Genomic DNA, 288358 nt, shown 5'->3' with positions numbered 1-288358 from the left:
CACGGCGGTCCAGTGGTTAGCACTGTGAACCACACAGCAAGAATACTGCCGGTCCTAGTTCGATAGGACCGGTGAGTGTTTCTGTGGGGAGTTTGTATGTCCTTCCCGTGTCCGCGTGGGTTTTCCCCGGGCTCTCCGGTTTCCTCCCACCATCCAAAGACATTCAACATACTTAACAATCAAGCTGGTCTAATTCCTTACGTTCCCTTAGCTACAGCGGCAGGGGAGTTCTGAGATCCACCGAGCTCAGGCTCCCTTCTTGCTCTGCCAACGGGAGGAAGCCCCGGGCTCGAGGAGCCCTTGAGCTCGGGGCTCTCTCCCGGGACAGCATGCCAAATAAGCTTTGTAAATCATCAGCTAAGTGTGAACTCTTGAAATATATATATATAAAGTATATAATTACAGTAATAACCTGCATAGTTACAGTATTCAATTAAATTCACCTTTATTTGTACAGTGCTTTTACAATGTAGATTGTGTCAAAGCAGCTTCACATAGAAGATCATATTAAATTGAAACAGTGTCAGTCCAGTTTTCAGTGTTTAAGTTCAATTCAGTTAAGCTCAGTTCACTACTGAGAGTCCAAACACTAAAGAGCAAATTCATCGATGCAAAGTTCTACATGTCCCGAACCATGCAAGTCAGTGGCGATAGCGGCAATGAAAAAAATTCACCAATTGGCAAAAGTGAAGAATCAAAAAACCTTGAGAGAAACCACACTCAGTTGGGCACGATCATTTCTCCTGTGGCCAAATGTCTTGTGCAGAGCTGCAGTCTAGGCCCTGAAGTTGCTGGAGCGTCATAGGAATCAATCTCATGCTGTCCACTCCTCCATGACCACCGCAGCAGCTGCTCAGGATACGGACTGGTCCAGGATTATGGAAACTTTAGAATCATCTCATCGCTGGTCTTGGATCACATCAGTGGCGCTGCATAGTCTCTGAGGGCCTTGGGATGAGTATACCAAGGTGGAAATAGAGAATAAAGATAATAATTTGCGTAGCTGCTGTTCATAGTATATATAAACGAGATGTAAAAACCTGCATGGAGCACATTCATGTATCATACAGCGAGGTGATGCACTAAGTGCATGCTTTGCTAAAAAGATAGGTCTTTAATCTAATTTTGAACTGCGAGAGTGTGTCTGAGCCTCGGACATTATCAGGAAGGCTATTCCAGAGTTTAGGAGCCATAAATGAGAGGGCTTGACCCCCTTTACTCGACTTTGCTGTTCTAGGTACTACCAGAAGCCATGAGTTTTGAGTTCTTAAAGAGCGGATTGGATTGTAGCGAGACAGAAGGTTGGTTAGATAAACCGGAGCTAAATTATTTCAAGCTTTATAGGTAAAAATCAATACAACAGGCAGCCAGATGGGGTGATAAAATTGGGGTGATATGATCCTATTTTCTAGAACTGGTAAGAACTCTGGCAGCTGCATTTTGTACAAGCTGAAGTTTGTTAATAGAGGATGCTGGAAACTAGCAAACAGAGCATTACAGTAATCCAGCCTAGAAGTCATAAAAGCATGGACTAGCTTTTCTGCATTTGAGATGGATAGCATACTTCGTGCCTTAGCAATATTTCTCAGATAAAAGAAGGTAGTTTTTTGTGACATGGGATATATGATTTATATGATTGAAGTTAAATTGCTGTCTAATATGACACCCAGATCTTTTACAGTAGAGCTAATGCTAACTTTGTATCCCTCTAATTGCGGGTTGAGTTGTGAGATCTGCTGTGTACAAGATTTAGGCCCAATAAGTAATAATTCTGTTTTGTCTGAGTTTAAGAAAAGAAAATGTTTGGTTATCCAGTCTTTAATATCCTTAATACACTTACCTTAGACAGTTCAGACATCTCATACAGTAATAATCATTATGATCACATTAGTTTGTATAACTGCATTAATAACCTGTATAATTACAATAATAATCTTTAAAATCACATTATTAAATCTGTATAATTTCAACAATAAATGATATATTTACAGTAATAATTTGTAAAATGACAGCAATACTCTATATAATTGCAGTAACAATTAGTAAAATGGCAGTAATTACCATTTTTTTCCTAATTTTTCTCAGAATAAATGCAAAATATTAACAGTATTAAACTGTAATTTAATGAATTTCGACTGTAAGATATGTTCTGTATTTTTATATATTTTTGCATGTAATTTTGTGAAATGGTCATTTTCTGTTATTTAACGGATAATCTCTGGAAGACCTTCTGCCAGTCTTTTGACTGTTTTTTTACCAATTTTTTTTTTTTTACAGTGTGAGCTATTGAAAATATGGTAATTGTAATAGTTTAATAAAATTAATTTCACATTTGAAAATCACCAAGGGACCCCCTGTCATTGTCCCGTGACCTCCGAGTGGGTTCTGAACCCCACTTTGGGAACCACTACTCTAGATGAAAATGAAATATATGTATACAGTATACGAAAATAAAATTAACTGAATCATAATATCAAAAGTCTCCAGCCTTTAATGTGCAGCAAAAACTGTACCAGAACTCAATTAAAAGCCTAATGGTCTCATTAATACTCCAAATATGATCATACCATATTTCCAGTAGAATACAATGAAATGAAACACTAAATATATCAAGTTTAGTGCACAAAGCCAGAAAGCTTCATTTAGAAGAAAGATGTAGTGAGCTGCTACTGGCAACAGTCCAACAATGCTGTTTCTGTTTAACTGGCTGAATTACACTGTATTGCTCTGTCATATTGCCGCTCAACTAAATCCACTGATGTTATTAGCTAAATGATGCTGTCTAATGCTGGTTGTCTTATGAGGAACAGATTGGAGGCAGCGCAGCACTCTAATATAAACCAATGATACTTCTTTTGATGTCTGTCCTCTCTCTGTAGCCATTTGATTGTGTACGGGATTGCTCTGTTCATGAAAGTGTTCGTTGACAAACAAAGCCAATCCATCCCAGCATATCAGAAACACCTGTTTCATTTGATGCTAGCGAATGAAAGCGCTGTGGAAGATTTGTACTCTCATGAGGTCAGGTGCAGATCCACTCCATTGTTCCTTGAATGCTATGAGGGTCAGTCCAACACAAGTAGCACAGCTGTTTTTGAGAGAGGAAACAAGATATCAAAGTCATGTTACATGCATTAGAGTAGACCAGGCAGTGTTGGAACACTTTTTTCTTTAAGTGTTTTTGTTATGTCCTATAAGGTGTGATGTACTGTACTTATATAACACAATATAAGTTCAATTCAAAATACCATTTGGACTGTACTTTCTGTAAACAAAACAAGACATAATGCATTCTCTACGCACCAGGCACTTTGTTAGAAATATGTGTATGTCTTATATGTTTGTTTATATAGCACCGTTTTTTATTCTTCCATTAAAGTAAAAAAAGAGGGAAAAATGTGACAAAAATAACATTTGAACCAAAAATTCTGAAATTGAAAATGCTGTGAAATGCATCTCTTCAAAAGCATTTTCATTTCATTGATATTCATATCTCTTGTTCAAATCTATTCTAATGATTTTCTTTGCTCTCTATATTTCCACCTAGAGATTCTCTATATTTCCACCTAGAGAGTCCATCCTGAGACAGCACCACTTGATCACATCCAAGACCTTTGGAGAGACGATGCCAAAAATCTAAAGAATTTGAAGAGAACACACACACTTAATACAGAAATACATTTCATTGAAGATGTATATATTAATAGTATATGAATAAACTGCAGGTTAACTATGTTTATACAGTATCTGCCCAAACCACAACTTCTTAACTCCTTAACTCCTTAAATGTACATGCATTTTAAAGCTGCTTTGAAAAAAATAATTATTGCGAAAGCAATTCACAAATAAACTTGAATTGAAAACAGAATAAAACAAACTAAAGTTTCTATGCTTAAAAAACGCTATAAAATATTATATTATAAATGTTAAGTTAACAACTCTTGAAATGAAAAACAAGACTACTGAAAAGTTAAAAGCTATTATCTGTTTACCAAATTTGCCATTAATATGAAATACATTTTTGGTTATTTTGTGCTTAATGACATTTTATTCAATAAATTACTTACACTCAAAACATGATTTTCTGCTAGTTCTACTTTTTATTTAAAATCTTATGAAAAGTAGAAGAGTAGACTCGTAGCAGTGTGATATGGCTGTATATCAGCACTGGTGGGAGGTGTGCGTTGGCACGAGGCCGTAGGCTGAGTGAATTAGCAACCCTCCAGTGCTGATATACAGCCATATCACACTGCTACGAGTGTGATATTGCTCATATATATCACATATATCACAATCATGTGTATAAAAAGAAAATCAAACACAGAGAGTCTAACCCTTTTTTATTAGGAACTACTTTCTTCTGCCATTATTTCACATCTGCTGCTGACGTCAGAACAGCAGAAGCCGTTACTAATTCACTAACGTCACTTAGAGCTAGTGTTTGAATGACTCCATGTCTAAAGTGATGAGAAAACTGCTGATTTTGCTCACACCTTAGGATTATAAGGCTGAACAGGACATGAAATGCCATCCATCTACAGAGATATCTTCTTACAGTGTTTCAGTGTCTACAGTATTTCTCTGTTGCAATCGAGATTTCAAAATAATTAACCCTGAAAATAACAACAAACAGACTGCTGTTGTGTTTGTGATAAGGAAAAAAACGCTAAAAACATACACACATTCCTGATATGCAAGCTAATCTGTAAAAATACAGCACTACAACATACAAGAGAGAGAGAGAGATCGACTTATAATATCACTTACAAACATACCTGCCAACATGTTTATGAAAATCCGGAAGACAGGGGTGTTCGGGGGTGAGGTTGAGAACAGGGTGCAGCTGGTTTTGTGTGCTTAACAACTACATTTTTGACTAAAAAAGCTTCAAAAGTATACTTTGTTGTCTAACTGCAGTAATATTTGTCAAACACAAGTTGCTGGCTGTATGTGGGGGGAGTGATACACAAAGGGTAAAGAGGCTGTTCGGGTGCTGATATTACTTAAATATATAACTGCTATCAGCCAATCAGATTCGAGAACCAGACAGAACTGTTGTGTATGTATATATATATATATATATATATATATATATATATATATATATATATATATATGTATGTATATATATATATATATATATATATATATATATATATATATATATATATATATATATATATATATATATAGTGTAGTATATCAGTATTGTATATCAGTGTATGAGTGTGGATGAGTGTGTATGGATGTTTTCCAGAGATGGGTTGCAGCTGGAAGGGCATCCACTCCGTAAAACACATGCTGGATATGTTGGCGGATCATTCCACTGTGGCGACCCCAGAATAATAAAAGATCTGAGCCGAAAGAAAAAATGAATAAATGAATGAACATATAGTCAAAATGATTTTTTTTCTTTTTCAAATATTTCCCAAATTATGTTTAACAGAGCTAGATATTTTACATTTATGTAATATGTCTTATACATTTATTTTGGCTAGAATAAAACAGTTTTTTTTTTTTATAAAAATTTTTTAAAAAACATTTTAAGGTCAAAATTATTAGCCCCTTTAAGTATTTCCTACTTACCCACTAATTAACCTTAAGCCTTTAAATTACACCTTAAGCTGAATACTACTATCTCAAAATTATTTAATAAAATAATATGTACTGTCATCATGGCAAAAATCAGATATTAGAAGTTCGTTTTTAAAACTATTATGTTTAGAAATGTGTTGAAAAAAAAAATATACAGGGAGGCTAATCATTTGGGAGGGCTAAAAATTATGACTAACTGTTTTGCAGAAAATGACAATAGCTCAGACTCCGTATGAACTATTCCATGTTTTCAGACCATAAAAATTGGGGAAAATTATGAGTTCTACAATATTTAAGATTTTAACACCCAAAATATTTAATTTTGGTCCAAAAGTGTTCAGGGGTAGCTTAAATAATATGTTAGTGCTTTTTGGGTAAGGGATTCATCAGAATAAACAGTAAAAATCAGTCCATGGCTTTTCCCACTTTTTTCGAGTGCCTTGGACTGACTTTTGCTATTTAAATTTGGTCTTTTGTCAGATTCAGCAAATTTTCTAATTAATAGCAGTTTAAAATAATTCTTAATTTATATTCTTGACATTTTGAAGACTGTACTGTGTATATTCACTGTAATATATCATAATATTTTGGTTAAAAAATAGTATGGAACACATTTAATGTTAGGTAATGTATTTACTAGCATGAACAAACAATGAAAAATGCTTTTTATTACCTTTAGTTCAACATGTACTTAAGCATAACTAAAATCCATTGCTGTGCTTTTTAACAATAATTAATGCACTGTGAGTTAACATGTACTTTCAACGAACCACTGTAATTTCATCAACATTAACAAACATAAAAAATAAAAATAAATATATTGCTTACTGTTTGTTCAAGTTATTAAATACTTACCAACATTACCTATGTGTCCTGTTTTGTAAAGTGCTACCATATGTTCAATGTTGATTACAAATAATAGCTATTTGTTAACTCCTGTGCACTGTTCAAATTTGCTACCTTTTTATGTTCAGGATAAAAACATTCACTGAAATAAACTGCTGTAAAAATGCATCAGAAAAATATATTTTTTACATATTTGTTTACATGAATTTGAACATGAATCGACCTCAGTCCTGCTCATTTTATTATATGTTTTATATAGACGAGTGCATGCCTTTTCAAATCAATGTACTGAATTTACCACAGGTGAACTCCAATTAAGCTGCAGAAACATCTCTAGAATGATCAGTGGAAACAAAATGTACCTGAGCTCAATTTAGAGCTTCACGGCAAAGGCTGTGAATACTTATGTACATGTGATTTTTTTTTAAAATAAAATATTTGCAACAATTAAAAAAAAAAAAAAAAAAAAAATATATATATATATATATATATATATATATATATATATATATATATATATATATATATATATATATATATATATAGTATAGCTTTTACCTTTGAGAAGGCCTGTTGGCACTGCTTCGACCATTGGACGGTATCCGGTCCCTCCTTTTTAGTGAGATCGGTCAATGAGCTGACAAGGGCCGAATAATTAGGGACAAAACGCCTATAATATCCTGCCAGCCCCAAAAACTGTCTCACCTCCTTTTTGGTCTTAGGTCTCGGACAGGTTGCAATAGCTGCAGTCTTATCAATTTGGGGCTGCACCTGCCCGTGACCTAAGTGGGAGCCCAGATACCTTACCTCCACTCGCCCAATTGCGCACTTCTGTGGGTTGGCCGTGAGCCCGGCCTGTCTCAGCGCCGACAATACCTCCCTCAAATGTTGCATATGCCGCTGCCAGTCATTACTGTAAATGATGATATCATCTAGATAAGCAGCGGCATATGCTGTGTGAGGGCCGAGTATTTTGTCCATCAGGCGCTGAAACGTCGCCGGTGCCCTGAACAGCCCGAACGGAAGCGTCACAAATTGGTGCAATCCAAACGGCGTAGTGAAGGCTGTTTTTTTGCGGGATATTGGAGATAAGGGGATCTGCCAGTAGCCCTTCGTTAAATCCAATGTCGAGTAATATCGAGCAGCACCCAACCGGTCGAGCAACTCGTCAATACGCGGCATTGGATAAGCGTCGAATTTCGACACAGCATTCACCTTGCGATAATCCACACAGAACCGGACCGAGCCGTCCGTCTTAGGTACCAAGACAATCGGGCTGGCCCAGTCGCTGTGGGATTCTTCTACTACTCCCATTTTCAACATATTACTCAATTCTTCCTGAATCACTTTTTTATTGTGTTCAGGAAGGCGATATGGCCGGGTCCTAACGACCACGCCCGGTTCGGTCTCGATATGGTGCTGGATCAGGTTAGTACGACCGGGAAGGGGCGAAAACACGTCAGAGTACTCCCGTTGGAGGTGCCGGACGTCAAGGAGCTGGCTCGCTGAGAGATGATCGCACCCAGTGACCTAAATGTCTGGCCATAGGATTAGAATGAGCCGCCTGAAAAAGCATTTCCCGGCGGCTCTTTGTTACTAATAGCTGGGTTGTATCTTCTTTTGTCTGAGCGTCTTGGGTCACTCGATACACCCTATCATTAATAACCGCAAAATACGGATAGGAGAGGGGTCTATCAGGCTGGAGGATTTTCCCATCAATAACCTGCACTCTTTCGAGTGCATGTTTTAGCGTGTCATCACGCGACTGCTCCAGGGGAAAGTCCTTACACCGGGAAATTCCCAGCCCTTCCCCTGAGTCAGCGCGTGACGTCACCACCTGGGATTCCCCCAGCTGAGCGACCCACCCCCTATCCGGCGATTTCTTCTTCCAAGAACCACCCGCACATAAGACTCCCAATAATCTATTAAATCCAGGCCAATTAGTTCCCAGAATTAGCGGGTGTTTGAGGTGCGGGTTAACTGCTACCTCTACTCTATGTTTTTTTCCCCGAAATTAAATGTCTATTGCCGTTAGCGGGTAGTGAATTACATCCCAGTGCACACACCTTACCTTTACCGTGTGGCTCATATCCAATGCTGGGTCTTGAAGCAGGCTTTGGTGGATGGAAGTCTGGTTACACCCCGAATCCACCAAAGCTTGATATGTACCCCCTTTTATACTCACTGGTACCCGGTATAGCCCGTTGCGACCGGGGGCGACGATTGGCGTGGCGGGAACGCGAATCAGCCCACTCGCCTCCTTCACGGAGCAGATTTTTGGTGCGCTATCCTCGTGCTCGCGACGCAAATGCATCGGCCCGGACCTTCCCACTATACCCCCGGGGCCCGCAGGAGCAACCGATTGAACCGGAGAGAATCCTGGCATTGTCTGGGTAACCGCCAGGGGTCGTTGCTCCACCCCTTTGCCCGAATGGGGCCCCGCCCCTCTTGGGACGTTTGGACAGATCCACCATTGTGCACCGCCGTCTGGGTGCAGGTGTGGGCGGTCCCCGCAGTCTGGGCCTGGGAACAGGAAGAGAGAGAGAGAGGGAGCAGAGAGAAAGGTTATTTCGCTGACCCTGGACCTCGCCACCAGGTGATCCTCCGCCAGTCGGATGGCCGTCTCCAGATCGTCAGGCCGGTGGCACTGGACCCACTCCGATGTTCGGGAGGGGAGGTGGGTGATGAATTGCTCCAGCACCACGGCATCCACCAGTTGGGCGGTGGTTCGGCCATCCTGTACCAGCCATCTGCAGCAGGCAAAGGGCCGCCTTCAGCCAAAACCAGCGTTTGGAAGAGCTGACGTTGCTCCTCCGGGTTGCGGCGGGTCCGCTGGAGAATAGCTCCTTCAGATGAGCGTATTCCAGGAGATTCTGGGCCGGTAGCTGTTGTGCTGCGATCTGGGCTTCGCCCGAAAGCAGCGGGATGACTCTTACCGGCCACTCGGCCCGCGGCCAGCCACACGCCTCCGCCATCTTCTCGAAAAGGTCGAGAAACACTTCCGGGTCATCCTCCGGCACCATTTTCTGTAAGGCGATGGGAGGATGGGCGGCAGATGTCGGAGCGGGCCGGATCCCCTGGGACAGCAGACTCCGGATTTGCTCGCGGTCCTCCCGCTGGCCCTCCATGAGGACTTGGAAATGTTGTTCCTGGATGTTCTTCAGTTCCACCAGCGTCTCATGTTGTTGTTGGTGGAGGACAGAGAGGGCCTGGATAGCTTCCGCAAATGGCATTCTTGACGGAGTGGTCATTCTGGCAGTGAGGCTCTTCTCCTTCCCGGGTTTCGGCACCACTGTAGTATAGTTCATTGTTGTGTGGGAAGAAGAAGACAGGGTCGGCGATATCAGGTAAGCAATATATTTTATTTTGCTTTTGCACACCATTTGCAAACTATGTCTGTGTGTGTGTGTGTGCTCTCTCCTCTCCCGACTGCTCCTCCCGTTCTCCTTAAGAAGGGAGTCTCTCCGACCCAATCACTAGAAAGACAGGTGTTATTTATCATTTCTGATCCAGTCCGCAATTACCCTTTTTATTGAAAATGCATTATTTTCTGTGTGTTTTTTACCAAAGCATTGAGATCGTTAATGAATTTGGCTATTCAATAGTCAAAGTCCTTTAATTTCCAAAGAAATTTGGTAGTTTTGATTAGGACTGAGGTTGATTGATAAACAGATTTATGAAAAAAAAGTTAATAAATAATAACAATACACACACACACACACACACACGCACACACACACACACACACACAGTATATATATTTATTTATCTGATGCATTTATTTAGTGGATGTTTTAATCCCGAACATAAGGGTAGTACATTTGCCTAGAGTATATTGTTGAGTATTTTTTTCTGAAACACAGAAAAATAATGGCTAAATCAAGACTTAAAATCACCCCAGATTGGATGAAAACATACATGAAGGTTAACCCTAAATTAAGATTACTTTTTGGATTGACTTAACCAAATAGAAGTGTAGTGCTGAATGTACTTGCAAGCATTTTCTTTAATCTAAAATCAACTTGAATGCCATTACCATTGAAACGATATATATACGCACATATACAGATGTGAAAAATACATGTATATATTAGATTTCAACACATGCTCTTGTCTAAAAAAAGTGTAAGTAACAAATACAAAAAAGGATGCTTTGGACATCCAACGAATGATGAAAACCACAATTCTTAGTACTAAATTCCGACTGCCAAACATTTAAATCTACAACACATTTGTTGTGAGGACTATAACCTTGAAGGCTCAGAATGTTTCTTTTCGCTTTCAGCAAGGCAATCATAACGCACACATATGCTGCCCTTTGCTCATGGCATTACGGTCACAGTCCGCTGCATTCCCTCAAGATTCAGATCTGTACTTTATTCCACTAATTTATCTCTGATCATGAGCCATACCCACCCACATGATAGATTTTGTTTATACAAGCCTTTCTCCTCCATTTCTGCAATCCTTCCATAGTCCTTTAGAATTGGACTAATTATTGTCATTCTGGCTTACATGTGATTTTAATTCCAGAGCACATTTGCTCAAAGAAACAGGCACAGATTCATCATTTGTTCAAATACATTCTGATGTCACTGATGATGTTTAACCTCCCTAGAGTCGATTTAGCTGTTGAACGTAAGGCTGATAAATTCCTATTTCAGATAATAATGCTGTACATTTAAATATAAGTAGTTGGTTTTTAGACAATCTCAAGGGACATCTGATTTCAAACTTGGGAGGAAAACATAATTTAAGGAGAAAGTTGGAACAGTTTTGTTACCTTATAGGTGTGACCAAAGAAAACAGACCTCATCCTAAATTTCAGAAAATGTTTTCCTTGGTTACAAATAAGCCTCATCCATTATTTTAATGTCTTTGATTAATAATATGCAAGCACTTGTCCAGAAGCATTCTATGAGCCATTTAGAAACATGTGCACAAATGAAAGCCTTCATTGACTTGACCAGAGTTAACTGACCAGAGCTTTGTTTTTTTTTCTCAAGCAAAACGACTTACCACGTTGCAATCAGTCTTTTAGCTGAACGTAAACTTCCAAAGGTAAAAACTGTGCCTACATCAAAGTCAGCTCAGTCTAAATTGAAAAGGCATCTGCAGGCTGAAGGCTTTAAAAATGATAAGAAAACATCTGCATGGGAAACAGCACCAGACTTTCTTAAATTAACTGGCCATTCAACAGTTTTGATTTCAGCCTACAAGTGATTAGGGAATATAATGATGATGGTGATTGTAATCATTTGAAAGAAGGCTGTGGGCTACATTTTAGGTAACACTTTAGAATAACGCTCCATTAGTTAATGTGAATGTGGTTAACAACATCAATAAAAAAAGAACACTATTTTTACCACGTTTTAATATTGTTCAACATTTTCTAATGCCTTTTTAAGAATTTAAAGTCGTGCTTGTTGGCTTTAGTTATTGCACTGTGAGTTAACAATAAACATATTGATTTTTGCAACTAATGTTAACATGTAAAGGATAACAAATGAAACAAAAACCACCACATAGATGTACTATTTGCCACAAAACGCAAACATTTAGGGCCATATCACACACCCAGCGCAATAAGTGCTTTGATCCGTTTATTCATGACAATTTGCATTTGGATAATGTTATGTTAATGGTATGTTTGGATAATGTTGAGCTGCGGAGGGCCCGGAGAGTGGAGCTGCAGTGGCCCTGGATCATGAAGCTGCGGAAGGCCTGAAACATGAAGCTGCTGTGGCCCGGGATCATGAGACTACAGTGGGTCTGGAACATGGAGCTGCAGTGGCCCGGGATCATGAGGCTGCAGAGGGCCTGGAGTACTGAGGGGAGCGGCAGGGCTGGAGGGTTGTGGGGAGCCGGTAGGGCGAGACGTCTGGGTGGTGCTGGCAGGGCGAGACGTCTGGGTGGCGCCGGCAGGGTGAGACGTCTGGGTGGGGCCGGCAGGGCGAGATGTCTGGGTGGTGCCGGCAGGGCAAGGAGCTGGGCTGGGACCAGCACTGAGCTGCACTCTGGGGCAGGAGCCGACACTGGAGGGCACTCTGAGGCTGGGACCGGCACTGTAGGGCGTTTTGGGGCTGGGGAAACCCTCGTTGAAGAGGCCTTTGGGTGTGGGTTAACTTTTTTGGGTTGATCATGGGCTGGGACTCTTCGTGAGACTCAGGCGGCGGCTCGGACCCTTCGTGAGACTCAGGCAGCAGTGGCTCTGGCGGTGTCGTTGGCTCTGGAAGCTCTGGCGGTGTCGACTCTGGCAGCTCTGGCAGCGTCGACTCTGGCAGCTCTGGCGATGGCCTTTAGGAACTGGAACAGACTTGGGACAGGCAGCCATCTTGTGAGCTGGGGGAGTGGAGGCAGCCATCTTGTGTGCTGGAGGCCTGGAGGCGGACATCTTGAGAGCTGGAGGACTGGAGGTGGCCATTTTGTGAGCTGGAGGCCTGGAGGCGGCCATCTTGTGAGCTGGAGGACTGGAGGCAGCCATTTTGTGAGCTGGAGGACTGGAAATGGCCATCTTTTCATATAACTGATGCTCAGGAGACAGAAGTGATGGTGATGCAATCATTAATGTTTCAGTGGGGTGTACAGCAATCCCTGCTGTCATCTGGTCTTGCTGTACACTGCCCCTCCCAAAAAAAACATTTAGGAGTTTCCTCCACTTTGTCAAAAGTGAAGGGGGACCCACTCATTTGCAGTGCCAGTTCAATATAGTTCATGATAGAGCAGTGAGGATCATTTAATGGCATGTTTGAATATAATTGCTCAGATAGTCCACCATGAAAAAATATCATCCAGCATACCTCATCTAATGATGTTAAATGTGCCAGGTTAATGAAGTCCTCCACATACTCTTCAATTGATCGTGCTCCCTGAAGCAGGCACATGATTTTAATCCCCGCTGGATGCATGGTGTGTGGCCGAGTCTTCTGTAACCACGGGGGATGACACAAACAACTGAGGTAAGATCTAAATGCAGGTTTATTTGACGTCAGGCTAGCAATGGTCAACACAGGTGCAAAAAGATATATATAGGCAGTCCAGAATCATAATCAGTAACAGGCGAGAGGTCAAAAGGCAGGCAGCAGGCAGGGAGAACAAGAATACAAGGCTAGGTCAAAACTCGGGGAAACAAGACAAGGAATAACGCGTTGTAATGTCATCTAAAGATAAACAAAATTCGGCAATGGGGGTGAGTGAGTGTGCTGCTTAAATAGTGTGTGCAATCAGTCTCTGACAATCCTCAGGCGGTGCAAGCAATCAGTCTAGATGAGGAAGCATGTGTAAGTGTGACCGGTGTGCATGTAGGACAATTTAGTGCAGAAATGGCGGAATTGTAGTCCATGAGTTATTGTGAGAGAGATCCACCGATCTATGGAGTTATGATTGCTGGTGATTGTGACATCTGTGGAGTGCGTACAACACTGTTTTCCTATCCACAAAAGTAAAGTAGTAAAGTAAAGAGTAAAAGTAAAGAGGAGTTCTTTGTCCTCACGCTGCAGATGGTTTTTAACTGTTTTCTTGCTAGTGAAGTGTTTAGTTTTTCCACGCACAAACTTTGCCATGTAAATAGCAAATGCACCATGTCATGATGCAAATGACTCTTAAAGGGAATGAGAGATAAGACTCTGATTGGTATGACACATTTTATGCTTAAAACAGCCCCATAACTTATTAAGAGAATAAGCACAACCCTGTTAGACCTTGCACCAGTCTTTAAAAGTGGATTCAGACAGGCCCTTAATGCTTTGCGTGATGTGCTTTAGACTTTGCACCTACATCGTTAAAATAGAGCCATTATATTTTATTTCATTAAAAGGAAAGCTTTCCCGGTATTGGAGCTGGAAGGGCATCCGCTGGTAAAACACATGCTGGATGAGTTTACGGTTCATTCCACTGTGGTGACTTCAGATTAATAAAGGGACTAAGCCGAAAAGAAAATGAATGAATAAATGAATGGTTGGTCATAATAAGTAACATTATTAAAATACGTCAAGTCACAATTTAAGAGTATTAATACAAGTCAGGATTCAACCATATGCCATTTGCAGCACAGTTGCTCTGTGCCCATGTACAGTCCATTAGGCTACATGAGTTTTTTTAAACCCTGTCAAACGCAAATTCGCCAGGTCTCAAAGCGCTTCTGAAATAGCCGATGCTTTGAATCACTTTAGTCATGTGCCCTGGTGTTTCAAAACACTTTAGTCACATGACCTGGGTGTTTTGAATCACCTTAGTCATGTGACTTGGGTGGTTCGATCATGCTTCAGTGCAGTGTTTCGAAACACTTGCGCATCAGGATCTTGGGTTTCACATCTGCCATCCCTACCACCAACAACGACTTTGCATTTAATAAATAAATAAATTAATTAACTGTTATGGCTCAGAACAATGTTTTGTGTCTAACTTTTATGTTTTGTGGCTTGTAGCCATGTAATAAGAAGGATAAATTATACCTAGGAGGTTGTTATCACAGATTCTACCCCAACAGGCTTTATAGAGAGTTGTTCTATAGACAAATTATCGGTTTGTAAACATTCACAATGCGCGTGCAGTGAAGTTGCAGAAAAAACCCAGGAGCGCTAGCATTTACAGTAGGGGAAACTATGTTATTGACTTTATTATTTGTGCTCTGTTCTATAAATGTAGATAATAGTTGTTATTCAAATTTTGCCTTATTGTAATTGTGTTATGATGCAATAAAAAAAAAAAAATTACAGTGGGGGAATGACATCTGATGTGGTACAGAGATTGTTGTTGTATTAGAGATAAGTTATATTGATTACATGTTATATATATTATTTACATAATGCTTTCAGCGTATTATAACAGCGTGTCACAGTGATAAGCACAGTTATTCAGCAAAATTAACATTAAAGTGAGTGGCGTTCGTCTGACAGGTCCATTTGCGATAACACCCTCCCAATGGATATTGGGTAAAACTAAATGGCCAAGCATCCAGCCCGAAATATACAACTATCTCATTGAAACTCCAAGTGATTTACAAGAGAGACGTTGAAGGGCTACAAGTCTTTGGATGCAGACAATTTAGTTCTGTGTGGTCATGTGCAAGAAATAATAATAATGTAATGCAATTACCAGATTCAAAACTTTGTAGTGCTAAAAACTGAGGTTCTGCCTAGCCAAAGACAAGAAAAGAAGATGGAACTGTACAAGACTTGGGTAATCATCAAAAAGCAAAACAACTGCATTCTATAAGTGAGCACCTGTACAGCAGGGTCTACATTTCATTCTATGCATTCAGTGTCTGCAGTTCAATTAACCATATATAACTGTTTTTGCTGAAATCATTGCTGCAATCAAAAACAAGTGATGTGTATGATTTAGCACAGCGTGAACTTACCTGATATAAAATGAGAACTACAGAGTAGAGCATTTTTAATTAGGTCTTCACTCCATTCAGTCCCTTTTTAGCCAAAGACTTCTGCGTTAGCATTAAAAGCAGTGTGGTATACGAATGTGGGATCCTAACACACAACACAACATGTTTGCAATTGCAACAGATCTTTTTTTGCAACCGAGAACCTGTGTGACGTCATGTGTGACAGAGGTTGGTCATTCCTCTATCAGACTGAAGGCCTTTGTTCTGAAAAAATAACTACCATGGATGTACTTTATCCTGCTTATTACATGGCATTATGTAAAAATAGACATAAACATTGTTCTGAGCCAAAATAGTATACTTCATCACTAATGGGACATTATTGTAACATGTTTTGCTTTTTTATTTTAAATTGCAGCTTTGTGGATTTAGTCAGAAGCAAGCAGAGCCAAAAATCTATTCTCGTTTCTCATCCTTCACTCTGCAATAAATTAGCACTTAAGGCACGCAGGTGCATGAGATCGGCATTTACAGTGTGAGTGTGCTGACGTCCTGGGCTTCTGTCACAGGTGTGATCCACACCACCTCTTACTCTAATCTACATGTGAGGGAGCAAACATGGGAGCAGCAGATGCTGTAACTGCACCTCAGCTAAGATCCAAACCCTTGTGCTGATACTAAATCGCAGTTGCTTTCTGTTTGACTGCTAGGTGTCCATTTAAATTTTGACTCAGGGTGAGATTAAAATGCTGAACACGTAGCACTGAATTCCTGTTGGTATTACTGAATGCAGAATTTTTAACTGAATTTCAGTTATTTTGTACTACATACTCATTGACAAAATAAGCAGGAGTAACACTTTATTTCAAGGTGTCCTTGTTATGTATGTACTAGTAATTACAATTAATTGCCTAACTCTAAACATAACCCTCAATCTGACGCTAATTTTATAGTAAGTATATGTAACTAATTAATAATACTCTGTAGTAAATTAATAGTTAACATGTAATAAGAACACATTTAAAAACGTGCATATTATTACTGAATATTCAGTTTAAGTTATTTAAAAAAAGTATTACATTCATTGTCAAAAGGAGAAGGTTTGTAAGCATATTAAATATAACGATAGAGGTTAGGTATATAAAAAACGTTCGAGGTTACAGAAGTAACCCTTCGTTCCCCGAGGAGGGGAACGGAAGTGCTATTAAGTGGATTTGATTTGAAAATCCATGAAATGGGAGGATTCGGTTCAGAAGCCGCTTGTCTGAAAGAGTATTGAACGGGCCAATGAAAGCAATGAATTGGCAGCGTAAGCTTGCACAGGTGTGCTTCATTGCCAATTATCCCAGCATATAAGCACACCTGGAGCGAGCAAACGGCATCCTTTAAGCTGAAGAGACTTTCAAACAGCTAAGGGACAGTCATTATGGCGACAGAGTATAGCACTTCCGTTCCCCTCCTCGGGGAACGAAGGGTTACTTCTGTAACCTCGAACGTTCCCCTTCGGTTGAGGAACTTCAGTGCTATTAAGTGGATTTGATTTGAAAATCCACGAAATGGGAGAACTATGGAAAGCGCAATAATGACTGCAACTTACCAACGCCCCCGATGAGGGGATAGTCAAGCAAGTGTGACGCACCCACATCATGGGAGGCGCGGTCCTCCAACGTGTCCCTGGCCCTAATTTATCCTACTTCAACAGAAGTCTTACAGATTTAGATATATTTTTTTGGAAAGTCGTGAGCTGGAAAGTCGTGAGCATCTAGATAATTCTAGGAATACGACAGTATGTTGGGAAGCGTGCAATCCCGATAGGGAGGGCGCTGCGGAGGCCATCCGTTACCCAAGGGGGGATAGATGGCAGAATTTACATATGGACTAGCCCTAAAAAGGGGGAGTACGCATAGCAAAAGAGTGGTTAGCGGAGAGGGAAGACACGGGTCCGCCGGGGGGGGGGGGGGATGGGGGGGGAGGGGGGACTTAACCGTGGTGGAATAAGCATATGGGATCGCCTAGTGAGGATCACGCATAGCAGGCACCTATACCCAAAACGTGGGCTGACCAGCGGGCAGATCTACAACCTAGTGGGCCAGCAAGTGACTCCTCCGCTGAGTCAGTGCTGGGGGCCACGGAGGAATCTGCAGGGCTCACCTGACGGGGAACTTTACTGACAGATAAAAAGGTGCACGTACCTCCGTGTTAGGGAGAATGGCACAGCAAGCGTGTTTCAACACCCTACCGAATTGTTTCCTCAATCACCAAGGGTTACCTAATACCCTTGAGGAAACCGGCTCCACTCGCAGATTGTAAAACCTTGCAAATGTGTTGGGTGTCACCCAGCCCGCAGCTCTACAGATGCCTGTTAGAGAGGCGCCGCGTGCGCGCGCTCGAGAGGATGCGAAGCTCCGAGTGGAGTGCGCACGCACTCTCGGGGAACGCGGCACACCTTAGCTCTGATAAGCGAGAGAATGGCTTCCACAATCCAGTGGGAAAACTTATTTCGGTACGGCACTTCCCTGCTGCCGACTGCCATAACAGACGAAGAGCTGCTCAGATGATCTAAACTGAATAATCTAAACCGAATAATACGCAAGACGCGAACTGGACAATAAAGAAAGGGCTGGGTCTGCCTCCTCCGAGGGCAGCGATTGCAGGCTCACTACCTAGTATTAAAACGGAGTGGTAGGAACCTTGGGCACATATCGCGGGCGGGGTCTCAGGACGTGAGAGAAGCCAGCCCAATTACAGGCACGAGTCACTGACCGAAAAATGCCTCCGGGTCCCCGACCCTCTAATCGATATTAACGCGACCAGCAGAGCTGTCTTAAGGGACAGGAAGATACTGAGTCGAGGATCGAAGGGATCTGACGCGGCTTGTGTAGCGAGGGCGAGATCCTAAGAGGGCATGAGAGGGGGCGGGGTGGATTTATTCGCTTAGCGCCCCTGAGGAACCGGATGATGAGGTTATGCGTTCCCACGGTGCTGCCAGCCACCACGTCATGAGAGCAGAGATGGCAGCCACGTAACCTTGAGTGTGGAGGGCGACAGCCTGCTCTCCAGCTTCTCTCGGCGTAAAGAAAGCACAACACTGATCTGGCAAATTACGGGGGTCTTCTCTGCGAGAGACACACCATTCAGTGAATAGACTCCACTTCAGGGCATAGGCGCGCTCTGGGAGGGGGCTCTAGCCCGAGTGACGGTAATAGCCACCGCAATCAGAGGTTACCTAAGTCTTCCTCGCATCTAAGGACCTCCAAAGATCGGCGAGGGTGCCAGATGGTGCCCTGTCCCTGAGAGAGTAGGTGCTCTCTCGAAGGGATCTGCCAGGGGAGGGCTATCGCAAGGGAGAGCTCTGACATCCAGGTCTGGTTGAGCCAGAGGGGCGCAACCAGCAACCTGGTCCTCGTCCTCCCTGACCTTGCTCAGTAACTGCGCGAGCAGGCTCACTGGGGGAAGCGCGTATTTTTGCATGCCCCAAGGCCAGCTGTAAGCCAGTGCATCCGTGCCGAGAGCACTCGTCAGGGAAAGAACAACTGGCATTGAGCGATCTCGGGGGAAGCAACATATTGATCTGGGCTTCCCCGAATCGCGCCCATATCAGCTGAACAGACTCGGGGTGGAGTCTCCATTCTCCAGGACGTAAGGCTGCCGTGAGAGCGCATCGGCTGCACGGTTGAGCTTGCCTGAATATGAATGGCGTGCAGCGATTTCAGCCGCGGATGACTCCAGAGGAGCAGACGGCGGGCGAGCTGAGACATGCGACGAGAGCGCATACCCCCATACGGCTGATATACGCCGCTGTACTGTCCGTCCTGACCAGCACGTGTTGCCGCTCCAGCACCGGAAAAAAACGGTGGAGAGCGAGGAACACTGCCAACAGCTCCAAGCGATATGCCAGTGCAACTGGGTACCTTTCCACAGGTCCGCAGCCGCATGCCCGCAACACACAGCCCCCCAGCCCGTGTTGGAAGCGTCTGTTGAAATGACAACAAGACTGGACACCTGTCCTAGAGACACCCAAGCCTGTAGGAACGAGGGGTCGCTCCAAGGGCTGAGGGCGTGGTGACACAGCGCAGTAACAGACTCGGTGTGCGCGCATGCCATGCGCGTCTGGGGACTCGATCGTGAAGCCAGTGCTGAAGTGGTCTCATATAGAGTAATCCGAGCGGCATGAAGCGGCTGCGGATGCCATATGCCCCAGGAGCCTCTGAAATAGTTTCAGTGGGACCACTATTTTACTGTCGAGCTCTCTCAGACAGTACAGCATCAGCTGAGCGAGCTCTCCGGAGAGGCGCGCTGCCATGGTGACCGAGTCCAGCTCCAGCCCGAGAGAAGAAATCCTCTGCATGGGGGCGAGTTTGCTCTTTTCTCGGTTGACCTGAAACCCCAACAGGTGGAAGTGCACTTTGTCTCTGTGCATAATCAATTTCTCCAAGAGAGGGCAAAAATCAGCCAGTCGTTAAGAAAATTGAGTATGCAGATGCCCGCGAGCTGAAGGGGCGCTAAGGCACCCTCCACGGGCTTGGTGAGGACCCGCGGAGACAGAGAGAGCCCGAAGGGGAGGGCTTTGTATTGCCAAGCTCGAACTTCAAACGCAAACCGCAGAAACTGACGGTGGCGAGGAAGAGTGGAGACATGGAAATATGCGTCCATCACGTCTAATGCTGCAGACCAACCCAGAGGACGAACGCACAGGAGGATACGCTTCTGCGTGAGCATTCTGAACGGCAGCTTGTGCAGACAGCAGTTCAAAACGTGCAGATCTAGGATTGGCCGTGACCCACCGCTCTTTTTGGGCACGATGAAGTGTGGGCTGTAAAACCCGCTCTTTTTAGATCAACAGCAATCTCCTCTCGCAAGACAGGGGCGGAAAGGGGGCTGACCCTGAAAAAGTGCCGTTGGAAATGGGGCCCCGCCCTCCAGCGGGGAAAGAGCAAGTTCCCTCTTCTCCAGATGACCTGTCCCAGGGACGCTTCGCTGTCCGTTGCCGGACTTAGCGGCATTCTGGGCAGGGGGGCTGCCTGCTTCCGAGGTGCCCGACGCGCTCTCTTCGCCAGAGGCGTGTGCGGGGGCGGAGCAGCTCTCGTAGGCAGGCACCTTCGGCGAGGAGCAGGTGTGAATGGCATGGCGGGCGGAGTGGGCTACGGACCGCCGATAAGACATCACCCATCAACTGCTCTCTCACCGCCTTGAATTCCTGGGTGAATTCACAGACGGTGTCGCCGAACCTGGCTTGGGATATGGGGAAGTCAAGAAAGCGGACTTTGTCGACTTTGCGCATATCAGCCAGGAGTGGCGCTCCTGGATCACTAATGTGGACATCGTCCTCCCCAACGCACACACAGCGGACTCAGTAGTCCGAAGAGCTAAGTCGGCGGTGGTGCGAAGCTCATAAGCCTGGGCTGGACCCACCCTCGTGCAGCTCGGCCAGCGCCTGCGCTTGGTAGCGCTGGTAGGTGGCTATCGCATGCAAGGCGGAAGCAGCCTGGCCGCAGCTATGTAAGCTCTAGCTCCGAGGGAGGCAGATAACTTACAGGCTTTGGATGGGAGATGAGGCGGACCCTGCCAAGAAGAGGCGCCACGCGGATTGACCGCCATCGCACACTCAACCAGAGGAATCGCTACATACCCCCTGGCTGTTCCACCGTCAAGAGTGGTGAGGGTGGAGGGACACGCAGCACGAGCAGAAAAAAGTGCTTTTCAAAACCGCGTGAGCCTACTGTGCACCTCTGGGAAGAAGGGAACGCCCCTCTAGTCGGTCCGGCTGCGAGCTGGGGGATAAACCATCTCCAACCCACGGCCCGGGGAAAGCACGGCTAACATGTCCGTTTCAGGATCCATAGTGACAGTGCTCACCTGCCCGGAGGGGGCGAGCGGGTCTGGATCATCATCGGACAATGAAAGCCCACCCTCCGATGCCGCAGTGGACATCTGGTCTCCGGTGTCATCGGGCGTAAGGGCTACCATCTGTTAGACGGATCGCTTCCCCCGCCCGAAGCTTGGATGGAGCGCTTAGAGGAGCGGGAGGTCCGCGGGCCCGTGGGTGACGGATTATCTCTTGCTGAAACCCTCAGATCTGCCCGAGTGCCCGCTGCAGAGCAGGGGACAACTGGGGTGGTTCGCCCTTTTGCAAAGGCTAGCCGCTATCTTTAGTGCGCAACAGTCATGGCATCGCAATGACGACATGAACTGCCCGCGAGCAGCGCATTAACATGCTGGACCCCCCAGGCATGTAACGCAGTGCCCGTGCCCATCATCCGAGGACAGGAAACCACCGCATCCAGAAACACACAGTCGGAGCGCCGTCCTGAAAAGGACGTGCTGCACGACTGTGTTGCTCTTTCTGTGAAGTTTGCAACTTTATACGCACCGCTCTGGAGGACCGGATCCAAAGAACGCCAGGCAAGGGAGAAACCCAGCTCGACTGTCTGCCGCTGCGTGTACACACTCTGGACCGGGAGAATGCTCTCGTTCGCTCAGAATCGCTGGTCACAGCAGGAGGAACCCTCATCGACTCGATCAGAAAGTCTCTGAAGCAAAAAGGATGGCGTTTGCTCGCTCCAGGTGTGCTTATATGCTGGGATAATTGGCAATGAAGCACACCTGTGCAAGCTTACGCTGCCAATTCATTGCTTTCATTTGCCCGTTTTTTTTTCAAATCAAATCCACTTAATAGCACTGAAGTTCCCCAACCGAAGGGGAACATATACTGCATAGATTTGCTTAAAACGAGTACATCTTTTTTTGTGATGACAAACACTTACTAAAATTGTATATTTTCAATGTTCTAAATTGCAACTTCATCACTGCAAATATATCATTCCAAAAAATAAATAGCTTTTTATGGGAATATTTTAAACATGCTTTGGAGTGTTTGTAGAAATTGTGGATAAGATGTTGTAACAATGTTTCAACAATCTACAGCTTCATGCACAGTTTTACCTCATGAAACCTTAAGCCATAGTTTCAGAAAAGGGTTCAGTCACCCAGAAATAAAAGTTGTGTCATTATTTACTCCTCATCTTCTTATTTTACAGTTTATTTCTTCTGTTAAGCACAAAAGAAAATGTTTGAGGAAGCTGGGAAACTATGATATTTGTCTTCTGTACTTGTCTTTATTATTATACAAGTAAGTGGTTGCAGGTTTTCAGCTTCCTTAAAACTTTCTTTGTTTTTTTTTTGTGCTCAACAGAAGAAAAAAAAACATAAATATATTATTTTATTTTAGCAGATGTTCTACCAGCTGCAACCCATCACTGGGAAACACCCAAACACTCTCATTTCATTACCCAATAAACCTGGACCACATGTCTTTTACTTGTGGGGGAAACCGGAACACCCGGAGGAAACCCACAGCACCACTGCACAGCCCCTTTATTTAATTTTTCCAGTGAATGGTCCAACTCTAACCAGAATGTAGCAGAATGTGAAGAGATGGTGCCAACGTTGGGGAGATTTTGAGGAGATTTCTTACTTTTGATCTTACCTTCAATTTCTTTATTTTTGTAATAAAGAAATCACTTTATTAAAAATGTTTCATATATAAATATTACCTTACAATAACATACATTACATTGTATAACGTTCGAGGTTACTAAAGTAACCCTTCGTTCCCAGAGGAGGGGAACGGAAGCACTATAAGTGGATTTGATGTTCTAAATCCACGTATGGGAGGATTCGGTTCAGAAGCCGCTCGTCTGAAAGAGTATTGAACGGGCCAATTAAGAATGAATTGGCAGCGCAAGCCTGCGCAGGTGTGCTGCATAGCCAATTAACTGAGCATATAAGCACACCTGGCGCCAGCAGACGCTATCCTTTTTAAGCTGAAGAGACTTTTAACAGCTAAGGGACAGTCATTATGGCGACGGAGTATAGTGCTTCCGTACCCCTCCTCGGGGAACAAAGGGTTACTTTAGTAACCTCGAACGTTCCTCTTCGGGGGGAACTCCAGCACTATAAGTGGATTTGATGTTCTAAATCCACGTATGGGAGCCCATTGAAAGCGCCATAATGACTGCACCTTACCAACACCCATCATGAGAGGGCAGTCAGGCAAGCGTGACGCACCCAGATCATGAGAGGCGCGGTCCTCCAACGTGCCCTTGGCCCTAACTTATCCCACTTCAAAAGAAGCTTTACGGAATAGGTATATATTTTTGGGAGTTGCTAGTGTCTAGATAATTCTAGGAATATACGACAGTACGTTGGGAAGCGTGCCATCCCAGTAGGGAGGACGCTGCGGAGACCATCCGCACCCAATGGGGAAACAATGGAATTACATATGGACTAACCCTGAGAAGGGGGAGTGCGCATAAGAAGGTGGTTAGCGGATAGGGAAAGCACGGGTCCACCCAGGGGGGGGAACTTAACCGTGGCGGAAAGCATATGGGGATCACCAGCGGGGATCGGCCATAGCAGGCACCTATACCCAAAACGCGGGCTGACCAACGGGCAGACCTACAACGTAGTGGACGAGCAAGTGTCTCCTCCGCTGAGTCATTGCTGGGGGCCTCGGAGGAATCTGCAGGGCTCACCGAATGGGGAACTTTACTGACAGACAGGAGGGTGCACATCTCTCCGTGTTAGGAAAAAAAGGCACCGCAAGCGTGTTACAACACCTACCGAGTTGTTTCCTCAATCACCAAGGTCCCTAACACCCTTGAGGAAACCGGTTCCACTAGCAGATTATAAAACCTTGCAAATGTGTTGGGTGTCGCCCAGCCCGCAGCTCTACAATGTCTATTAAAGAAGCGCCGCGCGCACACGCCCAAGAGGATGCAACGCTCCGAGTGGAGTGCGCACGCACTCCCGGGGGGCGCGGCTGACCTCTGCTCAAATAAGCACATGAAATGGCCTCCACAATCCAGTGGGATAAACGTTGTTTAGACACGGCACTTCCCTGCTGCCGTCCGCATAACAGACAAAGAGCTGCTCAGAAGATCTAAAGTTCTGAGTACGGTCCACATAAATGCGCAGGGCGCGAACTGGACAAAGTAAGGACAGGGCTGGGTCTGTCTCCTCTGGGGGCAGCGCTTGCAGGGTTACTACCTGATCTCTAAAGGGAGTGGTAGGAACTTTGGGCACATAACCCGGGCGGGGTCTCAGGATAACGTGAGAAAATTCCGGCCCGAATTCCAGGCACGAGTCACTGACCGAAAATGACCGAAAATGCCTCCAACGTTTACGGCAACGTAAACCTTGAGAGTGGAGGGCGACAGCCTACTGTCCAGCTTCTCTTGAAGGAAAGAGAGCACAACACTGATCTGGCAAGATCGGGGGTCTTCTCTGCGAGAGACACACCACTCAGTGAATAGACTCCACTTCAGGGCATAGGCCCGCCTCGTGGAGGGGGCTCTAGCCTGAGTGATGGTATCAACCACTGCGGGCGGCAGGTTACCTAAGTCTTCCTCGCGTCTATGGACCACACGTGGAGGTTCCAGAGATCGGGGGGAGGGTGCCAGACGGTGCCTTGTCCCTGAGAAAGTAGGTCCTCTCTCAAAGGGATCTTTGAGAGAGCCCTTGGTCAGGGAATAAAACAACTGGCAATGAGCGTACTCGGGGGAAGCAACAGATCGATCTGGGTCTCCCCGAACTGCGCCCATATCAGCTGGACAGACTCGGGGTGGAGTCTCCATTCTCCAGAATGAATCTGCTGCCGTGGGAGCACATCGGCTGCACGGTTGAGCATACCTGGGATGTGAATAGCGTGCAGCGACTACAGCCGCGGGTGACTCCAGAGGAGCAGACGGCGGGCGAGCTGAGACATGCGGCGAGAGCGCATACCCCCCAAGCTGTTGATATATGCTGCTGCCGCCGTACTGTCCGTAAGGAACACTGCCAACAGCTCTAGGCGATTGATATGCCAATGCAGCTGGGCACCTACCCACAGGCCCGCAGCTGCATGCCCGCGACACACGGCTCCCCAGCCTGTGCTGGAAGCATCTGTTGAGACAACAATATGACTGGACGCCTGTCCCAGAGGCACACCGGCCTGCAGGAATGAGGGGTTGTTCCAGGGGCTGAGGGTGTGGCGACACAGCGCAGTAACAGAGACTCGGTGTGTGCCCGCATGCCATGCGCGTCTTGGAACTCGATCTTGAAGCCAGTGCTGAAGTGGTCTCATATGGAGCAATCCGAGCGGCGTGACAGCTGAGCGGAAACCATATGCCCCAGGAGCCTCTGAAAATATTTCAGTGGGACCACTAATTTGCTGTCGAGCTCCCTCAGACAGTTCAGCAGCAGGCGAGCGCGCTCTCCGGAGAGGCGCGCTACCATGGTGACCGAGTCCAGCTCCATTCCGAGAAAAGAGATCCTCTGCACAGGGGCGAGTTTGCTCTTTTCCCAGTTGACCTGCAACCCCAATAGGCGGAGATGCCGGAGCACCTCGTCTCTGTGCGCAGTCAATTGCTCCCGAGAGTGGGCTAAAATCAGCCAGTCGTCGAGATAATTGAGTACGCGGAAGCCAGCGAGCCGCAGGGGCGCTAGGGCACCCTCCGCGAGTTTGGTGAAGACTCGCGAAGACAGAGAGAGCCCGAAGGGGAGGACCTTGTACTGCCATAATCGACCTTCGAACACAAACCGCAGAAACTGACGGTGGCGTGGAAGAATGGAGACATGAAAATACGCGTCCTTCAGGTCTATGGCTGCAAACCAATCCTGAGGACGAATGCATCGGAGGATGCGCCTCTACGTAAGCATTCTGAATGACAGCTTGTGAAGGCAGTGATTCAAAACGCGCAGATCTAGGATTGGCCGTGACCCACCGCTCTTTTTGGGTACGATGAAGTACGGGCTGTAAAACCCGCTCTTCATCTCGGCTGGAGGTACCGGCTCGATTGCACCCTTCGCCAAGAGGGCAGCAATCTCCTCTCGCAAGACAGGGGCGGACAGGGGCTATTGACCCTGGTGAAATACCCGCCCGTGAACTTGGGAGGCCGTTTCGAGAACTGAAGTTCGTAGCCGAGTCTGATCGTGCGTATGAGCCACCGCGAGGGGCTGGCCCGCGCTAACCAGGCAGGCAGAGCCCTCGCTAATGACGTCATCGCAGCAATCACTGACGTACCCGCGGAGGGGCTGCGCGGAGCGGGTGTGCTGATCCGGGGAGCGCGAGGGTCCCACAGCTGGAGGAGAGCGATTCGCTCTGGCTCCGCACCCTGACTCCGGAGAAGGGGCTTGGGGGCTGGGAGAAGGGATATCGTCCCCCCTGCACCCGTGAGCCTCTGGCGGAGCATGTAGACCCTGCGAGCTGAGAGGCGGCGCGTCCCAGACTGGCAGGGCTTGCAGTGCTCGTGAGCCACTGGCGGAGCGCACCGAACCTGCGAGCTAGAGAGCACAGTGTCTCAGACTGGCAGATTTCGGGCTGTCACATCCGGGAAAGTGAAAAAGTGCCCTTTCATTTCATGGCAGTAAAAGGTGCCGTTGGAAATGGCGCCCCGCCCTCCAGCGGGGAAGAGCAAGTTCCCTCTTCTCCAGATGACCTGTCCCAGGGACGCTTCGCGGTCCGTAGCCGGACTTAGCGGCGTTCTGGGCAGGGGGAGCTGCCTGCTTCTGAGGTGCTCGACGCGCTCGCTTCGCCAGAGGCGTGTGCGGGGGCGGTGCAGCTCTCGTAGGCGGGCGCCTTCGGCGAGGAGCAGGTATGGATGGCACGGCGGGCGGAACGGGCTACGGATCCGCCGATAAGACATCACCCATCAGACTGCTCTCTCACTGCCTCGAATTCCTGGGTGAATTCGCAGACAGTGTCGCCGACCAGCTCGGGATATGGGCGAGTCAAGAAAGCAGACTTTGTCGACTTCGCGCATACCAGCCAAGTTCTAGTCAGGGGTGGCGCTCCTGGATCACTAGTGTGGACATCGTCCTCCCCAAAGCACATGCAGCGGACTCAGTAGTCCGAAGAGCTTAGTCGGCTGCTCATAAGCCTGGGTTGGACCCACCCTCGTGCAGCTCGGCCAGCGCCTGCGCTTGGTAGCGCTGGTAGGTGGCTATCGCTTGCAAGGTGGAAGCAGCCTGGTCCGTAGCTTTGCAAGCTCTGACTCCGGGGAGCAGAAACTTACAGGCTTTGGATGGGAGACGAGGCGGACCCCACCAAGAAGAGGCGCCGCGCGGACTAACCGCCATAGCGCACTCAACCTGAGGAATTGCCACATACCCCCTGGCCGCTCCACCACCAAGAGTGGTGAGGGTGGAGGGACACGCAGCACGAGCAGAAAAAAGTGCTCTTTAAGACCGCGTGAGCCTACTGTGCGTCACCGGGAAGAAAGGAACGCCCCTCTAGTCAGTCCGGCCCCGGAGCTGGGGGATAAACCATCTCCAACCCATGGCCGAAGCAGCCCGGGAAAGCACGGCTAACACGTCCGTTTCAGTATCCGTTTTGACAGCGCTCACCTGCCCGAGGGGGGCGAGCGGGTCCGGATCATCGTCAGACAATGAAAGCCCACCCTCCGATGCCACGGGGGACATCTGATCTCCGGTGTCAGCGAGCGTGAGAGCTACCATCTGATTAGACGGATCACTCCCAGTACCCGAAGTTAGGATGGAGCGCTTGGAGGAGCGAGAGGTCCGCGAGCCCTTAGGCGGCGGGTTGTCTCTCGCTGGAGCCCTCAGATCTGCCCGAGCGCCCGCTGCAGAGCAGGAGACGACAGGGGTGGCTCGCTCTCTTACGAAAGCTAACCGCGATCTCAACTGTGCGACGGTCATGGCATCGCAGTGAGGACATGAACCGCCCCCGAGCACCACATTAACATGCTGGACCCCCAAACATGTAATGCAGTGATCGTGCCCATCATCCGGAGCCAGGAAACCCCCGCAACCAGAAACGCACGGTCGGAGCGCCATCCTGAAAAAGACATGCTGCAGGACTGTGTTGCTCTTTTAGGATGCTTTGCAGCAATACGCACCGCTCTTGGAGGACCGGACCCAAAGGGACGCCAGGCAAGGGAGAAACCCAGCTCGACCGTCTGCTGCTGCGTGGACTCGCTCTGGACCGGGAGACACTCGTTCGCTTGAAGTGGCTGTAGATCAGCAGGAGGAACCCTCATGAACTCGATCAGAAATGTCTCTGAATCGAAAAGGATAGCGTCTGCTGTCGCCAGGTGTGCTTATATGCTCAGTTAATTGGCTATGCAGCACACCTGCGCAGGCTTGCGCTGCCAATTCATTCTTAATTGGCCCGTTCAATACTCTTTCAGACGAGCGGCTTCTGAACCGAATCCTCCCATATGTGGATTTAGAACATCAAATCCACTTATAGTGCTGGAGTTCCCCCCGAAGGGGAACTGTAAAGATTTATCCTTTCATGAAAATAGTCATTTATAAATGCTGGTTTTGAGCCATACTAAAGTAAAGTGTGTTAGACTATATACTTAAATAAATACAACTCTTTGTTAATGAATTAGTTTTTACTTCAATAAACGGTAGTGTATAGTAATATAATATATACTTAGTTGTGGAAAACCTAGTACAGTATTGGGTAAAATTTTTATATTACTGCACTTGTTATATCACCACAGCAACGGTGGAGTTACCACAACAGATTAATTGAAACCAGGTTCATTCTGAAAACTTTGCTCTTATTACATTTCTGGAGATTGCCAAATATGTCCCAGGAGTTATGTTTTTTTTTTTTTTTTTTTTTTTTTGCTAATCCACCAGAGGTCCCTGAATGCTTTTTTAGATTTCAACTTGCTTTTGGGAATACCATTTATGCTCACGCTTCTCGTGTAAATCCAACAGAGTCTGCTGTCAACTGACTGACTGACTGACTGATCGGATCGTCTGACCCACCATCCTCCTTCCCTAAACCCAACCGATAGTGTTTTCAACAGCACTGATTAACCCACCCACCTCCTTTCCAAAACCCAACCGACAGTGTTTTCAAAAGCAATCCACAAAAAGAAAAGTCTGATTTTTACCATGTTTTCATATTTAATCACATTCTCACCCTGTTATTTACTTGTTCCTTTAATTTTTTGGCTTTTGTTTTTGTCTTACTTGCTTTCTGGAATCGTACTTTGCATTCAAACCCTGTCAAAATGGTCAACTTCTCTCTTTGTCTTAAATCCGTTGACATATGCGGCAAGACACTGGAAAAACTAGTAACAGCAGAAAAACCGTCCATATGGAGGAACAGTAAGTGGTTAGCTGGTAAGCGCTAAAAGGAACGGCATCATACCGCCCCGTAGCATTTGTTTTTAAAATCGAAATGCAGCCAAACCTACCTCTGGCTAAATAATTCACGATCCCTAGATTTGTATTTAGGGCTAAGTTTTCAGAATAAGCCTATGCTGCAACAATTCAAGTACAGTATTGTTTAGTATTGAGCATATGTGGGTGTACACATTTGGAATCCATCATACAGTCCATCCTATTCACAAAACCTTGACCTTTTTTGATTGTACCTTTTGTAAAGCTACTTTGGAACAATAAGTATCGAGAGAAGTACTGTACAAATAATCATGGACTGGAAATTGAATATTGTCCAGTGCTGTGGTTCATACTTTTTTCAAACATCCTGGAAGAATTTAATCGTATTCTGCTAAAACCCTCTGGACATTCTCAGCATGCTTTCAAACAACTGTAAACAAAAGGATTTCAAATGCGGAATGTGTTCAGCTCTTGCAGCAGGTTTTCTAACTGGTTTCATTTTAAATGAAACTGACAAACCAAGGGTGTGATTACAGTGTCAATACCTGTTGTGCAAAGCATTTGACTTGTTTACATCTTGCATGAGCGAGGCCTCATAATCGCTGATTGCACTCCAGGAGCGGATTTCAATAAGGATTCAGTATTATTAGCAGGCTAAGATGCATTTGAACCTAATTCAAAGGGCCACACACTAGACACATGATGTTTTACAAAATGAAAGCCACTTCCAGATGAGATTAGATAATAACAAACTAGATTGCTTTGTGTCCAAATATAGTATTTGTGATAAAGGACTGTATCCTCTGACTCTAGGAAAATTAAACTTCAAATAGAAGTAAAATTAGACTTCATATCTTGAGAAAAAATATTCAGATATCTATTCCAGCTACAGAGATGTGATGTTCATAGTAAGGCTGCGGAAATGTGTTAGGGTGTTTTTGCCCCTGTGGACTTTTAAAATTAAAATAACTTTTTACACTCTCGCTTGTTTGCTTTAATTTAGTTTATTACTCAATAATGTCAACAGATCAGTTTTTCTCCCTCAACCTTTTTGAATAACTGGTAAATATAAGTCATTTCCAGCCAATTTTAAATACATTTTTTTTTGCACTTGAAAGATGATAAAAATCACATTTCAAATAACCTATACGTGAAATCACATTATTACAGTCCACATTGAAAGCTGATGTAACTCCTCCTATTATAGATTTTATAATAGGAATGAAAAATAGCTTAAATAGCTGGCTTGACTGATTGATTGATTTTATTTGACAATTTTAACACAAAAATACAAACAAATCCAGTTAGACCTTTTCATGGATATTTTAAAAAACTGTAGAGGATAAAATACACACACAAAAAAGCCAGAGGCTTTATTGTCGCAAACATTATATCAAGTTTTTTATTGGGTCATGCTGAGAACATTGATACCAAATATGCCATATTTGGACAAACGTCCTGTCCGCCATATTGATTTTGTTTAAAAACCTTCCTTTGCGAACTCCTCCTCGACCATTTTCGCCAAATTTGACTCCAATCATCTTCAGACCATGTTGATAAAAATTTATGGAAATCATATTGATCAGCAAAATGATTTTCGCTTACGGCTTCGACAAATGTGCTAGCAGGATGTGAAAGTGCATCTGAGGCTATAGCTACGTCCCAAATGGCACACTATACACTATACACTATTGCACTATGTACTTATGCACTTACACACTCAACATTATAGTATATGTATGTAGTGTCGTCCCAAATGGAGTACTAATGTTTTTTTACTAAGTGGAAATTCAACTTTTGACAGTTGAAAATTACAGTTGCCAAATCAGAGAAATAAATGACCAAACTATCAAATAATACCTGCCGTGAGTATAACCGCATTCACCATCTGGAGGCGCTATAATCACTCTCATAGGAGAATTTTGCTTTCACCATCCAACATAAAGTTATCCAACATGTGCGCCCTATAGCTCCGCCCCTTCAGCTACGTGAGCAAACCTGTGGTCGTTGAGTGCATGAAGTGTCCATGATTACATACTTCATTTTACCAGCTGAATGAGTGCATCATCCGGGTAATTAAAGTGCACTTATTATTATTAGAGTTTTCAGTGTGAACGCACTACTTACACTATTTATGCTATAAAATGGCGTAGAATATTGTATAAGTATGCGAGTTGGGACGCTGCTTATAACTCTGCAATGCTTGAACATATTGACACTGATCTTTTGGTCTGTCATTGGCAACTCACAATGACCCCAACACATACATTTAATAACAGAGCCACCTAATGGTCAGGAGTTATTAACCGTTTACTAACCACCAATAATGATTCATACATTTGCTAATAACTTTAGATTGCATAAGGTTATTTTGGTAAACTTAGTTTAAACTTCTTCCTTGGGTCATGCCAAAAACAATAATGCCAAATAAGCTCTATTTGGCTAAACTTCCTGTCAGCCATTTTGATTTTGTTTAAAAAATTCTTTTGCAAACTCCTCCTAGACTGTTTGCTAAAATATCACCAAATTTGACTCTGATCATTGTCAGACCATGTTGACAAAGTGTTGTGAAATTTGTGTCACTAGGCAAAAACACGACACAGCATTTTCCATTTTTAGTTTTTTTTCTGAAATATTATCATGTAAATGGCATGGCAAGGTTGCATTTTACTGTCATTTACACTGCAAAACTAAGTTTATCATGTTATAGCTTAATTTTATAAGATATGCAAGCTGTTTTAAGTCAGTTTAACATAATATGTCCAATGGACTCATTTAATTCAGCTTAAAAATGTAAGGAAACCAGTTTTTATTTATTTATTTATTTTTTTACAGTGCAGGTACCTTCTGTAACACACGTCCAACCAAATGTTGTCAAGTAGATATAACCCTTTTTTAAAACACAGGAAACTTTTCTGTTTTGGCTACATCATTGTTCTTTAATCAGAGCCTGTAATCCATACTTTTGCTAATCACCCTCATTAAAACTGCAAATAACCCTCACACTGTAAAAAAAATCATACTGCCTTAATTACATCAATCGAATAGACTAACAATATTAAGTTAAACATTGTATACAATTTTTTTTATTAAACTATTAAAATAAGTAAAGCAAAATGAAAGTACTCGTTGTCTTGACCTTTAGTCATAAAATCTTTTACACTACACAAAAACTGTGTAAATGCAGCCTCTGCATTTCAGCAGCAACTACAAACAAATGCAAGGAAAAGACAATTGGAACCAAGAATTTGTTTTGGGCCTGTTTCAGTAAGAAGGTTCAACCAACTCGGAGTTTAAACTTGAACTCTGAGTTGATATACCGAGAGATTAAAAACTCAGAGTTTTTAGTTTCAGAACAGCTGATCTGAGTTGGGTCAATCAACTTTTAGACCAACTCAAGAATTAAGCACGCACACCGGGACTATAAAAAGGCATTGTCAATGGAGCGCAGATATTACAAGTGACTATGGGAACATCTGAAAAAAGGAGATCACCATTTCTTTCTTCAGCTGAACTTGATGTGCTCATGCAAAGTTATAGCAAATATGACAATATATATTTTAAAAAGCAACACCACTGCATCAGTGAAACAGAGACTGCTAGCGTGGAAAAACAGCTGCTGAAGTTAAGGCATAATTTTACATTTAAAGTATTTAAATAGTTTCGATCCAAAAATATTAATTAAATTTATGTGCAAAACTGGAATAAAAGATGTGTGAATAAAGCAGCGTTTCCATCCAACGTATCAAGGAGAACAAAATCTTTACTTCCTGATTAAACTGGTGCCAAATATCAACTAAAAATCTTTTCTTTATTTAATAAATGTACTTGCACCTCAGAAGACAATGCTGACACACAATAGCCGCATTTCCACTATCGGGCCATTGCGAGGCAGGGCTTTTATCAGGCCAGGCCGGGCCAATCGCCCGGGAGGTTGAGCAGTGAGGCCAAAATCATGTCGCAGTTCCACTGTCGGGCTAGTAGCTCGCAGCGCGTCACGCAAACCCCGCCCCCAGAACATCCCCCGAATCAAACGTCACTCAATCTGCCCACTTCAGCAGGAATCAGGCAGATAAAGCACACCACATCATCACGAAACTATTAAAATTAGGACAACCAAAACAAACAAATGGCACGTTACTGTACAGCAGTACAATGTATGTTTAAACGCACATACCTGTGTGTCCTCATTCATCATATTCATTTACTCGCCGACCGACTGTTGACATTGAAATCCAGTGATCTTGCCAATAAAGGAGGGACCCAGCGCAGGGAGCGCACACATTCATAATATAAAAAACCACATATATAAAATTATTCGTTAATAACTCAATATAAAATGTATTTTATAACATCCTCAGTTAGACAGACACTGTCTAACATTTATCCCAAAGGCTTTTTGCTTTTTTTTTCCCTATGGACTTTATGACACTTAATTGGTGATTCCCTTTATTTAAAGATGTTGCTTTTTATATCTTAAGTAAAGGAAAGTGTTAAGTGTTTCAGCACATTAGAGCAGCACGTAATAAAGCCTATGTTTCGTTTCGCTCAGCAGCTATGCACTAATAAAGCTCTTCATGTATTTAAAACTTCTTTTTTTTTTAATTTTTACCATGTCTGTAATGCTCAAATAAACAATAGTTTATGCGACTCCCACACAAACACAGAGAGAAAGGCACACACACTTAGAAACACATACCAAAATATTGAACTGTCACACAACGCAGACACTTCAATAAAAGAGCAGATACTGTAGATCCACAACCGTGACAACATCATATAAAAACACACAAACTTGTTTGAGGACACAGAACACATTTTGAACTTGCAGTTTTCCCTGATGCGTCAAAAAAGTGCTGCGCAGCTGCAGACAGAAAAAATGGTTGCCTAGTTTCTGCTTTCACTCACCCCGAAAATGCTCTGTTTGCATGATTTGATTATTATCATCGTAACTAAATACTTTATAAATAATATTTAAAACATTCTTGGTGTTTATTGTTTTTAGAAAATATCTAAAATCTTTTTTTTCAGAGAGGCTTTTAAAAACATGAAAGTTTAATATGGCTTTAAAACAGTTTGATATAGTACCTAATTGTTATAGCTAGCTTTTGTCAGTTTTATATTGGTTTATTTTTATTTTATTATATCTGATATTTGTAATTCTTTAAATTATTTCAATATAGCTTAGGCTATTTTATCTAGATATGACACTATTGTTTTTAGCCTACAAAAGTGGACACGAAATTCGTAAAGTTTAAAGTCTTTCTATTTTATTCATATAGTGCATTGTCTCCAAAATAAATGAAAAAAATAAACAATAAAAGAAAAAAGCAGCTCGCTGCATCAACAGAGCTATGAAGGAAGAACTCTTTTCCTCGGTCTCACACACACATACAGGTATCTAAACGCGCACAAACACACCTTTTAAACTTAAACAAAAACTCTCGAAAACCTTTACTGTCTATTGTGTCTTTAATATGGTGTAAAGATTATTATGCGTTATTGAAACATCAAGGAGGATGCAGCAAAGAAAAGTCACTTATAAATTAAAACTACTTTATTATTTTATGCAACAGCCTTACATTTAAAAGAGAAACATAAGGGCGATCATACGCAAAAAGACCCCAGCCTATAATTTGTTCCAGATGTTTTCTTTCCCTTATTTATTTGTTTATGTGTTTGGCGCATGTACTCCTTTGAGATCGGAACACTGTCCCCGCCTCTCCTTTCATTCCGCCCCGAAGCCCCAGCTGGCCCTCTTTGGCTCAAGGTATTCGGTGGGCCGAAAAAGGCTGGCCACTGGCCCCAAGAAAGCCCCGATTTGGCCCGATTAAGCCCCAGAAGTGACAGTGGAAACTTTGCTTTGCTTTAGACGCGATAGTGGAAACGTGGAACAGGTGGGGGCATTTGAAGCCATGTGACACAGAGAACAGACGCTCTTGACACTCGGAAGGTAATTAATAATATACAGAACATTAATACTGAAACGGTTAAGGCGTTTAAGAATGACCAAATCAACATTTAAGATTAGTTTTACAAGACGCTCAGCCTGCTGGTTTGTCCATTCACACACATTTTCATCGTCATATGATTTATTATAACAAACCTTTTTTTAATGCATATACTGGAATTTGTTCAGTAAAAGTGTTTCAGTCGCACTTTATGCACATCTTTTCTTATCAAATAAAAGTTTATCCTACTCAGTTATGCGTATGTTTTATTTATATAAAATATATTCATTTATATATATATATTCATATATGTGTATTTTCAAAAGTTATGTGCATCATGACGTTTCCATCAATCGTTTTTATGCGCATATTCAAAATGAGCATTAAAATAGGTGGATGGAAACGTAAGGCTAAGGCGAGAAATACTGCTTGGTCTTTAAAAAAGGGGAGAAGACCAACAGAAATTCAGAGTTTAGAGAATAAAACCTGCACATGACCATTTTAGGTCCAGAGTAAGTTACCACGGTAACTGACTCTGAGTTGAAGTTACCATTCTCTTTAAGAAACAAGCTTGACTTACCCTGCTTTATCGAGTTTGATAAACCTGCCATTTTGAAACAGAAAACCCAGAGTTTCTCTCATTTCAGGGTTAAAATACTCTGTTTTCACTTAACCTCCTTTCTAAAATGGGCCCTACAACAATTAGGTTAACCTGTTTTTTCAAAAAAATGTAGGATTTCTAATGTCAGGCCCTTTCAAACAAATATGCCATGCTCCACTTTGAAAGTAGATATGACTGCTAAAATTTTAATTATTTGATGGTCTGCTAACACTTTTGGAAGTCTTTTTAAATGATAACTGTGGAGAAATCCTGTAGAGTCAGCTAAATTATGTTATTTTTGTCTGCCTTTTGGGAAAAATACCTTTTATGCAGCTTTAGTATATACAATATCTGCTCCACATACTGTGAGATTAGCGTGCATTTATTTCATCACTCAGATGGAACAGTGAGACCCAAGATCTCTATGTAGACTGAAATATGACTCCAGGCCTTCAGATAGACGTTTTGCAGTCATAACAATGATAAATAGGATGCAGATTAAAGAATATCTTTTAAAATATGACATCATTTATGAGTTTCAGGTGAGTTTTAGGAAAAATTATTCTACTGATTCAACAATTTTATAGTTAATATAAAGAGAGATATGGATAAAGGGAAATTAAGTGGGATGGTTTTGATAGACCTGCAAAAAGCTTTTGATAAAGTCAATCACAGGATATTGCTATTAAAATTAAGTTAAAGCAACCGGTTTTGGTAATATGGCCTGTAAATGGATAAAGTCTTACCTTGAAAACAGATGTCAAATAGCAGATTTAAATGGGGTGTTCAAATGGGGTGTTTCAGATTATTCAACCGTTTCTTATGGGGTACCACAAGGCAGTGTTGTGGATCCTTTGCTTTTTTAATATACATCAATAATTTTCAAATGACCTGTAACAGTACTCGATTTCTTCAATTATTATTTTTTTAAGGTAAATTAAGGAGTAGGTTATACAGTGTGTCATTAAATGCAGAGCTCCTCTATTTAAAAAAAGAAAAGAAAAATACCCTACAAGTTCTAAAAATATGAAAAAGTAACAGAAAAGTAACTGAAAAGTAATGGAATGCATTACTTTCCATTAAAAGTTGCTAAGTAACTTAACTAGTTAATTTTTTGGTTAGTAACTCAATGTTGTAATGCATTACTTTCTAAAGTAACACACTCAAAGAGAAAATGAGCTCCCGGCAGGAATAGACAAAAACAAGATAACAGAGCCCTACATTTCTGTGATGGAAGTCTTCTTCTTCTTTGGCCTTAGTCTCATATGGTTGCAGGGTCAGCTCTTTGGAACAAGTCCTCCATGTAGACTTGTCCATATGATACAACTTTTTTTACACATTCCGGCTGGCCTGTCACCCTCATACACTACGGCAATTTAGCCTACCCAGTTCACCTGCAGCATGTCTTTGGACTGTGGTGGAAATCGGAGCACCTGGAGGAAACCCACGCAGGGAGAACTCCTCACAGAAATGCCAACTGTGCCGAGGTTCGAACCAGCGACCCAGCGACTTGCTTGCTGTGAGGCGACAGCACTACCTACTGCGCCACTGCTTCACCCTCATTTCTGTGATGGAAGTATCCTTATTATTTTGAACACATGGAAGAAAGGGGATAGTCTTAGCCAACAGTGATTTTACTAAACTAATAAGCAAAAAATTCAAAAGTAGCAAACACGTTGCTTTAACTGTCATTTAATCTGAATATACGGCATGTATAGCATCAGGAAGTTCTCAGAAGATAACATTATTTAAACTTTTAAAAAAAAAATTTATGGTAAATGAAGGTGTAGATTATACATTGTGTCATTAAATACAGAACTCATCTATTTAAAAAAAATAAAAAATAAAAATACCCTGCAAGTTCTGAAAAAGATTAAGCCTCAGGCAGATATGAAAAAATAACAGAAAAGTAACTTAAAAGTATTGTATTGCATTAATTTCAATAAAAAGTAACTAAGTAATGTAACTAGTTACTTTTCTGGGTAGTAACTCAAAACTGTAATGCATTACTTTCAAAAGGAACTTTCCCCAACACTGGTCTTGTAAACCTGAAACTTTTTTAAAGCGCAAAACTTTTCTATTTTTTTCTATATTGTTGGCATCTAAAAGTTCCCTAAAAATGGGTCTTCAGCATTTTTAAAATGCTTCCTTTTCATAGATCAAAGGTGTTGTTAGTGTGATGCCAGAAATAATCACAACAATACTTTTAAAAAGAAAATGTTTTATTTTAAAAAGAAAACAGTTGTGTAAACAGCGCCTGGGAGCCAGGTAAAGTTATCTATATTAACAATGGGTTCAGCATCAATATTTTGGGAAGCCAATTAAATGATCTGTTTAAGACATTAACAGAAATCTAAGAAGCCTTGGCAACAAGTCACAACATGCTTGTAATGGCCTTTGCAAACTGTCCCCATAAAGCCCTTTGTGATTTAACTGTGTGTGGTCATATTCCTCACTTTATTTAGAATCTCAGGGAAAATCATCAATGCACCAATATAAAATAAATAATTCAAAAATATAAAATTCTCAAAAGCTGATGATAAAAAAAAAAAAAAAAAAAAAAATATATATATATATATATATATATATATATATATATATATATATATATATATATATATATATATATATATATATATAGCTAAATAAAATTCCTAATGCAAACATTGTGCTTTCAAGATTGCAACTCTCACAAGACTCCTATTTAAGTCTGTTTGCGTCCCAGTAATGATATGTGACAGTTGAGTTTTACCATTGAATCGCTTCATCTGATCTCCGGGTGTCGTGGAAGCACTTTTAGCTTAGCTTAGCATAGATCATTTAGTCAGATTAGACCATTAGCATTCCACTGAAAAATGACAAGAGTTGTAATAATTTTCCTATTTAAAACTTGACTTCATGTCAAAATATAGTACCATTTCTGAAAATATAAATTAATAAATTAGTTTACATATATTGACCACATGTAAAAAACTATTTCTTCTTTACATTTTAAAGTATATACCATTCATATGTGATTAAATTTCTAGGTAATTTTCTGGGTAGTTACTCAATATTGTAATGCATTACTGTCAACAGTTACTTTCCCCAACACTGGTCTTGTAGACCTGAACATTTTTTCAAAAAGCAAAACTTTTTAATTTTTGTCTACATTGTTAGCACACTGTAAAAAATGCAGGGTTCCACATAATTCATTCATGTTGTCCCAACACAAATTAATTAAGTAAACTTAACACTTTTAAAAAATGTATGTGGATTGAACATATAAAATTAAGTTGGCTCAATGAAATCTCAAGAATTGTGTTGACTCAGCTGATTTCAAATAAGTAGTTTGAACGATTTCTTTTGAGTGCATAGAAATGTACCCTAAAATGGGTCTTCATTTTCAAAATGCTTCCTTTTCATGGATCGAAGGTGTTAGAGTATTGTGATTGCCAGAAATAACCACAACAACACTTAAAATGAAAACGCCTTTTTAAAAAGAAAACAATTGTGTAAACAGAGCCAGGTAAAGTTATCTGTATTAACAATGGGTTCATCACTGCAACAACAATATTTTGGTAAACCAATTAAATAATCCAAGCACTGATCTGTTTAAGACATTAACAGAAATCTAAGAAGCCTTGGCAGCAAGTCACAACATGCTTGTAATGGCCTGTGCAAACTGTCCTCATAAAGCCCTCTGTGATCTAAGCTCTCCTAAATGTGTTTGACAATCCAAAGCACTAGCGAAAGAGTCACAGCCAGAATCCAAATGGTCAGTAATTGTAAATGTCAGGCATAATTAAGAGGGGAAAAAATAACTTTACCTTTGTGCTCGGGATCAACAATGCAGAATCCATGGAAAACACGCTCCCTCTTCCCAACGGGAGGCTTTTGTCTGAAAATGCACTCCGAGCGAACAAACCCTGTTGTGACAGCTCCTAATTGGAGAAACATGTTACACTTAATGAACAATAGCATAATAAGTGGTTTGTGATTCATGAAAGAGTTTGTTATCGCCACAACATCTGTTTTATCTAAGATCCAGACACGGGATGATTTCTCATGAGATAAATAAAGCAATCACGTTTTAACACTTTTTAAAATATTAAATAATTATGACAGAAGAAGCAAGATATGTGTTAAAGAATGTTTATCACCGTACATACTTGGTATGTATATCAAAATGTAAAGCACAGGGGACAAAAATATTTTTTTTATTTATAATTATAACCGCACTATAAAAAATAAAAAGTTGAGTTAACCTAAAATTTTAAAGCAAACGCATGCAAAGAAATTTTAAGTCTATTAAGCTTAAGTGGTTGAAGTTGTACTAAATTATTTTTAGTTGACTGGAAAGGCTGGTTTAAGTCAAGGATACTTTATGAAATAGTTTGGCACAACTTCAACCACTGAAGCTAAATAAACTCAAAATTTCTTTGCAGCATGTTGCTTTAAAATTTTAAGTTAACTCAACTTTTTATTTTTTACTAAATTCTTAAACAAACAAATCAAAATTGAAAGGCTCCTCAGCTGAATTTTTTACTTTCATTGAACAAACAGTTAATGCAATGCAGTTGTCAAATTTGTGACAGTGCTGCTGTCAAATGCAGTTAAATCATTTTATGAGTAAATTCAACTCTTATCTAAAAAATATGTCCACCTAACTTATGATTTAACAACTTGAGTTAACAATTTATAAGTTCATTTTTTTACAGTGCAATAAATGCATTGTAATTAACATAATAGTTTTTTGACGGGGGTTATTTTGAAATGCTTGATGATGTTTTGATAACCAAGCATGGAAAGCAAATAAAAATAAATTGATAAAATAAAATAGAAATAAATAAAATTAAATTAAAAATATAAAAAGAATTAAATTAAATAAAATGAAATAATAAATCTTTTAATACATCTATAAATAAAAATAAATAAATAAACAAATAAATAAATAAATTGTAAATAAATTAATAAATACAACAATTTTAACTTATATTTTAGTTAATTATAAAGTATAAATGTCAATAGCAGCAATAAAACATAAAACATAATAATAATAACAATAATAATAGTAATAATAATATTAATAATAATAATTATTATTATTATTTTATTATTATTATATAATTTGTGTTGTTGTTGTTGTTGTTGTTGTTGTTGTCATATTTAATCAATTAAACATTAATAATAAAAAAATGTTAATGATAATATCTATCAAAAGAAATTGCAGGGTTTAGCACAACCTTTCATTGAAGAACCCTTGCAATGGTTCACAATAGACCCAAAGCTGATTCAACACATGAGTTTTATACTTTTTTTTATATTGCATTTGATGTCACTAAAGGCACACAAATAACACACTTCACTTTGAAGACTAATCCACCTAGACAGTTCAGACATGATCTTGATCTTGCTCTTTTGCTTAAGGTTATTTGAATCGGAACAGATGTTTGTTTTACTTGTACGTTCGCTTGGATTTTCATGAGGTAAATTTGTGCTGAGCAGGTCAAGCGGCTGCACTGAGGGCCAGTTGACCGGACAACATCTGGACACCAGGGGGACGCAGTGGACGAGGCTCCCCGTGGACAAGCAGAGGCCAGCAGACAAAGAATCCAGTGAGCTGCCTGGAAGCCGCATGCTGAGCAAAGAATCCACAAGCGCAGAGCTATTAACCAGGCTGAGGAGAGTCAGCTCAAGACCACAGTGACTGAGGGGCCAGACAGGGGCTACTTGTGCTATTAGGGGTCACACTTGAATATTTTTACTTTTCTTGCATTCTAAATTATTGATATATGTGCTATTAGGGGTCACGCTTCAACGTTTACCTTATCTTGCATTGAAAATTATTTATACATTCAAAAATCCAACAGCTTTATCAAATGAAATGATTGTAGTTACTCAAAATTGGCTGAAAGTTAATTCTACTCATTTGAAAAGAGTTTTGAACTCAGTGTTGAAGGTAATGAGTTAATTAAATACCAACTTAAAAGGAGCAGGTTCACAGTACTCATCTAGGTTTGTTTTTTTTTTTAACTCAAATTGTTTGTAGCAATCGGTTTACTCAAACGGTTTGAGTTGCCTAAATTTATTGGTTTTTACAGTACTCAATTGGTTTGAGTTTTCCATTTATCGGGTTTTACTGCACTCAAAATGTTTTTTTCTTGTTTAAACTGCTTAATTAGAATGAGCTGAAACAACACAACTCTTCAGATTTCATTGGGACAACTTAACATTTAATGTTCAATCCCCATAAATTTGTTAAAAGTGTTGTTAACTTAATCGATTTGTGTTGGGAAAACATGAATGAATTGTGTGGAACCTTGCATATTTTTTACAGTGTGTACTCAAGTTGCTTTCTTTACTGAAATGGAGTAAGTTCACAGTACTCATTGGGATTTGTTTTTGAACTTAAATGGTTTGACTTACCTCAAGTTTTTGGGTTTTACAGTATATTTGTAAGCTTCTATACCATTGTCACTCTTATGTGTAATTTTTAGCATTAAAACCCAACAAAGTAACACGATTGAAGACAAAATCTTCTGCACTGTGAAATTTTCATAATTTTTAATATTTTCCAAGTGCTGTTAATTGGAGAGGATACATTTTTCAACATAATAGTTTTAATAACTAGTTTTAAATAACTAATTCCTTTTGTTTTTTGTCAAGGTGACAGAACATGATATTTCACATGTTATACAAGATACTATAGTATTCAACTTTAAATTCAACAAGGGTGGCTAATAAGACTTTCTATAGAAAAAATTAAATACTCTAAAAAAAAAGTCTTTGGTCTGTTGATCAACACTTGGGAAATGGTTAAAAAAAGCATTTAAATTTTCCACAAGGGATAATAATCTTCAACTGAATAATTAAAATTATTATTATTATTTTACTCAGCTGGTTCTAAATCTATGTAAATTTTGTTTCCCTGTTGAACACAAAAAAAGCAACATACTATAGAATTTAACTTCAAATTCAACTTGGGTGGCTAATAAGACTTTGCATAAAAATAAAATACTGTAAAAAAAAAGTCTTTGATCTATTAAACAACACTTGGAAAATTTAAAAAAAAATACACATTTTCCACAAGGGATAATAATCTTCAACTTAAGAATTAAAACATTAATATAAATATTTTTTTATTAAGCAAATAAAACATGTTGATAAATAAACGTAACTAGTTTTTTTTTTACAGTTATTTAATTCTCCTCTAATAGCTCATTGCAAAGTTTGCATATCAAAATTTCTTTATATGTAGTCTTAAAATATCCCTTACTCGTCATTTACTCAGCTTTAGTTTCCTTGCTAAATGCAGAAAAAGATAGTTTGAAAACATATAAGCTTGTACCATCGTCGCTATAACTTTCCTATCTTTAGCATTAAATGTCAACAAAGTAACACAGTTGAAGACATGATTATTTTCACATGTGAATATGTAATTATCTTTAGAATATTATTCAAGTGCTTTTTAAAGGAGAGGACACATTTTTTAACATAAGAATTGTATTTCTGTCATGATTAGAGAACATGATATTTTACCAGTTTTGCAAGATACTACAACTACAATGTTCAACTTAAAGTGTTAATTAAAGCTTAACTAGGTTAACTAGGTTCTGTAGCCAATCAAAAAAATAAAATAAATAAAAAATAAAAAAATAAATAAAAATAATAATTATAATAATTATAAATAAATAAATAAATAAATAAATAAATAAATGAATGAATGAATGAATGAATGAATGAATGAATGAATGAATGAATGAATAAATAAATAAATAAAAAACACATTATTGAGGGTGGCTAATAAAACTTTCCATAGAAAATAGTATAAGATAATAATCTTCAACTGAATACCTAAAATATTATTATAAATTTTTATTGGCCAATGAATCATGTTCATATATAACTTATTTTGTTTTGCATATCAGTATTGCTTTATGTGTAGTCTTAAAGTATTTCTTACGTTTACTCAGCTAGTTCCAAATCTTTGTAAATTTAGTTGTTCTGGTGAAAAAGATAGAAAAAGATAATTCGAATACATACACATTGATTTCCAAAGATAGGAAATAAAATAATCATGCCAGTGGCTACACTGTAAAAAAAATGGTTGACTTTTATTTTTTTTTTATTTTTAATTTAATTATATTAAACTTAAAAGTCCACTGAAATTACAGTTGAAGTCAGAATGTTTAACTCCACCCCCATTCACCATTCATCACATTTTTTAAAACATCTTTTTTGTGTATTTATTAAATGACTGAATTTTCATTTTTGGGTGAACTATAGCTTTAAAGGAGACTATGTAAAATACATCTCTGATTTCCATATAGAGTGTGTGATGTAAAGTTTCAGTACCAAAAGAACCAAACAAAAAAGAAAAATGTTTTATACCTCATTGAAACTGTCTTTGATCCCAATTGTGCCATTTTGGTGACTGTTGCTTTAAATTCAAATGAGATTGTACTCTTTTCAAAAGTCCCCTTTAAATAGCTTAGGTAATTAAGTACAAAGCCATGTCCACTTTTTACACTGTAAGTGTCCCTGGTCTTGTTGTTTAGACTTGACTGATACAAATGATCAAGTTTTAGAGTGGTCCGAGTTGTTTAAATTAATTTTAGAGTGATCAGATGCTGGTAGTATTTAAAACAAATACATTTCTTTAAAGTTTTTGGATAACATTTGATTTATTATGAACTGACCCTGAGAAGAGCAGAGGGAATCGGCTATTTGCGTGTCATAACTCACTAGTAAAACAACACGGAGCGGTGACTGTTTTAACCTAAGGGGTCCTGACAGTGAGTCCAAGGCATTCACTGAAGAGCTGCAGTAAAGTCTGAGGCTTCCAAATCCACAGATCTTGAGGAATGCAGTTTTCTGTTTTATTTTTTAATTTTTTATTTAAGTCATTTCATTAGCTTGTCTTGCCTCCTATTGCAAGTGCAGTGTGTTTTCATTCAGTTCAGTGTTTTCATTCATTTTTCATGCTATTCAGACATGACCAATCCTTTCCACCTTTTACCATGAAATCCAGTCCAGCCTTAAACACAGTATTTCCTTGGGAATTTAATCTCACGGCTGGACTGATTTCAAATCCGAATTGTATTTATCTGGACATGAAAGTGGTCTTCCGAGAAAAGATATACAGTTTATGTGATATATGTATTCATAGTACTTTAGCACACACACACACACACACACACACACACACACACACACACACACACACACACACACACACACACACACACACACACACACACACACACACACACACACACACACACACACACACACACAAACACACACACACACACACACATATGCTATTTAACAGAGCAGGGAAATTTTCACAGTATGTCTGATAATATTTTTCCTCTGAAAATAGTATTATTTGTTTTATTTCAGCTAAAATAAAACAGTTTATATATATATATATATATATATATAGTTGAAGTCAGAATTATTAGCCCCCTTTTGAATTTTTTTTTCTTTTTAAAATATTTCCCTAATGATGTTTAACACGGCAGGGACATTTTTACAGTATGTTTGATAATATTTTTTCTTCTGGAGAAAGGTTTATTGTTTTATTTTGGCTATAAAAAAGCCATTTTTGGGACAAAATGATTAGCCCCTTTAGCCTATTTTTTTGTTTGATTGTCTACTGATAATAACTTGCCTAATTACCCTAACCTGCCTAGCCTTTTTACCCTAATAACCCTAGTTAAGCCTTTAAATGTCACTTTAAGCTGTATAGAAGTGTCTTAAAAAATATCTAGTCAAATAATATTTTAAGGTCAATATTATTATATTTAAAGCTTTATTATATTTAATTTATTATTATACTATAAATGATAGTCTACAGAACAAACCATAGTTATACAATAATAAGCCTAATCACCCTAACCTGCCTAGTTAATCTAATTAATCTAGTTAAACCTTTAAATGTCACTAAGCTGGATAGAAGTGTCTTGAAATATATCTAGACAAACATTATGTACTGTCATGATGACAAAGATAAAATAAATTAGTTATTAGAGATGAGGTATTAAAACTATTATGGTTAAAATGGGCTGAAATAATCTCTCTGGTAAACAGAAATTGGGGAAAAAATAAATGGGGTCTAATAATTCAGGGTTGTGTGCGTGTGTGTGGGGGGGGGTGGGGGGGGTGTGCGTGGTTGATTTCAACTGTACAAATCAATATAATAGTCACTTCCCCAATATTTCTGAAAACATAGCATATTTTATATTGATCTATTGCTATTTTAGGGGGACAATTCTCTGAATGCTCATTAAAAAATATATTTAATGTTTTCCCTCAACATATCGATTCCAATGTCCTCTTTGTAGACTGTGATCTTATGGGACTGAGTAATCCATCGCAATCTCGCAATTCGAAATTTTTTGATTTAGTGGCTAATTCGTATGAATTTGTACGATCTACTTGTACAATTTGGTACAATTTGCTCACCACACAATGACGGTTTGGTTAGGGGTGGTGTTGGGTGCCACGCCTCCTTTTTAAAATCGTAAATTTTCATACGAATTAGCCACTAAACAGACATATCGATTAAAATACTTATCTGTATGTAAAATACGTCGAGTAACAGTATTTTTTATTTTAAAAAAATCTGATTCAGTTACTAATGTGTAATTTTTTGTAGCTCAGCAATAAAACAAACAAAAAAGGAAATGTTAAATTAGAAATTGCGATCTCTGTTAAAAGCGTTCACTTCAACTCTTCCTATAATTTTCACTCTCTTTTCAAATGGGATGGTGAGCCAAATCAAAGGTCACCATGGGCCAACTTTGGCCCCTTGGCCCTACTTTGGGCATCTCTGCTCTAGACAATATCAAGAAAAAGTAGGCATGCATTTACATTTTTATTGTTTCGTTCTCCACAAGCCAAACCATATAAATCTTATACATTTGCACACCTGTGTAATAACAGTTGTGAAGACTTAAAACCAATTAGCTTTGTTTTTATGCAGTTTTAATATAACAATTAAGCTTTACTGTATTCAAAGCATAGATTTCCAGTCAAAATGCCTAAAACACTATTAATCCAGCTAGTTAATATAACATCTATTAAACGGATAGGTGGCGAAATGCACCAACAGTCAAACGCTATGGATCACTGCAGTCGCACCTCCAAGTGTCACTTTCAGGGTCAGCAGGGAAGTTTGGAGAGATCAGTCAACAAAAGGCCGCTCGATCATCAGCTTCTAGTCCATACCATAAAAGTCAAAGGGGGAAAGATGATGATTGTTAGAGGCCTGTAAATCTTCTATAGGGTTCAGTTAACTGCTTTTGATCTGTGGCAGTAGTGTATGAAATATATCTACGATATGAGATCAGAGAGTGGAAGCTTTGGACAGGGCGGCTGGTTGTAAAGGCTGTACAGCTTTGGTGGCGCCAAACAAATGTCATAATCAAGAATATCTCACCCGCAGATGAGTCGGAGCTGTGCAAGTCGGGCACAGCCTCTTCAAATCACTCATCCTTTATCTGAAATCAATTATCATTGTGAAGATAGAGGCCGTGTTCATGACAGACATCACAGACCCAGCTGTGCGCTCTGTACTTATTAGCCTCACTCTGAAGACAACCGTAATATTAATTTTTAAACTCAGGACAAATGTAATTACGTATTCATTCAATAGCTGTCACGCTTAAAATCTTAGCGATGATGTATTATTGTGGGATGTACAGATTAGGGCTTCGTAATTAGCTCACGTCGACATGGATATTGCAGAATACCAGTGATGTAATGGACCCAAGCTAATTCTCCAAACCGAGGAAGGATGCCTGCTCTGGACCATGGAAATGAAGACGTCTGTTCTTCATCTCCATGGCAAATGTTTGGAAATGAGCAAGTGTGCTTGAGTGGTTTTCAGTTGTCCCACTTCAGACGATTCTACGCAATCAATCAAAGAGTCATCTGGGAAATCTTTAGGACATGAAAAGATGAGGGAAAAAAATAAACAGGAATAATAACATCTGCTTAAACCTAGGAGGTTGGAATGAAACTGTCATGAAGCATTTTCATTTCTCTCCAGCCAGAGGTACACAACCTGTTTGCTTCCAGCTTTGTTCAGTGGAACTTTGAAATAGCAGGAAATGACAGCTACATATTGAGTTCTGATATAAAAGGCAGGAGAAAAGGAAAATAAGTGCTTTTATGCTTTGAACTTGAAAAATACATTTAACATATACATAATGATGTATTATTATTATATTTTGTATGTTTATTTAAAAAGGTTCTTGTTATTATTGTATTCTTTTGAACTGAGTATCATTAAGTACTACACGATTAGGGTCAGGATGAGAGTTAAGTTTAGGGTTCCATGTAATTATGCTTATTAACCCTTATATATGAATTACACAAATGTAAACCAAAATAAAGAGGAAAAGGATATATAATTATTAAATAAAAATTATAATCAATGTTGGGCAAGCTACTTAATATGTAGCTTAACTACAATTGTATCTACCTTCTGGGAAATGCAAGCTAAGCTAAAATCTATTTGGCAAAAATATATACATATAAAACTTTTCATTAATGAATTACACTACATAATGTATCATTAGTAACAATCATGAACTAATAGTATTTATATATAATAAAAAATTACCACAACAAATTAATTTGAGTACTTTACTATTGTGTAGATTAAAAACATTGTTTTTAACCATGCATTTTTGAGCAAAGCATCAGAATTTTTTTTTTTACTGCATCTTAACATGTACTTTTCGAGGTATGGTCTCGAGGAATCCTGCTTTAAAAATAACTCCGCTCCTGCATTTATCTTTCCATCAAGCAAATTTCTTATGTTAGCGACGTCATTAACCAAAGTGAGAGGACCAAAAAGTTTGTTGTTGACCACCAAGAAACAGGAAGACAAAGAAATCGTCATTCTCGCCATCATATGGATTTACATTCATCGACACCGGCTATAGACACAGCTTTGTTAATGTCGGTGCCGTCACTTATTGATCCGTGATCGATAAAAGTAGCTTGTGTGGACGCTACTGTGCTACTTGACTGAAAAAACAGCTTCGCTACTGAAAAGCAATTTGATTTGGAAAGTAGTGACGCTACCCCCATGCTAGCAGCATCACAATTAGGGCTACTGCCTAACACTGAGAATAATAATAATAATTTATTACATTTTACATTTATATAGCGCTTTTCTGGAAACTCAAAATGCTTTAAACATTTTTGGAAGAATCTTCTCACTTGTGCAGTATCAACCTGGATGACGCGACGGCAGCCTTTTTACATCAGACCGCATACCACACTAGCTGATTGGTGGAGAGGGGACGCCAATTATGATGGGGATGGTTAGGAGGCCATGATTGGCAGATGCCAGTGGGCAATATGGCCAGGATGCTGATGTTAAAATCCTACTCTTTTATGAAGGACATCCTGGGATTTTTAATGACTACAGAGAGTCAGGACCTTGGTTTAACGTTTGATCCAAACGACGCTGCTCACTGAGCTGTATAGAGGCCCCATCAATATACTGGGGCGTTAGAACCCAAGCAGCCCTGCTGTTCACATAGAGAAAAACACCTTAGATTGTAAATTTTTATATTGCATTACCGGGTGAACTAATTTCATATAACACATCATCAATAGCTTCTCATTTTTGACTAAATGAGCAAAAAAAAAAAAAAAAGTATCAGTTTTAAGGTAATTTTTATCATATTATTATTAATATACTATTACACAGCTTTTATTAATAAAATAAATAAATACTAACTGAATATATTTATATTTTTAAATCATTATTCAAACCATATATATTCTACAGATTTTTTAGCAAAATATTTTTAATCCATTACATTAGAACAACATTTGTTATGCAAACGGCTTTAAATATTTAAATAATGATTTGTAAAAATGATTTTTTTGTATACTTTTTAAAAACATGCAGTTTTTGTTCTGCAAACCTGCAAAGGGATGCATGAATGTTCATCACTAAATAAATAAATAAATAAACAAAGGTGTTTTTTGTTGTTGTTTACATCCAGAATGATGTAGTTATTACATAAACCAGAAGAGGGATGCTAAACAGCCAAACTACATTATTTTTCTTTTTCTTTTTTTTTTTTTTTTTGAGTTTGACAAGTGATTCTTTGATCTAATCTAGGATTTTCATTTTTGTGGTGCAAAAAAAAAAGAAAGCCTTCAGAGTGACTAATATGCTTCCCAATAATGCAATATTAATTGTTTGGAATGTCACCGGGTAATTTTTAATACCTAGAGATTTGAATGAAATAGAGATGGAGAGAAAAGATTCTTTTCTCAGCTGTAAGTATAAAAACCTCATTGTCGAGCATTCGTGATGATAATTTCCCTTGCGCATCTGACAGATCATTTGTTAAGCAGGCAAGAACAGAGAAGTGCGTTTAATCCCCCGACCTGTTTCCTACTCGAAGTGACATTGACTTTTCCCTCGGTTCCAGTGAGATTGACGAGTTGGTCCAGCCACAGTCCTACAGAGACCCCCCTCCTCAATGTACGTCTCAGCCATCATCTATTCTGGCACACACACACAGAGCACGTCTCTTCCAGCCCATGCAGTGAGTGTGATAAAACACTGTTAGGCCAGCGCTTTGGCCCCAAAGGCCCTGCTTTCAGTCAATCACACCACCAGCTGACAGATTTAATTGTTTGGGTTTTTTTTTCAGTTGCCTTTGCCTTCATTTGCATATTGCTGGATTAATCTTTGAGCGCAAAACAAAAACTAATTCTGATAATGCTTTAGAATACAGCCAGCAATTTACTCAGGAAGGAAATTAATTTATAGCATACTTTTTTTTTATAATATTGTACCTATACAGTATATACAGTTAAAGTCAGAATTATTTACCCCCCTGTTTATTTTTTCCCAATTTCTGTTTAACTGAGAGATTTTTTTAAACACATTTTTAAACATATTAGTTTTAATAACTAATTTTTAATAACTGATTTATTTTATCTTTGCCATGATGAAAGTAAATAATATTTTACTAGATATTTTTCAAGACACTTCTATACAGCCTATAGTTACATTTAAAGGCTTAACTAGATTAATTAGATTAACTAGGCAGGTTAGGGTAATTAGGCAAGTAATTGTATAACAATGGTTCGTTCTGTTGACTATCAAAAAATATGTAGCTTAATTTGACTTTAAAATGTTTATTTTTTTATTTATTTATTTTTTTTATGAAAAACTGCTTTTATCCTTGCCGAAATAAAACAAATAAGACTGAATATAAGAAAGAATACCAGAAGAAAGAATATAATCAGACATACTGTGAAAATTTCCTTGCTCTGGTAAACATCATTTGGGAAATATTTAAAAAGGGAAAAAATTAAAAGGGGGCTAATAATTCTGACTTTAAATATGAAAGATAATGGAAAAAATGGAGAAAACACTTTATTTACAGCTCACAAACAAGCACCACCTGCATTTACAGCACAGCCTATGATTTAAATTAAAACTTACCATACATTACTTTATAAAATTGTATTATCCCAACATTAACTTCACTTTTTATTAATATTTGTTCACCCAAAGTTTGCACTTCATTTGGTCAAACGCTTTCAGTGTAAAGCTGCGGTCACACTACAGTTTGTGTGTGCCAAATTCTGTTGTACGGCACTGTGAAAAGGGGCTGGATTTAACAAGATTATTAGACATTAAAAAAAGCAAACAATTGCTCCAGGTTTTAAATTTCTGTCCAGAGAGGTCATGTTTTGATCTTCGTTTGGTCTCACGCAGTCAAGTGATGCGACTTCGCAGGTCAGAGTTCACCAAGCTTGAACCGCAGCGAACCCCAAAAGTTAACGCATGACCCTGCGTTTCCGGTCTGACGTATTCACGTGCGTATGAATGCAAGTCTATGGGGAGAAAAGTCAAAAGTGACCGCAGCTTTATGCTGCTGATGCTTGGAATCATCTGCAGCAGACCTTAAAGCTCAACACTTTTATTCCACTATTATTTATTAAAAAATCAGTCAAGTTAAAAGGGGAATTACCAACCTACTTCACACATGATGTCACACGGGTTCAACTGTGCATACCGGTGCAAAAAAACTACCGGTGTGTTTGCTGTAGGATGACAAAATCGAAAGTCCAAAAATAAAAAACTTTCATGTTACCGTACACCACACTGTTTTTAATGCCTTTGGCTAGCAGCCATCATAAGAGCTGAATGGAGTTAGGAAATAATTAAAAATGCTTGACTTTGCAGTTCTCATTTTACATCATTTAAGTTTACGCTATGCTGAATCATACCTATATATATATATATATATTTTTTTTTTAACAATCTTTTTATTGAGATGTAATAAAAATATGACAATATAACATCACAATCATATTTTACATCTTTTTTTTTTCAATTTAGAGGAAAAAAATAAAACAATAAAATAAATAATAAATAATAAAAAGCATACAACAATAAAAAAAGCATAAAAAAGGAATAAAAAGGAAATGAGAAAAAAAAGGGGCGGGGGGGTGGGGGTTGGGGTGGGCACAGGGTGTTTGAGTTAGTAACAGATTATTCTAGATACAACACTTGGAAGAAATTGTTGAAAATACAAATAATCTATAGAAGGCATGAACCAGATCATCACATGGTTTGTTTAAATAATTCTTTGGAAATAGGGGGAATATTTAGATATGCTTAGTCAATGTCAGTTTATTTCGTCTTTTCTTGTTTCATTTAATAAATTTCTGAAATTTGAATTTGAAATAAGATATATAAAGGGTCCCCACATTTTCTCAAAAACAGTAAGTTTGCCTTTTAACATGTATGAAATCTTTTCCATAGCTAAACAGAAGGACATATTATTGATCCACTGTACAATAGATGGCCTTTCCATTTTCCTCCAGTACAAAGCTATTAGACGTTTTGCTTGGAATATACTTATATCGATAAGTTTACGGGTGCTGCTGTGGCAATCAATATTTTCATAAATAATTCCCAAAATAAACATTTCCGCAAAAAAGAGTTAAATATGGTTAATTAAACAGCGGACACTGAATGCTTAGAATGAAATGTAAAAATATAAGTTCAAATACCCTGCCATACAGGTGCAGTTTGCTGTCAGAATGCAGTTGTTTTGCTTGTTGATGATTACCCAGGACTTGTACAGTTCCATCTTCTTTCCTTGTCTTTGACTAGGCAGAAGCTCGGTTTTTAGCACTACAGTACATAGTTTTGAACCTGGTAATCATGGAACATTGTTTCTTGCAAATGACCACGCAGAACAAAATTGTAGGCATCCAAAGACTTATACCTTTAACATCTGTCTTGTAAAATCACTTGGAGTTTCAATGAGATAGTTATATATTTCAGGCTGGATGCTTAACCATTAAGCATTATCCAATATCTATTGGAAGGGTGCGATCGCAAATGGACCTGCCAGACAAAAGCCGCTCACTTTAACGTTAATTTTACTCAGGCTCATGATTAATGTACATTCATTATTTTATTTATGTATATGATTATATATCATTATTTACAATAACATCTCTCATCTGTTACCATTTTAAAGTAACTCCATATGGCGCAATTTTAAAGTAATTGTAATAAACTTGTGGAAAGTATCAAAGCAAAAGCAGGATCTACATAATTTTTCATAATTTAATTCATACATGAAGCAACTAATTTCGCCCCATATAGAGCTGCTTTAAAATGTTAACTGTTGATGGAATATTATTGTAAATAATGATATATAATTATATACATGAATCTAATAATGAATGTATATTAATCATGATGACGCCAAATGTTTGTGCTTATATTATTATTAATGTTATGAACAGCATGAATGCACGTCTGCAGTTAAGCTATTCTCTCCAGCCGGTGCAGACTCACTGGTCAGACATTGGCAAGAAAATAATAATAATAATAATAATTCATATATATTATATCATATATATTTTCATTCATTTTCTTTTCGGCTTAGTCTCTTTATTAATCTGGGGTCGCCACAGCGGAATGAAACACCAACTTATCCAGCATATGTTTTACGCAGCGGATGCCCTTCCACCTGCAACCCATCTCTGGGAAACATCCAAACACACAATTTAGCTTACCCAATTCACCTGTACTGCATTTCTTTAGACTGTGGGGAAAACCCATGCAAATGCAGGGAGTACATGCAAACTCCACACAAAAACACCAACTGACCCAGTCGAGGCTCAAACCAGCGACCTTCTTGCTGTGAGCAGACAGCACTACCTACTGCGCCTTATCTATAATAATAATAATAATAATAATATTTACGAGATAATTAAGATGTGAACACAAAAAAGAAGAGAGAAAACTATTTTAATGCATGGCCAAATGTATTACTCTTAGCTAATCTTGTAGTTTAATAACATTTCAAGATAAAATTTTAAATGTTAACATTATAAATGCATTGTTAATTTATATGAACTATGTTAAATAACAGAAACAAAAACAACAATACTATTATTTATACATTTTTGCTGTTGTATCTTATCGTCATCCTCATTATAAATAATAATAATAATTATTATTATCTGATATTTAGTACTATGCTTAGGGACAGGGTTAGTCATATGAGATTATGCATAATTAATTGTAATTACTATATTAAGCACATGGAACATGTGTAACAAGGACAAGTTATAGTTTTTGGTGTTAAAGAGCTGCATTAATGGGTTAATATTTATATAAATAATATGTATTTGCGTCTCAAATAAATGTAAGTCCAACAAATTAAAATAAATCATCTGAAACATCTGAAAAGTAAGAGAGCTTGTGGCATTGATCCACCATACGTTTTTCGTTTCATTTGAATTGTAGTGTCTTTGAGTACAGGAAACAACAATCTATGATAAACACATGACATACCAGCTTCACCACTGACCCAAAACCCTTTCCAGGAAGTCACCTTAGCAACCAGTACTCATTCAGCCCTAAGATTGCCAAAAGAAAGCCTGCTTATTGCTTTGCAAGGTGCTGTTCTGCTTTGTGCTACAGCTGCAAACAGCTGGAGGCTTTTGAAATAGCTGAAGTTTTTCCAAGGAAACTCAGCTGTCTTGTTTGTCATTCTCGTCATCTGATCCGTTGCACATGAGTGGAAGTTTAGAGGTTGTTTGACTTCAAAGTCTTGCCACCTACTTTGTATCGGTGGAGCAGCCTTAATCCCTCTACTTGTAACTATGCCGTTGAGGACAGTGGACTCTTTTGCAATTTGTTTTGAAATTCATGACAAAGACTACACAGAACCTTCTAAAATTTCACCACTTTGAACTGTAATTAACCATAGCATGAGATTATTATGATCTGGAATGAAGCCAGCTATGAAATCAGACTGTAACAATTAGAGTTGGACTTCATAACGTGCAGTGAGTCCAAAGTCGTCTGAGACTATACTAAATATTTTGTTTTTTCCCCTTTTCTCAGTTTAGCTTCTTTAAATGAACTTTATGAAAGCTGAAAACAAAATAGTTTAGAAAATTAAAGCTATAGTCCACCCCAAAATAATAAAATAAAATTATTCACTATTGACTCTCCCTCAAGAGCTTCTCCATGATGGATGCACAGCGTTCTTCTGCCTTCGGCGCCTAGACTGCAGCTCTTCACAAGAGGTTTGGCCAGAGGAGAAATGGTCGTGCCAAACTAAGCCTGGTTTCTCTTAAAGTTTTTTTTTTCCTTCACTTTCATCAATTGGTGAAGCTTGTTCTTTGCCACTGTCACCAATGGCTTACTTGATTTGGAACTTGTGTAGCTCCACATCAATGGCTTTGCTCTTCAGTGTTTGGACTTTCAGCAGTAAAAATCAAACCACACTGAACTGAACTAAACTGAACTTCAACTCTGGACTGACACGGTTTAATTTTACTAAAACTTCTATGTAAAGCTGCATTGACACAATCTAAAAGCATTTTAGAAATAAATATAAATTGAATAAAATTGAAAAGAGGTTCCTAATCTTTAAAAGTTATCTTTTTCCGTTGAACACAAACAAAGATATTTTGATAAAAGCTGAACATGCAATCTGTTTTGGCAAAATGTAAGAAAATGTTACACTGAATTAAAATGAATGATGACAAATCCTCTAGATTAGAGGTGTCCAAACTCAGTCCTGAAGGGCTGTGTCCTGCAAAGTTTAGTTCTAACCCCAATTAGACACACCTGAACCAGCTAATCAAGCTCTTTATTGGTATGTTAGAAACTTCCAGGCAGGTGTGCTGAAGGAAGTTGAAACTAAACTATGCAGGGCACTCTCCAGCTCACACCTCTACTCTAGATGGCGCTGTGTACAATTTTGCAAATCTGTAATACATTACCTAAAGTATGTTTTGTTGGGTAGTTGAACAGATAACCTAGCAAACCATTGACCTAAACTCTTGCCAAAAAAGGGGCTTTTAAAAGCAAATTTAATGGGTGGAATAGCGAGGTGGTTCTCCTCACTCCCAACCACCTGAAACGTAGCAAGTCACAGTCATCTCAATCAGCAAGATCCCCCTCACCTAAATTGTGATTTTTTTCTCACCTGAACGTCTTCCCCTCTCACCACTCCAGCTCCATATAAGCCCACACCATCCCTCACTCTGTGTTCGGCCTCGTTGCTACAGAGAAGGTCAAACACTCATGGGCAGTGAATCCTATTATGACTAGTTATACTTACCTGCCTGCTTCCACTTCATCTCCAGTGTCTACATCTCTCCTCCTTCCTGTGATTCCTCCTGGTTCCCTCCCGGTTGTGTGTTCCCCGATTTCTACTAGTTCCATATCCATCATCAGTCTCTGGTTATCACCAATTATTCCCCATCTACATGAGGTAAAGACATTACCTGTTCATCAAACTCTAATAAACTGTCATTCATACTCACAGCTCTGTTCTCCATCCTTCTTCTGTGACAATGGGAAGGTGCACTGGGATCACATAGTTTTACCTTGATTTTACATTGCTTTTATTTATTTCTGCACTCAAAACTCAGCGATCTGCATGACTACAACAACGTTCAAACTGAGCTACTTTTACAGTAGTTACTTTTTACACCTGACCACACAAGGGAAGTCTTTAGAGAAAGATAGGTGAGGCATGTATTTGATTTCAAATCACATATATTTATAAAGATTTTGTAGTTTTTTGACTCTTCTAAGCACAATATCATTATATGTTATTTAAGAATAAAATTTAGTAAAATCTGAACATCAATGCTAAAGTTTCTGTGTCAAAATGCCTGTCTTTGTTTTGTTTTTTGTAATCCATCCACTGCCAGTTTACCCAATTATATTTGGCACCTCAGGTTCCCTTGTTGTGTGAAACAGCACATTTCATTTGTTTCTTCAGTAGATTAGCCTTGAACAGTGACATTTGTATTACACTGAAATTAATTAAACTGAATTTCAAACTATGACATTTATACTAAACTGAATCAGTTTTATTTAACTAGAACTACAGCAGCATTTTACAATTTGATTCTATACTGCCATATGCTGGAATGTTTACACAGTCTTAAATATTGTAAAGACTTTTTTCTCTGGTCTTCATCTATGTTAATCTGCTTTGACAATCTACATTGTAAAATGTCCTATAAAAATAAAGATTAATTTAATTAAAATGAAGGCTCCATCAATATATTCGGCACAGCCAAACATGTGACCTTAGGAGGACCATGGCAGTCTTTCCAATGAGGTGCAGAGCTGTATTAAAAAAAAAAAAAAGCAGCGGAAGAGCTGTGTTGAAGATGTTAGCTATCTCATAAACAGTTCACAAAGTAAACATCTGAGAGTGAGCGATCTCACACAGTTCGATCTAGTGAACATCAGAAGGTGAGTGATCTCACACACACAGTTTATCAGGTTAACAACAGATCTTCAGGTAAACACCAGAATAGCATAGTCACTTCCCTTGTTCAGCTGATGGCGCATCCGAAGGCGAAATGGAGACATCCATGGAAGAAGATGAGTTCAGGAACAAGAGAAGGTGAAGTGAACCATCTGACTTCGATACCAGCCAATACGTGGGAGAATAAGGTGGGTTTATATAGTGTCCGGTGATTGTTTGCAGGTATTGGTGAGAGGTGATTGGTGAGGGAGAGCTGTGATTGGAACAGCAGGAACGAGCCGTGGGTGTGAGACAGGCATGCTCTCTCTTCTGGCAAAAATCAATTTGGCAACAAGTTGAAGAAGGAGGGCCAAAAAAAAAAAAAAAAAAAAAAAAAACTAATATTTTAAACTTGGACTGCAACTGTATACTTTTTTGGTATTAATGTGGTGTTGTACAAAAAACTGCACTAAAATAATCTTTATTCTGGAATAATATTCAATATTCGTGTGTCATTAGTGTGAAAAGAAATTAAATATGTTGGCTTCATACTGCCCATAACATTTATTTTGCAGAAACAAGTCTTTTGTGGGTTCTGTTAATTGGTTTGTGAATCATTGGTTGACTTCAGATTTATTCAGAACTTAAACTCTCCTGCTGTTTAAAACACTTTTTGTAACAAAAAATGACAAACACAGACAATAGTATATCTTAAAATAACATTGGTGGTAGAATTTAATGAAATTGATTTACAGAATTAATACATTTGCATGCTTTATTCATTACTGACTTTATGTTGAATTAATGTATGAATTTAATCAAGCAAACATGTTTGTTATGGCAGAGGTTTATTCAGATCATTACATGTTGACTTAATGTTTAAATGTTTTAACAGTGCAATGCAGTATGATCCAAGTATCCCACCATTTATCCACATAAAAAAATACAAATGAAAGCTTTATTATTGGGCTGCTAAACTCAGAATTTTAACAAGCTGGGTTATAAATAGGCAGGAAGCTCTGTTGATTGACTTTGAATCTTTATTTTACCATCCAAGAAGATTAGATTCCCTGTGGTTTATTTACAATATAAATCATATAATCTCTTGCTTACAATGTGATTGTTTTTAATACATTACTAAGTTGGGATAATGTTCCAAATGTCAAATTTTACCCTTCCAGTCCCCTTTGGCTTTGAACCCAGACTCCCCCACTCAGATTAGGAGCATTGGATTGCGGTAGTCGATTTTTAAAGTTTTTTCTGATTTTTCAGGAATGTTTACCTCTGAAACTGTGAAATCACTTGAACAAATTAGAACAGAGTTTGATATTCACTCTGGAAACTTTTTTTTTAAATACCCTCCTTTCCCTATTAAAGCAAAATTGTTTTGTTTTAAATTATTAGAAGTGGAAGATGCCATGCTGTCAGTCAGTTCTTTTAAAGGGCTTATTTCTAAATTCGATGTCTTATTAGTTTACTCTGATTCCTCAGTTTATGATTCTCTAAAAAAACACTATGGAAAGGGGAAAAAGTTCTGTTTAATTCTGAAAATTGGTCCAAGATCTGTGATAGTATATTTTCAAAATAATCCTCAATTTCCATACATGAACAAAATTGTAAAATTTTTCACAGAATTTATTTCACACCTGGTCTTCTGCATAAAATGTTCCCAGCTTGTCCCAACCTCTGTTTTAAGTGCAAAACTTGTAAGGGCACTTTTTTTTTTTTTAAGTATTCTGGTCCTGTGTTCACATCCAACCATTTTGGAGAGGAGATCATTCTGCAATCCAGGAGATAATAGGAAAACGTTTTATTTTCTCCCCCTCATTTTTTCTCTTATATAATTTCAACTATATCCATGTGGATTTCTCAGTTGTCAGTCTTTCTTCCTTTGGAAAAATTAACCTATGATTTCAACCACAAACAGGACAAATTCAGGAGACTTTGGAAACCTCGAGTTGTGACTTGTTTAATTTTGTTTTGTTTTGTAAACAGATACATTTGTATTATTTATTGGCAGCATTTTAGGCTTGTTTGTTTGTTTGTTTGTCTGTCTGTTTGTTTGTTTGTTTGTCTGTGTGTTTATTTGTTTGATTGTCTTTGTCTTTGTTATTTGTACTATTTGAAAATCCTTAATAAAAAAAAGAAGAAAATTCATAAAAGCTACGCTGTGATAAAACCATTTGCATTCCAATAAATATTAGCATTTTCACTCTGTATTCTAGACTCTACAATAGTTCAAATCCCTGTAGCAGACATTTCACTAACTGCCCTCATAAGGACTTACAGCTCTGCATCTGAAGAGCACATAAAAGAGCCCATCTCACATGACTAATATACTTTGCCTACCCTGTCTGACCATATTATCACACACAACACTCTTGTGGCCTTGTTATACTTATGTGGGAAAGAAACAGTGAGTCAAAGGCACCGACTCTGCTCGTACCTGCCTGTCTACTTTACATTTCATTTCATTATCCTCAGCCCACATGGGTCCTGCTGGAGCAGAGCGGCCGTAGATCACCTGCTGAACAAATTGAGCAGCATCCCACATACTGAATTCATTGCCTCTGCACCAGAGAGCAATGGCCCGATCTCCCCCACTCTTCCTGTTCCTGTGAACATCAGGCACATCTGCACCAGCACATCTGGTCCATCTCAAGCTCTCAAGCTAAAACTGAGCCTACATCATTCATCCTGGGAACAGCCATGTTTGACTGCCTTGGAATTCTAAAGATAGGTTGCATTAAAATCGCACAATAAATTATATGTCTAACTATATCTGTGAAGGTATGATATGTTTTATCGATAGTGGGCTGTAACATGGCTATCCATAATGTTCTGAGAACAGAAGCTTGCAGACTTGTGGAGCTGCTAGCCATATGTTCAGTTCTAAAACTACATCACCTTAGGAAGCCTTCGCTTTGCCAAAAAGAGTTGTCAGTTTTCCCAAACACTCATCTTCATTGTCAGATTTACTGTGGGGATATTTTATTCGCAATATGTTCCAAAAATGTCACTTTCAGATACCACAGCCTATCCCAAACAATGGCTGCTTTGTTAAAATAGGCCTCTGTTCCAACAAATAAGCCAAAGAGTGGATGATGGTGATGTTAATGGAAAGAGAAGGGGAAAAAAGCAAAGCTTTTCTTACTTTCTTTCTTTTTCTTTTTTAATTGTGCACTGAAAACTACAGGAGCCTTAGACTTACCCCTGACTGATGGCAAAAATTACATCCTCTAATTATATCCTTTTGTGGTTCTGTTTCTGTAGGTACAGTGTGTGCCAAACTTCTTGGCAATTTTTTTGTTTGGAAAGTATCTGGGGTAAGAGAGAAAGCTTAAGCAGATAAATCACATGAATTGGTTACGATTGTATATTGATAATTATTAATAATAATCAGATGTGTAGAAATAAGTGAATAGAAGTAACACAACCAACCAAACAACCCTGCAAAGAATACAGCCAACAATATTTCACAAATATGTATCAAAGCCAAAATAGTTCTTGTATATTTTTGGTGTATTTAGGTGTTTTGTTTATTTAAACACATTAAAAGTATTCCAGTTAAACATTGTTATTTTGTTTTGATTTTCTTTTGTAAATATTACCAAAATTATGTGGAACAGAGCAAAGAAAATTTACAGTATGTCTGATAATGTTTTTTTTTTTTCTTTTGGAGAAAGTTATATTTCGGCTAGAATAAAAGCATATTTAAATTTTTTAAAAAACATTTTAGGGACAAAACTTTAGCCTTTTTGAGCTATTTTTTTTCTTGATAGTCTACAGAAAAACCCACCGTTATACAATAACTTGCCTAATTAGCCTAACCTGCCTAGTTAACCTAATTAACCTAGTTAATTCTTTTAATGTCACTTTAAGCTGTATAGAAGTGTCTTGAAAATATTTAGTATAATATTATTTACTGTCATCATGGCAAAGATAAAATAAATCTGTTATTAGAGATGAGTTATTAAAACTAATATGTTTATAAATGTGTTGAAAAAAATCTCTCTGTTAAACAGAAATTGAGGAAAAAAATAAACGGGGGCTAACAATTCGGGGGGTCTAATAATTTCAACTGTATGTTCAACAGTGTTTTTGTGTGTGTGTTCTATTCTTATGACATTTTTTGTGTGTTCTATTTTTATGATAACAATATATAGAGTATGTATATAAAATTTTCTTCAAAACTGTAGCAGCCTAGGTGTGAGAAACATAAAACCTTTTGCTTTCCTGAGTATTGGCAGAACCCAAATTATTGCAAATACTAAGGGCAAGGGCCCAACAACTTTTGTCTCCATGACATATCTGGGTGATAATTTTGGGTCGTTCAGGCAAGGTGAAACCCCAGGATCTATATAAGACCTTGACCAGAACTTTGTCATGCCAGTTTTTTTTTTTTTTTCCCAGTTTTTGTCTCCACCTTTACACTGCCCCCTTAAAACATACACTGACCGGCTGCTTTACTAGGTATACATTACCAGAACCAAGTTGGACTCCCTTTTGCCTTTAGAACTGTCTTAATCCTTTGTGGCATAGATATAACAAGATACTTGAATATTCCTCAGAGATTTTGGTCCATATTGACATGATAGCACCACGCAGTTGCTGCAGATTTGTCGGCTGCACATCCATGATGAGGATCCTGTTCCACCACATCCCAAAGATGCTCTATAGGATAAGTTTGGTGACTGTGGAGGCCATTTGAGTCTAGTGAACTCCCTATTATGTTCAAGAAGCCTAAGATGGTTTGTGCTTCATGACATAGCACGTTATCATCCTGGAAGTAGTCATCAGAGGATGGGTACACTGTAGTCATAAATGGATGGACATGGTCAGTAACAATACTCAGGTAGGCTGTAGTGTTAACATGATGCTCAATTGGTACTAATGGGCCTAAAGTGTGACAAGAAAATGTCCCTCAAACCAATACACCATCACCACCAGCCTGAATCGTTGTTTGAAGACAGGATGGTTCAATGCTTTCATGTTTTTGATGCCAAATTCTAAACCTACCATCCAATGTCTCAGCAGAAATTAAGACTGATCAGACCAGGAAACATTTTTTCCAATCTTCTATTTTCTAATTTTGGTGAGCCAATGGGAGTTGTAGTCTCAGTTTTCTGTTCTTAGCTGACAGGAGTGGCACCTATGATGTGGTCTTCAGCTGTTGTAGCCCATCTGCCTCAAGGTTTGGCGTGTTGTGCATTCAGAGATGCTCTTCTGCATAACTCGGTTGTAACGAGTACTTATTTGAGAAACTGTTGCCTTTCTATTAGCTCGAACCAGCCTGGCCATTCTCCTCTGACCACTGGCATTAACAAGAAATTTGCACCAAAAGAATTGCCACTCCCTGGATATTTTCTCTTTTTTGGACCATTGTCTGTAAACCCTAGAGATGGTTGTGCTTGAAAATGCCACTAGATCATCATTTTTTGAAATACTCCAACCCTTCTAGCACCAACAACTTTGCCATGTTCAAAGTCACTTAAATCATCTTTCTTCCCCATTCTGAGGCTCTGTTTGAACTGCAGCAGATTGTCCTAACCATGTCTACATGCCTAAATGCATTGAGTTGCTGCCATGTGATTGGCTGATTAGAAAATTTCGAGCAGTTGGACAGGTGTACCTAATAAAGTGGCCGGTGAGTGTATAATAGACGAGACAACACTGCTTAAACCAGTCTCTTGTAGAGATGCCTTTTTAACTGTAGAACAACCAACACATTCTCAATATAGAATTCAACTTGAAATTAATCTTACAGTTTGGGTTTTAAAATTTACTACAATTTGGAGCCGTGACCTGGACAGAGACTGAATTTGCTAATTTCAACATTTATCAGTGAGCACCGTCTTTTGGAAGAAATATTAAACTGAGGTCCTGACTCTCCATGTTCATCTCATGGCACTTCTCGTAAAGAGTAGGGGTGTAACCCTGGTGTTCTGGCCAAATTCTCTCCGTTGACCCATAATGGCTTCCCAATCATCCCCTTGCACTGAATTGTCTGTATCTCTTTCTCACTTCTCCACTTGTTGCTGATGTGTGGTAAAAAAACTTGCCCCATTGTCCAGTTGCTGCCATTGCATCACCCAGGTGGATTCTGCACAGTAAATATGCTAACTCTGTCTGGACACAAATAATTTAATAATATGCATTTTTATTACATTTTTAGAGATACTAAAACAATCAGGCAATAATTTTAATGTGGCAAATCAAGCAAAGTTAGCAACTTCAAGTCAATTATTATTCAAATTAATTCATAATTTTTTGCCAGTGTTTCATGGAGCACCTTAAACGTGAATATCAGCACCATCCGGGTCCTGCTGTGTTTTGAAGCAATGAATGTGATGCCTCACACCAGGTGTTAAGGAGGAGGCTTGAAGGCAGTCTGATCTGGGTCACAGATTCTGCTCTTCTCGGATAAGACTGAAACACTATTATGTCTAGGCCTCAGGGATCCCCACATGGCTGCTCTTTAGATGCTGCTCTGCACTCAGAGAACTGGACGCATGCAACTGGCAGCGGGGGGCTAATAGATTTATTAAGGTCATCTCTGTGGTGCATGGAGCGTAAATGAACACCTGCTGGTGCACCACCCACCTTGGACAAACAACTATTATAGGGACAGTGATAAATAAGGTTGCATGAGATGATGAATATGTGAAATCTCCTATAGCAATAAGTGACTTTTCTTGAAAAAGAAGCATAACACAGATATGCTGTATCTTAGTGCACCGGAAGGGATACCGTTTTGTTTGTGTCTGGTGCATTAAGGCGCAAGACGTGTTTGCCCCGATGTGTTGCTATGTTCAGACCAGTGCAATTCTAATTTTCCCGTTTTCCTCCACATTGTTTAAATATCAAATCCATTTGCACTGCTTTGTGGACTCATGGAGGTTCTGGTCTAGAAAAGAAGTGTGTTAGACGCATACATACTCGCGGTGCAATGCGGCGCAAGGCGTGACTCAATTGTTGTTTGCTAGTTTCAGCTTGGCGCAAGAGTTGTTTTGACGTTTTGCACTACGCTGTTTAAATAGCAAATGCATTTAAGCTCATATGTACGCTCATAGGAGTTCTGGTCTAAAAAAAGGAGGTGTTTTAAGGTGTAGTGCTGGCGCGTTGCTGTTTTGAGGTACTAAAATAGACTTTTCGATGGACCAGATCAAGTCCAGCGCAGAGGACATTATTTTTGCACCTCGGTTACACATTTGCATAAAACACACAGGATGTGCAGCAAAACACAAATATATTTAACAATGAAAATGAATTAAAGGATTAAAATATTACAAAATTAACATTTTCTAGCCTACATAAATATAAAAACTATACTTTCATGCCTTCATCTTGGAGGGCTTTTATTTAGTTTATTCAGAACAATTTGCGTTTGTATAATGTTATTAGTAGTAGTAGTAGTATTTATTTTATGCAAATTTATATTGGTTTAATTAAAAACAAGCTTAGATTTGCCAACCTGTCAGGTTTTAGACCATATGGAGCATAGCATGTGTATTTGGATATAACTCCCTATCCACAAGAGTGAACGTAAAGAATGAGGAGGCTCATTCTCTCATTCTCGCGCTGTAGATGCTCTGTTTAACCGTTTTCTCGCTAGTGAAGGGTTCAGTTTTTCTACTTACAAAGTCCACTCTTTAAATAGCAAATGCGCTATAGTGCAACGCAACTGACTTTTAAAGGGAATGGGAGATGAGACTCTGATTGGTTTATTCTCAAAACACACATATAACTCATAAAGAGGATAAGCTCAACCCTGTTAGACCGTGTACCACGGCGCAAATTGGGTTTTTCTGTCCTTAAAATAGTAAAAGTGGATTCTGACACGCCCTTAATGCTTTTGCGCCCTGCACTTTCGACTTTGCGTATGGATCAAAATAGAACCCAGACTGTGCAATAGAACAGCTGAAAGCAGGTCTAAAGTCCAGCGTAAAGCGCGTTAGTTGTGCGCCTTGCTTACACATTGCTTAAAAACATGCAGAATGTACAGCAATACGCAAATATCTTTACTAATAAAAAAATTAAAGGAACAAAATATAAAAAAATATTAGTTTCTACATAAACATAAAAACCACTGCCTCCATGCCTTTTTCATCTCAGGGGGACTTTTTTTCAGTTTATTCACAACTTGCTTTGTATAATGTTATTACTATTAGTATTATTTATTATATGCATATTTATATTTGTTTTTTAATAAAAAACAAGCTTAGATTTGTCCACCTGTCAGGTTTTGGACCATATGGGGCATTAGACTTGTGTTTCGATATAACTTTGGTTTTGACCACACTTCGTTATTATTGTTCATTTATTAGTTTGCTGGAAATTATAACTGAATTTGAAATAGTTTTGAGACAAATCTTTTTGCTTAACAAATAAAATCAATTATGTAGGCTAATGGATGTCTTCAGTGGAGAGTACAAAAACGTTTCATTATCCACAAAAGAGAGAAAGGGAAAGAGAAAGTAAAGGCCTGTTGAAGGAAGCTCATTCTTTATACTTTATGCCGATGATCTGTTTAACTGTTTTCTCACTAGTGAAGCATTCCGTTTTTCCACTTACAAAGTCTGCTATGTAAATAGCAAATGCCTCTTTAAGTAAATGGGAGATGAGATTCTGATTGGTTTATTGCCAAAACACACCTAGAACTCATTAAGAGAATAAGCACAAACCTGTTAGACCATAGGCCACGGCGCAGAGCGTACTTTTCCATCCTTAACCCCAGGGGGTCGAAGACCGCGTATATGCATTTTAAGGCGTCTTATCCTGATAATGCCGAAAATAACTTAAATTACACTTTTAGTACAGATTGTACAGATAAGAGCAATACATCAATCAAATCTATTAGGTGTCTATTTTTTGTGTGTACACTCACAATAACAACAAAAGTGAGTGCATGTGCAAAATAAGGAAGGCAAATAGTGAAGGCACTCTTTCTTTTCCCTATCCGCTGTTTTTAGAAACACGTCTGTAAAATGCAATGAAACACTGCAATAGCAAAACAAACAGAAATGAGACAAATATCAATAGAAAGCTTGAAGTGACAATTTTTTAATGCAGCAATGCATGTTGAAAACAATTATTATTTGATAAAATAATCAGTATGAAATCATATGTCTAGTTTCTCAGTCTGACGACCACAGAGAAAGACATACCTTGGATGGAGTTGGTGAACTTTCCAACTCATTTTGAAAATAAAAAGCTGCCCACTCGCCCAAAAATGAAGACAGCATGCTGGCTAGAAAGTACACACACACACACACACACACAAGCAAATGCAGCACTCTAGAAAGGCCGTTTCATTTTTATTCCTATGAATAGATTGGAATTAAGACCCATTTAAACTCACAGGATCATCATCGAGGATTACTTTGATTTAAACTAATAAATTTTTCATGTTTATAATAGGGGCAAGGCAGTGGCGCAGTAGGTAGTGCTGTCACCTCACAGCAAGAAGGTCGCTGGTTCGAATCTCGGCTCAGTTGGCGTTTCTGTGTGGAGTCTACCTGCCTTCGCGTGGGTTTCCTCCGGGTGCTCCGGTTTCCCCCACAGTCCAAAACCATGTGGTACAGGTGAATTGGGTAGGCTTAATTGTCCGTGGTGTATGAGTGTGTGTGTGAATGTTTGTGTGGATGTTTCCCAGAGATGGGTTGCGGCTAGAAGGACATCCGCTACGTAAAAAACTTGCTAGATAAGTTGGTGGTTTATTCTGCTGTGTTGACCCCAGATTAATAAAGGGACTAAGCCGACAAGAAAATGAATGAATGAATGTTTAAAATATTATTCATTCTTATGTTTAAAACTTTTGTCATTACGCTACTTCAGTGTCTCAGAGTCATCCAGAAATTATTATTAAATGCTGGATTAATGCACAAGAGAGTTTTTATTGCACCAGTTCTCTAAACACGTTTTATCCCATTTCAAATATATATTTTTGTGCAAGCTGTATGTGCACATACAGTGCTCAGCATAATTAAGATAATAATTACAGCCCATTTTGAAAATTTATATTTTTTATCAATTTCTCAGTGAATATAGGCAGTGTATTTTGGTGCATTTAAACAAAACTGATTTCCTAAACAGATATATTTATGAAAATAATATTTTAGTCATCAAATATATTGAGAAATTGAAAGATAATACAATTAGTTTCAAGCAAAATATTGCAAAAAAAAAAAAAAATCACAACCTACAAATTTTCAACAAATTTTTTCCACGTTTTGCTTCTCTAGATTTTTCCCCTTTTTGAAATTTGTATTTAATATTTTTTTATAACATAAATTTGGATGTACTAGTTTTTGGACCATTATTTAAGTTATTTTGTATGATAACCTCCAGATTTGCTTCAGTACTGACTCTATCCTTTAAGGCCGGTTGCTCAAAAGTCTTGTTCAGGCACATTCAGTGTGCTTTTTAAAAAAAATTTTATAATTTTTTTTATTTCTTATTTTAACTACATTTTTTCTCCAAAATTTACTAACCACACATATGTTTTTCTAAAAAAAAAAATAAAAAAAAAACATGTTGGCCAGTACTATGAAATAAGCAGCTGGAATGAGCACAAATGTCAGGGCATTTTAAAACATCTCAGGGGCCCCAAAATCAGATCCCTGAGGGTTAAAATAGCAAAAGAGGATTTGGAAATCCTCTTAATGTTTTTGCACCCCGCGCTTTAAATTTTGCACATAGATTATTAAAATAGAGTCCAATTGTTTTTTGTCATACAGTATATGAACTGGCAAAAACTTGGCATAAACTGTAAACATGTCCCTCAAAGCTGTTTGGTTGATTTGAATGTTGTTTCAGGATCAACAAACATGTTGATTCAGGAACATGATGCACTGAGTTGTTATTCTGTGGATCTTTTGAACCCTGAAACATGATGTGGCACAAAACAAAACGTCATTAGTTGGTTAACCTGTCAGTCAATGGCAGTGTGGGCGGTCCTTGACCATTCAAAGTCTGAGGTCTGTTCACCCTGATCTCATAAGTAACTGTAACTATATTACGTTTTGTCAGTTTAGTTCAGTCATATGAAAATGTTTGATTTTAAAAGGAGGCTTGGCATATCCAATCCAATCATCATCGGTGATAAGCAAGGCCTTTCTGACTAGAGTTTCCATGTTTTTTCCTGTGTCTGCGAGTGTCTCTTTAAGTTGCTCTGGTTTCACCCAGAGTCCAAAGACATGCGATATAGATTAATTGGATAGACTAAATTGCCCATAGTGTGTGAATGGGAGAGGGTGTGGGTGTTTTCCAGCACTGAGAGTTGTTGTCAAAGTGCAGGGTCATGGCAGGAAGGACATCTGCTGGAAAACATATGCCAGAGTAATTGCCAGTTATTTCTGCTGTCGCCCCTGATAAAAAGCAGGGAATAAGCCAAAGGAAAGTGAATGAGTGTTTTGGGATAATGATTAATGAGTTTGACTACATCTGTTTCAGCTAGTTATCAAGCTATTAAGGCTGACCCAGCCAGTTCACCTCTCTGAGTTTGTGTGTGTTCACTAGCCACTTTGATACTTGACTAGGCATTTTGGAAATATTTTTAGAAATGTCTTATTTATTTTAGTTTTGCTGGAATAAAAACAGTTTTTAAATTTTTAAAAAACATTTTTTCAAGTCAGTTGTGTTAGCCCCAATTAGAAATATATAAATTTTGAACTACTTTTATTCAATAGCAAAAACAAAATAAAATAATAACAATAAATAAAAAATGAATAATTACAACTATTATGTGTAATTATATACTCTCCTGCCACCGGTACACCTGTCCAACTGCTCGTTAATGCAAAATTTCTAATCAGCCAACAACATGGCAGCAACTAAAAGCATTTAGGCATGTAAACAAGGTCAAGACGATCTGTTGCAGTTCAAACCAAGCATCAGAATGGGGAAGAAAGAAGATTTGAGTGACTTTAAATGTGGCATGGTATTGGTGCCAGACGGGCTGGTCTGAGTATTTCAGAAACTGCTGATCTATTCGGATTTTTTTCACACATCCATCTCTAAGATTCACAGAAAATGCTACGAAAAGAGAAAATATCCAGTGAGCAGCAATTTGAGGCTACAGTCTGCACAGGCTGACCAAAATTGGACAATAGAAGATTGAAAAAACGTTGCCTGGTCTGATGAGTCTCGATTTCTGGTGCAACTTTCGGATGGAAGGGTCAGAATTTGGTATCAACAACTTGAAAGCATAGATCTATCCTACCTTGTATCAATGGTTCAGGCTGGTGGTGGTTGAAATAGTGTGGAGCACAATTTGGGCCCATTAGTACCAATTGTGCATCGTGTCAATGACACAGCCTACCTGAGTATTGTTACTGACCATGTTCGTCTCTTTATGATCACAGTGTACCCATCTTCTCATGACTTCCAGCAGGATAACACATCATGTCATAAACCACGAATCATCTCAGACTGATTTCTTGAACATGACAATGAGTTCACTTTACTCAAATGGCCTCCACAGTCTCCAGATCCCAATTCAATAGAGCACCTTTGGGATGTGGTGGAACGGGAAATTTACCCTATGGATGTGCTGCCAACAAATCTGCATAACCAAAATCTTTTAAGGAATATTTCCAGTACCTTGTTGAATATATGGCACAAATGATTAAGGCAATTCTGAATGCAAAAGCAGGTACAACCTGGTACTTGTAAGGTGTATCTAATAAAGTGGCCGGTGAGTGTATATATTAAAACTATATCTTCCATTCTTTAAACAGCACTTGGGAAATATTTGAAAACGAATACAAATTTCACAGTAGGGCTAATAATTTTCACTACAACTGGATGTGTGTACATTTGTATATATGTTTGCATGTGTGTTCGTGTAAAAAAAAACCCCACCAAGGCGAGACTTTCTTCTTAGCATTCATTCTTTAGAAAATATTTTGAGAATGTTTATTATAAAAATATAAATGTTTCCACTACAAATCATTTTACATTAGTAGACAAGGCCATCTACACACTCACACACATACACACACATTAATCTAAAGAAGGGAAACGGGACGCAAAACAGTATTGCTCTTCAAAACATCATTTTCAACCAAGTAAAATATAAAGACACTGATAAGGTTGAAACATAACCATGTCATAACTTACTGAATGCTATGAAAAAAGGGCACTGTGTGTGGTGGTTTGTGTTAAGCAATAAATAAATCATTATAATTGTTTTATGCAAAAACAAATACAAAATAACATAAACATATAATACAATGGAACTCTGTAAAGGTTGCACAGATATTTTTGTTCATTCTTTTATACATACATACAGACATTTGTACAAAGGGATGGCCAGGTAATTGATATACCTCTAGAGTCACCGTTGCTATTATAACAGGTCCGGTTCACTTATGTACATGCTAACAGCAGGAATAAAGCAACATTTACAGGCAGGATGAAAGGGACACAGAGGAAAAATGGACAGTTTCTTCATAAGGTAGTGCAGAACACGGTATGACTGGTGCACAACTAGTGCTCTATCTTAAGTTTATTATCAGGATGTCTTAAAAAAAAAAAAAAAAATATATATATATATATATATATATATATATATATATATATATATATATATATATATATATATATATATATATATATATATATATATATATATATATATATGAACGTGTTTTAAAGTAACACTCCAATTTTTGTTGCAAATAAATTTGTACAATACATTTTTATTTTATTATTTGGTCAATCTGGGGGCCGTGCACTTTTAGCTTAGCATAAATCATTGAATTGGATTATTCATTCATTTTCTTTTCGGCTTAGTCCCTTTATTAATCTGGGGTCGCCACAGCGGAATGAACTGCCAACTTATCCAGCATATGTTTTTTACGCAGTGGATGCCATTCTTGCTGCAAAATCACACCATACACACTCATTCACACACATACACTACGGAAATTTAGCTTACCCAATTTAACTGTACCGCATGTCTTTGGAATTGTGGGAGAAACCGGAGCACCCAGAGGAAACCCATGCGAACACGAGGAGAACATGCAAACTCCACACAGAAATGCCAACTGACCCAGCCGAGGCTCGAACTAGCAACCTTCTTGCTGTGAGGTGATAGCACAACCTACAGCACCACTGCATTGCCCTGAATTGGATTAAACCATTAGAATCTCTCTTGAAATTTTCAAAGAATTATAATTTTCCAATGTAAAGCTTGACTCTTCTGTAGTGACATTGTGTTTTCAGCCCAGCGGAAAATGAAAAGTTGCTATTTTCTAGGTCAATATGGCTATGAACTATACTCTTGTTTTGATATAACAATCAAAAAATGTTGCTTACTTTTTTAACAAGCAAAATAATTTTTTGAGAGAGAAGCTAATGGTCTAATCCAATTTAGCGATTTATGATAAGCTAAGCTAAAAGGCTCCAGAGATCGGCAGGATGAATTAAAAAAATTATAAACCTCAACTGTTTAACTCTACGGGAGTTGTAAAATGAAAAAAATAAATAAAATAAAATTCCAGAAAGGTTAGAGTGTTATTTTAAGACAAAACTTCAAGAACCTTTTTGAAGCCATTCTGAAGGCTGGATGTTCTAAAAAGTGAGCCTTTTTTAGCCTTCTTTTAGAACACCTTCAGAAACTTAGGAAGATTTTATATCACTGATCTCATCTTGCGAAATCAAAATAACAGAGCATGGCTATGTTCAGAATAGCACACTACCATACTATTTTATTAAGTATACAGTTTATACTATCAATACTGTATGTTGAAATGTTTTACTGTGTGAAATATCCAGATGGCTTTCTGCTGGATACAGCAGAGCACATCGCACAAGATGATACCTTATCCATTAATGCAACAAGCATGATTTGAGTTTTCATTTCTAGCATGAGAAATTACTGCATGTAGAAGTGTGTTTTTCAGAAAAACACTATAGTGCAAACTCTGTTTGTCTTCAACAAAACTGACTTCCCAAAAGTTGTGAGTGTTTCATGACAAGTGTCTGTGAATGCATTCAACCAATAAAATGTGCTGTCATCATGTACTGACTTTCTTAGTTCTATGCGACACAAAAGATGACATTTTGAAGAATGTTTTTGAGTTCATAGACTTCAGTATATCACCTTTTAAATAATGCAAGTTTGTGACAATGCAAGCAGTGATGATAAATTATAAAACATAGATTTCATGGGAACACTTTACTTAAAGAGGTGTTCATAAGACTGTCATGAATAATCATAATAAGACACATCATGAATATGGATGAGATTTTATGCATGCTAATGGCAACTGTCATTAAGGGCTCTATTTTAACGATCTAGATGCAAAATCTAAAGCTCATAGCGCAAAAGCATTAAGGGCATGTCCAAACTCACTTTTGCGATTTTAAGGATGGGAAAATACAGTTTGTAGTGTAACAGGGTTGTGGTTATTCTCTAAATGAGTTATGGGTGTGTTTTGAGCAGAACATGCATTAAACCAATCAAAGTCTCATCTCTCATTCCCTTTAAAATTCAGTTGCATTGCGCCATAGGGCATTTGCTATTTACATGGTGGACATTGTAAGTGGAAAAACTGAATGCTTAACTTGCGAGAAAACAGTTTAACAGACAATCTGCGCGAGGATAAACAATGAGCCTCCTTTATTTAGCCTCTTTACATTCTATTTATTTTACTTTTACTTTATTTTTTTCGTAGATAAGGGAACAGTGAAAACTCACTTTACTGAGGACATCCATTAGACTACATGTTCAATTTAGTTTGTTATGCACAAAGATTTGTTTCAGAACTGCTTTTAAATTCAGTTTTACTTTCCATCAAATGAGTTCTAGCCAAACACACGTCTTATTCTTATGCCCCATATTGTGATGCATACGTCACAAAAACTCGACAGGTGGACAAATCTAAACTTTTTTTTAAAATTAAAACAAATATAAATATGCATTTAATAAATAATACTGCTAATAGCATTATAATAAATAAGCAAATTGTTATGAATAAACTGAAAAAAGCCCCCAGGAATGAAAAAGGCATTTAGTTTCATATGTAAAAATTTTTGTGTATTGCCAAACATCCTGAGTGTATTGAGCATTTGACCCTGCATAGACCCATAACTAATGCACTCTGCACTGGACTTTAGACCAGATTTTACTTGGTAAAGGCATTGTCTATTTCAGTTCCTTAAAAATAACAATGCACCGACAATGCACTTTAACACACCTTCTTTTTAGACCAGCTCACTAATGAGTCCACAAAGTAGCGCCAATGGATTGGCTTTTCAAACGAAGTAGTGCAAAACATTAAAATTAGGGTTGCACTGGTCTGAAAATAGCAACAAATCGCGCAATACACATTTTGTTTATTGTGCCAGATAGGACCCTAAGTCTTAGTCACAACAACATAAATTGTCATCTTTGTATTTAAAATGAGATAACTGCACTAATGTCACAATGATGGTGTCACACATAAAATCTTCTTCGTAATCATCACCTGTCATGATCATAAAGGTTTTATGACAGTCTTATAAACACCACTTAAGTAAAGTGTAAAGCAAATGAATGAGCCTTTGTTTCAATGAATGACAAATAGACTGGATTTTGAAAACGTTGCATTATACCAGAATGAAGTCAGGTGACTGGAATAAACGGGCTGCATAATTAAAATATTTTTTATCAACAACAACAAAAAAGAAGGTTGTGGAGCAAGTCATACTGCTATGATCAACGTGGCTTCAATATGAGTTTTTCATTTCATCAAATGCAAAAATAGTCTGAATCTCATTTTCAAGGTTAGTGGGAGCAGAGGAAAGTGAAACATGCATCACAATGAGGTCATGTAAAAATGTAAAAAAAAAAATTGTTTCACATACCAGTTAGTGTTAGGTACACTGTAAAAAACGATCAGTTGACTTTACTTTAAAAAAGTGATTAAACCTATTCCTTAAACGTATTAAATTAATGAACTTTGTACATAATTACAAAAGTTAAGTTAATACAACTTAAAATTTTAACAGGTTTACAAACTTTTTTTAAGTAAACGTGTTGCTTTTAAGGCAATGGGTTCACTCATTTTTAAAAGTAATGTAAAGAATTGTTTTTAACAGTGTAGTAAGATAGTATTTTATTTCAAACATAGCCTGGGTCTCTCATCTATATTGTATCTGAGACTTCGGAGATCAACACTCTGCTGGTATTCTGTCTGGATTTCTTGCTTGATGCTGCCATATCCTCATGTCCTCAGTTCATTATGATTTACAGACTCTTATTGATTGCTTTTTCTTTTATATATTTGATAATGAATGCATTTATCATCCGAACACAGTGGTACAAACAAAAATGCCATGGGCTACAATAACAAATAAACTTTTTAAATGGCAAGTTTACCCAAACGGCTCCTATGCTTCATCCCTGATTCTCGAGAATGGCTCTTTGCACTTGCAGATTAATGGTTTATTATCAAATATATAGCCAAATGAGTCAGATCCTAACAAGCGTTACCAGACTGCTCTAACAGTAACCAGGTGTACTGCATTTCTCCTGCTGTTCTTCAGAAGAATTAAAGGGGGCTTTTCTACAAGTGGCCTAAAACCACTAAAACTATTGCCTCTCTGAAGTGCTACCTTCCAAAAGGAAGACGGATGCTTTTGCAAAGTTTTTTTTTTTGTTTGTTTCCTGAAGGCTTTTGTGTGCTCTCCTGCAACATATGAAGAGCTCTTCCTTAAATCCATATGGATCGAACCAGCTTCTATTCCATCGGAGTCTTCTGTCTATAAGATCCATTCAGCAGTACTGTGTCTCCTAAACACGAGGTCCGTGTTCACCCGCCTCTCTCTAAGGCAACATGTCAATGGCTGGGAAATGCTTTCTTTGTCTTTTCAACTCGTGCCCAGGAAGACGTGATCATTCTCCAGAAAGGTTGTTCTGCTTTGCGCATCTATTCAGGAATTGTAGTTCCACTTCCTCCTTTCATTTAATATCCATTTCCTGTCTGTTAAAGCCAAAGCAGCATCATATAGAAGTATCTTTTCCGTTACTTGTTTTTAATTTTACACAGGAACTGGACCGTTCTTTGAGTGTGTTTCAAGTGTTGTTAGGCTGCTCACGATCTTCTTCTGAGGTCCAACTATCGTCACGCCGACTTTCTTGAAGTCCCTGTGTGTCAGAGAGGAGAAAGTGACAGTGAGTGTGGGTAATAAAGCTCTCACAGTTTGACATATGGTTACATTAACGACAAGCCCGCAGCGCCGCTCGGCCCCAGACTGCATGTGTCAGTCATGTAAGACGAAAGTTTTCCAGGCGGACGCCAGTGCTGTCATCCGCACACTGTGGACTTATGACAGACTTTGTGTTATAACTTAAAAATTGGGTTGATTTATTGCTTCCTGTGATGAGAAATTGGAGTAGCTGCTTCGTTTTGCGAGTTGGTTATTTCTACTGTAATTTCAAAGGAACTACACTGTCAGGGTTACCCCGGAGGGAAAGGAACGACATTTTTCATTTAATGAGATCCATGCAAAAGCTGACAGACGCTTGCATTATTTACAATCATGAATAGACTCTCCAGACTTACCATATGGATGAGTTCATCATGCGCACACATATCCTACCTGGTCTCATAGGACAAACGTGACTCTATGTGCATTTTTGCACAGAGTAAAACAGCGCTACTGCAGGTAATGCTGCTGTAGTTTACAGATAAAATAAGCAGCATGGTAAAGACAAAATGTAACTTTCTAGTAGTCAATTTGATTGTGTGTGTTCTTCCAATGTAGTTCTATTAAGGATTCAGAAAATTTGACATATACACTATTAATCACTGAAAAAGTCAATGCGAACCAGTTAGGTATATAGGGGTGCATTTCCGAAACCATCAATAGCCAACTAAGGTCGCAAGTTCTGTTATTACAAACATAATTTGTTGATTTGGCATTTCCCAAATGCATTGTTCCAACGATTAAAACTATATCTCTAGAGCTCTAGAGCTAAAGCATAGTTCCTGTTTGTGTTCTTTTCTGCCCCCTATGCCCTATTCATTTCGAATAGTCCAACATTTAAACTCAAAATGATTAAAAAAAAAATCATAAAAGTCATCTCTCTTAGGTGTAATTTGCTTTCAAAGTATTTTTACAGTTAGGTTTTAGCGATCTTCAAATTGACCACTTCGCAGTGCCCTTTGAAAACATTTATGCAATTTTGAACGCAGCCTGGCTCAAGACAAAAGCTATAGGTGACCTATTATTTAAAAGCGGAATTTACGTTATATGCTTGTGAAAACCAACATATATAGCATACATTAATGGCTTTAATTTATAGTATGTTACTTTTTAAGAAATGTATCTGTAATGTATAAGACATGAGCCTGCTGGTAAGAACAGTTCTGCAGTGGTTTGAATGTGTCAAATTGTAAAAGTAGACTTAATTTTTTTTATAATAAATACAAATAAATAAATAAACAATATGTTATTATTATTATTATTATTACTAATTTTATTATTATTGTTATTAATAATAATAACAACAACAACAATAATAATAATAATAATAGTAATAATAATAATAATAATAATAATAATAATAATAATAATAATAATAATTATTATTATTATTATTATTAGGCTAATATTATGAAGAAGGATGTTTTTCCTTTCTTAATAAATAGCCTACAGTTAATTACAGCCTAATAAATAACCAAATGGTAAATTACAATTATTTATATGATGTATAAATGAGATTAAAATGTATGTTAACTTTTGTAAGTTATTTTATGCCTTAGAATAGAATATGGAATATTCTTAATAATATTTGTAAAAGAAACATAGGCCCTATAAGTGCCATTTACATAATTAATAGGGCAAACGAGAGCATGTTTTTACCAAAACTTATAATGGATTTTTTTTTTTAATGTGTGTGCATGTAAAACAATACAATTTGCACAAAACAATTATTGGGTTATTTTCTAATTTTACAACACCATTCATTTCCCAAATGATGCATTATAATATGATTTAGCCACAAGTTATGTCGATGTTTGGGAAATACACCCCAGCACAGCAATATTTGTGATTAAAAAATGTGTAAAACTAACATTTAAAACAATATTATTTGTACAAAAAGATGTCTATTCTTTCTAATTAATATTATAGTATAATATATATAATTATTTTTTTGTGTTATTTATTCCAGTGTCCAAGTTTTTAGCAGCCTCAGGTTTCAGAATCTAGTGATGTCAATATGTTAAACTGATGATAAATATCATCATTTCTTCCTATTATCAGTGTAAACTGCAAATAGTATTTATTACGAATATTATTATTAATAATCAACAATACTTTATTTTGGTGATCCATTATATATTAGTATTAGTAGACTGTCTGCTTAAAATGTTGATAAACCTCCTTCAACAGACATTTAACTGACAATAAGAAACTTTGCAAGTACATGCCAACTTACACTAACCCTAACTCTTACCCTAACCCCTTAAAATTTTAAAACTTAAAATCTAATGAGAAATAGTTGCAATGTACCTTAAATTCAACAAACTATCAAAATAAAGTGTGACCTAATAATCTTAATACCTTGTTAAAATTTAATACAAATAAATTGAAAAAAAACAACAACAACAACATTTATTTAAAATAGAGTAATTTATAATAATACAATCAAATTTATTTACTATTATACATTGTAAAATTAGTTAACTTTACTTAAAAAGATAGTTAACTCATTGTCATATAATTGAGTTAACAAACTATGTGCATAAATATAAGTTATGTCAATAAATTATGTCACATTTACACACTTTAAAAGTAAAGTAAGTTTTACAGTGTATTAGTAACATGCTAACATTAAAAAGTATTCATTAACATGATACATTTTAGTAACACTTTAATGTTCTAGTCCATTTGAGTATTAGTAGACTGTATGCTTGATATCTGTTGATACTGCTCTTTGAACAGACATTTAACTGACTATAAGAAACTTTGCAAGTATATGTCAACTTACATTAACTCTAATCCCAACCCTAATCCCAACCTAACAGTGTACTTATAGTCTAATGAGAATTAGTTGGCATCTACATGCAATGTAACTTAAATTCAACAAACAAACCATCAAAATAAAGTGACCTACATTTCTAACATACAATTATATTTTAGCTTTTTAAAAATGTGAGCAATAAAATCAAACATTGTCTTCAGACAAATTGTGTCCACTGTAAATTGTACAGTGTGTTATAGGGTGTACAAAAACCAATGTGAAGTCATGTTTTGCCTTTTTGATCAAACCACAAAAAGAAAAAAGGAAACATTACAAAAATGTCAAACCAATAACTTTCAAGCCCTGGAGGACAACAGCTTTTGTAAAACAACAAGTCTTTTTTATATATTATCAGACCAGGGGATGCAAAAGCTGTGCAGTAAATATAAGTATAGCATATTAGTGCAAGCAAGTTATAATCTAGGTTAGGCAACGCACACCTCAGACAGGAGCTCTGTTAGAAACACTTCTAGAAGGTGCAGCAGCAATTTAGTCCTGAAGCAGACGAGCGCAAGCAAGAGCTCGAGGGAACAGAGAGCAATAGAAAAGCTATGATCAAAACCCACCATCCAGTCTATAAGCTTTAAAGTGTTGTAATTCCCATGGACGGCTCCCACTCAGGGCACGTGGCTGCTGGTCTGACTTCAGTCAGACAGATTCTATGGGCAAAATACAGCTTTAGATAGAAATACAGAAAGGCTGTTTATCGTCAACGCACTTAATGCACTGACATCAGCCAAACAAACGCTCACAAAGACAGGCCTGCAACATTTCTGTATGACAACCGTCATTTGATCTAGTATTCAGAGTCAAATTCAAAATTCAATAAAGCAGATTTAGCTATTTCAGTGATTCACTGGAGAGGCATTTCTTCTGTAGTGCTAATTAAAATGTTAGGATACATTTTGATCAGGCTACAAACAGTTGAAATCCAGATCTAACTGCATTTAATAGAGCTGTAAAACATCTTACTGCTGGAGGAATTAGACATGCAATCATGTAGTAGTTTGGACAAATCTTTTTTTTCAAAGGATTGCATACAAAGTTTGACTGTTGAGTACTTTATGCAATAAAATAGTATACTTTACAAGTGTCCTTACATGTAATTCACTGTAATAAATGGTAAAAAAAAAAAAAATTCTACCCATCAAAGCAACAAATACTAACTTTTACTGACTTTTAGTTGATCATTTGGTTTCAGAAGTGGCTTATATGAAAGACAAAGTCCTCAGATATGATTATTTTACCAAAATAAAATATTATCATGTTTTGATTTTTAATTATTTAATTACGATCGTAATGTCTGATTTAGTTTACACAAATGGTCTCACTTAACAGAAATAATGTATAGTATAGAATATAAAGATCTAGTATCTATTCTATGGTGAATATAAATGGTCCAGTGGAAAAATTATTCATATTGTGTATGACTCCCATGAGCTTGGAGGACTGCATCTATACATCTCTGACTCACATATTAAATAACTTTACAAAGAAAACATTCTTGCAGGAATCTTACAGTTTATCAAGACTCTTTAGATTCATCTTCAATGTCTCCTCCTTTATCATAGCCCCTATGATAAAGGAGCACCTTGACCTTCTTTGCCTTCAGGAACTTTGATGTGGAGGCTGAAGTATAAGGAGAACTATCCTGCTAAACAATTTGCCCTTTCCTGTGGTAGCTCAGGCTGTTGATGTTGCCATCCACTCTGCAGTTTTCTGCAGATCCCCCCTACTGAATGTAACCCTAAATCATGATTTTTCCTTTAACAAACCTGACTGATTTCTGTGAGAATCCTGGGTCCACGTGGGTTCTTCTGCAGTATTTGTGATGATTGGGATGCAGTTCAACAGATAATTCATCAGAAAAATACATCTTCTGCCACTATTCCAAATGATTAACTAGAAGTCAAGTTATTACTTGTTGCTCTTACAACTAAGATCGACGGCAAGACTTTAACCAGGTAGTGTACAGCAGCATTTGTGTATGCACGTTCACATTTAAGTTTTTCTTTTTAGTCGCAACTATTCTGTGTTGCAAGTCAACTAACCATGCAATACAACAGGATATTTATATATAAAACACAACTAAATTAAATAACATATTAAAATTAAACACAAATAAAAAGTGCCACAGTACAGTAAAAATACTAGAAAAATAAACTAAAAGCTACATATGATACTGGAAAAAAGACCAAATACACTAAATACACAGAAACAGTAAAACAATGATAAAACCAGTGGACAAGCAATACTGAATGGCAGGGAAGAAACTTTAAAGCAGGCATGAAAACGGAAATAGAGCAAGCTAGACTGATAAGGGAAGAAAGATTGTTACGCTGTTGCGTATCTGTAATCTGAAAGGATCAAATAAAGTAAGTCAAGATCACAAGATCTTTAATTTCAAGCTATAGCACGCAACAAAAATACTCTGTATACAGATGGACCAAATGGCTGGAGGCTTTATACAGTACAAATATACTGTGGGTATACATTTGTTTAAAATGAATAGTTTAGCAATAGTTAAAAAATTTGCATTTACTGTGCTTCATGTTCGAAACATTCACATAACGCAATCAAATACCTTATACATAAATAACACCAACCTTTATTTGTACCAAAACAATGTTAAACAACATTTTATTCCACATATTGTTTGTATATGATACAAAGGTTTGTTTATACATTTCTTATTTATAGCTTTTGTTGCCTTCATATAACATTATAATAGTGTTGGGATTGTAACAGTTTTAAAAGCCTTGTTTGGAAAGGTGCCACTTTCTCCAAAATGCTTTATCATATAACTCAATATTTTTGCCTGACACCTTTATTACTCAGTATTTTACTTTATTAGCCAACATTATTTGCTTAAACCAAAAAAAAAAAAAAAAACTATATTATACCCTAAAATGCGTTCATCCAAACTAGTATAAAGTCACACCAAAATGTCTTGGTAAGCAGAAAATTCTCCTCAACAAAACATCTGGTTTGCCTTCAGATAATCAATCATGGTCCTCAGATATTTCAAAAAGACCTTCATCATTTCCCCAGGTTGATCAGGTAACATCATCTCAAATTTCTTGATGATTTAAAAGTATGATTAAAATTATTTTGTCTTCTTAATATTTATCTTTGTAGAACCCACTTTGAAACATTCCTCTAATTTCATAAATGGATTACATATGTATATTCATGCAGACCATTTTGTAAAACATAAGTACTATGTAAAAAAGGTATATACTGTACACAATAGGTATAAGCTATAGCTAATTTATTTTATTTATAAAATGATTTGCAAATTATATTGAGCTTAATTTATATGGCTGGAAGTTTTGTTTGAAAATGCTATATGTAAGCGGGCTTAAGTTACTCTTGTTCATCTATTAAATAGCAAATATGTTTTAAACTGCAATTTAAAGCTCTATCCAGGGACTCTCGTTGACTCTTGTTTACATAAACGTAATAAAATGAACATAGTAATTAAGGCCACTTAAAATAAAGTGTGACCACATAATGTGTAACTGAAATAGCTGATATGGCTTGTTTTTAGCAATTTATGAGGTGTAAACAGTGATCTTTATGACCACAGTTTTGACTGATATTTATACATCCTGCTAAAAATACCAAAATCAAATTTCATGCAAATTTAAGGTCAGTCTTTATTGACTTTTTGGTCATACTGTGGTTTTTGGGCTTGGTAATGCTGACTGTTTAGTTCTGCACTGGTAATGGTTAATGCTGATGTGGTATTACTTTTTGGTGAATGCAAACACCTGTTCAACTGCTTGTTAACACAAGTTTGTAATTAACCAATCACATGACAGAAACTCAATGCATTTAGACATGTAGACATGGTGAAAATGATATGCTGCAGTTCAAGCCGAGCATCAGATTGGGGAAGAAAGGGGATTTAAGTGACTTTGAACATGGCATGGTCGTTGGTGCCAGATGGGCTGTTCTAAGTATTTCTAAAACTGCTGATCTACTAGGATTTTCACGCACAACCATCTCTAGGGTTAACAGAGAATGGTCCAAAGAAAACATCCAGTGAGCAGCAGTGCTGTAGGTCGCAAATGCCTTGTTGATGCCAGAGGTCAGAGGAGAATGGCCAGACTGGTTTAAGCTGAAAGGCAGGCAACAGTAACTCAAATAACATGTCAAACTTGAGCCGAAAGAGCTACAGCAGCAGAGGACCACACTGGGTGCCACTCATGTCAGCTTAGACTACAGTTCGCACAGGCTCACCAAAAATGGACAATAGAAGATTTGACAAATGTTGCCTGGACTGATGAGTCTTGATTTCTGCTGCAACATTCGGATGGTAGAGTCAGAATTTGGTGTCAACAACATGAAAGCATGGATTCATCCTGCCTTGTATCAACAGTTTAGGCTGCTGGTGGTGGTTTAATGATGTGAGGGATATTTTCGTGGCACACTTTGGGCCCATTAGTACTAATGGAGCATTGGGTCAATGCCACAACCTACCTGAGTATTGTTGCTGACCATGTCCATCCTATTATGACCACAGTGTACCTATCTTCTATTGGCTAATTCCAGCAGGATAATGTGCCATGAATCATCTCAGACTGGTTTCTTGAACATGACAATGAGTTCTCTATTCTCAAATGGCCTCCACAGTCACCAGAACTCAATCCAATAGAGCACCTTTGGTATGTGGTGGAAAATTCACATCATGGATGTGCAGCTGACAAATCTGCAGCAACTGTGTGATGCTATCATGTGAATATGGACAAAAATCTTTGAGGAATGTTTCCAGTATCTTGTTGAATCAATGCCACGAAGGATTAAGGCATTTCTGAAGGCAAAAGGGAGTCCAACCTGGTACTAGTAAGGTGTACCTAATAAAGTAGCTTGTGAGTGTAATTTATACTGTATCTACTTATTCTGTATCTACTCATTATGTGATGCTTTAAACACAGCTAATAGTGTCCATTGTTGTGCGATTTATTGTTAATGTTAGTGTGTCAGTTATTGATGGCTACTGATTTGTAAAGCTGACTAAACTTGAAGGATCTCAATAAAAAAAAAAACAATTTGGTGGTTTTGCTGGTGAATTTAACTATTGTCTATGTGCAAACAACGAGTGCTGTGGTTAAACATTAACCAAATTCCAACATGCAATGACGATCAGGGTCTTTTAAGCAGAGATATAGATGAACATAGTCACTCTTGCAATTCATAGATATATGGTCAGTTTTAAAGTGGCGGCGTCTACTCAGTACGGAAGACCAAACACTGGGGAGACAAACTGCATGTTAAATAACCCAATCTGGGTCATGGATGAGTTCCGCTATTTGCATATGATTATTTACGCTGACATCTGAACAAAATACAACCACAAGCAACCTTAATTACAGACTGCTCGGTGTTTAGATGTTTAGTCCTGAGGGTAGCACACAGCACAGTACTGCCACTGTTCCGAGACCAGGCCTTTGATCATTCTGAAGTTATGAATGTCAAGTTATTTACATTGTCAAATACCTCATCATTTGGATCGAAAAGTGCTCTCAGGAGATGTTAACCAGGCTAGCAAGACTTCTAATCAACATCTACAAAGCATTTCCCATAGATGCAGATATGCATAGTGCTGAACGCTGTTTTTATTATTAGAAGTTTGTTTGATTCAGATGAGAGCTTCCGAGCCAGAGGACTGTGGGAGTTTTTATTTTTTTATTTTTGTTTTATTGCAATAGAACAAAATGTCATTTGAAATTAATAACAAACAAAATGGACATCTTTAGATAATTAAACAAATCTGGACTTCATTTGTTGGAAAATTATTTGTTAAATAAATTTGTCATCATATTCTGCATTGGTTTTATTCCGTTAATCTTATATATAATATTATATATTTTTTTGTGTTTTGACTTGAACTCAAAAATACAGTCAACCCAACATAAAAAGAAACCCCTGCAGCACAGTGATTCATTCATTCATTCATTCATTCATTCATTCATTCATTCATTCATTCGTTCATTCTTTTCCCTTTGGTTTGGTCCCTGTTTTCCACAGTGGAATGAACCACCAACTATTCCAGCATATGTTTTATGGAGCGGTTGGTCTTCCAGCCGCAACCCAGTACTGAAAAACACCCATTTACTCTCGCATTCACACACATACAATACAGGTAATTTAGTTAATCCATTGACTTATACCGCCTGTCTTTGAGCTGTTGGGGAAACCAGAGCACCCGGAAGAAAAAACCGCACCTTTGACTGAAATAAATGCATGCTTGGTGGACTTCTTAAAAAAAAATAAATAAATAAAAACTAATTAAAAGTATGTTTTTCTAAAACCTTTGAGCAATAGTATTTGAATATACACCAGTCTCCAATTAAGAAGAATTAAGATTTTTCAAAGGTTTATAAAAGAAGTCTCTTTTGTCTACCAAGGCTACATTTAATTAATGCAATGTACAGTGAAAACTGTAGACATCTGAACAGTTTTACTTTTTAAAATAACTACTTTCAATCAAAAGAACCTTCTTTTAACGACATCCTAATTATGTCAATCATTTTTGCAAGTATGATAAAAAACCTGAAAGCATGTATTGTGAAAGTTCCTTACTCTGCTGAGGTTTTGGCCAGTGTATCACAGGAGCTGTAGCTAACACCGCTGAATGCATCTTTACAGGGCAACGTCCTCGCACTCTCCAGCCAATCTCCCATTGTGTGAAAAGAAGTGATATCAGTGCTGTTCCTGTCCAGAAGTAAATTTACCGGTCTAGAAACAAATTAAAAACACATGCAGGAAGTACTGTTAGTTATACAGTATACATATTAAAAATCAAAACTGCAAATAAGCATTTCTGCACCAGTAGTCTCAATAAAATGTATTCATTCATTTTTAGCTTGGTCCTTTTATTAATCTGGGATCACCACAGCTGAATAAACTGTCAACCTATCCAGTATATTTTATACAGTTTTATGCAGCGAATGCCTTTCCAGCTGCAACCCATCACTGGGAAACATCCATACACACTCACATACAAGACAGACAATTTAGCTTACCCAATTCACCTATACTCAATTCACCTGTCTTTGGACTTGTGGTAGAAACTGGACCACCCAGAGGAAACCCACGCGAACACTGGGAGAACTTGTAAGCCAAGGCTTGAACCAGCGACCTTCTTGCTGTAAGGCGAACTTGCTACCCACTGTGCCACCGTGCAGCCCCTCAATAAAATTGTATTTGAGAATTCTATAAAAAATAAATAAGCTAACCCTATAGAAGTAACTTTTTTTTTTGCAGTATTTCATTGCTGGATTGATGTGTTTTAGAACACACCTCACGACTCTTCCACTAACATGCTGACTCTAAAAAAATGCACCCCTGAAGTTGTGGTCGTCTGCAATTCCCATCACGTTTGACAAATGTCATTTATGGAGAAAACAAGCTTATAAAAGTGCAAGCAAAGGGTATACACAAAGCTCTTTAAATCCCATATGCAAGCTTGTCTCCAAAGTCTCCATGCGGAAATACCTGCAGAGAACTGGGACTGATTCTCTCCATCTGTGTTATGGCAAGCATTCGCCAAAAGGAAACCAATACATTTAGGAATGCTTGTTTGAATACACAGACATGTCTGTTTCTGATGACTTTTTATTGTTTACATTCCAGTGCTTGTTTCCATTGTTTACTAGGTAAAAGGCTACATGTTTTAAGTAGAATGTATTCACAAATATACGGTTGAATGCAGAAGCCCTAAAATTATTAGTTAAATTTTAATGGTAATTTTTTTTTATATTTCCCAAATAAATATAATAATATGTTCAACACTTTTGTAGGGATGGGTTTTACTCAGAATTAAAATGTGTTGTGTAAAATAATAATTAAAACTCTGAAAACTAAAGAAAAAGAGCTCTCAAGCTCATTACTATGTATAACTTGGATTATCATCTCTACACTTGAATTGAGTATGTTGTGCATTTACTTCTAAATTGGCTTTTATTGTTTCATTCTGTAATTGGCATGATGCACTTGTATCTGGGAAATAAATAGTAACCTTTTTGGTTAATTCAGCAGTTTTCTGAACTCATTGTATACAGTATGTAAATTATGTAAAGTCTGAGCTACCATTACCTTCTAACATGATTTTATAGATTTTTAAGGCTCTTTTGACTATACGGAGATATAAACATATAATTAGGAATATTAGACCCAAGAAAATATCAAAATCTAAATGAAATCCTAACTTGTAATGTGATCAGCTAAAACATAAAAGGTAAAAGTGGAGTCAGATTAAATTATTTGTAAAGTAAGATTGAAAACAAATATTATGTAAACAAATTCAAATAAATAACACAATTCTTTTCAGAAGCGCTAAAAAGACGTACAGTTCCATCGTTGGACTCCAACGTTGGGTTGATAGAATGGAATCTTACACTTTTTAAAAATATAAAATAGTTTTATTAAACTAAATTCTAGTAACCATATTAATTTATTTTTGCTATGAAGACAGTACATAAAACTTTGATAGTTAATTTGCAAGGTTATTTAGCTTTCAAGTAAATTTAAAGCCTTGGCCTTAGCTGATTTCTTCAGTGGTCAACCAAAAACTCTTGAGGGAGATAACTAAATCTAAATATTTTATTCCAGCCAAAGCAAAAAAATTAAGACTTTCTTCAAAAAAACTAAATGCAATAGGAAATACTGTAAAAAAATAATTTGTCCTGTAAACCTCACTAATATTTGACATATTTGAAATAATTACAATTTCACAGAGGACTTTATAAGAAATATTACTATTAATGTATTAATTTTTCTGCCATGCACAGTATTTTATGCTATCCTGAACATTGTATAATGCAATCATATTTGGATATGGTTCCAATTATACTTTAATTTTTTATTTATTTATTTATTTTAAGGGGACCTACCATGTCCATTTTCACAAGATGTAGAAAAAAATTCTGATCAATGTCGTTAGAGTGTGTTTGTAAGTTTCAGCTAAAAATACAACACAAATAATTTTTAGAACTCTTTGAAACTGCTCCTTTTAGGCTTTGATCAAAAATGTGCGGTTTTGGTGATTGTCACTTTAAATTCAAATGAGAATGTGCTCCCAGCCTCTTTTCAAAAGAGAGAGGAGCGTAAAATGCCTGTTTGTCAGCATAACAGCAAGTTCGAAACTCTAATGGTAGACAGCTGCTTCCTACTTAGGACTGTATGCTAATGAGGGAGAGACTGTCACTAATGGCTTTCCTGCTCCAGTGACATCTACAAAGGAAGAATGTCAATCAAAGTGTTTCTGCAGATATACTCAATTAATTAATACCATCAGAAGCTGGCTATATTCACAAAACTGTGTAAACCCCTTATAAAAGGGATTTTTGCATAGCAGGTCCCTTTTAAATAGTAAAATTCTGCGTAGTAATTCAGCGTAATAATTAAAAACATTCTGGAATTTTTTAAATATTCATTTCAGTTCTCCTCAGAAGTTTTCATTCCGGTTCTCTGCAGTTCATGACACACAATTATAGGTGTACAAGATAAAACATTTATGCTGTAAATATTGGTGATCACATAAGACTGAAATCCTCAACTGAGGGCCAAAAGCACCTGATCAGAACCATTGGAACGGACGGAAATGAGATCATAATCTCTGTAGGGACTGCTATTTATAGTAAAAAAACAAAAAACAAATTGATATACCAGGAAGTCTACTCAGATCCACATGTTCCCAGTCTTCCATTACTGTGTGATGAAAATAAAAGAATAATGTACGCTGAGCTGACTGGAAAAGAATGCTGAACGGATCCAAGTAACTTGGCAAATAGGATCAGTAAGTGCTGACACAGCTTACTGAATAGAGCTGTCTGCAAGCACTGCACTGAAGCGAAGAGGATCTTTACAAATGCTTTGTTGTCGATGTTTAATTTTAACAATGTCTCTGATCATTTTAAAGGGGTCATCACAGTCTGATGTGCCTGGGTATTTATGTGCCTGTTTTGTGAACTTGTCTTGTGAGGGATGCAGCTTTGTAAAGACTTGTTTAAAGATGGGACAACAATAGTTACGTTGGACTGAACTCATGCAGTGCTATATCTAATTTTACATGCAAGCAAAAGCAACAAAAGTCATAAAACAAATAAATAAAGCAAAAAAAAAAAAAAATGCCCATACAAAAATGAAACAAAATAAAACAACAAAGCAACAAAACAAAAAAGCAACAAAATGACAAAAGAATTAAACAAAATAACACAACAAAGCGAAAAAAGCAATAAAATGTCAAAACACAATAAAACAAAATCAAACCAACAAAGCAACAAAACAAAAAAGCAACAAAATAACAAAACAAAATGAAACAAAGCAACAAAACAAAAAACAAAGCAACAAAACAAAAAACAACAACAACAACAACAACAAAATGAGCAAACAAAATGAAACAAAATAAAACAACAATGGAACAAATTAAAACTAAATCAAACCAAGAAAGCAGCACAACAAAAAAAGCAACAAAATCAATCAAAAAAAAAAAAAAAAAAAAACAGCAAAAAAAAAACAAAAAAAAAAAAACAAAAACAATGCAACAAACCTCACACTCACACACACACACAGAATGTCAATCAAAGTGTTTCTGCAGATATACTCAATTAATTAATACCATCAGAAGCTGCGTATATTCACAAAACTGTGTAAACCCCTTATAAAAGTGATTTTTGCATAGCAGGTCCTTTTGAAATAATAAAATTCTGTGTAGTAATTCAGCGTAATAATTAAAAACATTCTGGGATTTCTTGAATGTTCATTTCAGTTCTCCTCAGAAGTCTTCATTCCTGTTCTCTGCAGTTCATGACACACAATTATAGGTGTACAAGATAAAGCATTTATGCTGTAAATATTGGTGATCACATAAGACTAAAACCCTCAACTGAGAGCCAAAAGCACCTGATCAGAACCATTGGAACGGACGGAAATGAGATCATAATCTCTGTAGGGACTGCTATTTATAGTAAAAAAAAATAAATAAACAAATTGATATACCAGGAAGTCTACTCAGATCCAAAGCAACATACTATTTGTAAAGAGACTTATTTTTTGACAATGTGATGTAAGACCTGAAAACAGGATCTAGTAAGAACATTAAAGTGTTGGTTTACCCAAAACCAAAATGGATTCACTCACCCTTTTTCTTGACCTTCTGTTAATGACAAACTTAGATATTTTGAAAAAAGCTGGAAACCTGTAAGCATTTACATACATAGTCTTTAGATGGTCACTTGTTTTCAGTTTTCTTTAAATAACTTCAAGAGAATACAAAAGCAATGGTTCAGAATTACTAAATAGTGAATACAATTTCATTTCGGGTGAACTACCCCTTTAACTTAAATTTTTGATTTACCACACTAATGTTCTAAGGTATTGCCTTATTCTTGCAAGGTGGAAAAGAAACATTCAGTTGACGTGTAGAATACTCTTTGTTGCCGGGTTATAGAAGTGATAACTTAAACTCTTTGACTGCATCAGCTGCTGGCGTCAGAGATCTGAGCCGTCACTCGACAGGAGCACAACAGACCAGAGGGAGAGGAAGAAGAGGTAAACACACAGGTCTCTGCTGGTTCCCTCTCTTTTCTTTTGCTTTCCTCTCTCCCCTCTTGTGTAGTGACCTCTAAATAACCGAGGCTGCTTAGTATCATGTTTTTAAAGTTCTCTTGGGATGGAAAAGGAGGGAGGACGTTCCTCACGTAGCAACATCTGCGTAGGTTTGTCACGGACAAAAATGCAGCTCTTGCTGTGAGGAGGCTCTTGGGTTGTGCACCTTCTCTTGTCCTGAGAGTGCCGACATTTTACTTCCGAGCATCTGCACCACATTGCTCTGGTATAAAAGGGGTCTCGCCTTTAGGCAGAGGGTGCCTCCATGAGAATGGCTGAAGTGCCGCTCCATTAACATGCAGGGCATGTAGATAAATGAGGTGCAAGGTTTTGGACGCAGCTGTGGCTGCAGACCGGCGGCAGCGGGACCTCGAAGTGTGTCTCGCCCAGAGAGCAATAAATCACTTGCCGGTCCCCTGATCAGCCATGTTAAAAGCCAATCAGGAAAATTACATGCAAACTCCCTGGGACCCATTTTCACTTTCTTAAGAAACCATTAGTCTTTGTTCCATACTTCATATTAATAGAGCTCCTGGTTATACTACTTATGTCCACACCACATGAGGCAACCATGACTATGGAATAAATCTTGCAACAAAATAGGGAATGATCAAATTTAAAGCCTCAAGACCTTATATAAATTTCAGATGGTACAGTATTGTAATATTGATTTTTAATAAACAGTATAGCCAGTGCTTAATTTGCAAATGAATAATTCCCGGAACAAAACCAGGAAATAAAAGTTACACTGAAATAAAAAATAAAAATAAAATTTACTTTAAAAAGCCTAGAAACAATTTGCAAGTAAATTTTGCTATTTTATATCACGCACAATTAACTTGCCAATATCATGTAAAATTTATTTCATTCATTTAGGAGTGTTAGGTTAAACATCAAGAAAATGTTAATTGATTGTCTTTACTTTTGAATGTATATTTTTTTAAATGAACCAAATTCTTGTTTTAGCAGAGGAAACCTTGCTTTTATTGATTTAAATTAACCTTATTAGTTACAAATTAGTACATTTGGTGTTAATTGGTTTAATTAAGACACACATTTCCATTTGAAATGTGTTATTTCACTTTATTTTATGCAAATTGAACAACAACAACAACAATACCAAAAATATATTCAAAAAACTTCTCAATCTTCAAACTAATGAAAATTAAACTCTAAAAACCCTTTCTATGAATTTAAATACCTAAGATTGCTTTTATTTTCAAAATATTCGCCACTTATTTCAATCCCTTGCAAAGCTTGCTGGATGCTACATATCCACTGTGAAACATCTATTATTAAAATGTACTTATTTAATACTACAAGGTTTGCAATTATTAGAAAATATTTTAATAGTACAAATCTTTGACCAAATTTATTAATTTCCACTCATATCATCTATGAAGTAAATGTGTAAATATTAAATATTAAATATTTAATTAAAAAACCTAGTTATCCTTGACAGTCAATATTATATTTTAAAAATCCTCATAATGGTGCAGTGGGTAGCATGATCGCCTCACAGCAAGAAGTTCGAAAGCCCCGGCTGGGTCAGTTGGCATTTGTGTGTGGAGTTTTGCATGTTGTGCATGTTCTCCTCGTGTTCGCGTAGGTTTCTTCAAGGTGCTCTGGTTTCCCCCATAGTCCAAAAACATGCGCTATATGGGAATTGAATAAGCTAAATTGGCTATAGTGTATATGTGTGAATGCAATAGTATATGGGTGTTACCCAGTGTTTGGTTGCGGCTGGAAGGGCATCCAACTTTTGCTGGATAAGTAAGCAGTTGTATGCGTTGTGGCAACCCCTGATTAATAAAGTGATTCAGCCAAAAAGAAAATAAATGAATGAATGTTTGCATCTGTTCTTTTTTCTCAAAATTATTTTAATGCCATAAAATAATTACCAGACCCCCTGCAGTACCATGACTGCCAAATCCTTATACAAGACTACAGATAAAGTCTGGATTATGGAAATAAATTCACTGTCTGGCAATATCAGAATGAGGAAAACTTTATTTTACAAAATGATAATATAATATAATATAATATAATATAATATAATATAATATAATATAATATAATATAATATAATATAATATAATATAATATAATATAATATAATATAATATAATATAATTTAATATAATATAATATAATATAATATAATATAATATAATATAATATAATATAATAATATAATATAATATAATATAAACTATGAGCGAAGAACGAGGGCAAACATACTTAGGGATAAGATCTAGCTTCGTTTTTACAGCTGTTGTTTAAACCATAGAGGATTTATAGGGTTCAAATCTGGACTTTGTAAAGAACCTTCAAATTATTCCACAACAGAACGTGTTAAAACATTTCAAAATAGACCTTGCAAAGGAGTTGTGTCATGCTGGAACACAAAAAAGACCTTCCCCAGACTGTTACCACAAAGTACACAGATCTAGAATATCATGTACAGGATTCCACTGGAATCAAGGTCTTGCTCAAGCTAATAACCAGAAGTGCTGTCCACTGCACATACTTTTGACCTTCTTGTTTACAGTACTTCCAGCAACATTAGTATTGCATCCTGGATACTGGAGAAACAGGATGCCAGCAAATAATAATCACAAACATTGTCAGTCAAAGTCTCTGCAAACTGGTTCCAAAAATAAACAGATTTTGTCTAGCAAAAATAATCTGCAGAAAATACTGAGCTCTTAGTCATAACTGTACGTGACCAGACATATGAGTGTGTTATGAATCGAGACCTAAGGGGAAGACGCAAATTAGAGTAAACAAGAGAAACTTTTCCTTTTTACTGTAAATGAGGACCAAGCATGTAGGCGACTGTCTTACTGGGTGTAAAATATGTGATGTGCTGTACCTGGAAGCAGTGCTGGCTGTGATCTTCAGACTGCTAGGGTTGCGGATAAGCTTGTCCAGAATGCTGACAATCTGTTCAAATTTCGGCCGGTTGTTTCTGTCTTTCTGCCAGCAGTCTAGCATTAGCTGGTAAAGTGTGGCAGGGCATTCCATGGGTGGGGGAAGACGATATCCTTCATCCACTGCTTTTATTACCTGAGGAAAAAAATAATTATCAAGTTAAAAATCAGAGATTTATATGAAGCAAATTCTGAATCTTACTTCTAAAGCAAGCATTTTTCTTAGGTTTCTCTGTGTAGGTTCAATTTCACTTTTACCGCAGTGAGTAAGTTCATATAAAGTGAACTAATAGGACATAAACAAAAGAGGCTGAGAAAAATGTTCATTTTAGAAGAACATTTTAGGGAAAAAAACAGCAAAAATTAGTCCAAGGCACTGGATAAAATTTGTTTTTCCACACTTTTCTTGTACCTTGAAGTGATTTCTGCTGTTTATTCTGATGAATTCCTTACCCAAGGAGCACCGACACATAATTTAAGCTACCTCTGAGCACTTTAAGTTTGATTTTGAACATTTTAGAGACTTTTGTATCTAAATTCTTCATATGAGGTTGGTTATATATTTTTTATTGTCAACAAAGCAAACCTAGCAACATTCTGCTTAAAATGGTAGTGATTCGCAGATTCAGAATAATCCTGCTGTAAGTCCTTCACCCTCACACATTTTCCATGTTGATACCTATTGAAATGAATGGATTATGTTGGTACACATTGACTATGCTTACATGCAAACAACTAATGTGATCATGTCACATAATAAGTAAAAACATAAGCATGTTATGATGTTTACACTTCAGCTCTTCAATCTTGTTTAAGCTACATTATTCATATTATTCCCCAAGAAATGTGGTTATTTTTTACTGCTGTAATTCACATACCTGGGGCGGCACAATGGCTCAGTGATAAGCACTGTCGTCTCACAGCAAGAAGGTTCAGCAAGCTAGTTCGAGCCCAGGCTGGGTCATTTGACATTACTGTGTGAAGTTTGCATGCTCTCCCCATGTTTGCATGGGTTTCTTCTGCTTTAGCTTTCCCCACAGTCCAAAGACATATGGTATATGTCATAAGCTTTGAAAAAGCTTAATTGACTGAAGTGTACTGTGTATCTGTGAATGCGAGAGTGTATGTGTGTTTCCCAGTGTTGGGTTGCGGCTGGAAGGACATCCGCAGAGTAAAACATATGCTGGAATAGTTGGTGGTTCATTCCACTTTGGCGACCCCTGATAAATGAAGGCACTAAGCTAAAGAAAAATTATTTAATTAATTCACAGACCCTACTGCAAAGCACAAATGATGGACTCAAAAAGAATAAGTGTAATACTGGCTGCTGTTTTAATTTGTTGACATCTAGTTCAAAATACTTTTGTATTGTTTTATTTATAGTTACGAATACTTTTCAGTGCCATAGAAATGTGATGGGTTTGCCTGTGCTTGCGTCACGTTCTGTGTGCCGTTTGTAAATGCCGGAGCATGTGAGTTCAGCGATTTTGAAAATGACAGAATGTCACATCATTATCATTTATGGAGCTGTGTGAAGTTGTTTGCCTCCAAATAAGTCCGTAATTATGTTGAAGTGCCAACTGAGGACTAAGAGACAGCAAACTGCTTTAAAAGGGCTTGGTACATCATACACTCATACACTGATGAAGAGATGATCCCAACCACCGAGGACTTCCAGGACAACACATACACCTTATACACAAATACACTTTTTTTCGTTTGTAAATTTAACAGAGCAAGGAAATTTTAACAGTATGTCTGATAATGTTTATTTATTTATTATTTTTTATTTTTTTCTGGAGACAGGCTTATTTGTTTTACTTCGGCTAGAATAAAAGCATTTTTTTATTTTTTAAACATTATTTTAAGGAGAAAAATTTTTCGCCCCTCTAAGCAAATTTTGTTCAATAGTCTACAGAACAAACCATCATTATACAATAACTTGCTTGATTACCCTAACCTGCCTAGTTAATCTAATTAACCTACTTAACCCTTTAAATGTCACTTTAAGCTGTATAGAAGTGTCTTGAAAAATATCTAGAATAATATTATTTACTGTCATCATAGCAAAGATAAAATAAATCAATTATTAAGATGAGTTATTAAAACTATTATGTTTAGAAATGTGTTGAAAAAAATATCTTCGTTAAACAGAAATTGGAGAAAAAAATAAGGTGGGGGGAGGGGGGCTAATAATTCTGACTTCAATTGTATGTCATTTAAAATTGGAGGTTAACCTGTATATAATAATTTATATTTGATTGTAATGCAACAGTGTGCAACAGTGTGTACCTTATAAAGCTTCTTTAAAACAATAATTATTGTAAAAAGCACGACACACATAAATTGGAATGAATTGAAGTTAATGTTTACTTTACTGCATACTTTGATTAAAATCAGTGTCTATCACCTACAGTCTGTTCATATGATTATTTTATAAAAAATGCTGAATTACTGTGTTTAGATGTCAATATTGCTAAAATGCCATTATAATCACATTTAGATTCATGTAAATGCACTTAATGTGACTGCATATTAATATCTCTTTTTGTGTTTCAAAGAAGAACTTTTACAACTTATGGGTGAGTAATTGATGTCAAAATTTCCATATTTTGGACGAGGCACTATAATTTGCTGAACTATTTTCTTCAATTTCCCCAGGACGTTTTTCTTCCTTGCCCGCTAACTTTCACCATCAAGTACGTTAAAACAAAAATAAAGCACTTCCGTCCATGCAATGTTAAAAAATCAATTGCCTCATAAGTGCCCTAAAATTGCTGCTCCCTTTTGCTTTTCATCACTTGATCATCAGTACTGCCACAAGCCAGTTCAAATAAACTCTTAGGATCGTATTTGCTCAGGGTGAAGTTACTGAACTGCAGCAACGAGGCCACTGCTCAGGGTCAGCCATAAAGAACTTATAACAATGTCGACACAACAAGACTTCATAACGAACCACTACACATTTACCACAATTCCACACATTGCTCATTCTTATCTTCCTGATACATATAATATAATAGTTTCTTTTGGCTCTGTGAATCAAAAAGTATGTTTTCACTCTCCTTGTGCTGGTTGTGTATAGCTAGCAATTAATAGCTAACAATTAGATCAGTATAAATGGTCTAACCAGAACGAACTTAGTGTGGCTGACCAAGAATAGTCTTGCTGGTTAAATAATATTGTTGATCCAGAACTGAAAATTCTTGAATTATTTACTTATCCCACATCACTACATTTTACTCCACTAGATTAAATTTTTCTTTCTTTGCCCTTAGATCAGTGGTCTCAATCTCGTGGCCTGCAGGTCAAATGCGATCCGGGTAGCTTGTGGTCCCCGCCTTAATTTGAAAGTTTATTGAGTGCGGCCTGCGAGTTTGATATGTATGGCACTTTATACAGTGTTTGTGTGCGGAGCTAAAGAAACCTACCAATCACGGTGGGGTATATGGCTCTAGGGGGCTGGACTTCAGCTAGGCTTGATATTTGCATGGCGCTATTTTTAATGTATTTACATTGCCTGACACAATTAACTTTACATATATTTCTATTTTTTGTGAAAGTAGTCAAAAAAAGACACATTGTTGCTTCTTTTTCTTGTAACAACAGGACAGCGAATAACAGTAAATATTTCTTCTTCTTCTTTTTCTTCTTCTTCTTCTTCTTCTTATTATTATTATTATTATTTTTTTAACTATAATAATAATAAGAATTATTATTATTATTATTATTATTATTATTATCATTGTTGTTATTATTTTACTATAACAACAACAACAACAGCAATAATAATAATAATAATAATAATAATAATAATAATAATAATAATTATTATTATTATTACTATTAATATTGTTATTATTGATATTATTACTACTATTTATTACTGATTGATTTATTTTCTTTTTTTCTTAATTTGCTTATTTTACAGCTTATTTTGTGTTAAAAAAAATAAAAATTAAAAGATTTGAAAATATTGGCTTTTCTTTTCTTTTTTTTTTTTTTTTTACAAAGTTTTTCTTATGGAAAACCTTATGCTGCCCAGCCTCAGCTAGACTGCGGCCCCCAGGTAAACTGAGTTTAAGACCCCTGCCTTAGATGTAAATCATTTACTTAATGTCCCATCTTTGTTTTGAGGTCAATATCTTAATGCATTTGCTTGTTTACAATTAACCCGTTTAAATGTACAATTTTATTTGACAAAATGCTATGTATAACATTTTCTTTGTACAATTGTTGGAAATTGTGTGAAATTGTAGCTAAAATGCATGCTGTATTCACATTTAGATGCATGTTAACCTAACAGGACATACAGAGATGAGAAGCAGAAAGTTGCTATTTATTCTAAACTATATGCTTGTAAATAAACACAGTGTAAATCATGTAAATATAAATCACATCATTTGATACGTGGGTAACACTTTACAACATGGGGCATGTAGATAATATTCGTTCATGTATTTACTAGCATGAACAAGTAATTAACTATGAGTTGTTCACTCTTCATGTTAACTCACAGTGCATTAACTAATGTTATTGAGCACAGGGGTGGTAATTTATTAGTAAAAGTTAAACTATAATGAGAAAATGCAGTACAAGCATTGCTCATGTTAATAAATACATTAACTAACATTACATGTCCATTATTTAAAAGTTTATTTAAGGGCTCATTTTCATGCCATTTTCTTTCTTTCTGTGGAATATAAAATGTGCATTTTTGAAAGCTTTTCAAATCAAATCGACCTCTGAACATATGCCACACTGCTCTATTTTGGCAAGGAAGATGTTGGATTTCTTTGCTGACAGTCGTTTTACTCACGTCCTGATTGGACATCTCCCAATAAGGCCTTTCTCCGTAAGACATGACCTCCCATAGCACAATCCCATAGCTCCATACGTCACTGGCTGAGGTGAACTTGCGATAGGCGATGGCTTCTGGCGCAGTCCATCGGATTGGAATCTTGCCACCCTGTAAACAGACAAAAACCATCTGTCAGGGAAAATTTTGCCATCTGTGGCAATATTCAAACAAATATTTTTACAATTAGTGGAATAACAAGCACATACTCTAACTTTCAGATGCCAGATAGTGTAATTTGTGTGCAGCGGAGTTTAAATCAAGCCATATGTATGGTGTCGGATTTCTGGCATCTTAAGAATGAAATTCTAAACAAACAAGCTCTATTAAGGTAGCATTAGAACTTGAGTTTTAAGTGAAACAATTTATTAAAATGTACACATACAACGTACACGTTCAGATGATTTAAAAAATAAAAACATTAAAAAACAAATCTTTTTTCTTTAAGGATACGTTTTGGGTTATGTAAGGGTTCAACATGTTTAAAAATAAATTCTTAGGGAATTAAGTCAATAACAAAATAATTATTTTCAAGAAAGTATCAGTGCAAATGTTATTTAGATACATCATTCAGTAATTCACTGCCAGTGCAAGGGTACCTGGGTCAATATGTGTTGGACAGTTACATTTTTTTAACTTCACTATATTTAAACCTACTTAAAGTGATAGTTCAATCAAAAATTTTATTTAGTCACCAATTTGTTGTTTTAAACTTGTTTCAAATCTTCATGAATTTTATTCTTTTGTTAAAAACAAAGTAAGATATTTTAAAGAAAACTAGAACCCTTTAAACATTGACTTCATAAGATATCATCTATGGTTATAAGATAATATCATCTTTTTTAGAATATTGTCTTGTGTGTTAAACATAATGAAAAAAACTCACTAAGGTATAGAACCACTTGAGGTATATAGTGAGTTTTTTTTTTGAGTGAACTATCCCTTTAAGTATACAGGTTTTTAGTATCTTCACTTTACAGCGCTCAGCATATATAAGTACACCCCTCACAAATCTATCTTTTAAATTCATGTTTTTAATAGAAAGCTATACAATATTATATTTGTGCATATACATTACATTAGTCATCACTGAAGCCAAATCTGGGGCTTATCTAACAAAAAAACGTACGATAATTGTCCAAAAACTAGTTCAGCCAAATTTATATGGTATAGAAAAATATTAAATAAAAATTTAAAAAAGAGGAAAAATCAAGAAGCAAAACAATTGATAGAATTTTTGTAGATTGTAATATTTTCGTAATATTTAGCTTGAATTGAAGTGTATTGTCTTTTAATTTCTAAATATGTTTAGCAAATAAATATTATTTTAATAAATATATCTGTTTAATAAATTAATAAATAGCGATTTTAAGGACTGAAAAAATTAAACCAATCATAATGTAAATTGAACAAATAGCACAGGCTATTTCCCCAAAATAGCAACGTGCCAACAATGTGCCTTAACACATCTCCTTAATTGTGGATCCATTGGCGCCGCTTCAGAGGCGTTGCTTGTTGCAGAAGTTGGGACTAGCTCAACTTTTCAAGCGCCGACGCAAGCTTCAGCCAATCAGATCCCTGTATGCAAATACACCAGCTAGACAGTGGCCTATTGCTGACTGAATATCACTGGCTGACGCTGCTATGATGATCGCTTCAGCCCCAAGTTCAGACACGCCTTCAGTCAAGCGTTGACGCTGAAGTCTTGTGTGAATGGGGCGTTATGGCACATCCATGAGTCCACAAAGTGGCATAAATAGATTTGCTATTTAAACAACGTAATATTTAGGGTTTCGAAATTTAGGGTTGCGCTGGTCTGAAAATAGCAACAATTGCCTCAAATACTTGCGCCTTATTGAGCCGGGTGTATGATAGGGCTCAAATTAGGATTTTTATTTTTGATTTTTTGCTGCATATTTCCCATTCATCAATAAATACTTTAAAGTACATTAAGTGCATTATAAGTACTTTTGAACTGTCACTCAAGTAAAAATTAAGACTTTATACTTTTAATGCAGATTTTTTTTTATTTGTACTATTGTAGTATTTGTACTATTTGTACTACTATGCAAGTAAGTTGAGTACTTTGTCCACTACAACCACATACATAATAATGAGCAAATTACAGTTAGAAACATAGCCTAACACACTGTAAACAAACTAAACAAAACAAGTGTGTTTGCTAAACAAACAGTGTGTTATAAGGTACTAAAGCACAAGAAGTACGATCAATAAAATACATTCTGAGGACTTAGTTCCTGTGATCCTGTGAAGTGCTTTGAAATGTGCTTTTTTTGTGCATATTTTCTATGTTTGACGTAATCTCAACTGAAAAATGTAGAGAGGGTGGGAAATGGAGTAGCCCTTCCTCATTAAAAACCATTCAATAGCGTTTCATTTTATCATAGAGCTGCGAGTGAGAGCAGTGGAGCTCAAGCGCATCATTTGAAAAGTGTCTTAAAGGGGGCGGGACATGTCAGATGATAGAGCGTATTTGATTGGTCAAGATTGAATGCAAAATTGTAATATGAGGTGATGTGAAAAAAATCGGGTCACACATTTTTTCATGGTGCATTTGTCGAATTTGAGTTACATTGCATCTACATGCCAACTGATTAGACGGTGAGGTTGGAGTTATGGTTAGTGTAAGTTGACAGGTACTAGCTATGTTTCTTATAGTCAGTTAAATGTCTGTTTAACAGCAGTATCAACAGATATTATGCAGACAGTCTACTAATACTCAAATGGACCATCTAAATAAAGAGTTTTTAAAAAAAATGTTGATCGATTTAGATGGAAGTGAAAGACTGCAAATTTTACATGTTTATATGTGTTTTATTTCTTCTAAACACAAATTTTATAACTGTTTTGAAGCACATTATTTAATAGATATACTTAAAACTAACATACTGAAACTAAAAACTAAAAAATAAATAATAAAAAATATATTTACATTTTCAATTTTTCTACATATATTTACACATTGTCCTTATGAACTAGTATCAGAAAGGGACTAGTTCCAAATTTCTTTGTGTTCAATATATAAACGCCCAATAGGTTTATACCTTCAAGTAATAGATTACCTCATTTAAAATTTTTGACTGCTTAAAAAAAAAAAACTTGTTCTTTCATACAAAAGGTCACATTTCATATATTAAGCTATACTATTATTAATTTTAATTTAATTTTCTTTAATTTAATTATTTAAATATATATATTTATTTTATTTGTATATATGAGTGCTCTTATTCCTCCTGTTAAATTTTTCCTCATGGTTCGCAGTATGCCACCTTTTTCATTGATCTTGCTCTTGTCTCTTCTCAGGTCATCTCTCTCTGAGGACCTGCATTGTATTTTTCCAGCTCGGCTGCTGGAGTAACTCTACACTCAACCTTCATGAAGGAGCTAGACTGAGAGAGAACAGGGTAGAGCCAAAGCCAACTAGCAACCTGGCCAAGTCACACAATTCCTACCCCACATTCTCCAAACACAAGGTCTTTAAAAAATAAACCCACTTGTGCACGGGCCTCCCTATTGGGCGCGTACAAATAGTCCCTGCAAGATCACGGCTAATGAATGTAAAATGTGACACAATGTATCCTTTAGCTTTAATAGAAGGCGGTGGCGAAAGTTCTCGTAGCCGCATTATGATATGGTGGGGGGTCTCGCTGTAACTGTGAAAACACACATTTATACTGGCTTTTGGACACATGTAAAACCCTACAAATTTGGGTTTATCCAACTAATAACATGTTGGACTTCCTTCTCATTTATCCATTTATCAGTGTAACACTTATGCTGGGTGACACTTGTATTAGTAATTTAAGCAGCAATATTTCTTTAAACCCCTCATGCTGTTAATTTATGCCTGCCTCTAAGTGTATTTAGGCATTAGTTATCTCTTCTGATAATGAATGCTGCTCTTAAGGGAAGAGAGTGACAAATATGGTTATTAATGCCAGGGAACGAAGATTTGACTGACTGGCTGAGAGGGACAGTGAGCTACATTGGTCAAGCATAGGCAGCTTACACAGGAAATGTGCTTTGCAGATTTGCACAGAATTGGGCAGACCTGCTTAAGTCCTATGTAACCCATAAAACGTTTATACCTTGTGCTTTATTATAAATAATGGTGCAGTAAAGACATTTTATTTTAAATTAAAGCAATTTTTTTTTTACTTTTGAAGTTCTGTTCATGAAAAAATGTATAATTGCTTCTGATATTATGTTAAAGTCTATTAAAAAGTACTAATATCCAAAAATTAAAAATAGTAAAACATTCATTTATTCGTTTTTCTTTGGTTTAGTGCCTTTCTTATCAGGGGTCGCCACAGCAGAATGAACAGCCATATATAAAACATTTAATACTTAAAAAATGCAAATTGTGACAATAAAACCTCAGAATACTTTCTTTCCCTTTATTTTGAATGAATAAACCCGTTAAACAGATACATCCAGTTAACTAGTCAAGCATCTTGTCCAGTGTAAATTCGTGTAGGTCTTATTTAAAAATAAAATGTTTTTTTATCATGATTAATCAGATAAAAATAAATGTTTATATTTACATTGTACTTGTATGGGACATTCTACCAGCAACGTACATTTTCTCAAATGTGACAGGGCCTGACTTGTCATAATAAAAATAGCATAAAATCATACAATTCAACAATAGAACACATCTTGGGTCTATGTCAGCTTCTTCTCCGTCAAATGATGTCACTTCTGAGTCTTAAAGATGTATTGCACATATTTTATGTAAAATTTAATGCAAATGTGTCAGGACTGACAGAAACATGGGGACAATTGTAAATGTATTTGTATTACAGTTGCAATCAGAATTATTAACCTCTCTGAATTATTAACCCCCCTGTTTATTTTTTCCCCAGTTTCTGTTTAAAGCAGAAGATTTTTTTCAACACATTTCTAAACATAATAGTTTTAAGAGCTAATTTTCAAATGCTGATTTATTTTATCATTGCTGTGACAGTAAATCATATTTTATAGAAGACACTTCAATACAGCTTAAAGTCACATTTAAAGGCTTAACTAGGTTAATTAGGTTAAGGTTAGGGTAATTTGGCAAGTGATTGTAAAATTGTAAAATTGTGAAGGTTAAAGGGGCTAATAATGAGAAAGGGGCTAAAAAATATAGCTTAAATGGCTAATAATGTTGACCTTAAAAAAAAATAAAAATAAATAAATAAAACTGCTTTTATCCTAGCCAAAATAAAACAAATAAGACTTTCTCCAGAGGAAATTTTTTTTTTAACCAGACATACTGTAAATATGTCCTTGCTCAGTTAAACATCATTTTAATAATAATAATAAAATAATAATAATAAAAAATTGTAAATGTATTTGTATTACAGTTGCAATCAGAATTATTAACCTCCCTGAATTATTAGCCCTAAGCTAAACAAGCTGACAAGAAAATGAATGATTGTTTACTTTTGAATTTAGGAAAACAACATGAAATACAGCATTTATTTGGTGCTTCGCAATTCACAGACCATCCTTATCTATCTATCTATCTATCTATCTATCTATCTATCTATCTATCTATCTATCTATCTATCTATCTATCTATCTATCTATCTATCTATCTATCTATCTATCTATCTATCTATCTATCTATCTATCTATCTATCTATCTATCTATCTATCTATCTATCTATCTATCTATCTATCTATCTATCTATCTATCTATCTATCTATCTATCTATCTATCTGTCTCTCTGTCTGTCTGTCTGTCTGTCTGTCTGTCTGTCTGTCTGTCTGTCTCTCTCTCTCTCTCTCTCTCTCTCTCTCTCTCTCTCTATATATATATATATATATATATATATATATTATTTTTTTTTTAGTTAACATAATAAGCCTTTAAATTGCACTTTAGGCTGACTATTAGTATCTACAAAGTAACATAAGTATAAATATATTTACTGTGATTATTGCAGATAAAATAAATTAGTTTTTAGAAATTAGTTCTTAAAAAACTATGTTTAAAATGTGTATACTGTATAAATGTGTGATTTTTGTTTTTACACATTGTGTATTTTATGTACAGTATGTATGTGAAGTAAGTTACAAATACACAGTAAGGACATTTATGACAGAAAATCATTTGATTGAACTAATAAAAAAAAAATTCTAAAATTATACCAGTAGTTTTACTGGTATAAGCTTTAACTTTATGTTGAAAGAGAATATTGGCTTGTTATTAAAAAACAAAACAAAACAAAACAAAAAAAAAAAAAACTCTCCTTGTTCCTACAGATGTTAACTTACTCTTGTTGTGTAGGCCGCTTCTGGGTCATCCTCTAACACTCTGGACAAGCCGAAGTCTGACACTTTACACACTAGATTGCTGTTGACCAGGATGTTCCGAGCGGCTAGGTCTCTGTGCACGTAACCCATATCCGACAGATACTTCATCCCAGACGCAATGCCACGTAGCATGCCCACCAGCTGAATCACTGTGAACTGGGCGTCGTGTTTCTGACATAGATGGGAAGAAGGGAAAAGTCAAATAAGGTGTTTAATGTCTACTGTATAAACATAATTCATGCTATGCTTTACAAAACACAAGGGGACTTTTGATGACTCATATCTACAAAACACTGCCTGAATATTTCCCAGTCATCTCACAACTCATGGAATCATTTTGCTAAGAGTAGCAGATCCTTGAATGTTTAGGAACGTTTGACTGTCTTTTCTGGTTTTTCTGGTGTGTGGCAACTTGTTGAAGAATATAAATGGGATGTACACAAGAACCCATCGCCGACTGCATATCTGAACTGAAGCCCACTGGCAGGCTCACGGTGTTTACACTGGTGCGTGTGAATAGGCCTTTTATACGAAGAATGATATACTCAGGACTTGGAGATAAACACCAGGGAAGGAAGCGCTTCAGTAAGAGAGGGAGAGACTGGCCGGATGAGTGAGATAGCATTGATTTGTCAGGGAGCTTTGGAGAAATGCTTTTTTATACCACAAGCAGACAAACTGCGGTCTTAAAGGTATAGCACTCCCATAATGATTTGCATTCATTTTCATGACTTTATTTCTTCATATAGTAAAATTCTGAAGAACATATTAGAACTTCATTTAGTTTTTATTTTATTAAATGAAAAAAATAAGATTGTAAATAAATGTTTGTTGCATTCTCCCATTCACATCGCTATACGTTTTTCCAACTATGACGACTTCCGCTACTAAAAAACCCAGAAATGTGAAAAGGGTCTGTTAGATATCTTATTATGCCTTATAAGATTTGCTTTGAATATTTTGATTATTTATTGTAGAGAAGATTTTCCAAGACATTTTTTAAACATACTAGTTTCAATAACTAATTTCTAATAACTAACTTCTTTTGTCTTTGATTTCATGACATTACTTTGCAAGTTACTAGTATTCTGCCTAAAGTGCAATTTAAATGTTTAACAAGATCATTAAGTTAACTAGTTGCCAATATAAACAATTAACACTTTCTGCATTTTGTGTTTTTCATTTATTTACGTTTGTGAATTGTATTTTGGGATAATGTTCTCTGCTCTGTCGACTTTTGATGTTGAAAAATCTACTCTTCTTATTCTACAAAAAAAAAAAAAAAAAACATGAATCACAAATCACTGAAAACTGTCAGTTTACAGATATTTTTTACAGTGTAGGTTAATAAAGTGTATAGATTACAGTGGTTTGTTCTGTAGATGATGACAACCAATGGTTTGTAAAATAATCAAATCAATTGATTTTAATTTAGCGAAACCTAATTCAGGGAGGCTAATAATATTGACTTTAAATATATATATATATATATATATATATATATATATATATATATATATATATATATATATATATATATATATATATATATATATATATATGGCAAAAAAATTGCTTTCAACTCTATATGTAATAAAAGCCTGATGTAAACTAGAAATTTTAGCTTTAATGAGATTTAAAAATTAAGAGATTTAAATTTAAAATATGAAATGAGATGTCCTTAAGAGGCATGTCTAGAATAAATGTAAAATTTCAGATTTAATTCAGAACAGTTTATTTTGTGAGTGATGAAATACTGTCCCATGTTTAACCCATAAAAAAAAGTCTTGCAGTTTAAAAGTTTTTTTTTTTTTTTTTTGGAGTATTGACTAATGTATATTAAATTTTGTTCTCTCACATGTTTAATTAAAGTTATCAATGAAGTCAACACCCAGATTTTTATTTCTCTTTGAACATTTTGTCTAGTTGTTCTGTGAGAGTTTTTTCTCTTTCGCTCTCTCATTCCGTGTCTCTGTCCACCCTATTTTCACTTTCTTTCTATGTGCATGTTTACGAATACTGCATACAAACTAAGTTTAGATGAAAATAAACCTTGGACCACCTGGAAGAGAAAGGAGCTCGGAGAGGTTCAAAGGCATGCTAATAATAGTGACATGAGCAGTGGCAAGGAAACGCATTCGAGGGAGGATGACAGATCTCTTTGATAGAGTGCAGGCCAGGCTGCAGTGTGCAGGAAATTGCTGCAGAACACTGCAACTTTTTTTTTTCTTATTTCTGGGAGTGGGATCCTGTGCAGACACAAGTGGAACACAGTTCATGTAGGTCCTGCTAATTCCATGCCTTGTTTGCTCAGGTTGTTTTAATAATATGCCCTTGCATACTCTTTTTTTTAATTCAATGCAACTGTTACTCTTCTTTTAAATGTCTAGCAAAAGCCTCTTTCAGGTTTTTTTTTTTTTTTGATAGTTTACATAACAAACCATCACTATACAATAACTTCCCTAATTACCCTAACCTGCATTGTTTACTTAGTTAAGCTTTTAAACGTCACTTTAAGCTGATTGGGGAAAATAAGAAATTGGGGAAAATATAAACAGGGGTCTAATAATTCAGGGGGCCCGATAATTCTGACTTAAACTGTATATATATATATATATATATATATATATATATATATATATATATATATATATATATATATATATATATATATATATATATATATATATATATATATATATATATATATATATATATATGTATATATATATATATATATATATATGTATATATATATATATATATATATATATATATATATATATTTATATATATATATATATTTTTTTTTTTGAGCACACATAGAATAAAATAATATTTCATTAAATATTTTTTTTTAAATTTTCTAATTAGTCCTTTTTAATTTTAATAATATTTTTTAGAATTTACCTTTAAAATTATTTTCCCATACAAATAGTGTATATTAGAGTCATGGGTGCTATTCTGCAATTGGTCTGTCTCTTAGGATTATGTGAAAAAAGGAGTTCCACACAAATTTTTACTTATATGTAAAAATCATGTAAATATACCAGATGTGCCGCTCATTTTAAAATTCTAAACATAGATTTTTATTAGGATATGCACACCGGTGCTGCCGTCCTCGGTGCCCAGCTACAACTTAAGCAGGTCGCACACTGGATGCGCCGCTCAGCACAGCGACACGGCGCTAACATGACAGTTGAAGGTAAAACACACCAAACGAGCAAATTCGCATGTTATTTAAAATAAAACTATTCAGATGGCACTATGGCGTGGCAGAAATATGAACAGTTTCCTGAGTTGTTGCTGGGTGGCACAGACAGCCGCCGACTTGTGGCTCCAGTGTGCGTACACTGATAAAAATTTATGTTTAGAATTCTAAAACGCATGGCGATACGTGGCGCGACACGTCATGTCGCCGAGTGGTGCATCCAGTGTGCAACCCCCTTCAGGACATTGTTCTGCCTTGCCACAGAGCGTCATCTGAATCCTTTCATTTTAAATAACATGCGAATGTACCCGCCTGGTGTGTGATACTTTCAAATTTGCCCACCTGGTGTGTGATACTTTCAATTGTCATGTGCATGCCATGTCACGTCGATGAGCGGGGCATGCAGTGTGCGACCCCCTTAACATTATAATATGTAACTGTTCATGATGTTTACATTTTAAATGATGATAAAATATATTTTTCTCATATGTGTAAGCACTTCTAAACCATGTCGAGAAATTCTAAATATAAGGTTGCACTCCTGCAACCATTTCCCCTCATTTCAGTTTTCATTTCTGTATTTATTTCTTTTTTATGTGTTTCAAGCTATACATCAATTTGTAGGGTGATCATTTTGTTCTACAAATAGCAGATTGTCTGGCACGCCTTGCTGGTGGTAAACTGTTGAAAAATGACACAAGGCTGATAAATTCATATGTCAGGTGTATTAGAGCCAAGGCAGGATGGCTGCAGCCAAAGGTTAAACTGACCCATTTAATGAGCTCATTAGCGCATTTATCAGCACTTTTCAGATGGGCCATCCCACAGCCTGTTGTTTGCTTGTTTATTTTCACAGCACGAGCGATGGGCTAAGGGGAAGTCATCTGAAGGACAGAACATGCCCAGTCTGTTTAACTGGCACTGCTGGGCTGGCAGGCTGAATGCCAGTCTCCCCAGTGCCATTTCAGTCTGCGAAAATGCAAGCGAATCCGCTCTCTATAAGCGTTTCTTCTGAACACAAGCCTGGTCTGTTCTGTGTGAGAGAATGAGGCCATTGTGGTACAAGCTTGAGTGAAATCCTGACACTACAAAGTGCTTGAAACACAGGTAGTGTCATTGTCTATTTAAGGAGGCCTGCGCCTCGGCTATGAATGTGAATGGGATGAATATAGGCAAGGTTATGAACACAAAAGGCACCGTCAAAAAATCCAATCTCGCCGCAGCAAACAGAGACACATGGGTGAGCCAGCAGAGAGCAATTTGTGTCTATTTGTATAAATGAGAATAAAATGTTCGACGAGCATGGGAGAATTTAAAGCATGCTGTGATAAGCAGGTACTGTGAAAGAAGCTAAGACGCAGATGGGTTTTTAAATGATTTTAAGATGAGCCCTCTGTGCCTTTCCTCTGATCATACATAATGGAGTCTCATTAAATGCGCTCGGTGTGTCACACTCACTCGCAGGAAGCCATCCAAGGAGCCGTTCTCCATGTACTCGGTCACTATCATCACAGGTTTACCTGGGGAGAGAGAGAGAAAATTCACACATGTCTTAGTCTAATGGAGAAAAGATGTGCCAGAATGGAGCTCTGCTTTGCTGCGGTGGTGTCATTTGTGTTGGAAGGTTAAATTACCCAATTTGCAAACTAATGAGCTTATGTTGGACAAAAGAAAACATCTTGAAAGTAGAATCTTCAAGCAAAAAGAAAATAATGCATTCAAAGGCATGAATAAGTTTGACCTAGCTATATAGGCTCAGCATAACGACTTTCAGAGTTATTTCAATGACGACACTGGATCTTTCAAGAAAAGACTTATGCCTGCAAGGGTCATGAAACATGTCAAGAAGATTTCTGCAGTATTTTCATGATAATTAAGCTTCATCGTGGCCGAACACCAAACCATAGTTTAAATAACAGCCTTTCTCTGCTGAAATCGGATCTGGATGACTTCCTGACAGGTTTCATGAGGTTCACTCATACAGTGCTCATCGCTGCCACATGTGGGTGTTATAAAAGACTATGGGTTAAGCAGCAGTTTTTATATAGAGTTTGAGAGGGTGAACAGATAAAGTTGATGGCTACAGACCAGGTTTTCAACACTTCACAGACATTGTCTGAAGCCCATATCAAGAGCTGGGCTGTCGGAGCTCTTCACATGACACCTCTGACACCGCCGGTCAGCAATCATAACAATAACTTACTGTGACTTCAGGTAAATGAGAGTTTCTTGCAGGATGAAAAGAGTCTTGAGCTGAACTTGGACGGACCACAAGGTCAACTGTCACTGTCTGACAGCTTTATATTCTCTGTCCTGCTGCTTGTAAATCACTGCTTTTATCATCTGCACTTCATCTGTGCCTTATTTCAAAGTATGTACATAAAATGACTTTATATCAATAATAGCCTGATGACCTGCTTGTGTTGTCACGACATGTATTTGCACTGGTCATAATTCACTGGACATTCGTTCCAGCATCCATACAGAAGACAGCACAGCGTTGTCATAAATGATATTTGTAAAATGTGCATAATTAAAATTAGTTAAATAATCCACAAATTAGATTATCTGTCTATCTAAAAACATTAAACCATTTCTGAAAGAAAAAAAAAAACTCAGACTAAAACCACACATCACTCTGTAAACTTTTGATCCTGAAATTCCGCACGTAATCAGTATGATGGCCCCTTCATCTCTGTGAAGCAGCAATTGGCGCTCTACAAATATTTTGCCTAATGTAGGGCCAAAAGCAGCAGGTTAAATGGGGTGTGAAAGTCTCTGGATTATTAAGAATTAACAGGGCAGAGTTAATAAATCATGTCACGTCAGAGGCTACAAGAGACACATGCCAACCTCCGCCGGCCCCACAGCCCAAACTCTGCACCCCAGACTTACTTTCAATCACACGCAAAGTACACCACCTCTCTAAATACACACACGCACTGTTCCTTCCAAGCAACGGCCACACTTGACATTCAAAATGAACTTTTTTATTATTTACAGTCAAGAATGCTACAGCGTGAGCATGATAAGATTTATCCAAGCAAAATAATCCTCATTTTATGACGAATTACGGACTTGAAAGGAAAAAAGTTACATTCCATTCCAAAACTGCTTAAAGTAAAATGAAGCACAACGTTGTCGGGAAGAGTAAGTTTTTCACTACATTTTAAAGCATTTTGCTTAAAAATGACCAAAGCACTGAAACATATTTATTTTAGAAATGACTGAATAAATGAATGAATGAAAAATATCATATTTAAAATTTGTAAATAAACAAAACAATCAAACAAAAAATTATGATTTAAATGGTGCTGTAATAAATTTAAAGTTAAAATATTTATATTACAATACAATATGCTGTAAAAATAAGTAAAAATAAACAAACAATATATTAAAACTCCTAACCTTAACCTTAACCTAATTAACCTAGTTAAGCCTTTAAATGTCACTTTAAGCTATATAGAAGTGTCTTGAAAAATATCAAGTAAAATAATACTTACAGTCATCATGGCAAAGACAAATAAATTCGTTATTAGAAATAAGTTATTAAAACTATTATGTTTAAAACTGAGTTCAAAAAATCTCAGTTAAACAGAGATTGAAGGAAAAAATATACAGGGGGGTGAAAAAACCAGGGGGGCTACTTATTCTTCAAATGTATATATAGGTTAAACCTAGGATTCAGAAGGAATAAAGCGCTTTCATTCAGGCCTTTGAACACTGGACCAGCTCTATACCATGCTTGAGAGTTCATGGGGTATGCCCAACCAGTCCTGAAGGATGGAATGTGAGATTGACTAAGCAAATTGGTGCAGTGGCAGCAGTAATGCTGTCAATGTACCGGTCAGTTGTGGTAAAGAAGGAGCTGAGCCGAAAGGCAAAGCTCTCGATTTACTGGTCAATCTACGTTCCTACCCTCACCTATGGGCAAAAGCTTTGGGTCATGACTAAAAGGACAAGATCTCAGATACAAGCGGCTGAAATAAATTTCCAGGCAAAGGAGGAGGTCTCGGGGAAGACCCAGGACACGCTGGAGGGACTATGTTTCTCGGCTGGCCTGGGAACGCCGTTGGAGCTGGAGGAAGTGTCTAAGGAGAGGGAAGTCTGGGGTTCTGTTCTGAGACTGCGGCCCCCATGACCCACGCTCTGGAAATGCAGGTGAAAATTAATGAATTTATGAATGAATATATACATATATTTGATCTTGCCAAGAAAACATCGCTGTGGGGTTGTTGGAGGACTGACTGGTCTAATTAATAGCAGACTTTTTTTGAATTCTGTTATACTTCATTAAACACTTTGAAGAGTAGTACAATACATTGACTACAATGATACTAAAATCACTTAATTTTTCAGACAGTGTAAGTGATGTAATATAAGCAGCCAATTTTACACCCACAAAGTCCAATTGACTGCAAATAAACACAACAGGCTGCACCAATGTTCTCAAGTGACTAAACTCTCAAATATGAAATATTTTGGGTGCACTTGGTAATTCGTACACATTTTGAAGTATAATTTGAAGCAAAACTACCTGTTATGAAAAAAAAACCCTTTATAAAGTCTGATTAAGTCAAAAAAAAATTTTTCTATGTTCACATATTTTAGTATTAGAGAAAAAGAGAAAAACTGAAAATGGCACTACATAGCCATCGAGAAGGCTTGTGGAATGGATTAGAGAGTTTTGCTTTGATCATGATACATAATAGAGACTGATCTAGGGAGATTTACAACCTTAGGTGATTTACTGCCCTCTGTGAATCGTCTCTTGAGCTGGACATTAGCCCAACGTTACAAGAAAGAGGTCAATAAAACAGTGGCTTTCTGTGCTAGAGATTTGCCAACATCATGACATTCGCTAATATTCCATAACTGGAAACAGCTAATGTTTTATATGGGATACTCCCAGAAGGACGCGCTCTGAACTAACAACTTTAAAAAGTCTAAACATGATAAATGAATCTTCTGAACGAATTCAACTCACTATACAGAACTGAAAATAATCACAGGTTGTTCATATCAGATGTAGTAAAAAGACAAAAAGACATTTATCTTTCTCCTATAACATGGGATAACTCATTCATTCATTTTATTTCAGCTTAGTCCTTTTATTAATCAGGAGTCACCATAGCGGAATAGCCCGCCAACTTATCTAGCATATGTTTTACCCAACAAATGCCCTTCCAGATGCACCCATTCACTGGAAAACACCCATACACTCTCGTTCAATAATACACTACCATTTAGCATACCCAACATACCTATAGCCCATATGTTTGAACTTCTGGGGGAAATTGGAGTACTTAAAGTAAACCCAAGCAAACATGGGGAGAATATACAAACTCCACGCAGAAATGCAGACTCAAAGGAGTGACCTACTTGCTGTGAGGTGACAGTGCTACCCACTGCACCACCGTGCCTCCCATGGAATAATACATAGCATTTTTTAAAAAAAGAATCAGAACTTCTTTTTAAACAGATATGCAAACTGATTGCCTTTAGTGAGTGCATGGAATAAATGTTACTGTACTTACTGCGTGTTACCACACCCTCCAATCTGATGATGTTAGGGTGATCAAACTGTCCCATGATGCTCGCTTCACTGAGAAAGTCCCGTCTTTGTTTCTCTGTGTATCCAGCTTTGAGTGTCTTGATGGCCACGCAGATCTCCTTCTTAGATGGCAGCTTCAGTCTGCCACTACACACCTCTCCAAACTCCCCTGTTGAGACACATTATTTTCGAGAAAATTAAGACAAATGTGTGAAGCACTGATTTCTGTTCTAATTCAACTGTATTGATGCTAATTATCTCCCCTCACTGTAGCTGCCAGATTTAAGAATTACATGTAAACTGTGTCAACAATTAGATATAAAAAGTATATGCAGAATGATAAGACAAATTGTGAAGTTGGAATTAGCAGTAGATTTCCCTTAACATTTGTGGTAAAATATGCCTAAGACTAAGCCTTAGTAGAAGTAATTCGTTATGTACACTCTCTCACAAAAGTCTTGTCATCAATTTCAGTTGAAAGAGCAACAAATAATAACTTGACTTCTAGCTGGTCATTTGGAAAAGTGGCAGAAGGTAGATTTTTTTCGATAAATCATCTGTTGAACTGCATCCCAATCACTAAAAATACTGCAGAAGGCCGATTTGAACCCGCATAGACCCAAGATTCTCACAGATATTAGTCAAAGTTGGTAAAGGAAAAATCATAGTTCGGAGATACATTCAGTATGGGGGCATGCGAGAGATCTACAGAGTAAATGGCAACATCGACAGCCTGAGGTGTCAAGACATTTGTGCTGCCCATTACATTACAGAACTACAAGAGAGGGCAAATTCTTCAAGAGGACAGCACTAGAAGAAATACTTCCCATATTTCAGCTTTTACATCAAAGTTCCTGAAAGAAAAAAAGGTCAAGGTGTTCCAGGATTGGCCAGCCCAGTTACCAGACATGAAGATTATTGAGCATGTCTGGGGTAAAATGAAGGAGGAGGCATTGAAGATGAAACCAAATAATCTTGATGGACTCTATGAGTCAAGCAAAAATGCTTTCTTTGCCATTCTAGATGACTTCTTTTAATAAGTTATTTGAGTCATTGCAGAGATGTATGCATGCAGTCCTCCAAGCTCATGGGAGTCATGCACAATATTAATACTTTTTTCCGTAATGTTGTAATGTGCGACATTGGACCACAAAACCAGTCTTAAGCTGTGCCGGGATATTTGTAGGAATAGCCAAAATCAGAAAAAGCCAAATTAACTTTTTTTTTCCATGCCAAAATGAATAGGATATTAAGTGCTAAACATCATTAAGATATAACTCGTTCCTTAAGATCTCAAAATTCAGGGCTTCTGGTAGTACCTAGAATAGCAAAATCAAGTAAAGGAGGTCGCCTTCTCTTTCATGGCTCCTACACTCTGGAATAGCCTTCCTGGTAATGTCCGAGGCTCAGACACACTCTCCCAGTTCAAAACTAGATTAAAGACCTATCTGTTTAGTAAAGCATACACTCAATGCATCACCTAGCGGGTTCCACACAGGCTTCTGCATCTTGCTTATATACACTATGAACAGCAGCTACGCTAATTATTCTCTTTATTCTCTATTTTCACCTGGGGATACTCATCCCGAGGTCCTCAGATTAGGCGGAGTCACTGATTGGATCCAAGACCAGCGACGTGATGATCCCAAGGATTCCATATCCGGGACCAGGCCATATCCTGAGCTGCTGCTGCGCTGATGGTCGTGGGGAGTGGAGAACATGTGTCTGATTCCAGCGACGCTCCAGGGACAGACGAGTCTTCATTGAGGCCATCTTCCAGCATAAACCACGGCGAATGAAGTTCTGCACAAGACTTTTGGCCAGCGGAGAAATTAAAATGGTCGTGCCCAACTGAGTCTGGTTCTCTCAAGGTTTTTTTTTCTTCACTCCCATCAGGTGAAGTTTTTTTTTCCCTCTCCGCTGTCGCCACTGCCTCGCATGGTTCAGGATTGGTAGAGCTGCGCATCGATGAATTTGCTCTTCAGTGTTTGAACTCTCAGTAATGATTAAATCACACTGAACTGAGCTAAACTCAACTGAACTGAACTTAAACACTAAAACCTGAACCACACTGTTCCAGTTACTATGACCATTTATGTGAAGCTGCTTTGACACAATCTACATTGAAATGTAGATATTTGGAATAGAAACAGCACAAAAATTATCTATTACATTTTTTTTGCATAAATTATTAACAATATGTACAAATACACTGGTTAAATACAATTCTGTAACTCCTGACTCAACATTGCATATCTTTGAGATGTGACTATTACAGTTGTGCACATTGTGATGTCGATGCTAAAACGATATATTGTGCGACCCTAATATACATCAATGAAAACCTTAAGATGTATAAGTTCTTATATAAGTTCCAGGGATAAACGGGAGTGTTGGCAGGTATGACTTACTATGAAGACTACTGAAACAATGCCAACAGAGTTAACAACACTTCAAACCCCAGTGTAAAAAATGAAAATATATTTGCATGATATAAAAATATTAGACATCAGATTTTTTATTTCAATTACTGTCAAGCAAGTCAGCATATTGGAATGACTTCTCAGATCATATAAGACTGAGGACAAGCGAAATGTCTTTTCTCTCTCTCTCACAGAAATAAATAACATTTTTAAACAATCAATAGAAAACATTTATTCAACATTAAATAAAAAATTAATTTTATTGTAATAATCAGTTTTTATAAGCTAAATTGTTTCATAAACATCAAAACTAAGCATAAACTTTAAGCATGCTGTCTGATTTAAGGATAACCTTTGGCTAGGAAAAGCAGGACTGGTCAGTTTTAAGGCTGATGAACAGATTCCTGGCTTATATTAATTTCCAGAGCACAGACACAGGTGTAAGGCAAACTTCAAAGGCCTCACCAGGAGTACAGAGCTCCAAAAAGGATGATGTTGATAGAGACTTGGATGGACATTTGGGTAAAAATGATGTCACTTTCAAGACATTCAGGCCAGGGCTGTGTCCTGTTTGCGTAATGCGATGTGCAATTACTTTATTTCCCATGCAAGTTTGGAGAGATGGGTGAAATCCAGGCTTGGTGTCTGGAAAAAGTTAGTCAGAATAATTGCAAGCTGTCTAAACAGTGGCCACACTGGACTTGGCCAGCACTGAGATGATGCTGACCATCTTAAATATCAGCCTGGCTTAATCCGCAGCAGTGATTGCTCTGATAAGCCATGTAGACAAATGACTGTCTGTGTACCAAAATGATGCTAATGGATCATTTTCCAAGTCCCATACAAAAACATTTCCCTTTTTTCTTTGCTTGCCAAACACTATGAAAGCCTTAAAACAGTGATTTACAATAGAAGTTACATATCAAATATTGAGCGAGCTTATTTGTAGTGTGTAAGCCCTGTTGTTTGTATTCCGACTTTACGGTGGTACATCAAAAGTGAGTGGATTCTTTATTTGCAGGGTTCTGCAGCATTGTCTACAGAGCCATGAATCACAAGGCATTATCTTGATATGTGCTTCGCTGTTTAAGACATCAGGGATGCTGGGAGAGAGAGAACTGTGGGGGGTGAAATATAATATCCCAACCGGAGGTGTGCTCTGCTTACCCATGCTCCTCTGCTCTGGCAGCAGGCAGTCTATTAAAGGCATTGAGGCAGTGAGGATGAGCACTGGGAGGAACTCTTTTCCCATCTCAAAGCCACACACCTCCAGCTGTGGTGTTAAATGATTCTCATTTACACCACCTGCCATGTTTGTTACAAGTGCATTTTTGCAGGTAACTTTGTTTTACTGCGCCAAAAAAGTGAGGGATACCACTTCATACCTGCCCCAACAACTTTGTCAATGGCAATACTAGACGCATCCAGTTCCTTGGCGAATTCATGCACGGCTTGACTCGGGTCTTCGTAAGTATGCGGGTCCACATAGGTCTTAATGCCAGGCAGTCTCACTGGAAAAGAAATCATATAAATAACTCTAAAAGAAATAACAGTGCTTACAATGCAGAGAATACATGGTTAACAGCAGTTTTAATTTTTTCAACAAAAATGGCTTCACACAAACAGAAGTCACAAACAGTAAGATGGCTGAATATGCTTGCTCTGACCTGTTCATCCAATGTATTCACAACACATTATTTCACCTATAAATCATATTTTTTATATAAATATTTATTTATATTATGATCTTATTTTCATTGATGGTTCAATTCTGCATAGCTTTCAGTCTTTCTAATTTTGGGTAAACCAAACCAAACCAAACCAAACCACTGGTTTAAGTTATCTAGTTATTTAGTTATCTAATTGATTCACTAATGGTCCATTTTTACTTTAGATTTGGGTTAAAACAACACATTATTTTTGGAGTCTAAAGACAACTATGTTTAAACAAGTGCAGTACAAAATAGATTAATTATAGTTTGGTATACAACTAGATATATAAAATGATCACACTTTATTTTGATGGTCCGTTTTTTTTTAAATTAAGTTACATAGCATCTATACGCTAACTAATTCTCATTAGATAAGTAGACTATTAGGTTGGGGTTAGGGTCAGTAAATGTCTGTTAAAGGAGCAATATCAACAGATAACAAACAGACAGTCTACTAATACTCAAATGGACCATCAAACTAAAGTGTTACCAAAAAGACAAAAATGTTTTGGAAATGAAAATACTATCAAATCAATAAGGATTTTTTAATGTTTATTTTAATAAATAAGTGGAAAGTAAAAAAAAAAGACAGCATACATAAAAGCATACCTAAAAGGTGTGGCCATATTTATTGTTGCTTGGCAACATTTAGCAGATGTAAGAAAGTGGAACCAAAAGCGTAATCTAAAGGTACTGATGTTTACCTGTACAGTACAAAAGTGTACCTTTTAAAAAGGTACCACCCCAGTGACAGATTTTGTACCTTTATTTCTAAATGTGTAGCCACATTTTCTAATAGTGATATTTACTGGCTTATTATACATTGTTAGACAATGAAAAGACAATTTGTCATCTACAGAGGAAGAAAGGAAACCGTGCTTATGTTAAAACATTGGTGTGAAGCATAAACTGTGATGGTCTTTTCTTTTAAATATTGTTTTTTTTTTTGTGTATTGTGGAAAAGAGAGAAAATTAAAGGCCGAACTTTATCTTGTTTATCAGGAAATAACAGAATCGTTGTCCTTTGTTAATTGCGGCAATCTCACAAGAGTGACATGTCGGTGGGGGGGGGGGAGGGATTACTATCACCTACACACTTTAAAACTATCAGAAAAAATACACTTTACTTTATAGACTATGAGGAAACATACATTGTATTAAAATAATTACTTGGAGAGATATATTATTTATAATTAACTTAACTCAGAAAACATTTTGACATTAAGCCTGAAATTATACATATAAAAAGGTTAATTGCATTTATCTATTCATACTTTTCAATACACTTTTTAATACAAAAGGAAAAAATATAGGAATATCTGTCTAGAGCAAAAATTGCTTTCCGCTGTAAAAATACTGATGCTTGTGCCTGGGAGGTCCAGTGGAAAAAAAAAAAAAATGTTCTGTCGCAGTGGTTGTTGATTTGAATCTTAACGATAGGAAGCTAAGGTTGTCAAGAAACGCAATTTGCTGGGTTTGAAGATGGATAGGTCTATTACAAATGACCTAATCAGCTACCTAAGCTATATTCCTACAGGGCACCTCATGCAGGTTAATCTAAGAGAAATTGTGTGGGCCTTCATTAAATTTCCTTCCCGATACTTCTGCCAGTGCGAAAAATGGTAGCATATGGACAACTGGCTAGCTGTAACTCAGGAGCAAAGGGATATTATAAAAACCTCCACTGCTACTGGGTTCTTGTGGGCAGTCTGACATTTAAAAATAAATACCACAGCAAAACTATGTTTTGATTTTTACTATTTGCAAGGAATGAGTATTAAACACCTGGAAAGAACCTGAAATCTGGCAATACTGAAGGATCATTGAGATATATACTCACAGTGGCCGTTGCCAAAAGGCAGCCTCTTTTCGTCCGGATGTTTGGACTTACTGTACCTGCAAAACCTGTCAATTGAAGTAATGAAAAGGATTATTTATTCTAAATTATTATTAATTATTCTTAACAGCTTTAAGTAGAACATTTTTCTTCTCTAAATGATGTTCAAAGAGACCTGCACAGGCAAAAAACTAGAGCCAGGAACCACAGAAATGTTTGGCTATTTTGCTTTGCTATGAGGCATGACAGTGTTCTGGGGTCTTATAATAAGCCATAGATTCATGCGCTCTTTCAATGGAACAGTCTGCCAAAATCAGCCCCTCTGCATGACATGACACTTGAGTCTCATGGTGCCCGTTACATTCGGCAAAGCAGGGGCAGAAAAAATAACACAGCTTCTGCCAAGTGAATCGTCTACAACTATATATAGGCAGCAGACATGAAGGGGCAAACATTTTCATACTTCATATCTGAAGGATTGGAGATCAAGGGTCCTGGGGAGAGACTTGAGACAGCAAAGTGACAGCTTTAAGATGGGCACACTTAAACCCCTGCGTGACTGTGGCTTGAGTGACAGACAGACCTGCTAATCACAATGTAGAGCACTACAGTGAGGAGGATGATGGCCACGGCGGAGGAGATAGCGATCAGCACTACTTGGCTGTTCTCACTGGAGATAGAAAAGGCTGGGGGAAAAAGAGAGAAAGAGAGATTTTAGGAACACTTTATAGTACAGATTTCATAGCTTTCAAAGTGCCTTACTTGCTGTTGCAGGTTTATTAACAGAAATCTGCTAACGACAATTCTGTTTGCGACCCTAATATCCCATTCTCGTATCATAATAAATTTTTTTTTAACACTTTACAATAACAGTACATAAATACTGATGTATTACTATGTAAAATAAATATTATATTAATGATGAGTTAAGGTGCACACTAATCATGAACTAACTTTTACTACAACATGAGTAACAAGAGTTTTTGTGTAAATAAAGGCTACCTTAATTACTTTTTAGTACATGTTGGTTATTATTGTATTAATTAACATTTAAGTTTAAGCTAAATATCACCAACATGAGCACATAAGCTGTTAATGTATAATTATAGGTAACACTTGATTATTAATTTAAGTATTAGTAGACTGCTTAATAGCTTTTGATACTGTTCTTTCAACAAACATTTAAAGGGCACCTATGGTGAAAAATCTACTTTTCATGCTGTTTGGACATTCATGTGTGTAAGTATAGTGCATATACTGTCATATTGAGGTGAAATAAACAAACCCAGTCCTTTTTTTTTTCAAATATAACAACATAAAAACGTTGGACCAATTGGAGCAGTTTGCAGAACGACCGCAACTTTACGTAGGAGTGCAGTCCCCCCGCCCACCAATATTGATTGACAGCTGCGCGCATTAACATGTCTCCGTAGTAATGCAGAAAATCATATCGACAAGACAGGACGAGCGCAAAGCAACCGGGAATAAAAGGTCTGTTCAGTTTGCTAGGATCATCAATCATCATCAGACGTGAAGTTTTACAAGTTTAACATGGTTTAAAACGTGTGCACGTGTGTAATGAAGAATATCGATTTACTTCAGATTTCCTTCATCAGCACAGCCTCGTGTCTCTCTCACTGTCTCTTTGTGTGGGTGTGTTTGCGCTATGTATGTGTGTGTGTGTGTGTCTGCATGTCTACGCTATGTATGTGTGTGTGTGTGTCTGCGCTACTTGTCTGTGCTATGTGTGTGTGTGTGTGTGTGTCTGCCTGCGTGTCTACGCTATGTATGTACGTGTGTGTCTTGCTAGGTGTCTGTGCTATGTGTGTGTGTGTGTGTGTCTGCGCTGTGTGTGCGTAAACTCATTGCTGCAACTCCACAAAAAAATGCATCAAATACTGATTGGTAAAGTTCTTAAAGTAGTATTCCTCACAAACGTTACGTGAGATCTGCTTCATAAGGCAGCCGAGGGCGTGTTGATGCATGTTGCTGACAGGCTCGTGGGGACGGTGGGCGGGAATGAACAATAACCTTTTCCCAGCTATAATACAGACACTTCAAACAGCTATAATAAACACTGTGATGGGTGTTTTGAGCTAAAACTTTACAGACACATTCTGGGGACACAAAAGACTTATAATAAGCATGAAAAAAGGGGTAACCTATGTGCCCTTTAACTGACTATAAAAAACTTTGCAAGTACATATCATCTTACACTAACCTAAGCCCAAACCCTATCCCTAACCCCAACCCAACCTACTGTAACAGTCTAGTTATAATCTAATGATAATTAGTTGCAATGTAACTTAAGTTCAACAAATGGACCATCAAAATAAAGTGTGACATAATTATGTCTTGACTTTACTTGGAGGGGCACATTATCATTAACTCATGCTTAACTACTCATGAACTCCTGTGTTTAAACTGTTCATATAAATGCTGACAGAACACTTTTCTATTGTTATTCAGTGTAAACACTCTAGGCCGTATGCACAAGGAGTTCATGAGTAGTTAAAAATTGGGTATTCATGTGATCCTTCAAGTAAAGTCACAATACAGTTATCCTTTGACATATCATGAGTTCATGATGGTTAAATTACTTATAAACTAATGTGGTCATTATTACATTAATTAACAAACATATACTAACAAGTAATTAGGGTAGCCGTTATACACAAATGAACTCATGTGACCTATGCTGTAGTTAGTTCGTTCATCATTAGCGCATGCATTAACTCATCCTTAAGTCATAGTAATGTTTAGTTTACATATTAACAAATCAATATTCATGTAATGTTATTGTAAAATGTTACCAAAAACAAATACTTCATACAGACTTAGACGCACACAAATAAAAATAAAAAGGCAGTGTGTAAACAAGTAATTGTGGATTCAAACACACACACACACACACTTTATGGGGACTTATGGGGTCCCAAAGAAGTAGGGATTTTTGTGCTATACAATCTCTGTTCTGTCCTCCTAAATCAACACTAGCCGTAAACATAACCTTTCAAACAATTTGCATTTTTATATTATTATTATTATTATCTTTTCGGCTTAGTCCCTTTATTTATCAGGGGTCGCCACAGCGGAATAAACCACAAACTTATCCAGCATCTTTTTTTATGCAGTGGATGCCCTTCCAGCTGCAACCCATCACTGGGAAACATCCATACACACTCAATCACACACATACATTACGGCCAATTTAGCCTACCCAATTCACCTATACCACGTCTTTGGACTTGTGGGGAAACTGGAGCACCCTGAGGAAACCCACGCCAACATGGGGAGAAAATGCAAACTCCACACAGAAATGCCAAATGACCTAATTTAATTTCATTTCATTTCATTTCATTTCATTTCATTTCATTTCATTTCATTTAAAGATTCAATTTAGTGCAATTTAGTTAACTATGCTAACTGTTTTTTCTTCAGGAGGTGGAGGTGAAAACAATACTCTCTATTCAAACCATTCTTAATTGATGTTGAATCCTAGAGTTTAAATATTTATCATAAATATGCGACATGACAGCACACAGTCTTTTGCACTGCATGGTAATGACACATATTGAGAGACGACAAAGAAAAGCACATTTTGTGAGAAAATAATAGCAGCAGGAGGGCGTCACGCTAGCAAACATGGAAATAGCGAACAAATTATTCCAAAATAGTTCATACTTTTATATTTTAGGATCTGCAGTCTTTTTCACAGTATGCAATTATCAGATCAATTAATCAATTCATACTGAGAAATAAACCTCTACCATATAATTTAGATAATAAATTATTTATGATTCTAATCATATCAGACACTATAAATATAAATCCATCTTTTATCATGAATATAATTAGAAATAAAATTCCATATGGATATCATTTTCTGCATAAAGTAAGATCTCATGGGCGGCTTGGTGGACATTTCACACTAGCTATATGCGCTGAGACGCCTATAGATTCCAGATTGTGCTCAGAAACCTGTGGAGAGCCACTCATGGTATCATTTCATTACATGAGTGTGCATTGATTTCCAATAAAGGTTTTCATTAGATAAAAGGCCTTCAGCAATGCTGCTCCACAATACAACGTTTACAGAATGTTCAGTCTAAGTGCTTAATAGTGCTGCAGACAACAGCTGCCATCACGGGACAAAAGCTGCAGCTTGTATCGTTTTACCAAGTGGTTTATACTGTGTGAATGACTTGCAACATGGTGTATGGGCTGAGAAGCCAAGGGAATCGTGAGTCGTTGTCTGTATTGTTCTTTGTTCTGCACAGCTGGGAATGGACTGGTGAATGGGACTGTAAATAGGAAGCAGTATGACAGTAAATATGTAAATGCTTACAGTCTGGGCTGGTCTCGAACTCAAACTTGCGGCTGCTGCTGCCGTAACCGGCAGCAGTACGAGCTCTGATCTGCAGCAGGTAGGTGGTGTCAGGTTTCAGTCCGTTCAGTGTAACATTTGTACCCTTCGACCTCAGGATGGTGTAGCTCGTCTCTTGTTCCTGCTTTAGAAAACAAAGTAAGAACAGAAACAAGAGAAATGTGTTAGTTTGAGTATGTTTTGCTTGCAATATAAATGGCATATTAATGAATTGGATTAACTGCAAATGCATTTTTTTATTTGTATTTAATAAAATTTTTAGTCAATATTAAAAGGAAATGTTTAAAAAAACCTGTTTGGATCATAATCATAAAGATAAAGGCAAACTCATTAGCCTTCCTGTGACTTGTTAGACATTTTTTAACATAACACTTTTTTAGTAATTACACATTTCTTTTGTCATTGCCATGATGGTAGTTTTGTATAATTTACATTATTTTGCAAGATACTGTCATAATATTTGATTAAAAAGCATAGGTTAATTTAACGTAACTAGACAAGTTCAGTTAATTAGGCAAGTCTTTGGACAGCATTAGTTTGTTCTCAACTAATCAAAAATAACTCTAAATTCTTAGGGGGCTAATAATATTGACTTTACTTTTAAAAATTAAATATATATTTATAAAAGAAAAAGAAATATATATTATAATATATATATTATATAAGAAAATATTGTGAAAATACCCTTGCTCTGTTAAACATCACATTGGAAACATTTGAAAAAGATTACAAGTTTCACAGGAGGCATAATAATTTGTCCTGCAACAGTTTAAATTACATCAAATATTTAAATGGTACAGTACATACAGTTGAGGTTCAGTCTAAAAAAAAATCCTTATTTAATATTTCATTTGGATAACACTTCACAATAATGTTCATTATCTAATGCACTTATTTTTACTGAAGGAACAACATCACATAATTTATATCTCCTTTTTAAATAGTAGATCACAAAAATTCACCCGTTTGTTATTAGTTCTTATCAGCTTATTTCCATCACATATTTACTAAATATACTATAAAATCAAAGCATTTGTTAAAACTATGTCAAAATTAATGTTAACTAAGATTAATAAATAATACTTTTTATGATATTATTTACTTTTATTTGACTAACAAATTTTTTTACACATTGCCATTACACTGTTAAATTTCAATGTCAACGTGTCACAATCACCAGTTATCTAGCCTGTGCAGATCCCTGGAGAACTACACATATACCACTGATTAGAATTACAAATCCCATTATGCACTGCACACACACACCAGTTCCAGTTCTCTCCCTGATTACACTCGCACAGCTGAAAGCTTATGATAGACTAGTCAAATGGACCATATATCCTGTGACCACGACTACTCTCTGGATTACCCTCATGCTACTGTTTGTTCCTGTTTGACCATTGCCTGCAATACTCTTGAGTAAATAAACTGCATTTAAACTCTCGACTGTTGTCTAGTGTCATCGGTTGCACAATGACGTATATATGAATGAACAATTTCCTACTATTCAGTGTTATAAATAGTTAATCAACATTTTGTGGAAACTATGTTATAGATGTTCAGGATTCCTTAATGAAAGGACATTTGAAAAGCACAGCATTTAATTGAAAACCAAATATTTTAAAGATCCAAGTGCAGGATTATTTAAGTTTTGTTTAATTGAATGTGTCCCTGCTGAATGAAAGTACTCAATAAATAAATAAAAAATAAATAAATAAAATAATATAAAAAGGCAAAACCAATTATTATGACCCTAAAAAAAAGAAAAAAGTGCAACCTATGGCTAATTATTCTGTTCTTAAACAAGACTGACAAACAAATTTTGAATTAAATCATATCTCACTGAAGACGATTTAGACTGAATACAGAGAAATCAGTTCCACTGACTCAACATGAAAAAAAAAGACCAGATGGTTAACGCAAGCCTATCAAAAGCATCTAAAGCTGCTTGGGACAGTGCCAGCTCATCTTAATATTCCACCACCTTCTTTTAAGATTTTTATGGCTTTTCTAAAGATTTTTGTGGTACGTTGATCCTCTCTACAAGCAAAAACACCCTAACTGATTTATGGGTCGTCTTTGCTTTCAAGCCATTGTTTCCAGATGTTTCTCTTACTGGAAAATGAGGCAGGAGTGGAATGAGAGCGGGTGAGATTTTTAGTTGCTTATTGTATGAGTCCACAAAAAAGGGAAAACATACCACAAATAGAAGGATCAGTTATTTGTTGGTATTATCTAGCACATTCATCCATGTAACTTATCAGCCTTCATTCATGGTAAGCGTTCAAATATTCATTTGCATTTAGCCCCATCATTGACCTCTAAGAACAGCTCACTTGTTCACACTGTAGATATTAAATTACTCTACACTGAAGTAATTAATGAGATTTGAGTGCATCTTTTCGAGTGTCGGCAAACACGTAACAGATTAGGCTCTGGGTTTCGTGTCTAGACTACACATGCTAATAGAATTCTTGATGTGTGCTGGAACAGATTTTATGTGTCAGATACCACTAAGCTAGAGGTAAAGTTATATGTTATTAGCAGCAACAAATTAAAGAGCAACAAATAAAACTGAACTGATGTGATGGCAAATCCACAACAAAATAAAGCTTTCAAATTGTAAAAAATAATTATTAAATTAAAATACACAGAAATTACATAAGATTACATAAATTACATAAATTACACAGAATTATTAAGGTCAGTAAGAAATGTGAGGTTGAATACAAAATAATTAATATGTTTTAAGTTATGTTTAAGAGAGCAAAATTATTTTATAGGATTATAGTAATTGTCTCATTTTTTTTAGTTTGACTGAAATACAACAATTACTTACTAGAAAGTTATTAACTATTCTCTCCAATAAATAGCATTTGGGAAATATCTTAAAATGAATAAAACATCCCAAGAAAGCATAATAAATTGATTTTAAGTTTATATAAAAGTAAGAAAGTAAAGGTTTTAAAAAGTAATAGAATAACTTTAGTTAAGTTAATTATATTTACAAGTTTTAAAAATATACAGTTGAAATTAAAATTGTTAGCCACCTTTTGAGATTTTTTTTTCTTTTTTTAAATATTTTCCTAATGATGTTTAACACAGCAAGGACATTTTCACAGTATGTCTGATAATATTATTTTTTCTTCTGGAGAAAGTCTTATTTGTTTTATTTTAACTAGATTAAAAGCAGTTTTTATTTTTTTAAAGTCAAAATGATTAGCCCCTTTAGGCTATATATATATTATATATATATATATATATATATATATATATATATATATATATATATATATATATATATATATATATATATATATATATATATATATATATATATATATTTATATATATATATATATATATATATATATATATATATATATATATATATATATATATATATATATTTTTTTTTTTTTTTTTTTTTTCAATAGTCTACAGAAAGAAAAAAAAAAATCATTACACAACAACTTGCCTAATCTTAACCAGCCTATTTAACCTAAATAACTTAGATGAGCCTTTAAAAGTCACTTTAAGCTGTATAGAACTGTCATCTGTCATCATGGCAAAAATAAAATAAATCTGTTTTTAGAAATGAGTTATTAAAAGTATTATGTTTAGAAATGTGAAAAAATCTTCTCTCCGGTAAACAGAAATTGGGGAAAAAATAAACATGGAGGCTAATAATTCAGGGGGGCTAATAATTATTTTAAAAATAATTTGAAATAATTAAACCACAGTGGACTTATTATAAAGTGATAACTATGATTAATAATGAAGAAGCTTTTTTAAACAACAGTCCAAACGAATTAGAAGTGTAGATAAATGTTAGTTACATAAACTCAAATGTGTACAACATTTCTAAAGAAATGTAAAATATACAAGCAAAAAACGCATATGCAGTTTGCATATTTACTGCTTACATACACATTTCACCACATAAGCAATAATATGTGACGTTGACCAGACTCTTACAATGAAAATCAGGCCGCTGGTTTAGATTGAACATGTTACTTACAACATTCAAAACAAATGAAAAGCTATAATTCATCAGCATTGCATGTTTTTAATCCACATGTCTTTTTAACAAGATGCCTGTACTGTGCTGCGATGATGGTAAACATAGGCTTCACTGAATCTGTTAATTAGGCTAAGCACGAGAAGTCTTTCTATGTGCTAAAGTGCATTTAACAGTATTGTCATGTCTTAAAAGTTTATGCTCTCTGTTTAACTGCACTCTCAGAAATAAAGATACAAGAGGTAATAATATATACCTTTGAGGTACCAATATATACACTTTTAGTACAAATGTGTACCTTTTGAAAAGGTTCCACCCCAGTAATAGGTCTTGTACCTTTATTTTTGAGAGTGTAACACAATATTTTACTGAAGAAATATATAGACTTTTTTTTCAAATCTCCAAGTCAGGATTTAACATGAAAACTCAATGAAGACAATATCTCCAACAAATTTTTCAAAACAGTGTTTCGGTTTTCCTTAAAAAACTTTTGAAAATTAAAACTAATGAAAAACAACTTTTTTCCAGGGTGCCCAAATAGCTCGTAATTGTCATCAATATATATTAATGTATATATATATATATATATATATATATATATATATATATATATATATATATATATATATATATATATACATACAGTTGAAGTCAAAATTATAATGTCTTCTTTGAATAATTCCCAAATTATGTTTAACAGAGCAAGAAAATTTTCATAGTATGTCTGATAATATTTTTTCTTCTGGAGAAAATTATATTTGTTTTATTTCGGCTAGAATATAGCAGTTTTAATTTTTTTTAAATATTATTTTAAGGTCAAAACTATTAGGCCTTTTAAGCTTTTTTTTCGATAGTCACCAGAACAAACCATTGTCATAAAATAACTTCCCTAATTACCCTAACCTGCCTTGTTAACCAGGTTAATCTAGTTAAGCCTTTAAATGTCACTTTAAGCTGTTTAGAAGTGTCTTGAAAAATATCTAGTCAAATATTATGCACTGTCATCATGGCAAAGATAAAATAAATCAATTATTAGAGATGAGTTATTAAAACTATTATGTTTAGAAATGTGTTGTGAAAAATCTTCTATCCATTAAACTGAAATGAAAATTTTAATTCAGGGGGGCTAATAATAGGGATTCACCACTAGATCTTTATGCAGTTTTATAAATGCAGGAGGACATTAACTGACACAACCCATCATGAAAAGAAACATACATTTGATGTAGCGGGACTAGTGGAAGCCTAGCGACTAATGCAAACATCACATTTGATCTGGATCTGACGACAATCACTTCTACTCCTTCCTCAAATGCAGCACAAAAACCATTTCAAATCTTCAGACTTTGAATGCAAAGCCACAAATGGAGTGCGCATCAGGTTTTATGGTTTGAGGAGGCCTCGAATATAAATTCACTCTGCCACGGAAGACGAAAGCAATACCTCGCGTCGTATTGTATGCATCTCGCTTTGAGTAATAAATCTTTTCACAGGTTGTCACCGTTCACTGCTCACGACATCATGTGATCAGCTGGAAATCATATACAGGTGTGTCTAAATTTTCGCTGCAAAAAATATATTCTTACCATATGTCCTAGGTCCGTATCAACCACCTCCAAGCTCTGGGGTTTGACAAGGCGTGCAATTGTTACTTTTCGACAAGTGCGCTATTGGTGGAATTTAATATGCTTGTCATGTTCTACTTTGACAGTCTAAATATTGCAATCTGGGCTTACAGCCTTCCTCTACGCTAAAAAAGAAATTCTGTAAATATGAAATAGCTTTTCCAAAGCATTCCTTCCATCCTGGCTTGAGAAGAAATAAACATTTGAAAACACACTCCTAGATCAATACGATAAACGAGCGCAATAGCATTTGCATGGGCACGAAGAACAGTAAGGAGCTTTATCTGTCAATAGAGCCGATTTTAGAGTGTCGCCTGAAAGACAAGAGCGGTTGGGATGCTATAACACTAGGGAAACCTGAACCAGAGCACTAACGCATTTAGAGATGTACAGTGTAAACTGTAAGGCTCTTTCCTCTTTCGTGGCATTGTTAATATGATATATATATACAGAAAGAGTAGAGTATACCCCCCCTGACATTTAATCAAAAAGAGATTCACTTTAAGTGAAGCAACATGGCCCTCTCAAACGTCCAGATTGGATGATGCTTTCTCACAGGAGCTGCATCACTCTGGTTACCGTGCCTCCTGATGCCTTTTTGTGAATCCATTAAGCGCAGTTTGTTTGATTTTGTGCTATACAGCATTATGCAGTGTAAACAAGATGCCGTTTTTGAACTCAGCCACATTTTCTTTGAAAAGTCACTTAGCGGATCTGGCTCTCTTTTATGAGGTTTATATGTTCAAATCTGCGGCCTGTGTGTCAGTGAATCCAGTAAGAAGATTTGGGGGCCCCCTCTTTCCTTCTCAGTGTGTGTTTTGTGAGGGTGAAGGTGGCTTGTTATCCTCTGCCAGCCTAGATCAAGGGGCACCAAGGGTCTTACCGAGGGTGTCCCTGGCTTTTCCACATGGCAGCACCAGTTGTGTAGGATTTGGGTGACTCCAGCTATGCCTGATGAAGCAATGCCTCACAAGGTTGTGTAATTAACAGGCATCAATGGAGAGAAGGACTAGATTTTATTGTAAACGAGAAACACTGTGCCACCCAGGGTCAAATGAGACATGGAGGATTTCAGCAGCCCCCAAGTGTACCTGTGCCAGACAGTGAAAATAGCCCACGATGAGCTGCCTTTTGCTTGCAAATAAGGGGATTACGGGCCAAGCAAAAGCATTTCCACAGGCGGAGATTTGGGCCTCACTGATCTCATAGAAAGAAGCATCACAAAGGTCCTCTTTAAAAAGCACAGGGTCCAACAAATCTAACCAACACTTTTTTTTGCAAGCAGATGGAAAATCAGCATATTTGGATTTAATATAAATGTTTTACACATTCTGTGTATCCTCAAAATGCCAACTCATACAGTTTCAATTAATCTACATTAAACTTGTAAGCCTGCCCCTTTTGAAGTAAAGCAAACCATTTAATTTTTTGTCATATATGTTTTTGAAGCTTTACATACAGTAAATATATGGTACAATTGATGTAAGTATAGTTACACTACCGGTCAAAAGTTTGTGGTCAGTTTGTTTTTTTCTTTGATTTTTAAAAACAATTTATTTAATAATTTAAATAAAATTATTTTGTTCATCAAGGTGGCATTTATTAAATGTAATTAAATTTAATTAATATTTAATTATTACTTACTGTTTCAAATGAAATCATTACTCCAATCATTATTGCTTTCATTACTATTACCATTAATATTATTGCTAATAATAACAAAAATAATTAATCCCCTCAGACCTTAATTATGTTCCAAATTTAAGAAAAATGGAATGTCATGTGGTATCCATTGTAATGGGCGCAATATTGATGCAATTTCTGAAGGATCACGTGACTCTGATGACTTGAGATGTTTTTTTTAAACATTTAAAAACCATACTGACCCCAAACTACTGACCGGTAGTGTAAGTGTGATAATAAACCATGTTTGGAAATTAACCCCCAGATAAAATGTCCTGACAAAATTATTCAACAGATGGTTGTTGGGTTGAATAAAGTTTACTAAGAGACCTTTAGTGTCGATGGACTTGCAGGGGGAAACCGGAGCACCCAGAGGAAACTCATGCGAACACAGGGAGAACATGAAAATGCCACACAGTAATGCCAACTGATCCAGCTGAGGCTCAAACCAACAACCTTCTTGCTGTGAGCCGACAGCGCTACCCACTGTGCCACAACCCTTTTACTGCATATTAAAACCATTTTTTTGTTCAAAGGTAAGTAAAAGCTTAGAAATATTTTTTTTTCTCTATGAAGCCTTTTGTACATTAATCTTATCATATTTTGGGAAAAGTCTGCGTCATTTCTGGTAAAAAAAAAAAAAAAAGTATCTTTATTTGCTAATTTTCAAGGGGTATAAATAAAACATAAAACATAATAATAATATTAATATTAATATTAATATTAAAATTAATAATAATAATAATAATAATAATAATAATAATAATAATAATAATAATAATAATAATAATAATAATATTAAATAATAAACTAGAACCTAAAGTTTATAGATAAACTTTGATTTTGGCTTGAGAAACCAACGTGACTGCGCTAGGACTAGGAATGGCAGTTAGCAAGAAGCACGGTGGCAGTTGTTAAGTGGTTGCTAGGCAGTTGCTAAAACAATTATGGCATTGTTAGGTGGTTGCTAAGCAGTTGCTAAATGGCAATGCTTGTGTACATGTTTGATCAAATGCTAATACTTAGTAGGCATTTCTAGCATATTTTATTGTATTTAGATAATTATTCATAGCATGTAGCTAATCGTTATTAGCACTTGGCTTCCATTATCATTGTTACCATGCATAGTACACAGGAAGTCCCATTTGCTAGCATGAGTCAAACAAGCCAATGCCCAGGTCCCTACGATGTTCTGATGTAGAGATATTGCTATTTTTAAATGGTTGCTAGGTTATACTGTTTTATTGCTATGAGGACATTTGACAGGTTAGATGATACATCAAAGCTTCTTGGCAATATGAGTGATCTTAATCAATCCCGATGTTTCTATGACAGTCTTTATGAGTGTCAAAAACTGGACTTGAACATTATGTATTCCTGGTGTTGGGTTGCGGCTGGAAGGGCATTTGCTGTGTAAAACAAATGCTGGATAAGTTGGCGGTTCATTCCGTTGTGGCGACCCCTGATTAATAAAGAGACTAAGGAAATGAACTTTATGTAAATATGGCTTGCCGTATTTTTTTTGAAAATACAATGCTTAATAAGTGTGAAAGTGATACATGCAAAAATGGCTTGCCATATCAGTAAAAAATATGGAGTTTAAGTAAAAAATGGCTTGCCATATTATAAGAAAAATAATGCCTAAAAATAATTTATTGGAAAACTATAAGTCTAATAAACCTTAAAGATAGAGCAACAAAATCTAACGCATCTAAATACAGCTTTTGGCCAAATTTGGGGCTTGAGTAATTTTTTATATGCCCGGATCATAAAAATGTAATATTTAACTTTTTTAATTAAAAAAACAATAAGTCGTATAGGCATGAGGAGATATAGCAACAATCTTGAATGTAGAAAGCACATTTTGACCACATTTGGGCCTTGTGGCATGAACGGCCTAGGAGGAGATACGTTTGTTTTCAAGGACAGAGTAGCATAACAGTATGTTGGCTTTCTCAAGCCAACATAAATAATAATAGATTTGGAATTATCCACCAAAGAAAATACATGAAACTCAACAGACATAGATATTTCAACAGCCATAAAATATTGACAGAGGGCTACTGGTAAATATCTCACTATAATTTTTTTGCTATATCACTCAGCCTTAAGATTTGGAAAGTGGAAAGCTGAAAGCTGAAATTAACTACTCGTCTATAACATTGGCATGAGCTTTCAGTTTGAACTTGTAAGACCTTTTTGTCATGATGAAGATGAACCATGTCTTGCAGACAACCAGATTCTGTCTACAATTTCAATATGTGCGTCTCTGTGTGGTCATATAGTCAAGCCATTTACCCACTAAGCTACGGAATGTTTTTGCTGCGGGAAGAATCCTGGATGGTTGCCATTGGAGACTGTTCTAGGGCTTACTTTCACACCCTCAGATCCCCTGCCAGTTTAGGAGAGGAGACTCCCACAATATCAGGGAACGGTTAAGTTCCAAAGCCAGAGTCGAGTGCGGGAGACGTTACCCACTTCACCTAAGAGCAGAAGACATCACAAGATCTGACAGCATGAAAGAGCTCGTTGAAAACTGACCCTAAAAGAGCAGCGCTGATGTTGCACAACAATACTGACCCTCAATCAAGACCGAATCCCTATACGGCTCATTAATCATATGGCATCTGCAGGAAACCAGCAGAGAGGCCGACCGGACGGGAAAGGAAAGATTGTGCTAAGTTTTTTTTTTTTTTTTTTTTTTTTTATTTAAGATGGACAAGTATGGGCTTGCGGCCCACAAAGGCTTTATTGGGCAGGTGGTGTTTAGATCACTGCCTTCAGCATTACAAGACCAAAGCCAGGATCATCTGGCACTTTCACAGATTGTTAAGAAGGCTTAAAATGAACTGACCTGGTCAGTGAGTACTAAGCAATGTTTCCTCTAAAGTGACTGTGAACCACACATGCTGTGACAAAGAAATCTGTGCAGAATGAAGACTCAGAAATGATAGTGATTTCCAAAACAAAAGTAAATTAATGGATGACATTTTCCATCTCATTTTAAAAAACCTTACACAGTTTAAATAGCAATGAAATTTGTGGGCTGCACAATTATATTATTTGAAAACAGGGCTTTACATTAACTTTTTTAAATCACCAGCCACTGTGGCTAGTAGTATTTCAACAATACTAGCCACTTGCCTTTTTCACTAGCCATGATTTTGTTGCTAGGAAAATATATTTTATATGCATAAATTAAATTTTTTTTTTTGCATGCTAAAGTTACTTGATTAAAATTTAGTCCACATGTCTCCTTGTTAATTTCACTTTTTTTCTGGGTTGTGGTTTCATAGTGTCGCATTGCAGTTTCACATTATTTCACGTGATTTTTCAGGGCTCAACACCAATTTTCTCTCTGACCATACCAAACTGATTATTTTCTTGTGATAATTTTTTACATAATGTGTCAAAACAAGCAAAATATATAAGTACAGCAACAAAAAGTAAAACAAAAGAAAAAAAAAATTGGTGGCGTAGTAATGTCAAGAACGAATGTGTAGATGAATAAGAATAGGAGCATTGTCACTATTGTTGAGGATCTTCCTAAATCTTTCTATTTTATAATGTATAAAATATTGACAATTTACTGTAGAATTTGCAGTAGCTTACTGACAGCATTTTACTGCAAATCAAACTTACAGTACTGTATTAATTTTCACATCACAATTTATCTTGATGTACATGCATTTACAGTGTTGTAGATAATTCATTCATTTTCTTTTCGGCCTAGTCCCTTTATTATTATATAGACTCCACATCAGAATGAACCACCAACTTAGCATATGTTTTATGCAGGAGATGCCCTTCCAGCCCCAATTCAACACTGGGAAACACCCATACACTCTTGCATCACCACATATACACTACAGCCAATTTAGCTTATTTAATTTAGCTATACCGCATGTCTTTGGATTGTGGCGGAAACAGGAACACCCAGGGAAAACGCACGTAAACATGAGGAGAACATGCAAACTACACACAAAATTGGCAACTGACCCAGCTGGGGCTCAAACCAGTAACCTTCTTGCTGTGAGGTAATTGTGCTACACACTGAGCCGCCATGAAGCCCTAGTGTTGTTTATCTTTACTGTAAAATACTATATACAATTTAAAACTTGTTCATTTATTCAAATGGTAAATTACTGTTTTTTTTTATTATTGGCCAGGTTTTATGCTTTTTTTTTTATTGAAAACCAACTGAAAATACCTTTTTTTTTAATGGAGCCAAGAGCACAAGTTGCATTCCCAAAATGCAACTTTAAAATACGGTAACATACTGCATAAAGGTATTACAGTAAAATATATTTCATACTACAGTTAAAAACTGTAATTTCAAAAAGTGTTAACAGTGCAAACTATATTAGGGTTTATATAGTTCTAATAAATTATCAATGAGCACTGACATGATTTTATTCATGTAGCTGAAGGTATGTCTAGCAGAAATAGGTTTTACTCTGCAATAGCATGGAACATTGATAGTAGGTTAAACATTTAATTTCAGGCAAACATCTTTCAGACAGACACCATTTCGCTTTGAACAATCAAATGCAGCCATATCATCTAATGACTTGAAATGCTCGCAGGTATATGGATGTGCACTCTGGACCAAGATTCCTAACGAGGACATAAAGTGATGACTTCAAATTAAAATGTTAATGCAGCGAGTGCCCTAAGCGAGACTAAATTAAACTGCTCCCACCTTCTCATAGTATTTGACCTCATAGTCCAGAATTATTCCATTGGGTCTCTCTGGCTCCATCCAAGACAGTGAGATGCTGTTTCTTGATGTTCGATCCTTCCTGATGACAGTCACTGCAGATGGCGCTGCGAAGGAAGGAGGAAAACACACACACACACACACACACACACACACACACACACACACACACACACACACACACACACACACACACACACACACACACACACACACACACACAAATACAGAAAAAAAGGGCAGATTAGTTTTTCCATTCTGGCTGTGATGGTATTTCGAACACATAAAGCCTAAAGTCACAGGAAGTTCAACTGACATTTTCATTCAACAATTTGCATCCTGTGAACTGGTTCCTGTTGACTTAATCGAGTTTGCTCTCCACTGGGGGCCAGTTTGAAAGTTGGGAAAGTTGGAGGACTGAAAGACAAATTGATGCAATCAGGCAATGGCTGGTCCCGTGAAACAGTGGCCACTGTTATGTCAAGTCAATACCGCAAAGTCTTTTTGAGCTTCAGAACTATTTCTGAGTGATTCTAAGGACAGTCAGATAAGAGTGGAATCTTAGATTCCAAACATAATAAAAGCAGGAAAATAACTCTTTAGAAGTTTGGGTCAAAGTTTACATTAAGAATTGTCTTATCAAGTCTCTTCATCGAGACTGGATTTATTAGAACAAAATACAACAATACTTATTTAAAATATAATTAATATTATCAACTCTTAAAAATTACAGCTATAAACTTTTTTTTTGCATTTTAAATGCTATTTATTTTGTGGTTAATATGTGATAATGCTTTCATGTAGAGTTTAAGGCAAAACTATTAGACCATTTGTGAAATTGTGATTATTTTTGATCATTTTTCACATGGCCGACAGCTAGCTCTCTGCAACTCTCACATGGTTCCCCACTGAAGCTAAGCAGAGCTGTGCCAGTACTTAGATAGTCAGTAGATGGAAGAGCACATGGGAAAGATAGGTTGCTGTTGGAAGTGGTGTTAGTGAGACCAGCGGAGGGTGCCCAACCTGTTGTCTGTGTTGGTCCTAATGCCCCAGTATAGTGACGGGGATTCTGCTCAGTGAGCAATGTATTTTGGATGAAACGTTAAACGGAAGTCCCAATTCTCTGTGATCGTTAAAATTCCCAGTATGTTCTTTGAAAAAAAGTAGGGGTTTAACCCCGGCATCCTAGCCAAATCTGCCCACTGGCCTCTGTCTATTATGACCTCCTAATCATCCCTATACCATAATTGGCTTCATCTCCTCTCCACCAATCAGTTGGTGTGCGGCTGACTGTTTTAAATAATGGTTTACACACAGCATTGTTGGTTTACAAAAAAAAAAAATAATAATAAAAAAAATTATATATATATATATATATATATATATATATATATATATATATATATATATATATATATATATATATATATATATATATATATATATATCAAACAAACATAATCATGTTGCATGGCTACACTTGATTTTCGCTTTATTGTAAAAAACAAACAAACAAACAAGAGAACATGTTAAATGAGAATTTGAAATATTTATGCCATACTCACTGTTGTCCAATGAAAAACCTTATTGACCTAATTACTTCATTAATTCTTTAAATTGGAATTTTAAGCTGAATACTAGCATCTTGCAAAATTACTATTATAATCAAAGCAAAGACAAAAAAAAAGTACTTATTTGAAATTTGGTATAAAAATATTATGTTAAAATTGTTTTGAAATTGTTTTCTCTGTTAAACAGCACTAGGAAAATATTTACAATTTTTTTTTTAACTAATTCTACTTAAACTGGAGGTTTTTTTAATACTCTTTTCAATTAACCCCTAGGACACCTTCCATTTATTGTACAATATTGTATATAATTATTGTATACAATCCAGCTGCAGCCCAATACTGGAAAACATCTATACACACTCGCACATACACATATACTATGGGCAATTTAGATTATTCGATTAATCTATACTGCATGTCTTTGGACTGTGGGGGAAACTGGAGCACCCGGAGTAAACCCAATAAACATGGTGAGAACATGCAAACTCCACACAGAAATGCCAACTGGCCCAGGCAGGGCTAAAACCAGTGACCTTCTTGCTGTGAGGCAACAGTGCCAACCACTGAGCCACCATGCCACCCTAGATTAAATTCATCCCTCTTAATTTAATTAATGCCAATCTGTTAAGTCTTGCAGTCAAGTTTTTTGAGATACACATTTTTTAAACACATTTTGAAGGAGTTCACCCAAAAATGCAATTTCACTCACTCATCACTTGTTTTAAACCTGTTTTAAACCACAAAAGAAGATATTTTGATTAAAGCTCGAAACTTACTATCATTTACTTCCACAGTATTTTTTTTTTCTACAATGGAAATAAATAGTTTCAGATCTTTAGCTTTCTTTAAAATATATTCATTAGTGGTAAAGGTTTGCAAACACTTGAGCATGTGTAAACACTAAATACATAAATTTTTTTGCGTGACCTATCCCTAAAAGTGTCTCTTTCATTGTGCTTTTATTTAAACAACGAGTAAGGAACTCATCTGATCAGGATCTTGTGTACCAGAATAATAATTCAAAGCATCATCAAGACAGATTAGCCATCATATACTTTATTTAACCTTTCAATTAGTCCATTATAAAATAGTTTTGCACATCTGTAATTGTGCTAAATTCACTCGGCTCTAAAGCCTCCCTCCACTCTGGAACTTCACATGGTCACAATCTGTGATCGTAATTCAAGTCAGAGTTGGTGCCACTTTCCTTCTGCCTCGTGCTTATGTTCTTTTTCAAGTCTACAGCTCTGTAATTGTGAGGCAGCAATGAGGCCATGGAGGCATCTGACTTGCCTGTGTTTTAATTTTATTAGACCACAGGAAAAAACATGTTGTTCTTTCAAATGTTCAAGCTTTTCTTGATTGTGATAATGCAGCCTTGAAATGCTTCTTGCTTTTAGAAACCCCCCCCCCCCCCCCACACACACACCCACACACCCCACACAACACCCCGTTAATGAATCCAGATGGGCATAGTCTGTTTTAGTTTGCAGCCCCATGTACACAACCTCCTTCCCTACGGTGTTCTGATAGGGGAGGTATTATTGAAGTTTTATAGTAGCCACAGTTTATGGAAGCTATGATTTATAATGTCTGGACAGCAGGCTCATTTGACACTGTGTATCTTTCACAGCGTTCACAATGTTAACAGATCAACTCTTTCTTAAAATCAAAAGAAAAGCATTGGCTGCTATAAAACTTCTAAATGAAAGTGACAACAAATATCTATATGATTATGGTCACAATCCCTTAAACTAAAAGAGCTGCTCAAGTTGGGTTAAAGCACTTTATGTGCGCACTAATGGGCAGCGTCGAAAACTAAGTTATTGAAGTTATTGAATTGACCCAATCCCAATTAATTTTTTTTACCCCTACCCATTCATACTTTGTTTCAAGGGAAAAGGGGAAGAGCTTCAAATTTTACCCCTAAGAAATGTGACAGCACCTGCACACGTCATCATATGCCATCACATATTCTTACTTTATATGAAATCGACAATGCAGACTGCAGCAGTTGTTCCTATCATCCTTTTTTATTTATTTATTTTTTTTGCCATTTATCTTTAGGAAATGTTATCATAACAATATAATGTGGCAGTGAGCTCATAACTGTACTGTGCATTTACATCATGGCCTTATAAGCACACGAAAACAACATTTACATTATACCAACCAGACACTGCAAAAACCTAATTCCCAACCATTACTTTTCTGACAGGGTATTCTAGTGTCATCAAGTGAGAGTTGTGAAAGTATGTTGTGGGACTATTATACAGGAGTTATTAATATGGATTATTGATACACGGTAAAAAATCTGTTATTTTACGTTTTTTACGTAAAATAATGGGCGTTAGATTGAAGAAATTTACAATAAAATAACGAAGGGTAAATTACAGAAATTTCCTTAAATTAAAATTTCTAATAAATTTCTGTAATTTTTTGCTGTTATTTTACGTGTTTTTTTTCTGCACTGATTTACAGATGGATGGCTAATATGTATGTCATTGACACTTTTGGCACTTTTTTGGAGTATTTTCATTAGTTTTGTTTTTCCTGTAAATGATTCAATAAATACCGTACCGTGCCATTCATACCGAGGTATTATCGTACCGTGAAATTCTGATATCGTTACATCCCTATTTCCTTTTCTTCAAGGCAAATTAACATGCAACTTGACTGTTGCATAAAAATAATAGGTTAAATAACAAAATGGGATTTAATCAAAAAGCAAGTTACATATATTTTAAATAAAATGAAAATGAAAGAGCTAAGGACTAACCAGTTCAAATGTTTTTAAATAAAATTAAATGTAATGTTCAAAAAAGCTTTTTTGTAGAGGTTACAGTTCAGAGCCAGCGTACAAGCAAAAAGCTAAATGCAGATTGTATTACTTTAGAAAATGCGGCATAGATTTATCCTATTTGGCATTTTACATTCTTTTGAACACATTTAGCTGCTGCTTTTCAATCAGACAATGCTTCTGTGTTCGTTCTTGCTGTCAATGACGGGGAAAATTATCAATGATAAGTTCATGATAAACCACAGTGAGTTTCACTCAACTGCGGGTGCAGATTTGCCATTTGGAGACAGATGACTTCATGACAAACACAGTGCATAATGTCAAGTTGAGAGCCCTATGCTGGATTCAGTGACCGGTGCACCTCTCCCCGTGCTGCTGTGAAGGCTGTCAGTGAGTGTGTGTGTGTGTGTGTGTGTGTGTGTGTGTGTGTGTGTGTGTGTGTGTGCGGTGACAGTCCTTACACCCGCTCGTTTTAATCAATATGAGTAATCTGATTAAACTGAATACAATCTTACATCAACAACACATGGCAAGCAATGCGTTGATAATAACAAATAATCATATTAGTTTACAAACAACCCACTGCTGTTATAATTACACATGTAATATTTTTTTTCCTGAGGCGATTAAAAGCTAAATTCACAATGACACTCTATCAAACACATCTACAATAAACATGATTTCTTACAGAGTTATTAACGCACAGCAATAAAACACAAAGAAAGGGCTGACTTTGAAAAAATAAACAGGGTGAGGCAGTAGGCCTCCGTCGGTCAGTGTTGACCATGGATGACGTATCCTAGCTCTTATATTGAGGCATGACTGATTGTCTAAGACAGCGTCGTTGGTGGCTGAAGAGACCAATACGGGAGAGGCATTTTTTACCACAGCAGTCGCATTGATAGGTGGCTCCCTGGCTGACGCTCTGCACCTTTCGGTGAACTCGCTTGTCCTGTTCTTCGGGACTCACCAAACCAAAATATTAACTTTTTTAAAATCCAGAGGGGCTTATAAAATAACAAACCCATTGTTATTTAAATAATTTACACAATTATAGTAATTTTATGTCAGTTAAAACTGAACAAAAATGGGAAAAACATAAAAAATGAAACATTTTTCAATTTGAATTAAATGAAATAATATAATTTTAGTTTAACACTGTTCAAGTATACTTTAATGATTTTAGTTTTACTTCAATTAGGGCTGGGTGGTAAACTTAGGAACGATATTTATTGACCAAACACCAATGTCAATATCAATAAAATAAGATTTGGTATGAAGTTTTTGTATGAAGGCTATAGTTTTACTAAATGTGGCTGCTGAGTGCACGTCTTGGTGAGTTGGTAAGTTCCTTTACTTGAAAGCTCAGATTTGATTTTCATAATTTGTTTTGTTTATAGAGATTGAGGTTTACTGTATCATTATTATTCACTCCTTACAGATATTAATCTACCTTTACCATTGCACACACTTTGTAACATTTTATTTATTTGTCAATTTTAAGAGTCTCTTTAACACTTGTTTTTTTTTTTTTTTAAAGAGATGTGATAATTTGTTTTAAATGTTTTTTGTTTTTGTTTTTGACTATTAACTGCAGTATTTGCTTTTTTTATTTAACCACTTTAATATTTAAATAAAGTGGTTAAAATAAAGAAATCCCTGTATAGCTTAATGGATTGTTAAAAAAAAAAGTCTATAATTTTTGATATTGAATGATATGAAACATGATATGGTTTTTATTTTTTTTATTTATTTATTTTTTGTTGCAATATTCACTTTTATCATAATGTACTGCAGTGCACTATTTGGGTAATGGAGTCTGAAGCTGACATCATTCAATCCCAAAATGCACCTCAATAACAAGTTTTGGAAAATAATTATGTGAAATGTTTGACTGCATATAGTGTGGATTCTTCGCAAAGATGAAAATTAGAAACTTAGCAAGACGGGTGCATTTTTTTATCAGGACTTTAGAAAAGAGGTGTTTTAATATCTGCATATGTGCAAGTCTTTATCATAAATATATCTTCAGTCAAGAAAATCTAGCAAATGTCAAATGTCCAGCAAAAGTTCACTTAAAAATAGTGCTCCTAACTAGCAACAATTTGTGAAAAGTCTAAAATGAACTATTGTTTATTATAATTCATTCACTGTACAACTGATTACAGTTCAAATAACTTCACTCGTGTACTGTGTATGTTTTGAGTTGTTAGCTTAGCTGCATGCTATTGTCAAACTACTGAAAACAAATGTGACTTGAATCTGTTCTGTGTTTTCTGTGTGGAGGGCTAATTGTCTGGCAGTAGATCTTTCAACAGGATGTTGGTTTGTGTATACTTCTTGGCTTTCTCCTTGTGAACAAATCACCTCCATCCTAAAGCAACAGGAAATCATCAGTTCCCACAAACCTTCCAGAAGAAAGACACAGAAAAAAAGGCCATCTTGCAGTTCTCTTATATTCTGCTTGAAACCAACACCTCAACCAAACTTAACTGCATTTACAGGTGTGGCGTCTGATTATTCTGCAGCATTTGCAAGTATACAGCAGTACAGACATAAGCAATTGAGTGCAATCGTAGTGAAGTGCTGTCAAGATTGTGACATTGTGCAGAACGTGGTCTCAAAATGTACTCCACATGGCACTGCGGATGTGGGACGGAGCATGGCATTAATGTTGGTGCCCATGCCTGATTCAAATCCTCCTTTTGATTCTCTTTGCCCTTTTCCCCCCAAACTGCACATGCCGGACAGAAAAAATGCAACCGCAACAATGTATTTCAAGAATGCATGAATGAGTCATGGAAAACTTTCTGTAATGCCATGATCCAGCTAAGCACTTCCATGCAGATCAGGGTCCAAAATTACCACTTGCCAAGTGCCAAACACAAGTAAAAATTGGCTTTGGCTCTTGACGGTAACATTATGTGGAACTGCAACGTTTCACAGCTTTAAATTGAAGTGTAGGAATGATAATCTGATTCCTTGCTGATGTGATGTGAATGATTAAAATGAAAGCCGTCAGTTTAAGAAAATATCCATGACTTACATGTCTTTTAACACTTCATTCAATCATCCTTTTTCTTTTTCGACTTATTCCCTTTATTAATTAGGGGTCGCCAAGCTGCAACCCATCACTGGGAAACATCCATACACACTCATTCACACACATGCACTATGTACAATTTTAGCTTACCCAATTCACCCTGTACCGCATGTCTTTGGACTTGTTGGGAAAACCGGAGCACCCAGGGGAAACCTACGTGAAAACAGGGAGAACATACAAACTCCACACAGAAATGCCAACTTATTCAGTTGAGGCTCCAACCAGCAACCTTCTTGCTGTGAGGTGACAGTGCTACCCACTGCGCCACCGCATCGCTCCTTTCAACACTTTATATAGATAAACAAATAAATAAACAAATAAATGAATACAAAGGCATGCATTAGTTTTTGACCTGCCAGGCTGCATGTGTTTGCTAGAAAAAATAAATAAATAAAAAATAAAGGCGTCCCAATGGTGCAATGGGTAGCACGATCGCCTCACAGCAAGTAGGTTACTGGTTTCAGCCCCAGCTGGGTCAGTTGGCATGTCTGTTGGAATCTGTTCTCCCCGTGTTTGCTTGGGTTTCCTCCGGGTGTTCTGGTTTCCCCCACAGTCCAAAGACATTCGCTATAGGTGAATTGGGTGAGCTAAATTGTCCATAGTGTATGTGTTTGAATAAGAGTGTATGGGTGTTTCCCAATGATGGGTTGCTGCTGGAAGCCGCCAAAGCATATGCTGGATAAGTTGGCGTTTCATTCCGCTGTGGCAACTGCTGTTTAATGAAGGGACTAAACTGAAAATAAAATTAATAAATGAATGAGTGAATGAATGAGAAATAAATAAATAAATAAATAAATAAATAAATAAATAAATAAATAAATAAGACATGCATTACTTTTTGACTTCCAAGCTACATGTGTTTGCTAGAAAATAAATAAATAAATAAATAAATAAATAAATAAATAAATAAATAAATAAATAAATAAATCTCTAATTTTTATCTATTTATTTATATTTTTTAATATTATTTATATTTTTATATTTTACCATTTATTCCTATATGCAAAGACATTACTTCTGTCTTCATTGACACATGTAATTTGGGATTTGAAACATTTCTTTATATGATAACTGTTTTGTCACTTTTTTTCTGGTATTGTGTATCTATATGCAATTTGCAAGAAAAAAAGTATATATTTAATCCCAGGTTTTTATTTGGAGTATTTTTGCTATGGACAATACTTTCTTAATTAATAATGTCTTATTTAAATGTATCAGTCACAATGTACAATGAGGTTATATTTACTAAAAATGACTAAGAAAAAAGAATACTTTTACTGCATATATTATTCATAGATCAGCATTTACTAATGCATTTTTTGAATCCAAACTTGTGCTTATTAACATAGTTAATGTGCATTAACAATGCACTGTAAGTTAACAAAAACTAACAATGAACAACTTAATTTTCATTAACTAACTTTAACAAACATACTCTAATAGTGTTAATGTAATTATACATTATTTATGTTAGTAAATACAAAAAACTTACAGAGCCCCATAAGTTATAATACTTATGATTAATTTAATTTAATTTAATTTAATTTAATTTAATTTAATTTAATTTAATTTAATTTAATTTAATTTAATTTAATTTAATTTAATTTAATTTAATAGTTGTTTAAAAGAAATTTGACGAAAATCTAGGCTCTGGCCTATAGCAAGATTGTGAGATCAGCTGAAGCAGCCTGTTAACATGGCAGAACTGTCAGGTCTCAATGCAAACATTTTATAGCTCTGATGAGGTTGAGAGCCAAGCAAAGAGCACTGTCTTTACACGAAGGGCAGCTTGCGTGTTCTGTCTCCCTTGGGCTGTGAAGCACATGCTGGCTCTGTTTAGATGAATTGGGCTGTGCTGACAACCCTCTGAGCCCCTCGTAAATGTGTTCTCTACAGGCCAGACTCACTGGATTGGCCGTTCACACATCCATCTCCGTGTTCTGCCTGTGTTTTATAGGACAGTAAAGGAAGCTGGATTATTTGTCTAAGAGCAAAAGTGGAGAAGAACAGAGAAAGGGGTCACAATCTTCCTGGTTTGTTTTCTGAAACAGGGCCGAACTAAAAAACTGAATTAAAAAGACAGAAAGAGAGTGTGTAGTGCTGTCTCTGCTTTGAAATGAATGCCGCTACAGTGCAATAAACTGTAGTGCTTAAGTCAAACTATGCTTGTTTTTACTGTGTGCTTTGAAAACATTTAAGCGAGAACAGTGAGTGGGAGTGTGTGTGTCTAAAGGGATTAATAAATTGTTAGAGGGTCATAGAAACCATCAGATAATAACTAAAAACAAATGTGCAAAAATAAAAACATGAAAAGGCCTTCATTTAGGCTTTTTAAATCTCAATAAGTTTTCAGAGACATCAGTGAAGGGCTTGAGGAGAGAAGCGTTAAATCTCTCTATATTGGCCATTATTCTAAGGGGCCACAGACCTGTCACTTCAAGGTATTCTTACCTGACAAAACACTTTTAATAGAGGAGAGCTGTGGCCTAGCAAAAGAACAAAAAGAAAAAAGAAAAAAAGCCTAAAACAAAATCTGGTGGTTATGGCCAGGGTCAATCCATTTTTATGGCCCCATCTGTATGTTTTAATATAGGCAATAAACTTGAGCAAATGTTGACATTTTAAACAGGTGTTACACACTAAATGAAAAAATAAAGAGTATTTAATATAATAATAATAATAATAATAATAATAATAATAATAATAATAATAATAATAATAATAAACTATTATGTATCCATTTATTTATTTAATACATTAACATTTATTAAAATTCAAATGTTAAGTCTAGAATTCACATCATAAATATAATTCCAAACTTAATAACCCACAAATACTGAAAATATTAATAAAAACATGAATTTTCAGTAAAGACTTCATTATTTATTTATTTGTTTATTAATTAATTAATTAATTTATTTATTTATTTTTAGTAGAATTTAGACTGTAAACATATCACATTTATTAAAATTTTATTAATCAAAATATTAATGAAAACATGTATGTTCAATGTAGACTTTATTATTATTATTCTTTTATTATATTTTAATTTATTTTATTTTTGGTAGAATGTAGACTGTAAAAATATTATATTTTTTAAATAAAAATGAAATTTGTATGTTCTCCCCGCATTCACATAAGTTTCATCTGGGTGCTCCGCTTTCCCTCACAAGTCCAAAGAAATGCGTTGTCAGTAGTGTATGTGTGTGAATGAGTGTGTTTGGATGTTTCCCAGTGATGGGTTGCAGCTGGAAGGGCATCCACTGCATAAAACATATGCTGAATAAGTTGGTGGTTCATTCCGCTGTGGCGACCCCAGATTAACAAAGGGACTAAGCCGAAAAGAAAACAAATGAATGAATGAATGAATGTTCATTGTAGACTTCATAATTTATTTATTTTTTATTTATAGTATTTGGTTATTTGTTTGTTTATTTAATAAATAAAAAAACAATATAATTTAGACTGTATATAAAGTACGTTGTCAAATTTATGGAAATTAAAATTCAAAGTCTGGAATATGCTTTATACACATAATTCCAAACTTGCAACATGAACTGAATGTCCCACAAAATACTGAAAACATTAATAATAACATGAAAGTTCAGCATAGACTTTGTCTTATTGTTATTTTATTTACTTACAATATTTGTTTACTCATTTGTTTATTTAATAAATTAAATAATAAAATATAATTTAGACTCTAAAGTACATTACCACTATCATATATTTTCATTATGACATCTAAAATGCAAAGCCTGGAATATGCTTTAAGCACATAATTCCAAATTTGCAACATGAATTGAATGTCCCACAAAATACTGAAAACATTAATGGAAACATGAACGTTCGGTTTAGACTTATTGGTCAGAACATTTAGGCCTGTAGCTCTGTCAACTTTGAAAGAAGATAGCTTTCTTCACAGAGGAATCAGCATCTGCTCTGTGACAGAAGATAAAAAGATCTGCTGAGTGAAATCGCAGTCCTCTCACAATGACAGTAAGGATTTTATGAGGTCTAAGGCAAAGTCAACTGCTCCCTGTAGTAAAAGGGTGCAAAACTATCAATCCCTAGCCTTTGAACCTCAAGAAGTCCAAGTAGTCTTCAGCCTACTATTTCATGACACCAGACCCCAAATCCTGTAAGCTGTGGACCAAAGCCTACTCTAAATCATCCAGCAAGACCTGTACCTATCACTCTACAGACAGAGCTGAACTGACAACCCCACAGGGCTGGAGAGCAGAAAAACTAGTCTTCACAAAGGAAGTCTGCGTGGAATGAGAGGCAGATGGCCAGCCGTTCAGCATCCCTCTGCTTTAGTAACCTGAGGAGTCGTGACCTTCAGTCAGCCATATTAGAGGCCAGCACCTGCAGAATGATATGTTCACAGACAGCTGTGATAGTGCGGGATGAGCAAAACATAGGCTTTAAATGCTTCCAAATGGAATATTGAGCTTTGTTGCACATCACTAAGAAGAAATGTATTTGTTTTTGTGAATATATCTCGACTGATCTTAGGGGGCCCTTAAAACAGTTCGCACAATCAATGAAAATCTTTGAAGGCTTTTATCTTTTATGACATGGCTTTGAATTAAAATTAATATGACAATAGAATGAGAATATAGTTTAAAAGTCTCCCTGCAACATGGGAGAATTAAAGCATTCCCACAACAATTAGGGTATCCCTTCATGATGTTCTTTTTTTTTTTTTTTAACATGGAACATGTTATTGAATATCTGAAGAAGATCATGGACATAATGAACTGGGGCTGAAAACAAAACAAAACAAAACAAAACAAAACAAAACAAAACAAAACAAAACAAAACAAAACAAAACAAAACAAAACAAAACAAAACAAAACAAAACAACTGGCACTGGGACTGTCACAAAAATCTATATATTTTACTAATTGTATGTATTGCAGCTCATAAGTTTTGGTCACTTTATTTTAAAGTGCAATTCTTGTTATTAATAAATGATTAACCCTTACTTTTAGCTCATTAAACTACTAATTTGCTGTAATTAGTGAGGTAGTAGTTCGATTAAGGTATTACAGTTTTTTTCAATTGTTTTGCCACAAATTTCTGAACCCTGATGTCAATTTTCAAAACTCTAGACACAAAACTCCAAACACTCACTGCTTTTAACACAGGCTCTCCAGTGTTCAAAACTCTGCATGCTGCATTCATTTCCTTAAAGAAGTCTTACATTTGCAGGATCATTGGTTCACATAATCCTTTTATCATACAAATACTACAGGAACACAACTTTAGATGACCAGCACACAAGATGCACATCATTTCAATAAACAATCTTTAACATTCATTAAATATTGTTGTTGGAAATATATGATACAGGTTCATTATGGTTTATACATAAGTGTAGAGGGAACAGTACAGACAGTGGATTCACTGAACTAGTTTTATTTATTGCATCATAACGTAGGTTTACTGTAATTTTTTCTAACTTCACGTCCCCATAAAGAAAGCTGATATACTGATATATGGCATGATATCTGTCTAAATATGAAAATTACAATTGGATTCCACATACTGTATATAAAATGTCATAATAGTATATACAGTATGTGTGTATGTATGTATGTATGTGTGTGTGTGTGTGTGTGTGTAGGGGGGTGAGGGGGTGGGGTGTGTGTGTGTGTGTTCATATACAGCCATATGGACACAAATAGAAATTATAGGTAATATATAACATAACAGATAATATATTTAACATATATGTACATATTTGTAATTATGTCATGTAGTTGAAAAAAATGGCAATATTTTGACCATGTGCTGTATGATATTTTATATATGTAAAATTCATATGAACTATTATGTCACATTTGTAATTTGCATATATTTTTATATATCAGATTTCTATTTTGGGATCAGTGTTTCCATCGGTCTTGTGGATTTGGTCACAGGTTCTCCTCTACATCATAGTAGTGTTTTCATTACTCAAGACTCTTGGAAAGAACCTTCTGTCAATGTGAATCTGGGTCTGACATTGGTCTGCTGTGGTTGGGCTTTCTTACATACAGTAAAGTAATGTCAAATATGAAAACATTGTCTGTAAAAGTGGTACACGGAACAAAGAAAATATAAATGGATGTAGAGTAAATATACTTTATAAGCTCTAATAAACAGCCAACATCTTAATAATTAGTAATAAGTAAATTCCAGTAAAAGATAAATATTCTTTCACATTTAAGTAACATACCACCTAGACTAAACCCTATTCTAATCCTGTGTGTCTTCCTCCTCTCAGTAGCATACCTATCTGTGTGGCCCATTATACAGCTGATTATGCGGACCAGGTGTGAATCACTGCATTGGTAGTGATAGTCCAAGCCTTCTCTCATAAAGCTTTTTCAATTTCTTAGAAAATTTTAATTAGTATACACCAGATATATTGTTTTCTGTAAGCACATTAACATGTAGGTTAACAAGTAAAAACTCTAGGCTGCATTATCCAGTTCTTAAAAGTCTTGTGAACATATTATGTGTGTGTTTCACGGAGTTATTTCAGTAGCTTTAACATTTATTTTCAAACTTTGTTAGTCACTAACGAACTATAAACTTATCTTTCTCAAAAACACAATCATATACATCAATTTTGTTAACATAATGTCCGAACTTCTCCAGGCACCAAAACACCTTCAGATCCCAGAAGGTTAAATGTCACCCGACATTTTGAGTTCACTCTTTAGAAATATAGGTTATGTATTATAAACAGTCTGTCAAGATAACCTAAAGTTTAGACAAAAATGTACAGTGAAATGTCATACATGTGGGACAGTGACAGTTATCAATGAAACATGTTTTTTAATATGAATTAAAGGGCACCTATTTTACCCTATTTTCAAGGTTAAAGTCTTTTGTGTCTACAGAATGTGTCTGTAAAGTTTTAGCTCAAAATACCCATCCGATTAGTTATTATACCTTTTTAAATCTGGGAGATTTGAGTTGCCTGTGTCTTTAATGCAAATGAGCTAGTTCTCCCGTGTCAGAGCCATAGAGATCAATCTGTATTGCTCTGATGCATATAGCCTTCACCTAGAAACAGCACAGTGACAGACAAGAATGAAGAAGATCTCACTTACTAAAGTAAGAACTGTCCCAACTGTTTGATATATTTATTGTGAAGTTAATTCAAACATTTCTGCAATGATGAGTCACACACAATGATGTTATAAAGTTCACGTGTGTGCATACACACATACACACACACGCGCACACACGTTTAGCTTTGCACTGTTTTTGCATGGCAAATGTGACAGAACACATGTTAATATCCAATGCTGTATGGACATCCACTGTTCTACAAAATAAACTTGCTTACTGTACAATTTAGAAAATGCTTTAATGGTTTTTACTTTGTTAGCGACTTAGTTCTGGCAACCACAGCTTTTTTTTAACATAAAATGTAAAGATTTTTTAATTTTAATTTTTTTTAAGTGTAACCAAACTTGAAGTACAACATAAAACAGTAAATTATGTCGACCTCTTTTTTTCACATTAGCATGCCAAATCCAGTTCATTTGATTAAAATTAAGGTTCGTACGATTTTTAAAAATTCACATTTGGTCTTTGCAGTGCTTCAGAAAGACATGAGTTTTAAAACATAATCATAACAATATATTGAGGGAAGAGAGAGACTCACCTGCTTGATTTGTAGTGATGGTGACCGCAGCGTACTGGCGGATTGTGGGGGCCTGAAAAGACACTCCATTTTGGGCCTCAATCTCAAAGGTGTAGTTGGTGTGTGCCAGGAGGTCTGCCACAGTTACGGTTGTGTTAGTGAGGCCAAAAGCACGGGGCAGGAAGCGCACAGCCCCTCGACAGGGTTCACACTGTCTGGGACCCGGCCAACATCGCTTGCAGACCACGTTAAATATTACATCCTTTCTGCCTCCGGTGTCTGCTGGCCAGTTCCAGTCTAGAATCACTGAGGTCTCGTTAATGGCAGAGATCACATTGCGAGGGGCAGAGGGAGGACCTGAGGAAAGAAGATATAGTATACATTTAATTATATTGTTTATAACATCCAAATACAAAGTGCAACACAATAAAAATGTATTGATCTGAATTGAACTGCACTGTTAGCACTGTTCCACAAAACCACTTTTAAAAATAAAGTTTTATTACTGTCATCAATAATTGATCATATTTAAACTTCAAAAGAAACCTATTTATTGCTAAATGAATGAATAAAAACAAATGATAATAATGCAGCTGGAAGACCATCCACTGCGTAAAACGTGCTGGATGAGTTGGTGGTTCATTCCGCTGTGGTGACCCCTAATTAATAAAGGGACTAAGCTGAAAAGAAAATGAATGAATGAAGAGTAATAATAATAATAATAATAATAATAATAATAATAATAATAATAATAATAATAATAATAATAATAATAATAATAATAATAATTATGTCATCTATGGTAATTAATATTTCAGCTTTAATGAAAGCTTTATGTTGCAAAACCTATGAAAAATAAATAAATTTAAATAAAATAAACTATTACTACTACTACTACTACTACTACTACTACTACTACTACTACTACTACTACTAATAATAATAATAATAATGATAATAATAATAATAATAATAATAATAATAATAATAATAATAATAATTTCATATACGTTAATAATCTTTCAACTTCGTTGAAATCTTTACATCTTTGCAAATAAAATAAAATAAAATAAAATAAAACAAAACAAAATAAAATAAAATAAAATAAAATAAAATAAAATAAAATAAAATAAAATAAAATAAAATAAAATAAAATAAAATAAAATAAAATAAAATAAAATAAAATAATCACAAATCCAAACACATCTCCTCAAATCCATTCCAGGCCAAACTATTGACATTTATTGATTCTTATTTTTACATTTATCTATTGTCCAAAGCATTTGTGTCTTTTTTGATTTTTCCTAAGGGATGACAGGAAAAACATCTGGGGCACAGTTTATACTTAAATGAAACACAACTGAGAACTCCATTAAATCTCATGAGCTATGAAAGAGCAATAAAATGTCCCTCTGGGGAAGTACATTTACTTTACAAAGTGTGGGTTTAATCGTTAAAGTCATCAGTTATGGACGGATACGGAATTTATGCAGGCATGTCCTTCCTCTTGTTAATATGTTGGCAAAGCCAATAGAATTACTCTGGAGTTCAAAAGTGTCCTCACTGAATTGTTATATTAACTTTAAAAGATTGTCCCAATATAAAAAACGGGGTATGAAGTGCGTCCAGCAGGCCATATACTGATTGAAATAACAGGCCTGCAAAGCAAGCTGTTATTTGAATAACTGACACATTTCTTTGTGTGTGTGTGTGTGTGTGTATATATATATATATATATATATATATATATATATATATATATATATATATATATATATATATATATATATATATATATATATATATATATATATATATATATATATATATATATATATATATATATATATGAAATTTCAATTTAAAGCAAGCAGATGAACGCTAGATCAAAGGCAGATTGTAAATTATTTTGGAATAATTAGAAATTTTTATATCTGAAATCTGTGCATGATTACATCATTTAGATCTAGCTTAAAGATGGTGGCAAGTGAAGCAATCAAGAGTGCAATGTCGGGTTGGTTTGATTTGACGTGAATTTACACACTGAAAACCCAGAGGTTTCCTGGCTCTTGAACCCGAGAATCACTTTGACAGACGTTTTGGTCTGAGAAAGAAAGAGGGGGAGAGATAGGATTTTGATACTACATTAAGAAATAGAACATTACACAAAGGAATCTCCTACACAAAATTCACTCCGGAACATTCCAGAACACTCCCTGTTGCTTTCCCTTGATTCTGACATGACGATAAATCAGACATTTAGCTTCAAGGTCAAATACAGGATTCACCACACAGGCCTTTTTAAAAGCACTTTAAATAAGAAGAGCAATAATCCTTCAGGAATAATTTACTCAAAAAAAAGTAGTTTTGTAATTATATTTGCCAGCTCTTGCGGAGGGAAAGATTTTAAGTCAGTGTCGTAAATATTAGTCTTGTCTTCACATGGTATAACATAAGAAGTTTTATACACTCGTGGTTATGAACGATTGTGATTTGAAAGCCACGTACTGTCCAACACAATATTTGGTTCTCAAATTAAACTGTCTGCTAATTCGTTCAGTATTTGTGCGGTTTTATGGCAAACAGTAGAGATTCTAGCTTAAATGGCACCCTGGGCAAACCACCCCATATACCCCTTCAACCCCCCTATGAATAGCTGCAAGGTTACATCTAGTTATAAAAAAGGACCTTCTAAAAATGTTTGTTGTATTAACCTAATTTTGGGTAAAATAAGGACAAAATCTAACTTGTGATTATTAAAAAAATATTTTAATTTAATATAAATAAAATTATTCTAAATAAATAACAGAAAAAAACCCTAAATGTAATTGGAAAACAATGTAAAGAAAAAACTGGAGTAATATGCTTAGATCACGAAATACTTTGCATGAATATAAATTATTACAATTTTATAAAAATAGAAAAAAATTATATATTTTTTATGGAATTATGGACCCGACTCAAGGCTGAGAATTAATGTTATTAAGTCTTATCTTCTTGACCCATTATCCCTCCTTTTTGCTTGATAACCATGCTTATTTCAAATTAGATAATTTTCAATTATAAAAACAAAGTGCTGGTTTGTAAACATCCAGTATGAGCGCGCAACAAAGTTGCAGAAAAAAACGGCAGCGCTAGCATTTACAGCGAGGGCATGGCATCTGATGCCATGATGTATATATATATATATATATATATATATATATATATATATATATATATATATATATACATACAGTTGAAGTCAGAATTATTAGCCCTCCTGATTTTTTCTGATTATTAGCCCTCCTGAAACAAATAAGACTTTCTCCAGTAGAAAAAAATATTATCAGACATACTGTGAAAATTTCCTTGCTCTGTTAAACATCATTTGGAAGATATTTAAAAAAGAAGAAAAAAATTTGAAGGGGGCTAATAATTCTGACTTCAACTGTATATAATATGTATAAAATTTACATAATGCTTTCAGTGAATTATAACAGCTTGTCACCCAGTTATAAGTACAGTTATTCTGCAAAATTAAAGTTATAGTGAGCGGTGTTCGTCTGACAGGTCCATTTTTGATAGCACCCTACCAATGGATATTGGATAAGACGAAATGGCCAAGCATCCAGCCCGAAATATACAACTATCTTATTGAATCATGTTACACCTTGACGTTGTGTAGACGTTACCACTATGACATCTATCAGGCATTGGATTTTGATCACTTTCAACACAACCTCTTCATTCATTCATTTACTTTTAGGCTTAGTCCTGTTAGTAATCTGGGGTCGCCACGGCAGAATGATCCGCCAACATGTTTTACGCAGTGGATACCCTTGCAGCTGCAACCCATCACTGAGAAACACTCATACACTCTCATTCACAGACATACACTACGGACAATTTAAGTTTACCCTTTTCACATGTACTGCGTGTCTTTGGACTTGTGGGGTAAACGGAGCACCTGGAGGAAACCCACGCAAACGCAGTGAGAATGCAAACTCCACAAAGAAATGCCAACTGACCCAGCCGAGATCAATGTAATTTGACGTCAATATTGGACGTCAAAATAACGTCCTAAGACGCTGGCTAGACCTGGAATTTTGGTGACCTGACGTCATGACCTAAATCTAACCTAATATTAACATTTTATGATGTTGTGTGCCCGCTGGGAATAAGAGCCAACAGAAATAAAGCCAAAATAAATTTAATTAACCATTGTGCACTGTTCAAACTGATAACCTTTTTGTCATGTTAATTATGAAAACATCCACAATTACTTTTTATGTCAGTTTGTGTTTTTTTTTATTATTATTTTTTTCACCAGACAATGACATCATGTATGACTTTGGCAATTAAAGAGTTCTTGTAATCTCTTTATAATCTTGTAATCTTCTAAGCAATTTAGTAGTTTTGATTAGGACTGAGGTTGCTTAACAGATGTATGCAAAACAATTTGAAAAAATATACATTTATCTGATGCATTTTTACAGCACTATAATTGGTGGATGTTTTTATCCATAACAAAACAAAGGGGTAGGAAATTTGCCCAGAGTGTATTGTTGAGTTTTTTTTTTAAATAATAATTGTCACCAAAAATCATTCCATTTGCTGAAACACAGTAAAAGTTATGGCCAAATTGAGAGTCAAAATCACCCCAGAGTAGATGAAAACATCCCCAACAGTACACAATGGCTAAAATAACATTTATATACATAATTATATTATTATTATTTGTTGTTATTGTTGTTGTTGTTAATTTTAATAGCAGTAGTATTAGCATCATCCTCATCTTCACTGTTGTTTTTTACACAAACATTAATAAAATGCAAATAGAAAAATTAACTAGGAACAATATACATGCAATACAAATATGAAAACTAATATGAAATACAATAGAATATAAGTTCAATAAATATAAATTAATTAACAAAACTAAATAGCTACACCAATAAACAACTCAGTAAATGACAACAGCCAAGCCCGTTCGCTATTTTAAAAAAGAATAGAGAATTTTCTCTTATACAACATGCTATTTTTCCTTTATATAAAAATGATACCCTGGTTTTATGTGTCAGTACAGATAAAATGCATTAATGTGCCTCAGTTTGCAGTGGTAGCGGCATAAACCAAAGTCTCTTTTTATAGGACAGAGGAAAAAGTAGTTATATGTCACTTGGTAACATCTTTGCCAGAGCAAGGCGTCCTTTGATCCTGACATTTAATAGAAATCGCAGCAAGCAGGTAATGTTAACAGACTGATTCTCCTGTTAGCAGAAGGATGTGAGGTGTGCCAGGGTAAGCCATCCGTTACATGGACAGTTCAGTCTGACAGGCAGCCCATGGAAGTGTGACTGCAGCATTTGTTGTTAATGCGAAGCCGAACAATCACCAGCACAACATAAAAATCCTCTCTGTGACATATGGTAGATATTTGCATCCGGGATTGATAAGTGGTACGATTATATTACATGTCCAGCGTTGGCATTTTCCTCACGTCAAGGATTTACGCCGCAGAATATCACCTTTATGAGGTCATAAAAAAAGAGACAGGCAGAAATAAACAAGTCCATTTATACGTACTAAAAACAGGCATAAATATGTATGCCTTTGAAACGCTCAGCTGTGATTAAATGCCGACCTTCGCTGACACGACATAGCATGCAACATAAACTGTAAATTTTACAAAGCAATAATTCAGGGAAAACCCATGCGCATAAATGCAGACATGAATTGTAGGAGTACATTCAAAATGGTGGGGGGAAAAAACACCTCGGAAGAACTGGGAATGACCTTCCACAATTATTGCAGATAATATCGTGCATCGTCTTCTTTTAATTGCAGTTCCGCTCTCAGAGCTGCCCTTAAAGTGTATCTGTTCCACTGCCTGCATCTGAGCAGATTCTATCAAGATAAATGTATAAACTCGAGGGCTATGACAGGATGAAGTGGAGAAATTAAAATCTTTTCAAGCATTTTCCCCCCCTTTCACTGTACCCATCAAAGTCTTAAACTAACATTGGAAATGAGTGCTTAAGTGAAAATGAAGACACACTATTGCTTCTGACAGCCAAAGTAAAATGCAACTTGTGAGCGTGGCATGATCCGACGTGCTGACTACTTCGGATGTCACGTAAGATACACCCTATTAAACTTGGCCACAGAACTCAATAAGGCTCTTGGTGGTTTTATGTGATATGAATCAGCACTGATAGCAACGCGGTGATTTATGGATAATGTGTTTTGGAATGCTTGGCAGTCGCTGCATGCATCTGTCTACCATCTGCATGCTTCTCCATAAAAGAGAATGGTTTAGCTTGCTCCGCTGCGCAAACCCGAGGAGGCTGATCGGTTGAAACGGTTAAAAATAAGCAAACACAGGCTATTCTCGGCGGGATGGCTTGAAGGCCGCTGAGGGAGTATCGGAAGCTTTGTCAGAATGAGCCAACACAAATTCATCAATCCTTGAACAAACATCATCCTTCAAAAAACCTCCAGCGCTTCTGAGGACTGCAGGAACGCTGTGATATGAGCAGCATAAATAATTCTCTGTACCACAAAGGAACTTCTTAATGCTCGTAAAGATTTTGTTCATTTACTATTCTTTGCCTTCCACAAAAAAAAAAAAGATGTTGAAGATTACTGTTAAACAAGCCAGTTTGGCTCCCTATGAATTCCATTGTATTTTTTGTACGTTCAGTTAAAATCAAATTAATTCAAAGTTGTTCGTTTAACTCGTCTTTAGAGCAAAAGAAAGATATGAAAAATAGAAGATATTTGAATAATGCTGATAACCAAAACACTCCAGTTGCCAATTATTTTTACCAAAGGCTTTCAAAACTGTTAGTTACAGGAACAAGTAACTGTAACATTTTATTTTGATGATCCATTTGTGTATTAGTAGACTGTCTGCTAAATATGTTGATACTACTCCTTAAACCGACATTTAACTGACTATAGAGAAATTTAAGTACATGTCAACTTACACTAACCTTAACCCTACCCCTAACCCCAACCTAACAATCTACTTATAATCTAAAGATAATTAGTTGGCATGTAGATGCAATGTAACTTATAGTAAATTCAACAAACTGATCATTAAAATAAAGTGTGACGCTACCAACAACTGGAGGATGGAGGACACCGATCAAATGTAAGTTTTTGTTTTATTTTGTGTTAACAGAGGCAAATTATAGATCTTATTAAAAAGCAAAAATTAGGTCAGAATATCTCATGACAATTTGAAACACTATCGCTAAAACTGAGAACAAATAACAATCAATAAAGGCACTTTCTTACGTTTTAAAATACTTTATGGTGTTCTACAAGGCACCAATCAACATACTTCATGCTTACTCTTACTCGCTACTGGTAGTACTTATTACTGGAATAGATCCAGCCCTATTGTGTTTTCTTCTAGTTCCTGTACACTGTAAAAAACTGTTAATTAACAATTTCTATATTTTGTGTTATCTGTTTTTTTACGAATGTAAATTGCATAATGGGAACTTGACCTCTGCTCTGTGGAAATTTGATATTGAAAATTCAAATCTACAGTTTAACAAAACTTTTTATTTTTACATTTTAGTAGTTTGAGACAAGATATGTGTCACGGTCACGACCTAGCCTGTGCAGATTGCTGGTGTACACAAAGATCGCTAACGAACAACAAATCCGCCATTTCAAGAACTACAAGTTCCACACACACCAGTTCCTGATCTCGTTTGATTGCACTCACACAGCTGAAGCTGCTCAAAGATTGATTATTTGGACTAATATTACAGCACACAAACACAAAGACTTGGCTGAGTCTTGTTATAGTAAGCATTATGACACGTTTTCCTTGCCTTACCTCCAGTGTTTAAACCTTGCTTTGTTTTGTTTGTTTTGCATTATCCGCTGCCAGCCTGTTTTGACCATTCACCTGTGCATTTGACTATGGCTCTGGATTGCCCGTATACATCTGTTTGCCCCTGTGAGGACCGTTGCTCGCCTGATCATTCTCTGCTTAAACCCTGCATTTGTCTCCGCCTTTCCATTGTCAGTGTACCCATTTACATTACAATATTGTTTAGGAACTGAAATATAGAGAACTAAGTTTAAAAAACAACAGAAAATACAATACCAACCCAGACAACATATTACTTCAAACTTATACAAATGTTAATAAAAGTCACTGTTTCAAACATTTTAAGGTTAAAAGTTGTTGAAATAAAGATCAGGGTTCCATAGTGCAATTCGAAAGCCTAAATAAGTGAGACAAACTTGAATTGAAAAATACAAAAAACACTGTCAATTTACAGATATTTTACTACTGAGAATGACAGCTGGGTACATAGACAGCTGGCCAATAGTTCCAGGATGTATGTAAAAGTTCTTTCGTGAAAGCAGTTATTGTATAGATAAAAAAAGAGAAGCTTAGGCTATAAACATTCTTTAAAATATGATATTTTATATTTGTTTTATACTTGTTATTTTTGATTTTTTTCCAGAACAAGAGATTTTGAAGTGTTTTCCAACCTATTGACTCTTATCTTGAACATATTGTTTAAAGTTATCTATTCTAAAAAACATTTATTCACTTGGTCATTAATTTATTGTCCAAGAAAACCAACAATTTTTCAAAAATTCCTCGAAATTTAGGTTGAGAGCCACAGATAAAAAATTTTATACAGGTTTAGACCAACATGATGCTGTAAATCATCATGATTTTGCGATGAATTTAGGTAAAGTTTAAACAAAACAAACATGTGGGTATGTAAGATAAGAGCACGTACGAGAGCAGGCCATGGAGGCAGGGTCCTCGTCTGCTCGAAAGTAGTTTTTCTCACAGCCGCAGTGTACAGATCCCTCCTGGTGTGTGTAGCTGTGTGGAGGACACTTGGAGCACTTGACGTTCCCAGATGAAGCCTTATAGAAACCGGGCCGGCAGGCTGTGGGTGCAACAACAGAAGGGAAGACAAATTAGGGTGCTGGGAGACTATGGCAAACAGGGCCATTCGTTACCCTATTACAATACTGCCACTTTTAATGAAGCGAATCATTTCACATGAGCATATGCATTGGCGGACACAATGGAAAGATATTTAATCATCTGCACAGACTTAAACAAACTAATAACAGTACCAACAGTGCTAAGATGTGCGTACAGTGGGCCACATGCACATGTAAGGGAATGTTAATGACCTCATAAAAGTGAATTAATATTTCCCGACACTGGTTCTCAGTAATATGTGTCTGTGAAAGTTTTAGAAAACATCTTAACATCTTACAAAATGATCTAGTTTGTTAAGATATCAAAATCTTGATGTTTGGGATCAAATCTTAGGACCAAGTTACTCAACATGCGTAATACACATTTATTCACATTATAGACAAATTCCACTTGTTCATTCACGAATATGTAAGATGTTGATTATTATTATTTTAAAAATGGAACACACTTTCTTATGAAGTGTTACTTTAGTTAATTATTTAAATGTCAGGGTGATATAACTGTCTCAAAGAAGAGAAAAACAATTCCAGTATTAATGCTTTGTGGAGAGCAAGATACTTATAATATAAAGAGAACCCCTAAAGACCCCTCATAAATTTTCTAATATTTTTGAAAGATGTCTGTTATGATAAATTATTTAAACAGATATACAGTACAATTAAATTATTCTAGAAGTGCAATTTACTTTCCTGACTTTTAAATAGTATATCAAGATTTAAAGTGTATGCTTAAACAAAAAATAAATAAAACCTTTTCTTGAAACTGCAATTTTTAAAAATAAAACCCCCAAAATAACAGCAAATCGTTTTTATACATACTAATAGTCTGTTCCAAAGGAAAATTTAGGAGAAACGTCTGAAACATAATTACATTTCACTATCCATACAAGCACAACCTGCAGTATAAGTCATAAATATTCCCCCGAGAAGAGAAAATTTAGAAGGCGAAAGTAATAGCTACGTGATAAAGTGTTTTTAAAAATACTTTTAAAGTCTCCTTTAATGTCATATTCAGTGGCAGTTGCATGAATTATGCAAATGTACCTTTTAAAATGGAAAAAAATACAGCTGCTATTAAAGTGTACTCATCAGCTCATCCTATTCATGAGAATCCTATTCCATTACTCATTATAAAGAGGGAAAAATCAGGATGAGCTGGCTAATTACTGCTGCTCAAACACATCTGTATTCCACTCCCCTCTTGTTGTAGGTTCAATACCTGATACAGTCGCTGAACCACGGCTTCAAGTCAGCACCATCTTCCGAGAATCAATTGAATTCTGCTTCACAGCAAGAAAACCAATAGGACTTTATAACTATAAGAAGCAAGGTCATTTTATTTTCCACTGGAAACAAGGAAGATCATCTTTGCGTTTAATAAAGATTTTTTTTTGGGGGGGGGGGGGGGGGGGGGGTAAAACATGTTTACTACCAATCATACAGTCTACATGATATTCCAACCACTACAGTATGGCTGCTTTATTCAAACTCTGAGCAGATGCCTTGGAGACTTCAAACTGTGAATTAGGAGAGTGCATGGGATGCTTGAGAATCGGAAAAATATTGTATTATTGTTTGTTACAAGAATTGTAATCATACATGCTGTATGTGAATCAGAAAAGTCCCAAATGTTATAAACATACCTGTGAACATGAGGATCTCAGAGGATCATTTTAGAGTTCAGATGTGGCTTTTTCAAACATTTAAAAAATTACTTCTTTAACCTTACGTAATTAATTTCAGACAACTTTAACCAATATATAATCAAATTAAGTATTTTATTGTGTTCACATAATTATGTCTGATTAGTTATAGCTACTGTAAAATTAGAATGCTATGAGGTCATACTACAGAATTTATTTATAATAAGTCCAAACTAATTTATTGAACTTTATAATAATTACTGAATTTCAAAAATAATTATACCTTAGTCATTTAAAAGGCCTCTATGATGAAAAAAAATATTTTGTAAGCTGATTGGACAGAACAGTATATGTATAGTGTGTCCAGCCATATTGGAGTGACATAAAGACAATGGGCCCTATCATACACCCGGCACAATGTGGCGCAAGGCGCAATGCAATAGTTGTTTGCTATTTTTAGCTTAGCGCAAGAGTCATTTTGACTTTTTGCTCCACGCTGTTTAAATAGCAAATGCATTTGTGCTCATATGAGCGCCCATTGGTGTTCTGGCCAAAAAAGCAGGCGTGTTTTGGCGGGTTGCTATTTTGAGAAACTATTATAGTCTGTTCTTAAGACCAGAACAAAACCGGCCTAAAGTCCAACGCAGAGTGAGTTTGTTGTGTGCCACTTACACACTGCTTAATACACACAAGATGAGCAAGTAGAGCAATACGCAAATATCTTTACATGTGAAAAAATAATTAAAATATTAAGGATATATATATATATATATATATATATATATATATATATATATATATATATATATATATATATATATATATATATATAGGATATAAATATAAAGGATTAAAATATTACACAAAAAATATTATTTTCTAGTCTACATAAATATGAAAAAACACTGCCTCATGCCTTCTTCATCTCGGGAGGCATTTTCAGTTCATTCAATTTGCTTTTGTATAATGTTATTATTATTAGCAGTATTATTTATTATATCCATATTTATATTTGTTTTATTAAAAACAAGCTTAGATTTGCCCACCCGTCAGGTTTTAGACCTTATGGGGCACAGCGTTCGTATTAGGATATAACACAGGTTTTTGTACACATTTCGTTATTATTGTTCATTTATTAATTTGCTGGAAATTAGGACTGAATTTAAAAATAGTTTTGAAACAAATATTTGTGCTTAAAAAATTAAATTAATTATTTATAGGCTAATTGATGTCTATGCGTATAAGGTTTTCCTATCCAACAGAGCCAAAGTGAAAGTAGATAATTTATCTCTCATTCTTGCACGGTAGATGCTTTGTTTAAGTGTTTCCTTGCTAGAGAAATACTCAGTTTTTCCACTTACACTTACTTTACGTCATGTAAATAGCAAATGTGCCATGGCAAGACACAACTGGCTGGGAGATGAAGACTCTGATGGTTTATTCTTAAAACACACCTATTATTCATTAAGAAAATAAACTCAACCTTTTTAGACCATGCGCCATGGCGCAAAGCAGATTTTTTCGTCCTTATGTTAGCAAAAATGGATTCTGACACTCTCTGAAAGTGTTTGCGCCCTGCGCTTTGCGCTTTTTGGATCGTCAAAATAGAGCCCAATAAGTCTCTATGCCACTCCATATTTCATGACGTTAAAACATGTCTCCATAGTAACTAGTATATAATCAAATCAACAAGACAGGACGTGCACAAAGCAAATGGGATTAAAAGAACTGTTCGGCTCGCTGTGATCATCAATCACTAAATGTAATCAAGAATGCATTTTACAAGTCTAAAACATTTTGAAAATGTCTGTAATGAATTACAGCGATTTTACCATATTTACTTTATCAACACAGACACATTTCAGTATAATTACAAAAGAAGAAGCTTCAATGCCTCTTTGTGGATGTTAAATCAGGTTTTTTTTGTACATTAGCATAACAAATATTTATACAGCAGTAGATATTAACATGTATCCTATCATATTTGCCATGCAAAATCAATGAAAAGTTAAATGCGTGCACTGTGTGTTTGGTTGTGTTTGTGCATGAACTTGTGTGTGACACGAAATTGTGTGTAAGTCATTGAATGCTTGAATTAACTCCACAACAAATACATCAAATAATCATTGGGTAAGTTCCTACTGTAGTGCTTCTCACAAACTTTACGTAATATCTGCTTCCTCCATGTCTGTCACTGTGCTGTTAATCTGACACAGCCAGAGACACAGTGACATTAGGCATAGGCAACAAAACAGCTACAGTGTTCAGAGCAGACAATTCCAGTATTCTAAATTGTTTTTATTTGTTGTTGTTATGTTGTTATTGTTGTTCAGTTGTTATTATAACAAAATATTATTAATTATTATTACTTTTATTATTATTATTATTATTATTTATTTTATTATATTTTTTGTAAGATCTGTAAAATATATCCTATTTATTTTCTTTCTTATGTGGCCAGTCAGGAAAAAAGAAAAGACAAAGATATTCAATCAACCTTCATTTCCCAGTGCCCTTGACCGTAACTTCTAAACAGGAATAAATGGCACAGTCCAAAAATAAACAAAGCAGATGCAAGACAAAGAGTTCCTCGGGTCACTGAAGCAGGTGATGATGGAAAGAAAGGTGGCCCACTTTCCGTCATGCGAGCGCTTGTACTTGACAGCTCTTTAATAGAAGCCTGGGAAAGCGATGGCTCTCAACGACATCACCTTCTCATCTCTCCGAACCCTCATATACTGCAGTGAAAGGCTATGAATGACATTACCCAAAGCTGTGCCTGCTCTTCCTCCACGTAATGCAAACACCTCAGATGTTCAAGGGACCGCCGAGTACAGGATGATGTATAAGTTTGTGTGTCTAATGCGACGTGCTGAGGTGGAAACGCTTTGTGTGTGTGAGCGAGACAGAGCTCGGGGGCTGTTATTGATTACACGTGTGCTGCGAGGAGACGTCAAGGCTCACTCCCGGGCTAACAGGCACGAGAAGGGAGTAGGACCACTATAGAGGGGCGCCGAGGTGATTTCTCATCCAGGCCTCCCAGCATACTGCGCACACTTGCTCTTAACAAGAACACACACACACACACACACACACACACACACACACACACACACACACACACACACACACACACATCCTTCCCCAGGAGCAACCCTTAATAGGGATATGAGAGATGATCTTATTACTTTGTCAATCGTTTCTTTGTTATCTTGATAATGCTTGATGGTGGTGCAGTCAGAAAACTATGAAAAATATCTTCACGTTGGAAAAAATGAGAGTTAAATGGAACAATTAGATGAAGAGAATAAGGATGGATGGATGAATGGACGGATAGTTGAATGGATGGAAGGATGGACGGGTAAGTAGGTAGGTGGCTGTATGAGGTCTTGCAGCACAAATATGTAGCAGTAACAACGATGATAATAATAATAATAATAATAATAATAGTAATAAAAATTGGGAGACATAGTGGCGCAGTAGGTAGTTTGAGCCTCGTCTGTGTGGAGTTTGCATGTTCTCCCTGCGTTTCCGTTGGTTTCTTCCGGACATTCAGTTCAGGTGAATTGGGTAGGCTAAATTGTCTGTAGTGTATGAATGTGAATAAGTGTGTATAGATGTTTCCCAAGGATGGATTGCAGCTGGAAGTGCATCCACTGCATAAAAAGATATGCTGATAAGCGATTCATTTCACTGTGGTGACCCAGATTAATATAGGGACTAAGCTGAAAAGAAAATGAATGATTGAATAATAATAATAATAATAATAATAATAATAATAATAATAATAATAATAATAATAAAACATTTATTTGACTTAGTCCCTTTTTTATTAGAGGTTGCCACAGTGGAAGTAACTGCCAACTATTTCAGCATATGTTTTACACAGTGAATGTCCTTCCAGCAACAACCCAGTACTGGAAAACACCCATACACTCACGCATTCACATACACACAAACTTTCATACACTAAGGCCAATATTTCTTATCAAATTCACTTAAAGCACATGTCTTTGGGCTGTAGGGGAAAGAGGAGGACCCGTAGGAAGTCCACGTGAACACAGGGAGAACATGCAACCTCCACACAGAAATGCAAACTGACCTTCTAGCTATAAGCCACCCCAATATTAATAATGATATAATTATTAATGATAATACTTAACAATAACACTTAAATTCCGGTGCTATTTTGTAATTTCCACCTAGATTTTACCTACCTAAATTTAAAAACTTCCCAAATCCACATGCAGAGGTGTAAATGCAAAAATTTGGTAGCATTTTAAAGAAAACCCTTTGAATTGTCATGAAACACTATTGAAAGTGTTTAAAATAACTGTATATGTTGTCTGTGTTAAAATAAACACTTAAAAAAGATGAGCTTTTCTTATATATATATTTTTTTTATAAACTCAAATTTGAATATGTACCTTTTAGGTTCTGTGTGGTCTAGCTTGCTGTAATTAATTTCAGTAGTTCCTGCACATGTCTGTAATCATAGTAAAAAAGAAAAATGTCTCTACTATAATCTATCCAAAAGTTAGTGTATTCCAACTGATGAGAGGTGCTATACAAGCCACAGGGACCAATCACTGTTTTAATATTTCACTATTCTTTTGTTTAATCAAACATAATTCACTGTGTTTGGACCACGTCAGACATATAAAAGAATTACTTATGCACATCACCTCAAAAACAGAAGAGAAATGGCCCTGAAGCACACAGCATAAGGTAATAGATGACAGCAGTCTGTGCTATCTGGGGCTGCTTAATGATCATAAATGTATTGTTTTAACTTCTGCGCCATGGAAAGACCGCGATTCATCCGGCGACTGTTTGATATGTGAATATAATTCAGTAAAAGGAATGCTAGAACCGTGTGAGCTACGACAAGAGCTTTCTTTTGAGCTAAAACTTGTACATGTGTCATATGAAAAATATGAAAATGAACCAATGTAAAATACCCAGCTCGGGTATCTAAAATACTGTGTATTTAACTGTAAATAACTGTTGTACAGTAGTGATGCATATGTGCATAAAATAAAGATTCTATTACTTATTAATACAAATAAGTAGTCAAAACAAATTCAGGCATAGGCACAAATACTTTTTGTCCCTACCAGCGACATGCAAATTCTGTAAAAAAATATTTACAGTTGAAGTTGAAGAATTATTAACCCCCCCTTTGATTTTTTTTATAATTCCTAGATGATGAAGGAAATTTTCCCATTATTTCTAATAATATTTTTTTCTTTTGGAAAAAGACTTATTTGCTTTATTTAGGCTAGAATAAAATAACTCTTTAATCCAAAAATAAATAAATAAATAAAAAAAATTAGGGTCAAAATTTTTAGCCCCTTTAATCTATATATTTTCTCAATAGTCTACAGAACAAACCATCGTTATACAATAACTTGCCTAATTACCCTATTCAGCTAGGTTAACCTAATAAACCTAGTTAAGCCTGTAAATGTCACTTTAAGCTGTAAAGAAGTGTCTTAAAATATCTAGTCAATTAATATTTACTGTCATCATAGCAAAGATAAATCAGTTATTGGAGATGAGTTATTATTATGTTTAGAAATGTGTTGAAAAAAATCTTCTCTCCGTTAAACAGAAATTGGGAAAAAAAAATAAACAGGGAGCCTAATAATTCAGGCGGGCTAATAAATCTGACTTCAACTGTCTCTATGTTGGCAATATATTTTGAGCATAATAACTTTGCTGATGATATTTATCCTAAAACAACAACGCTACATGCTTTCTAAAGATTAAAAAGGAAAATGATAATTAATGACCCCTTTTTCCTTACCTTTTTAATGTGAGAGAGGAAACAAAAAAAAAATATGCACTGTAAAAAATATGACAATATTCATGACTGCAAATGTTTTTATGTTTATGTAACTTATTTTAATGTTAATCGTTAATTTAATGTTAAATTATTTTAATGTTTCAACTACAAAACATAATGTTCACAATGTTTACAAATTATTAACAACTTTAAAATTTTTAAATATACATCATTTTTGTCATTTTGAATGATATAAGTTTAGATGACTAGAATAGTAACTAAAAATGTATATTTTTTACACTGTTACAAAAATGAAACAAATTCAATGACGAAAAAAATTACCTTAAGCAAATTAAAAGATAAAATTGTTCTTCTGGGATACAGAATAGGAATAAAAAGGTCCCTTGTCTCATCGAGACCTGCTGATATGATATAAGAGCAGACCTCCCTGCGACTAAACAGTGTCCTATCAATCAATAGAAGCATAATGTGACGACATGACGGTAAGTGCTGGCTAGATTCACTTACGGTAGGGTCTTTATACAGAGGCTGGCAGTAAGGAAGAGGATACAAGGAACAAATGCATTCATTCAGCACCTCCTGTTCAAACTAATTGCCTGTGAAACTGTATCTGAGTGTATCTGGCGCTCGAAAGAAAAGCACATAGTAGATGTTCGTCCTCTGGGGAGACCAAAACCATAAAGTCCATAAAGATCAGAATCTCATCCTCATCCTCACAAAAGTATCTGATGTAAATGTTTCAAATTAAAGAGACAATTTTGATCATTGTGATCATTTACTTATTATCAAGTGAGTACACAAGCTGAACACAAAAGGAGATATTTTCAGGAATGGTTTTCAGTAACACTTTATTTTGATGGTCCATTTGAGTATTAGTAGACTGTTGATATTACTCCTTCAACAGACATTTAGCTGATTATAAGAAACTTTGCAAGTACATGTCAACTTACACTAACCCTAACCCTAAACCCAATCTAACAGTCTACTTATACTCTAATCTAATGAAAATAAGTTGGCATGTAGATGCAATTTAACTTAAATTCAACAAACGGACCATTAAAATAAAGTGTGACCAGGTATTTTTTAAGGTACAATAAGTTGTAAATTGCTGCTTATCAGTAGTTATTACATTAGTTGGGTTAAGGTATGTGACAGAATAAGGGCCTACTTACACTATGCTATCCTTACCGTGCCCAGGCCCATTTCCCGGATCGTTTGAGAAGTGTGAGTGCGCTGAATCGGGCTTAAGCACGGTTCACTTGGCCGGCCCTGGCCTGGTTGGAAGAGGTGAGCCTGAGTGCGGTTCACTTGGGCTTTGGCGCGGTACACTTGTAGTGTGAGTGCAAAACGCGCCAAAGCCCGAAACTGAAAGCGAGACGTGACTTTTAAGGGACTGTTTCATATGGATTTATTAATCATTCTTACTGTTCAGTGAACGCAAACTGCCGTAGTTTACTAAATACGCAAACTTCTCACTGCACGACAGCTGCGCACCTTCAGCAGACCTCCTCATTCCTGCAGCATGAGGGCTTGTCACCGCATCCCTAAGGACTGTTTGGCGAAATATTTGACTGCATATCACTGCATATCAAACGACTGATTCGATATAACTAGAGAAATCTCCACTGTGCTACTGAGTGAGAGCACTTCTCACTGAACAGCGCAGCAGCGATGACGTAAGCGTGCCGAAGCCCGATTGTGGTGTGAGTGCGGGCCGTTGGGGGAGACGGCCCGCACTCACACCACAATCGGGCTTCGGCACGCTTACGTCATCGCTGCTGTGGTGGACCTGTCAGATGAAATGGACCTGTCAGATGAATGCCGCTCACTTTAACGTTAATTTTACAGAATAACTGTTCTTATCACTGGGTGAAAAGCTGTTATAATACGCTGAAAGCATTATGTAAATAATATATACAAAACTCTTTACCGCATCGGATGTCTTTACCTTGCTGTAAATGCTAGTGCTCCCATTTTTTTCTGCAACCTCGCTGCATGCGCATCCTGGATGTTTACAAACAAGTAATTCTAATTACTTATTGCTAATTTTATGAATTTAAAAAAAATGAATCACAAAGTAAGTAAAAATTTACTTTTTTAATAGACATCAGTACACAAATTAGCGTTCTAATTCAATGTTTATGCTATAGCTCTTACAACTAACATCTATAATAAAGTGTTATCCAGATTGTCTCTGTCACAAATATGAACATGTTTCTACTTGTTCGTTTTCCAGAAGAGTTTTATGCAAAAGTTAAAAATGAAGGTTATCGTTAAATGTTGAGTTGAGAACCACCAAGTGAGCATCATGGGAAAACCTCCAAACCTAATTAAAGTGCATGCATGAGTTTCATTTCCACTGCTAATTCAATCACTGCCAACACTGACACCTCTAGAGCTCTCAGCTCAAATGACCTCCGACCTTGATCAATGCCTGCCTGGCACTCCTGCGCAGCCAGAAACCTGCCAAAGCCTCTCTAAGCATATTCACATTGCATGAAAAATCTAGTTTGTGCTCCACAAAGTTTCAAGCCACAATGGACTAAATAAAGTTTCAGAGTTTACAAGTTTACTAAACAGGCTAACCAGTTACATGTGATCATGTGTTGAGGATAAACAAACAGAGAAATGCACAAACAAATTCCTCAGCACAAATGCATAATTAAACACATTCATAATTCACAGATTCTCATGTGTGTCTGAACTTTGTTCACATAAGCAAGCTTTTTTCACTCAGAGGTCCATTTGTAACCGCGGGCACTCAGGAGAGCTCAGCTGTAGCACTCAGAGAGGCCTGAAATGTGATCAGCGCTCCTCTGTTTGTCCTGGAGCCTCTACAATGGTGCTCTCAGAGGAGAATGAGGCCACCTCTCCTTGAATCAATACACTCTGCCTTGTAAACAACACCAATGACACCACCAAAACACCCCGTTTTATGGGACTTTTTTATATGAATGGCCTCAACAACACAAATATGACCAAGGACATCAATGACACATCACGATCTGCAAGCTTGATGTTTACCTTTTGCAGTTTGCAAGAGTATTTTTATGCTTAATTAATGCTTAATTTAAATTTATGACCTAAATTTTACTAATAAAATCAAGTACTTTTTATCCCTTAATCAATCTATTGATGTGTATTAAAATTTTTTTACTTAATTGGAAATATAGATTTAATTGAATATTTTTTAGCAGTAATAAAAAAGACAAAATCGCCTAAGAACTGACTAAGATTGAAATAGAAATTTAGATATCAGTGAATACCATTAAAGTGTGTTAAAGTGCTGGTATAACACTTACTTAGATTTGGCTATGACAAGTTGTCATGACATTTATTTTGGAAACTTTAGGATAGTCATATAAGTTTCAAAATTGTCAATTTTTCAAAATAATAACAAAATAATGACAAAACACTTATGACTGCTTATTGCTGTTGTACAGAACCTGTATTGGTCTATGACCCCAAAACTGAGGTATGTACCAAACTGTAACTTCAGTTTATCGTTTCACCCTATTAAATATACATGTATAAACAAATAATAATTATAATAGTAATGAAAGATAAAGACGACATGCTGAACATTGGTATGCCAATGTGGACATAAACTTTAACAGGTGAACTAGAAAAGATCTGGACCCTCAGACAACCAATGGGAAACACAAGAAATCATTAAGCAGTTAAGAAGTCATCATATCTGAACCATGTATGGTTCATGTATGAACCATCATATGGAACTTAAAATGCATTTTTTTTTATTATTTTTATTTATTATTTAGAGAACCCAAGCCAAACATTCCTGGAACGTTCTGGGAACCAAAAAAAAAAAACTGTTCTTTGGAGTAACTGCAGTTCGCAAAGTGAATAAATGTGTTGTGGAGAGGGAGCAAGGCTCTTCATCAGCTCTCTCAGACTGAAAGGAAAGGTCAGTGAAGGTTTTGCTCCACTTCGAGGGTGCCAGCGGTAAATAGAGCGCAATGTTGAGAGTGTTGACTAAACAAACGATTTCCTGGTTCCATAGAACAGCTCCCACCCCTTCCATTCCACAAGGTCAGAGGGACTCTCGTCTCTCCTCCTCCTCTCCTCTTCACATCCCCTCTTACTTTCCCCAGCTCCGGGTAAAATTAGATTTGATCAGGCATCCTGCGGGACAGCCATTCTTCTACGTTAGAGTGAGGCCCCTGCTGAAGCTTGGCACACTGGAGGTGGATATTAGCATTGTAATGCGCGCTGCGCTTCTGGGACTGTTTACAGTTCCAAACATGTGTTTCCGCCCTGCTTTTGCAGTGTGGCTATAATGCCTCCAGTGTGCCCGCACCTTCCCGATCCGCTCATCAGCAGGCTTTCTCATTCAAATCAGCTCAAGATCAGACCGCTTAATTAGGCCGCACAGAACGCATAGCGCTAATTTCCCAAAGTGAAGCTCCAGAGCGAGGAGCCTCTTTAAGACCCTTTTGAAATGAATGAGAATCCACTCCAGAAACATTACCTTGTAGTTACCAGTACAAACACCAACAGAGGCCTGAGAAAGCTGATATGAATTAGCGTTGTAGAAAGCGCCAGCCTGGCAGCTCCCTCATGCATCTGCTGGCAAGCTAACAGAGTGAATTTGCTATTTGTTATTGGGGTTCATTTTGATTAGTTCTGGCTGTGATGAATGCACCGCATCAAGGGTAACAATAAACATTTTGCTCTGACATTATGGCATCTTAGTGATGCTCGCTAGTTCCTTGGTGTTGGGTTCCAAACAGCATTGACATGCCATGATATGTTACAAATGCACTGGGAGAAGCTAATGAATAGCTTTGCAGACACTCTGTTAGAATGAGAAACAGCGACGCCATTTTAATGCAATTATCCGCAAATGACCACGCTGGATAATGTATTAGCCTTCAAAGATCCTTATAAATGAATTACATACCTCTGTAGTTGATTCCTCTTTGTAAATCTGTCAAAGGGAACCATAATGTTGTGCCTGCACTAAAAGTGCTCTAATTATGATTCAGTAATGACTCAGGAAAGATCAGGTCACTCATTGTGAGGGCCTTGGACCATCTAACTGGCATATTTCATAATTAGAGAGGATTTTGAAGCATCTCGTCTCTGAAGTGGAATTGAGATGCAGCTCCACCTCATTAAAAGCAGAATTTTATTTCTGTTCGGTGGCATAATCCTGTCGGTACAGGCGACAGCATTGTGGCTCACCACTCTATTATCGTAGCGATAGCTGCATACTTTCCTGAAGTGTCTCTCTCGCTCTCTATTGTGACATCTTTGTTAGGCAACTATTCCTATTTACGCACTGTCACAGCAGCCAGCAGCCCTGCACAAACACACATGCCCATCTGCATTAACGCTCAATCTCAAGCGAGCCCTTCAGGCTCCCTCATCTTGATTCTCATTGTGAAGCCAAGAACACCCCTGAAAATGAGTCAGATTCTGTCCATCAAAGACTAATTAGAATACATGGCAAGTGAAAATAAATTAATTCCCAAAGTTGAAGAAAACTCTAGCTTCATTACTTTATAAAAAGTGTGCACAAACTGTTTTATTTGGTAACACTTGGAATAAGGTCTAATTTGTTAACATTCATCAAAACATTAATCAATGTTAATTGGATTGTTATACACATATATGACTATTTATGTGTTTAAATACTTCAATAAATTGTAAGATTATTCATTAATTTATTGTCTTTCGGTTTGTCTCTATTTTAAAGATCATCACAGTGGAATTAACCACCAACTATTCCGGAATTTTTAAGCAGGGGATGCCTATTCAGCCGTACTAGATATGGCTAAGTGCAAGGAAACATCCATACAATCTCCCATTCACACACACACACACACACACACACACACACATACAACACAGACAATTTTGTTCATTTGATTAAACTATAGCGCATGTCTTTGGACTATGGGGGAAACTGAGCAGCTGGTGGAAACCCATGCAAACACAGGGAGAACATGCAAACTCCACACAGAAATGCCAACTGGCCCAGCCTGGAATCGAACCAGTGACCTTCTTGCTGTGGGGTGGCAGTGCTAACCACTGAGCCACTGTGTCCCTTTGTATGATTATCTTAAAGTATTTTTTTTTCAACTGGACATTTAATATAATGATTATATGAGTTATGATTAGGCAATGAATCATGAACTCCGTGTTGTATTTTTTGATTATTTTTACTACAGTTAGCCTTAGTTAATTGTTTTTTTTTTTTGAACAAATGTTTTTGAACAACATGGAGAATATTTATTGGATAAAGCTGATGAGTGGTATAGTCTCAGTGCACTGCTGGGTAGAATATATTATGGAGATGTTATAGGACCACAGATTTATTGAACTCTTGTTGCTGGACCACCTTTGCAGGGACTGTTGTTTTCCAAGGCTTAACTCTACATCAGTGTTCTTGTCAGCAGTTAAGGTCAGTGTATGCTGTGTGTGTGACAGAAAGCTTAGCTCTGTGTTCACAGCTGGATGCATGTGTACAGACTATAAACTAATGGAGGGAACAGCTGGGGGCCCAATGACAACTGCGCACGGCAACGTGCATGAATATGTTTGAGCCTTTAAACTGTTCCCCGACTGAAACTTACATATCCTTTAACATAAACAAATAGTTATACAGGCATACAGAAATGCACTATTAAGCATAGTTTAAATAACAAATGACAAACTCTCTAACTACTGAAATAAGTAGTTTTTTTATTTTTTTATTTACTAAGTAGTTTTAAAAATCTGTACTTTTATTTTCCCTTGAGTACATTGTTAGGGCTGTATCAGTACTTTTACTCTACTACTTTCCTTCAACCTGCTGTCACTATTTTTTTTTCTTGTCTATTGGGATTAGAAAAATCATTTCTGTGATTCCAGTCTAATCAACTCACACATAGAAGGTAAATCGCATCATACTGAACTACCTCAAGACATGGGCGATATAATTGCAGCAAACTGTTTGGAGGCAGTAAAAGTGTCCAAGAAGATGTCCAAAATCTTTACATGCATTGACCCAGAGACTGTTTAAATGCATGCCACTGATGACAAGATGGCATATGTTTACTGTATGACCTTAAATGGTCTTAAACACCCAGCAGGCACAAGACTACAAGAGTTTTCTGGGGGACAGAACAAAACAGGAGATTGGTCTGAAATACGGGGGACTCCTAGGAAAAACAGAAGTGTTGGCAGGTATGCATTTTATGTCTTTATTGGACGTCAAAATAATGTTGTCCTTAGACACTGGCTACTTGAATTGTTGTCACCTGTCATCACAACCTAAATATAACCTAATATCTTATCATATTGTGTGCCTGCTGGGCAACTAAATGCACTACAGAATGTTAAGTTTACACAAATTATTTTGGTGATGTGATCCTTTCCTTTCCTACAGAAACCAAAACCTGTTTGTCAGTGCCTGATTTCTGATTTTCTAGCTGTGTTACTGCTATGCTATTCTAGCACACTGAGCATTAGCTTGTAAATGGATGGCTAACCAAAACCACAGTAAAAAGGGTGCATAAACTTTAGTAAGCTTTTTATTTTAATAACAATCATGTCCCAAATAGAATACTCTTTAAAAAAAGTTGTGCTGAATGTAAAAAACTATTTGTTAGTCTTTAAAATAGTGACCTTGCATCTTAAAGTGAGGTGATTATATTACATTAATTGTTATTAGAAAATCTTAATTTGGTTGCTTCTAGCCCTCGTTGCATAATGCCAATCAACATCTTTACTCGTGCCAATTTATCTAGCATATGTTTTACGCAGCGTATACTCTTCCAGCTGCAACCCATCACTGGGAAACCCTCATACACTTTTATTCACATACATACACTTTGGACAATTTAGCTTACCCAATTCACTTATAGATGTATTCACTTAATTCACTTATAGATATACATGTCTTTGGACTTGTGGGAGAAACTTGAGCACCCGGAGGAAACCCACGCCAAAACGGGGAGAACAAGCAAACTCCACACAGAAATGCCAACTGACCCAGCTGAGGCTCAAACTAGTGACCTAATTGCTGTGAGGTAACAGCGCTACCCACTGCACCATCACACTGCCCAATATATATTAGATTGCCCAATATTTTAGATTTAAAAATGTATAGCAATTAATGATATATTACTTTAAATATATACACACATACTGCCCTAACACAGTACATGAACATTCAAAACCGAGCTAAATGGATGCAAAAATGTTCCTGCATCCTTCTCCCTAAGACGCTAGACGTGACTGGGTCAGTCAGTAATTTTAGGACATTATTTCACCAAAATCCCCTGACATGTCTCAATAAGCCACCATGATGCCTGTAGCAAATTGAGTGCAGGAGAAAAAAAGAGAAAGGGAAGAAAACGAAAGAAAGTAGCTTTGAAACAACTAAGCCTATTAGCATAATTTTCAAAGCCTCCTGTTGGAGCCATCCCTCTTCCTTGGTACCATTGTACTCAATGTACTGCTCTGCTACAGAAGCCAGCACAATGGGAGCCCTGCATCGGCCACCACCTAATCCCCTATTGTGGCAGGTTTATGGCCGCTTTTTTTGGGGGCCCCTTAGGACCCTCCATACCTCTGGAGCTGCTGGACCACACGGAATCGGCTGCCACTGATAAATCTCCACTGCAGACAAAGAGATTGCAGGTCAGCCAAGGGTTCAGGGATTGTGCTGGCCACTTTTAATGTACGCTGACTGTCAGCCTCAGGCATGACTGATAACAGAGGTATTATTTTCACAGAGGAGCAGTGCCCAACACCAGCCATAAAACCTCCTATTCTAATCCAAATGACCTCCCTCTGGCTATTGTGGAGAGGACGCGCTTCCGTGCAGAGCTCAAGTGCGATAACCATGGCCAACATAGCCTCGGATAGAAGAGGGATCCGTCCGCTGAAGAATTACTGTCTATCTTTCCATTGTGTCCCTGTGTGGGAGGACTAACTGCCAACAGCCGACAACAAGGAGGTGTTCCATATGCCCACCTCTGAGACACTCACGGAACATAAAAATTCAGGTGGCAGATTTGCTATCTGCTCAGCATAGGTCCTTTTCTTCCCCATCACGTTTCCCCATCTCTGCTGATAAAACGGCTAGAAAACTAATGGGGCGAAGAAACTATTCAAATACTCACGGTACTACTTCACCCATGTCATTAATGAGTCCATGCATATGGTACCCATGTGACAGTGTAAATACTTTTTGACTCTCTTCCAAAAAGTTCTGCTGTCTACATGGGCATCTGTTTTAAAAAGGCATGATCCTAACCTCTCCAGTGACTGATTTCTAACACTGCATTATCTACATCGAAGGCTCAACTCATCGTAAGCAAATTTGATGTCAGCATGATGATAAGCTAGCAGTGCTTATAGTAGTGGGTTTTGAACCAGCATTTGATTGTTTCTTTGTGTGCTTGCAGTAGAGAGCGCTCTAAACAGAAACATACACGAATGACCATCATGTGTAAGTGTCCTCCTTTCAAGAGTGCTGAAATAGGTCATCTCCGACACTTCATAAAAACAACACTGGCCTCAGAGCGAGGACAGCCCACTTCCTCTTTCACCAGCTTCTGACCAAGAATATATTTGTATTCCATGAAAAAAGAACTCAAGTATAAATATGCAGTGTGTTAAGCTGTTCTTTTCTATATATTGAAGATAAACTAGGATAATTCCTACATCAAGCCCTGGAAGCCATACAGTTTGGCATGACATAATGCTGAGCAAATAAGGACATAGTTTCCTTTTGGGGTAAAATATTCCTTTCATAGCCAAAAATGTGTAAATGTGATTTCACAAATCCCAGTTTTATACATCACAGCCTTGATTAATACCAATTCTTACAAAGAGTGACATGCAATTTTATTTTTGCAATTTATTTACACAGCTGAAGCCTTGCTTGGCCAGTGTGTGCTCAGTAACTTTATCAAGGCAACTAAAGTATTGCTCGGCAGGAGAATTTAAACCACTAGGCTAAAATCTGTTGAATTTCTAGAAAGTCATTGCCAAACCACAGCTTTTCATTGTAACCATATGGCTGGTCCCGTTGGTCACCTTCCCACTTGCTTCACACCTGCTGCTCCAGCGCAAATATAAAGCTATTCAAATAGCAGATGAGTGATCACTCATTTACTGGAGATCATTATCAAGAGCCCATTTCGTTTCCAAATGACCTAGAGACCCTGGTAACCAACACCCGAAGTTCTGACCAAATCATTAATGAAACGACATTTGCATTTCCTGAAGGAAATACCAGTGCTTGCTAGGCAAAAAACTAATGGTGCTAAAGTTTTAGATAAGATTATTTTTTAGGCGTTTCTTCTGAAAGAATGAAATACAACATCAGAGTCGCTTTGACATTAGCTATGTTTCCATCCACCTATTTTTATGCGCATTTTGGAGATCTGCAAAAAAAAAAAAAGGTAGACGGCAACGTGGAAAGATGCTCATCAATTTTGAAAATGTGCATAAAAAAGTATGCACATAACTTAGTAAGATAAACTTTTTATTTGATAAGAAAAGATGCGCATACAGTATACTATACTACAATGGAAACACTTTACAAAACAAATTTCAGTATGCACATAAAAAAAAGTAATGTGATTTTTTATAAGAAATCATGTGATGATAAAAATGTGTGTGAATGGACAAACCAGCAGGCTGAGCCCATTGTTAAACATCTGAAATGTTGTTTTGATTGTTCTAAAATGCCTTAACTTCTTCTGCAGTGCAAGTAATTTATTAAATAAGGAAAAGATTCACACAGCTTTTCCTACCTCAATAAATTTCATTTTTACTTTGATATTTGTTGCCAGTTAATCAGGAAGTGACGATTTAGTTATTTTTGACTCACTGGATGGAAACGCTGCTTGATAACGTCTTGTATGCAATATTTCGGTTTTGTGCATAAATTTATTTTGCATCTTTTGGAAGGAAACATAGCTATTGTTAAGACAGCTTAATTTTTTAAAGGTACCATAGATTGAATCGCTATGCATAGACAAATAATTCAGATTTCAGTACATAGAAATTACTTTCCACAAATCTCAAACACCATTGTTTCCTCATTGTTCTGTAAATCACCTCAATGCAAAATCTTTATGTAAAAGCCAACTGGAACAAAACACTGATTCTGATGCATTAATATGCATGCCCCGGCTGATTGATCACAACATTCCTAAGTGAGAAATGTTGTGTACATGTAAATCAATGTTTCAAATGTTTAAAATGTTTAAAATGTTAAAACAAATTAAAACATTTCTCTAATTGATATGTTTATAAATGTATATTACACTTGCTACTTGTGTCAGGAAGAGTAAACAGTTCTGTGAAGCAGGCAGCTGTGAATGACCACAGAGCGATCTATCTGTTTACAGCTCATCAGAACACAAAATGCAGGATATACGAATTACAGATAAATTAAATGCCACCCCAAAGAGGCATAAGGTTTGTTTAAATGTATATTATCTTTAAATGTACATATTTAATGTATGTATTGTAAAATTTGAGGAGTATGCTTGTTATAAGGCAACAGACAGGCATAAACAGCATAAGTGTTAATGCTTGTTTATGCATCATACCAAATCACTAAACTTTTACTGAAGTGAAGGGATGCCAGTAAAGTTAATAAAACTCATGTTTATGCAAGGTGACGCAGTAGCGCAGTAGGTAGTGCTGTCGCCTCACAGCAAGAAAGGTCGCTGGGTTGCTGGTCCGAACCTCGGCTCAGCTGGCATTTCTGTGTGAAGTTTACGTGTTCTCCCTCTGTCTCAGAGTGCTCTGGTTTCCCCTACAGTCCAAAGGCATGCGGTACAGGTGAATTGGGTAGGCTAAATTGTCCGAAGTGTATGAGTGTGTGTGTGGAAGCTTCCCAGAGATGGGTTGCAGCTAGAAGGGCATCTGCTGCGTAAAAACGTGTTGGATAAGTTGGTGGTTCATTCCACTGTGGCGACCCCGGATTAATAAAGAGACTAAGCCAACAAGAAAATAAATGAATTAATGAATGTTTATGCAGAGGTTTATATCAATTCCTGCATGTGTTTCATACATGTTAAAGAAACAAAATACAACCCTGTTGGTCCCTATTGTGGATAAAAATATATATAATTTAGATATTTCAATAGCTTATATTTTAGCCTATATTACAGTCTAACGTAATGTATCTATCCAAATCCATGGCACTTTTAAAGGTAGCTACTTAATCTGTAGACCAAATTGTAACATAGTTGCAGAAATCATGCTAAATTAATTATTTTTGATGTTCGACAACAAGATAGTGTCATCTTATTCACAGAGGGTCAATGTCCTGAAAAGATTAGCGTCAACTTGACCCAAACGTGCTTAGCTGAACATTTATACACTGTAAAACCCAACAGTCAACTTAATCAAATGAAATGAGTGTAGTGAACTCAAAATGTTCTGAAAGTTAATTATACTCATATTAAAAGGGTTTTGAACTCAGTGTTGAAGGTAATGAGTTAATTAAATACTTCATTACTTCAACTTAAATGGAGTAAGTTCACAGTACTTATGTAGATTAGTTTTTAACTCAAATGGTTTGCTGCAATCGGTTTCATCAAATAGTTGCCTTAACTTATTGGGTTTTACAGTGCTCAGTTGGTTTGAGTTCTTTTCATGTATTGGGTTTTACTCTGCTCAAATGTGTTTGTTTACTCAAATTAACTAAGTTCACAGTACTCATTAGGACTAGTTTTTGAACTTAAATTGCTTGGTGCAATTGGTTTCTACAAATGGTTTGAGTTACCTTAACTTTTGGGGTTTTACAGTGTAGAGATTTTAAAAACACTGGTTCAGGCATTTAATTGGTGTTGGACATCCTAGTTCTGCAGTTACACATATTCTGGCACTGAAGATTTGTCACTTGCATATAATAAAGCTGTAAGCATGAAGGCCCCGTAGGATGCCTTGCCAGCCTGAATATAAAATATCCAAAGAAAAGATCAGGTTCTTCAGTGATCAGCAGCTCCTGCAAGGGTCAGGAAGGGGTCTGACGCCCATGCCGTTACGGGTAGCTAACAGAGCGAGGATGCTATTTAGATTCCTCCGGCAGGTGCCCCGTTCCAGCCTGGGCAGAGAGGCCCACAAATCAATCTTGTGTGTCGAGCCACTCTGCAGGGTGTCCGCACATTTGTTAAGGCTTGCCTGCCAGCCAGTCCCCATTCGTCTCTCTGAGGGGGCCACTCTAGGGGAAAGGCTTTCTCACCAGGGGCCGCGCCGTGCAGGCTGGGTACAGGGAGCAGCACTGCCATAAATCAGAGGGCCCCTGCATGGAGCTGCGCATGCAGCGAGGCTGTCAGGGTCGGAGGAGACACGCCACCGCAGGTGATCCACAGACACCATGGCAAGACGGCACCAAAGCATCAAGAGTCTCCTCTTTCCTCCTGTCAGACAGCTGTTGAGAATGTCCCTCTCTTTCTTCCGAAATGCCCACGCTCACACTGACAAGTGCTCACGCTATGCTCTTCTGTTTGTTAACAGTGTGTTACATAAAATGCCCTCCTGCAGCTCGGTGCCTGAGCCACGGATATTTTCTGATGACACAGCAGAGCAGCAGAATTTATGAGACCAGAATAAACCTCTTCTGAAAAGCACAAGTGCTTGCAAACAATCTCAGGCTTTGTCAAAGATTAAATGTGAATGCAGAGGCTTGCTTGATGCCTGTGCTTTGACAGTGAGCGAAGAAAAGAGAAAAAAAACGCAGAGATTTTGAAATGAGCCAAATGCCAAGGGACTGTCTCTGAAAGTGAGCTCCTCTGGGTCCTCCTTAGATATCTAGAGTACACCAAGAAAGGGAATGCTTGAGGAGGGCTGACATTTTACACAGAACCCCTCTTTATACAAGGAGAGGGGCAATTATCAGACTGTTTGCGCCAGTCATGGGGGCAATTACCTGAGAGAAAGGTCAGGAGAAGCGTTCTGCTCCAAGTCCTTTTACACAGGATTGATTGCTCACCTGGCCTGATCACTGGGGCTGATACGCATGATTTGATCTCTTTAGACTGAAATACCAGACAGTTTTCTAACAGATTTGTGTTTTCCCCAACTGAGGTCTTTAAAAGAAGAAACATGCATTACATATACTTTGCGATGTTCCTTTTCAAAGACATAATAGATACGTGTATTTTAATAGAGTATAGATAGCAGAGTTAACTGTTTACATTTAATTTATTATTGAATCAAAAGCAATGACTTGTTTTTATTCAGCAGTGCCGATTTTGATCTAGGATTTTTCTTATAATAATCTTATAATAAGGACATATGGTCATGGTCCAAACACAAAGCCCAATGTTCAGCTTGTTTCTGCGCACCCTTCAATCTAACCTCCGAGCACTGCAGAGAGAATACCTCACATACCTCAACTCGCAAGTTACATTCCCCGCTAAATTACTGTTATAGGCTCACACATCTCCCAGAGTCAATTTAACAACCTGCCTAGACTCAAACTTTCTCTTTCTCTCTCACATACACATACACACACTCTTTCCGTATCCTCAGGGTTCCTTCTACTCAAAGAACTTCTCCTACAGGGAACAAAACTTCAGATACAGAAATATTTTGCGGGAAGTCTGCATAATTTTCGATCGACTGGGAAACAATGGCATAATCTTTACAGTACAGCATGATTCTTTCTGTAACAAATAATAGGTTTATTTATAGCAGAACAAACTCATTGACACAGTACAGTACAGAACACTAATCAGTGTTCTAACCACTGTGCACTGAGGCTCATTAATTAAGTAATTGCGTCTATGTTTAATTGCCTTTGAAAGTGTAACATAATGAGTACTTCCTCTCTTTAAGTAGTTTACACATATTACTGTGGACATATTACGTGCTGCCCATATTATATTTAGTACACAAAAGTACAAAAATCTAAGAAGCACGGTAAAGACATTAAACATTACATAATGGAATGTGTAATAAAAATGTTTCAGCCTTTTCTATGGTATTTTACTGTAGCTGTAGAAAAAGAAAAGGACTAGTAAAATCCTTCCAGCTGCAACCCAGTACTTGGAAACATCTTTACACCCTCATTCACATACTACGTCCAATTTAGTTTATTCAAATCACCTATAGCGCATGTCTTAGGACTGTGGGGGAAACCAGAGAAACACCCAGAGGAAATCCTTGCCAACGTGGTGAGAACATGCAAACTCCACACAGAAATGCCAACTGGCCCAATCTGGACTCAAACCAGCGACCTTCTTGCTCTGAGGCCACAGTGCTAACCACTAAGCCACCGTGTCATCAACAAAATAAACATATTTTTGCAGTGATCAAGTTCATGTCATACACAGTATGCTGTCAACAGAGCAGGAACCTTTAAAAGATTCCTTTTACTTATCTGACAACCAACCATCTGGTGGGAGAGTGAGGTTTGTACAGTCGAGAAACAAGAGGGATTTTATAGATGGAGGCCTATCAAGGGAGCAGCCTTGGTCTCTGGCCTTTAGCAACTCACTATTAGTTACACTGATAGATCTCTTAAGACATCAGAGGGGAGATTAGAACACACTTTACTGTGAAAAACAATCCCTTTAGCGGGCCCCTCTACCACAGCCTGATCGATGCTCACTTAAACCGGCCTTGTCAGGACTGGGCCACTTTGATTGGCTGGCACGGAGGAACAGACAGCAGACAAGTTGACAGCGACCCTCCCCATAAGCCTCCCATCGATCTTCTGAAGGCCCTGCTGCCGCACACACAGAGATGCTGTCTGTCCCCCACTGCCGAGTGGCCACTGTGAATAGAGCAAAGCATGTCACCGTGGTGTGACACATACATGCCAACACATGCTCACTCACACACAGTCTTTCCCACATGTGTGTTGAGGGTGGAAGGAAAATTATATGTCGCACAAATGAATTTTTCTTGAGAGGCTTGTTAGAAAAACATCATGGTTCTTACACAGATGACTGCAGATTGAAGCAATTATAATAAATTGTCATTATAGAAAAATATTACATTCATTGTATTGTGTATATGGTGTCTTTGTGATTACATTATAATGTATATTGTTTTAATACAGCGCCTTACAAAACTAATAATTTCTCAAAGTACTATGACTACTTCAACGCATTTTAATGACTTACAGTTATTACTCTGTTTATATTTCAAGTGAAATACTGTATTTGCTCACTTAAAGTTTACACAGATGAGAAACTAACCAGGACTTAATTGGTTTATAATTGGTTCCAATACCAGTGAATCACTAAAATAGTTTTAATAAGAAAATAAAATGAAATCCTGCTTTGTTAGGAAAATTCTGTTGATTATTAGTTTGATGGTAAACCACAGTTTCTATTCCATTTAATGTGTTTAAATATTTGAAGTTTACACAGATGAGAAACTAGCCAAGGCACAATTGCCTTATAATTCATCACTCTAACAGTACAACATTAAAATTACTACCACATTTTGCATAATTATGACAGACAGCTGTAAAAATTAACATTAAAGCACATTTCAAAGAAGACCTTTTCATTATATCAGCTCATTAAAAGAAGTATGTGGGTGTCCAAGTGGACAATCAGTTCAATTAGCTGAAAGCAGACTAAACTTTAAGACTGGACATGATGATGTATATCCTGTCAAGTAGCACAAAAATGGTTCAGCAAGTGGAAAAAGACTTGCTGTGAGCTGTGAGTTGAAAGGGCTGTTTAGTTTTCTACAAGATGATATGTAAAGACCAAAGACCAATGATACTGATTCCAAAGTAGTTAGGAAAAACAGTAAAAAAAAAAAAAGACAAGAAAGTGAGAGAAAAAGAAGTGGGTTTTTGGGTGGGGGTGAATTAGTGGATTATTAACAGTGGCAGATTTAGGCATGGGCAGTCTGGGCGATCATGCAGGGTGGCATCTTGCTAGGGGGGGCATGGAGACACCCCCCACCCCAACACTTTTAACCGCAAAAAGGCAATACCCACTCACCGTGCCTCCACCCCCAAATACCATCTCACCCCACCCCTCATGCTCTTCTTTTTTTGTACACGAAAGGACAGCCATAACACTCGTATCTTGCAATGCAAGGGGTGGCATAGAGACAACCCGTCTCCACACCACCAACAACCAATTTTTGCCTAAGCAAAGTCGTTTATAAATGAATAAATACATTTTGGTCAAATACGAGTAATCTAGAGGCCTTTGCATTTTATATAAGCCACTTCTGATACCAAAGGATCAACTAGAAGTCAAGTTTGTATTTGTTGTTCCTAAAACTTGAATGGGCAAGACTTTTGTCAAGTAGTGTATACCTAAGTTAAATGCATTCTCAAACAAGAAAACAAAAGGTTAAAGTGGGACTTGTTTCTGCCCATAGAATACTGATAATGTCATGTGTAAAAGCAGGGTTTCTCTATTTTAAATTTTCTTAAACTCTCTCTTTTAGCTTTTTTTTCTCAATTCCAGAAACTTACGTTACTAGCTAATTATGAGGTTATTATAATAATATCTTACATAAAATAGCTTATGTTTGTATACAATAATCTATGATATTGTCAATTGTAAATTGCTTTGGAAAACGTCTGCTAGATGAATAAATGTCAATTAAAATATCCACAATTAAAATAGGCATATAATACTGGTGAAAAGGTTGATTAGTCAATATGAGTAAAATAAATATTATAAATAAATTTGATAATTAAAAATAAAAGGAAATTAACCCAGCTTACAACATTTTTCGTTATAAATGTTGCTTTTAAGGCTTTAGCTACCCCCTAACTGTTATTTAAAATGAAAAGAAAATCAAACCCTTTTTGTCACTTATGTAACAACTCTACACAAGGTACTTATATACATATGTTCTGGGAATGTCACCAAATTGCATTATTCTGGTTCAAGGTATGAGACCTACTATCAGAGCTAATGGAATCTCAGATCCAGGGCAACCTATTGTTTTTTTCTCATGTTGGATGACCCATCACTCTCCTTATCCATCAACCAAAGAAGGATTCTGTCAGTTGTTCTGACTGCTGCTTTAAAAAAAAACAATCCTGAAAAATGGCTGGATCCATTTGCTCCGTCTGATCTATCCTGGAGGCTCTATCTAAAAAAAAAACTGCACAAGTTTGGTTAAATATGAGAGAGACTGTATCAAATATGTTTCAACCCTTATTTTGTATCTATTATTACAATATTATAATTTTTTTTAACTTTTTTGTTGGGTTGATCTTGGGCTTTGTTCAAAATCAAAATGTTCAATAATAAAGAATAACAAATAAAATAAAGTCATTTTAAAGTGCACTTTTTGAAAATCTTATCTCCACAATTGTGCAGTTTATACATACTGCATCCCTTTAAATCAATCATTACAGAGGTAATATTCATTGAGGAATTGTTGATACACCAATAAAGCCACCGCATTTCTGTTATTTCACAGTGTAATAGGGGTTGTGTAGTTGACATGCTGCTGATGAGGGGTTTTGTTTAGGGGCTAAAGCCCAGAACAATGCGATTACAGTGGGCCTTCCAGAGGACGAATGGGTTGAGGAAATCATAGGATTGGAGGAATGTCCTCCTACTGGGCGCACACATGGTATTTCGCTCTGTTCCACCTCTCACAGCTCACCACTGTAGCTCGGACAATGAGCCCAGCAAAGCCCATGACCACTCGCGCTGGTGCAGGATTGCAAAAAAACATGTCAAAGAGCCAGTGGGCCCCATAACTCTGCCTGGAGAACTCTTATGCCATGCAAATATGTAGCATCCGCACATTCTTTTCAGCTGGACAAAAAAAAAATAATAATAATAACACTCTCACTTTGGATATTATTTATTGAGCTTATATATAATGTGAATAACAAACATGCATGTGAATGGATTTCCTAAATAGAGACTGACGCAGATTCACTGACCCTACAGCTTAACTGGTGTAAGAGTGGGCAATGATGATAAATAGCTTCTATTTACCGGCATAGATCTCACTTGGCAAAAATATTGGCTTTGGATGAACTTCTCTCTGCTTCGTTAATGCATTTCAAGACCTCCTCTGGCATTGATTTATCCTGAATACAGCAGCAATCATAATTAGTCCAATTAAAGTGATGAGTAATAACCATGCCGATTCTTCATACACCTGGAGACAATTTTCTGATGCTCTACACTATGGTGCATTAATTACCATTGATCCACAGCATGCAATTTCCATTTGCACATTGTTCTATAAATCTCAGCTGTAATTTACACTGAGCAAACAATTATACAGGATTAGTATTCCTTTAGTGATGGTAAAGCAAAGAGCTCGCATTTGTGTCCGAACATACTTGTAATGCTAGGCTGGGAATCTATAAAGGCATCATATGTGTCATATTAACCAAAGTTAGATTTTAAAAGACATTAAAATATCCAAGGCTACATGTTTTATGTATGATACTGTGAATAACACGTAATGTTCAACAATAATATGCAGCGTGATCAGATATCACTTCTAGACACTCGTTTGCATAATAACTACATGCAAATGACACTTAACAAGCAGTCATATCTATTAAAATGTAAATCAATGTATTCAAAGGTCTGTCCTCATTAAACATGGCAGGCTGTTAACGCTGACTTCAATACCCAGACAAATGAAAAATCACAAATGTGATCTCATTAATATCTCAATTGTTTCTCCAAGACAGCAGTGAGATTAAAAGCACCGCAGATGGACAATGGCTAAAGTCTTCTAATTTGCAGGGTTTTTTTATGTTCTTTCAAGACAGCAATAGCAAAAGATGAATTTTCAGCAGCATCACTCCTTCTTTAGTGTCTTTATTGTCATGAAATCTTTCTAATATCCTGAATTGTTGATTAAGGAAATTGCATTCATTTTTTTACCAGGGCTGCAGAAATCTTATTTAATATTAAGTTTTACTTAATTAATTTGGTTTTATTTTGTTATAACAAAACAAACTTACTGATCTCTAACTTATGCCATATACCGTTTTTTAGAGATATATTTTTAGACACTTATATTTGAAACAAAAATTAAATATAAATGAGAACATTATATTTAAAGAAGAACCCCTGAGCAATATATATTTTATATTTATATAGGAAATTATATATAAGTATGTATATATATAATTTTTATAATAAACATTAAACGACTACTTTATTAGGCACAACTGTCCATCTGCTTGTTAACACAAATTACTTATTCTCCAATCATATGGCAGAAACTTGGTCAAGACGATACGTTGCAGTTCACATCGAGCATCAGAATGGGAAAGAAAGGTGATTTAGGTGACTTTGAACGTAACATGCTTGTTGGTGCCAGACGAGCTGGTCTGAGTATTTCAGAAACTGCTGATCTACTAGGATTTTCATGCACAACCATTTCTAGGATTTACGGACAATGGTCTGAAAAGGAGAAAATATCCAGTGAGTGGCAGTTATGTGGAAGCAAATGTATTGTTGATGCCAGAGGTCAGAGGAGAATGACCAGACTGGTCCGAGATGACAGAACAACAACAATAACTCAAATAACCACTTGTTACAGCCGAGGTATGCAGAAGAGCATCGCTGAATGCACAACACATCCAATCCAGATGGGCTACAGCAGCAAAAGACCACACCAGGTGCCAATGCTGTCAGCTAAGAACAGGAAACTGAGGCTACAATTTACAAAGGCTCACCAAAATTGAACAATGGAAGATTGTAAAAAAACATTGCCTGGTCTGATGAGTCTCAATTTCTGCTGCCACATTCAGATGGCAGGGTCAGAATTTGGCATCAACAACATGAAAGCATGGATTCATTCTGCCTTGTATCAATGGTTCAGGCTGCTGGTGGTGGTGGTGTAAAGGTGTGGGGTATATTTTCTTGGCACACTTTGGGCTCATTAGTACCAATTGAATGTCGCGTCAATGCCACAGCCTACCAGAGTATAGTTGCTAACCTTGTTCATCCCTTTATAGCCACAGTGTACCCATCTTCTGATGGCTATTTCTAGCAGGATAACGCGCCATGTCATAAAACATGAATCATCTCAGACTGGTTTCTGGAACATGACAAGGAGTTCACTGTAGTCAAATGGCCTCCACAGTCACGAGCTCTCAATCCAATAGAGCACCTTTGGGATGTGGTGGAACAGGAGATTCACATCATGGATGTGCAGCCGACAAATCTGCAGCAACTGTGTGATGCTGTGTGATGCTTTGTCCATATAGACCAAAAAGGAATATTTTCAGTACCTTGTTGAATCTATGTCACCAAGTATTAGGGCAGTTCTGAAAGCAAAAGGGTGTCTAACCCGGTACTAGTAAGGTGTACCCAATAAAGTGGCCAGTGAGTGCATATTATTTGTTTATAATATTTTTATTTCTTTTTTTTTCTGGGTAGATCTGACATCACTGATGTATGGTATTACTTTCTAGAACAACTGTGCAGGGCAGAAAAAAAAAAAAAACAGTTTAGTGTCTGAAAATTGTTAATAGCGTTCTGTTTGAGTCATACACAACCTCATAATCTGTTTTCCATTTCTTATTAGAGTCATTGTGTTCTGCTGTTGTGGTTTCCAGTGATCCATCTGACAGTGCTGTTAAGCCTTAATGCATGGAAAGTGTCAAAACACCGATATAATGTGCAATTAAACATGACTATTGCTTGTTTCATAGACAAGACTCTCCATAACACGAGTCGGTTTCAGCTGTGTAAACGCTGCAAGTCTGTTTTACTGTGAAATGAAGAGGCTCTGATGTCATGGTTTTACTGCTGTGCTCTGGGAGTGAGTCTTTTCTTTGGCATCATAATCTCTGAGGAGCACAATAAATGAGCATAGTCTTTATGCTTTAATTGTGTAACGCTGTCTCAAAGAGTGGCGTTTGGTAATGGCAACAGGCTGACATTCCACACGCAAGAAAACAGAATCATGGGAGGATAAAGATGAGGAGGGGAAAAAAATCATCATTTTAATATATTTCATTAGTGATTTAAGATCTACCCTGTCAGTCAAAAGAGGTTTTTGAAAAAACAGGGAGTAAATATGATTACTTTTGTGTGATTGTTTATTCATTCATTTTCTTTTCAGCTAAGTCCCTTTATTAATCACGGGAAACTCCTAACAAGCAAACTCCACACAGAAATGGCAACTGACCCCGCCGAGGCTCGAACCAGCAACCCACTTACTGAGAGGCGATCGTGCTACCCACTGCGCCACCTTGACGCCTCATGTGATTGTTTTCCTATAAAAAGATAATATATAGTAATTGACAATCAATGCACAAAATTTACTTTGCTTTCATTCTTCCAATTAAATTATTTTCCAACAACCCAAAAAATCAGCAGTTTTTAATGACTCTACCTCAATACCTGTTCTTAAGACCTGCATCCTCAATTTGCAATGTAGAGGGATTTTGCCAATGATAAAATTACATTTTATTTAAGTTAAATAAACTAATCATCCACCACTAGGGGCCATCATCAACCTAGATGACGCTACAGCAGCCATATTGTTTGTCTGAATAAACAGTTGAGAACCAGGCTAGTAACTGTACCGTGGTGTTAGTAGCTGTACTGTAGAACGGGTTTTCGGTAGCAGTTGCAATGGGATACTATGCCAAAGTTGGCGACCCAGTGGATTTATAGAGTTTCCGGGAGAAATAACAAAAGGGGAGGGTGGCAGGAGATGGGTCTGAAACACGAGAGACAGGAGTGTTGGAAGGTATGGCCAATATTGCGCCAGACGCACAACACAAACCAGTTGATTGGTGGAAATGGGCGAGTGATGAAACCAATTATGATAAGGTGATGGTTAGGAGGCCATGATGCACAGAGATGAGTAGGAAAATTTGCCTGAATTTGACCCTCTCTTTTTTGAAGGACATCCTGAGATTTTTAACAACCACAGAGAGTCAAGATCTTGGTTTAACGTCTCATTCAAAAGACAGCGCTCACTGAACAGTATAGAGTCACCATCAAAATACTGGGGCATTAGGACCCACAAAAACCAAAGGTTGAGCATCCCCTGCTGTCTCATAGCACCACTTCCAGCAGCAACCTAACTTTCCCTTGTGGTCTCCCATCCAGTTGCTGACCAGGTGCTGTCCTGCATAGCTTCAGTGGGTGACCATGTGAGAGTTGCAGAGAGCTAGCTGCCAACAAATTAAGCTTATAACTTTTTTGCATTATCTTATGTTGTGTATGCCAGGGATATTCCAAAAATAATTAATGAAAAGGCATGTAAACACAATGCATAATTGCTGGAATTATGGAATGATGTTATATAACCCACTTTCATTACTTATGCTTCAAATTGGCATAACTGGACATTCAAAGCATGACTGGACTTTTTTTTTTTCTTATCAAATTGTACTTTTATTATTAGTCCAAGGTCTGGCTATATAAAATGACTAAAAAACGTAACAGCTTGGGAATCCTGTAGGTAGATCATCACCCCTTAAAAATCAATTACTGAACCCTCTATGGGTTCGGTTTCATTCTATTTCACAAATATCTTGACGGTGGAATCTTAACGGAATAACATCAGGAGATTAAAAGGAAAACGAGGCCGAAAATGTCTGGCGGTCAATTTTCCATGATGGGTATATTAATCTTAGTGGACTGCTCTCTGTGGCATTTGGAGTCTCTCTCCACGGTCCCCAGCACCAGCCGTATGTGTTTAAAGACACGGCTCACAGACAGTGGCTTCCTGAAAGGTCATTGCACATCTCAAAGGCATCAAACAACCTTTAAAGGTCTTCTCTTTTGTCCCCTCTTTAAGTGGCAGACGCATCAAAGATTGGTCCGCTGTGTTGGAGCTTTTCGCAACAGATGGATTACAAGTTCAGATGTGCTGGATAAATTAAAGTGCAAAATGATGCCTCGGGGCTGACTTTATAACTTTAGCTGCTGATGGTGTCTCCAATGAACATCCTTAATAATAAAAAAGTCTCTCTGTTGAGCTTGGGTTTGGATTCAAGCTTCTGGCTTTCATCCGTCTAAGCATGAGAGTTCAACGTTTTTTCCGGGTTGCTATTGTAGCTTCCACGCACTGCTGCTCTGGAATATCCAGTGTTATGCTTGGCATTCAAGGTGGAGAGAGGACTCAAAGGTTGGAGAGCAGTACAAGTGCACTGGAGCTTGAAATGCTTTAATAAGCTGAGGGTGCAGAAATTGTGGTCTCTCTGGAATAATGCATGGACTCACCAGACTGATCCACACTACGGTGTAAAAGGAAGTGTGTGTTTGTCTCTCTGATGCAGACCTCTCTACTTCTCCAGCTGGTGAGGGCCACGCAAAGCCATCCTGTGTGAACTTTGGACCTGGTTTCCTCCTGTATTTCTCATTTGTGTCCTTTTTGTACTGAAAGAAATGCTTTTCAGTGCTAGGGGAGAATGTTTTGCACAGTTTTGTATTTTCGTTCTTTTTTTGCTAACTTGTACATCAAGTTTATTCATAAATACTGTTTACCTATAAACAATTTCAAAGAGAGATCCATGAATGATTCTGGGTATATTTTCTGAAAAAAAAAAGAACTGAAAAATTCTGTCATAATTTTTTTGACTTTTTACTTGTGGCAAACCAGAGTTGAGTTTTTTTTTAAAATTCTGTTCAACACAAAAGAACATATACTGAAGAATGTTAGAAACCAACTATTGACTATCATATAATTAGATTTTCCAACAGTTGCATTTAATGGTTACTGGTTTTGAACATTTTTACAAATATCTTAATTTATGTTTAACAGAAAATATAAAGTTAAAAAGGTTTAGAACCACTCGAGGGCAAGTAAATAGTGAGTAAATTGATTTTGTACGGGTAAACTATCCCTTTAAATTGTGTGGCAAATTGTGTTGCAAAATTATTTTAAAATGAAAGAGAAACTTGAATTATGTTTAGACTAAGCACATACTTGTAAGTGTATACTGCTTCAAAAGTTGGGGAAAACACTAAGTTTGTTTTTAAGAAAGTCTTTTATTGAGTAGGCTTGATTACATTAAACTAAACTGACAGTAAATGGATGTATATGTTCTATTGGATATGTAAAACTACATGTTAAAGTTCTATTGGATCCAACCTCTCATTTTATTAAATAATCTTGGAAAAAATGTATGACACACTTTTTTTAACATCAACATAATAATAAAAATAAAATTCATAATATCATGGTAATAGCTTTGATTTATAGCCTGGTAATTTATCTAAAGTATCTTAAAATACTGTATATATACTGTATATATTTTTTTAATTAATAATTTTCCTTTGGCTTAGTCCTTTACTTATCAGGGGTCACCACAGCGTAATGAATTGCCAACTATTCCAGCATAGGTTTTATGCAGTGGATGCCTATCCAGCGGTAACATAGTACTGAAAAACACCCATTAACATTCATACACACACACTCATACACTATGGCCAATTTCGTTCACCCAATTAACCTACAGCGCGTGTCTTTGGACTGTGGGGGAAACCAGAGCACTCGGAGGAAACCCATGTGAACACGGGAAGAACATGCAAATTCCACACAGAAATGCTGACTGGCCAAGCCAGGACTCCAACTAGCAACCTTAATGCTGTGAGGCGACAGTGCTAACCATTGAGCCACTGTGAAACTTTTTAGATCATAATATTTAAAATATTCAAAATATTTAAAATATCATAATATTTAAAATAAAAATATATTATTTTAAATATTGTATAAAATCATGTTTGAATGTCATTTGTACTGTAACCACTCATTGACAATTCATAGCATAGAAGAAACTGCTTTAAAATGTGCCTTTGCACATGAGCAACAGCACAGCAAAACCCTAGAATACTAAAAAAAGATAAATAATATATAAAATATTAATCATGATAATGTTGCACATTATTATTATTATAAATATTTTACTTAGAACATAATGTACCTTAGAATCATATTAACATCTTAACAACAACAGAAAACGCCCTATAATAAATTGTATTTATAGCAAGTGTATTAAAAAGAAAATAGTTATATTAAACTGCAAGAATATTTAATAATTTTCTTGTTTTTACTGTATTTTAACAAAAACATGTTTGGTCCTAAAAAAAAAAAAAAAAAAAAAACACAATGTGCCTAAAAACAACTAAATCATGTACCCATGAGACACTAATGCACAACACGCAGTATGCACTCTTATACAAAAGCAACACACAGTACAATGCAGGTGTAGTTTTAAGCACTTTTAGTAGCTAAAGCATAACAATATGAAGTGATTACAGTGCAGGACAATCACCAGGAACAATTGAAAAACTGCAGAAACTGCTGAAAAAAAATAGCTGTCTGGGTCAGGATATAAAGAGAGTAATAGTGTTGTTAATGTCTGTAGTGCAAATGGAAGTGCACTTTAAGGTCTAATGAGAGACAAAGGTTATGCTGTCATGTGCATTACATCTGACTGCTTCTCTCTGGTTAACTATAACGATCTGACTGAATCTACATCACTGCTTAGGCGCCATACAAATGAATCCCCGGCAGACATGCTGAGGTCTCATTGCCCAGCACTGTGATTAAGATGAAGCACTCAAACGCAAACAAAGCAAACCCACATCTAACATCAAAGAACATATTCAAGGACTTTGGTGAGATCGTCCGAATGCTCCACCATAGCATATGATTGACCTATCAGGCACAAGGTCTATATTTGAAATATTCTTGCAGCATGGCTTCATAATTATTTAAAATAAACACTCCAGAGGAAGTGTAAGGACTGATTGTCTGATTGGATGAAACGTAATTGACATTACAATAAAAATAGAAATATATAAACATTAAAGGGGTGGTGCACAGTGTATTTTTAAGGCTTGGCTGTGTCTATAAGATGCAAAGCAATGTGTGTTCATACTTCCCTTATTTTTCATATATCTTACTTTGATTATGTACAGCTACTCAGCTAACATGAAAACTACTGTTATATTTCCTAGTTCCTCTGAAAGGCCCACGCTCAAGAGGTTCCGATTGGTCCGCTAACATAATGTGCAGTGATTCGCGAATTGGCTCCACGTCACTTGCTTTTGCTCTGTGTAAACAGTTCAGTCAGAGGCTTAGAGCAGTGTTAGCTGCCTGAATCAGACTGAAATGAAGAGCACACAGCTCACATCTGCTTTCTTAAATAAAATCTGACATGTGTCTTTCACATATATTCGTGATAAGCATGTGTAAGTAATATAAAACATTCTCACATCTTTTGTTAGTTTGTTATTTAAGATGTAGAATGCACGGAAAGCAGCCGCATAAAGAGACATGCATAGAGAGACACTACATGCGCTGCTGAAGATTGTTGTTGTTTACAGGGGTTAGACTGAAAATTATGAATTTGTAGCTAAATTGTTAGCAGTGCTAAACAGCATCTTTGTTTACACTCTCGTTAAGGCTAGAAACTGTGCCTGATAAATTTTAACAAATAAAAATACTTACACGTTGTGGCTCACAATCCACAGCTTCGTCTGTTGGAGGAGTTTTAACTGAATCCAACACTAAACTAGGAAATATTCTGGAAGTTCTCCTTTATCAAAGGAGCACTATCTTTTTATGTAATTCTCTGGAACATAATTAAAATTAAACTGTAAACACATCTCTCTTTGTATCATGTCCTTTGAAAGCCCAACTACAGAAACGGATCAAGCTCTGTAGAAACAGCAGCATTTGGAAGGCATTTTAGCTTTTCCCTTAACATAACAGCGCCTCTAGCCACGCCCCTTTGCTGCACATGGTATCTCCGCAAGCTAAAAGTGCATAACCTGAAGCGTTTGTGATCTCACTAGCCGGAGTGTATTTTTTAGTTGTCTCCAAATTTGTTAGCTGTAGGCTTTGCTAAGCTAACTCTGTAAAAGCCAATGTCTCCCTTTGCATTGAACTTTGAGCATATTACATTTAGAGATCATGTTCATACAGCTACATTACACATGAGCTAAAGTTTAAATTTAATATCGTAGTGGACCACCCCTTTAAACAGTCAGTCAGTCAGTCAGTTAATCAATCAATCAATGAGTCAGTCTGTCAAAGGGATAGTTCGTCAAAAAATGAAAATTAGAAAGAAGATTTTTTGCTGAATCGGTAGTACTTGATAAATCATATAATATTATAAGTAGGCCTACAACTGCACATTAAAATATGAGTGCATTAAACTTGTTAGCAATTGTTAGCACTAAGAGCTATTTGCCCATGTTATGGATAAAAAAAAAATGGAAATAAAGTTTAGTTTCTTGCACAAACCAATAGTTTAACTTCATAAGATCTGAGTATCACCAGGAAAAACAGGGATTGGATGGGAATTGGGTGACACGTTGGCTCAGTGGTTAGCACTTTTGCCTCACAGCACAGTTCTCCCCTTGTTCGCGTCGGTGCTTCAGTTTCCCCTAGAGTCCAAAGACATGCGCTTTAAATTGAATAAACTGAAGTCCATAGTGTATGAGTGTGAGCGCATGGGAGTTTACCAGTGCTGGATTGTGACTGGAAGGGCCTCCACTGCGTATAAAACATATGCTGGATAATTTGGTTGTTCATTCTGCTGTGGTGACCACTGATAAATAAAGGGACTAAGCTGAAGGAAAATTAATAAATCAATTGGAATTGTCTGTTTATCTCAAAAACCGGTGATCATTGACTTACATTAAATATAAATCCCCAAGGACTACAGATTCAGCTAAAAATCTTCCTTAATGTTCGAGTGAAGAACATGGACATTTAATGGACTGAGGGAGAGTACTCTACATTTTAAATTTTTGGTAATTTATACTTTTAAATACATACACATACCATGGATTTTTTTGCTAACAGATTACAATAAAAAAGGCTGTTACATGAAAACACTGTGTTATGATTCTTTGTAAGAAAACACTACAATCCTGTGTATATACAGTTTAGCAAACAGTCATTCTTTCTTTGGCTATCAACTACTACAGGCATGTCTGTGAACTGAATATGTAACGCATGTGTACATAAAACCCGTTCTCAAAATTGCTGGTTTTTAGGCATCAAAACACCATTGTCTTGTAAAAGAACGGCTTCGGTACATGATAAGTTTTCCATTTGTGGTTGAAAGTGGTGTTGTGTAAACGACCCCTGAGGTACATGTGAGAGCAATAAAGGAGCGCAGCAGCCTTGGTGAGAAACTCATTAATAACAGTGCTGTCAAAATTCAAGTGTGATTTCAAAAAAACAGACATGAAGCACTGAGAGAAGCTTCTATTGTGCTTGTCCTTGTGAATGGTGTGCTTCCCCCTGTGTAGGGAGAGGGAGAGAGAGAGAGAGAGAGAGAGAGAGAGAGAGAGAGAAGCTCAGACTGAAGCAGTCCTGGAACAGTGGTTGTCAAAAAGGCCTTGTCCTGCTGTCAGGCCAGCACCATGCTCATCGATCACAGTCACACCCCCTTCCAGCCTGTGTCCCATCCAACATCGGGGGTCCATGCCGCATAAACAGCCCTATCCGTTGCTTGCATCTGCCGCCTGGGGCCTGCATTCCAGGGCCTGCGGATACCATCTTTGAAGTGAAAAGCACTGGGCCCACTTTAGAAAGAGTTCTCTCTCCCTTCAGACTCTTCTTACTCCGGCGCTTTGCAAGGTGAGGCCATAAAGGAACAGTTGGAAAAGCAAACAAGCTTTGACGCCCTGAAAAGACTCCTGCGCATGGAGTGCCGGAACAGCCCTGGCACTGTAGCGCTCGTCTTGGGCATTGTGATTTGTGGCTTTCTTCGCTTTAATTAATTCTTGGGTCAGGACTTTAGAATGGTGTCTTCAATACAAACGCAGCGTCTGTAAACCCACACAGGTTATTTAGACTGCTCCTTTCCCACCAGATTCCTGCACAGCTGATATTCGGTGAAAACAGTAAGAAAATGCTGCAGGGGTTTCTAAGATTTAATTAGTTTTTGTTGGAGAAAGTGGAATGATGGGATTTTCAAAAGTCAAATATCTCCTTGGGTGTTTACTCGGATGCATTAGGAAAAACACAGCTGGAAGACTACACAAATAACTCACTGCTGAATTGATCTGTTTGCAGAATTAATTGACTTTTTGCACTGTAACAACATCCTTTTGGTTTTAGCATTAGAATGTGTGGACAGCATTATTGACCTCGATAAAATAAACAGCTTTATCAACTGGAATTATGCAGCATGACAGTATACATCAATGTTAGCCATGTAAAATGTTGAACATTAAGGCCTACTGAATGATAAATATTAACATCCAAATCATTTAATCCTTAATTTTCCTTTGACTTAGTCACTATATTTATCAGGGGTCGCCACAGCGGAATGAACTACCAATTTATCCAGCTTATGTTTTTCGAAGCGGATGGTCTTCAAGCCACAACCCAAAGCTGGGAAATATCCATACACTCTCACATTCGCATACAAAGACTACAGTCAATTTAGCTTAATCAAGTCACCTATACTGCATGTGTTTAGACCTGGTGGAAACCCATGCAAACACAGGGAGAACATGCAAACTCCACACAGATATTCCTAGACGCAGCTCAAATCAGTGACCTTCTTGCTGTGAGGCAACAGTGCTAACCACTGAGCCACTGTGCAGCCACATCCTAATCAATGAACAATAACATTTTAAATCACAATAGATGCTGATTGACTTGTTTTTATCTTTCATCAGCTGTAAAAGTGATTCCACTAATTAAATTATCTGTGTCATTATTGTTACAGATGTGCTCTGGACTATCTGAATCTATTAAACTATAACTATATAGTTCAAAAAGTAGTTCAACCCTAGCTGAAAATTCTGTCATCGTTTACCTACCCTTCACTTATTACTTATACACCACTTATACACCAAATTAATTCGACTTTCTTTCTTCTGCTGAACACAAAATAGAATTTTGAAAAATGCTGAAAGACTGTAATTTTTGACTTCCATAGTATTTTTTGAAAAAACAAAACAATGTGACTTGTGATGCGCACACTGAAATTTATTCAGTAAAAGTGTCTTTCTTTTAATGCTCATTTGTCTTATTGGATAAAAAAGCTTATCCTACTTAGCTGTGTGCATACATTTGTTTGTGCAAATTTATTAAAAAATGTAATATATTGGTGTTTTCATTAAGAATTTTATTTTATGTGATAAAAATAGGTGCATGGAAACATAGCTATGGCTTTAGTTTAACGATCTAGACGCATAGTCTAAAGCACACTGCGCAAAACCATTAAGGGCATGTCCGAATTCACTTTTGCTATTTTAAGGACATAAAAATATGCTTTGCACCCTGGCACATGGTCTAAAAAGATTATGCTTATTCTCTTAATGAGTTATGGGTGTGTTTTGAGAATAAGATTCAAGAGTCCAATCTCGCATTCCCTTTAAGGGTTAGTTGCGTCGCACCATGGTGCATTTGCGATTTACATAGCGGACTGAAAAACTAAATACGCTACTAGCGAGAAAACAAACCATCTGCAGCTTGAGGATAAGAATCGAGCCTCCTCCATTCGGCCTCTTTACTTTATTTTATTTTACTTTTACTCTTTACTTTACTCCTTTACCTTTGTGGATAAGGAAATGGTGTTGTACACTCTCCACTGAAAAAGTCATTAACCTACATATTTAATTTCAGTTGTTAAAACGTAAACAATTTTCACAACTATTTCTAAATTTAGTTCTAATTTCCAGCAAACAAGTATTGAACAATAATAATGAAGTGTTTAAAAATAAACAAACAAAAAAAAAAACTACATCCAAATGTCCTATTCTTATGCTCCATATAGTGACGCGTGCGTCTCCAAAACCTGTGGTGGACAAATCAAAATTGTTTTTATTAAAACAAATATAAATATATATTTAATAAATAATACTACTAATAATAATAACATTGTAATAAAAATGCTAATTGTCAACAAATTGCGCAAAACTTTCTGTATATCATGAAATACAGTTTTTTGGTCATAATGATTGCCTGTAATTTCTACCTAGTTTCATGACTGTTTGTGTCAGCAGGGCTGCTCTTATTCGTGTATTGACCATTTGGATGAGTAACCTCTCATAGTTATTATGTTGCAAGCACATCACGAAATAATCTCACATCATTTGTCCATGGAAAATGTCAAAACTGAGACTTTATGGTGGAAAAATGCTTTGGGGTCACATATTCGTTGGAAAAACAGCTAGAAAAATATTCAGAGAGTGAGTGTCCCCTTGCTTGAAATTGATAGAAAAACCAAATGCAATGAGTCAGAGGTACAATAATAGCTTCCATCTGGGACCTGACCCTAGTTTATGAAGGATAATTCCAGCATGAAAGGCCTGCAGAAAACCTGAAAATGACAGCACTCTTAAGAACAAAGCTTTAGTCGTGTGTGCGAAAAGCCAGTTGTTCCTGCGAAGGTGTTAAACAATTACCAGAACAGGTGAAATCACAAAATTTAAACAAGGGCAAGTCTTATTATTGACCTCAATACAAATCAAACAGAACAAATTAAACAAATCTCAATTCTAACACTGCTACAGACGCTCTGATTTACTGTTTTCTAGCTAAGATCTGCTTATTTACTGCGCTCCCCTCATCAATCAGATAAACAAATAGAAATGCTTCAGAGACAGCTATTTTTTTCTCAACTATCTATATTTAGTGGGTCTGACACACTGTCATTGTGAATTACAGCACAAAACACTGCCTTCCTGTTTCAACATGAGACAACGTCATGGGCACAATCCCATGAGGTTCACCCAAAGAAAACACCAACGTTACATAAATCACAGTTGTGTTGGTTAATATGGTGAAAAAGCATTGTAAATTTGAAATAAATAAATAAATAAATAAATAAATAAATAAATAAATAAATAAATAAATAGTGATTTCATAGTGAAACAAAAAATTGATATAATATATTCTACCAATAAAATCAAACAAAATGAAATTAAATTAAATTTACAAGGCACATTGCTTTCGGTTTTTGTGACTTTAATGCCATGTCAGCAGCTAAGGCTATTTTCACAGCAAAAGCAGTGCTTTACAAAGTTACATACCAATTATATAACAGCTGTACAAATACAACTTTAAAATTACACAGTGGTATAAATGTAGATTTACTTCAAGATTAAAATGTATTAGCAATTGAGAAAGAAAAATACAAAGAACATAACTTTAAAAAGTTAGAGAAAAAATGTGTTCACAAAGTTTGAAACCTCTCTCTCTCTCTCTCTCTCTCTCTCTTTACACAGCCAGTTCTTAAATATGTACTGTAACTAAAGACATGTGATCTGGTCAATGTGAGAATGATTTCTGGGCCATTATGAGGTCACAGCCATAATGATTATGTGTTATATACAGTGCATTTTCTGATGCCTGAGCAAATCCAGGCCCTGAAACCTCATTTTGTCCATTCTTTACTTTAAAAGGGTCTCAAGAAAGCATGGGAGACTAAGGCTACATTTACATGACAACGATGCAGGCAAAAATTGTGAAGTTTTAAAAAAATGCACATTATTATTTTCAAAATGATCTGTGCTCACACATCTTTGAAAAATGACCAAAAAATGTCCTTTACATTTTGTAAGGCCAGTGTTTGTTAGTAAGCATTGTCTGTTGGGAATGGCAATATATATGTAGAATTTGCAGTGCGTGTATAATGCATTTCTGCTTTTGGTTGTGATGTGAAGTAAATCCACATTTTGCTGATTAATCATTAGGAAACACTTAGCAACAGCAATACCACATACACAAACATACAGTTGTTATGTATTTGTTTGTGCTTGCCTACATCACCCTAAACACATACAGTACGATGAGCGCACTCGGCAGAGAAAAGTGAAACCAAATGTGGGCTCATGATTTAAATAATCACGTAACATTTTAGAGTTTTGATTTCAACAAGCATTTAATATGTTTTTCTTTCATAGCTAACATAAAATGTTGTGCATGAAAATAAATGTTTAGCACAGTCAGCATAACTACTCAAGCCTATATAATGTTTAATATAGGTCTAATGCAAGTGGGAATCTGATAATAACAAATGTCTTATTTTACCAGTGAAAAAATGGTCTAATAATGTTGTCAATGACAAATGACCTGCATACGTCTCAAACATAATAATTCAACTTCAAAATTACGAATAATTCTATTCTGATGCAATCACTTTACTGTGAATTAACAACCAGGACATATTTAAAGTCATTCCAAGTCTGTACAAAATTAGCATTTTGACCAACAGTAGACCTACACACAGGCCTAATATTATTGTTGTTTTACAGTAGGTTTAAGAATAACAATAATAATAGCCGACTCATACTAATCTTTATTGTGTCTACAGAGTCGTGAGAAATTTTAATTTTAAGCAAAAAAAAAAAAAAAAAAAAAAAAAGACTCTCTGATTCTCTTTTTAGCCAGAATCATGTAGCCCTACAATTTATTTTAAAAAGTTGGGTGTTAACATGAACCCGACAACAGCTGCATTTTCAGAAACTTCCACTTCCAATCCCATTTTCTGATCAATAAGTTTTCAGTCCAAAAATGTTAAAATAAAACATATATAAAAGTTTCCTGTCTTCCCCTGAAAACATTGTACTGTAAATGGCCTCCAAATCAAAAGGCTGAAAAGAAAGATGCAGCATATTGTAATAAAAAAAGTCAGACTCCAAGCAATCATTACTTTGGGTGCATTGTTGTGAATGGTATAGTGATGACTGATGACATTACATGTGCAGCAGTTACTACCTTCAAATAGATGTTACCATTTATATAATCATCATGTTGATCACTTTCTTTATCTTAAAATAAATCTGCCTTTAAAGCTTTGACAAGATAATTTAGATTTTTTTTTTTTCATTTTTTGATATTTTTATATTTTATGTGTAACAGAGCAAAATTATATTGTGTCTGATAATATTTTTTTTTCTTCTGGAGAAAGTCTTATTTGTTTTGTTTTGTCTAGAATGAAAGCAGTTTTTATATAAAAAAGAAAAAAGAAAAATCCATTTTAAGGTCAAAATAATTAGCCCCTTTAAACTATATATAATTTGATTGTCTACAGAACAAACCATCATTATACAATAACTCGCCTAATTACCCTAACCTGCCTAGTTAACCTAATTAAGCCTTTAAGTGTCACTTTAAGTTAGAAGTGCCTTGAAAAATAACTAGTCAAATATTATTTACTGTCATCATGGCAAAGATAAAGGAAATCAGCTATTAGAAATGAGTTATTAAAACTGTTTTGTTTAGAAATGAAAAAAAAAAATCTTAAACATAAATTAGGGAAAAAAATAAACAGGGGGGCATAATAGTTCAGGGGGGCTAATAATTCTGACTTCAACTGTATCTCCTTCTCCTTTGCCTTTCTTCTTGTGCAGCACAGTATGCTGAGCAACCAATTAGAGAATAATCTGTCTCTCTGACTGCCTGATGCAAATTTAATATGGTCAACTGGCCAAAAAGCCGTTGATGGTGGCAGCTAGTGGCAGCAGTGTTAAGTATATGGCAAAAAATAAGCAGAATAACGCTCAAGGATAGCTCAATGTTGGCCACAGCCTTAAAACATTTAGCATGAGATCGACACACAGACATGTAAAACACAGCCTTTGATCCACCAGTAACAACTCCATAGGTGCAAAAAACAACACTACCACTACCCATGATTACCGCTTACAATTATTGTGTACTAATTGTGCAAAGAAATGAGAAATCTACACAGATGAAGATCTATTAAAGTCCCATCATCTGCTTGAGCGAGAGAGCACGGCCCTTGAAGGAGGCCTCAACTGCTGTATTAAGCTTTTTCATGAGTGTTTTTAATTGTCCATCGAGGTGAGCACAAACTATCCTAACTAACTGAGAGCTCTTTAGGGACTTTCAGTCTTAGCAATCAGTGCATAAAATTAATGAGCTGTCCTGCTGCTGTGATTTGAAACAAAGCCGGGCAAGCGAACACGTTCCCCATCTGAGCCTCATGCTTTGGGTATTGCAAAACTCAGCCTCATTATCACCACTACCGACTCAAAGGAAACTCAACACTCAGAGCACACGAACAACACAACCACAGCGAGAGCCGCTGATTTTTTGAAATCCCATTCAGATCGGAGCAAACAGTCTATAAATTCATCCCTTGATGCACCGCTGCTTCAGCCATCAAAGCGCTTTTGGAACAAATCTACTATCTTCAACAGAACTTTCAAGACCTTTTTTTTGTTAGATTTCCATCGTCAGCGACAAGCAAAAAGAGGTCTGTAATAGTTTTATGAAATAAAAACTGCTTTTGAATCCTAGAAGATAAACTACAACAGATATAAACAACCTGAAAAAAACTACAGTCAGTATTATATTCAATTCATCTTTATTTCCATAGCGCTTTTACAATGTAGATTGTCAAACCAGCTTAATATAAAAGTTCTAGTGAATTGAAATTGTGTCAGTCTAGTTTTTAAGAGTTGGATTTCAGTTTACTTTAGTTCAGTGTGGTTTTATTTTCACTGCTGAAAGTCCAAACACTGAAGAGAAACTCCATCAGTGTGCAACTCCACAAATCCCAAAAACCAAACAAGCCATTGACAACAGTGGTGACAGTGGCGAGGAACAAAACTTCACCAATTGATATAAAATATGTTTCTTCAGCAACAAATTAAATAAAACATTACAACGATTTTTAATTGATCATGTAACAGTAATACTGTTTCACAATGTTACTAGTTTTACTAGATTTATATCAAACAAATACAGTCTGGGTGATCGGTTGTTGATATAAGTAAAATTTGATATAAGTAAATTGTTTTATCATTGATGGCTAATGGTTAATAGTTTTATTGTTTATATCACTCGTGTATCACTGGTGTAATAATATTTATAATTTAACTGTAATACTGTTATATGAAATTAATAGTTTTACCGTATCTGTGGTTAACAGTTATTTTAAACCACATCTCTAAAAAATAACAAGGAAAGAGCCTGACTATTGTGTTTCCAGATCTTGGGGGGAAAAGAAAAAAATACCAAAATATTAATATTCACATCTGACCACTGTAATAACTCGAATAAGCTTGACAGATTCATGAGCCAATAATAAATGGAAATGCATGGCAACACCTGTGATCATAAAGCATGATATCTCTTAGCAGGTTTGATGTTGTTATATTAAATTGGTCAAAAATGGCAAACACCACAAGAGATAGGCCTACCTGACAGTCAGTATCAAAGTACCAACCATCCAGTTTTTTCATGTTGTGGACTACAATTCAGAGAATATATTCACCTCTTTAGTGTCATTCATCCCTCTATCAGACATAACGTGTCCCTTGCTTGAACTATTCTGTCACTTACAGTTGAAGTCAGAATTATTAAACCCCCTGTTTATTTTTTTCCTCAATTTATGTTTAACACAGAGAAAAAAAAAGACTCAACACATTTCTGAACTCAATAGTTTTAATGACTAATTTCTAATTACTGATTTATTTTATCTTCGCCATGATGACAGTAAAAAAATATTTTACTAGATATTTTTTAAGACACTTCTATACAGCTCAAAGTGACATTTAAAGGCTTAACTGGGTTAATTAGGTTAACTAGGCAGGATAGGACCGTTTGTTCTGTAGACTATTGAAAAAAATATATAGCTTAAAGGAGCTAATAATTTTGACCTTAAAATGGTTTTTAAAAAAAATCAAACTGCTTTTATTCTAATCAAAATACAATAAGTCTTTCTCCAGAAGAAAAAAATGTAATCAGACATATTGTTTAACAGAGCAGTCCTTGCTCTGGTAAACATCCTTTGGCAAATATTTAAAAAAGAAAAAAGTTTATTTATTCTGATTTCAATTAGATGTTTACTAGTTTACCAGTTTACTAGTTACTAGTTTCACTATATCTAGATCAAACAAATACAGTCAAATAAGTAAAACCAATCTGATATAAGTAAAATAGTTTCACTGTTTACATATCATTCTTCTTATAAAGTTTGAATAATCATGACTGCTTTATATTTATTCATCTTAAAATTATGATCAAACATCTAATATAAGTGATGAAATAATTCAAGCAAGGGACACATTATATCTAATAAGAGATGAAAGACACATTTAAAGACTGCTGTAATAACACATAACATAAAGTCATACTTTATTTTGATGGTTTCACTGTTTTATATCTCATTCTTCTTATAAAGTTTGAATAATCATGACTGCTTTATATTTATTCATATTGAAATTATAATCAAACATTTAATATAAGTGACTGAATAGTTCAAGCAAGGGACACAATACATCTAATTAAGAGATGAAAGACACATTTAAAGACTGGTGTAATAATACTTATAATATAACTAACATTGTTTTACAAAATGAATAGTTTCACTGTATTTAGATCAAACAAATACAGTTGAATAAGTAAATTAGTTTTATTGTTGATATCTAATTTTTCTTATATAGTTTGAACAATCATGATTGCTTTATATTTATTCACCTAGAAAATATAATCAAAGATATAATATAAGTGATGAAATAGTTCAAGCAAGGGATACATTATATCTGATTAATGGATGAAAGACACATTTAAAGAGGTGACTAAATTCTCTACATTGTTCAGATTATGTCTACAGCATGACAAAACTGGATGGTTGACACGTTGACACTGACTGTCAGGTAGGCCTATCTCTTATGTTTAGTATTTGCAATTTTTGACCAATTTAATCAAACAACATCAAACCTGCCAAAAAATGTCAAGCTTTGTGTTCACCGAAGGTATTCCCATGCATTTTCACTTATTATTGGCTCATGAACCTATCAAGTTTAATAACCCTCTACTGCATGGTGTTGCCATATGGCAACAGGATTTTTATGTTCATTCCCCTGCCACTATTTCTTTAAGACTGACATTCTAATGTTTTTGTTGGAAAGAGAAAACCTTAGTTTAGCCAATGATGGGCTTGTGTTAAGTCACATGACATGCAGTGTTTTTCTTTGTCGCGATCGAAATTTATTGTGATTAACTGCTGAATGCAAATAAAAACGTCAATAAAACAAAGGATCAACTCATTTCAGATCCACAAAAAATAATAATAAAATAAATAAAAATCTGAAACACCTACAGCAATTTATGACGACATATTCACAACTCTTTTTTTTTTTTGTAAATTGATCAAATGTATGTGTTACCAAATGGCAACACTGCAATAGTGGAATGTGCAATATTGCAATAGGTTAGCTAGCTAGCAAGGTTAGCTGCGATTAATTGTAATAATAACAACACAAATGCTAGTAATATAATGCTAATTAGTCTTAATGGCATTTGCATTCAATTTGGTCGCCTGGTGATTTTCAAAAATCTTTTATTTTTATTAAACCATAAGAATTACCATATTCTGTCCATAACCTCCTGAAGAGAAAAAAAAGAGTAATTTATAGTTACTATATACTAGTTACTATAGTAGCTTATAGTTCTATTGAATTGCAATTAATTGATTATATTAAAGATACAGCAATAGAGTCAGAAAGTGTACCTTTTAGGTTCTGTGTTGTCTAGCTTGCTGTAATTAATTTTGGTGGTTCCTGCACCAATGTGTGTAATCATAGGAAAAAAGAAAATTGTCTCTACCATAATCTATGCAAAAGTTATTGTATTCCAATTGATGAGAGGTGCTATACAAGGCACAGGGTCCAATCATTGTTTTCATATTTCACTATTCTTTTGTTTGATCAAACATAATTCATTGTTTTTGGACCACGTCAGACATATAAAAGGATTACTTATGTACATCACCTCAAAAACAGAGGAGAAATTGCCCTAAAGCGCAAAAAAAAAGGTAAGAGATGACAGCTGTCTGTGCTATCTGGGGCTGCTTATTGATCAGAAATGTATTGTTTTCACTTCTGCGCCATAATAACACCGCTATTCATCCGGCAACTGTTTGATATGTGAATATAAATGCTAGAAATGTATGAGCACAAGCAAGAGCTTTCATTTGAGCTTTAACTTGTACATGTGTCAAATGAAAAATATGAAAATGAACCAATGTTCAATACCCAGCTCTGGTATCCAAAATACTGTGTATTTAAGTATAAATAACTTTTGTACAGTAGAATAAAAACCAAAGTGATGCATATGTGCATAAAATATAGATATAGTTCAAACAAAACCACTTAAGGGTGTCTGGCGCAATGCTAGCCCTTTAAATCTTAAAGCAAAAGTCGATGACGTCATGGACCCGGTACTTTGTATATATATATATATATATATATTTAATTTAATAACTTTACCCCTCTATATATATGCGTGCAGTAGAGGGTTAAAGTTATTACAGTGGTCAGATGTGGAAAGCAATATATTGGTATTGTTTTCTGTTTTCCACCCAGATCTGCAAACACAAACTAGTCAGGCTCTTTCATCGATGTTTTCTAGAGATGTGGTTTAAAAACATTGTTAACCACATGTTGTTTGGTCAGGTTAAAAACAATCTTCATGTAGTTTTTGTAAAAATGCAGTTTTCACTGCTGCATTATTCTGCGGTTCCAAATTTAGAGGGCCAGATGGGGGCCAGACTCCCCCTCTCCAACCCCCAAGAACCGCCAATGCTGCACTGTTTAACCACCTACAAAAAACAATGAAAAAAACTATATATATTTTTTCTTTTTTTCTTTTCTTTTCTTTTTTTCAAAGTGAGGGGAACCAGCAGAATTACAGCCAGACAAGAAGTACAGCTGCTTTGAGGTGGTGCATCAATAAGCCTTATCAAACCCCAAATCTGTCTAAAGAACCAAGAATAGTATCCGTCAGGCTGTATTAAATCCAGCACTTTTGGCTCAGAGGTTTCCATCCAGCTTTGAGGGCTTGTTAAAATAACCCATTGCACTTTCTGCCGCCGCATTAATAAGATCTGATAACTAATCAGGGATAGAGAGCACAGGGATTGTATATCTTGGTAAATCCAGCCGGAATGTAAACCATTGGCACTCTCAAAGGAGCCCCGTGGCAGCTGCGAACATGGGAAGCTTCGCAAAACAGACAGACATCCGGCTCAAATGCTCCATTTATTTGCTGTTCTAAAATCAAATTATGGTTAGAACAATTTCACACAGATTTTAGATTGTTCACTTGCTCTATTACATTATCATAATGGGATGTAATTTTCAATCCTGGATCAATTTAACTAAATAGTGTGGCGCGGCAACCATACGCAGCAAAACTCAGATGAAAAATGTGCAAACAACAATGCATAGGCTATGATGTGGTGCAATATTTCCACACACTTAGTGCTGACACCGTTACAGTGGAGCCTTTCTGTTAGCGATAATGAACATGTGAAAATCCACTTAAGAATCACCTCTAGGTCTGCGGCTCTACTGATGCTGATAATTAAACTAACCTCCGATTCATCTGTGGGAAATATATCACTTCTCAACACAAGTTCACACATATTAACACATTCATTCACACACAAGCGCACACCCACACGCGCATATGCATTCATTTGCATTTTGAATGAAAATCACTTTAAAATATCACAGGTACGCAGGGATAGTTCACCCAGAAATGAAAATGATGTCATAATTTACTCACCTTTTGTTTCAATGCTTCATGAGTTTCTTTCTTCTTCTAAACACCAAATAAGATGTTTAAAAAAATATTCGAAATCTTATGACGAAAGAAAGAAACTCACAAAGTTTAGGAACCACTTGAATGTGAGTAAATAGTGAATAAATTTCACATTTTTAGGGGGGTGAACAATCTCTTTAAGGTTCTAACTTCCTAAAAATTGACAAAATATATAAGAACAATGTTACATTAAATACAGTATATGTATATGAAGTGGTTCATCATATGAACCTTGTGTTATAAACTTGTGTAATATAATGTTGACTACTGTATATGCTCTGAAATTATTTAACAGGGTCATTAAATTGTAACTATATAAATATAATACATTTTTAAATCATGTTTTCCACACAGTTTTAATGAAAATGGAGTATGTTTTTCAATTGTAATAATAATTTAATTCATATAAACCAAAATAGAGCTACGTAACTAAACAGCAATGCTTAATGATGTGTTGAAGATATGCAAATAACATAACAATATGTTTCAGTACTACTTAGTTGCCCATTAGTGGATGTTTGTCTACTACTGAAGCATTTTACAATGATGACAAAAATGGCAAAACTAAATTGCTATTAGCTTTAAGACCAAAATATGCTATAAATTATCTGTTTGCTGTTAGTTGGACTGCACAATTTGGTTAAACAAGCTGCTCAGAGGCAATGAAAACTCAAGAACTAAAAAACCCAAGAGCTAAAAAAAAAATAATAATAATAATAATCACAGCCAGTGCAGTTTGATAATCACATCAAGCCCTAATGTTTAATTTCGATTTATGATGCAGCTATATTAGGGCTAAAAAAAATGCCCAGTACCTCATAACAAGTAAAAAAAAAATCTCTGATTTTTTAGAGGGTAAACTTTTTCTTTAAGTTTCTAACTCCCTTAGATATGCCAAAATATTTAAGAACAAAGTCACATTATATATAGTCATCATATCAAGTGGGTCATCATATGAACCTTTCAGCCAAAAGTTAACCAAAAACTTGTCTTAGGACAATTTTGAAAGCCTTTTTGATTCACTTAAATGTTGACTGTATACTCTCTGAAATTATTTAACAAGGTCATTAAAATGTAACTAATATAATCATATTTTAAATCATGTTTGCCGCACAGTTTTAATAAAAACAGAGAATGTTTTTCTATTATATTTTAATTCATATAAACCAAAATAGCACTAGATAACTAAACAGCAATGCTTAATAATGTGTTGAAGATATGTAAATAACACAACAATATGCTACAGTACTTATTTACACATTTTTGATTTTTTTTGTACTATTGAAGCATTTCACAATAATAATACAAATGGCAAAACTAAATTGATATTAGCTTTAAGACCAAAATATGCTATAAATTGTCTGTTTGCTGTTATCTGGATTGGACAATTTGGTTAAACAAGCCGCTCAATGAAAATGAAAACTCTGATTCGAGAGCTGAAAACAATAAAAATAAAAATCACAGCCATTGCAGTTTGATAATCACATCAAGCCACAATGTTTTATTTTGATTCATTATGCAGCTCTAATAGGGCTACAAAACTGGCCAGTTCCTCATATCAAGCCTCAAAAACATCTCAGATGAATTGCATAGCATGTATACTATTCCACTGTAGGTCCGATATTGTAACCCAATGCCTAAACTTTACAGAAAGTTTGAACTCATCTGTGTCTCAAACAAAACTTTCTATACAAACATTTACAAAGGCATAACTCAGAAAACCGCATGCAGTTGTACTCCATAAAGACAAAAGGCTATTAATTATTTAAGAGGCACTCCCTCAGTGAAGCATCAAAACCCGCTATATGACTCATCCACACTTGAAGTGTTGAAATGGAGGTCTGCGCACCTCAAAATATCTCTGTCAGAGTCACACTCAAAGCTCCCTGCCGTAATCAATCCGTTCGCACAGCAGGTCTGCCGAGAGATTTGTGACTTAGACCCTTTCCCTGCACAAGAGTGTGCGATGCAGCAGCTGTCATGCTCCGTAATATAAGCCCTTATTAGTGTCCATTAGGCAGCACTGAAACTAATAAGAGATTGTCAAATATATCTAAACATTCACACAACTCTTCAGAAAACAGAAGGTGATGGTGAATCACCCTCTTAATGCAAAGCTCTTGACATGACCATTTCCATTACATGGTGATAAGGAGAAGGAAAAGTAGACTTTTATGTTGTATTTTTTTATGTTTTAAATGTATTTATTTATTTATTTAGTTTGTTTTTTGTTAGTATTTGTGATTCAACATAAGCTTTTTTTCTACATGCATAAACATTTTTTTTTCAATTTAATATTTATCATTTATTACACTTATTTTTTTAAATCTTATTTTAAATGATGTTTTTAATAGTTAACAGTTTAGTTAAAAAAACAAGCACTAATTGAAAAATTATTTAAATTTAAGTTCTAAAAAATTTAAAAATGTATTCTTGCATTTATCCATATATTTTCTTTTATTTCATCACTTGATCATTCATTCAATCACTTAACAACTTACTCAGTCATTAGTTCATTCACTCATCTGTGTATTTATCGCAGACCTCCCATTGTCCTGTCATTATCATTTACGTCTTAGAGACACACTGAATCACTTGACAGGCGTCTGGTTCTACACGCCACAAATGAGTGTTTGGATTGATAAATTGTATCGAGCAGTCACCTTCAGAGGCATCAGTCCTACACAGCTCCTGCCAAACCACAGGCTAGAAAACTAGCCAGCAAAAATGCATGACCATGCACAACTATTTGAAATGTATGGTCAGGCCTCAGACATCAGCATTTGTATTCAGTTTCACCGTGTTTTGGCTGATCCCACGTTTCATTCCACTTATGGGGTAAAACGAGAAACGCCAAAATCACATATGTTTCATATAAATCACATTTGATGAATAAGGAATTAGGAAACAAATAGTGTCTGCTTAGGAATATTAATGAGGGACGTTTCGATAGGGTCCAATTCTAAAAACGAAATCCTTTGTAAAATTTGATTTTGTGTAATGTTAATATATTTATAGTATTTAATTATTTTAATAATTTAAACCCAATCATTAGTTCCTGTCATATATGTCTTTTCTATTTTTATGATTTAATTTTACAACTGAAATATCTCAAATTATTTATTTGTATTATTCTAATATTGTTGTAATGTAATAATATTCATATGTATTTAGGGTAAAAATAATATACTGTAGAAATAAATTGGTTAGTAAATAACTATTCATTTAAATCCAATCCAATAGAAATCCAATCCAAGAGAAGCCAGTCCACAGCATCGACCATAGAAAAGAATCCAATCTAATAGAAATGAATTGGTTAATGATAATCATTAACATTTAAATCCAGTAATCAGTTCTAATGTTTAATAATGATTAATATATAATTTTCATGTATGTTTAACAGTGATATTTATTAAATTTTTAAAGTTAATATAAAATAAATGTACAATGTATGTATAATAGTGTGTCATGTGCCACTAAATCCATGAGTGACGCGTATTAACATTTAGCATTTTTAACTAATAGCTTTTTTGACTAATAATAACTTCTAACATATATATATATATATATATATATATATATATATATATATATATATATATATATATATAGAGAGAGAGAGAGAGAGAGAGAGAGAGAGAGAGAGAGAGAGAGAGAGAGAGAGAGAGAGAGAGAGAGAGAGAGAGAGAGAGAGAGAGATGAAGTCAGAATTAGTAGACCTCCTATATATTTTTTACCCAATTTCTGTTTTACGGAGAGAATATTTTTTCAACATATTTCTAAACATAGTAGTTCTAATAACTGATTTATTTTATCTTTGCCATGATGACAGTAAATAATGTTTAACTAGATATTTTTCAAGACACTTCTATAGAGCTTAACATGACATTTAAAGGCTTAACGTAATTGGGTAAACTAGGCAAATCAGGGTAATTAGGCAAGTTATTGTATAATGATGGTCTGTTCTGTAGTCTATCAGAAAAAAATAGCTTAAAGGGGCTAATAATTTTGGCCTTAAAATGGTGTTTAAAAAATAATAACTGCTTTTATTCTACTCAAAAAACAAATAAGACTTTTTCCAAAAGAAAAAAAATATATATTATCAAACATGCTGTGAAAATGTCCTTGGCCTGTTAAACATAATTTGGGAAATGTTTAAAAAATAAATAAAAAATCTAAGGGGAGCAAAAAATTCAATGTATGTATGATACATTGACCATGACACCACTTTTCTGACCACCTGACACCACTGACACCACCTGACTTTTCTGAAACTACTTTTCTGACCATGACACAATAATTTAGTTATTACAAATTAGTTATTACAACTATTATGTTTAATAATGTGTTGAAAAATAAATCTCTTCATTAGGCAACACTTGGGAAATAATTGTAAAAGAAGAAAAATTTCATAGGAGGGCTAATAGTTATGATTTTAACTGTATATTAAACTCTATAATTCTAATAGTATCCAAAACAGAAAATAAATATATAAAAACTTACTAGAAATGTGTTTACAAAATAAAGTTTAAATTAATCTAACAAAACCATTAAAGAAACTAATTTAAACTAAACTGAAATGAATAGCAAATTTACAAAACCATATTAAAACTGATACTAATTAAAAATGTGAAACTATAATAACCTTGGTCTGCGACTTAATTAGTCTTTTAACAGACACAATTCCAAGTAAAGATAATCAGTGGTGAAAGATCTTTGATCTTCAAAGGGACTGGTGTCATCCCTTAAATTAAAGCACCAGGTCAGAGGTCACAGACCTTAATGATTTAACTACTTTCCTCCAATTACACAGCTAATAAAACAATGCTTGAACAAGAGGTCTTGTTCAGCTTATAATTTGTATGGCTAATTTGCTATTTTTTATAGCAGGGGAAAGAGTAATCATGTTTTCCTCATCACTTTGCTTATGGCATGCGAATTTCAGATGCGTCTCCATGTAAACACCCTCATGACCCATTTTGCAGCTGTTCCACATATAGCGTTCCATAACAGACACATGAATACACACACAAACACAGACGTCTAACAGAACTCAAGCTGGCAATCAGGGATTCTCGCACATCAATAAGAGTACAGCTGGATAAAAAAATAAAAAAAATAGTGAAACATCTCTGGGTAGTACTGGAGAACAAAGGATAGACTGAGCATTTTCCGAAGAGCAGAAGTGATTTCACCAGGGAGATGTCTTAACTCAAATTATATCATCGGTAGAACTGAAGAACTCAAGCAAAGCCAATGTATTATTAGCTCAACCACAGCAAAACATACACATACAGTCATCAGACAAAATGGAAAAGCACAATTTCACAGTAAAGTTTATTGTGCTATTTGAGATTAATAACCTATTACTAAACAGTCTACAACTAGATATTGATCACATTCAAATTTCTGAGGATCCATGATCATTTCTCTCAAGGGCTTGTCTCCTAATAAATTGTGTTTGTGAGCATCTCTGCATTGTTTCAGTGCATCAGAAAAAAAAAAATACAAATATGGTTTTAAATCATTTCCTTAAAACACAAAAACTCACCCCTAAACCAGGGTGCAATTTACAGGGGGTTTGGGGAGGGTCTGACTGAGGGTCCCCCCTAACTAACGCTTGATCCCCCCTGAAGAGCAAAAAAAATAAAATAAAATAATAATAATAATAAAAAAATAAAAAGATGTACGGGGGTCTGCCCTTTAATAGTTAAGAAATAGTTTGCTCTGATCTGTATTTTAAATAAATTTTACTAATTAAATAATAGATCAAGTAAATACATTTGACCACTCCTGTAATGGTTTATACCATTGTAAATGCATGTTTGTGCCCAAAAATATAAATTTAGCAGCAAATCTAGAGCACCAAAAGACAGTGCAACTGTAGGCCTCCATCAAACGTGATGCATAGTTTGCATTTTATTAAATACTTGCTCGCATAGAAGTTAAACATTAAAATAAAAAACATGTGCAGTATTTCATGGTTATCCATTAATAGATGCAGGAATGCACCATTTATTTAATAATCACAAATATCATTGAAAACCACACATCCCTCAAAACACTGAAAACAAAAGTTTGATTAGTAAAATAGGACCCGTTTACACTGCAAGTTAAATGTGACCCAGTTCCTATTTTTTGGTCATATGTGTCATATATCTGTTCTATGACCGTGTAAACTCGAAAAAAAAATGCATGCATTCGGATATTCAGAGATTGGTTTCAGGCCTCCTTCCTTCATTCATTCATTCATTCATTCATTCATTCATTCATTCATTCATTCATTCATTCATTCATTCATTCATTCATTCATTCATTCATTCATTTTCTTGTCGGTTTAGTCCCTTTATTAATCCGGGGTCATTGTTACAATCATATGTTTGTATTGTCTCATCTGTTTTTTATCTGTTTTGCTTAGAACACACCTAAATAGCCACTTCCAGCTTGCTTGTTCCTGATTGGCCTACAGTGTTTTAAAAAGCCATGACACCACTTCATACTCCTCCTTTCTTTTTGTTGCCCTTTCTAATATTCAGACCCATCATCGGAGTAAGATTTGGTACAGTAGGTGGCGTTTTTGGATGTGTTAGGACTGGGAATGTTGAGATTTGTGAGTACTGTTTGTTTTGTGTGACTTCTGAGATTATATTGAGAATTGTGAGTTCTGCTTGTTTTTAGTGTTTGATTTGTTTATGATACTTTGTTCCACCGGCTTGTTTGACCTTTGTTGCCTGCAGACATTGATTTTGGATTGTCCTTCAAATATGGTTGCCTGTTTTTGTAAATAGATTGTAAATAGTGTATATATTGGGATAGTAAGGAGTTTGATGCCATTTTCTTTGTAAAACCTTTTGACCTCTGTTTTTGTGTTACGTAGTTAGGCTAGTGAGTTGTACTTTCTTTTCTTTCATTTTTAATCAGGTAAGTTAGAGATTTAATGAAAGAGCATTTGTGGAGACGCCGATGCGGTAAACAACAACATAGGAAACATGAAGGAGGAAAGTCACTGTTAAAAATTGTCCCGTTAAAAAACAGTAAAATACTGGCAGCTGCAGTTGCCAGCAATGTACTGTTATTTTACAGTATGTTGCTGTAAAAATACATGGACTACATTGATTTACACAATACTCAAGTGAACTCATTTTGCTCACTGAAAGCAACTGCCTCAACTTGGTCAACTGCTGAATGAGTTTATGAAGTAATGTGCTATATATGCTTAGAAGCATACTTATAATGATAACTTATTTTAGTTAATTAGAAAAGTTCGGTTTAACTCTAATGTCTTATTTTTCACAACAGCACACATACATGTAAATCTGGAATCACCAGAGAGATTCTGACTGCATCAGCAACTAAACAGCCGCTATCTTTAAATAGAGAAACATGCAGAATAACATCAGCAGCTTATTGTTCATCTTTAACTCATACACTGGCTCTACTCTCCTCCACAACGGTGACAGACAGAAGAAATTAGCTTCAGGTTTTACAGTAAAATACTGTTTTTTCCTTGATTTAACAGTAATCTACTGGCAGCTGTGGTTGCCAGCAATATACTGTTTTTTTACAGTCTACTTCCGTTGTGTAAATTAACAGTATATTACTGTTAAAATACATTTTTACACTGTGTTTTTACCTCTCACACCTTTAACTCTTTAAACCCCAGAGCATATACTTCAGTTTTAATTGAAGTGTCCACACTACTGAGTGTTCAAGAAACATGAAGCAAAGCTGAAGTAAATTCATTAATTAACTGACTAATTAAATGATAATTGAGGATTAACAATGAACAAATGAAGAAATACTGAAGGGAAAAAACAAGAACAGAACATACAAAACTTTAGTCACAGCTTTATAATGAAATAACCTGAAGAACAACAAATGATTAAATCATTTAAATGATCAGCGGATGATTAAACAACTCTACAAACATCATCACCAGCTACACTTATTACTTAATACATGTATTTTTGTATAACATCTACTAAAGTTCTTCTTGAGAAAAAGTTAAAGTTTTACGTCACCATCATGGAGAACAGAGTTTGCTTTAGTTGGGCTCTTAGCCCTGTCATATTTAACATTTATATAACGTAGCTGCTGCAATTGTTAAGAACTTTGTTTGAAAAGCTCCTTTGTTGTGGCAAGCCAGCCAAAAACCTAAATAAGATCTGGTGATGTTCATGTTGCTATTAAATGGCAGTCTGTTCTCATTTCGTATATTAAAATATACTGCTCCTATTCAATGTTAAATCTATTGTTTTACATTATATGTATGTATGTATGTATGTGTATATATATATATATATATATATATATATATATATGGCAATGATTTCTGGAAGTTTTTAAGAATATCTTGGACAATAACACTGCTCTATGGTGTAAATCGCACTCAAAGAGACATCAATAATCAGCATATGAACCTCAATAATGGTGAAAACAAATTTAACAAAATTAACAGTTTAACTCACAAACAGGCAACTGAAAGTCTAAACATAAACAACAGCAGAATCAAACACAAATAAAGAAAACTGTTAGACCATTATACAACATTTATTTATACCGCAATGCATGCTGGGATATTTGTACAGTGCCACTCCCAGCATGCATTGCAGCATGAAACATTTGAGATGTTACCATTGTTGAGATACAAGGTCAGATTCATGAGGTCTGAGTGTGTATTTGTCATAACTGAACTGTTTTTGTATGTTATTTCTTAACTGTTAAGTAATTACGGAGGTATCTTTTCTGTTTCCACTTCTCATTAATTAAATTAATACCTGCAACTAAGCATAAAATCTATTGCATGAGGCCCTTCTTCCAGATTTAAACCAAAACATTTATCAGAACTAATTTCAGATAAATAGATTTCTCTATTTATTGACTTCCCAACTTTATTGCTATAGTACAAACATTTTGTAAACTCTGTATTCAAGCAGATGGAAAGTCTTCTTAAAAGAGTTCAAGGGTGAAGAGCCCAACTAAATCAGCCCCTCACTCCATTACGGTGACACAAAAAACACCTTAATTTCTGTTGGATCTCAATGAGAATAGTATGGAAGTCAAATCAGTCAGTAATAAGTGTGTGTCTGCTGTTGTTTGTGGAGTTGTTTAATGATCCTCTGCTGAGACTGAAGCTGTTTTATTTTATTTTATTTTATTTTATTTAATGTTGTAACTCAAGTCACTGTTTGTGTTTCTTGTTTATTTTCTTCAGTAATTGTAATTATTAACAGCAGGTGTTCATCAGTGTCTGAATTCACTCATTAGTGTTCATTAAAACTGTCAGGTGAACTATATTAGTTAACTAGTGTATGAAATAGTGAACAAGGACACAAAGCGTGATTTCAAACACAGACTTCAAAACATCGAATCTGAACTCTGTTAGCTCACAGTTTTCTGCAGTTGGTTTCTTTCTCGAAAACAAAAATGTTACCCAGAAAGCACTGTTTTTAACAGAATATTACTGTTTTAGTGAAAAAACATTATTTTACTGTAGAATCTGACCGTTTTTTAACAGCAATTTTTTACAGTGTAGTCAATGGCCAAAATTTGCTCCCACTAGACCTGAGATATCTCTCATACCCGCAAACTCCTCTGGATGGTGGAGAACACCATAAATAAACCATAGGCGCAAGTTGCAATAATGGCCCTTTCCCTCGTTTTCCGCCTCAAAATCAAATTAAAGTTGGGTGAACTTCGCATATTTCGCAGAGCTAAAAGCAAGACAATTTCTACCATCGTGGCTAGTGTGGTACAGATGCTAGAACCTGCCTTTACGCATGCAAGACATTGTAAATTTTATGGCAGTTGTAAACACATGAATTGGATCAAAATTAAAAGAACGTGTAAACATACAGGCAAATATATAGATTCAGGTATAGGCAACAAATCAGAATGGTGCATCAAGACCTAAAGGTGGACAACGCAGTAGGTAATACTGTCGCCTCACAGCAAGAAGGTCGCTGGTTCAAGCCTCGGCTGAGTCAGTTGGCAATTCTGTGTGAAGTTTGGATATTCTCCCAGCCTTCGCGTACAGGTAAATTGGGTAGGCTAAATTTTCCATAGTGTATGAATGTGAATGAGTGTGTATGGATGTTTCCCAGAGATGGGTTGCGGCTGGAAGAGCATCCGCTGGGTAAAACATGTGCTGAATAAGTTGGTGATTCATTCCACTGTGACCCCAGATTAATAAAGGAACTAAGCCGAAAAAAAATGAATGAATGAATGAATGAATGACCTGACATTGTAAATGAGGCCTTAAATGTAATTGAATTTAATAGATAACTTTAGTTCACTGAGTTGTACCGAACATAACTAAACAAAATTGACATCCCTGATTGTCAATGTATAATTTGCACCCTGTCCAAAACCCAACCATCAGGGAATGAACAAAATGTACTGAAACATACAAATGCAATAGGTTACCCAATGTATTGTCCTGTATATTTAGGAAATATTCTAGTCTAAAATTAAAAGGTTACCACAAAGAGCATATAAAAAATAGTATTCAAAAAGCTTAAAAAAATAAACAAACAAAAAAAGTTTTGAACTGCAATTATATTTTATTTTAATGATAAATAGTTTACCCTTAAAAGGGTCATATTAGTACCCCTAAATAAAATGTTGTATACTCTACCTACTGTGTAATACCTTAGAATAGTAATACATACCATAAAGGTATAATGCAATTTTTTCGTAAGTATGCTGTCTTGATAGTAAGGTGTTTTATCTATGAAATGGTTCAAGAAGTCTATCTAGATTGAACCAATAATATAAAAAATATAAATGTAAAGACAAAAAACAGGCGTGTTTCTGCAACAAAACCTTAGGCTGCTCTTTCATTTGCATTTAAACCCAAACAATATTCAATCTGACGCTCTGAATCGAATATGCGACAAAGAAAAAAAGATCTTTACAGCAGTTTAAAATGTTTAAATATAAGTACATGAAAAGAATCTGTGACTTTAGACTCTAAAGAAAAAAGTTCACAAAGCTATGGAAGTCTCACATACTTCACATCAAACACACACGCACTTATTCCTCTTCAATGACTAACGGACATCTATTTGTGCGTCTGATGAGGTGATGCGGAGAAGTGTTTCACAAGCCTAACTGCTTCAAGCTGCCCTTTGAGGGGGTCTGCATCACAGATCTGCTCTGTCCTTAGTTGCACAGAGCTCTCATATTCCTCTCTCCAGAGCACCTCTGACAGATCAGAGGTGTGTCCGTATCTGGGAAAAATCCATTTGCACTCTGAGCGCGGGACAGATACTCAACTCGCCATGGAGTTTAGAAACATTTCCATTCCTGAGCCAAACGCTCCGCTATTACAGACAATGAGCAGCATAAACAAATGAATGGTTTTCTAGGGACACACTCAGTTGTCCCATTTAGAGCTGCTGTCTACAGAGCCGGTGCGAGTACATTACACTGATGAAAGGAAGAAAATGGGCCGTGAAATGAAAAAGGCACTGTAAGGATAAAAGTGTGAGTGTGAGAGAAAAACTGTACCTTGGCAAGCGACTCCCCGCTCCTCGTAACCTATGTTGCACAGGCATTTCCCAATAGGCACCAGCCACTCTCCCTCGGTACTGCAGTACATTTTTGGTGGATCCTCCTCCTTGGAATTGTTGACGCAGGAGCCCCTAACTTCCACCAGTGACTGAGAGTCTGTAGGAACCGTGTCAGGAAACATAGCCAGGTTCCTCACTGTGAAAGGGCATTTTTTAAAGTACACCCGCACCGACACTAGGGCCACACAGGCTCCCACGTCCTGGAAAGCCAGGTAGAAGCCCTTCTTAGTCATGGGCCCCACCTCACGGACCTCTGTGTTTAACTTCAGAATGCGGTCACCTAGGTCCATCTGAGTAAAGCTCTCATCTGCGGCGATTGTATCTATTTTGGAAAACTGGTGCTCACGGAACTTATTTCCCTGGTCTTCTTCTGTCTCCAGATAGTGTAAGTTGAATGTTTCTTTGCAGGTCAGGACCATGGGAATACTATTGCAATCTCTTAGGGTAAACTTGAGCTCCACATAGATCTTCTGTGCAGAATTACGAGGAATCCAGTTGGTCCTCAACCAATTGTTCTGGCTGTATTCCATCACGTTGCACACCTGGAAAGTCCGGATGGGTGTGTAGTGCTCATCCACGCCGCTAATTTCCTCCCACTGCAAAAAGAGAAAGAAGTTAATCAAATCTATTCTGGGGAAAGCCAACGGCTACTGTACTCCTACATTTCAACAGAACCGAGACGAATGTAAAACACCTGAACTGCAGGGCTATTTATTTCCCAAACCCATTTGGAATAATGAATAGTTTCGAATTAATATCTCCCCTGTTTGTATAATTAATGTCGGACATAATCAACGAGCCTTCCGGAGTTCTGAGTTCTCTCCTTTGTAAAGCGAGCCTGACAAATAATTTCTTTTTGTCACTAGGGGTGTCTGAAGTCACAACAGTGCTAGAAGTCTTGAGGTTTAACATACACGGAGCAGAATAAATGATGAACAGAGAGGAACTGTTTTCTGTTACAATAATGGAGTAGTATGTGGCTCTCTGTCAGGCTGACATTTATAAAAGCCCTTGGTTGAGTGAGACAGAGCCTCTGGAGTGGCTGTGTGCTGTTGGTTACCCGTCACAACAGAAGTGTGCCCTCAGACTGAAGAATTGCCTGTTTGTGTTTTAACTGTGAAATGTGCTTAATGAAACACCCCCAAATAGTTTCTTTTTGTTAGGTTGTTAAGAACAATAGAATTTATGTATTGTTTCACATCACATTGTTCATAGACACGCAGCCTTTGGTGAAATAATCAGACTGAAATCATTGACAGCTAGAATTCCATCACACATTTTAATGCAATTTTTAAAAAATTGCATAATTGGTGCTAGAAGGGAAAAAGCATGCTTGCACGCATACACCCATATACACACACTCATACACACACAAAGAGACACAACTGCACTTGTTTGAGGTTTGTGTTTGGTAAAAGGCCTGCAAAAAATACACTAGCATAAGTGATTTAATAACAATAAACGCTTGAAATTAAATTAAATTAAATTAAATTAAATTAAATTAAATTAAATTAAATTAAATTAAATTAAATTAAATTAAATTAAATTAAATTAAATTAAATTAAATTTAAAAAAGTTGTGCTATAATGTGTTGTTTGTATGTTTGTTTGTTTGTTTTTATTTTACCATATAAATCCAAGTGAAAATCTATAATTAAAAAAAGTCAAAAGGGATTGAGCTGTACCAGTATTTGGTTAAAAGAAACTTGTGAATTGTTTAAAGAAGTTTACACAGATTAAATAACTGAATAAACCTAAAACTTGAAAAGTCAAAGCAGAAAATTAAGAGAAAATAAACAAACAAACAAACAAACAAACAAAAAAGGGCAATTTGCATTTGCATCTTATTTCCAGAATACCAGAGTTCATTTTAAATAGATTTTTTATTTTTATTTATTTATTTATTTATTTATTTTTTCAGTTGGGTTACTATGGTAGTCTCAATCAGTTATTTAATAATTAAACAAGCAAAAGGCTGATTTTTTGCCATACAGCATTCTGTGGGCCTGGTGATAAGACAGGATCTAAATAAGGTGTTATGATTATTGAACAATGGAGCAATGCTTCAGATATTGTGTTTATGTGGTTGTAAAGTGAACAAATATGATGCAAAGTGAAATAAATCAATAGACTTTCAGCTGGTCATTTATCTCAAAGTTAGTAACTGAGCCAACTTTTCTTCACCAGCATAGCTGATGCTCCAAATCAAGTCCAGGTGCCTGGACTGTGTCGCATTATCAAACTGTATAGCCAATGACTGTTCTGAAACCGTGACTGCCAAAATAAATTACACGTCCTATACAATGTGTAAATCACACACACTCGAGAATAGTGTATTACATGGACTGTCTGCTGCCATCAATGACATCATCACAAGCACAGGCCAATCTTCTTCAAATAACTCTACTTTATAATGCATAGCACTCGGTTATAGAAAAGGAAAAAACTGTAAAACTCTATAAAAGCCCTGTCTGGATATCTCTTTTTACGGACAGCAGTTTTTAAAGGCCGCATTGATTTCTCAGCGAGTGCCAGGCTGCGATTGGACACCAATCTGTATTTCCTTCTCCACAGCGGGAGACGTCAGGCCTGCGCTTTGCAACTTAACACTCGATGGGTAGACTGAAGATGACTTTAGGTTTCTCCGAATATCACTTTACAATAGTAATCCCCCTCCAGCAAGGAAAGCAGCAGAGAAACGAGGAAATCAGCAGTTGGTACATTTGGCAGGGCAGCAGCCCAACTCCCTCCTGTGTCCACTCAGTATGTACACAGGCCAACTGGTACTTTAAACTAATAGATTCCCTGGCACTTGTGGATAAAGTGCAGCAGAGCTTATGTTTCAGACAGATATGTAATAAAATTATAATCCTCCTCTCACTCGTATTACAATGGAATTGCATTAGTTAGTGAAGACTGACATATATTGCTGGCTTTTGCTGGTATCATATGGTCATTTCCTGTATAGGTGCACAAGGCTTTTCCTTGTCAAATCTAGCTTTCTTCATTATAATGAACAAAAGTAATGCAAATACTGTTTGCAAGGACTCCCTTAGAGTTTAAGCGCTTGGATGTTGGAGAAGGCATAGAGGAAAAGACATACTTATGGGTACACAGGAGATCCTCCAGAGAAAATGAGCATCTGGATGGGATGGCTGCTCACATTTGTTCTAATAGATCATCATGTTCTCAGGGCTTGATATCTCTACAATTAAGCATTGTTTTAAGCTTGAGGGATGTGACAGAGAAGTGTGCGATCAATAGCTAAAGATAACCCAATGCTGGATGTTAATAGGCATTTATTTATTTATTTATTTTTCTAGTTTGGAAACCATTTTCAATTAATTTAACATTAATTAAAGTGATAGTTCAACAAAAAATTAGTTAGCGCTTACTATTTTTTTCACCCTTAAGCGCTTTCAAACATTTATACGATTCTTTTTTCTGTTGAACTCAAAAGCTAAAAACCTGTAACCATTGATTGACATAATAACTACTATGCCACCAAAAACAAATATTATTGAATTCAAAAGGTTTACAAGTTTCTTTAAAATTTATATGCTTGAATTCAATGGAAGAAAGATACTCAAACAGGCTTGAAACAAATAAAGAGAGAGTAAATTATGACAATTTTTTTTTCACTACACACTTTCTGAAAAAAAGGTACACGGTGGTACAAGTAATGTTCCTTAAGGAACAGTTTTGCACCTTTGTAAAAGTTGTACCTTTATGGTACAGAAAAGACTTCTTATGATACTGTTCTGCACCTTTTATGGTACAACGAAAATGAAGGTTCACAACTGTTCTCATAAAAAAGGTGCATTAGTGTTGGTCAATTCCTTTATTATATTTTTTTCAAATAAATATTCCTGGAAAGGAAAAGTGATTTTATGAATAAGTTCCATATAAAACATAAATCATCATTCAAAAGCATATGTTTAAAGAAACTTTAATTATTTTAATTATTAACTTCTATAAAACTGGTAAAACAAAAGTATAGGCATTGTAAACTAATTATTTAAGGCATTATTAATAAATGTTTGGTAAACGTTTTCTGATAAATACATTGTCATTATTAATATACGCACCTTTTGACATTTGCTTTCCACTACGTACGTGAGCTGGCAAAAGTCCTGCATATGCAAAGTGTTTATGCAGACATTTTTGTATTATAAAACTAATCAAACATTGTGCATATCTGGTTACAATACTTTTGCATAATTATATTTCTATTTTAAAATTAAGTAAATGAAATTTACTTTTAAGTAATTACAAAGGTATTGTGTGAAAATCGGACAAAAAAGTTTTTTATTGTACATGGGAGAATGTATTTCTGTAACATTTTTTTTTGTGAAAAATGTTGTGAAATGTTAAGCAAAAAATAGATCTTTTGATTTATGTTAAAGTACTTTTTATTCTTTAATGTAATTGGAAAAGGTGCATTTATACAAAAATCTACTTTTTAAAAAACACAATTTAAAAATGTATTTGATGTTTTGTATTTGCTAAAATTAAATTGACACATTTTGGATATAACGAAATGCCTTAAAATAGGACTTGAAAGAACACATTTGACACTGATAGGGTACAGAGTGTCTTGTCACTGTAGTGGTACCTTCATGGATCATATTTGTACCTTTGATGATGGTACAATATTGTATTTGCAGGTTTTAAAAACCAAAGGTATAGTATGGTTTCCCATGGTACAAATCATTTTCTTAAAAGTACAAACTGCAATGGTACAAATTTGATTCTTTGTTTAAGGTACAATCCTGTTCCATAAAAAGGGACTGCCCCAGTGACAATGTGTTGTACCTTCTTTGATACAACATGTTGCCATTTTTTTGAGAGTGCAGTGTTAGGAAGCAACTTAACTAAATAAAACAAAATAGCACCAATTAAATTAAGTGCAGTTTCAAATGTAGACTTTTTAAAGTGCTTTCTAAAGTGTAGCTTTACCAGTAACAAGTTACTTAAGTTTGGAAGTTCATTTCATTTTATAAATTTATGCAAACTATACAAATAAAATAAAATAAAATAAAATAAAAAACAAGCACAGTTGAAGTCAGAATTATTAGCCCCCCTTTGAATTTTTTTTTCTTTTTTATATATGTCCTAAATGATGTTTAACAGATCAAGGAAAGTTTCACAGTATGTCTGATAATGTTTTTTATTCTGAAGAAAGTCTTATTATTAAATTATTAGCCCCTTTATTAGCCCCTTAAAGCTACATTTTTTTTTTTTTTTTTGGTAGTCTACAGAACAAACCGATGTTAAATAATAACTTACCTAATTACCCTAACCTGCCAAGTTAACCTAATTAGCCTAATTAAGCCTTTAATTGTCACTTTAAGCTGTATAGAAATGTCTTGAAAAATACGCAGTAACATATTATGTACTGTCATCATGGCAAAAAATCAGTTATTACATGGCATAAATCAGTTATTAGAAATGAGTTATTAAAATTATTACGTTTAGAAATGTGTTGAAAAAAATTGTCTCTTAATTATACATAAATTGGCAAAATAAATAAACAAGGGGGCTAATAATTCAGGGGGGCTAATAATTCTGAACATAACTGTATATTAAATTGTTGCACAGCAATTTTTATTTATTTATAAAACAAAATGTTCACTGATAAATAACTTTCTGATCATTAAAAAAATAATAAACTTCAATATACCCAGCATACTGTACCTCATCATACAAATTATAGTTATTACAGTGATAATATAATAAAAATGTTTAAAATATGAACCTCATTGATTCATTTTCCTTCAGTTTAGTCTCTATTTCAGACGTCGCCACAGCAGAATGAGCCGCCAACTATTCCAGCATAGGTTATACACCATGGATGCCCTTCCAGCCACAACACAGTATTGGGAAACACTCATACTCAGCGAACATGGGGAGAACAAGCAAACTCCATACAGAAGTGCCAACTGGCACAGCCGAGACTTGAACCAGTGACCTTCTTACTGTGAGGCAACAGTGCTAACCACTGAGCCACTGTGTCACCTAAAATATGAACTTTACATATAAAAGTGAATGATACACTGCATTAATCAACTTTATATGTGATTCAGGATGTTACAAATCCAACAGTAAATGTCATAAAAAATAATAACCAATCAACTACTGTAAATGAATAAATAAATAAATAAACAATCAAATTGAAGAAAAATGTCATTATTATAATTTTATCTGCAAATGCAGTTTATTTTTTCTTTTCTAATCTAAATATTTAAAAATCTGTTAGACACACTATATATTTAAGTTAATTTCTATTTAGGTAGTGCACACTAATATAGCTTAATAAATTCATTTACTGTATGTGTAGCTCATACGTTAAGAAGCTAAAGTTTCAAGGCAGCTTACCCAGCGATGTTCCAGATATGCACAGTATACCCAACACATCTATATTAGATTACAAAGTAATACCGATACCAAACTGAATGAATGCACAAATCACTCCAAACAGACAAATGGAAAAGACTGATGTTTATACGTGAGCCATTTCCCACCATATAGTACGAAACACTAGAAATGACAAGTGCTTCACCATCTAAGATTTCCTGCACTGGGTCACAGCAACAACTGTACCCTATCAGTCAATACCTTTTCATCACAGCTTTTACCACAGAGGAACCATAACACATTGTGCGCTGCCCAATCACCCTGTTGCGGCCATATGACGTGTTAATCCACCTTTATAGAGGGGTTTTTCTTTGCACTTTGTACAGCTGGAGACCTTTCACAGTTTCTTTTCGGGGGGAGAAACTAAATGAGTTTCAGCATCATGTTGGATATATTGTCTTTCGCTGCGGGCGTTGGCAGAGTGTGACTTCAGCAATGCCTAATGAAAATTTCATGTTTGCTGCCTATTTTGTCTCAGTCGATTATGCTAAGATGGTACAAATGTTCTGGCTTCTCCTCTAGATTTTACAGAGACCAAAATAAGACAAGGAAGGACTGTTCATGGGCATAGTTTCAATCAAAACAGTTTGTTTTATATTTTATTTGTATTTAATTTCGTTAGCTCATTTTAATTTAACTTGATAATGACTAATCATTAATTGTTAAAAAAAATATTTCTTTTTTTTTTAAAGTTCCAAAAAAAAAAAAAAAAACATGAAGACACAAACATGCACACACAGGAGGAGGAACATTTAAAAACAACGGCATTGTACCATTTCAGAGAAAAGCTGTTCAGTTTAATTCAAAGCAGCTTGACAATTAACCAGCACAAATATATTTGTATGCATTATTTTTTTTACAAATACACTTTCAACAATCTAAAGCAGCTTAAAAATTAAAAATATATTTGTATGCATTTTTTACAATTACACTTTCAACAATGAGTCAGCCCAAAGCCCAAAGGAAAAAAAATATATATTTCTGCTGCTTAAAATATTTGTATTCCTGGCCTACTAAACATGGGTGTATTTCTGAAAACCATTGTTAGCCAACTAAGGTCGTAAATTCTGTCGTTACAAACATAGCTTCTTGTTTGGCACATAAAATCCATCGTTCAAACGAACATTCGCAATCTGCGTAACAAACTGCGTAACAAACAAACAAATATCCCCTATATGCCCTATTTGTTTAGAACATTCTAACAGTTAAACTTGGAATTATCAAAAACAAAAAAGCATTAAAGCCATCTCTTTTAGGTGTAATTTGCTTTCAAAGTATTTTTACAGTGTCCATTTTAGCGATCTTCATGTTTACAATTGTGTTTCCTTCGAAGTGCATGTCATTGTTACACAAATCCGTGGTTCATGACGAAAGCTATAGGTGACATATTATTTAAAAGTAGAATTTACGTTTGGTCTCCAAAGCTTGTGAAAACAAAACATATGCAGTGGTTTGCATGTATCAAATTGTAAACGTAGAAAAAAAAAACATAAATAAGCAATAATATACTTAATAATAATAATAATAATAATAATAATAATAATAATAAGAAGAAGAAGAAGAAGAAGAAGAAGAAGAATATTAATAATAATAATAATATTAATAAAACTTTATTATCATCATCATCATCATCATTAATATTATTATTAACTAGGATTTTTTTTCCATTTCCTAATAAATATTACATATTAAATTTTATTTCTTAATAAATAGCCTCGTTATTTATTCAATTATATGATTTATATATGATATTACAATACGTGTTACTTTTGTGAGTGATTTTATGTTTTAGAATAGAATATGCAATGTTCTCAATAATATTTAGGCCTTATATGTGCCATTTACATATTTCAATTAATATGGAAAATTAGTTCATGTTTTTACCAAAACTAATATTGGATTTTTTTTAATGTATGTGCATATAAAACAACATAATTTGCACAATGATATTATGGGGTTCTTGTTTTAAGAAGTTGTTACCACCTTGTTAAGAGCATAATTATGGGCATTTTACATCAAAACTACAGGTTCAAACAATGGATCAGTGACAGAGAAACTACGAGTTTTGGGAAACACTTGTCACTACATTGTTACATTTACATTTAGTCATTTAGCAGACGCTTTTATACAAAGCGACTTACAAATGAGGACAAGGAAGCAGTTTACACAACTATAAAAGCAACAATGAATAAGTGTTATAGGCAAGTTTCAGGTATGCAAAGAAAGTGTAAGAAGCAAAACAGTAGTAATTATTTATTTTTAATTTTTTTATTTTTATTAATGTAGTTAGTGGAGGGGTCAGAGAGTGAATTGCAGATTAGTAAGGAAAGTGGAGACTAAAAAGCTTTAAGAGTTTTAAGTCGTTTTTTTAAAGACAGTGAGTGACTGTTCTTTTCCCAAACGATGCACCGTACTATGAGTTACATCGTTGTTTGGGAAACAGACCCTAGTATAGCCAGAAATACTTCTTCTATGAGAGAGAAATGTTTTTTTTTTTTTTTTCATTCAAATACTTTAAATGGAATTACAAACCATGCTAATGCCAAGTCAACGCATACGTTCCAGAGTCGTTTGCACTTCTATCTGTTCCTGAGCTAAAACAGCTTTGGAGAAATTAGGCACTCCAAACCCCAAAATACAAACACTAAAGAAACTTTAATTGACACCTCCTTCACAGATGCTTTTTTACTAACTCAAGAAACAATTGTACAGAGTCTTCAAAGCAACACCACAGATCGTAGCAGTTTGAACAGATAGCCATGGTTTAAAAAGAATAATCCAACTGCCTAGGGTAATGAATCCCAGGCTGAGGCCTGATGCAATTTGGAAAGGCCATAATAAACAGCACTGCATGTTTAAAAAGCTGTCTGTGCAGAGCCGATTTATATTTACTGCACTTATCTGAGCTGCGGCCGCAGTGGGAACGTCCAATGGGTTTAGCTCTTAATTTGCTTTAACCGAGCCGATTTGTGCTTACACTGGCAGAAGGCGGGCGGCCCATCCGTCAGTGTCAGCGCTGCAGCGGCACATTATTTGAAATCATTTTTGAGGGCATAGCTTTCAGGGCAAAATGCTTATCGCTCCAAACTAGGGAAAAGTCCTCAGTAATTAGAGTTAATTCACCTTGAGAACCCGATCTTCGCTGTTGTAGTGACAATGGCTGCACATCAACTTAATAAATCCCAGAGCATTGAGCACATATCTGTGAGGGATTTCCTTTTTCCTTTTAAATCACCTTTTGGACCTATTGTAAAGATTAATGGTGTTTTCTCTGGTGAACTTATGAACGCGTAGAAATTAATCTAACAAATTAGGGCAATTACTCAATTTTACATAAACGCACCAAACATTAAAAAGCACTTAATTTAAAATGCAAATGACCCTTTTATTTTTGCTTTGTGTTTTTCTTGTTTTTTACTTTCCATTTTCTTCGCTGCTTCTAAGAAAAGAAAGCTTCCCTGTGTTTTATCGTGCCAACAGTAAAAAAGAACAAGGGGAAACAAGGTTTGGCAGCTATATGGAACAAATTACTGGATTACATTTAGCAACTGCCAGCAAGTCATTTTAACACATAATAAAGTTTAAAGAATGGTTTGGTCTGAGTAGCTCTTGAGACCAATACCTGTACAGCGCAAAAAATAAACACAGTTGCGACCTTGAGGTTTTGACAAAAAAAAAAAAAAAGGTGTGCTGTAAAAAAAAAACTATGTCTTTAATGTATATTATTATTATTATCATTATTATTATTATTATTATTATTATTATTATTATTATTATTTAATTATTTAATACTTTTTAAAAATATTTTTGAAATAACTGTTAGTTATTGGTTTTAATATGTTTTAATTTATTACTGTCTTAAAAATTTCTTCAATGCCACATAATCTTTCATAATCCATTATGATGCTTTCTCTATATATTATTATTGACACTCAATTATTGGTTCTTGTTATCCAATTTTTGTGATTAATTTTGTCAACGGAATATAATTTTTTTGATGAATTGAAACAGATTTTATAGAAATACATATAAAGTTTATTACAGAAACTTTTTTATATATGTATGCTGTTTTATTCCTGTTGAAAATAATAGGATTAAGAATTATTTGTTTAATAAACGTCTTATTCTTATTATTTTCAGAATGCATACATTTATAATAATAATAATAATAATAATAATAACAATAACAATAATAATAATAATAATAATAATAATAATAATAATAATAATAATAATAATAATAATTGTTTTAACATTTTTTCAATGAATTGTAATTGTACTTTTAGTTATTGACTTAAACATGTTTTACAGATCTTATAATTATTATTTTAAAAACTTCTTATTCTTATTATTTTAAAAAAGAATCCATACATCTATGCATTCTTAAAAAAGTTCTGCTTTGCCATCAAATTACTAATTTACATTTATAACAGCAGTCCTGAGAGACTTGATTTATTTATTTATTATTATTATTATTTTTTTACAGGTCTAGTTTTATTACATAACACAAAATACAGGCTAAAGTTGACATTAAATTCAGATTTTATGTTAAAGCTTATGTTAGTTTTTTTGCCAAAACATTTTTTTTTCCAGCAAAAAAAAACCACACATACACATACTTGTATCCATGGTTTACAGAGAAATTCCATAGGTGTATTGTATTTTATACAGTAAAAACTATAATATAGTCCTACCCCACCACTACCCCTAAGTAAGTTTAAATTTCAAAACGCCTCATTAAGTAAGATTTTAAGTTGTTTTGAATTACAGAGACTAGGGGATACAAACAAAATAAAAATGAAAACATGGCCCAAAAAATATGTTTTTGTTTTTTTATCTGGCCTTTTTTTGTCTCCCCAAACAACCTCATAGCATGAAATCTCTATTCTCATCTATTCTGCTAAGAAATATGGATTGGTTCTGCAACACTCACCCCATGGGATGGGGATGATATCCAACCCAGCTCTCCTTGGCTTGCTTTGGAGTCCAATAGGTTAACTGTAGAAAAGGATAGAGAAGGGGAGAGAAACAAATAAGCATTTATCCTTTTTAGATCCGGTTTCACCCTCGCCACACACACACCACTCGGACCGGGATACAGCTCTCAGTGTGCAGCGTCCCGATCAACACAGTATTTACTCAGCTGCGCTGCTCTTATGCCACAATCCAATTAAACGAACAATAGAGTCGACTCATTCTTCAAACGAGCAGTTTTGAGTTTGCCGTTAACCGGGCAGAGAAAAGTTAGCCTTGTTACCCTGTCCATGGTGGGATCTTGGTGGATGCCTGATCCATCGTTAATCTTGTGTGTGTGAGAGTATTATTTTACTGATAGACATCTTTAACAAGAAGAACAAATCACGAATGGTTTCTTTCATCTGACAACCCAAACAGAATTGTTGAAAAACTAAAAGAAAAAAGAAGTACTGATAAAAGATTACGTCTGACAAAAAAAGTTATACATTTGAAAATTATATATTTTGTTAACATGTTTTAATAACTTTGATAAAGCTGAAAAAGCGGAATAAAAAATAAATAAGTAAATAAATAAATAAATAAATAAATAAATAAATAAATAAATAATAATAATAATAATAATAATAATAATAATAATTTCCTTAATTTTTCATTACTTTTTTTATATCCAATATAAATATATATTTTCATATATATATTTGGGAATCCTCAGATGTTATTATTTGATTTAAATTGTTTAATGGCATAATCTGTATTTGTTTTTGCAATTAATATTTATTCTTGTTTGTGTAGAAATTTTCAGTTAAATTAAACACACTATCAAACCCTTGTCAAATCTAATCAATTTCGTATTAAAGAAACAACAAAAAGCAAAAGCAAGATTAAGAAACAGCAGAAAAAGAAAACAAAACAATGGGAGGCAGCAGAAAAGAAATATTACTGCATTATTAAAAATGCCTGGCTGCCTGCATGGCGTGCTACAGCAGAGAAGGTCGTGACAAGCTCTTGACATCTCAGTGTCTCCTGCTCTCATAAGAACGGCTCCTGTTTGATTGAGTAAGGCTTCTACAAGCACAAAGAGAGAGAACAAAAGCCTCCATCGGCGTACAGTAAACGCATAATCTCAGCTGACATGTGGGGCACTCAGCATGGCGTCTTCGGCCCCTCCTAATAGCTGTGACACTCATTCTTCCTACAGCAATGGCCACAAATAGACATACGGTATAAAGGACATGGATGACATAAACTTTTCTTTGATACAAGTCCCTAGAAGCATATACTTTGGAGTCAACATTTATTATCTTATCACAAATCCTGACATCCTGTCCACGTCAGAGACAGCACGCCTTCCGAATGTAAGAAATCAGTCAAACAATTTAAAAAAAAAAGGCTTGGATTTTTAAAATATATATCTTAAGAAATTACATGATTTTTTTTTATTAAAAATATTTTGCTTTTATTTAGAAGTTCAATTAAATTTATTTTACAGTTTTTAAATTCAGTTTGTTTCTGTATTAATTTTACATTTAAATTATATGATCATGTATTGTTTTCCACAATTCAAAAAAGTTACAAATATGAAATATTTTACTTATCCATGTTACTTTTTTTTGGACAAAACCAAAACATCTTCTGGAGCTTTGTCTTTGTCTTGGTAGACTTCCTTGAATAATCTGGGCATTTACTCAACCAATCATCTAATGCCCAATTAGTACATTTATGTTTATTACTTTTTATTACTTCATTTTCTTGTCTAATCATATTGATTTATTGGTTAATTGATCATATCCAATAGTTGATATCTAAAATTGCAAGCAATTAGCTTAGGTACATCCATAATGATGGCTGCCAGTGTTAATATCATGGACTATGAGAAGAGTCAATTGTAGACCCCATTATCAAATTCCAACGCAAAACAGCAATCCACCTGAGTGCTAGCCAAACAGCTGGCTATTCTCATATTGTAGATGATCCCTATTAACTATAATAAAGCTATCTGCTTATGTCAGATAATGGCAGCTCACATCCAGCTCCGTTGGTTCCAATTTAAATTTCTCAATGAGCCGAGCCGGCATCTCAAATTGAGCCGACCAGGGAAATTTGAGACCATAAAATTAGATAGCTACATGGGTGAGGCAAATTCTGCAGCTGTAAGAAAAGGAAATCACAGCCGACGTCATTTTCAGACGAGTGTAGCATCAACATGTCTAAGCACAAAACAAAGAACTGCTTATGAACAGCTGATCTACGGCCAACACATCCAACCAAACCACACCACACCAGACAAAATAGCTAAATCGATACAGGAGCGAGACAATAATCTAGCAATCCAACCACAGGCCACCAAGGGGCATCTGGCTCTCAAATGTATCATCCCTGCACTACTAGCTACTGTTTTCCTTTCATCAGCACATGGCACATTGATCGAACACATTAACAGTGGTGAAAACGAGAGTTTGGAACTAATTATAATACTGTATTCATCAAATATGCTAGTTAAAACTGCTGAATTATTTTTATTCATTAACATAGAGATATAGGGTTTACTGTACATTTATATACAAATACTATAGCTAAGTTAAATTGTCTTATTGTACACAGATGCACGCAATATATACTGACTAGACTAAATATTTAATTAGTTACATTGCGGGACCATTTAAAACCTTTTTACCTTTTAAAAATAAACTAAAATAAACATAGATAATAAACTATTAGTTTTCGTTGTAATGTAGCAAAACTTTTATACATTCTTATTATTAAATTATCAAATTACTGTAGATGTAATGTAGCTACACCACATACACTGAAAAGTGCCATTGCTTGGACCTTGCTTGTCAAGAAATTTGTTTAAAAATTACAATTTACAATACAATTTCCTTATAGCTCTTAAAATTTACTGTGTTTCTATCAGGTCATACAGAGAGCTCGCAAATAAAAGCGACTAACCTTGAACATAGCTGAGATCATGGCATGGATTAAACCATACAAAAAAGATTTGCATGTGCATACAAGAACCATATGGCCTGTAAATGACACAATGCCTTCTCTTCTCACCATCCTTTTCACCTCTCAGATAGTTAATTAAATCTTTTATTGAATTAAGATGAAAGTCAGGTGTCTGAACACCTCGGAAACATCAGGTCCACGGAGAGCACAGGAGCTAATGTCTGGCTTTATTAAAATCTGACTGTGGGTGTATAAGACACATGGCGGACTTGGGGATTATTTTCAAAGGATTTTTAAGTGAGAATGAGAGGCCTCAGTATGTGTGTCCAAAATACCCGCTGCTGCTCAAATGATCCCTTTTCTAACTCACACTATATCCTTCCTTGCAGCTGGTCAACCTTCATAGAAAGCCCATGAGAGTCATGAGAAATCCCAAATGTGCATCGGAAATATTTTTTACAAGAAGTCAATACTTTATTGGAGTTATTGTGACTTATGGGAACCGTATGAGCCAAAAAATGTGGTTATTAGTTTTAAGAAAGGGTTAATACATCAGTCAAATCTGGCACTCATATTTTTCTAATTCATTACAAAGTTTGAACTTTTTTAAAATTGAAAAGCAATGGAAAATTAGATCTTGCAGCCTTATCGAAAGTTCCACCCATAGTGGCAAGATGGCAATGAAGTATTAACCTCAACAATATGAATAATTCAGTCGAGTCTCAGGGTGTCTGCCTGCTCCCAGCTTTTCTACCCACCGACTCAAACCCACCCATCAGAATGACCTAAACATAATTGTCATAATGACGATGTTGTATTTGTTTGAATATGTAAAAACAAATCTACTAAATAAAATTATGAAATCCACACATCTGAAAAGTAACATCACTCGCAAAACATCAGCCATCACAACTGGAAACTAGTGCACCATGACATCACACCATGTTGTGCTGCCATCACATAGTCTGAGCGAGCAGAGCATTGTGGCTTGCATACTGCGCCATTTTGGCCACAAGTTAGAAAATGGAAACCCTAGTAACGTAATTGTGCTGTATGATTTGTTTACATCTGTATTTATGTTTTTGGCAGATGCTTCATTTTGGAGCTGATCGGCTTTGTGAAGATTTTCTGGGATTTTTCAATGAGACTTTTTGTTATTTTGTTGAAATCATTCTGTAAGGATGTGGTCAACGTGGTCCCATATGCTCAGAAAAACGGTCTGCCGTGAGTGTACTGATGGTAGAATGGACCATATGTATTAGATCGGTAGATCGGTTTCAAAAGTTTACCCACCACAAACTTAACTTGTTTAAGCCCAAAAATAGCAAAAATTATAATTGGCTTCTTTAAAGAGAAAACTGTTTCAGTAGGCAGTATGCCTAGATACAAAAAAGAAGCTATTAGTTTGCTGGTTTTCCTGTTATGTGTGTATGTTTTAATATTAATTTAGACACTGTGCTAATTAAGATACTCACCACTATTTATTAAAAACTTTAAACAAAAAGTTTAAGATAGGCCATTTTAATAAGCAAACGTTTTTTTACTTCAAGAAACCTTAGCATAATTTATAGTATTAAAAAAGACAATAATAAATAAATAAATAAATAAATAAATAAATAAATAAATAAATAAATAAATAAATAAATAAATAAACAAACATCCAGGTAAAAATATATATCAGGATTAAAAATAAATGAAACAATGTGTTCAGAAAGAAAACAGAAAAATATATGATTTTTCATCTGTTCTATTACAACAGAACTCAAGGCCTACTAAAAAGGCCTCAAGTATTTTTACGCAGCTTTTAAGAACAAAATGCAATTATAAATTGCTATGCTGCTTGTATATTTAACAAAATATCTTACAAATATCTCAAATTACCTTAGATTTAACATACAATTCAAAGCTTAGTTAATCAGTAAAATATTAAAATAACTTTTTGCTTCTCCTTCTTCTTCTTCTTCTTCTTAATATTATTATTGTTATTATTATTATTATTATTATTATTATTATTATTATTATTATTATTAATATTATTATGCAATATTTTTATGTATTATAATTATAATATGTTTTTAGTTGTATAGTGTACTTTTCATTTCTTGAATTGTCCCAAACATTAACAAGCCTGATAACAACGGGTTTAAATAAAGTGCAATGCTAAATCATGCTTAATTAAAATACAATGAAAAGTAGGCTTGCATTAATTATTCCCTTCATCTTAGAAAATAAATAATAATAACGATTTTATAATATAAGAGCCAACACACGGGGACCGACACAAATCAGGTCGCAATGCAATGCGCCCTTTAAGATTTTGGTTGTTAAAATTCATTATATGCAATAAAGCTTTTTACTCTAAAGTTTTTATCATTATTCTTCTTTTTGTACAACCTGATGTAGGGGTAAAGGGCTTGGTCCATGTAGTAAATAGGCTAATTTCAGTCCGAGTGGATCTAAAAAGTCCTAAGTCAAGAATGCGGGCTTTGTTTTTTTAGAGCCAAAGAAAGTTATGAATTTTAGCTTATTACAAATAAACAAATACATAAATGGGAAAAATATGTCTATATTACAAATTATTTTCTGGAAAAAGGGAGAAAGTCCTTTTGATTCTTGTTTCACATTGATGACCTTTGAATCACATTTCTCTGAAAAGATTTATGAGTCTCATCCGTTTTTTTTTATATTATTCTGAATGACTGACTGCAATTGTATTTTCTTAAGAATTTTGTTAGATATTAACATTAATAAAAACGCATACGATCACCATAAAGAAGCGCAATTCAATCGACGCAGATTGAAATTGCTTTTCGGTTTGTGGCCGTAATTGGAGGTCATTGAACTGTTTAAAACTTGCCTAACACGTTCAATATTACTTAAATAAAAAAATAATATTTCTTTTAAATATTCTATTCATAATGGGGGTCATAAAAAGACGTTTGGGTTGATAAAAGAACTGCAAGCTGCATAAAACACTTTGCTCAAAATTATTTCAATGGATGTGGCTCTATACTGACACTCTCTGGTGAAAAACACGTCCCATTAGATACTATTTGAGCAAAAGGTAATTCACAGCCCATAAATCACAAAATGAGAGGGGGAAAAGACCCGCTCCGTTACAGAACAGAGAGTTGAAACATCAGAAAGATACCCTTGAGGTGACAACCTGAACAATGCGTATCTTTCTACACAGATCAGTCTGGACACTCTTGTGCAAAACTTTATATTCCAATACAAAACAACCTTGCAGAATAATAAGAAGTTATATTAACAAACTTTCAATTTTCTGCCTCACTTAACAACAGTGTTGAGTATGATGAGCGAAAATCGCTCTCCCTTTTCTAATTAGGCCTTTAATAAGAACACTTGGGGCACAGGCCTGAATAAGGTACAATAAGCGCATAGGGTGATAGCCTACTATACAAAGATTTTTAAATTGTCAAACATTTACCCGAGCGACTATAAAAACTTCAGTTCTGAACGGGACAAATCTAATCACTGTGAACAAAGCTGTTATTGACATCCTACGCGTAGACAAACAGGGTTCCCTTTCATTTGAAGGAAAATAAAATCAATTTAAATCTAACCTATAAGTATAACCTACGTTCTTAAGATCTGTGTATATCTCGATTCCCGTCGCACAAAAGAGCAAGATAAAGATTTAGATGTAAAAATAATAATAATAATAATATAAAATAATAATACAGGCCTACAAGAAATATACTAACTTTGTTAGAAAAACTAAATAAGGAGAAACTTTATTTAATTATTTTAGGCTTAGATATAAAGTTTCGCACAACTTTGTTTTATGACACTCTTTGATTGTAGCCTGATCTCATTACTTTATTTTAAAATCTCATGAGTTTGTTTGGGCCTTTAAAGTACTTCAGCAGATTATCCCATACGGCTATATGTAATTGAAAATATAAAATAAAATAATCTGTAAAAGCTTAATCCAATATGCTAACCTTGTTAACTACTCATCTTGTCACCGGCAATTGACACGCACAGTTTTAAACAACGTCGGTAAACTCTATTTTTGAGAAGAAAAAAAAAAGAAGCCACTCATAGTCAATTTCTTATGGCAATATAAACACTATTATTAAATTATAATTAAGGTTAAATCAAAGTGTTTTTTGTACAAAACATGAATGAATAAAACAAAAATAAACATGTGGATTGGCTACATGACAGGCACCCAATTATCAGAAGACTATTTGAAGTGAAGTATCACTAAGTTTTGCGTGGCTATTACACCAAGATGCAAGTGTAGCAAACAAACGCAGCGCGCACACTTAAAGTCCATGTTACATTTCGTCAGTGTATGAGAAGAACACATTTAGGAAATGTAGCCTATTCATTTAAAAAAACGTGAAAATGCAGCAAATTCAAAAAGAGTCTATGGTGTAGTCTTTAGAAAGACTATGCGCTGTGCTTAGCCTAAATGATTTTTAAACTGGATTTCTCAGCCGGTGCGCGTCCGTGCTTTCCCAACAGATCGATGGTCTCAAAATATGCTCTCATCACGACGCACACGAGTGTCGTTATCAAACAATAAAAACAGTCCTAAAAGTTGCATTTGCAGCGATGCATTTGTAGCCATTTCTCGCAAAATCAAGCCAGTGCGTCTCGCGAAGAAACGCGAAAATATTGATTCGCAGAATTAATCGGTCCATTTGGAACAGCTGGTCTGAAAAAGTGAACGAGCGAAGGTTTAACCCTTTATCAAATTCGCCGCGGCTTACTGAATGAGCGTCGGAGGTAGGCTAAAGCAGGTAACTATACCAATTGCACCCAAATCGCATATTTAAAAAAAAAATGAATAAATTTTTTTTAAAAGAAATGCAAATAAAGCCCAAGTCAACTAATATATGAAGGGCACAGTCTACTAGACGCTACAGTAAGCACTGATGAGCATGTAATGTCTCTCACTCCAGACGTTATCTTACCTTCATTGGACGGATGAATAATGAAATCTGCGCTGGAAATAAGCGTGAAGAAAAAAAGAAAAAGTATTAAGGTTTTGCAATCCATGATATCAGATCAGGGGGCAACGCAAGGTACATAACTCCATGAAGCATGCCACTCATGTGAGGGCTTCTGTTCCGACACAAGTTACCATTCTCGGCTCTGAGGCTGATGTCAAGTTTGACACCGGAGACGAGGAGGAGTCTCTCTCTCCCTCTCTCGCTCTCTCCTCAGTTCTCACCGGGAGCTTCCCTTCTTCGCTGGGTCCTACACACCAGACAGCGCCGTTTATTAGACCGGCAGGTTCAACAGAGGTCATGTCATCTCTCGGAAATTGAAGAGAAGACAAAAACACTCGAGGCAGCTCATCAAATTCCAGTTACTATATGTCACACAGAGGTATTTATGCACTTCCTTAGCTTAAACAAGCAACACTAAGCTCACCCATTTGTTAGAGGAAGCCTGAATGCAGCAGCTCGACATATAAACACGCTGCTTTGTTTGGGCAAATAGACGTTATGGTCAAACTTACATCGTTCTGTGTTTATAGGAAGTAGCCAAATAATGCAAATAACAACATGAACCTAATTTATTAAGCTGGTTAAAAAAATACTGCTGCACACTATTACAACGTTTTAAAATGTAGACATATTGAATATTATCTAACAAAATTGAAGAAAAAATGTTTAGAATTTAGGCTAATACAAATTGTTGATATTATGTTCAAACGCTGTTGTCAGAAAATAAAATGTATTATCACTAATATAACATTAGTTGGCATAAGCAGTAAAGTAATGTATATATATATATATATATATATATATATATATATATATATATATATATATATATATATATATATATATATATATATATTGTTATATTGTTATATTCCCAGATCCATCATTACTATTAAATTTATTCATTCATTAATTTTCTTTTTCGGCTTAGTCACTTTATTCATCAGGGATCACCACAAAGGAATGAAGCGCCTATTATATTTAAAACTTTTTTTTTTTTTAATTCACAAAACTAGTTTCATCATTCATTCATTCATTCATTCATTCATTCATTCATTCATTCATTCATTCATTCAATTATTTTCTTTTTGGCTTAGTCTCTTCATTATCTTGGGTCACCACAGTGGAATGAACCGCCAAAAGTTTCATTAGAATAAGCAAAAATATCAATATAAAGCAAAAATATCTATAAGTAGCATTATAAAACTAACCCCTCTCTCTCATCTCTCTATATAAGTCAGAATTATTAGCCCCACTTAGATTTATTTTTTCTTTTTAAATATTTCCTTTCCCAAATTCCCAAATGTTTAACAGAACAAGCAAATGTTCACAGCATGTATTATAATATTTTTAGGTCTTATTTTTTATTTTTTTTTTATTTATTATTAGTTTTGACTAGAATAAAAGCACTTTTTAATAAAAAAAAACATTTTATGGTCAAAATTATTAGCCCCTTTTAAGCTATATTGTTCTAGTCTATGGAGCAAACCATCATTATACAATAACCTGCCTTAATAACCCTAACCTGCCTAGTTAATCTAATTAACTAATAATTCTGACTTCAACTTTACATACAGATACACACAGTCTGCATGATTGTATTAGCCTTTTGAATGCAGTGAAGAGTCGGCCTGTAGAGGCTGATCGAGCCTGGGACAGGCACCATACATAAACTGACTGGAACAAATTTCAAGAGACTATTAGAAAGGAAATAAACATCACTTAAGCTACAATAAAACACTCACAGGAGGTGCAGAAATAGGATTTGGAAAGATTTATGGAATTAAACTTAACATTTTTGATATGTTTCTTGATATTAGAGCTCAATAAATTAATTCAAAAGTTTGCAAAGCTTATTAAAAAAAGTGTACTTATTCATTTTTATCACTTTTCAAATGTGCTGTTAAAGTACTCCAAAAAAGATGAATAAAATATGTATATCTATAAAAACATTTATTAAGTTATTTACAGGTCTTATAATATTAACACTAATACTCAGCATTTTTAATAAAAATAAATAAATAAATAAATAAATAAATAAATCATGCCAATGCACATCTTTAAGCCTGCCCCATGAGTACATATGGAAACAATCATTGCTTGAAAGAATTATAGAGCCGCTTAATAGCAATGAAAAAAAAATATTTCAGCTGTGAAATATATTTAGTTGTTTTTTTTTTTATTTTAGTTTGTAATGTACCAGCAGACCAGTTTAAAACATACAAAATCTATTTTAACATCTGGATCAATTGATGATTAATGTCTAATTACTGTATAACAAGTATTAAAAAAACTGCCAAATAAATATTTTATTCTTGCCTACTTGTTGGGAAAACAACAACATTTACTTTTCAAAGCAATTTAATACTTTTAAAAGCATTACATCAGATTAGAAAATGGAATGTTTTATAAACGGACTGTCATTCAAATTGCTGACAATTATAATACATTCTGTTGTTAACTTCTATTTTAGTATTTTTCCGCTCTGGTCTCTTTTCCACACTGGATGTGATATAAGCTGTCAACGTTATGTAAACATTTTATAATATAGTCATTTTTTATTCTTTACTGTAGCTGTACTTTTGAATATTTTTTGGAAAACTCTCAGACACCGCAATCAAGTCTGAGTATTGATTTAACATTACAATGTGACTTAAATACTTTAAGAGGAAGAACAACATTTTTCACTTTTTCAAAAGCAGAGAAAGCAGATGTTGAAATATATATGTTCCTAGCTAAAGAGAGAAAAAAAAAAACTTTGTCAAAAACAAATACGTACAATCATTTTTAATAGCAGTAGGGGAAGCTTTCTTGTCTACTGAGGAAACACTTTTCATTTTATTTCTGCGCAGCACTGGGCTTGCTTCGATCATTTCATTCTGTTTTTTCCCTAGAAGCTATGTCAAATCGTTTGGCAGGATAAAAGCACATAATTTATAATCACTGTCTGACTGACTTTCTGTCTTCAGCAAAAACTTTTAACTCAACTTCAACCCTGAGTAAAAGCTCAGGCAGCCTACAGCAATACATTCCCACAGCAGAGTAATTTGTCAATTCAATCGGATTCCCGCTCCAAAAGTGTTTTACCATCATGAAGCAAATCCTAGATTTAACAGTATGTTTAACAAGTAAACATGTCTGGATCATGATTTAGAGAAGAAAAGCAAAACAAAGAGACAAATCAACTAAAGTAGCAATTAAAAATAGGGAAACAACATTTGGTTTTCCCAGTACCGCTGAGGTTTTGTATGAGGCATATGCTGCCTCGAACTGCCATGTGTGGCCCTTATTATTGCGTGTGAAAGTTCAACGCAATACATTTTGCTGATCTTAGCTCAGTCAAAAGAACTTAAACAGGAAAACCAAAGACCACTTCATAAGTTAAAACTTCCTCTAATTGTCTGATCACATTGTCATAACAAGTGAAAATATTTTGTTGTTTTTATTGATTTTTAAAAGATGTTTTTTTAAAAAGTCATGTTCTTTCAAGGCTAAATGTATTTGATAAAATTAAGTAAAAACACTAAAATATTTGTACAATTTAAACAAAGTTTTTGCTGCTTTTTGTGTAAGCTGGGCTTCATTTTTCGTTTTTTATTGATGAATAAAAAAACAGCCCTAGTTTTACATTACAACAAACAAGAATAGACTTTAAAGCGATAGTTCAGCAAAAATCTAAAACTTAATTGACTCCTTTATCACTTGTTTTAATATCTGTTTGTCTTTGAAAAACTGTAACCATTTTTTATTATGTTTAAAATGAAGATATTTTGTCTGGAACCAAATGGTTTGGAAACACTTGATGGCAAAACTAACTAACTAACTAACTAACTAACTAACTAACTAACTAACTAACTAACTAAATAAATAAATAAATAAATAAATAAATAAATAAATAAATAAATAAATAAATAAGTTGGCTTTTCTGGGTGAATAATCTATTTAATTAAGTTAATGCATCATTGGAAAAATTGAAAAATATAAATCACATTATTGTAAATATTATTTACTGAAAACCAGTATTGAGCTTAACACATTACAAGTAATATAAGTTAAGTAATAATATTACTTTTCTAAGTAACAAATAAAATAATGCATCATTACTTTTCAAAATTAAGTAATATTATTTGAGTTACTTTTTAAAAAAGTGTAATGCAAGTTACTTTTTAGTTTAGTTAATTTCCTTTTAAAAAATAAATAGCTGAAATAAAATGATTATAGCTACATTGAATCATGCACGCAATGAGAAAATGCAGAAACAGGCAGGAAGGAAGATGGCAGAGCCATACATTTCTGCAAGAGATTATTGTATAATGATGGTTTGTTCTGTAGACTATCGAAAAAAAAAATAGCTTAAAGAGGCTAATAAATTTTACCTTAAAATTGTTTTTAAAAAATTAAAACTGCTTTTATTATAACCGAAATAAAACAAATAAGACTTTCTCCAGAAGAAAAAACATTATCAGACATACTGGGAAAATTTCCTTGCTTTGCTAAACAAAAATTGGGGAAAAAAACAAGGGGCTAATAATTCAGGGAGGCTAATAATTCTGACTTCAACTGTGTATAAGGGGACAATTAATTTTGTCTTTAAAGTTGGTTTTACAAATTAAAAAAACTTATTCTTGTCAAACTAACATAAATTAGACTCTCTGCAGAAAAAAAAATAGGAAAATATTGTGAAAGTGTCTTTGCTTAATTACAAATCACTTTAGAAATATTTAAATAATACAAATATCAAATTTTACAAGAGGGCTTATCATTTTCAGTTCAACTGTATACACAAACAGCTGTAAAGCTAGTTTATTATTATATTAAATGAGCCAAACTCATAATATTAAAAACATTCCATAATCATTTTCAATTCTGCTTATGTCTACAACAGCCCGGCACGAGTTGTAGAGTTTCCCAATTCTCTATGAAGCTTGTCTTTTGTCTTACACTTTAACAGACTTTGCTGTTTTTGTCGAAGAGCCATGTTGTGTTATGGGTGCCAATTTTAGATTCCATCCCTCCACCATCTGCTCCTGGATCATGCCAATCAGAGTTTGGAATGGCACCTCTGTCATGCCAGCCAACATAACAGTTGCATTGCAATTGGTCTGCTGTAGATTTTCCCTCAGGCCACACCTATCTCTCATTTCACAGAGGATGACTTTCCCTATTATTTGGTCAGTTTGCTACATGAATCATCTGGGCTGCATACTTGTTCGATACACCAATGCATTTAATGAGTAAAAATAATGAATCTAAAATGCAAATGTATATACTATGTATGTATATACTAACTCCACATATGTGTTTACGTTGTCACTGCATGCATGCGGGTGAGAAATATTTATGCTGTTTATGTTAAGATTGATTTATTATTCATGCAATATGATACCCAGAGTAGTTATGCTTTGTTTAGCATTCTTTCCACAAATACTATTGGCAAGTTGCAGAGAGCTATTGCTACAGCCTGCAAATAGCTGAGTACACATTATTCATCAACATTGAACTGCCAGGATTTGGGTCATTGCATTGCTTCAGATGAGTGCACAAATAGTTCAAAAAGTACACATGAAATGGGTCATCACTTATGAAGCATGCAGTTTCTTCAGCTTTACACTAGAGTTTAAGGTAAGACACTCAAATATTTTTTATATAAAATTTGTGCTTTCATAATATATATTTAGACTAGTGAAAAAAAATCTATATATGTATTGCTGTTTATTTTTATATTATGTTGTTTTGCATCAGAAGAGTTTAAATAAAATGCATAGCTTTAAAGCATATTCCACTTCTTAATACTTTATAACTTTATTGACTGATCGATTGGGGAACTTTTATTTGATTTTATTGAATTATTATTATTATTATTATTATTATTATTATTATTATTATTATTATTATTATTATTATTAATGGATTTCATGTTTCCTGCCTTAAATGATCTAATTAACAAAAATAATATATATATATATATATATATATATATATATTATATATTATATATATATATATATATATATATATATATATATATATATATATATATATATAATATTTCAATTGTTTTTTCTTTTTTTAAATATTTCCAAAATTATGTTTAACAGAGCAACTGAATTTTTACAGTATGTTTGATAATATATTTGTCTTCTGGAGAAAGTCTTATTTGTTTAATTTCAACTAGAATAAAAGCAGTTTTTAATTTTTTTAACTCCATTTGAAGGTCAAAATTACTAGCCCCTTTAAGCTATATACTTTTTTTCTCGATAGTCTATAGAACAAACACTCATTATACAATAACTTGCCTAATTACCCTAACCTGCCTATTAACCTAATTAACCTATAGTTAAGCGTTAAAATGTCACTTTAAGCTTCACAGAAGTGTCTTGAAAAAAATATTTAGTAAAATATTATTTACTGTCATTATGCCAAAGATAAAATAAATCAGTTATTAGAAATGAGTTAATAAAACTATTATGTTTGAAACAGAAATGGGGGTAAAATCAACAAGGGGGCTAATAATTCAGGGGATCAACTATACACACACACACACACACACACACACACACACACACACACACACACACACACACACACACACATATATATATATATATATATATATATATACATGTGTGTGTGTGTGTGTGTGTGTGTGTGTGTGTGTGTGTGTGTGTGTGTGTGTGTGTGTGTGTTTGTGTGTATAGTTGCTCCCCTGAATTATTAGCCCCCTTGTTGATTTTACCCCCCATTTCTGTTTCATGGAGAGATTTTTTCAATGCGTTTCTAAGCATAATAGTTTTAATAACTCATTTTAATAACTCATTTCTAATGCTTATCATCAAAGTGATAAGCAAAAGCTGTGAATACTATATATATAGTAATTGTAATATATATATATATATATATATATATATATATATATATATATATATATATATATATATATATATATATATATATATATATATATATAGTGCATCCGTAAAGTATTCATAGCACTTCACTTTGTTCACTTCATTAGTATTCACAGCTTTTGCTTATCACTTTGATGATGTATCTTTGGCAGCAATTACAACCTCAAGTCTTTTTGAATAACATGCCACAAGCTTGGCACACCTGTCTTTGGGAATTTTTGCCTATTCCTCTTTGCAGTACCACTCAAGCTCTATCAGATTGGATGGGAAGCAATGGTGTACAGCCATTTTTGGTGCTCCTCAGAGTTGTTCAATAGGATTTAGGTCTGGGCTCTGGCCTCTCAAAGATATTTTGGTCGTGTGCTTTGGGTCATTGTCCTGCTGGAAGATCACTGTAGGGATGGTATTAGCCTGGTGATGAGAGGTGCCAGGTTTTCTCCAAAGTAACACCTGGAATTCACTCAAAGAGTTCAATTTAAGTCTCATCAGACCAACAAATTTTGTTTCTTATATGGTCTGAGAGTCCTTCAGATGCCTTTTGGCAAATTCTAGGCAGGGATTGGCTTTTGTCTGGCCACTCTACTATACAGGCTTGATTGTAACCTGTAAGGTTATCCTCTCTCCACAGAAGAACACTGGAGCTCAGACAGAGTGACCATCGGGTAATTGATCACCTCCCTGACTAAGGCCCTTCACCGCAATCCCTTATCTTAAATGGCCGGTCAGCTCTAAGAAGAGTCCTGGTGGTTCCAAACACCTTCCACTTACGGATGATGGTGGCCACTGTGCTCATTGGAACTTTCAGAGCAGCAAAAAAATTTCCGCAACCTTCTACAACCTTGTGCCTTAAGACAATTCTGTCTTGTAGGTCTACAGACAATTCATTTGTTTTCATGCTTAATTTGTGCTTTGACATCAACCCTGTCAACCCTGGGACCTTATATAGACAAGTGTATTATATAACCAAGTGATTTTTTCAACACATTTCTAAACAAAATAGTTTTAATAACTAATTTCTTATAACTGATTTAATTTGATCTTTGCCTTGTTGACAGTAAATAATATTTGATTAGATATTTTTCAAGACACTTCTATACAGCATAAAGTGACATTTAAAGGCTCTACTAGGTTAATTAGGCTAACTGGCAAGATTGGGTAATTATGCAACTTATTGTATAATGATGATTTGTTATGTTGACTATTGAAAAAATATTTAGCTTAAAGGGGCTAATAATTCAAACCTTGAAATTGTTCTTCTTCTCCAGAAGAAAAAATATTATCAGGCATACTTTGAAAATTTCCTTGCTCTGTTTAACATGATTTGGTAAAATATAAAAGAAAAAGAAAAAAAAAAACATTTAATTTTTAAATGTAGGGCTTTTAATTTTAAAAAAGTAAAAAATTATGGATATACATGCCATACATCTTAAGAACTGACAAATTACCCATCGAGGACTAATGCAAGCACAACACAGGAAATATATAATGCTGGATTGTGTTTGAAAAATGGCCAAAAATAAAACACGTTGTAGATTAATCACAGTGGGGTATATGATATAGCACAGGCCTCATGTGTGCAAACGATGTGTATGAGCACTTTGTCTAATAGCACATTAGTGGTCCCAGGCATATTAGGGTTCTGTTCAGTGAGCACATGTGTATCGTCTAGACTATATAGTAGACCCAGTGTTACGGTACTGGATCACTGGATCACTGGGAGACGAGCTTGCATCACACACACCACCCACATGATCTGCCTCTGCTCAAAGTCAGAAAATTTACCCTCGTGAGTTCATTAATCACGGCCGTTAATTGCATTTGAATGAATTGCAGCCATGCAGCTGCAATGACATAAAAAAGAGATGGGAAAATTGATATAAGCCAGTCAATGCATATGACGGGCTTCAGTAATACACTGTAACATTATGAGGATTACTCTTTTGAAAATTGGATTTATTAGTTATAAAAAATACAAAATAAAAAACTGTATGGGTGCCAATTCTCAGGAACAGTTTGTACATATTGAATTTGTAATATGTATTTTCATTGCAACTGAAAAAGGCTAATGCCAGACCACATTGAAGGTACATTATTAGAAAAAACAGAGACCACTCGGAAGCAATTGGTTGTGTCTACTTCTCATTTTGGAGTTAAGTGTAATTGCTCCCTTAATTAGGCTTACTGCCCTAACACAAAGTGTAGTCTGGCATGGTTCTGACTGGAGGTTACAAGATTTTCACAACCCAAATGGCAGGGATCTGCACTTTATGCTCTAAAGAAAGAGCACACACAAACAAGAGCAGGCATGTGTGCACAGGCTCACTTTATTGAGTGCACAATAACACACAGGCACCTATTGCTTTGGATAATGAGTGGATTAGTAATGCACAGATGCAAAATAAAACAAATAAAAAAAAAGTTACATTTTAATTAAAAAAGAAATACATTTTAAATAAAAATGTTTTTATTTAAAGCTTTTTTTCCAGAAAATGACATTTGGTCAGAAGGACAAATTTATTCAGATGCTGCAAATATTGATTTCTCAGTCACACGAACCAATAAATAGACAAACAGACAGACAGACAGACAGACAGACAGACAGACAGACAGACAGACAGACAGACAGACAGACAGACAGACAGACAGACAGACAGACAGACAGACAGACAGACAGACAGACAGACAGACAGACAGACAGACAGACAGACAGACAGACAGACAGACAGATAGATAGATAGATAGATAGATAGATAGATAGATAGATAGATAGATAGATAGATAGATAGATAGATAGATAGATAGTTGGATGAATAAATCTGCACACATACTGCATTAATAAAATAACATTTCAACTCAAATTTTATTTTAAATACAATGAAATAATATTTAGATCAATCTGACCTAGTGTGTTGCTGTCTGATTTTTTAAAATTAATTATTTAGCCTACATATGGTCTAAATAAATCTACATTATTAAAATTTAAGCTAAATCATGACAATATTAAACTAAATAGATCTGCATTTTACCAAAAAAAAAAAAAAAAGTCTCCTACTCACGCCACAACAATTTTCCAAGCAAATGATAATCTGTGCTCAATTGAAAGTAATCATATCAACCAATAATAAGTGGCTGTCAGGTGTATGATTACAGGTTGCCAACTTGAAGCCATTTGCATTTATGAAAGTAGACGTGTGGGTTAGTTCATCGGCACACAGAAACACAACACAGATTCACATAACACCTTAAACTTGCGCTGATGACAGAAAAGCTCAGCATTTTTTTTCTAGGAGAAGCCTTCCAGTTCTCTCTAAATATAGCAAGATATGCTTCGCTCGATCAAAGGCCAAGGAAAGAGGAGCCCTTGAAAACCTACAAAGCAGAGTTAATTACAACAGAGCGGCATCTGCATATTCAAGGAGACCTCTGCTAAAGATGTGGGTTTCAGGGGGTAATTAACTGAATACAGCATAATTACAGCTGTCTTGCACTGCTCTTTTGGCTGGGCCTGACTGCATGGGGGGTGTCTTACAGTGGCAGCCTGTTCTCCAATCCCCAACACCAGTATCAGAGCATTTTACTGAGGCACAGCCATGCCCACTGTGGGACTGTCCCAGTCTGAGAAACCCACTAAAGACACCAAAAGCATCCCATTGACCCAAACATTCCTCTAGTGCTCTTTAAAGTTTTTTTTTTTTTTTTTTTGCTGGAAACCAAGCATGTAAAAGCAAACCATTCATATACTTGAGCAATGCAGTTTTGGTGTGTAACATGCCACAATAAAGTAATTTTGGGAAGTCTAATTTATTATTCTTGATATTTGCAGAGACAACAATATACAAGTAACAGTAAACAGTAACAATTTATCGGCATCACGTAAAAACATAAAATCCTTTTCTTTCAGCATGTATAAAAAAAACAGCATTTAGCAGTGATCAACAAAACAACAAAACATAATTGTATTTCAGTTAAAGGATTTTTCTAAATTGTGCAGTTTACAGTTTTCTTGCTTAACAATTGTACTGTTATTGTTACAGCTCTGCTATATATTCTGTAGCTCTGTAGTTGCTCCTTTTTCTTTCTTTCTTTACACAATTTATTGTTTTATGAAACCTGAGAATTACTTTAAAACTGAGAATTTGATATTTTCGAAACAACTCCATTTAATAATGTCGAAATTATGAGACAAAAACAATATTTGTGTTGTTTAACTCAATGTGAATATACGTAAAAAAATATGTAAAACATTTTCTCTCTTACTCAATTCTTTGTTCTAAGTGCATACATATATTATTTTTTTGTATTGCCAAAATATGGCATAATAAAATTGCTGTCACATCAAAAATAAAAGTTTGTACTTACATAATATACAGTATGTGCATGTACTGTGCATATTTAATATGTATTTAGAAATACTAACATGCATTTTACATAAATATACAAAACAAGTTATTTACATATATATTTATTTATTTGCTATATACTGTATACAGTTGGAGTTTGCAAATTGTTTGCTAAATAGTTTGTAATGTATGTATGTATATGGGTGTTTATGGATGTTTCCCAGAGATGGGTTGCAGCTGGAAGGGCATCCGCTGCATAGAACAAATGCTGGATAAGTTGCCTGTTTATTTCGGTGTGGTGACCCCAGATTAATAAAGGGACTAAGGTGAAAAGAATATGAATGAACGGTATACAGTTGATGTCAGAATTATTAGCCCCCTTTGAATTTTTTTTTTTTTCAAATGTTTCCCAAATAATGTTTAACAGAGCAAGGAATTTTTCATTTTTTTTTTCTGCAGAAAGTCATATTTGTTTTATTTCAGCTAGAATAAAAAAATAAATAAAAAAAAAACATATTAAGGTCAAAATTATTAGCCCCTTTAAGCTATATATATATATATATATATATATATATATATATATATATATATATATATATATATATATATATATATATATATATATATATATATATATATATATATTATTATTATTATTATTATTTTTTCCTATAAAAAAACATCATTATACAATAACTTGCCTAATTACCCCAACCTGCCTAATTAACCTAATTAAACTAATAAAGCCTTTAAATGTCACTTTAAGCTTTATAGAAGAGTCTTGAAATATATCTAGTAAAAAAAGTTTATTTTTGTTATATTGCCAGCCAAGTTGCATACCAGTTTCAAAACCTTCTTGAGTTTTGGAGACTATTGAGAAGCACAGCTGATGCTGAGCCATTCTGCTAATAACCAAACATCATTCTGTGTTTGTGTACGTGTGGTAAAGCAGGGTCTCCAGGCATTGTGGATTTGCTTCCCTGTAGAAGGCCGCTGAACAAACATTAGAGCACCCTGGCCAGTGAACAGCGATGCATGTTGACAGGAAGGAGATTACTAGTATTTATCTTCACTTGCACATTAGAATACTGCCCCTCTCCTCTGCTCGTGGGAGGCTCAAGTAATTGCCCGGATGACCTGCAAATACAACACAACAAAGATCAAGAAAGTTATGGAGTCCTAGAGCTTCACCTTGACATTTCTTCTCTTGGAAAGGTAAAGTATTGACATAGCCAAAGGCCAGCAGCAATACTCAGAATTAATTACTTTCACAAAGCCAGTTGGGATGGTTAGAACTAAATTGTGGTGAACTTAGAGTCAAAATTGGTAGTTTTGTTTTTCTTTAAAATAAATTTGAGAAAGTATGTACGTAAAATCTTATATTGATGTGATAACTGTCTTCTAGGCTAAAAGATGTAATAAATTTGAAAGATTTAAAAAACACACAGTGACTGCTAGCCAGTTTTGAGGAAAACATTACTGTGTTACAAATAAACAACACTGTTGTACACCAATTAAACAATCAAAAGAAATTGTTGAATTTTGAGTGTAATGTTGGGAACTTTTTTAAAAAAAAATGTTTTTTTAATAGAAAATATTTTTTAAAGAAAAAAAAAATTCTAATAATGCAAATAAATCCATTATATGAAAATGCAAATAAATCCAAATGAGTTTATCCAATACATAAATAAATAAACGTGCTGTGCTTTATATAATTTAAAGCAAAGTGCCGAGGAAGGAATGTATACTATTTAAAGTAACCTGAATTTAAATCAATTGTGTGAAATTTGCCTTTTTAAACATCTGTTACAACTAACCCTCTGTCTGTTACAACTTGGCCCGCAGGTGGGGTAAATAGTAAAATTTTTACTCCTGGCACTTTTGGCAATACTGCACAGAAACCACAGCAATCATAATACAACAAATGTAAATTTATATATATATATATATATATATATATATATATATATATATATATATATATATATATATATATATATATATATATATATATATATATATATATATATATATATATATATATATGGTTTGTCTAACCCCATTACTTTGTTCATTATTTGGCCAAAACCAAAAAAATGTTACTTTGTGCCCCGCTCTCCCCTATGTCATGTTAATCAAAATGTATTATTTTGTTGAATAGTCTTACCCTGATACAACATTTAATCCTTTGTTCATGGCATAAGTCTTTACATGCAAAACGCCTGAACAAGTTGTCTTAATATTTTGTCATTGTGCATTTTTCTATGCATTTCTGACTTTTAGTTCTAAATCTGTCTAGAATCTGCTCACAGGAGAATCTTGGTTTTGTCTAATGAGCATTTGAAAGGAGATTGTCCTATAGATGTTCACATTTCTTTTGTTTTGGTTTTTTCTTTGTGTTATGCAGTGCTGTCTTTTACTCTCTGCATCACAATGACAAGATCTGGTAACAAATAACAGTACAAACAGCAAAAAAATAGTAATAAAATAAATTCTAGTTTACATCAGAACATCCCTCCAGAGTACAGTTATAAATGACAAATTATAAAGTAATTGGACTGTAATATCTATATACAATGACACAAGGACTTGTCATTCTGATGGCACTGACACGTTCACGTAAATATAGTTTTGACAGATAAACTAAAGATTTTGAGCAAGAGACTGGCTTTTGCAGGTCATTTAAACTGTTTTGTTATTTATACGTGCTGTTTTGAGAAACTAACTTACTGTTTTGCAAATGTCTGTTCTGATCTGAGAAATGTACCAAAGTGACTGAGAAAAACTGTAATATGAAGTCATAAAATGTTGAATAATGAAAAGTATATGCAAATGCAGTTTTTATGTTATTCAAGTCATATATTATGACTTGTTTGATTTAAAATGAAGAGGATGATATAACAAAACATCTAAGTTCAGGCTTTCTCTGCAAGGGGTTAAATATCAGGGTGTGTAATTGTAAGGTGTGACTGATTAAGCTTAAAGAGGAGTCTTATCCTGGCTTAGTAGTAAATAGGATGGTTTGGGAATTGGACAGTTTAATGATCCATCTCAGCTTTTTAATTCAGTGTGCATGCATTCAGACGTGGCTTGAGCAATCGCACGCAAGCTCCCCAGCACGCACCTCAGGCACTGTCAACCTCCAGAACTGGTTTTCTTGTTTCTTCCATCAAGACATTTCACTGCACAAAATAAAGCCCCACACAGAATGCTTGCCAATGACACATAATTAAAAGTGGCTGCGGTGCAGGAGTCCTCGCAAGTATGATCTGTTGTGTGATTTCTATTCTCTTGTCCCGGGGCCGTATGGGATGCGCAGGGGGCAAATGATGCGTGCATAATGCTAGCTGGCTAGTCAGAATGGATGAAGTGAGAACCTGGGTGTGCCGCCAATGGCAGAGACTCTCTTCCTGCCAAACCACTTTGCCCAGAATCTGCCATACAGCTCACGCAAGAGTCCAGCTTATATTAGAGCATATACCTCACCAAGTTCAAAGCGACACCAGACATCATGTGCTGTTTCAGTCCTCACACAATTTTTCCTTCGTCTATTTCAGGACACCTCAGATGCCAGTGACAAGCCTGGCAGCAACATTCGCCAAGAGAGTTCGGAAATGAAATTACAGTTTTAATCATGCATCGCTCTATGGTGAATTCAAGGTTGTCATTCTAAAAGTGGAACATTAATCTTGGATGGATGGATGGTAGGATGAATGGACGGATGGACGGACAGACGAACGGACGGACGGACGGACAGACAGACTGACTGACAGACGGATGGATGAATGGATAGATGGATGGATGGAATAGAGACAGACAGACAGACAGACAGACAGATTATAGATAGATAGATAGACAGACAGACAGACAGACAGACAGACAGACAGACAGACAAACAGACAGACAGACAGACAGACAGACAGACAGACAGACAGACAGACAGATAGACAGATAGATAGATAGATAGATAGATAGATAGATAGATAGATAGATAGATAGATAGATAGATAGATAGATAGATAGATAGATAGATAGATAGATAGATAGATAGATAAAATAGTTAATAGTTTATGTATTAAGTAAAGGATAAAGCATGGTTGTTATTGCAGAATAAAGCCAGACAACGAGGACATCAAAACACAACAAAATGACAAGCTTGCTGTGACATTCAGTCATTAACTACTGATACTGATAGTGTAAGGCAGTGGTGTTCAAACTTAGTTCTGGAGGGTCGGTGTCCTGCATATTTTAGTTCCAACCCCAATTAAACACACCTGAACCAGCGAATCAAGCTCTTTCTAGGTACACTAGAGTTCCAGGCAGGTGTGTTGGAGGAAATTGGAGATAAACTATGCAGGACACTGGCCCTCCAGGACCGAGTTTGGACACCCCTGGTGTAAGGTGTTACTATCATTACAGTGTTTCTCAGTCGCTTTGGTGCATTTCTCACAACACTATTTACGTTTGCCTAACAGTTAATACATTTCTCAAAACAATTAGTACAAACTGCAAAACCGGGTTGATAACCTGAAAGAGCGTGTCACTTGCTCAAAATGGATAGCTCATTCCTCAAAAGCAAGTATATATGTCATTGAAAGTGTCAGTGTCATCAAGTTGAAAAGTCCTGCCACCAGTGTTTATGAACAAGATAGTCAAATGGCTTTGTCATGTTTTCATTATGACAGTTTAAAGTTTTTCTAATGCAGAAAAGAAAAGATTTTGGAGACTGAAATTTCCTGAAATTTCTCAAGACAGCACTATATACTATTTGCACAGCTATTTGAAAACTACAGTAAAGTTAGACATCACTGCATTTAGTGAGGTATATGTGCAAGAAACAGAATATTTATGTTTCACATTTTACTGCATTTGCTCTTTGCAACTCTAATTTATTTACACCCTTAATACACCCTTTTTTACAACAAACATAAACTCCCTTTGAGCTGTGCACAACTGTAAACAATATTGTAGTACATATTAGAACTGAACCGACAACAAACATAGATCTGTAAATCATTCATGAAATTTATCATTTTAGAAGACATTTTCAGGAGAAAAAAGATTTTAAAAAAGTGTCGAATTTGCTAGACAGATTTTGACAGCTAGTTCAACATTTTTTATGTAATGACTAAAGTAATGAAATGAGGACTATTTGTTTTATATGGAATGACTATTCTGCATTTACAAGTTTAGTTAATTTTGACTGAGATGACATACAGTAAGCAAATGATAATGTTATAAAACAGCAGAGAGTTGTATGAAAGCAATTGATGCATGTCCAATAGCATTTGCAATTTGTTGGAAGGAATGAGAAACTGCTACTATGATGTACACAAATGACTAACCGTTTTGAGAAATGCATTAACTGTTGCGCAAATGAAATAAAATGAAAAACTGTAATAATAATATATTTGGGCCAGAAAACGCTTGAATGTTTTAATATTATTTTGTAATAATTAATTGAATGCATTGTCTAACAAGGTAAAGCACATGTAAAGTATTTCAATAAATAAGTAATTGTACCCCACTGTAAGTAATCATAGTATAAACACTATTCAATAATTCTTTCATTTTCCTTCAGCTTAGTCTCTATTTCAGAGGTCACCACACCAGAATGAACCGTCAACACACATAAGCTACTCATACACTATGGACAATAAGTTTATCAATGCACCTTTTTATATTGGGTAAAACATACGCTGGATAAATTGACGGTTCATAATTGACGGTTCTGTGATTCCCAATGAATAATAAAGGGACCAAGCCGAAAAGAAAATTAATGAATGTATTCACCTATATGGCATTCATCTTTGACTGTGCGGGAAACCGGAGCATTAAGAAGAAACCCAAGCCAAACACAGAAAGAACTCCATACAAACTCCATACAGAAATGCCAACAGTGACCTTCTTGCTGTGAGGCTACAGTGCTAACCACTGGGCCACTGTGCCGCCCACATATTGGATCTTCAGGCTATTCAGTTTTGATTATTCATCACACCTATCATCAGTCCTTAGTTAGTTCACTGGTTATTTTGCCACACCAAAAGGTCACATCTTATCACATATTATATTTTATGGGTTGTGCTGGTATAATAACAGAAAATAATAATTCATCAAGGTGGCACAGTGGCTTAGTGGCTAGTACTTTCACCTCACAGCAAGAAGGTCGCTGCTTTGAGTGCCGGTTGGGTCAGTTGGCAATTGGCTCCAGTGTGGAGTTTGCATTTTCTCGTTTGCGTGGGTTTCCTTTGGGTGCTCCAGACAGTCCAAAGACATGCACTACAGGTGGATAAAATAAACTAAATTGATCATAGTGTATAAGTGTGTATGGGTGTTTCCTAGTACTGGGTTGCAGCTGGAAGGGCATCCGCTGTGTAAAAAATACGTGTGTAAAATACGCTGGATAAGTCTACGATTCATTTTGCTGACCCCTGATGAATAAAGGGACTAAGCCTAAGGAAAATGAAATAATGAATGAATATTTCCTCATGTTTCAAGTTGTACGTTCAGCAAGTACAGCACTATTGATTGCCAGTTGATGCTGATCCATCCACACAAACATCCATTTTATACAGGTTTCGGGAAAGGATGAAATTGAACACATTGTCCAGCCTTTCTGGCTACCTACTATCTATGTTGCAAGTCCTATGCAAGCACATTTTTCATCCCCAATGTTACTTTACTCTAACACCTGTCATACAACATGGGCTTAAATTATTGTTGTGTTATGATCGACTGTTAATAAAACTGCAGCAAAGGGTCAGATATCAGCTGCATATAAATAAGTTTAGAACAACTTAAGAAAAAAAACAACAACAAAACAATAAAGTTGTCACATAGTAAAACATATCATATCTGCCCATTTCTATTTATACGTGCTGCCAAGAGAATATCGCTGAGCCTGATCACACGCATGGGGTTTTCCATTAGCGTCTGTCTATGATGGCACTCATCCACTGCTCCTCAACACTACTAACGAGAAGCACACCCGGCCTGTGCCAAAGGCAGACTCTCCACACCTCTCACACAGCTGCTGAAGATGAGCAGGAAATCACTAAATCAAAACCAGCTCTCCAAGTTCCACCACAGGTCATGGTTTATCATTATCACTTCAGTTCGTTTTGGTTCACATACAATCCTGCCGCCTGCATGACTCCTGCAGCATGAAAAGTGCGATGGAAAGGTACGAACTGAGTTTATTGTAGAACAAACACAGGCCTTTAGCATTTATCAAAATTGGCAGCTCGACATAGCATGGTTTTGACTTCATATGGAATACATTAAACAATACAACATATGTATTTACGTTTCGGTCTTGTTTAGTTGTGTTTAGTGTTGCTCTTTCTGAGCGCAGTTATGAATGTAAACCAAACATGCCGCCTAAAGTGAATGATTGAACACAAAGCTACTTTTAGTTGGAGACAGTGACGATCGATTGTATAGGTTATCACTTCTCACTGTGTTAAAACAAGCAGGATAAAATTTAATTATATTTGTAAGGAATTGGTGCACAAAGCTGGTGATGACAGTTGCACATTGGCGTGAAACGCACCTATGGGCCGCACACACTCCAATGGCTATCTGATGCATATTGTCAATATGAAAAATGGCTGTTACAGTCTAATTAGCTGGTTTTACTCAACTTTCAGCAGTTTTGGTAAAACAATCCATCTGGAAACAAATGAGCTCTTCATGTTCTGCTTAAACTTTTTTCCATTTTCCAGTTTTAAACTCAACTTTTTTGGGGTTTTGAATTTAGCAGAAAGTTTTTAAACCTCGCCTTGTAGAGTCAGCATTGTTTTTTGTACAACCCCAAATCAGAAAAAGTTTGGACAGTATGAAAAACGCAAATAAAAAAAGAAATGATTTCTAAATTTATTTTGACTAGAGCTTCATTGCAAACAATACAACAGCGCATTACTGTGTTTCTCATGATTTATTTATATTTTAAATCAACATGTATTCCAATTTTGTTTTTGCAATGCATTTAAAAAAAAATTGTAACAGTAAAGCATTTACCACTTTGTAATGTTGCCATTTTTTTTCACAACACTTAAAAGACATTAGGGACTGAAGACACCAAATGATGAAGTGTTTCAGATGTAATTTTGCCCCAATCTTCATGCAAACAAGTCTTAAATTGGGCAACAGGACCGGATCTTCATTGTCACATTTTGCACTTCAAAATATGCCACACATTCTGTATTGAACATAGGTCTGAACTGCAGACAGGTCAGTCAAGTACCTGTATCCTCTTCCTCCAAAGCCAGGACTTTGCATTGGTTCATCTGACTACTGTGCACGTTTCTACTGTGTAATGATCCATCCCAGATCCCTTTAAGTCTAGTGAAGTCAACAGCGCTTCTGTACACTGTTAACATAGGGCTTCCTTTTGGCACAGTACAGTTTTAACATTTGTGGATTCATTCATTTTCTTTTCAGCTTAGCCTCTTTATTAATCAGGGGTCGCCACAGTGGAATGAACTGCCAACTTATCCAGCATATGTTTTAGCAGCAAATGCCCTTTCAGCTGCAACTCAGCATTGGGAAACACCCAAACACTCTTTCATTTACACACATACACTACGGTCAATTTAGCCTATTCACTTACAGTACATTTCTTTGGACTGTCGGGGAAACTGGAGCACCCAGAGGAAACCCACGCCAACACCTGAAGAACATGCAAACTCCACACAGAAATTCCAACTGACCGAGCCAGAACTCAAGCCAGCGACCTTCTTGCTGTGAGGCGACAGCTCTACCCACTGCACCACCATGTCACCACATTTGTGGATGTAACTACATATTGTGGTACCTGACAAAGGTACCTGAAAAAGTAATCCTGAGCCCATGTGGTGATATCGCTAATACATGAATGACCATTCATGATGCAGTGCTGCCCGAGGGATCAGCAATCACGATAGGTAAGCTTAGGCTTGCTCCCTTGTCCGTTACACACAGAAATTCCTTCAGATTTCTTGAATTCTTTAATTATGTTATGCACTGTTGAAAATGAAATATCCAGTGTCTTCTTATCTTACTTTGAGGAACATTTTTTTTGTAAACATTTTAATAATTTTCTCACATATTTGTTGGCAGACTGGCAATCCTCAGCTCATCTTTACTCCTAAAAAAACTTGATATTTCTTGGATGTGGCTTTTGTAATCCATCATAATTACAATCACCTGTTGACATCCCCTGTTCCAAATCACATCATTGGCTGTTTCTCAATTCCAAGAACGCAGAGAACAGACTTGCGTTCTTGTGGAGACCAGTCTTGCCAGGTGTCCTCGGAAGAACGAACTCAGTAGACTGCGAGGGCAGAGAATGCGTCCTTTGAGAAATGGGAAGCTGCGTTCTTCCTGATGGTCACGTGACCTTCACGCGTTTCAAATGGAAATTATTTAAACATTACAGCACTCATACAACGATTTATTGTTTTCCCCCTCTTCAAAATATATACTTTGCATAAAAACATTATAAATATACTCTGCACAATATAAATAAAACAGATTTTAATATGAATTTTCGCAAACAAACACCCTTAATGTGTATATTCCTTTATTAAGATATTCATGTTGATGTCATGTCTGAGGTAAATAAGTGATATCTCTGAACTTTAATAATGAATCTAAATAAAATGCTGCGCTTCCCACCTCCAGTCGCAATGACTTCTGGGACTTCCAGAGCGAGTTTGGTGCTCAAGTCTGCATCAGTGCGTTCTCGATATCAAGATCGCTTCGGGGAAGTTTCACGCGTCCTCCGTACTTGCGGTCTTGAGTATTGGAACTAAACTTAGGTGGCTGATGATGACGTTGCACGAGAACACGAGGACGCAAGACCGCTGAAAAACGCATATTGAGAAACAGCCCCAGTTTAACCAGTTTACCTGATTTCTTCTATTAACTGTATTATGGTTACAAACATCACAAACTCTTAGACTTTTATATGCTGTACTTAATCTATATATCATAATTTTCTGATTATCATTTTTTTTTTTACTTTTCACAATCTTGTTGTGTCGTACAATTGCTGTTTAACATACACATTTGCTAATATTCCTGCTGCATCTGCACTCTTGAAAGACTTGTAGTGAAAATATAAGCCGAAATAGAGCTTCACCAAGAGGGTATAATAAAGCAAATTTTTGAGTTGCTGATTTTAGGTTCAGCTTTTCCTGAAAGAGCTGTTAATAACTAGAATAAATTACTAAATAATGTTAGACAAAGTTATACATAAGCTTTACAGTTTAAGCTCTTTAAAATGATGGTTTAAAATGTGTGATGATATAAACTGAAGATGAAATTGAGCTTGTTCACAAATCCTAATCCTAAACAAATCCATCATAATAAGTTTCTGAGTAGGCGCCAATTTCTCTAACTATAAAACATGGTAAAGCAAAAAATATTTTGTTGTATTTAGTAAGGTAAAAGTAAAAAAAAAAAAAAGAGTGAAGTAAATATTAGTTACTTTGCACCACTGAATAAAAGTATTTATGCAAACACACTTGTCTAGTTAAACATTCATAAAAAAGCTTTTCACAGAAACTGACCACTAAAGTACTTTGTATGAAGGACACTGACAAGTAAAATAAAAGAAAGCAAAATAATAATAAAAAATAACAATAATAAATAAATATAAAAAAAAATATATATATATATATATATATATATATATATATATATATATATATATATATATATAAACAAAAGAAAAACAGTTTCATTGTTCAGAACCAGAGTTCCACTATGTCTCTGTCATGAAAAGAACAGGAGGGCTCGGGTATGCGTTTCAGCATGTAATAACCCATTTATTGCACTCTAAGCTTAAAGGTTTCACAGGGGAGGAGTGACCGTGGAGAGGTCAAAGAAAAGCTTCTTTTTCAAAGGGCTGTACCCGGGCAAGAGACAAGCAGAGGTGCCAAGGGCATTTTATCACAAACCTCCCATTATAAGGCTTTGATGTCCCGCAGCGCAAATCTCAGTCATAACTCTAAGCAGAGCCGTATGTGCAATTCTGGACATCTGTGACAGATGCATATAGGGCCTGGTGTGACTGTCACAAAACTGTGCAGCTCTAACAACGTCTCTGTGGCCTTGTTAGTTACTCAAAAGTCCAGTCACTGCAGCATGGCTGTTTACTTATTACAAGGCTCACAGGAAATTAAATCTCTCTCTCTATCTGTGAGTGGTTGGATTTCTGTGACAACATGTTGATCTATGTGCATGTATTTTTGTAATTGTATATTACAGGTCAAAAGTTTGAAGCCGTTAAGACTATTTACTCTTTTTTTAAAACAGTCAAGTCACCAAGGCTGCCTGTATGTGAACAAATATAGTGTGAAACATTATTTCAATAATAAAACAGGGTTTTTTTATTTTAAAAAGTGATTTATTCCAATAAAAAAACTTTGTTCTTTGCCTTTTGAGTGTTCATAAATTATTTTAACATGCTGATTTGGTGCACTGTTAGACCTAGCCAGGCTTTTTTACAGTAGAACACTGGCAACACTGTTGCCAGCTACTCACTAGGAACCATTACAGTGACTAACTGGAAACTGCTTAGAGTTAATTACTGTACTGTTGTGTTACAACTTACAACATTATACTGCACACACATTAACAGTATGCCATTTATAGTTATTGTAGTGTTTCTAAAATTAATCAGTATTCCTCAGTGTTATTAAATTAGAAAGCATATAAATTATTCAATCAAATGTATTGTATTGTTTTGGCAGCAAACAAATATACAACTGAAAATGTCTAACAAAATTAAAAAAATTCAGCAGATATCAATACATTTTCTATTTACATTGAAACTAAAAGGATATATTAATAAACGACACGTGCAGTGTATATAGCACAGGTGTCAAACATTTAAATATCATCTGACATATAAAAGAGGGCCACAGGTCTGCACAGTTATGCGTTAACTCTAATTAAACACATCTAATCAAACTAATTGACTTATTAGAAATCCAGGTATTTCTAATTTATAATATACCTTAGAAATAAATTTCTAAGGTAATGTTGAAGCAGGGTGGAAACTAAACTCTGCTGGCTGCAGCCCTCCAGTCCAACGTTCATAGTTTTTTGTTTTTTTTTATTTGGCCTTTAAATGTATGTCATTTATATACTGTATAATATTTACCTTCGAACAAGCTCTAATGTGGCATTACCTGACACCTGATTTACAAGGTTAAAATAATATAAGGTTAAAAACATAAAAAGAACCAAAAGAAAAAAAAAAACACTTCATTACATTTTTTAAAGTTTCAAATAATAAAAAAACTGCATATCAAAAGAACACACACACATACCTACTCTAGATATGGTTAAAAACATGTTTGTCAAAAAAAAAAAAAAAAAAAAATCACACACATCAATTCTTAATAAAAAAGTTTATAATAATTATAAAAAATAATAATAATAATAATAAAATAAAATAAAGTCTGCAACACAGAATACAAAGGATCCTATCGTATTAATATTCACTTAATAAGTTCAAGAAAACAAACATTCCTATTGTCCTTATGAATTCACAGTTGAAAACACAGCTCTGAAAAATACTTAGATTCACAACTTGGGACCTGACAGTAGAGGTTTGCAAATCCCTGTGATGAATCCTGTGCACGTTAGCAACCTAACTGAGGACATTGGAATTTATTGTTTTTTTTATGTGTATAAAATCTGCTTTTTTTTTTTTTTTTTTTTGCCAAAAAGACATATTACACTGTTAGCATCTGTACACTATGGAAACAGGCAATATCCATTGAAATAATTTACTTAAATGAAAGTAATATAAGAAGTTATAAGAGGAGAGGCTAACTAGCTAACAATGTAGCCTTTAAGTACACAGTTCAAGACAACAACAATTTAATTTAATACACCGACTTACTTTAGAAACCCTAAAAAACATTTGAACACATTCTACTTACTCATTGTAGATTCTTATTAATGGCTTAAAACATCAGACTCTGTATCTGCTAAACAAAGAATGGAGCACTAAGAAGTAAACAAATCAAACACCTGGCTCTCTTAAGTGGCCAACATATTCTAAAATGTTTTTCACAATTTTGTGTTTAGAATAAGACAAACATACTGTGTATGGTTGTGTCAATGTCTAAGTGATTGTTTTCTGCATGAAGATAAATGCAAAATTCTATATATAGCACAATAAAAGCATCAGAGTAGATTGGACAGTGATGGTTGAACAGTAATTTACCATTTATTACCACAGTTACAACCTGTAATTGCTACATAAAGTAAATTACTGTAATTTATTCTTTGAACTACACATTTTCATACAAATCTGGCTCGTTTAACAGTAAAAATACTGTTTCCTTTTATCCCAGCAAAACACTGGCTGTTTTACAGTTATTTACTGCATAATGTACAGTAAGGGTTAACAGTGTGGAAAAAAAAGAAAAAAAAAACAATCTGCTTATAATCTTTGTGGAAACTGCGTTCAAAAGTTTTGTGTAAATGACATGCAAAGACGCAAAAGAAGATTCTACAAATTATTAAGAAGCTTCTTTTCAAAGAACTGTTTTTCACAGCAACAAATAGCATCAAATGTTAACATACAGACTGTAAAATCCAAGAAGTTAAGGTAACTCAAACCATATGAGGAAACCGATTGCAACAAACCATTAAAGTTCAAAAACTAATCCTAATGAGTACTTTGAATTTAATCCATTGGATTAAACAAAGCGTTATGAGCACAGTTAAACACAATAAATGAAGAGTACTCAAGTCAACTGAGTACTGTAAAACCCAATAAGTTAAGGCAACTCAAATCAGTTGCTGAAACCGATAGCTACAAACCATTTGTGTAAAAAAAAAAAAAAAACATAAAAACCTATATGAGTACTGTGAACTTAATTTAAGTTGAATTAATGAGGTAGCCTATTTAATTAACTCATTACCTCAAACACTGAATTCAAAACTTTTTTTCAAATGAGTATAATTAAAGTTTACAGGTTTTACAGCAGGATTACAATAATTTCTGATGGAATTGTGACAAAATTCTGCTTTGTCATTACATTTTAAAGCATATTTAAATATAAAAAACAAAAACAAAAAAAATGTACTGGTTTCATTTTTAAACATGTTAAATAACTGTTTTTACTTTTTTGATCACATACATGTAGCCTTAATCAGCAGAACTTGATAAACTTGATAAATAATACTTCAGTAATTCCTGGTAATGACTGGTGATGGAAAATGCAAACACAATGGTCTAGCTCGAGTTTGAACTGGAACGAGTACAGAACAAATTATGGTTTAAGGAGATTTTTTCATGCAAAGTGAGGGAAAAAAAGCTCTGTTTTGTTTAATTGCACTCCTGGATTACATCTGATAAATTTATATTTTCATCCTGCTAATAACATAAATTGCTAGCACATGTAATAGTTAATAAACTGAGCACCATAAAAATATATCTGCATGCTTTTTATCACACAAACCAAATGCTTCGACTGCACGTCAGTTTGCTTGAAAAAAATGCATTGCATCACTACCAGAATCACTACTAATTTTCTACAAAGTATGAAATCGCTACAACTTTCTAATTAGCCATCAACATCTTAATACCTTAACAAGCAAAAACATGCAAGCCAAGTGCCAGTCATACTGAACTGGTTAGAATGTTAATTGTAGCTGAGGTAGAAGCTAGGGATGGGGGTAAGCTAGGTCATTAGCCTCCGTCATTAGTGGGTCGGTCTACATGTTTTCATTTGGCAGTGAACTGCAGGAGTTCAACTGCCGCCAAATTACTCGCCAATGTTGGGAAAACATTGAACAGATAATTAGTTCAGTCTCTCAGTCCATGCGATTAACTGTGGTCGAAGAGACTTGCAACTGACTGGGTGACCAATATTGCAATTAGTCCAATGTGTGCAGTGAATGGATGATGTCTTTAAGGCAATCTTTGGCCACACCAGCGCACTCAATTCGCTCTAGGCTGACAAACAGCTTTCTCTATTAAATCTGCTGTCAAGCTCACTTAACGGGTGTTAGAAATGGGATATTCTTAAGTTAATTCAGATGGCATGAATGGGGGAAAGGGGGCAGAGTGCGAGGAAGAACATATGCTGAATACTTGCATAGAAAGTTTGTAGTAATCTTAAGCAATTTTGCACAGAAACAACCCATTCTACCTCCCAATCAAGTGTCAAGAAATGAACAGCTTTATTTGGGTCTAGATAGGAAATATAATCTTTGATTAAAAAAAGAAGTAACAAAAGTTTAATTTTAATAACATGAATTAAACATATACATTTTTTTTACAGTTATGCTATATTACAGTTAAAACTATATATTAGCATATATGTTGAATGTAATAAATAATACCAAAAAAATTAAAAGAATGGGAGCACCACTGATTGGTCACCTGTCCCAGTGTGTTGTGATTAACCAAGCACCTGAAGAATGTGTTAGAAATATAAGACAACTTTACCACAATTGTTTGTAAAAGTTTTGGCTTCCAGTTATATATATTTTTAACAGCAACATAATAATTTCTTACTCTTAACAGTCATAATGGTGTTGATTTAAAAATTAGTAAGGTGATCAAAAAATAAACAAATAAATACATAAACACATAAATAAACACATAAATAAATAAACACATGAATAAATAAATAAATAAATATATATATATTTTTTTGTTTGTTCAGTAACTCGCTATGTACGTCGTTGGACGACAGGGCGAACAACAGGGTTTGAGTTCAACAAAGACCGTTTCCAGAAAGCGTGTTAGACAAAAACAGTAGCCTAAAATAAACAAAACAAAAAAAAACTTTTAAAAAGTAAATTACAGGGTGATAAAATTGTGAACATAGTAAAATTTGAAAACGTGGTAAAGTTGGGTTTACGGAAGTGGGTGTGCATGCCAATAGGTGCTTTTTGAAAACCCAAGAACAGCAAACATGAATGGCGAGAGAAATTTGAGATCTCAAAAAATGTACACAGCAGCCTCTGGTAGATTTGTGAAAACAAAAACTGCAAAAGAAAAAATGCTCCTTGGACGTATTGGGCGCTCTCCAGAAATGTATATAGAGGCATATTTTGTTGTTAAGTATGAAGTAAGCAATTGCAATTGTATGTTTATATATTTTTTGTATTATTTTTGGTAACCTAACAGAACTTTCACAGTAAACTAAAAGTGGGTTTTTCAAAATTGTGTCACAGAAAAACCATATTTGTTTGCTTAGGGAACCTTAAAGTGACCAATTGCTGAAGAAACATTTTTTTTTCCTTGTGTGATTTATAGAATTTAAGGTTGTTTATGCTACAAAGAACTTATGGGCAATAAAAAAAACAAAAGTATTTTTTAAGATTGTATATGATCATTAAACACTACATACTGCTTAAGGAAAACATTACAAACTAATAACAGGTTGAAAGTGGTTCAATCAATCTCAATCGTTCAATTTTACATGATAATAAGAAGAGCAGAGCGAAGCAGTGGCGCAGTAGGTAGTGCTGTCGCCTCACAGCAAGAAGGTTGCTGGGTCGATCCTCGCCTCATTTGGCATTTCGGTGTGGAGTTTGCATGTTCTGCGTGGGTTTCATCCGGGTGCTCCAGTTTCCCCCACAGTCTAAAGACATGTGGTAAAGGTGAATTGGGTAAGCTAAATGTGCTGGATAATTTGACGGTTCATTCCGCTGTGGCGACCCCAGATTAATAAAGGGACTAAGCTGACAAGAAAATGAATTAATAGGAAGACTAGTTCCTTTACATAGTGATAATTATCCTATCTTGTATCTTTGAAACAATAATTTGTATGTGCTAACATTTTAGGCTTTTTGATGTGCCATACAATTTGACAGCATACTGCTGAACAGCATTTATTATTCATATGGCACCCATGTTGCCATGTTGATGCTAAACAGAATCTGTTCACACGGGACACATTCTGTGTAATTGCTATATAAAAATATGTGTCATCTGTGGATGTACAGAGTATGATTAAACAAGTGAAAACTGTATCTGCTGTAGCTTTAGTGTAATGTTGGCCATTACATCATGACTGTCTGCATCAGATTAAAGTCACAGTTTCTCATATCCCTAAAACATGTTTACAAAATGAACAATCAATGTGGATATCCAGGTCCATGTGATTCTGCTCACACCAGTCCCAGGTTTTTGGAATAGTTATCCATTATTCATGTAACTTGACTGAAGATAATTGACTTCAGCATTTCGGCAAAGGACATGCTGCCCCTGACACTACATAAACTTCACCCGGCTCTCAGGGGAACTATGTTTGCTCGCTTTATCCCTATAGGAGCAAATGGACATTTGTTTCTCATTAGAGATAAATGTGAGTTTAGAACTGACATCCCATTATTTCAATACAGTTTTCAGTGATCAAGTTCAGATGCACATAATGCACGGAACCACATAATACCTCCAAGCGAACTTGACTATTGTTTGTGAAGACTATGACTTGCGGTATGTGGTCTTTGAGAATATGAATACATTTCATGAGGTCTTTGAGGTTATCCAGCTGAGCTAGTATTAGCTTATGAGCTGTGCTGATGTCTTAAAGTAGAGCTTTAATGTCATTTGCAGTTTCCTTTCTACTGTCACAATATATATATATATATATATATATATATATATATATATATATATATATATATATATATATATATATATATATATATATATATATATATATATATATATTGTGTGTGTGTGTGTGATGAAACAGGATTTATAAAATATTATTTACTGTCATCATGGCTAAGATAAAATAAATCAGTTATTAGAAATAGGTTTTTAAAACTATTATGATTTGAAATGTGCTGAAACAATCTTCCCTCCATTAAACAGAAATTGTGGGAAAAATAAACAGGGGCGCTAATAATTCAGGGGGGCTAATAATTCTGACTTCAACTGTACATACATACACACATACATTTTTTTATATATATATATATATATATATATATATATATATATATATATATATATATATATATATATATATATATATATATATATATATATATATATATATGTGTGTGTGTGTGTGTGTGTGTGTGTGTGTGTGTGTGTGTGTGTGTGTGTGTGTGTGTATGTATACATACGCTTTGCCTGGTTTAAAATAATTTTTTATTTATGGTTTTCCTAAAAGCAGGGTTCGATAAGGTTAAGGATAACCCAATATGCGTGGAAATGTGATCTTGGAATCGAGAAGCAGCACGACTGACAAAAATAATTGTTCTCCCGTTTCCTTACGTGTAGCAAACGTGTCTGGAAATACAACTGTGATCAGTTCTCTTTCAAATAGACTAAGCAAAAAAAAATATGCTAATGCCCCTACTGTCTTGCTGCTTTCAAGAGCTCAAAATATGTCTTTTTGTAAGCAGCACTGGTTGCTTTTACTTTGAACAGATCATTAATGGGTTAACCCGTGATCATTATTTCATTATCACACACGGTATGTTTTTCACCTGCTTTCATTTACTTGCACTTTTTTTTTTGCTTTAATTTTTGTTAATATGGTTATCTTTTATATATATATATATATATATATATATATATATATATATATATATATATATATATATATATATATATATATATACATACACACATACATGTATACACACAAACACATATATTTATGTATATGTGTGTTAGTGTGTGTGTATGTATGTATGTATTTATATGTATATATATGTATATATATATATGTATGTGTGTGTGTGTGTGTGTATATATATATATATATATATATATATATATATATATATATATATATATATATATATATATATATATATATATATATAAATATACATGTTATTGACATATTTTAACACATTTTAAGACTTTTTATTTTAAAAACAAAAAAGGTTTTATCTACAAATTCGAACTCTAGCTTGGCTCTATAAGGTTTTTTCTGTGAGCCAATCAGCATTTTTAATGCACGCACGAGGAACAATCAGGATCAGCTTTCTATGTCATTTCGCCAGACTGCTCCATTGACAGCAGGAAACACCAGAAAGACAAAAATCACACAAAATCAGAGACAGCTAAATAACGCCGCACCACACAGAATTGAGATATGTAAATGTGATGATTTAGAAGCATTTCTTGGCATTGAAATTCATTAATTTATTCATGTTCTTTTCGGCTTAGTCCCTTTATTAATCTGGGGTCACCACAGCAGAATGAACCGCCAACTTTTCCAGCATATGTTTTACGCAGCGGGTGATCTCTGCGAAACACCCATACACACTCAATCACACACATACACTATGGCCAATTTTAGCTTACCCAATTCACCTGTACCCGACGTATTTGGACTTATATTTGGATAGAACACAGGAGAACACGCAAAATTCCACACAGAAATGCCAACTTATCCAGCATTTTTTTACACAACGGATGCAATTACAATAACATCCATTCACATTCATTCACACACATGCACTACGGACAATTTAGCCAACCCAATTTACCTGTGCCTCATGTCTTTGAACTTGTGGAAGAAATTGGAGCACCCGGAGGAAACCCATGTGAACGCGGGGAGAACAAGCAAACTCCACATAGAAATGTCAACTGACCCAGCCGAGGCTCGAATCAGCAATCTTCTTGCTGTGATGCGACAGCACTACCTACTACACTGCCACGTTGCCATTGTTATTATTATTATTATTATTAAATACAGTCCAGTAGTTGCTCTAAATTCAGTATATACATTAGAGTAAATTGACAGCTCTTATAAAATGATAAGGACCTGGGATGTATTTTATTTTTAGTACAGCTCACAGACATACCTGTCAACCCTCCTGTTTTTTCCGGGATTCTCCCGTATTTTTAAAGTTCTATCCCGCTATCATCCTATAAAGGTATTTTCCTATATTTCTCCCGTATTTTCAGTGTTTCTCTGAAGGGTGGCAAGAAACATTAAAGAGCTGATCCTCCATATACGCAACCCATACTGCCGAACCACCAGGGGCCACCCCTTGCTCTTAAATGTGAGTCTGTTCTGTGCTTTCGCTTTTAGGCATGAAAACACTTTGGCTGTTTCTCAATTCCAAGAACGCAGAGAACGAACTTGTGTTCTTGTGGAGACCGGTCTTGCCAGGTGTCCTTGGAAGAACGAACTCAGGAGACCGCGAGGGCAGAGAATGCGTCCTTTGAGAAATGGGATGCTGTGTTCTTCCTGATGGTCACGTGAACTCCATGCGTTTTAAATGGAAATTATTTAACATTACAGCACTCATACAGCGATTTATTGTTTTTCCCCTCTTCAAAATATATACTTTGCATAAAAACATTATAAATATACTCTGCACAATATAAATAAAAAACATTTTAATACGAATTTCAGCAAACAAACACCCTTAATGTGTTTATTCCTTTATTAAGACATTCATGGTAATGTTTACTTTCACCATTTAATTTAGAGAAACTCCTGAGGTAAATAAATTATATCTCTGAACTTTAATAATCCAGCCCCACATCCAGTCGCAATGACTTCTGGGACTTCCAGAGCGAGTTCGGTGCTCAAGTCTGCATCAGTGCGTCCTCGATAACAAGAACACATCCGGGAAGTTTCACGCGTCCTATGTACTTGCGGTCTTGAGTATTGGAACTGAACTTAGGCAGCTGATGATGACATTGCACGAGAACACGAGGACGCAAGACCGCTGAAGAACGCATATTGAGAAACAGCCTTTGAAATAAATCTAAAAATGGTGTGATTCCCCTTTCTTGTCATTACAGGTGCCGTCACCCCTCCTATGCAATACTCAAAACAGTCAGCTGACGCGCTCCATAGTGATTAATAGATGCTGTTTCCCAAAAGAATTCTGCACACGCAATTTGAAGCGGAGCAAAACTCTGGGTTTTGGGTGCGTGTTCAAACAGACAAATACACATAGTTATTAATAATAATATCTAAGATGTCGATTTTGGTGTTTTTGTTTTTTTTTTTGTAAACAACTAATTTCCTCCTAAATAAGCATAAAAAGTTAGGAAAGCAGTCGAGTGCCTTCATTATATTGTTAGATGTGTGAATTTTTTAAGAGACACCTGTTATTTAATGTAATCAAATGAAAAAGCCTAAATAAATAAGAGATTCATTCATTACTCATTAATCAAAATGTGTAAGTTGTACAGAGAAGAACGGCTAAGAAGATTTAATAGCTTGATTTTATTTCATTATAACAGCTATTTATTTTAATAAGCTAAACAGTTTTCAAATGTATTTGCTGCTAATGTATATATATATATATATATATATATATATATATATATATATATATATATATATATATATATATATATATATATATATATATATATATATTTTTTTTTTTTTTTTTTTTTCTTTTAATATGGTGGGCATATCCCTTTTTTCTCATCCCAATGTTGACAGGTATGCTCACATATTCAATAAAATAGATCATTAAACATGAGTTGAGTTAAATAATCTAAATCACAAAATGATAAAGAGTCATTATATTTTTAACATTTGAGACAAAAGACAGGGGTTGAAATTTAATGGCAGGGATCAGAAGAGACAAGCATTAAATGTATGTCAGTTGGGGTCATGGCACTTGTCACAAAGGATTACCAGCCCCACTACGTTTAACCCTACTGTCATATTCATTCTAGTTTAAAACTGATCATTTATTGCAGAAGCCAGAGTTCAGTGCTCAACAAGGATTATTAACTCTTTTCAGGACCTTAATTTGTTAATGATTGGCAGCAAAAATAGAAGGAAAAATTATATTGTGACTTTAGTAAAGTTGAAGAAAAAAATACTTAGATGGGAAGACAGAACAAAATGTTGCAGTGAGAATGATTTTTGTGATTAAAGGGATAGTTCACCCCAAAACTAACAATGACTGAGAATTTACTCACCCTCAAGTGGTTCAAAATCTTCATTATTGTCTTAATTTAGTTTTTTTCTTAACACAAAAGAAGATATTTTTGAGTAAAATATCCTTTTAAACGCATTGTAGTTGCAAATGCAACTTTCTAAATTTCTAAATGTGTGAAATTTGGAGGTTGTCTCCTCTTTTCTATTACTCTTTATTCAACGAGTAAGAGGAACTGCATTTTTAAATTCCTTTTCAGTGGGCATGTAACATTATTTAAGAGAGATAAGGTGAAGGTACAGTAAGCTGAGAACAATCAATAAAATTTCAAAAGGTTGGTTGAATTCAGTGATTTATAAAATAGTTCAAACAAACAAATTTTGTCATTATGTTCTCATGTTGTTTACAAGATATGACATTTTGTACATTATTATTCTAATTGAGTTCATTCTTAATACTACTACCATTTTAAATATTGTGATTGTGTTTGTTTTGTGTGCACTGTTAAAAACTGTCCCGTCAAAAAAAAAAAACAGTAAGTTGCTGGCAGCACGTTTGCCAGCATGTTAATGGTAAAATAACAGCATCTTGCTGTTGCTCTGTAAATTAACAGAAAATACTGGCAGCTGCAGTTGCCAGCAATGAAGTGTCTTACAGTATGTTGCTGTAAAAATACTTGGGCTACATTGATATACACAATACTCAAATTAACTAATTTAGTTCACTGAAAGGGACTGCCTTAAATTGGCCTACTGCTCTATGTGTTTATGAAGTAATGTGCTATATATGCTTAGAACCATACTTATAATGATACTTATAATGGTAACTTATTTTAGGTAATTAGAAAAGTTTAGTGTCACCCAACTGTCTTTTATTTTACAGGAGCATACTGTACATACATGTAAAGCTGAAATTAAGTTGCTCTAAAAGAGACATCAAGAATCAGCATATGAACCTCAACAACGGTGACAAGTAACAAAATTAACAGTTTAACTCACAAACAGGCTACTAAAAGTCTGAACAAACAACAGCAGAATCAAACGCATATAAAGAAAACGGCAGGACCATTATACTACATTTATTTATGTCGCAATGCATGCTGGGATATTTGTACTGTGCCACACGCAGCATGCATTGCGGCATGAAACATTTTAATTGTTACCATTGTTGAGGTACAAGGTCTGATTTATGAGGTCTGAGCATGACTTTGTCATAACTGAACTGTTTATGTATGTTATTTCTTAAATTTGTAAAGGAATTAGGTATTTTTCCTGTTTCCACTTCTCAGTAATTAAATAATATCTGCAACTCAGTATAAAAACTTCTGCATGAGACCTGTTATCCAGACCTTTATCAAAACATTTATCAGAACAAATTTCAAACAAAAAGGGTTTTTACCCATTGGCTTTTCAGCATTATTGCTATAAGTTATTTTAAAACTCAGTGTTATTGCAGCTGAAGAATCTAAATTAATGAGTTCAAGGGTGAAGAGCCTAATTAAACCAGCCACTCACTTCATTACGTTGACAAAAAAAAAAAAAAATGTTGGTTCTTAATAAGTATAGTATGGAGGTCAAAGTGATCAGTAATAAGTGTGTCTGCTTACCCATACTAGGTTGTTTGTTGAGTTGTTTAATGATCCTCTGCTGAGACTGAAGGTGTTTTATTTTAGTTGATTTTTTTCCATGTTGTAACTGAAATCACTGTTTGTGTTTCTTGTTTCTCGTTCCTTCAGTGATCGTGATTATTATCAGCAGGTGTTCATCAGTGTCTGAATTCACTCATTAGTGTTCATTATCTCTGTCAGGTGAACTATATTAGTGAACTAGTGTATGGAATAGGGAACGAGAGCACAAAATGTGATTTCAAACACAGACTTGAAAATGTCAACTCTGAGCTCTGTTAACTCAGTTTTCTCCTGTTAGTTACTTTCTCAAAAAAAGAAAAAAAAAATACCCAGAATGCACTGTTTTTAACAGTATTTTACTATTTTTATTATTATTTTACTGTAGAATCTGACTGTTTTTTGACAGCAATTTTTTATTGTGTGGGTGGTGTTAGAGACAGATTTGTTGATATTGAAAAGTTTAAGGTGGTTTGTTAAAGTTCCAGGGATGGTCAACAGAGTAATTACAAATGTACACACAATAACAAATTACAAATTACAACACTTTAATAAATATGTAGTAACATGCAGGGATTTAATCAATCATAAGTGCAATGTTAAAATATGTATTTACGCAAACGTACATTGTAACAAATGATTTATTTTAGTGCAAGTACTTAATGCAACGTTCGAGGTTACAGAAGTAACCCTTCGTTCCCCGAGGAGGGGAACGGAAGTGCCATAGAGTGGGTTGATTGAAATCCATGAATGGGAGGATTTGGATCAGAAGCCGCTTGTCTGGAGAGTATTGAACGGGCCAATGAATGAAAATGAATTGGCAGCGTAAGCTTGCGCAGGTGTGCTGCATCGCCAATTATCCCTGCATACCTGAAGCGAGCAAACGCCATCCTTTTAAGCTGAAGAGACTTTCAAACAGCTAAGGGACAGTCATTATGGCGACGGAGTGTGGCACTTCCGTTCCCCTCCTCGGGGAACGAAGGGTTAATTCTGTAACCTCGAACGTTTCCCTTCGGTTGGGGAACTTCAGTGCCATAGAGTGGATTGATTGAAATCCACGAATGGGAGAAGTATGGAAAGCGCCATAATGACTGCACCTTACCAACGCCCCTGATGAGGGGATAGTCAAGCAAGCGTGACGCACCCGCATCATGGAAGGCGCGGTCCTCCAACATGTCCCTGGCCTTAATTTATCTTAGTTCAACAGAAGTCTTACGGATTTAGATATATTTTTTGGGAAGTCGTGAGCATCTAGATAATTCTAGGAAAATACGACAGTACGTTGGGAAGCGTGCAATCCCGATAGGGAGGATGCTGCGGAGGCCATCCGTTACCCAAGGGGGGATAGATGGCAGAATTTACATATGGACTAGCCCTAAAAAAGGGGGAGTATGCATAGCAAGAAAGTGGTTAACAGAGAGGGAAGACACGGGTCTGCCCAGGGGGGGGTGGGGTGGGGGTGGGGGGGTGACTTAACCGTGGCGGAATAAGCATATGGGATCGCCTAGTGGGGATCACGCATAGCAGGCACCTATACCCAAAACGCGGGCTGACCAGCGGGCAGACCTACAACGTAGTGGGCCAGCAAGTGACTCCTCTGCTGAGTCAGTGCTGGGGTCCAATGAGGAATCTGCAGTGCTCACCTGACGGGGAACTTTACTGACAGATAAAAAGGCGCACGTATCTCCGTGTTAGGGAAAAGGGCGCAGCAAGCGTGTCTCAACACCCAACCGTGTTGTTTCCTCAATCACCAAAGGGTTACCTAATACCCTTGAGGAAACCGGCTGCACTCGCAGATTGTAAAACCTTGCAAATGTGTTGGGTGTCGCCCAGCCCGCAGCTCTACAGATGTCTGTTAGAGAGGCGCCACGTGCCCGCGCCCAAGAGGACGCAACGCTCCGAGTGGAGTGTGCACGCACTCCCGGGGGACACGGCTGACCTCGACTTGAATAAGCGAGTGAAATGGCATCCACAATCCAGTGGGATAATTTTTGTTTCGATACGGCACTTCCCTGCTGCCGACCGCCATAACAGTCAAAGAGCTGCTCAGATGATCTAAAATTCTGAGTACGGTCCACATAAATGCGCAGAGCGCGAACTGGACAAAGTAAAGAAAGGGCTGGGTCTGCCTCCTCTGGGGGCAGCGCTTGCAGGCTCACTGCCTGATCTCTAAAGGGGGTGGTAGGAACCTTGGGCACATAACCCAGGCGGGGTCTCAGGATGACGTGAGAGTAATCCGGCCTGAATTCCAGGCACGAGTCACTGACCGAAAATGCCTCCAGGTCCCCGACCCTCTTGATGGAGGCCAACGCAACCAGCAGAGCTGTCTTCAGGGACAGAAATCTTAGAGATACTGATTCGAGTGGCTCAAATGGATCTGCTCACAAACTCGTGAGAACGAGGGCGAGATCCCAAGAGGGCATGAGAGAGGGGCGAGATGGATTAATTCGCCTAGCACCCCTAAGGAACCGGATGATGAGGTTATGCTTTCCCACGGTGCCGCCAGCTACCGCGTTATGATAAGCGGAGATGGCAGCCACGTAAACCTTGAGAGTGGAAGGCGACAGCCTGCTGTCCAACTTCTCTTGAAGGAAAGAGAGCACAACACTAATCTGGCAGTTTCGGGGGTCTTCTCTGCGAGAGACGCACCATTCAGTGAATAGACTCCACTTCAGGGCGTAGGCGCACCTCGTGGAGGGGGCTCTAGCCTGAGTGATGGTATTAACCACCGCAGTCGGTAGGTTACCTAAGTCTTCCTCGCGTCTAAGGACCACATGTGGAGGTTCCAAAGATCGGGGCGAGGGTGCCAGATGGTGCCCTGTCCCTGAGAGAGTAGGTCCTCTCTCAAAGGCATCCGCCAGGGGAGGGCCGTCGCGAGGAGTGAGAGCTCTGATATCCAGGTCCGGTTGGGCCAAAGGGGCGCAACTAGCAGAACCTGTTCCTCGTCCTCCCTGACCTTGCACAGTAACTGCGCGAGCAGGCTCACTGGGGGAAACGCATACTTGCGCATGCCCCGAGGCCAGCTGTGGGCCAGTGCATCCGTGCCGAGAGAGCCCTCGGTCAGGGAAAAAAACAACTGGCAATGAGCGTTCTCGGGGGAAGCAAACAGATCGATCTGGGCCTCCCCAAATCCCGCCCATATCAGCTGAACAGACTCGGGGTGGAGTCACCATTCTCCAGGGCGTAACAGCTGTCGTGAGAGCGCATCGGCTGCACGATTGAGCGTGCCTGGAACGTGAATGGCGCGCAGCGATTTCAGCCGCGGGTGACTCCAGAGGAGCAGACGGCGGGCGAGCTGAGACATGCGGCGAGAGCGCATACCCCCCACCGGTAAAAAGCGGTGGAGAGCGAGGAACACTGCCAACAGCTCTAGGCGATTGATATGCCAATGCAACTGGGTGCCTTTCCACAGGCCCGCAGCCGCATGCCCGCGACACACGCCCCCCCAACCCGTGTTGGAAGCATCTGTTGAAACAACAACATGGCTGGACGCCTGTCCTAGAGGCACACCGGCCTGAATGAGGGGTCGTTCCAAGGGCTGAGGGCGCGGCGACACATCGCAGTAACGGAGACCCGGTGTGTGCCCGCGTGCCATGCGCGTCTTGGGACCCGATCGTGAAGCCAGTGCTGAAGTGGTCTCATATGGAGCAATCCGAGCAGCGTGACGGCGGCTGCGGATGCCATATGCCCCAGGAGCCTCTGAAAGAACTTCAGTGGGACCACTAGTTTGCTGTCGAGCTCACTCAGACAGTTCAGCAACAGGCGAGCACGGTCCTCAGAGAGGTGCACTACCATGGTGATCGAGTCCAGCTCCATCCCGAGAAAAGAGATCCTCTGCACGGGGGCGAGTTTGCTCTTTTCTCGGTTGACCTGAAGCCCCAGTAGGCGGAGATGCCGAAGCACCTTGTCCCTGTGCACAATCAATTGCTCCCGCGAGTGGGCTAAAATCAGCCAGTCGTCGAGATAATTGAGTATGCGGATGCCTGCGAGCCGAAGGGGCGCTAAGGCACCCTCCGCGAGTTTGGTGAAGACCCGCGGAGACAGAGAGAGCCCGAAGGGGAGGACCTTGTACTGCCACGCTCGACCCTCGAACGCAAACCGCAGAAATTGGCGGTGGCGTGGAAGAATGGAGACATGGAAATACGCATCCTTCAGGTCTATGGCTGCAAACCAATCCCGAGGACGAACACATTGGAGAATGCGCCTCTGCGTGAGCATTCTGAACGGCAGCTTGTGCAGACAGCGGTTCAAAACGCGCAGATCTAGGATTGGTCGTGACCCACCGCTCTTTTTGGGTACGATGAAGTATGGGCTGTAAAACCCACTCTCCATCTCGGCTGTAGGAACTGGCTCGATTGCACCCTTCGCCAGGAGGGCAGCAATCTCCTCTCGCAAGACAGGGGCGGACAGGGGGTTGACCCTGGAGAAATACACGCCCGTGAACTTGGGGGGCCGTTTCGCGAACTGAATCGCGTAACCGAGTCTGATTGTGCGTATGAGCCACCGCGAGGGGCTGGCCCATGCTAACCAGGCAGGCAGAGCCCTCGTTAATGGAGTCATCGCTACAATCGCTGACGTACCAGCGGTGAGGCAGCGCGGAGTGGGTGTGCTGATCCGGGAAGCACGAGGGTCCCGCGGAAGAGCTGGAGGAGAGCGATTCCCTCTGGCTTCGCACCCTGACTCTGGAGAGGAAGCTGGAGGGCTGAGGGAAGGGAGACCGTCCCCCCAGCGCTCGTGAGCCACTGGCGAAGCACTTAGAATCTGCGAGCCGGAAGGCAGCGCGTCCCGGACTGGCAGAATTCGTGCTGTCACATCCAGGGAAGGGGAAAAGCGCTCTTTGATTGATGTTTTGGTGGCACTGAAAAGTACCATTGTAATCGGGGCCCCGCCCTCCAACGGGGAAAGAGCAAGTTTCCTCTTCTCCGATTGACTTGTCTCAGGGACGCTTCGCGGTCCGTTTGCCGGACTTAACGGCGTCCTGGGCAGGGGGGCGCTGCCTGTTTTCGACGTGTACGCCGCGCCTGTCAGTCCTCGGCGAGGAGCAGCGGAGGTGGATGGCTCGGCGGCCGGAGCGGGCTTACGGCCACGCCGATAGATGACATTGCCCATCGCATCCGTCTGCTCTTTCACTGCCTTGAATTCCTGGGTGAATTCAACGACGGTGTCGCCGAACAGGCCAACCTGGGATATGGGCGAGTCAAAAAACTGAACTTTGTCAACATCGAGCATATCGGCCAGGTTTAGCCAGAGGTGGCGTTCCTGAACCACAAGTGTGGACATCGTCCTCCCCAGCGCACACGCGGCGGACTTAGTAGTCCGAAGAGCATAGTCGGTTGCGGTGCACAGCTCATGTAATAAGCTTGGGTTAGACCCGCCCTCGTGCAGCTCGGCCAGCGCCTGCGCTTGGTAGCGCTGGTAGGTGGCCATCGGGTGCAAAGCAGAAGCAACCTGGCCCACAGCCTTATAAGCTCTGGCTCCGAGGGAGGCAGACAACCTACAGGCTTTGGACAGGAAGCGGGGCAAACCCCGCCAGGTAGAGGCGTCACGCTGACAAAGATTGACCGTGATAGCGCGCTCCACTGACGGGATCGCCTCATACCCCCTGGCAGCTCCGGTGTCAAGGGCGGTGAGGGCGGAGGGACAGGCAGAGAAAGGTGCCCTCCAAGACTGCATGAGCCTACTGTGCACTTCCAGGAAGAAGGGGACGAGAGGCTTCGAAGGCTTCGCCTTCTGGTCCTCTACATAGAACCCATCTAGTCGGTCCGGCCGCGGAGCTGGGGGATAAACCAGCTCCAACCCCATGGCCGAAGCAGCCCGGAAAAGCACGGCTAACATGTCCGCTTCAGGATCCGATTTGACGGCGCTCACCTGCCCAGAGGGGGCGAGCGGGTCCGGATCTTCGTCGGACAGTGAAAGCCCACCCTCCGATGCCGCGGAGGACATCTGATCTCCGGTGTCAGCAAGCGTGAGAGCTACCATCTGGTTAGACGGATCACTCCCACTACCCGAAGCTTGGATGGAGCGCCGTGAGTAGTGAGAGGTCCGTGAGCCCGTGGGGGGCGGATTATCTCCCACTGGAACCCTCAGATCTGCCCGAGCGCTCACTGCTTTTTTAGAACAGGAGGCAACTGGGGTGGCTCGCTCTCTTACGAAAGTTAGCTGCGATCTTAGCTGTGCAACGGTCATGGCATCGCAATGACGACATGAACCGCCCGCGAGCACCGCATTAACATGCTGGACCCCCAAACATGCAATGCAGTGATCGTGTCCATCATCCGGAGCCAGGAAACCCCCACATCCAGAAACGCACAGTCGGAGCGCCATCCTGAAAAGGACGTGCTGCACGACTGTGTTGCTCTTTTAGGAAAGTTGCAACAATACGCACCGCTCTGGAGGACCGAACCCAAAGAACCGCAGGCAAGGGAGAAACCCAGCTCAACTGTCTGCCGCCGCGAAAACCCACTCTGGACCGGGAGACACTCGTTCGCTCTGAAGTGCTGAACAGCAAGAGGAACCCTCATCGACTCATTCAGAAAGGATCTGAAGCGAAAAGGATGGCGTTTGCTCGCTTCAGGTGTGCTTATATGCTGGGATAATTGGCGATGCAGCACACCTGCGCAAGCTTACGCTGCCAATTCATTTTCATTTATTGGCCCGTATAATACTCTCCAGACAAGCGGCTTCTGATCCGAATCCTCCCATTTCAATCAATCCACTCTATGGCACTGAAGTTCCCCAACCGAAGGGGAACTTAGGTATTTCAATAGCTATGATTTTGCTGACTCTGAAATAAGTCAGCACATAAATAAAAAAATAAATAAATAGTTCACCAATCAACACTTTTGAAGAAGTGATCCCATCTGTGGTTGTTGTATTTAACTGTTCCACACAAGTTAGATATGCTATTTGCTATAATTCAGCCCAAATAAATTGTTTGCTATTATTTACCTTAATACACACACACACATATTTATATATACTAAATCAAACTTTTTTTTTCAGGTTTTGGGAAACACACCCCAGGTTTGAAATGAAACGGGACTATTTTTTGGTTAATGGTAAGTTAATAGTTGAGTGAGTTTTTTTTTTTTTTGCATTTACTTCATACTTTAAACACATATCTTATTTATTGTGGTTAAGCTGTGCTTGGGTTAAACAAAATATGTATTAAATTGACACCATCTGTACACTGTGACTGTTCAGTAAAAATATTTAATGTTGAATCATGCATCACCCTTCCACAACCCACCCCCCCCCCCCCCCCATCCCACCCTAGTTTAAACCTTATCATTTCTCCCTCTCTTTTATGTCAGTTCTTCATTCCATGCATCTGTCATCTTCTCACCTCTAATTCACACATGCTTTCTTTTCATATCACTCTGCATATTTTCACTTTACTCACTAATTTGCTGTGCTGTGCCTCTCTTCGCTTCGTCTTTCCCTTTATCGCTCACTGTTTCTCTGTTTGTTTCTTTCTCTAACACCTCACCAGCACTAACACTTTCTATTAATTAAATCCTGAGAGGAGGGGAACACTTCCTGTCAGACATGGTGTACATCTGTTTGCCCTATCAAAATGGTCTGTGCTGAAAATAACTAAAGTAAAAAATATATGAAGGTGCCAAAATAAAGTGCAGCTTTCTAAGAAGCACACATATTACTGCCAGAGAGAACCTTTACAGAGGACAGGAACTCTAACTCTTGGACTACACCTTAGAATGTAGCCGGAATATTGAAATAGGACCAATAAATAATTGAAGCACATAAGTATTTGAAAAATGAGATGTACCTGAAGTGTACTGCTAGTTTATTTACACCACCAGTAACCTTCTGTACAAAGGTCAAAGTTATATATTGGTGAGACTTTTAATTGATAAAGCTAAAACGGTGATAAAAGGTAGGGATCACAAGTAAAAAGATATAAGAAATGTAATTTTGTATCAATGTTTGTAACTAATTTAACAAGAGTCTAAATGAGGCTCAACGAGTGAGAAAGCAGTAAAACAAATACATTTGACTCATTTAAGCTTATTGACAAAACAATTGTATTCGCTCTATCTATCAAACATTTTATGTTTGATTCTGTATGGTGTGATCAACTGAAAAAAAACATGACGGTGGAAGGGAAAACATAATTGAAAATGGCAAAAATTGCAATGTAATATTATTACAAACAGCGCAATAAAGTTAATAAAGACTGATTTTCATATTTTACAATTTTCAAACAGTCTGTTTAGATACTTTCAGCTTTAAGCCCCACAAAAGCAAGTAGCGTTGATTTACATGTACAAGGAAAACCTGTGTATTCAGTCATTGCACATTAAGATTGAATTATTTAATAGATCTAGACAAAGAAATGGACCTCAAGTCACTGACTCTATATTTGGTTTGCTGCTAGAATGTAGGCTATTATGGAAATCCCATTGTCTAAACCTAAGACAGGACAAACACAGTTATCTATTGCAGACTTCACATGCTGAAGGCAAAAAGCATACAGCAAATGGTGAACGTTTTGGGTGAACATGATCAGGCACCTGCACATGACTGGCCAATGTAGACAATCTTCATCTCCAGACTTCCTCTGACCCCCGAGGAGGGAAAGAAATGCCCTTATCACAGGGCCTGACCCCAGTCCCGCTCAAACTCAGATAGGAGCTCCCCAGAGAAAAGCCTCCATGCTCCTGAGGAAACAAACACGTTGCCTATCACAACAGTAGGGCCAGATGATGGCCCCGGGTCCCCTGATCTCATTTGGCCTAGTAAAAACCCATACTGCTGTTGTGTCTCTAACCTATATTAGGGTAATAACCTCAAGATGACCTTGCAGTAGGATGCCCCTTATGGTTTGTGCACAAATCTTCCTTGTGTCCATCCAGCTGGTCTTGATCTTGTTGACCCGCACTCACCTCAGTTAAAAAAAAGCCTGACTCTATTTACTGTATACATACTTCAATAAAGAGAAAAATGAGGACCCTGGCAAATATACCCTCTTTTAAAACGTGGCGAGTTAACTTGCTTTCTTTTATCTATTAGCATTTTTTTTTCTTAAAGTGTTAATTCAGCCAAAAAATAAAATGTTGTTATTTATTACTCACCATAATGTTTTGAACATAAATTAAAATATTTTAAATGCTATCTGAGAGCTCCTACGTTGAGCACTTTGTGCACTGTCCTCCTGGTGAAGGATGCAATCAAGCCGATCCCTCCAGACAAGATGGAGAGTTTTACAGCCTGTACTTCATCGTACACATCCTCCGGTGCATTCGTCCAAAGGATTGGTTTGCAGCAATAGACCTGAAGGATGCATACTTTCATGTCTTCATTTTTCCACGCCACCATCAGTTTCTGCAGTTTGCATTTGAAGGTCGAGCTTGGCAGTACAAAGCCTTTCCTTCGGGCTCTCTCTGTCTCCACGGTTCTTCACCAAGCTCATGGAGGGTGCTCCAGCACCGCCATCTATGGCGGTTTCTGGTCAACCAAGAAAAGAGCAAACTCGCCCCTGTGCAAAGGATTTCTTTTCTGGGGTTGGTGCTGGACTTGGTCCCCATGACAGCGCGCCTCTCTCTGTTGCCCTCTACACTCAAAGATTACGTGGCTGCCGTCTTTGCTCACCATGACGCAGTGGCTGGCAGTACTGTGGGAAGGCATAACCTCATCATCCACTTCCTCAGAGGTGCTAGGCAAATTAATCCACACCGCTCCACTTTCATGCCCTCTTGGGATCTTGCCCTCATTCTCACAAGCATGCGCACAGATTTATTCGAACCACTCGACTTAGTATCTTTAAGATTTCTGTACCTGAAGACAGCTCTGCTAGTCACAGTGGCATTGATTAAGAGGGTCGGGGACCTGGGGGCATTTTTGGTCAGTGACTCATGCCTGGAATTTGGGCCGGCCTACTCCCAGGTTGTCCTGAGACCCTGGACTGAATATGTGCTCAAGGCTCTTACCTGATTTCTGGAACTGCTCTTCCGGGTCGTTGCCGCGGGTGGCTCCTTCTCCTCCGGGGCCTTCGCTCCGCCGACCTAACACTACGAGCTAAGCGGACAAACTGGTTGCGGCAGGAAAGCCATCCACACGGAGGTGAGCCGTCACAGCCTGCGAGCGCAAAGAAGAGGAGTGGGGTCACACCACCCCGTAGTGTTCGCTCGAAAAAGTAATGCTGCCATATGTACCTCCGGCCACGTAAATCGCGGCCTCCAGAAATGTCCGCGGGGCTGCGTTTTCAGAATGAGCTTGGGTTGACCACATGTCTTTGGACTTGTGGGGGAAACCAAAGCACCTGAAGGAAACCCATGCAAACACGGAGAGAACATGCAAACTCCACACAGAAATACAAACTGACTAAGACGAGACTCGAACCAGCGACCTTCTTGCTGTGAGGCGTAAGCACTACATACTGTGCCACTGCTTCGCCCAAATAAGAAACTTCCCAAGTAAATGCTAACTAACACTAACTCTAGGTTTAACTCTAGCCCTAACCCCAATTTAACAGTCTACTTAAAATCTAATAGGAATTAGTTAGTTTTAATTAGTTTAACTTAACTTAACAAACGGATCATTAAAATAAAGTGTGACTGTAAATTTAATCTTAAAACAACTAGCGTTATGTAACTTTTTGGTAAAACTAAGCGTTCATTCAGAGAATTTTAAATCTGTCCAGTCCCTGCTGCGGAGTAGGAATCTGAAGCCTTAAAATCCTGTAGTGTGAACTAGGCTTGACTCTAATGCACAAAAGTGAGAGAGAGAGAGAGAGAGAGGGAGAAAGAGAGACCGGCCATAACTTTTAGCCTTAAAAAGAATGCATTTATATTCATTACCAAATGTGCCAAAAGGTGCATATTGTAGAGTTACATAGAATATAAAGCAATGAAGGATTTTATGTGTAATGTTATCATATGTATGTAATACATATGTAATAATCAAAAGAATATTTAATGAACATATAATAAGGACACAATTACCCTTTTAATGTGTTTAACCGACTGGTGGAAATAAGCTCGCTTAGAACACCTCTGCCAAGTTATTTAATAATTAATTGATAGATAAAACGTGTCCTGCTGTGCGGATGTATGTACTGTAGGTGACATTGGCTCTCACTTTGTCCAGTTGTTTAAACGCTTTGACATTGGGTTGACTCTGCTGATGTGCAGAGGCTGTGTGGCCGATCTGTTGTTGTTTTTGAGGCCGATACGAATTGGGAGGGCCAGCTGTCAAGGGAGACGACCCGGCCACACCAAGGGAGCACCTGCTCTGTTGCCGGGGAAACAGCAGGTGTGGGCTAGAAGGTGGGGGTTGAGTGGGGAGGCTGGTTTGAGATCAGAGTCTCCAGAGAGCCTCTCGGAATGTGGAAGTGAGGGACGTGAGAAAACTACAAATGTCCTGACGGTATCAGTGGCATGTGGGCCTCAACATCAGGGCAAGTGGACTATCACTTTTCGAACATGGCACCGCTAATAAGAGGCCACTAATAATGAGGTTCTGGCCAAGAAAGTGGGCCAATGTAATTTCAAATATCTGAAACTTCAAATGTTCCACAAATTAGTTACAAAACTAAATATACTTGTTAAATAAAAAATTAAGCAAAATTAAGTACTTTTTATAACACTTTTTATAAGCACTTTTTAAAACGTCATAATGAGACTTATATTTATCTTAAAGTTATTTAAAATTATAAATTATAACAATTATATATATATATATATATATATATATATATATATATATATATATATATATATATATATATATATATATATATATATATATATAAATCTTATGCAACACAAGAGGCCATATAATTGCAACCTAAGTTAGAAAAATCACTGAAATAAAATATGCTAAGGTTAGCCATATTCTACTCTCAGAAATGGTCAATGTTGTACCAAAGAAGGTACAAACCTTGTCACTGGGGCAGTACCTTTTTTATGGAACAGAATTGTACCTTAAGACAAAGAAACAAGTTTGTACCAGATTCTACCATTAAGGACATGATTTGTACCATGGGAAACCAAAATGTTCCTTTGGTTTTTTAAAACCTGCAGATGCAATATTGTACCTTCATCAGTTCAATGTACAAATCTGATCCCTGAAGGTACCACTACAGTGACAAGACACTTTGTACCTTAACAGTGTCAAATGTGTTCTATTTAAAACACAAGAACTATTTAGAGGCATTTTGCTATGCATCAATTTATTTTCAGTAAATATAAAACATCAAGTACAGTTTATAACAATGTTTTTCAAAAACGTTTATTTTTGTATAAATGTGTATTTTCCATTTACTATAAGGAATAAAAAAATATTCAAAATTAATTAAAAGATCTGTTTTTTTGCTAAACATTTCACAGCACTTTTCACAAAAATGTTACAGAATTAAATTCTCCTATGTTCAAAATAAAAGTTTTTTTCTCTTATTTTTACACAATCTCTATGCAATAACCTAAAAGCTAATATAATTTATTTAATTTTAAAATAGAAATAGATTTATGCAAAAGTATTGTAATGTTTGATTAGTTTTACAATGGTAAAATGTCTGCATGAACACTTTGCATATGCAGGACTTTTGCCAGCTCAAAAGTATCTGCCAAAAGGTGCAGATATCAATAATAAAAATGTATTTATCAGAAAATGCTTGAAATTTGTTATTTAAAATGTCTTAAATGTTTAGTTTATAATACCTACAGTTTCGTTTTACCAGTTGTTTTATTTTATAGAACTTAATAATTAATGTTTGTGAGTTTCTTTAAACATAATGCTATACATTGTAATTAAGAAGGAGTTGAACAACACTTGTACTTTTTTTTTTTTTTTTTTTTGAGAGCAATTGTGGAATTTCATTTCAATTGTACCACAGTGTACCTTTTTTCTAAGAATGAACTGTTCTGGATATAGGAGGAAAATTTTTTTATCAAAAAATAATCTATTCCTTTATTCTGAGGTGTTATTGTGAGTTGAACTCTTTTTTTGTTAGTTCAACAGCGATAATTATTAGGTGACGCTTGCAAATAATAATGGTCTATAATAGATTTAAGGGGATGTCAAAATATAATATGTTACATAAATTTTTCAACAAAGATTTTATGAATAATTAAAAAAAAAAAATCAGCAACTATCATTCCAGTCTTCAGTACCATAAATATATACATACATACATATATATATATATATATATATATATATATATATATATATATATATATATATATATATATATATAGATATATATATATATGTGTGTGTTGCAACCCGGGCTCATTGTGGAAACATAGCCCCGCGGACGTTTCTGCGGACCGCGATTTACGCCCCGGGAGGTATTCAAGCAGTTTTTGTTTTCGCGGATCCGCGAGAGGCCGCTGTGCGCGCTTTTTCGCGTCTCGGGCGCCTCTCGGGAGCGTGCGCCGTTCGCGCCCGCACCATTCTCGGCTGACTCGGCCACCCTCCTCTTCCTTCTCCTCCTCCTTCCCTAAACCTGAGCATTGGTTTGCAAAAGCCGCCTAGAAAAA

The 288358-nt window shown here is 36.1% G+C and overlaps 1 protein-coding gene across 4 annotated transcripts; it reads right to left on the bottom strand.

Annotated features, from left to right (window-relative positions):
* Positions 1–75356: 75356 nt before the first annotated feature.
* Positions 75357–240287, bottom strand: epha3 (eph receptor A3). 4 transcript variants are annotated; one of them, XM_087267147.1, is made up of 18 exons: positions 240091–240233; positions 232149–232213; positions 220738–221395; positions 160074–160229; positions 151333–151668; positions 136172–136296; positions 124102–124264; positions 120337–120439; positions 119757–119821; positions 117590–117715; positions 113765–113950; positions 109686–109747; positions 104978–105187; positions 98654–98803; positions 93777–93970; positions 85874–86029; positions 79852–79944; positions 75357–76402 (listed from the first exon to the last, which is right to left on the bottom strand). In XM_087267147.1, the coding sequence occupies exons 1-17, from the start codon at positions 240173–240175 to the stop codon at positions 79869–79871; spliced, it is 2916 nt and encodes a 971-aa protein (XP_087123273.1). In that variant the 5' UTR covers positions 240176–240233; the 3' UTR covers positions 75357–76402; positions 79852–79868.
* Between the last annotated feature and the right edge of the window lie 48071 nt (positions 240288–288358).

This window comes from Danio rerio, chromosome 9 (assembly GCF_052040795.2).
Source record: "Danio rerio strain M-AB ecotype USA chromosome 9, GRCz13ab, whole genome shotgun sequence".
NCBI lineage: Eukaryota > Metazoa > Chordata > Actinopteri > Cypriniformes > Danionidae > Danio > Danio rerio.
The sequence above is the reverse complement of the archived record's forward strand: the minus strand, read 5'-3'. Positions and strand labels throughout refer to the sequence as shown.

Excerpts from the sequence above, each read along its gene's own strand:
- epha3 (XM_087267146.1), bottom strand. The coding sequence starts at position 240,175 with ATGGATTGCAAAACCTTAATACTTTTTCTTTTTTTCTTCACGCTTATT. Across the intron at positions 113,951-117,589 it reads TGACAAAGTTGTTGGGGCAG|GGGAGTTTGGAGAGGTGTGT; the intron begins GTATGAAGTGGT and ends GTGTCTCAACAG. Across the intron at positions 105,188-109,685 it reads CCTTGGATGGCTTCCTGCGA|AAACACGACGCCCAGTTCAC; the intron begins GTGAGTGTGACA and ends CATCTATGTCAG.